Source organism: Tympanuchus pallidicinctus, unplaced genomic scaffold, assembly GCF_026119805.1.
Source record: "Tympanuchus pallidicinctus isolate F22 unplaced genomic scaffold, pur_lepc_1.0 scaffold22, whole genome shotgun sequence".
In the NCBI taxonomy this organism is placed as follows: domain Eukaryota; kingdom Metazoa; phylum Chordata; class Aves; order Galliformes; family Phasianidae; genus Tympanuchus; species Tympanuchus pallidicinctus.
The window spans coordinates 8,611,342-8,856,276 of NW_026294739.1; the positions used below are offsets into that span (position 1 = coordinate 8,611,342).

The window sequence follows — 244,935 nt, forward strand, 5'->3', positions numbered from 1 at the left end:
TTGAATGGAGTTACTCTGACTGCTTTATTTTCCTCTGGCTGAGGCTGGACTGTGCTTTTCCTGCTTTTTGACTTTGTGCATCCACACTGTAAGCTGGCTGATCAGATGCTTGCGATGGCTTTGGAGGGAATCTTCCTTTAATTATTGGGTCTTTTGGATTTGCATCTCAGTCTGAAAATCCTTCTGCTTATGTTCTTAGTGAACACACTGAAATTAAAAGTGCTGGAAAAACGTTTTATTCTTCCCTAGAAAGTGGTAAAAGGAGCATTTGTGGTCCTTCTGGACAAGATGAATTCTCCATGTGCCATCAATGGCTTTTCAGTAGTTTCATCAAAATTTAAATATGCATTTTTCTGGTTTTATAGCTGAATGAAAAAGGAATAGGTGCTTTTTTTTTTTTTCCCAGAAAGTGTCCAGTGCTGAGCTTATAAAATTTTTCATAATCAACGCTTTCAGTAACAAAAAGTGTAGAGTCATTCTATAATACTCTGAAAGGTGATGAATTTTCCTGTGGTGTATTTCTAAAAATAGTAATAATTTTAAAAAAGCCTCCCCTCCCCCCCGACAATAGTTAGTAACATTTTACAAGTGCTTCTTATATTCCTCACTTAGGTTCATCAGCATGCTGCAATTTCTTTTCAATTAGCATTAAAAACTGCTTTGTTGTCTCCTGCTACTTGGATTAAAGCTTAATAATTTTACTTACCTCTTCTCATGAAATTCATCACTAATATAAATATAGCTTTTTAAGGCTTCATTATCTCATCTAATTTTATTTTCTTACATAATCTGTTGTCAAATGGATTTGCAACTTATTGTTACTTATGAAATCTCAATTAAGTTCTTTCACAGTTTTGTTAGGTACAGCAGCAGTAAGACTTTGATCTTTGTTGCTTTTATTATGTGTAATCATGTGGTTTTAACAATTGCATTTTCGCCTTCCCTCAGAAACAGCATGGGAAAATTTCTTTTAGCTTGGGAAATTCAGCTGTAGGACTTTAAGACATTTGACTCTTTGCATATCTGCACTTGTATACTTTTTAAGAGGGGGTTCTTTATAAAATGCCATATTTTGTTCTAAATGCCACTTTTAACAGGAAATCCAATGTCTTGTATAATCATGTACTGTATTCTTGGCATTCCAGACTGACTTCAACCCTGCAAGTTCAGCTTGTTACCTGTACGTTATGGTAGCAGACTCCAGTAGTTCACACTGGATTTTACCACCTGTAGATATGTGCACATGGGTCGCTGAAACTGCATAGATGCATCTTTCCATCTTATGTATCCATTCAAGCAAAAAGTTACACACTTTAAAATATATTTACATATTAAATACTGTTTGTCTTTAGCATGTTTTTTGTCTCACTCTAGCTATTAATTTGTTTCACTTGTTAATCATGCTTCAGGCATACCTGACATCTACTGATTTTTTTCCTCTGCTCTTGTCCTTCTTTAAGAGTTCCTGACAAGGGAGCTGATGCAAACTGCAAGTCAGGCATCACTGTTGTTAGCCAGAAGCTGTATTCATTAGCAAAAAACTGACAAGTTCCCCGCTGACCCTGGCATTCAATGAATGGTGCTGATCTGAAGTCTTCTAAGCAGCTTCCTGGTGACATAAGGGACTGCCCACCTCCTTGATCACCAGATCCAGTGTGCTGGAAGGAACAGTGAAAAAGCTTGTTAACCGTGTGTGAAAAACATGTAAATGATGTTAATTTTTCTTTTTATTTAACTGCTTTCAATTTTTTTTCGTGATCTCAGGTTGCAGTCACCTTCAGCTGTTGAATGAAATCTCTAATCTCAGCAGTCTAGGGCTTATTTTTGTAGTACTTAACAAGCTGAAGAAAAGAGTAATCCAAGTGGGTTCTAAATGATGTTCTTCAATCTAATGTGACTAAAGGACAGCAGTGAAAAGACCTGCACTTCTAATCTACAGAATCATAGAATGTTTGGAATTGAAAGAGACCTTAAAGATTTAACTCCGCCCCCTGCTATGGGCACCGATGTGTTCCACCATTCCGGGCGGCTCAAAGCCCCATCCAGCCTGGCCTTTGAACGTTTCCTGGGATGGTGCATCCACGGCTCCTCGGGGCTGATTGTTCTGGTGCCTCACCACCCTCTGAGTAAGGAGTTTTTTCCTTGTATATAATCTAAATCTACCTTTTTTTTTTAGTGTAAAACCTTTATTCCTTGTCCTATTGCTGCACTGCCCTGACGTGTCTTTGTACATGAAAATTCCATTGTTTATGGGACAAGCATGCAAAAATCTTGGCAATTTTAAGAAACGTACAGCTCAAAGCTATGACTTTAGCATAAGATATATGTACTTACAGACAGGTTTTGAAACTGTCAAAACTTCATTTTGCGAAGTTTTTTTCTGAATTTTCTTGGTACTATTTGCTAGACATCTGTTAGCTTGCTTTTCCTTTAGAGCTGAAATGTTTGAGTCTGTAGAAAAGCTGTATGAAAGAAATCAAGTGTCCAGAAACTTACCATCAGAAAAGAATATCCTATCCAAAGACTTCTCCAGTTCATTGGACACGGAGGAATCGACTGATCTTGGCTGTGAACTGCTACTGCTTGAGCTGGAGCCTCACATACAGCACATCTGCTTATGTATGGTTGTATTTCTTCTTCAGAGAGTGGTGTCATTGGTAAGGGAGCGGCACTTGACAACCAGTAGGACTTATCATTTCGGCTGGCATAGTAACAAACTTGGTTGATGTTACAGTAAGCAAAGGGCATGGTATTAAACATAGGAAGGCAAGATCCTGCCAGACCTGAAATAATAAGAATGGAAAACAGCAACAACAAAAAAGGTGAAGACTTGAAAATGTTGTCCCTTCTTTTTTAGGTATGTTGATAATAATCTTCTGGCCTACACTGCAGCAAAACTGCAGGCCTTGACAGACGTTATGTCGCTCAAGTATTTTAAACCTTCAGGGCTTCCTACAAAAAGTTTGTTATATTGAAACTATTTTTAACCAATTCGTACCTTCATTTCTTCAGTAGCACTGAATAGTGCTGCAGTCCAGCATTTAAATGTGAAGCAGTTTCTTACCATGGGAAACAGGTTTAACAAATTTTGTAGCTGTGCCAACACTGAAAAATAAATTGGGCAGGAGGCAGCTGGCTTAAGAAGAGATCAGAACTCATTAGAAGCAGTAGGAAAAAAGAAGCCAATTCTGATCAACAGAAATTTTTTTGTGAAGCATGACAGACCTTTGCTACCAGTGCATTAAGCTGAAAACTCAGCAGTTGTTTAAGTTCATTCCGAAAAATTTTCACAGACTCTCAAAGTGAAATTCTCCTAGAATTCAGTTAAGAATAGTTTTGTGATGACCTGTGTAGTTAACACTGCAGTTCTCTTGTGCTCTGATCTTTATATGAGGCCTTATTTCTCTCATGCCCAAAAATCCTAATGTCTTTTTTTTTTATTTCTTTATAGAAGTGATGTTTCTATAGAGAAGCCAATTTTGTTTACCACTGATAGCATTCCATATTAGTAATAACACGTGATCTGGAATACCCTGAGTATGAAAAATGCCTGAGAAAAGAACCCACTGGTCACAGGGAACAAGGACTTTATTTTATTTGGATCATATTCCCAGTGTTTTTATAAGACATTTTGTTCCCAACTGTGGTTATCCTGGGGAATGCCAAACACCTAATAGTGAAAACATTTCAAAGTGACACTGTTGTAGTAAAAAAAAAAAAAAAAAAAAAAGTTCTTTTAACTCTTAAATATTTTTTGTTCAGCCAGTAAGGATGATCTTTTCTCCTAGTAGGTTCTTTGGCTCTTGCAGAACAAGATTACAACAATTTAGAAAATTACTTCTACGTGAACTACAGCCAATCAGTTTTTTACGTTTTAACTCTAGTCTAAATTGTTTATGTAGAAGAAATGTCTCAAAATTCCAGAATTAACTATCCTTGGGAGACATTTTGGGTTTTTTTTGAAAGTGAATAGATAAAAAATTAGACTTGAGCACAAAATTCTGCTGTATATGATGCATAATTTTATTTGTAAAGTTGATTTATGCTGTCCAACTGCAACCATCTAACCTAAGCAGCTATTTTTCCCAAGCTGCCCCTGATCTAAGAGAATCTCTCCAGTGAGCCCAAAGACAGCCCCAGATGGCTAGCCAGGATGGGGGAAGCAAACCACAACTCATTTTAGAATGGTTCTGTGTTGCAGAAAATAAGTAATTTTTTTACTGTGCTCTATTTGAGTTGTCTTTCACTGTGTAGATCACACCATCCTAGACCTTATCCACAGGGAAATTACCATATACTACAATACATACCAAGATCTTGATTATGAGCTTTCTCTTGGCCTTCCAGGTACAGCAGACTATAGCCAGTCCATAATTTTGGCATCCCCTGTGGACAAAGTGGTTCTCTGTCTGACTGACTATGAAGGACGAGCAAGAATCCACTTGAAGATCTAATATGGGGCCCTGGTGGTCCTGGGATACCAGCCTGGCCAGGTGGACCTTTTTGTACATAGAAGAAAAGGTAAAGTGAATTTGCTTGCAGGAACATGTAGCTAGTGGGAATGTTTCTCTTTTACTGTATTTTAGTGTTCAACAAGGGGTTTCTGGCTGAATCTAATACTAACTAAAGAGGTTGTCATGGGCAATAGAGACACCAGTAGACTCATGTTAACCTTTGTTATCAGAGAGAAAGAACTAAATTGTACAGAATGTTTCATGGATAGCTTTTCTACTGTGTCTCTGTCCTGTGCTGCGTGGATATTTGCCCAGGAAGAAATGATTTGAGGTGGTCAATGATCTTCCAGACTTAGTTGTGGATTACTTTGTCTGGACTGAATTTAAATCCCTGTAGCAACAGTCTATGCATTTTCCTCACATGTTAAGCTGGTAATTTATTAACGGTTGTCACAGCAGAAATACAATTTCAATTACTCGGACAATTGCACTTGTAGCCCTGACTCAGAGTTGCATACCCATTGATAAATGGCATTTAAGTATGTGTGGTTGATTGCCTGATTGATCATTGATTGCCAAGATATTCTTTCAAGAGAATTTCTTGTGTTATGGTGATAACCAGAAATGTCACTGTCAGCGCTTGAACTGAGGCAGAAAGAAGTGTCATAGTTTGTTGGATCGGAGGTGGATGTGTCCATGTGTGAACTAGGGGTGCAAGGAGAGCCCACTCTGTGCATCCTGCTTATCTCCCCCCAAAAGGTAATGTGACTGGGTAGCTGCAGCAATGGCACAGACAGGAAATCCAACACTTCTTGAGCTGCAACTTCTGTGGAGTCTTTAGCAGTTTTTTGAATTGGAGCCACCACTTTCGAAGAACATCAGCAAAGTTGCTTTCAAAATGAAGTTGCAGTATCTGCTTATCCCATTCCATAGCAGTAAATGGACAAGAAAAAGAAACCATTTTTACCTTGTGGTCCAGTGTATCCTTGCTCTCCCACATGCCCTTGGTCACCTGGTGGTCCAGGTGCTCCTGGTAAGCCATCTTGACCTGGCAGGCCACATGACCCTTCTTCACCTTTCCTTCCTAGATAAATGTGAGGTATGTACTCTCCCTTAATATAACTCCTTTTAATGCTAGTACACTGTCCAAACATACACAGTATGCAAAAGGTCAGCAGAAATGATGCCACAAAGGAACAACACCTAAGAAACAGAGGTGCAGAAATGCTTTCTGCTGGGAATTCTCTTTACAACTTATTCTCCTGGTGACTGCAGTGGTAGCTCAGAGGTGAGAGTTTAATAACGGTAACTGCTGATAAGGTTTTATATTCTCTCTATGGAATTTGTATGATTTACAGTTGAAATAAAACCAGTGACAAACATTACTATGACAAGCCTCTTGCAGAACTGCCATTAGTATTTCTACTATGTAACGTGTTATAACTCATTATGGCAGGCCTTCATTTTTTAGGGCTTGATTCAACAAAGCCTTTAAACATGCTGAACTTCCTGTGAAGCAATGCATGTATTCAAGTGTTAATAGAAAAGAGAGAGACAGTTGAATTGGATTATCTCCAGTGGGGAAGAGCAAAGGCTTTTTTATATTTCTCACACACAAAAACATTTGTACGCATTAGCAGATAATAAAGCATGGTCAAACAGTAATAAATATCTCCTATGTAGGGTACAGATAACAATACTCCTCTGACTACTTTAAATGCAATCTGAACTTGTCAGATGTTGTTGCACTTGGCAGTATTTCTCCAATTTGTGTGAAAAACAACTGTTTTCTAACACGTGTGTTGGTTATAATTAACGGTGCATGCTTTATTCCTTGCAAACTATAACATCTAACCTGCAAACTGGTTTTTGAAGCTGCTTTACAGCATTTAACCATTCCCCATGTTATCTTTTCATTGGGATTCCACAAATTCAAAACAATTGAACAGCTTTTCAATTTCTGTTGCATGGCTGTTTTGCCAAGGTTCAAGCGCACAGAAGTTTTAGTAATATACCCTGATTCTGCCAGTAAAACCTGTTTCTGATCTATGTAGCTTTCTCAGCAGGGACATTTGGAATTCTGCTGTGTTAATGAAAGAAAAAGCATTACTAAGTGGTTTTTGTACAAACCAGTGTAAATACATATCATTGCACTGATTTTTACAGAAACTGTTGTAAGGGTATATAGAATGAAAACAGCAATTCAGCTTAGAAACACCTCTTGGTTGGCAAATCAGTTAAGCGGTATAAAATGACATAGTTCACTGAAAACTGCCTTGTGCTCACTTTCAAGAGAGCAATGACCCCTGCAGGGAATCTACTGGGAGCACATGATAGAATTTTTTTCCCCTATTGGAGACATAGTATGTTCAGTGCAGTTACCACAACAAACTTGCCCAAGTAAAAATGTCTCAAACAGTAGGAGGGCTTCTGCTACCTAAATTGAGGATATTACATTTAGATGCTACCTATACTGAAGACACCATACAGATTTGCTATAGTTTTTGCTGTGAGGATGGTAACTGTTGGAATCATTGGTACATCTTTTTAGGACTTTGGTTAGCATAGCAAGGTTTATGAATCTGTGTTTCTCTAAAATTTAAAGATGTGTTTTACATCTGAATATAAACTGTCTGAGCCAAACCACCAGTTAATATTAAACGGTAGTGGGGGTTCTAGGCACTGCTTTTTATTTGTTGGTAAAAGGAAAAATAACCATCTGAAAAATTTATTTTTCTTAGCAGCTCATGATGTTTTGCTTTCTGTGGCCCAGGAGAAGGGGAATGTAGCGTAGGCAGACTCAAGTAGCCTGGTTTAGCTGTTCTGGTCTATCATCCTCAGCATTAACCAACACACTGCCTTTTGCTGCAGACCATTGTTTTAAGGGTAGAAGTAGAGGAGGTGCAGTGACCCTTTCCAATTCCTTGTCTAAATAGCTGAAAATAGACATCTAAGATTTTAAAACAAATCTTACCTTGGGGTCCAGGGTGACCTATTGGCCCTGGTAATCCTATTGAACCATCATCTCCTCTATGTCCTGCTTCCCCAGGAGGCCCTGGGATTGCAGGACATGAGTCATCTGTTTTTCCTGGTTCACCAGGATCACCTGTTGCATGCAATATGAAAGTAGATTAAATTACATTAAAATGACAACTACAAAAAATGAGTAATAGCTCCCATGTGAAAAATCAACATACCTGTTAGTTGTTTTTGGTATTCGAGTGCATACTTTAATATTTTAAAACATTGGGCTATGCTCACTGCTTCTAATTTTAGTCTTTAAAGAATGGCATTTAACAGCATACTATGGCAAATGTGTTAGCAGGTGTATGCTAACTGATACATTTCAGATATTTGGTGTGCAGTTTCTGTCTTAATATGGCCCAAACTGATCTGAGTTGAAGTATCAAGTCTACTTCAGCTCAAACACCTTAGCACATGTAAATGTTTACAGTACTTTGCTTATTCTGTGACTGTAAAACCCTCAACAAGCAGACAAAAGGAAAAGAGCTAACTCTTCTAGCCCACAATCTCCATGTATTGTAGTAATAAAGAACTGACACATTTATGTATTGAAATTTATGTATTGAAAGTTACCAGAAGCTATTGGCTATAGCTCCTGGTATTTTGGAACAAAATCAGAGTTGTGTTGGTTTAGACAGATTAGGAGCTCAGTTTCTGTCTATACTAATTCAGTCCAGTTCTCAAGGTTTTGGTTAGAAAGTATCTAATGTGACATACCCCTCCAAAACAAAAAGAAAGTACAACTAAAAAAGTGTTAAATAATTTGAAGCAAAGGTATTTGGCATGTCTAACTGACATCATGGCACAAGGCTTTTTCTGTGTACTATTATTATGATACACTTGGAAGCACAAGCTGTTTATGTGAAAAATCTATTAGCACTATGTTGTTGTGGCATTATCTACTATTCCTAGCAGCCGAGCCAAAAAATACTTTCTTATAAGTGTATAATACACCTATACAGAAGGAAATCCTTATGAACAATAACCAATAGTCATCAACTTACCTATGAATCCTGAAGGATGTGAAAAATGGAATGCAGATTTCAGCCATTGCAGTGCAAGTGGAATCAAATTTCAAACATGCAAATAGAGTAAAGAATGGAATGAGAACTGACATCATTTATATGAGGTGACAAATACAGAAGTCTTTTACATAGCTCAAATGAGAAATAATTTAGATTTTTTTTGAGTTTGTTTAAATTTTTTATATACAAGTAAAAATTAGTAAGGATTTTTTATTTATGAATACAAAGATCACAGTTACAATTGAGTGCCAATGAGGAACAAGACTGTAAGTACCTGTGGGACCTCTAGGACCAGGTTTTCCTTGAAAACCTTGGTCTCCTGGTTGTCCTACAGCACCAGGTGGACCCCGCGAGCCATGGATTCCCATTGGACCTGGAAAGAAAACAGTCGTGCAGATGTGTAGTTGCATTCCAGGGTGAACACATAAATAAGATATCTGGCTGTTTGAGAAATAAAAAATGCTTGAGACAGCTCAATTCTGTTGTCCTGAAAAAAGTAATGCACCCTTTATCTCCCTAGTCTTGTAGTGAATTAAAGTTTGACTTCTGTTCTAGCAGAGATTGGAAGGTAAGTAGGGCTTATTTGTGTGGAGGAAGCAGAATATTTAGAACCTGCTTTCAACCCTGTAAGGATTCTGTTGAGAGCCCTAAACTACTGCTGTGGGAAAGCTGTGAGACACCTAGTTCAGACACATTTGCAGCTAGGTTTCTCTAGACCCATGCAGACAGAAACAAGGCTTGCTGTATCTTGGAGACTCAGGTTTTAGTTCAGAGTTACAGGTTGGTAGGGGAGTCTTTCAGAAAGTTGCTGGAAATAGTCCATATGAATAGTCCATATGAATCTTTTTCTGCAGCTCTATCTTATCTGTATGTAAAAGGGCAGAGCTAAGAAACTTCCAGTGTACCCTTGGCTACAGCAGACTCTCCAGTGGCAATCCCAAGGCCTCGTATAAGGCTCAGTTGTGCAGAGCTGGCAATAAATACACCTGCTAGTTAAAAACATCTCAGATCCATACCCTTTGGACCTTCTCTTCCTTGATTTCCTGGAAGACCTCTGGCTCCTTGTAGCCCTCGGTGCCCAGGAATGCCTGGTGCCCCTTCAATACCAACGTCACCTGGATCTCCTCGCACAAAGATAGTCTCTCCAGGAGGACCAGGATTCCCAGGCTGACCTTCCGTACAATGTAAAAATAAATTCTTAAATACACAAAGCATGAACATTATAAAAATAGTTATGTTCCATTTTTATCTACATTTTTTTTTTTTTTTTCCCACTGGAACATAGGACAATCCTTTTGTGTTTTTGGAAATATTAGCGTTGGTCTTTCTCCAAGGCATTGTAAAGAAAACATAATACAAATAGCTCCCCAAACTGGATTCTGTTCCAACAAAAGGTGGAAAGTTGATGCCTGTATTGAGACATCGTTTCTTTTTTCTTCATTATAGTGTCACTTATCCTTCCAGCTCTTCTCCTATTTTAGAGCAGGAAGTAAGGCTTTGTACTAGGTAAAGAGTGGGTCAGAAGAACTGAAAAAAGCACTGCTTGAGGACCGTGGTCTATAGGAAGAAGTGAGGTGTCTGTATAAATCCTTACAAACACGTTGCCAGTTTTAGCTTTTGCAAGACTGGATTTAGGCTGGAAAGTTTTTCACAACGTATGGCAGGCCTATCAACAATGACTTCTATGCTTTTTCCTAGAAAGAGATGCGAGTAATCTTACTGGTTTGCTTCTGTGGAAATCAAGATAAGCTGTAGCAATAGAACTTCTATAGAGTTACAAAAACACACCAGAAAACTGAACGCGGAGATCTGTATTCTTGCTCTGGGGATCTGTGCAGTGTTCGCTCCTGTTTGTTCACTGAAGCATTGATTTCTTTGTTCCTCATGTGCTTTTATATCTTTACCCACAGGCAACAAATCAGTGACTCCTAACAGACTAAGAGGCTTTATACGTGAATAAATATGAAGTTTTTGGCTTTAAGTACCTCTGATGCCATCTAAACCCGGTGGTCCTTGATCACCTGGAAGACCAGGAGGAGCGCTACTGGGAGATGGTCCCCTAGGTCCAATGGGTCCAACAGGTCCTCTTCTACCTACAGGTCACATTAAAGCAATCACACAACAGCAAGGGTTTCTCATAGGATTACAGAGATAAGTTTCTAACTAAAGGACTGACGATATGTGATGTCATGGACATAGCAGTTGTGTATGCTCTTACTTGTGTATTGAATATATGTGATTGAGAAGACATTTTGTGTCAGAAAATATTTTATCTTCTTGAACTTTTAATGCTTTCTATTTAATCTACTTAACTAAAGAGCACACGTTATATGTGGGCATACTGCCACAAATCAGCTTCTGCTCTTGAGCGCTAATAATGAAAGAAATGATAGAAATGTAAAACAATAGAGGACTACAAAATCACTCTGCCTAGGAGCAGGGTAAGTAGTCCAGACTGTACCTACAAAAAATGAGTTCAGCCTTCTTCTAAAAATTTTAGTGAACAAGATAAACTTTCTGGATATAAACCTATTTTTTCATTTGTAATCTGAATTTTTGCAAATTAAGAGCCCTTGTATATGACAGGCAGGAAAAGTTATTTGTTACCATTCTCTGCATAACGCTTCTGTAAACTAGCAGGTGATCTGCATGTGTTGCCCTCTGCTGCGTTATCTTTTCTAAATAATAATTTGGTTTCTTCTGTCTTGTGTTTTGACTCCAGCCTCCCATTTACTTGAGTGAGTTCTTAAATTATCAAAGTGGTTACGCTGTGGGAGTTATGCTACGGGAGGCCTTGACAATTTCACGTCAAGCAATGTAATATCTTAGAATGAAACTTGTCTTTTTTTTCAACCATTCTGTTCACAAACAGATTGAATTAAGAAAACTGACTGTATTCACTTTATCGGAATTCATATCATTTAGATTTTTTTTGATACCGTGCCAAGAACAAAACTAATGTTTTTCATCATGGAAGCTGGAATGGGGCTGTGGAGATTTCCTAGTTCAACTCCTTCCTCAAAGCAGGGTTGGCTAGAGCAGCTTTCACAGGACTGTGTCCAGCTGGGTTCTCAATGTGTCTTTTGCACAATTTTTTCTTATTTCCATGCAATTCCTACATCACCAAGCTCTTGAATGCTCATAGCAGACTTGTGATACAGTTCCATCTTGCATTTACATTGGAATAGATTTACTGTATTTCTCTGACTACCAGCTGTACTGCACTCTTTCTTTAGGTACTTCTTTTTTCCCCAAGAGGCAGCTCCACCTAGCAGTTTCCTGAGCCTGTCCAAGTCAATCATCTTCTGTTCTCATTCTTTCCTCTCCGGTAATATAAATGCTCTTAATAAGAATTATTTTAGTGAGACAATCTCCTTGCATGTATTTGTATTCGTACTAACCAGGGGAAGAGCTTGCATGAGCTTCACTTCAACTCTGCAAAGCGCCACTGAGGAGAAAATCTTTTCTTACCTGGGAATCCTGGGAATCCCCTTTCTCCAGGGGTGCCTGGAATGGAAATACCAGGCCATCCAGGTTCACCTCTCTCTCCTTTTGGTCCAGGTTCTCCTGAGTATCCTGGGCGCCCTGTTTCACTTTGACCTTTATAGGAAAAGAGTTACGTACATAAGGCCTACAGTGACTACAAGTATAGATGTGCAGAACAGAAACACCAGCTGCAGATGTTCCTCTTTGCAAGGATTCCCTAGCACTGCTTTGCTGTTTTTCTCTTGGCTGAGCTGGAATTTTGTTGAATCTAGTCCTTATTCATCTATTTCAAAAAAAGTAATATTTGCTTTATGGCTCTTCTTCAGGATTTATTTTACATAGCATCATCATTGTTACCTATAATTTGAAATATAAATGGGTTACAGAGTCCTAAATTTTAGTTTTCTCTCAGTATAAAGCCGTAAGAGAGTATTTTCTGTTCTATGTGGCTATTTCCATTCTTTACCTGGAGCTCCTGCGGAACCTTTTTGACCTTTTAGTCCATGCAAGCCATCCAGTCCAGGCAGTCCAGGAAGACCTAAAAAGGTATGACAGGAATGAAGGGGTACCACAGCAATTAAAAGTTATGTATTTTTTTGCTGACGTGTTCTGGACCAAAGCAGAGCATTTCCTGATTTTGATTCCTATTGGCAACTGAAGGGATCACACTTCACCTCAGTGCAGTCATCGGGGAAAGGAAAGAGTGAAAAGCCTGAAAATAAGCACCCATAATAGTTTCATATCAAAGCAATCAGAAAACATACACTTTTATCCTATTTCTATACTGCAGTGAGCAGCATGAAACTCATGTAAACTGGAATTTCTTTACATCTTTGCAAGTATAAGTGCAATTTAACCTAGCTGCATGAAAAAGCAAAAATTTTACCTGTCTTATTTCATTCTGGTCCTGCAGATTTCACACAGGAAATCATGCTGCTTTGTGTCATGCTACTGCAAAACTTCTGCAAACAGCACAAAGTCTTTGAAAACAATAGAATTTAGACATCTGTAATTAAGGTTCGTGTTGATATGTGATAGCATTCAGCATCTTTGTTGCTATCAGTGTTAACTGGATGAGCAGATCATAAGCTGAGAATTTGTGCTAGTTGAAAATATTTTTTTCACTATGATCACAGCTTTTTTTGGAAAATTGATAAAAACACAGTAAGTAAAGAATACAAATAGCATCTTAATCTTTTAACTTCATTATTGACCAAATTTGAGATTGTTAATTTCTTGCAGTGGAAGGTAAAAAAATCTCCGTGTTATCAGCATTTTATAGTTTCCTAAGTTGCACATATGAAGTCTCAAACATGAAGATGTACACTTATCAAATACAACCTGCAGACTTGTCTTACAATGCCATGCTGTCTCAACTTCAAACCATAAGTATCTGTAGGTGCACTTCACTTAATCTGAGTCAATTCATGGTTCATTGAAAACAGGCACTCAAAAACTGTCCAAAAGCTGAAATTTTATTTTGTGCAAACACTGATAAAAGCCAGTCAAGTTATTTGCCTGTTTTATTGTAGAACTGAGTAAAAAAGTCTGATTAAAAGTCCTTCCTCATCCTGATTACTTTAGTATTGTTTCTTGAGAAATAAATGAATGATGTCATAATGCTCTTTTCCAGGCAAAACCAGAATTTGAAACTGTACAACTATTGAAACCCAGAGCTATCACAAATTAGAAAATGCAGAGTGAAATCAATTGTATCCTCAAAGTTTCTAACTTAAAATTGCTGAATACTGCGATCTTGGATGTTTTCTTATTACACTTTGCTTTTTGTTTAAAGCTAAGGAGGTGGGGGAGAAAGTAGGGGGACCCTATCAGCTGGACATTCACCTGAGAAATGAGAGTGCAATATTTAGGTCTGTTAATGTAAGGATGCACCTGGTGAATGAGGAACCAATTAGACAATGGGTTTCAAAGACTTCAGGCAAGAACAGAATTGGGACGCTTCTCCCTCCAGAGCAGGACAGCCTAGAGTGGATATCAGTCTTCAAGCAATTGGACAATACTGTTAGAATTCCTGTTAGTTTTCTACTTCTACTGATTCATCTCCTTTCAAGTTAGGACTCTCAATTTAGTTTCAGTGGTATTTTTTTTTCTGCAACTCTGAATTATCTTTTTCTGTCTGCTTTTCCCTGTTTAGCCACTTCCTGGCTTAGAGGATGGAGGTTCTGTTTCAGTTCCTGTGTCTGATCCCAGCATGTCCCACAGCACACACATCTGCTGTCTATCCAGAGCACGAATCATAGAATTTATTGCTGTACTGTAGACATACAAATGGAAATATTTTTAAATTTCTAAGTCAAATGTTTCAGGGACAATTCACCACAAGAACAGCATCAGGAATGCCCTTCATCAAATAGTTCACCTGCCAAAAGTGAACATCCTTAGCTCAAATAGGTCACCAGGTTCTTAAGCACACCATAAATAATAATCCATAGCTTTGTTCTCAGAATGTTGAATTACTTTCGTTACACTTTAACAAAGGAGGGGGGGAAAAACAACAAGCAAACAGCCAGCAGCAAACACCAGTCTGGAAAAATTTAAGTCCAGGAAGTTTACAAACCTGCAGGATGTGGGTAATGCAATCCATTTATTAGTATGGGATACTACTAATCCCACCTGTAGCACCTTCTGTGCCCTTAATCCGCTCTTTAACTTTTCATGAAATTTTAACTTTCAGTCCTGTCTTCTGTGGCTTGCTTTTATCTTGAGGATGTTCCCATTTTTCAAATTTATGTGAGAATTGTATGCCAATCTGGGGAATTTAATAGCAGTGTTTTAAAACAATTATGAACTACTAACGCCTTTTGGAACCCAGGCCACCATTTAAAAATTTTTGATCTTTAGCTTTATTCAGTCAGGATTGATGGCTTGGCTTACTTGCTTTCCAGGGAATTTCTGACACCTTTGCCAACAATCCATTATAATATCAGCACTTGTATTTCTAGCTTTTTGGATTGCTGTTGTTGCACACTTCTAGGTGCAGCTGAATTGGCTGACCTATGCATGAACCACCACTTCTGCACTTTACAGCCCAAATCAACTTTTACTTGCACAAGTAAATCTGCTCGTGTTCTTCATATTGCTTGCTTTGTAAAGGATTACTCACACAAGGCTTGCCATACTGAACCCTTAACCTGTAAAACTATGGCTGTAATAAAGAAAATGTTGTTATGCTTTGGTAGAAGCCCTTTAACTAAATGTTTTAATCTAAAAGCTCTTCAGGCACAAGACAATTAATATAAATGAGAAACAATTATACTAACCAGGCTGTGTCCTTAACAGTGAACAGCCAATTAACCATTTCACTTCTAATACTACCATATTAATAAAAATAGCATATGATCTATGTTTTCTAGTTGAACTGGAATACCTATTTTATTCAGTTTTCATTACTGAGTATAATTTCAAAGCTGTTTTTGACTTTAATGGCAACATATGGGATTCTAAGGCAGGCAACTTGGTGTCTAATTAATTTCTATTCGGAACCAAACTTTTCCCTCTGCAGCATGTGTTTATGTTTCCTGTGCAGGACTTGGGATAACTTCTGTACAACAGAAAAGCATCTGAGCTCTTATGGCCAGAAGAGTCCATCCATTGCTAAGAAGTTTCCAGTGGTACAGCTTTTTTCTCTCAATTTAGATATCCCTGTGATTGCAGATTTTTGCCTTATGGAAAATACGGTTTGCAGCAATTAAATGCTCCTTTGCAGATTAAACACCAGCAAGAAATCTGTCCCAACAGTTTAGATCAGCTCTGCTTGCTTCTGCAAACAATCAGAAATGTCCATTTTTCACTTAATTTTCCAGTATTTTGAAGGAAACCTTCTCAATATCATCTTAGTCTAAATTTGTAGTGAATCTGTTTAGCCATTTATCAGCCTCATGTTATTTTTGCATATCATTATAAGCATCCCTTTATGTTCCTCTTGCTCTGGTTATGAATTAAACTATTACAGAGTGCAGAGAATGTGCAAAGTTAATTATTTTTCTTTATAATGTATTACTGTAATTTATAATTTCAATATTAATATTTACTATCCTCAGTATATATAGGATTTGGGGAAACCTTTTCTATGTAAAATCCACAAAAAAAAAAAAATCAATAACAAACAAACAGTTTTTAGTAAATTAAAAGAAAACCAAATTATCTTATGATTACAATTTGATGTGGACAAAACTGCCCCCAGCAGTTTGCTGTTTTTGTTAGAGTAACAGTGGCACTCCATGGTGAAAAGGTAGAACACAACTGAAGCAAAAGTGGAACACCTGAACTACTGCAAACTCCTTTTTCTTTCCTTAACTCCCACTATCGGTTTTATCAGTAGAGCCAGAATCTGTTTCTACTTTCCTACTTATTCATTTTAATTTTCAGTCCAATTTTGTGAGGCTACATCTGTTATTTTTTTTAAAGGTCCCCAAAGCTGGCTTAATTTTTTTAGTTGTTTGGGGAAATACAGAACCAAAACATGCTTGTGTTAGACCATTTCCATTTCGGTGCTAAAAGAGTAGCAATATATGATGCTGTCCTTTAACCAATAGAACTGTTCTGTATGCTATTTACCTTTTCTACCTTGTGATCCAGTTAATCCTTGAAGCCCTGGAGATCCCAAAATTCCATGTTGCCCTTTTTCTCCCGGTTCTCCTGGCAATCCTGGAGGACCTGTAGCTCCTGTAAGAAAAACAATATATATATTGTATATATGTATATATGTACATATATATATATGTATATATAATTAAATATCAATATATTATATTGATATATAATATGTATGGATCTTGCTCTCAAGCTCTGAGCAAACTCTACTGGCACTGTCCAGACATACTGAAAGACCCTTCAGTACAAACTTTCATACCACCTACAGCTTCCTCCACAGAGCTGCCTCTTCAGCTGTGCTTTCTTGATCCCTACCTCTTTTGAGCTCTTACATCATGCCAGTTTTTTTTTTAAACATTGGCTTTACCTGGAAATCCAGGTGTTCCTGGGTACCCAGGCTCGCCCTTGGATCCTGGTCTTCCAGGTTGCCCTTGGATACCTGGTGAACCTTTCTCACCTGGGAATCCACAGAATCCTTAAAAAACAAAATAAAATAATAATAAAATCTTGAAGTCTCATGTATCAAGTTACCCAATTCTTCATCTTGTGGTATGTTAAAAAGATTTAAACGTTTGGTAAGATTTTCCTGGAATAGAAAAGCATTTTCTCCTATTGTATAAGATCCTTGCATCTATTTAGCAGCAATAAGTTATGCAACTCTCTCTGATATCTGAAAGAGTAGAACTGGTGAGTGAGAAGCAGACAAGTATTCAGGAAGGTTTCAGGATATTTACCAGTGCTGTACTAGGCCATACCAGATTATACCTCTCATGTTTGTGATAGCTGTGTTACACATTGTGCTTCTCCATACCCTGGGCTTATAACTGTGGAAAATACAGCTCGGTTTGTTGAAAGAAGGGCTCTCTCTCCACTAACAAAGCTTATAGAAAGTTTATCATGTTCAACTTTTTTTTTTCTTAATTAGAAAGAAGTTACCTGGTAATCCTGGATCTCCAGGAGACCCTTTTTGACCTTGTGGACCAAGCAGAAGAGTTGGATCACCTCTCTTTCCTGTTAAGGTACAGTGACTTTCATGTAGTACAAATATCATTTTCATCCATGAAAACAAAGCTGAACAGTTTTGTAAAATCAGATCATTTATTCATATATTATATATATGTTATTATTAGTTATGATTATTAGTTATAACTATAAAAGGGAATGAGAGAACACAATGAAAAATGCTTTGGCAAATGGAAATTATCTGACAGCTCAGCCTATCTTGACGTACAAATTCATTTGTATTTGGTAATTGCTGCCAATGTTCATGTGAATTTCCCACTATGGGAAAGGGAAAAAAAAAAAAGAGAACTTTTCCAATACTGACAGCATATACTGAATATGAAAGATATTTCCCTATAATACTTTATTAAAAACAAAGAGCTCCTTACATATGCTTGTGCAGATTTGCATAATCAATGCAGCATGAGTCCATTTATTCAGTAAATGCCATTTTGTGGGCTCTTCAAGCTAGCACAACTTCTTCTGTGGTGAAATTCCCATTTAGCACAGTGCTATCCTAGCAATTCTGTAATATGTGTACAGATTGTTCTTTTTGGGGGGAGGGAGGGGAGAAATGAGTGATATAAAAGAAATTGTGAATCCCTCTGTACTATTTTATAAAACTACATATTTGTCTAATAACATAAATGCAATTTGTCTTATTTGATTTGACTAGTATTAAAGATGCCTGTATGTTTTCATTTGTGTTTTTTTATGGACTTTTGAAACTCTGTGAAACTTCACATAGATTTATCTTCTGAATTAATGAACTATCTTACAGTGAACAAGCTGTTAAAGAAGTAACGTGTTGAAATGCAAGTTTTGCCTTTCAGGCATGTCAGACTTCTCTCTAATTATATTTATGTTTGAATTATGTTCATTTCTGTCTTCTATTCCTGTGTCTAGTAACTCCTTTCCATATATCAAAGCATATATATAATAACAAAACGTTTTTTTTTCAAAAGCATATTTATATCAGCTCATTACCTTTAGGTCCTTCGGGGCCTGTCAGTCCTGGGTTTCCAGGCATTCCTGGTAAGCCAACATCACCCTGAATTTTATTTTTTTTTAAGAGCAAACAACAAAAAAAATGTTTGATGGTTTGATGTATGATACATGTAATAAGAATGATCTGTAAGAACATTTAGTTCTTTTACTCTGGTAAACAGATTGGGAATCAACATGAACAACAAAACTGTATCTTAAATTCAACAGAAAAGCCTGCTGTCTTCATTACATGTCTAACACTGACCATTAACACTTCCAAAAAACTCTATATTAGAAATACTAACAATTTTGAAATGGTTAATGCTAATGCTTGGCTTTGCTTTAACATCTTGAAATCCCCACAGGTTGTTTGAGTAATTTAATTTAAAAGGTTCTACAATGGTGTACCAAGTATTATTGTATTTTACCCCCAATTCACTACAAACATTAACCAGAAATCTGTTGTGACGTAACAATCAAAATATAAGGATTGCTTTCTTTCTCCTTTTAAATAATCAGCAAAACAGATACTCTCCTCAAAGAAACATAGTAAAGGGCAAGACAAGCAAAGATATGTCCTTGTACCAAAAAGCAAGTTCAAGTACAATATGAGTATCCACTGTCGTATTTCTTGGAGTTGGGAGAGATACACTAAAAGTCCAGGACTGTCACTTCACTGTCACAGGACCAGTCACTGTCACTTCAATTTACCTGGTCACCTGGTAGTCCTTTGAAACCTGCAATTCCTTTAGAGCCCTTTGGTCCTGGGAAACCTCGTGATCCCGGAAATCCCATCAGTCCGATGTCACCGTGGTCACCTGGAAGTCCTGGGGCACCACTGTTCCCTGGAAATCCTGGGGCACCTCTGAAACCTGTATTTCCTTTTTCACCTGAAGTTAATTGTAGGATAACAATGACAAATATAGTCAAACCATATTTTGAATATGGCTATGCTTTCACACTTTGTATATTGTCTTAGTAAGTGCTCAAAGAAACTAGCCTGCTAGGGTCAGAATCTATAAAAACAGTAAGGTGGCTAGATACTGCTGCAACTATAAATCCAAACCTATATCAGTCATTTATATAATGTACAGTGTATGCTTGTGTGCACAGCTTTATTTTATGAACTTACCTCTTTCACCTCTAAATCCATTTTCACCAGGAAACCCTGGCTCCCCCTTTTGTCCTTTCTCAAGGCGAATGTTAATGCTGCCACCATCTCCTGGAAGCCCTCTTTCACCTTTGAACCAAACATACGTAATGTAAGTAAATCCTTTTGTGTTACAGGACCTAAAGATTAATTTTAGCAAAGTCTTCTCTACTGATGAAAGCCTTTGAATACTAATGCAGACTCCAGTTATTTGAGAAGGCTCACTGCTAACACAGCTAATTTTCTTTTGCTTGTTTTTTAGTTAAATCAGTAGTAATACAGCTCATGATAAATCAGAATTATTCCCTACTTGTCTGAAATAAGGAAGATGGCAAATATGTCTGCTTTACAATGTACTTTCTGTGACCAAGTACACTTTAGAGACTGCTGTTCTTTCTCCTGTATTAATATGCAAATAATATGACAAAATTTGAAAAATCTAAAGTTTCACATATGTACAGGAGAAAATTCAAGGCTTGTTTATGTGAATTATCTTTATGTATCATTTGATTTACTGCTGTAAATGGATCTTTGACATTAATTTTTATCCAGTCAGTTTTCATGCATACGTAAGGGAAAAAAATGGATTTAGTGTCTCTGAGAACAAGTTGAAAAAACAGAAAATATAAATCTATACCAAACATGGTCTTAACAAATACTAGTCATAGTACTAACAAAATTATAGGGTGAAGCAGATTTGTACAAACCTTTCACTCCCATATCCCCACATTCTCCACTAGGCCCAGGTGGACCCATACTTCCTTCTTCCCCTTTTACACCAGAGATTCCCATTGGGCCTTGTGTTCCTGGGAGTCCAGGGAATCCTTGGGGTCCTTGAATCCCTTTGCTTCCTGGTAATATTAAATGCTTTATTTACATAGTCTACTATATCGTTGCCATCACATTCTAAGGAAAATTATAAAGCAAAAGGCAGGAGGTTTACAAAGATTCCTTAGGAAAGCAGCAAAGCTAGAGAGACAATAATTGTGCCAAGATTAAACTTGTCAGGAATTCTAGATTGCCTTGGAACAAACATATTCCCCTCCCCAGCCACCATCTCCTTAGCATACTTAGTATGCTTACTACTAGAGAAGCTAACCCTCAAGATACCTGATACTGCAAGTTGGACTACTTATGTATTTTTTCCTTTTCTTTTAATATTCTGTGACATCTAGCCTTATTTTAAATCTAATTTTACCTTGTAATCTGCACTTGTCTAACTAGGTTAGTCTTGCTTTAGTGCACTTAGAATTCTAGACTGAGTATTTTTCTGTGAATGGTAAACAACATTTTGCTCTAAAATGAATGTAAACTTGTTATTTTCATACCAAAGTAGTTTTCAGGGTTTTTTTGTTTTTTGGCACAATTTCTCACATTTTCAGAAGGACTAGACATAATGTGAAACTATTTATTCACTCACTTATGAGAATATGTTCTAAATACAGAATACAGTCCCAGACTGCATCAGTAAAGGAGATAGTCTGCATGCAATAAAAACATTGTTCTCATTATGATATATTTAGCAACAAACTATAAGAAATAGCAAATTATACACCAAAATATGTCAGTGTTGTTTAACAAACAAGGTGCCACAATGCATCAAAGTGTATCTTTCTACTCCTTTGTTTTTATTTTAATAGAAAGAACAAAAGATGCTATTATTACTGCCTCTACCTTGCTGCAGGATCTGATTCTAGAAGCTGGAAAAGAAAGAGGATGCAAAGTGTCTCATATCTTTGAAAGCAGTTGAGATAGCTTCCAAAACAAGAAATGTTATGGATGAAGTGATGTGCAGGATGTTTAACATACCTGTTTGACCTGGGAAGCCAGGCTGTCCGTTATTGCCTGGAAGTCCTGGAAGTCCTCGGGACCCTGGAGGACCTGGGGGGCCCTGTGAGCCAGGAGAGCCCTTGAGACCTTTGATTCCAGGTGGCCCAGCTAGACCCCTGTCTCCCTTCTGACCTTTATAGCCTGGTAAGCCTGTAAAGAAAATATTTACTTTATAAGCATAAATGCAGGGAAAGAATTCAGCAATTGTATTTTAAAAGTATAACTGGAGTATAAATTTGAAATCATCAAACATGGCAAAATGACTTAGAAACTTTGCCACCATGCTGGAGTCCTGCCTCTGCCTGAATTTTCACCTGGAATGTTTTGTTTTCTTATACTTCTTAAGTAAGAGACATAAAGCTAGAAGCTCCCTGCAATAAATCTCAACTTTATGAGAATTTTGAGTATTTTGAGAATGCCAAGATCCCTAAGCACTTTTGATACACGTTTACTAGCTCACCTTAGCTAGCACTTCAGCTTAAGAGTGAAGAAGATAATTTTATCTCAGCAATGCCAGGAGTTCAGCTAAGCTACTCAGGACAGAAGAGAATAAAAGACAATTAACTTTTCTGTTTATTATTTGGCAGTGAACACATTAATATTTGGCCAGTTAAGGTATTTAATAAAGTAAAAACTTAAAAGTATTTATGAAAAAGAAAGCAAAGTTGTGAAAAATCTGAGATGAACATTATACACTCCTTGAATTACAGGAAATGTACAAAATAATGTACACAGCCACTAATGAGCAGCTGTCACGGAAGTATTTGTCATGCTAGTGACAAAAATCATGTGGTTAAATCCACTAGAAAAGATGTGCAAAGCTTACAAAAGTGAGGCAACCTGATGAATGTCAAATACCTTGAGAACCTGGCAGGCCTATGGCACCTCTCAGTCCAGGTGGCCCTGGTAATCTTGTGTCACATGGTGGACCAGGGGTGCCTGGACAGCCTGGTGCTCCTGTATCACCTTCTGGGCCCCTAAAACCTTTAGCACCTGGAAATCCTGGGGTCCCAGGGTGCCCTGGAAACAAAAAGAAACCAACAAAAACCACTGTAAAGTCTTTCAATTCCATTACTTGTTATCCATAATAATTTCTACTTTAATTTTGAAATACTATGTTGTTACTGGAATCTCTTACTTATCCTACAGCTTTTGCACAGTTTGTGTAAATGGATGTTTATCTGCAATTTAGAATCAGCTGCTGCAGAGTGCTTCTTTCTTCAAGGAAAACACAAATTCAGTTCTCACCTGCAGGTGAGTAGGGCCTTTATGTTGCAAAAGCTATCTATCTGATGTGTAGAGTAGAATGAGGGGAGCTTACTGGCATGCAGCAGCAACATGGTTCTACTGGTGTTCCCTGCATGGAAAAAATGTGTTACTGAGGGTCAGGCAAAAAGGGGGACCTATAAAAGCAAAGAGGAACATTTGCTATAAAGTAGGAAGGCTGTGGCACTGTGGCACTGTGGAGAAACTTGCAGCAGCAAGCAAAACTGGATACTGAGGATTATTTTGGGCAAAGTTGTTCATCTTTCTCTTTCTCTCTCTCTCTTCTTGAGTGTTCTCGCAGCTTTAGCCCATCTTTTCTGATTTAAGAAAGCAAACTGAGGCAGGGTCTATCTTTGTGTCTGTGGAGCACAGCAGGAAACTCTAAGTGTGGATGGCCCATAGCCAGCAAGTGACAGTAATAACAACTGGAAGCTGCAGTGTTACTGTGCAAACCAGGGAAAAGACATTTTCCTTCCCCTGCAGTTCAGATTTTCTCAGTGGCTGATCAACCTTACCTGTGAAAAAGTAAAAATATGGTGTACCCTTCATGGTCACCATTATGGATGCAGCTAAGAATAAGGTTATCAGTGCTGATCTTGCACAGACTTTTATATTTGAATACATGGAAATGCTTCATAAAAACTGTTTCATACCTTGAAGCCCAGGAATGCCTGGGTCACCCCTTGCTCCTTGTGCACCAGGTGGTCCTGGCAGTCCCCTGTTGCCTGGGATTCCTGAAGGGCCATATGTAGTATCACCTGGAACACCCTTCTGGCCATCTATGCCAGGTGGACCTGGAGCACCATTTTTACCATCAATGGTAGGTCCTCTTTCACCTTCTTCACCAGGATCACCAGCTGTGCCTCGGAAGCCTGTTGGTATGATTTTTAAATTCAGATAGGGAATAAGTAGTATATTTTTTTCTTCTAACACTCTGGAATATTATAAATCGTATTTAACCAGAATTACATTATCACTTTGCAAGGAAAAGTAATATTGTATAGTAATTTTCAGATTTCTCATTTACTGCTAATAATACGTGAGAGATGGTGGAAGTAAGTATTCCTGTGGGAAGGGACAATGCTTTTCTCCAGGGCAGCATCTATTTTGTGTACTGTCGTTCTTATCAAGATCAATTCCTTTGCTGTAAGGGCACCAGTTAGTTTTCTATGAAAATTTATATATGCCAAAATCATTTCCTCCCTGTACATTGAATATTAGGTTGCTGCAGTACTTGCTGGAGGAAAGGGTGAACATTGGTAAATATTCCTCTTCTATTAGCTTTAGTTGAAATATACTTCTGTTTTACACAGTAGCTACTTTACCCTGTCTGTATGTATTACAGCTTGACCAACAGGTGTCCTTAACTGAGAAAAGTAAATTCACCTTCTGGTCCAGGAATTCCTGCTCCTGGCCTGCCTTGCTGGCCTTTTGGCCCATCAAACCCATTTTGTCCAGGAAGACCAGGGAGTCCTTTTAAGCCCTTTGGCCCTGGAAACAGGAAGAAAAGGTGTAAAAATCCAATAGAGCTCTAAAATCTGTAATTTAAGAGAACAGTATTTTGTGTCTATCTCGTGCTAAAATATGTACTTGGAAAACAAGATGACTCAAATTTTTCAAGCAAGAATTGCCAACTAAATCACAAACAAATCTATGGCTTCTGTTTTTCCAAATGGGTTTGTACCCTATAACATTAACAGCAGACTTCAAATCACCCGAGTAACGTGTGGAAAAAAAATCTAAAATATTTTAATACTACAGGACATCAACCTATTGAGCTACAATTGTCAATGCAAATTCTTGTGTGCTATACACTTCTTCTGGAATGGAACAGTTGAACTCAATACGCTAATCTTTGTTGTTTTGTATCATTCCATATGTGCAATTCGTTACCATTCACAGTACTCGTGTCAGGGAGTTGTGTAATACCATGCTGAAGTGACAGCTTGAAAATCCAGTATCCCTGTTAGTTGTGATCATGATGTTCTGTGGTGTCTCAAATGCTTTAGAGTTGTCAAAAGCAACATTTGGCCAGTTCCTGGATGAGTTATTTCAATTTAAGTTGAACAAGGAAAGTAGTAAGTATTCAGATTTTAGGCTTCAAGTGTTCTGAACTATGTTATCTTAGAAATTACAGTCTTGAAGCATATTTTTGCCTGGTATACATTTTTATCCTGTTATCCAGATGTGGATATTCCAGGTCCTATTACATCTAACCTTTGTCTATTTAAGTCTGTCTCACGTCTTATAAGTGAAGCAGGACAGTTTCATGGTACCTTCATTTAGTCACTCCTATGAAAACAGTCTGGATACCTTTTGATCATGGAAACTGGAGATTTCCAGTCCTTGGTTGTAATAGATAACTATATACCTGTACATTTGCAGTTTTACATTTTGAGATATGTATCTGCTGAAAAACTAGAGTCCTTAGTGTATCTTCGTAGGATAGCTTCTTTTTTTTTTTATAATTACAAACTCCTTTTTTAATTAAAAACTCACTTTCGACTTAAAATAAAATTTCTCCATCTGTAATTTCTTCATACCTTGAACACCTTTAAAACCAGGGGGACCTGGGTTTCCAGGGTAGGGTGATGTAATACACACAGTGTCACCTGAAGCAAAAAGGAGAAAGAAAATGGCCTATTTGATTTTAAAATAAATGTAGTCTGGACATTTACAAAAACATTTCTGTGGTACAAACCAAGTGAGCAAAGGTAAAGAGAGAGTTTTTTTTTACGTACATCATTACTGCCTTATTATTAAGGTATGATGAAGAATGCATTTCTCTTGCCAATTATTTTGTATAGAATATTGTTAATGATTCTAATCATTAAAATACAATTGTATTCTGTAGACAGATTTTTGTTTTTCACTTTTGTAGTGTCGGAAAGTTTTCTTTACAGTAGCCTCTACTGTAAGAAAGAAATTATATTTTCATCTCAATTCTGTGTACATTTTTGATTTATACATATTGATATCAGTGAAGATTTCTTTGGTAGGGAATACACAAACAGAAAGACTGTGTCTCAAGTATGAGTTGTCTTTTCTGTTCCTTTAGCGAGAACCACGGCCCTGTAAATTCTTATAAATAGGAGTATTCTCCACTCCAGAAAGTAATTCCTCTGGTGGTGTACAAGTAGCACACTGCAGGCCCCTTTAGATTCATATTCTTACCAATATTTGGCTCTTAAGTGCTGACAGTATGTGACCACTGAGCTTACCAAAACATTTCGCTGTAAATGACTAACACTATGTATGTTTCTGATCTGCATCTGAAACTGTAATGGATGGTACCAAACATGTATTTAGTTTTTAGTTCTTAATGTAAATATTTAAATTTACCTTTCTGACCCTTTGGACCAGGCAGCCCAATGTTACCATCATCACCAAAGTCTCCAGGGGTACCTCTGACTCCTGGAGGGCCAGGAAACCCCAAACCAGGCAATCCCATTGGTCCTTTTGCTCCGGGGAGTCCTGGAACTCCAGGAACTCCTTTATCACCTGGTACTGGTACTCCAGAATCACCCTAAAAGAAAACAGCTGTTGACAAGAAATAGCATGGCCTAACTCCTTTCCTCTCTTTGATTATTGAAAGCCACAGTAGAAAATTATCTGCAGGAAACACTGTTCTAGTCAAGAAACGACATTATTAGTTTAAATAATGAAAAACAACAGGAACAGAAGGTAGACTTATTTTTCCTAATCCCATGATATTGATCCAGTATATGCACTAGATATATCCAGAAGCAACAAAATAAGCAATAGTACTTAGAAAAGAAATTTCTTCAATGATACTGTTATTTTTAATCTAGGCTAACAGAAACAGAAAATGATAAAAATGATTAATCTGCTATGAATTTGGAGCAAGATTCATTAAGAGAGAGTCCTTTCTTAAAACAAAATGTTAACCTGTGTAGAAAAAAATCCTGAGAAAGTAAAACGTACCTCAGCTCCTTTTTTCCCAGGCAATCCTAAATCCCCATCTCTGCCATCGTTACCTTTTTGGCCTGGAAATCCTGGAACCCCAGTAGGACCTCTTTCACCTTTTATTCCTTAAAATAAATTTAAAAAGGAAGTACAGTATATACAGTGTGTTTTCCTTTTTATTATCTGCTTAGGTAAATACTGGGTAACCATTCACTCTATCCAGCTCTGTGTGATACTTTTCACTTCTTGAATTCAGATTTCCCGAGTGTGGTAATTTGGGCTTAGGAAGGCAGCAGGTAGTTGGATACCACATGAAACAAATTTGTTTCTTCAAAAGATGTGTTTACAGGCATCACTAGAACATGCTTCTGTGCATATTATGTACAGACTGAAAAACCTGTACTATTTGAAATCAGTTTTATCCTTGATTTCAGTCAATTCAGGATATAGTAATGCTATACAATGCAGAATAATTGTACCAATGTTTCTGAAAGGTCTTCATTGCTTTTTCTTATTTTTGCAGTAGATTTCTCTTTTACTGACATTTATGAAAATGCAATTTTTGAATAAAAGACAATAACAATAATTCTAACCCAAGAATTAATTTTGCTACATCAAGATATTCTTTATAAGTAAACAGCAAATGTTTTGCCCTGCTCCAATGTCTGTAAATAAAGAGAGACCATCCTTAGCTAAACTAACCTTCTCAAACAATAAGATGGATGTCGTCTTTTCTGAATAATTACTGTAGCATTTGTAACTAAGCTTTATCATCAGATTACTGTAATTTGTTTTTCTGTCTTTTCTGGTATTGCAGATCATACCGTAACTGGGGAGAGTTTTTGATCTGTTTAATTACAATAATTTTGGTTGTGCTAGCATAGTGCTTGTTTTCATGTTTTTCCTGAGAATTTCTGGCTGCTTAAGTGGAAATAACAGTAGGAATACTGACACGTGATTCTTCAGGAGGTGACTTTAAATAACAATATTTCTTCTTACTTTCACAGTCATTGTATTCTGCTTGGTTTTTGCTATATAGGCCTCTACAAGACTTTGATTAGAAATCACAAGACATTGAAAAAGCATGAGTAGTAACAAGTTTTTAAATTAATAACAACCCGTTTTTTGGCTCAAGTATAAAGTAAAATGTGTAAAAAATTTGTGCTGACCTTGTGTTGAGTAAGAAGAAAACAAAAGAGTTTTTATCAAGAAAGCAGTCTGGATATACATGACCTCTAGGCCTCCATAACTTGCCAAATTAATGACTTGAAGATTAGATGAATATGTCTTGGTCTACCTTCTAAGTATTGTATAGGAAATAAAAAGGCTAATGATAAAATATGTATTTACCTTTTATTGAAACTCTTCCTTGGTCACCCTTCTCTCCTTTTTCACCATGTTGTCCTCCAGGACCAGGTGTCCCCTTACCAATGACGATCCAGATCCCAAAAAAGAAAAGAAAAAAAGAAAAAAGAAGGAAAATTGTAAGTTAATCTCCAGAAAAGAAGTAATAAAGGAATAGAAGGGAAATCAGATACGTCTCTTGTTCTTGCATTGTTTCTGCCCCTAAAAAGGCCAATTAACGTAACATACCAATAAAAAACAAACTGTTGTATCTTTTTTGATATCAATAAAGAGGTACGTGAATGATGCTTGGCCTTTTCATTCAGCCTGACTGCCAAATGCATGGAGATACACCTATGAAGGTAAGTACTGATAGCCCATGTTTCATTCAGCTGTGAACATAAATGTGAGAATATTAAAATGCAAACAGTTCACAGACTCTTCCTATTGCAGACTTTGTCCCATGATTCATCAAGTCTACAGAGGAAGGGAATCTCTCGAGAATGTTGTGATTGCTGGATAAGGTTACCTTCCCAGAACTGAATGCAGTAAGTGATTTTCCTTTTTTTTTTTTTTTTTTTTTAAATTAAGTGAAAGCCCAGAAAGCTGTCAGTATAACATTTTATCTGCATCTAGTTTAATACCTGCTATCTTTTAACACTCTATGACTTGATAGGTTAAGAGGTGGAAAAAAAAAATGCTTTTCTGTATTTTTACTCTAATTTGTGCTCTCAGTTCTCCAGTCTGGTTTGCACATCATCTTGATGTGTGAATCTGACCTTGAAACAATATGTGTAAATTAAAATTTGGTAACATGAAAAACTGATGTTATATCCTGACGCCAAATAATTTTAGTACGCAAAAGTTTGTCACTAAAAAATTCATTCAGTTTCCTTTCATGAAGAACTTGAAATTGTTATATTGCAAGGAAGCTATTTAAACAAACTAGAAGTCTTTATTTTGAGGATTATTATAATTTCTCTTTCTAAGGACTGGACAAAACAAAAGGCAAAATGTTGATTCCACTTTAGCTTAATTGCTAAGAAGCATGTCACAAAGAGACAAGGTTTGCCTACAGTGGCTGATCTAAATGGGAAACAAACTTCAGCTGAGCATTGACTGAAAATAGGATATTGGAAAGTAATACAAAACAATGAAGGGATAAACACAACAAAAAAATAGCACTGCCTTTCATACTTCATGGGAGTGAAAGACTGTATTTTTTTCAGGCCACTGCATGAAATAAATTAAGCACAGCAAGTTAAGCATTTCAATTAATTTCTAAAAAAAGAAAAGGAACAAAGAAAATTACTTGAAATGCTTGAATAAAAGCACACATATGTTGATATAAAATACATCTTAGCCTGATGACATCGTGCAATTTTGTCTTGATAAAATTTTGCTGGAAACACTTTCATTTAAAATAACTGAGAAAATCATCTTCAACTGATGCATCCGTATTAAAAACAAACAAACAAACAACAAACAATGGGTGTTTACAAGTAAAACAAATCAACATAATAATACTTGAACACACACCATCTTTATTAAGCCTCCTGATGACACTGTCTACACAGAATTGAGTTCTGTCCCTCAGTATGTAACTCCTCCCACTGCTACAAGGGAAATCAGATAAAAACTAATCAAATGTATCCTCCTCCAAGACTGAAAATAGCAAAAGTAAATAAAACTTTTTCATTGCTTTCCAGGCCAGTTCCTTCACCACTCCTCTAAAATTCCTCCTGTTTGAGTGTTCAGTTAATGTTATTTACTTAGTGAAGCTCATGAAAACTACTCACAGGGAGCCCTGGTGATCCCACTGTACCAGAAAAGCCTGAATCACCCTTTTCTCCATGTCTTCCAGGGTAACCCATTTGTCCTTTCTTCCCTTGAGTACCTGGAGGTCCTTGTATACCACGGGGACCAGGAGGACCAGCACTACATGAGCAGAGGCCTTGATTTCCTATAAAAGTATCAAAATTACATTGAAACAGTTGCATAATACATTTTAAAAATACTGTCCTTTTTCTTTCGTGTATGTGTAGTGCACAGACCATTTTATATCTCATTACACCCTTCAGAAGAGTGAAGCTTACCAATATATTTTTGCAGTAAAGAATAATTGCCTGTAGTGTTGTGACTCTAACTTAGAAGCTGCAACAGCCATCTAACTATACATTTTGATGATTCTGATTATCCAACTTGCCATAAACTTCTGTTTGCAAATTTAGGACTGAAGTGATAATTTGGCAAAGGCCTCATATTCAAATCATTGCTGTCCAGGTACACCTACCTTTTTCTCCTTTTTCACCTTTTCTACCCGGAAGGCCTATTTGACCTTTTGCTCCAGGTTCTCCAGGAATCCCTCTCTCAGTACAAATTACACCTTTGAAAAAAAAACAAAGTTTAGGTCACGTGCTCTCCCTTATGTCATTATCCTTGAAAATCTAGAGATTTTACAAAATACTTCACAAGTTATTGCTTACAGATCAGACTACACAAGTAAGTCTGACTAGAGTTGATGTCACAAGTGTTCTTTTCCTTGCTACAATTTTTTTCTTATTCCACTGTAAAATTTTACAACTTGTTTTTTTACTAAAGGATTGTAATTTGGGTTTGCCCCCCAGTCTACTGTGTTTTTAACTTCAGCTGATACATCTTTAGGAACTTTACTTACCTGTTATTTTGTAGATTTAAGTCACCCAGGAAGCTAAAAATCTTGACAACTTCCAGACTGACAATTAATGGGAAACACATTTCCTACACCACATGTAAAATTTGATATTTCTATCAAAAGGCAGCTCTCATATTTTTGTAGGACCAACAAAAGCAATAAATCTATGGATGATATTCTCACAACATAAATTGCTGTTGAACATACTAGGTAGTCCAGGTAAGCCTTGTCTTCCTGGCTGTCCTGGTAGTCCAGGTGGTCCAGGAAATCCAGGTCTTCCTGGAATTGCTTCACCTGTTCCAGGTGAACCAGGGTCACCTCGAAAACCTTGAGGTCCTGGTGCCCCACTTATTCCTGGCAGGCCAGGCAGACCTGTAAAGTAATGATACAAACAATTCAGAACTGTCGTGCTGTACAATAAATAAGGCTTAAATCTAAGTATTCATGTTTTCTTTCCCAGGAAAAAAAAGTGGCTTCTGCTTTGTACCTTCAAATGCCTTTTTTCCTTCTCCTCATTATCTCCTGTCCAGACATCACAGTTTATTCAGTTGGTCCTTATATTAGATCAAAGTTGTCTATATCACTCTCCTTTACAACTTTCTGAAGTTGGGATCAGGATTTTTGAGCACAGCTTTACAGATACAGTACACCATGGATATACAGTACATGGCAGCATTTTCTGCTTTGCCTTCTGTTCATTTTCTAGCAATTCCTAATGCTCTATTTGGAACATTCTGGTTCTTTTTTGAGTATGATTAAGTATTGGGATAATATATATTTTTTTTCACCGTGTGTAGACCCAAAAATCCGTATTGTTTTGGTGACTTGTGTGAAATAAGAACAAAGAGTTTTCTTTTAGTTTTCTCTTACTGGTATAGAGTTCTTATTTTATACCCAAAATCTCTTACTTGTTCCATCATCTCCTGGTCTTCCTAGCAGACCCACAGGTCCAGAAGGTCCAACTGACCCCATGTCACCCGCAGGACCTGGAAATCCAGGATCTCCTGGTGGGCCTGCAAGAATTATGAAGATATGTGAAATGAACATCACATGCAATTGACAGTTTAAATAAAACTGCAACTGAAATTACAATTCAAGAACAACAAAGAAGTAAGACAGCGATCTCTCCTTCTTTATCTGTATGAAACAATTTTAAATGTGTGACAAATTTTAAAGTGGGAGGATTTGGTTACTTTTCTATGGATTCCTGCCCATTTCACAGACACACTGTTTTAAAACTTTGTCCCTCAGTAGTAGTATCTTTGCTAATATTTCAGAACACCTAGAAAAGTGCTTGTCCCAAATAAATGCATGTAGCATTTAAAATAAACGTGCATCTAGTGTGTATCTGACAGTGCTCGCAAGCGTGTCATTTCAGGAAATTTCCTACTGGAAAATACCCAAACTTAAAAAAGTTTATTTTCAAAATTGCTGTGATATATGTTTTTGTAATTAATTTGTGATAAAGAATACTTAAATCAGATATAAAGGGCTTAACGAAATGGAATGAATAATGAATATAACAAAAAACAAAATGTTGGCATTCTGTTTTCAAACAATTCTGATAAATGACATTTTCTCTGAAGAATATAAGAATATTTCAGTATCTACTCACACATCATGCACATAATTAACATTAAAAGTTACTTGAGATACTAGAATTAAGCATGGGCTTAAATCCTTTGCTGCATGAGCTTGAAAAGCATAGAAGGCAATGGAAGACAATTTCAGTTGATTTTTGTTGAAGCTCCTATCTACTGGGGAGGTTCTGCTAAACCATGATTGTGTTGTGATTTATTTTGCTGCTCATAATCAGCATCTACTGCACTAGGAATACAATTTATGGGAAGTTCTTTGTTAAAATGTTCCTACCATACAGGTTCTCTTTGAGATGCCAAAACAAATCGCTTCCAGGCAGCATGCTTGGCTGCTCCCCACTGTCTCCTGCTGTGTAGGAAGTAAAAACTTCCACACATTATTGCCAATTATATAATAAAGATGTGAAAAAGAGAGAAGATTTAAAATCACAGCCTTAGGTTTTGGTAGGAAGGCAATAAGATTGAGAGGTATTCTATTGAGAGTACTAATTCTAGGCAAGTAGGGAAAAGATGCTAGGAAGTTGGAGGAGGAAGGAAAAGATAATACATATGTTCCTTCCTTCAAGGAACCAGGTTACCAGCTGGTGTTAACTGATAATACACACCAGACACAGATGCAGATCTTAGGCAGGCAAATTGGGAACGTGTATTTTACAACCTTACCATTACAGTTTGTATTAATGAGTGATAATACACTGCTAAGGTGGAAATAAAATATGTTGATCAATCTTTTTTGCAGCCAACCATAGTTTGTCTGTGCCTTTTTATACAAATAATGCAAACTTGATGCTTCCAGGAATCATAGGACCTAGTACATTTACAGATTATGTAGTGTGCACAGCAGCTTCAGTACTTTCCAAAAACTTTGGTTCTTCTGGATGTGCTGTACAACCACGGAACACATGCTCTTGTGTTGCTGATATTGCTGTCCAGAAAATCCAGATTTTTGAATAGATCATCTTGCACTGCCATATACATACAATTTAGCATGAGAAATGTATAAAAAGTGATTTCTCTGCATCTGTCTATAATAGATTAGTAAGAAAAAAATGCATATTCAGGAAGTAGAGGGGGAAATTATGGCTTATGAAACTCTGAAATATTCCTTTTTTTTTTTTTTTTTTATGTTTGCAATATTGCATAAAACAGTGACACAAAATGAGAATAGCCTGGAAATGCAGTGTTTAGTGACTTCAATGGATTTCAGTGATGAAATCCTGATGGAATTAGCTTTCCCCAAACTCAGGAACCAGGATTTCACCCCTGCTATGCACTAAGAGGCTTAATTGAAGTCTAAAATATGTGTGTTGTGGCAATTCTGAACACAGGATTTCTGAACTACAATGTGAAGCCTGATTTTCTTGTTTGTCTCCATTACCCAGCATGGGCTTATTTTTCAGAGCTCTTTCCTAAATAAGCCATGGCCCAATAACTAGGGACAGTCTAGCAGGTCTATCTGTGGCTGTATGCATAAAGATCTTTCAAGTAACATTTAATTTGAAACAAGTATATTTAACATGTTTAAAGATCAGTGAGGCACAAACAAAACTAGAAGATAATGTTCAGGATTTGTCCCTAGAGATTACTTTCTAACACCTTAGCAAAATAGGTCTTCATAAACTTTATACAATAGAAATAGTAGTTAATACTAGCTTTAACCTTTCACAGGAAGCAGTGAAGTTCCAATAGCTCCAGGAGGACCTGGGGGCCCTTTTTCTCCAGGATCCCCCTGTAAGAATCCAACAGCAAATTTTACTGGTAGCCATAAGCATGCAGTGCCCTAGCAAGCAACTAAAAATTTCAACAATGTTGAAGTACGAAAAGAATGTAACATTTTCATATTATCTGGGCAACAAGGTATAAAATAATTATCTTTCAGAATACCAGTGACTTAATGTAACTATCACATTCATCTATTTGGCCTTTTAGAACTTGCAACTTCTTACATCTGACTCAACTTTACGGTATATGAGAGAAATCAAATACAGTATAATCATCACCACGTTTGAGATGTTTTAACAACCAAGATGCAAATATTAAAATTTAAAATTCTATATTAGAATTTAGAAATTGCTTTTATGATGACAGATAAGCACTAAGAAAAGAGGTTTCAATTTGACAGATATTACTAATGATAAAAGATGCTCAAAGTTTTAATAAACAATTTAAAACATCTGCATCAGGGAAACATAAATGTCTACTAACTGCAAGGAAAATCACTTGTGCTTGGAGGATTTCTAAATTAGCCTGGGTTCTGATATTTAGAACTGCAACTGACGTGGACTTTAGGGAAGTCTTTTATGTGGCAAATTGCATTACACTTTTTGCTTTGGTGTAGATTAGGAATTGGCTCTTCTGTCTGCAGCAAATGGGAACTGAGAAAATAAGAATGTGAATCTGGGAACTGCTACTGTTATGTAGCATTCCTCAGGCTGGAGCTCAGGGCATTTTAGGACATTGGCAAGGAGAACTGAGACTGCAAGACTAGGTGCCCATCCTTGTCTGAGTAAAACCAAGCAGTCTATGCCTGTCTATGTACTTCCCCTTTTTAAAATTGATATTTCTATGATTTTTATACAGTACCGGCGGTGTCAGTTGTTGGCTTCTTAAACTTTCAGACTTTTGTCTGAGCTTTTCCATTTGACTGTATCTTACTGAACAAGCTAACATAACTGTGTACTTTTGGGCTATCTTAAACAGGAATGTATACTTGTCTTCCCTAATAATATAAAAAATCTTCTTTTGCAGCAGGAAAGGGAAATTAAAACATAAAAATTTCCTCCTCTCGTAAGCTTGTGTAGTATTTTGAGATTTAAAAATTAATGTAATGATGATAAAAGTAACAAAGATTTGTACAATGGGTGCATATTACCCATGTCTTGCACAACTCGCATGCTTAACACAGGCAAAAGAGAAGAGTTGCTAAGCCAAGATAAAAAAATGTCAGTTCTTGGTTGATATCCCCATTAAGCATTAAAAACTATTCTGTAAGTTTCTATAGCCAGCCAGTGAGTCACCAGGAACATTCTAAACTGCCTGTAAAGACCATTTGTTATTTTAATAAAACTCACACAAACTAGTCCATCAACCTGACTCAAAGTTTGCAGCCTCATTTTGTGCCAATTATCATACTAGTTCATGGACCAAATTTTACAGGATCTTACAGCTACCTAAATAGCAGGTTCCTTTACCTGTATACTACTCTCAGGATCTTAACCATAAATAACCTTCATAGTACTATAATTCATGGATTAGATGGCTATACTTTTAAGGTATTGTTAAGGGTATAAATAACCCTAAATTGCTGCTAAAACTAGAGTTCTATAAAAATCAGTCCATGGAATTCTCACTCTCACATGCATCAAGCAGAAATCTTTACTCTTTGCTATTTATTACCTTTGTTATGAGTGTCTTGCAGACAGTAAATCTTATAAGTAATTATGTTTGTTGAAAAGGTGATGATCATCTAATAAGTGGGTAGATTTGGGGAATCATTAGCATTTATATAGGGAAGTGTGTATGTGTTAGGTTTTGTTGTTGTTGTTGTTTGTTTGTTTGTTTGATTTTTACCTTGATGCCTGGATAGCCAGGTCTCCCAGGAAAACCAGCAATACCCATTTCTCCCTGGAAAGGATCATAAATACCATCGTTTACACATTAATATAATTAATTGAAAATAAGTTAATGAGACAGTTATGCAATACTGTTTACTTATAATAGCTTTCATAGTCGTTTGCTTTTTCCAGAGAAATTCACTGGTTTTGTACAAGAGATTACATGCTTTACAGAATCTCCTCTGTAATTTTTTTTTAATTTAAAAATCTATAGGTTATTTACATAGCGGTCAGTTTGGTTCAGTGTAGCTGAGACACTGAACTAGCTGGAACAAGTACCAGAAAACTCTGACTGTTTAATACAGTTGAAATTGGCTTGCTGCCTGCTTGAATGGTAACAGTTGAGTCACGGCCTGAACCACTGAATGAGCACCTGGACAAAGGACCTGGTCAGCCTTGGGAATACAGGTGAAGGCAGTTCATGGGTGTGACCAGAAGGGATAGAGCCTGGCTGCACTTCTCTAAGAGCTCATTTAAGGGCTGACTGCCCTGAAGGAAGGGTCTCTGGTTGCAGTTCCCTCCCTTGTACAGTTTTCTGTGCAAGCCTAGATCTTCAGAGTTCAGTAAGCAGTCTTTCTTTCCCTTTGTAACACCTTTTATGTCCATGGCAACCAAAGTTACTATGCTGTGTAACTTTTCTATCGTACAATCTGCATGCCCACTAGCTTCCTTTCATACTTACGACTTTGGCTCTGAATTCAGTCAAATTTTAGAGAGCAGCAGAAACTCAGCAACACAGTTCATAGAACTTTTGTGGCAACAGGAGGAAAAGGAAGTTAAGCAATGTGAGCTATCAAGCATGAGGAAATTGCAAATCTGCACAAATCAACAGAAAATCAAACCTCACTGATGTTGCTGTAAAGTGAGCTGCTCTACTTTGCTGTCTTACCTTTATTCCAGGAAAACCTGCAGGTCCGTCAGAACCAGGGCTACCCTGATAAAAACAATGCGAGTTAAAACAGTAAAAACTTATTTAAGTTAGACCTGTATGGTATTGCTAAGCAGTTAATATTCCTTACGTATTTACTACTTGGGATCATATCTACCAATAGCTAACACTTGCAAAGTTTTTGCAAATATTTTATGAGAAGTGGGCATGAATTTTGAACTACTGCTCAAAGTAAACCAGATGAATATTCATTTATTTTTGTTGCATTACAGCAAATATAGTAATATATATATTGCTCCATGTATGTACTGTTATGCACGTCATGAACAAGCTGCTGTCAAAAAAGCTGCCACTGTCAGGTATGGAATAGATTAAAATTGGTACATTAGAATTGAGCTACTTCTAAGAATTTATGCAGCACTGAATATTTAAAAGGTAACCATACAGATTTGCTTTCTTTCCAAGCAAGGAATGAGCTTGTGTGTAAGTCTGTGACACAGTGAATCCCAGAGCAGGACTGCAAAATATTCTGTACAGAAAGTATGATAAATTAGTTTAAAAGAAGCCTTGAAATCTTGTTTGGAAATGCATAGTTAAACCACCAGATATTTTCTGAGGGTAACTGTGGTGGACTTGTGAACTTCCTTACCCGCAATCCAGGGAATCCAGGAATGCCTTTTTCACCCTTTTCTCCTTTCCCAGGTACTCCCTAGAGTATTCAAAACATTCTGTTTATTTAACCTGGTAAAGTTTGCCATAAATTTTATTCTATGTGCATATTTATTAAATATGTATATTACGGATCTTGTTTCGCTTGTTGGGGTGAAACACTGGGGCTTACTTCATCAAGCACTACTAGCAGTGCCTACGTATCTTCAGTTATTCAAGAAAGCTGTTATGATCTCTTCACCAAGCTTTTAGAAGTTTGTTATTTTTTTTAAGTTCTGAACACTGTTAAGGCCCCATGAGGCAATTCCTTAGATCCTGCTCATGAGTAATGAACGTACAGTTATCTACAGGTACAGCTAGTACTAGAACAACCACATTATCTCCATCTCTCTAAGTCTTATACAAAAGGAGTTTGCTTCCTTTTCCAGTGCTAAGTATCAGTAGTCCTATCATGATGGAAAATGTCTTCCTGAAAGGGTGCTAGACTTTGAATGCAGAATTGTGATGTTTACGCTTCTGCTCTTCTGCCTACAAAACTGAATAAATAATATAATTAATATTAACTAGTTCCTTTCCTTTGTCCCCAGTTATCTTCTATTATTTTTTTTTTTGAGATGTGGTAGTTTTCTGCCTGTGGATTTCTCCCCTTCAAATCTATCAGCAATAAAGACACCACAATCTGTTCTGTGGCTGTTTCTGCTCAGCACTGAGGAACTTCTTACTGACATTCTAATGTTTAGACACATTATACTGGCAGGAACCCTCTCTCCAAACAGGTGGCTCTGCCATCTCTACTTCTGAAGATACCCAGAATGTGAAACTAAAGTCTTACATACACATGCTCCATTAAGAACACATACAGATTTTCTCTATTTCTCTCCTTGAGAAAAAATAATCTGCACTTCTGCTTTCTTCACAGTCTGAGTCATTTGTGTCAACACTCCAAGTGAAAACAGCACTGACCTTTCACAACCAGGCAACATTCAATAGGTAGGTATAAAACAGGAAGGTTTTCCATAGGGTTTTGAAATATTTTTGCTTTTGTTATATTTTTGATATAGGCAGTAATCAAGTTCCAATGCACGAGTGCTGTTATTTCTTCTATCATCTTGTGCTTTGAAAGATTAACTTAACAACAAAAGCAACACTGAAAAAAATCCCATTACTTACTTTAGGTCCATGTGGCCCTCTGTATCCTGGTATCCCAGGTAGTCCTTTTTGACCCTACACACACAGGAAAAGTATTGACCATGCAGGACATACTTGTGTGTTGTTTAACATTTCAAAGTCCTAGTCTGAATTACTGGGGATTTCCCCCTAAATGTACAAGGCAGATGAAAATAAGAAAAATCATTAAGTGCTGATTTTTTTCTTCTGTTAACGCTGTCAAACCAGCACAATGACTGTGGATTGAGTTAGATATATCTTTTCATTTGCAGAGACTTACTAATTGGGGCTTTGTTCCTACAAATATATGTGAAAGTAGTTATTTTTTGTCTGTGGCTTGAATAGTTTGAAACACGGATTCACATGTGCAAAAGCATGGATTTATACACAGTCTCAATCTGAATGGGATGCGTGGTAGAGTACATAAACATGCCACTAGTCACATTCAACAGTAATGTGGAGTTTATATACGTTCTTGTGGTTCTTTCCCCCTTCCTTGTATGGCTGTACATAGTGGCCATTTCCATAATGAAAGCCCAAGATTCAGTACTTGAAGGCTATCAGCTGACTGGGTTGATGCTGCAGGGCTGGCAATGCTAAAATTCATGTTTTCATTTCTGTATATTTGCAATTTAGGCTTGAGAAACACAGAGACTACTATAGGGTTCTCCATAACATAAGTTTTGTAACTCTTTTATCAAAAATTCTCACACTTTAAAATATACAATTCTGGCTACTAGGGGTGTGTCACTGAAAAAATACAGTGAACAGGATCTTGCATTAAAAATAGACAACAAAATCACTTATTTTGTCTATCAATAGAGCACACCCTAGAAGGATTAGAGTTCACTGTTCAAAACACTATACTGGAGACATCTTAAAAAAAAAAAAATGCCAAAGATCTGAAAAATAGAAAACTACTGAAAAGCCACGTAAGATATTAAATTAATGATGAAAATTAATGAACACTAAAGCAAGAGATTTGTCTTGTTTATTTCATCCTTAGCAAAAATGATATCACTTGCCAATTCAAGCACAGTTAAATGTGAAAACAGATTAAAACCTTTTCTCCTTTGAACAGCTGAGCTCCAGGAGGTCCAACTAACAGTGGTGACCCAGGTGGCCCGGGAAGTCCAACATCACCCTGTGGAAACCAAAGGAACAACAGAAAGATGTTCTGTTCCATGCAGCATTTCAGTGAGATATGGAATGTTTTTCTGTTGCACTACAGCAGTACGTACTTCTGTCCTTGTTGAGCAAGTACTTGTACTAATTCCTATAGATAAACAAGATTTTGTGCTGAGACCTATAAGCTTCTCTGCAGTCTTCTCTGATGAGTATGGCCAACAATTTTAACTGTCTTCTATTCTTGTCACTTATTAAAAAATAACGTGGCTAGGGAAATAAATGACAATCTCTTATGCTCTAGGCTAAAACCTTTGACACAAAGCTTTGTGAATGTGGATGAAATTATTGATTTGCTAAGGGAAGTTGTGCATGTTAGAAACTTACATGGATTGTAAAGAGTGACTGGATAAATTCACAAAAGAAAAATCAAATATTCCAGTTATCTACTCTGAGTATGCTAACAGTGAAACTGGGAGAGGGAAGCATTATGCTCTTATCCTTTCTTTATACCATTTCTTTAGCATCTGTTGCTGGATGCAGCAAGAAATTAGATAAAGGAACTGATCTGATATAGCCACTGTTACTGGAGGGTTCTGCTGTGATTATTTAGGCAGTCTCTGTATAGGAGGAATGCTATCTACTGTGTTGATTGTTGTCTTTCAGGTCCCAAAATACACTTGTTTCTGGTATGCAGCTCACTGAAGTAATTACTTTTGCACAGAATTAATTGATTCAACAGCTCACATTAATTCTCCTGTCCTAACATGACCACTGAGAGCGTGCATCCACAAATTAATGGACTATGTTAAATGTTATATGTTAATAAATAACATATAAATGGATTAATGGAACCCAGTGAGACTCTGTGCAGATGCTTGGATTGCTTTTTTTCTTGTAGATCTGCAGGTAGGATCACTGCAGGACAGAAAGCTGAACTAAACACATGGAACCCAAAATCTAAATGCTTGTGTTCAAAGGTGTATACCCAAAGCAGGAAAAATGTGAGATTTCATTCGAGGAATCTTCAAAAAATGAATCTTGTTTTCTTAAGATAAACTTATGTTCTTTATACTATAGAAATATATTTATTTCTTTTCCTTACCGGCTCCCCCTTTTGTCCATCCACTCCAATACCTGGATTTCCCTAATTGACAGAAGAATGTATATAGTTTGAAGGTTATCAGCAAATGTTGATATGAGAATTTAATCAAGTAACTTTAAATCAAGTAAATTTAGTAACAAGTAGTCATAAAGAACATTTTAAGTATTTGTGAAAATTAACCTATTATTTCACTAAATACTTCAGGAAAAGCCATTGCCTACCTGTTCACCTGGCAAACCAGGGTAACCTGGAATACCCTTTAAAAGAGAATGAGAACAAGTTAAGGTGACATGTTTGATTTAGAGGCAGAACTTTGAGAATTACCTTCACTTGCCAAAATCACCTAGATGCAGAATTTCCTTGATTTCTACCCATCAAAAGTGCAATTTACTTAGCAAACTCACTGCTTTCAGCAGGACTGAACTCTGGATCTACATCTGCCTGTTTCACAAAGTGGCTTCAGGGAAGGGGAATAAGGAGAAAGCACTAACAGCGTTCCCTTGTGACCGTGGACTGCCAGTATGACTTGTTTTCACAGGCATAGGAAGAAGCAACATATGCTCTAATTCTAACTAAGGCAAAAATATCTATTTACTGTATGCCTCAATAATTACGTGTAGGCTTTGATTCACATTAAAGCAATTTCTAAAATTGGTGTGCATATCCTGAAAATGAAAGACTGAGAAACTGTGATAATCTTACGGGCATGCCTGGTTGGCCTGGGTATCCAGGTGGGCCTGTTGTACCTGTCGATCCTCTAGGTCCCTGAAAAAAGACAACAAATGGCCTGTTTGTGAAGATATGAAGAGATTACAATTTTTTTTCCCCCACAACACTAGTTTATCTGAATGCCTGCATTGCTTGAACTCAGTTTACTGGCATTTCACTTATGTATGCCTCTCTTATAGCTTACCATACCAGAAACCTCACAGCCTTTACAGCAGCTCGGTTTCTGAATGATTGTGTACTGATATTGTTCGATGCAGTTATATTTTATGAATGAATTGAGAGAATACTTTGATAGTAACTGTACTACAGTATGGGGACTTGAAGAATCTCATCAGCTAATACGTTTTTGACCAACAATATGAACTAAAGTCATACAAGTCTGTAAGAGCCCAGTGGTGAAATTAAACCCTCTTCTTCTTCTTAAAGGCTTTTACAGCAAAAAAAGGTGGTTGTGTGTTATATAGACTTGGGAGACTCAGCAGATACTGTTGAAGAAGCTGTCAAATCTCTACATATTTACTGAGGAATCCTGAATTTCACAGGATAAATATTCTGCATTTCTGAACACACAAGGAGCAACAACTGCTTGATGCAGAGTCACTGCCTGCATGCAAACCACAATGCAGGTGGGTTTGCAGTCTCTTTCTGTGCCTTTCTGCAGCAAAGAACTGGTTATGGAGGCAGATAATGGGGACTTTATTTTTGTTGGCATTTATCCTGGAATTTTGCTAGTGAGGCAGGCAGGGAGAAACCATATTACCTTATTTTATGAAGAAGGAAAATCAGAATGATCTCCTAGACAAAAGGCAAGTATAGAATCCATTGGCTGTACTTACGGGCATACCAGGGGGGCCAGGATCACCTCTGTCTCCCTGTAAAGACAGAAATTTAGCCAAGAATACATAAAAAGCTTTGATTTTAAATAGTTGTTGGAATTTTCTAATTTTTTAACGCACCAAGTTTTATTAAACAGTGAGGACATACGAGAACAATTGAATTAGCTATGCATTCTTCCTACAAAATATTTTTTTTTCCCAATCAGACACTTACTGGGGGTCCTTTTCCAAAATACGAAACATACACTGAATTTCCTTTTTCTCCTTTTTGCCCTGGGTTTCCCTATGAAGAAAAAAAAGTATATTAAAACATTATGATCCACTTATTGATATCCTGTGCTTCTACACAGACTGAATAATAATTTCTTAGGTTGTACTACTAGTGCCCATATATTGCTAGGTAATCCACTAGGATCAGCATAACTGCATTAGCATGTTGTAGTTCTTTTGTCTAATAAGACCCTTACATGTGAAGATGCCTTCTTTACAGTTGAGCAAAACAGCTCCTCACAGGCTCTGAGTCCTGCTCTGAGATGTTCCTTAGCTCTTCAGAATTTCAATATTCTGCCATCTTCACAAATCTTGCCTGCAGTATCAACTAGATCAATATGCCTACCTTTTCTTTCCATGAGTTAGTAGCTTTAAATATTACATGCTCCATCTTCTCCAGAAGTTCACACTATGATGTAGAAGAACCTAGTACAATTCTGCATACAATTAAAAAGCTGAAAGTATGAACTATGATATAGATTTCAACCTTTCAGTAAAAATATTTCACAGTCTACCACTATTAATAAATCTGATGCCTACAGGCCCTGCTTATTTTAAAAAATTAAATTCCTGTGCTTTTTTCCGTGGAGTCCTTTATATAACTTTACCTGTCATAGGGCCCTCAAAACCTCAGTCTGACAGGAGGAAAAGTTAATTACTTTAGTAAATTTTAAATTGTTGAATTGATGTCTAAAAGCATACATATATATGTGAAGAACAAACATATTAAGATATTTCAGAAATATTTGAAATCCTAGCACACAGGGTATAACTTAACTGAAACCTGCAACAAGTATTGATTTCAATAAACTGGGGAATTTTTAGAATTTAACCACTTTAAAACTTCACTGGTTTCTTGATAAATACACCAGCTGTTCAAATCCTGAAGTCAGAATGAAACTGAGAAAGTAGTTATTCCTGGTTTGATGCAGTAAGAGCTACAGCTGCCTGCAGCTGGATATACCTACAGTAAACTTGATACAGTTTACAAATCAGACAACAGCTGCTAGGAAACACATTAAGCATACAAAAAGTTATATTTGTATGCTGTTATTTTACATGTGAATTTGTGTAATAAGAGATATTTATTAGAGTCAATTACACGACTAAAGTAAAGGCTTTCAAATAGAAACTAATTTCTAATTCATTACTGAGGCAAATGAAGTAAAGAGGAGGAATATGCACACACTCATAAAAAATTATGCAGGAAAATATTACAAATAAGAAGAAACTTTAAAATGTTAGCTGTAATATATAGTCAAGTCAGTACTTGGTGCAACAAATCGATTTAAAAACAGGCAACCCATATAGAGGTTGTAGCAGCATTCTTGCATAGAAGCAAATATGTTTACTATGTCTTGTTTTTCTGAGTAGCAAAATTAATTTGCACTGGATTTTTGTGTCAATATCCAAGGCTACATGCCTATTGTGCCTCCCTTTATTTGTAGGTTACAAATACGAGGCCTGACAAAGAGCATGCTCCTGGAATTGGGAGGGCATATGCTGCAATTTGTCCCATGTGTCATTTTTATTTTACATTATTTGGCTAAGCATTAAAGGTAGAACTCCACTTTGAAAGCCATAAAATGCAAGAAAACAAAGATAAATTTAACAACTTGAGACTAAGCCATTTTACCATGTAGAGGGTAATAGGTTGCCATGAGAGGTATGACCTAATGATCTATACCACAAGAGGTGTAATATTAGTAAGCATTTTAACTGGTTTTATGACAGCATCTATTACACGTCCAAGACTTGAGTTGTGTGCTTTTTCTATTTGCTGTATTTTGATAGTGTCACTTTGATAGTAATCACTCTCCACTGATTGCTTATAATTGAATCATCAGCATCTCATTTAGCTTCTATTAGACACAATTGTCTTTTCATGTAAATTGTAGTTGTTTAATTTTTTATTTAGAAAATTCCAGGGAAGGTCTTAGATCAACTAATGAGTTATTACAAATCATCAACAACTAAGAATTGTTTCCACAAGAAGTCAAATACTAGGGAAAAGTACAGTTCAACATAATTTCTTTGAAGCTATAGTAATGCATGTCCCTTACTGATGCTAATTTGAGTTTTATTTTCACTAGAAGCACTGCTAAGCTAATTATTTAAATACTTTTAAAAATGCTTTCAATTTTAACAGGAAAAGTAAATATCAAAATGATAATTTTAAATATTTTAGCTGTAGGTATCTCTGTGTTATAGATAAACAGTAAGGCAAGTTTAAGTATACATACACTAATCATTAGAATCTATTCAAAAAGTGGCATATGAAACTGTAATGCCATTGTTTTGGAAGAGACTTACTAATATATTCGTTGTGATACTTCACTAAAAATCTTCATATGTTACAGGAATTGATGAAACTTGTTGAAAATTCCAGTTATTACTAATTAATCTCAAGTATGTTCCTACTAGTCAGGCTTTTAAGAAGTTTCAAGTAATGATAAATGGTATGTTGATTTCAAGTTACTTTTGTAATCTGGTCTTAGATTTGGTGTCGTTATGCACAGGTGAAACAAAGCAGAATTTAACTCTCCAGCTATACACATACAATTAAAAGGCCAAATGAACTTCACATTCAACCTCAATCGTACTCTGCAAAGTGTTCTTCAATCACGTGAACCTTAGCAAAAACAGAAGGTGCTTGGAACTTCACTGTGAAAAGTTAAACTAGTGCAGTAGTCTGAAAATCCTTTCATTTAAAAAGCTGTCAACTTGAAGGGAAAATGTAGATATATATAATTACTAGGCAATAGCAATGCCTTTAACATACGTAAGGACCTCTTGGTCCAATATATCCATTTTCGCCTGGAAATCCTGGATCTCCTCTTGAGCCATTGCAGCCATCTACACCGTGTTTGCCCCTGGGTCCTTCACTTCCAGGTAATCCCTGAAAGGCAGTTTAACATTTATTAGAGATACACCATTGAAAATTACATAGAAAATTAGTTTTTAAATCAATGAAACAGTTCAGAAACAAATATCACAAAGCTGAAGTAGAGACCATATCACAACATTCCAAGCTTTACGTCCCTGCAATAGAAATATCTTCCATTGTGATCAACATTTATTTCTGAAGTGAAGAATTGCAACCCTATATTTTTTATGTTTTTCTTTGATACATAGTAAATATACTGGGGACAGCATTGGGTAGCGGATCAGACTGAGCTGTCCTTTGAGTCAGTAACTAAAGGGGGCTATTTTCTCAGGAAAAGGAGATTGGCTCTCTAGCTATAATATTTCTCATGGCTGTAATGAAAAGCTGTTTTCTCTTTACTGTTTCTGAAGGACATACAGAAAGATCAATTAAAAACTGCAAGGCTGCTTTAGATGATAAGATAAAATGGGAGAACACAACTTGACTCAAGCACACAGTAATCACAGAGAAAGATTGTACATTCCAGAATTGAGAAAGTAATTTTCCAAATAACAAAAATTAACCAATGTACAGATAAGGTGCAGTTCTACTTCGAATTACATACTAGATGAAGAAGTAATTTTTTTTTATTCTGAAAAATCATCAGGAAAGCATCCTGTCCACTTGCCAAAAATGTTCTTGACAATTTAACTTTAATATAATCTAACTTTAATTAACTTCAATTGCTCTTCACCGCAATTTGAGGATGCGCTTTTTGGTTATCTGTTTCTCAGGAGCATTTTGTTCTTTGTGCAAAATTTTGCATTATATAGACATTCTGGAAGAAGTCCCACTATCAATTGTGGACAACAGATGCTAAGATACCCACTCCATTTCCGGTTCTGTTTTTGCTTTCAAAATTCAACATTTTAACTTTATTTGATCCATATGAAACCAGTAACAGCAAAAAAAAAATAGCTATAATAAACACATAAAGATTTTTTTCACTATTCTGCATCTAAGAGATACTCTGTTTTGTTTTTTTTTACCACGCTGATTTCCTCACTAAAAACCAGATTCACAAAAATGTATAACCACATGCTTCTACACTTAGGACTGACCTCTTCAGTCCTTATGCATGTAAAATTCAATGGTTGCTTATTTTTTTTGTCTTTCTGCAAAAGAACTACAGGCAAAAATAATTTAAAAAATTGAACAAAAGAACAATATGTGATTTGAGACAACTTTCAGAGATATGAAGAATGCATCAAACTACAGTCTGCTGGAGAGCCTAAGACAATAAATAAATTTTTAATCCTAGCACTGACACACGCTGCAAGGACTAAGGCTTGTCTCTACCTTCACTGCCCCACCTCCCCATAAAAACGATGTGGTTATTTTCCAGGGATTTTGTGGAGTTTTTTTATAAATTATAAACACAGTTGAAATTAGCTAATTTATATATTTGCAACACAAATAATTACGTAGTTGGCACAATAGCTACAGGTATAAAAACAACATATTAAGTGTTTTATTCTATTAGAAGACTTGTTTTGACTTTAAAGAAACTGCATTTTTTAAAAAGCAATATTCATTCAATACGTACAGGAACACCATCTAAACCAGGAAATCCTGGGACTCCAGTTGGGCCCTAAAAACAGATAACATAAAAAAAAAAAACAAAGCTGCTGAGATCGTTAACCCTTAAAAAGAATGAAAAATAAGAATACATGATACTATACATTGACAAACAAGTGTACTCTTGTTTGAAAAACGAATTAAAGCCACAATTTTATCAGAAATAAATATCTGACAAAAGTTAAGGGGTTTAGTAAGAAACTAAGGTCAATAGCTACTCATAGTAAAAGGACAAATGTCAAATTCCTAATTTCACTGATTCTCCAGTGACTACAGAAGTATAAAGAAGTTGCCTATAACAACATATTATTCTATGCATAATTTTTACAACCCTGGCCCTGTTTTGATAATAGAAGGAGAGGTTTCTACTTATAGGACTTATATTTCGCTTTAAAATTTCAGTTATCCACTGAGATTAATGAAATTAGATAATTAAAATTAATATGAAGTAGCAAGAGCTATTTATAGGGATTGTACAGCTATGTAAGATATAAACTTGAACTGCAAGTTTTATTCTTGAAGTGGTAATAAAATTCTGTTAAGTGTACAGGATTTTTAAAAGCACCATAATACTCCCTCCAACTCCATATTCCTCCCACAGCCTTCTCTGAGTTTAAGGAGGATTACATGGTATAAATTAATCAGAGACTGGTCTCTGTTGTTGTTTTTTGTTCCCTGATTATTCTAATTTTACAACCCAAAGGGGAAAAAAAAACAAACAACAACACTGAAACACGTTTTCTAAAGAAAGCTGTAATTGATTTCTGGGTGAGCAAGAGGATAGTTTGGCAAATGCTTTCTCATCATGAAAGCAGGTTCTGTTTCATTGGCTAATACTTTACATTATATAATGTATACACCCAATAGAGCTGTCTGTGGTGTTTCCTACCTTATCACCTTTTTCTCCAGCTGGCCCAGGCTGCCCATTCTCACCTCTCTGTCCTTTTTCCCCTGGCAGACCAGCTGGTCCTGTAGATCCCAAGGATCCAATTGGTCCTTGAGCTCCCAGCTCACCAGGTTGACCCTGAAAAGAGTCCGAAGAAGTAAGTGAATACTACTGTAAACCTTGAAATAGGTAGTGTATTAGAGATGGTTGTACAGATAAAACAAGTCTTAAAATGTGTATATATTTATTATTCAAAACAGCTTGCTGTACAGGCAGCAGATCTATTCCATGCATTAGATGCTATTAAACACAGCTTTAACAACTTGATTAAGGCCGTAATTTCTTTTCATCTTCAGCAGGTCTCCAGCACCACTGTCAAGCTGACTGGAATAAATTCCAAGTCCTGGCTCTATCAATGTAAGTAACACTTGTAAGAATAAGGCTCCATATTTCTGCCATCAGGGGTGGCTCATTTCAGAGAAAAGGCCATTGTAGACATTAGAACAAATCAAGAGAGTTTCTTTTTTCTTCTAGCTGTATTACATTCTTATCATTTTAAGTTTTCCTAGGTCACGTATCTTCTGTCATTGCTCTCAGATTTTAGCACCTTTTAATGAAAAAGGTGCGAGTTTTCATATAGAAAAAAATGTTAGCAGTTATCAAACACACAAAGTATCAATTTGAATAGATTGTGTTGAATAGATTTAGGAGGCTTTAGAATGTCATTTATCTATATATTACTCTAAATTCTGCATCTGCACCTACAACACAATACAATTTGTCTCTATGTATTTCTACAAAGTTTTCCAAGGTCACTCTTATTGTCAAGTAAGAACACTGTGACAAAGAACAAGTGGATTTTTCAATCTATAGCATCAGTGTGGTTCTGTTTGGGTTTGGTAGCATTTTTTGCCCTGTGCTGCTGAATAATGATTAAATCATAGGTTTTAAATATGAGTTGTCTACACTTGACCCTACAAAAGCCTACATTACACCACATTATTAAAAAAGAGAGCAATATGGAGTCATGTGCCTGTCAGAGAAAGTGTGTCTTAAACACCACAGGAGGGCAGTAAAGGATATTTCAGTACAATGTCCATTCACAGAAATGACAGGCCATACATTACTTTCTATGAATGGATTCAAGAAAAAGAACAGAAATCAAAAATTACTGTAGACATATTAATTAGCTCCAAGTATCAAATTATGTTGAAATGATAGAACTAAATTCCATTCTACCAAGTGTAAATATTTCAACAGACTGAATCTGTCTAAACAGAATATTTTCTCAAAAATTGCAAGCAGAGCCTTAAATCTTTTTTTTCTTTTTTCTTTTTCTTTCTTTAAAGCTGAAGGTCCTATTAGAAGAGCAGAGGACTACTTGGAAAAGAATCCTTGCACAATTCATTTTCCATTGGCCTGTACTGGCACCCTCACTTAAACCTTAATGTTGCTTCCAATGAAGTCACTAGCAAAATTTCCAGGGCAAAATCAGCATTCTGTCTTCAGCAACAGTTATAGTTTTCTTGATGGTATAATTCAAAGTGTAAAATACTACAGAAATTCATGGCTACTAGTAGGAAAATGTGCTGATTCTGCATCCTTTTTAACAATGAATGGATAGTTAGAATTCCGGGTGTTATTTGAGTATTTGCTGGTATGAACAATTGCAGCTTATCTACTGGCAGAGCTTTGCACCTCCTCTGTTGAAAAAATGATTTTATTAATTGATGTACTTTTAAAGAAGCTACTACAGACTCTAATAGCTTGATTTTAAAAAGACTGAACAACCATTTTGATTAAAGATTTATTTTGAATATTAGAAAAGTGAAACAAATTAGGCTAATAAAATAATAAAATGCAAATATTTGAACTACCCACTCCTGGAAGCAGTGCTATTTTCTTAGTACATGGAACTAGCAATTGCCAATGCATAATATAACTTTCACCAGCGGGGGTGGGGGGCGGGGAAGGGGGGGAAGGCAAGATATTTCTCAGTAATGCTCAAATGCCCTGATGTTAACAAAGCATCTTTTTGACAAATTTCTGCAGTGATTTTAATATATTTTAATTAATGTGTACACTCTGCATCAAATAGTTGACAGAGAAATTTTTTTCAAATTATGGACATGCGGCCCTTCGTGCTGATAAAAATGTCTTTAGTTGCTACTCTGTTAATTTAATTGACTCCACGGTTTGTGTCTTCAGCAGGAGGTAGTGAAGTCATAAAAACGAGTCACTGAATCCAGAATTCACAATAGGTTTGACAGCTGATACAACTTTAGAATGCCATGTGAAGCTGGTGGATTGTCTCTCTTTCTTTCAGCTCAAAGACTGATAATGACTGGGAGCTTTGTTAAGACCAAACTGATACCATGTCATAACATCTATTATCCCATCTATTATTTGTGCCCATCCAATGTGACTACCACAGCACTGCAGTCTCAGGACAGCTGTACAAATAAAGAGGATGAAGGTAGTCATGTCATGTTCATGTAGAAATGACAAATTAGCTCAGTTAAAATGGACTGAATATTATGCCTCCTCTGACATCTGATGTCAATAAATTCATTTAGGTTTTCACAGCCTTGCTAATTGTCTAGGTAAAGAACCACCCATGTCAAAACTATGGTCTGTCATTTTAGCATATCCTGGGCTTGATCTGCAGTAAGAAACTGACTTCTGACAAAACAAGACCACTTTTCTTGGATCAAGTATGTTTCCTGCAACTAAGACTGCAAATAGTTCAGAATTGTGCAGCAAAGCACTTATTATAATTTAGAAAAGACAATGGTCAAGATTCTTTGGAATGACTGCTTTTGCTTGCCTGAGAATTGGAGAACACCAGACTTTCAGAGCGCCCTGAGCATTAATTGCTTAAAAATTTGACAGTTTAGAGTAGTCTTAATTGGAATACACAAAGCAAACAAAAAAACAACTTGTTCATGTTATCAGAGTGAATTCTATGCCTCATTTCTCGTTATCAGTGAAGTCAAAAGACCACCAGTTATTAGCTTTGATTAGAACAGTACCTATGTGATATGCAGCGTGGAAGTATTGGGGATTCGTGAAATGCATTTACTGTCTGCTCACATACACAAAACCAAAAATTCTCAGCAACTGCACAGAATCAGACTGTAGACACATAATGTAGTACACTTTTCATTCTTCACTTGACTCTGGCATGTAACCAGTCCTTATCGTTTCATCAGGGATAGGATGGAGAAAGGGAGGAAAACAGAATAGTCTAGAGTGGAGGAGTGCACACAGCCATTTGCAGACAGATGTTTTCTTTTGTAATTTGCTTAGTGAGGTGGAAGCATCTGCAGCTACTCTTAAGCTCCACCCATGCTTTCTCCCTTTTTGGAACTCAAGCCATAGCTTTCAGGCCTTGTAGGAGTTCAGGAGTATTCTGGGAGGTTTCCACTCCCTCAGACTAATTGTGTAGCACAGGGGCCAAAACCATTTCTACTGTAAGTTAAGACTTCCAATTCCACTTTCTAACTGCTAACATGATTAAGACAGGACAATACTTCAAGAAAAATCTTTGTTTGACTGAAAAATATATGGAATGTAATTAATTGTGAGTTTGTTCAGAAACAACAGGTGGGACAGTGACTTTTAAGTATTATGTAGCTTTTTTTAATAGTCATATTTTGAGCCAATTAAATTCAGTAGTAACTTGTAGTGATTGACTTGAATCAGCATCTTGATCATGCTGCAATCTTTTAAGATATTCTGTGCTCTTTTATAATATTTTGTGATGATCCAATATGCTATGGGAATGTAGTACGTGGGGATGGATTTCCAGAGGTCCCTTCCAACTTCTACAGTTCTGTGATTGTGTGTGCAACCTACTCTAGGGAACCTGCTTTAGCAGGGGAGTTGGACTAGATCAACTCCAGTGCTTCATTCCAACCCCTGTGACCGTGATAATCTTCACAGTGATATTTTGTTGAAACACAACAGATCACAGTGAAAAGCTAAAAAAAAAAATCACCATGTACTTTATCTTTTTTTTTTTTAAACTCTGAACAACCATAAAAAGAAGAGGCATCCAATAAGCCAGTGGGTGTCACTATTGCATAAAAGAAATACTAAATGAGAAAATTTGGTGCTGAAATACTAAGATTGTTAACAGTTGAAAACAGAGAGTTACAAATAGAGTATTTTAGACTACAAATCATTAACATCAAATTAACTAATAAAATAAAATTAACTTTTGCTCTAATGTTCAAGATCAAGTTGGATGGAGCACTGAACATGCTGATTTACTGAAAGGTATCTCTGGCCTTGGCAACTGAGGTTGGAAATAAATGAGTTTTAGGGTCCCTTTCAACCCAAGCCATTCTATGATTTTTTTATTTTTTTTTTTTATAAGTGGTTCACTGATTGGCAATGTTTGGTTGATCCAAATCTATGAAAAAGAATAATTCTGTAGAGTTTTGTAATACCTCAAATTTTCTTCATCAGTGAGGAAAAGGTCAACAATCTGAAACTGATAAAAAACACTATTTATAGTATGGTGGGTCAGGAGAACCAATACAAATGAGGAAAGAAAGTCCTCAAGAACAAAAGAAAAGATAATTTATGAAGTTTAAAACTTTTGGAAAAAAAATAGAAACATACCTAATATGAATAATGCTATTTTACAGATGCTGTGGATGTATTTTTTGTACAAAGAACAATCACAAACAGCCCTCACTGTGAGGAGAACAAAGTGATCCTTTTCTATCCCGCATTCTGGTGAGTAGAGTCCATTCTCTGCTATCTCAGAAATCTTCTATTTTAAAACTATATTGCAGCTAATATAATGAGAAAAAACAATCAACAAGTATTAGGCAAAAAAGGGGGACAGATCTGGGTTTCCTCAAATGCTAGCATGCATGGTGTATCTCTGATAATGGATTCAACTAAGCACATATATTTTGAGATCAAATCAATGGATTTTGTATATTTGCTTTATCAGTGTGCAGCTTGAAAGTTCAAATATAACTGCTAGACATTCCATGTGAATGACAGACTGCCATTGATTTGCTACGTATACATCATACCAGTATGTAAAAAAATGTAGTTTAAAAAACACCTCTTAGGCACAAAAAACTCAGAATTTCCTGTTTCCCAGTTAGCAAATCTTACATATGTTTATGCTGCTGTAAATTGGACTTGGTTAACCCGCAGAATCTACAAAGGAAACATGATAACCCACAGGATCCATCAGGGAGATGTGACAAGAATAGCAACATCAGCGGACAGACCTACCATAGAATTAGATTTCACCATCAGTACCCCACAGTCCTGAAATACTCATGAGCTGACTTTTTGACTTTGACAACAAATTGATTTAGTATCCCTCAGAAGTGCTTATTTCCTATACATCATATAGAAGAAAACATGAGACCTTCTTAGATACCTGCCTACTAAGTTCTCTCTTAAACTACTATGAATATAGGCCTCTTGCTTCATCTACAGAAGAACAAACGTTGGTCTTGCTGAATTATATTTGTTATTCTCTTGGCTCCAGGCATTTCACATGACCTCATGGAAGCTTGATCAGGTTGGATCATGAATAAATGCTTGCTTTCTAAATCTACTTAACTCTATAAACAAAGCCAAAGGAATTGAATGGGATCAAACTCGGGTTGGCACAGGACAGGTTTACAATTGGTCAGTGCTAACTGCAAACATTTTTTTTTTTAAGTATCAAATTTTTTTTAGAGTAGCCAGCGTTTTTTAGGCCTCTGATTCAATACTGCAAGAATTATGAAGGACCGAACTTCCCATGCTAAAGTGGGGCAAATGAAGGAAGAGTTTCACTTGGACGTATCAGGAGCAAATGAAAATCAAGAATTTTATGGAATTAAAAAAAAAAAAAATCAAAAAAATACCAATGAAGTTGCCATTTGCCACAAATAAAATACATTGATGTCTGCTGCTTCCTTAAAGATTTCTTTTTGCTCATGTATAGTCATGGCAGTTTGTTTCTCTTATTCCTATGGTCAGTTTCTCTAGCTCAAACCTCAATTATCTTGTTCTCTTACAACATAGAAGAGTTTCTATTTTGACATTTAGAAGTTTTTTAAATAGGCATAATGGCAATGTCTCAGTTCCTATTGTGTTCATTTGGCTGCACTTTTTTTTTTTTCTTTAAAGATTTAACTAATCATACTTTTGCATAAAAAAAATGAATAGAAAGAAAGCTTATTGTGTACGGTGCCAAAGACCATAGGGCAACATTTTAGCTCCTACTTTCCTTTGGAAACTTCAGAGAATAACGCAATCCTGATAACCATTCCTCATTTCAGACACCTGAATACATTCAGGAGTTTAATTTTAGGGGTCTGTTCTCTTATTGTCCTACTTGTTAGCTATGTTAGGAGAGAGCTGAGAGCTACTGTTAGGTCATAAATTTAAATGGTTTTATGTTCACAAAATGTAAATATGTGTCACTTTTCACTGGTGATTATAAACAAACAAAGCTGATTTATATCAGCTCTAAAAACACATACTCTACTTCAATTTTAGTATAAATCTCTTGATGGACTATCAGTCTACTCCAAACATGGAAACAATGTATTTGTTCATTTTAGTAGCTGAACTTCCAATGGATAATGCTTTCACTGCAAGGCTAAAAAGAAAAGTAACATTCTAAAATCTGCATAATGGCAATGTCATCAAATACCCTTCATAGTGTCAACAATAATCCCCCAAATGAAACTTGCCACGATATTTTTTTTCCACAGTTTGCTGACAAAGTGAAACCCTTAACAGATGGGCACACCTTAATCATGAAACTAGACAACAGCTTTTTATGAACAGATAGAAAGATATTCCAACTTCTTTAAAAATACTCTTTTCATCAGCATGTGGAGAAAGACATAGAGAGTGACCACTAGCAATGCACGAAAGAAGCTGTTTAGACTCCTATTCAGACATCAATCTATCACTTCTAAGTTGGCGCTATGATGTCTGTCTAGCAAAAAATCTGCATGATAGTGCTGTCATCATTTTTTGATGGCTTCAGCCAGATGTATTATAAATAACGCACTTGACTTCATAGTTTCTACAACAGCACACTTTTTAAGGGGGATAAAACCTTGTATACTAAATTATAAGCCATCTGTAAACTTGGTTAATGGACACTGGCCCTTGAAACTCTACCTCTACCTGGAAGTAGTCATCCAACAACAAAGACAAAGAATAACAAATGAGTATTCATGTTCCAGTTAGTCTAGAGAAGGACTTTTTTTTTCTTGAAAGAGTTTGGATAAGATGATTAATCATAATAGGTCTGACCTCGTGTGATCCTAATATATGTGATAATTACATATGTTACATATGTTACATATGTTACAATAATGAGACAATTTGCCATTGCTCCCATACGATTCTTAGATTGCAATGTTTAACATAACGTCATGAAAAGAATCTCGTACATCTGACTCCTTGATGCAAAAGAATTAAATAACAAAAGCAACAAAACTGAACTGAAGGTGGTGTAGGCTACACGTGCCAATGTAGTTCAGTATATATACTGTATATGTAGCTCCCTTAGATGCTGCCATTCTCTTTCAGTATTTGCAAAAGCCCCCTATATTGCAGTTCCTTTAGCACAGCTGAATGAAGATCTGTTAAATTTGGAAGTTGCAGTAAGGTTGGCTTTCCAGCTGGTCTGGATGGGATTATTGTTCCATTGCCTTTTGCCCAGCAAATCCATGAAGTTCCTTTAATATTTTTGTATTTTCAGCAAATGTTTGCTGAGGAGGCTAGCTCACCCTTATTTTTGACATCTAGCCTGTTCTAAATAAATAAAAAAAGAAAAAAAAATACAGCACTAAGAAACCGAATGCAAACTGTTGATTTTACCTCTACTTCTTTATAGAGAAAGATTATTTAATAAACAGAACACTTCTGAAATTTTAGAGTTGCATACTATACAATGCCAAAGGCTTTCAATGATCATTCACTTCTTGCAATTTAAAGCCAAGACTGAGGTTAGACTCAAATGCCTGATCAACCAGCCTGAGAGCAGAACTCAGACTGAGAAGAAGATAAAGCATGATGTTTTGCATTCTAGGAAGCTAACAAGAAGATAAGTAAGTTTTTTAATTTTGTAATGACTAATATCTACAAAGGCTAGGAAAGCAAAGTTTGTGTGTCAAAGTGTAAAGACAGAACACAGCAGAGTTTAGAAATCAACAGGTTTGTAGGAGAAAAAGAGTAAGTAATCCTATATAAAAGAGTTAATCACTGTGCATTAGAAAACATTTGCAACAATCTATTTTAAAGTGATGCTTTTTAAAGTTATTTTTCACATAATGGCTTTATCAGCCATACTTCAACTTCTTACTTACCTATGACTAGAAACCACTGTATGGCATATAAATTCATGTTACACTGGAGGGACTGTATTTGTCAGTGCATGTATTTCAAAGCTGTTTTAGAGAATGGTACAATTCTGATTTAAATTTGTATAATGATGTTGAATTAATTTCATACTGTTTATTTTTCCATTGCATTCTGTTAAGCACTTTGATCTAGACCTTGTAAGCATTTAGAAAACTAACTGCAAATACATGAGTCATGGTTCTTTTCACCTATGGAGAAACACAAAACCCTAGTGACTGTGGTGAGTATTGACTGATTATAGTCAATGTAATTCAGGTACGTAATTCAGAACCTCTAAGCTAGTGAGAGAATTAGAATTGGGGAAAATTTCATCATCTTTTCCTTTTCCCCTAGTATCAAAGTTTAATTGCTTTTAAGTGATACTTCAGATCAGGTTTTTTGGTATCTAAATCAGTCTATTCAGTAGCACTGTGAGACACTGCAATGCTGCTAGTCAAAATACTCTCTCTGGGATGTCCCTTTGTTAACAGTGTTACAGAGATAGACACATCCTAGGCCCCTATTATGAAAATTCTACAGTATGGAGTACTCTTGTATAGACATAATCCTGGAGGATTAGGATAGGATCCAAGGACACCAGGGCAGCAATCATGACACAGCAAACCATGCAGCTGACTGCAGAAGCACAGTAAGGGAAAGGGAAAGGTGTGCCTTACTTTTGTGGCCTCTCAGGCTGTACACAAACAGGGCACACAGCTCCATTATTCAAGTTTTTTAAGATCAAAACTTTAACTTGTGCTTTGAAAGAAAATTATTTCATTCATTGTCAATTTTTCAATTGTTCACTAATCAGAGAATGTATCTAAATAACTCTTTTCCTTGTTTAACATTTTAATTATTTTTACTAGCTATATCTAGCTATATATTTTAAGAAAAAATAACTAAGATAAACTAGTTATCACGGGACCACATTTCAGTTAACAAATAACAATATTCACACACTTGTAAGAGATGACCTTTAAAAATTGGAAATCATCTACTAAGTATCAAAAGAGAGGATGTTACTAAGAGAGGCAAGTTACTAATTTTAGTGTACAATACAAAAATATCTAGACTTCATTTTTATTTATTTATATGCTGATTATTTATAAAGCAAAGACAATTCAGATTTTTTTTTATACACAGTGCATTAAGTTAGTAAAATAAAAACCCTGCAATCTTCTTTCAGAATCACCTAACCAAAATAAGAAACAATTTCCCATAAAAGCAGCAAATGGCAGAGGCATCTTCTTTTAACCAAGTTCTTAGGAGAAAACAAGCACAGATTTCTAAACTTAACACATCTAAAGAATGGCCTTTGTCTAACTACCAGGTGGATCTCCAAGAATCCTTACCAAAATAAAAAGGCAACAAAATTATTACAAGCTTGGTTGCAATCAAGGCTGTTCAGATTCTTCTTCCAATTAGAGTTGTATTTCATACCAGTGATAAAATTATTCTAGCTTACTGTATTCAGACTTGTTTATGATCACCAGCCATAATGACTGCAGAATAGCAACATGCACAAAATGAACAGTATTTGCAACAGCAGTTCTCATTAGTTCTATTTATCACTTACTCTTGATCCTTTTTCTGGAAAGCACCGACAAACTGAACAATCCTGTCCCCCACATGGGTCAATGTATGCATATCCTCCCTGAAAATTAAAAGGTAATGAATTTATTAACATACAACTGACAGTAATCATTTTATTATATGACATAGCACTTTATTTTAAACATTTTTTTTTAATGCTTGGGTTTTTCTAAAAGGGTAAAATACTAGGAAGAAATTGCTGTTTAAGTAAGCCTGTCCAGCTCTAAGAAACAGAACAAAATTTCTGAATTCTCTGTTAAAATGTTACTAAAAATAAGAATCTACTATTTATACTTATTTAAAAAGTGATAAAGCTTTTGGTTTGTTCACATATTGTCCAATTAGACAATTTTAAGGCAAAAAATTTGGCTGCTGCTGTTATACCCACTGGACAATTTCCTGTTGTAGAAGAATCTTGACAGTAAACATCAGAATAAAGTGTAGCCCTTCAACTTAATGCAGAAAAGCAAGGATGCTTTTGATTTTGCAGAATTTTAGAGGAATGATACCCACACTTAAGCTGCTGAATCTACTGCTTCACTTAAGCAAGTATAATTCCCACACATGCTGTAATTAGGGACAAAGCATTGGTCTGTGCTGCATCCTGAATTCTTTGGCTTCATTTGGAAAGAAAAATAGATGTACAGGTATAGTCGGGCCTATATTAGACTTTTATACATCCTCTGTTCTGGCAGAGGGTAACTCTGAGACCACAGGACTCAAGACATGCACTCCTGCATCCAGGATGTGGCTAGATGGCTGGCTGAAAGACCATGATGAACACACAGCAGTTACACAATTGATGTTTGAGGTAAGGTCTGGCACTGCAAAACACTACTAGAGCCTAAAAAGTTTTCTTATACAACAAGCTTCTTTTATATTCAGAAGTCACTGGGCAAGGTGAAAGTCTCAGAGGGATGTTAATATCAGAAACACGTGATCCACATCTGATTGTTTCTAACACTTCATGTTAGTGACATGAAAGAAGCAGCAGGTCTTTGAAATTTTTCTTCTCAAAAGACTGACAAATGGTGATGCCTCACCATCTTCAGAGGTAATCCACAATTTACATTTGTCTGTAAGTATCATAGGAACATCACCCAATGTTTGATTAATAGAATACATAAGTCAGTATTACATATAAATTCCTCCTGAAGTTCTTGCACCTCTCAGCACAAACGTGTTGGCAAAGTAGAAACAATAAGCAAAAGTTTAATGCTACTGCTGTACAAGGTGAAAGTTATTACCTACCATCTATGTTGAGCAGTATTAAATATTGAAGCTAAATACAAATAGGCTGCATTAGAAATATTTCAACTGTCATAATTTTAATTTGTAACAATTGTAAATTTATAAATTATCCCAATAGGAGACTACTCAACTAAAATTACACAATAGAAGGCAAAACAGGCTGAATGCAATCTATGAAACAACTCAATTTAATCTTTGCCTATGAAATGAAAAAAAGTACTATGTACACAGTATTATTATGTATTATATATCATTAGTTTACTTAGTTCTTGTATCAAAACCTTCTGTTGTTGTCTTCTTGGCACCAAAGGAAGAGACTTCCTTTTCATCAAATTGAAATGAAGAAAAAAGAGTATTTTAGGAGAAATTAAAGTAACACAAAATATAATGTCATTAGATTTATGGTCATAACTGAAGATTTTTATCATTCTTTTACATTTCCCAATGTATGATATTAAATATATGCCAATTATACATACTACATGCACTTACAAACTTACTCAAGTGGTTAGAATGTTTATTAAGTCACATTATTCAACAAAATTAAGTATATAAGTGGTGAGCGTGGCTTTGAATAGGATGGCAAGGACTTACAAGATTTAAAAACAACTTAAGTAAGCAAGTAAACAGTGATAATGTGAAAAATATTTGCTTAGTTTGGATTTCTCTTTTATCAAGGTCAAAAGCATTTTGTTACTCGTTTTAATGATCAACAGAACAGAATAGGTTTGTACTTCTATTTTTCAAGGAGAAAACAGTGATAAATATTAGATAACAAGGAAAAATTCTGTTCCTTTCTTTCTACAATATTTTTAGAATATCTGGTACTCCCAAGCCTCAGAACAAGGCGGTATGAGAGCCTCTCTCACAGGCTGTTTCTCTTTCACAAACAACTTCCCATAAAATTACCAATCTCCTTCATGCTAGTCTTTAACCTAGTTGTTAACAACTTGACTCCACAGGAATGTCAACAGAATGCAAGTTTCTAATAACATATAAGCTGCTTCCCTTTGTTCTATTTTTTTAAAAATAATTCTATCTTAACATTTAAACCAAAAAAGGGTGACTAGAAAAAAAAAAACACAAGAAAAGTTTTTAATATTTATTTGCAGGAAACAAAGAGGAGGGACTCAAAAAAGTTCCACTGAGGGGGTTACAAAGATGAGGTAAATACAGGGAACAGTACTGAGAGGATAATATAGTAGATATTAACACTGTATTATATGTAAAGTTTTTACTTCAAGGAGATGGAAAGTACAGATGGACAGAGGTCAGTTGTAACATACACACAAGCACGATACATGCTACAGGGCTGTGAAGATTATCACAGGTCTGGAGCACCTCTCTTAGGAAGACGCTGAGGGAGCTGAGTTTGTTTAGCTTGGAGAAGAGAAGGCTCTGGGGAAACCTTGTTGTAGGCTTCCAATACTTGAAGAGCGCTTATAAGCAAGAGGGGAGAGCAGCTCTTAAGAAGAGGGAAAATTTAGGCAAGATCTCAGGCAGAAATTGTTTACTAAGAGAGTGGTAAGGCACTGGAACCATCTGCTCAGAAAAGCTGTGGATGCCCCATTCCTGGAGGCATTCAAGGCCAGGTTGGATGGGGCTGTGGCAACACAGTGAATGGCATGGGGTTGGAACTGGATGGTCTTTAAGATCCATTCCAACCCAAACCATTCTATTATTCTGACAACATAGGCCACTAAAGTGACTTGATGCGAAAGGATACAGAATCAGCACATTACAGCTTTTAAAAAGCATTTAAAGATGCCAAAGTTAGAATGTAGGAGAATAAAAGGAGAAAATCATAAAATGGTTAAGTTGAGAAATCGAAAGGTGAGAATTGCAGAAATACTGAAAGAAACATCACCATTTTCCCACAGAGCTGTAGGTCATTTTGGTGTATATAGTATTCTTTTAACTATACCAGCTTACTTGCCAATTGTTTAAAGTACAGATTGTCACTTACCCCATCAATTTCTTGTGCTGAAAAAACAATCAGCAGCCACCTGATTTAAGAGAAGAGGAAATCTAGTTTACAACTAAACTTGCAATATCCAACCTTCACAAAAAACGTTACCTCTAAAAATAGGAGGTATATACACATGGTTGGGGTGATTATTTAGTAAAAGTGTATTTTTAAAGGATCTGCATCATCAAGAAATGGTCAACACATCCTATGTAATTTTATCCTTTTGGATGCATGGGACTGAGTATTTACATATGGGGATGAGTAAACGATGTGAAATGATTCTGGGGCAGGCATTCAGGTATGAGTTTGACATTACTTTCACTTCTACAAATAAGTTAATTACTTGGTTATAGGAACATCTTTCCTCTTAAAACAGATTTAGAATTAGATTTCCTGTTTTCTACTGTTTAAACATGATTAAACAGCGTAGAACTTGAAATTTAAATGGTCTCAATTTACAGACAGATGAAAATTTAATATAGTAAATTACTTGATATGCTTATTGAATTTATGACAGTCTACAGATCATTTAACTGGTGATTACTGTTCAATTGACAGCTAAGAATGTATCTTAGCGACTCTAGTTAAAGATTTTAGTGATCTGTAAAACTTACCAGGCAGTTCTGATAAGCCACTTAATTTGTTCAAATGAATCCTTTGTTAACGCCATTTACATTGATTGATGGACAGGCAGCACTTTTTTTCTGTTTTATAAACCAACCAGCAGCTCTTCTGTTTTCTTCTGTGTGCAGATGGTCTATAGATACCACTCCATCCTGTTGTTTTTTTCTCCTCTGAACCTGTTTCAGATACATACATATATATATCTGAGGTCCAATTTTACATGAAAAATTATTGGAAAACCAAAATGTGTTACCTATTTAAATACACCATAATGCACAGCTTTATATGGTCACTACATTATACTGCCCCTTTACAAGCAACCTTTTTATCAGCTATCCATTCATTTTGAGAGATCTACACACAGATCAACAAGAGAAGGGTACAAGATTTCATTCCAGAAAAAAAATAAGTCTTCTTCCACAGCAATGAACAAAAAGCATCTTGCATAATTATTTTTTAAAAAACAGTCATACTCACTGATTCTTCTATAAACTTTAGAAATAAGATGTGACACGTTTCCACAGTAAGGGCCTAATGAACTTCAAAAGTATATATATATTGTGTCTGCACTTTCATGACCAGATTTACCAGTATCTTCTGCAAATTGGGCGGGAGTAGGCATTTGTGTAGGCATCTATATGTGACAAGCTGGGCTTTTCCTATGGTGCTACCGATTTTCAGTCTTTTTTCAGAGCTGTCTTCTCAATCTGGGGAGGTTTTTTTTGAGGTTATTGAACACTGCCTAAGCAGACAGGGATCACTTCCTTTGGAGAAGTATCCTGAGTAAGGAAAGGCAATCAGTTACTGAGAAGGGAGCAAGGATCTGAACCTGCGGCCAAGAGGCTGCTCTCTTTTAGCTGCTCAATAGCTGTATGTTCTTTGTAAAAGAGTGTGCAGATACTGAAACATTACTTTCTTACTTTCTATAATTCACTGTAACAGCTTTCTAACTAGAACTAATCTGTGGATAATATTGACTCCTATGTGTATGCATAGTATATCCACATCCCATAGTATGAAGAAGAGACTTTGTAAACAACCATGCGCTAACTAATGAATGAACAGCCTAAGGCAACCAGTCCATGCTGCACATTACACTCTACATGTACTGAGCAGTTCTCCATTCATCTGCTAAAGTCCTACCCTCTTTCTGTGCTCCAGTTTTCTATCTGGAACACCAAAGTGATATGCAAGTGTCAGCAAAACCCAACTCGTGTAATTCTCAAAAACCTGGGGAAGGGGAAGGTAGAGAAAGCTTGCACTGTAATGTAACTGTGATTTTTAGTCTCCAGAAAACAACCAAGAAGGAAGACAATTTTATAGTTATGGACTCTGATGAGATAACACCTCAGCTTCCTTGTGAGCATTTTCCCATTTTTGCTTGAAAGCGGACTTATTTTTCGGAAGTTTCCACTTGGATTTTCACCATTTAAGAACTGACTCAATAGCTTTGTATTATAGCGAAATTTCATTCACTAGATCCTCTGCATATATTTATGTATTTCTTTTCATAGTGTTTTTTCTGCTTTCTTCTACTTCTGTTCCTTCCAATACTTTTTTGCCTCGTATTCAAGAGCCTCCCTCTCCTCTTTAATGAGACTTACACTCCTCATCCTGTGCATGAACTTGTGCTATTCCTGAGTACTGACAGCTCTCTTCCACTGTCCTCTCATTTGCTTCCCCCTGACCTTTCTGTCCCTGACAACATCACATCTTATCACTTCTGTGAGACTCTATGCTACTTCTCTAATACCAGGTTAAAGGTAAAGTGATATATTCAGGTATTTGTAAAGTGGAGGTGCCTTTGGCTTATGAACAACTCCAGGCCACATTGTTATACTTATGACTTTTTTTTTTCTTTCTTTTTTTACTATTTCCATACAGTATTCCTGCATGAAAAGCACAGCACAGTTGACAGGTGTAGTAATCTCACACATGAAATAGGAAAATTTACTAACTCCTTCCCTGAGATATGATTTTCTCAGTGCGGTTACCACCTATCTGGCTTGCAAAACATTTTATTTTTCCCCCCAGTTTCTCTATCCCTGCCAATTTGTTCTTACTGATGCTTGGGATTTGAGAATGAAGGTGACTGCATCTGCTGTGATGCACAAGGTCTCTGACATTCTGCTCTGTTCTCCCAGAAACACATTTCTGCTGCTAGTCTCAAATTCTTGGGAGAAGCAGCTCCAATAATTGGCTTTCATGGCAGACTTCATAGAGGCTGATAGTACCTTCTCTGAATGGAGATCTGGTTCTGCTGCCCTCATGTCCACACAAGCAGCTGTTCTACAGAACTCAGTGGCTGCTTTGTGCTCCTTGAAGACTCTGGATTTCTATCACACCAGTAGTCCTAATCAACTTTATGTACCTATTGTTATATAGTGAGGCCTTTATGTATCACTAGTAGTGCTTTTTGAGGCCTCTGATGCAGGATGCCCTGTACAGTATTCAGGAACACTACAACTAAGTATGATGGCTGTGGCCTTGCCAGCTCTTCTCTGGTTTGCTATCTCTGAACAGCACTCAGGTAAGATGCCACATTGTACACGCAGCATTTTTGTCGAAATTAAAAATATAACAGTTTCCATCTTGCCGCCACTCTACAAATCACATTTCAATCGAGAAAACCTTTCATTACTGTGCGCGAAAGCCCGGGAAGAAGCACTTCTCACCAGCTCACGTCTATGCAGCGGAAGGAACTTTCTCTCGTTAGCCGCCCCATCAACAGCACTTCCTCACGGAGGAAGGCGGCAGCGCCGTCGGAGGGCGAACGCTCCCGCAGGGCAGCAGCAGCAGCCGGCGGCAGCGCCCGGGCGCGGCGCTGAGTCCCGCGGTGCCGCCGCTCCCCTTCGCGCTTCACCCTCCGCCCGCGCTCCTGCCCCGCTGCCACCTGCTCTCCCCTCCGGGGCGCTACGGAAATCCCGCTCCGGGCGGTCCCGCGCTCGCTGCCACGGCGGTAAGGCGAGGAGAGGAGGCGAGGAGCCGTACCCCGAGCCGCTTGCGCTGCCCCGCGGCGTGCCCAGCCTGCGGGTGCCGCGGCCAGGCGGGACAGCCTCAGGTAGTGCCGCCAGGGGCTGCCCCTCCGCCGCTCACCTCAGTTCCAGGCGGGAAAGCCCCGGGCTCCTCGCTCGCGCTGCGCCCGCTCAGGGCGGACGGACGGACGGACGACGGCTGCCCGCGGTGCCCCAGGCAGGAGACACGGGGGGGGGGGGGGGGGGGGGGGGGAGGGAGGAGGAGAGGGGTGGCCCGAACGGTCCCGCCCCGTCCAGCCCTGCGCCCATCCCGGGGAGCGGGGAGCGGCGAGGAGGGTGCGAGGCGGCAGCCCCGGGGCCAAAAGCCGCGGGCGGGCCGGGGGCAGAGTTCGGGTGCGGAGCCGAGCTCCGCGGGACACCGCACGAGCAGCGGGATGGCGGGCGGAGGCTGCCCACAGCGCCTGGCGCTGCTGCTGCTGCTCGCCCTGCCGTGGCCGGGCCGCGCCGCGGCTGAGGTGAGTGCGCGGGACGCAGCAGCGGCGCGAGCTCCCGCGGGGCAGAGCGGTGCCCCTCGGCATCGCGGCAGTGGCGGTCGCGAGGGAGACGCGCGAACGTGTTGCGCGGTGAAACGATGCACCGCAGCCTCGCGAAGCGCGTGCGGCGTACCTGAGCATCGCCCCGGTACCGTTACCTCGCACGGCGCTCGGTCGCGGTTCGCGCACGGGCGCGAAGCAGCGGTTCTCCCGGAGCCGCACCCGGGCGCGGCCCTTCTCGCCCCTCCCCGTCGCCCGAGGGCTCCCTCCGGCGCTCCCCGGGGCTCGCGGCGGCTGCGGGGCTCCGCGCGGGCGCGGGGCGCTGTGTGGGTGGGGCGGCCCCGAGGGAACCGCGAGGCAGCGCCTTCCGTCTGCAGCGCCTGCCACTGCTTTGCTGCAAACTCGCCTTGGAGCCCGGTTTGTCGCTCGGCTCTGATGCACGTGCATCACTGTCGGTCCGTTTGTTCTCCTTCAGTCCTTGCTGAGCCCTTCTCCTCTATTTGGCTTTAACAGTTCGATAGGTGTTGCCAACTAGCTATAGGGCAAACGGGGCGGTGTGGCATTTTTGGTACATGTCCTCCAAAAATGTGCTGGTTTCAGAAAACCTCAAGTTCTGTTTTGCCAAACAATTACCAATGGTATTGATTCCTCCCTGCGTGTTCTCACTGCGTGTGGAAACACTGTCAGTCACCTTTATAAGAAAACTTTCAGATCATCTACTCAGTTGCTGCTATTGTTGCTCGTGCTGTAAAGATTAAGCAAAGCAAAGTAATTAGTAATGATATTTCTTTTAAGATATTGCAGCTATTCCATCCACTTAGTGTGGGTAAGGAGCCTAGAAACAGAACAAGCACCTCGATATCATGTGTTCTTTCATGGCGCTCTGAAATTAACTCTCAGACAAGTTTAGTCATTTAACAATGATCCAATTGTTTTGTTTATGAAGGAATTAAAATACCTCTTGGTTCTTATGTAGAACAGAGGTACTGAATCTGTTTGCCATTTCAGTAAATTACTAACTTTGTGCTAAGTTTTTTCTGGTTCTGCATAGAAAGCACGATCAATAAACTCAGTGTCTCTCTGTCTTTCACCTAGTTTGTTCTTCTTGATTCCATTCTCCTGCTTTGCTAGTACCTCTCATGACCTTAATTGCTCCTAGGACACGAATATCATCATATATGCTTCTGGATGGCTCATAAGAGCATAGGCTGCATACCAGGAACTCCTCCCACAGCACATACTTTCCTTAAGCTTTTATTCTGATTCGTAGATCTATGTTGTTTTGTTGCTTTTTTTTTTTTTTTTTTCCTACAAGGGAAGGAGAAAGGAGATGTACTGAGCAGAGACCACATATTTCTCAGTAAAGCACTTCACCACTTTCTAGCAAGCCTGTACAGTACTATTCTGGAGTATTTGCCAGTCTTTCTGCCTTTTTGCCAGGGGTAAATCATGAAGCTCCCAGCTTTCTGGAACACTGTCATAAGCAGATCCTTTTTTACGTTTCTGTCTTAAGGGCTGGATATGGGATGGTAAGAAGTATCTGCACTTCAAGTTTTCTACCAGTTTTGCTGTTTAGGCAAAGCTTGACTACAAAGTACTGATTCAGTGATGCCCTGACAATTCAGGGGATTTCAGTTGTCTAAGATCAGTTAAAACTATATTTACAACAGATAACAGAGATCAGTTTATAATTCAGCTGTCAGTTTCTGGGTTGGGTGTTTTGGTACAAAAAAGTTGATATTTTTGGAGGGAAAATTCTGTTCTAAGAATTTTTTTTCTAGATGATGGAGGAAATCAGTATTTTAAAACAAGCAGTTTCATTTGACCTCGTAGTTTATGGCTAATGTTAACTGGCATAAAGTGAGTTATTATAGTAACTGAATAAATCACTGCATCTGGAATGCAGTGCCCATTACAAAGAAAGAGTGTTTTAAAATTGTGCTACACATTCATACAAAAATAAATTGATATCTGACAAGTAATCATTATTTTTGCTGCATGTGTATGTTGTAAGATGTTTTAATATAGGCAAATTTTTAGTGTATGTTTTTTTATTACTCAATAAGTAATTTATTCCCAAATAAAATAAATAAAATTATTAATTTGTGCCTGCTGCTGTTTATATGGTGAATTTTGGTCTTCACAATCATGACTTCTCTGTCGTTAGCAGCTTGAATTTTCTGGCACATAGTAGGGAGTATTATTATCTGCATTCCTGGCCACTGGCATGCTCTAATCACATCTTCTGAAAACTCAGCAGAAGTAGCATCTTCCCATGTCAAAGGCTTTCAGCTTATTTAATGTATTCCTTCACTCCAAATACTGATGTTATAATCCTTTGGATTTTCCCACTGTTCTTATTAAATACTTCAGAATAATAGGAGAAAAAAATCATTTTTTAGTCAGGGAATAAGATCTTTCTAATTCCTCTGACATATTTTATTCATCTCAGAAAAAAATGAAGAGATTTTATTTTCCACTATTTCATTTTAACAGCAGCTGAAGCTGGTACTATCTTGATAGAAGTGTATAATCCAATTCTCTCTGTTGATACCATTCATGCTTTTCTTTCATGTTTTAGAGTGATGGATATCTTGAAATGAAACATGAATCTAAGCAGTGTTCCCTGAAATTTGCTGTAGCAAATGAGAGTAATAAGAAAAATACGTTGGTTAAAGTCATTAATTCTGAATCAGTGCTGCTTCTTAGTGGCATCATTCATTTTTGTGATAACACCATGTCGTTCAGGAGAAAAGAAGGTTTCTACTTGAACAGGATTACTTGGTTGTAAGATGCTCATCACCTCACATCACCTGTATATTTATTGTAACACAATTATTGTATTAGCTCACAGGATGAAGTCAAGTACTGTGTATTTTGTACTTACAGCAATCATTATTCTTTGTATTTTTGTCATTGTTGCAAAGGAGGAGAGATAGCAAATTTAGTGACTACAGAGCTCAAGATCTTTTGTCCATCCTCTTTCTCCCTTTTGTTTGCAACCTGTGTGTATTCCACAATTAATGTGTATATTCCACAATTAATTTCTTTTTTCCATGGATAGGATTCACAGGTAAATACTTGTAAGCTTTTCTTCTTTTTGCAGTGCTTATTATCTGTTTGTTTGATTGGTTTCCTAATTATATACAAACTATATTACTGTTAGAAGTAGGTCTTAATGTATAGCTCTGGGAGCGAACAGTACAATGTTCTAGCTCAGACATGAGCATCTCTAAGCCTGCTAAGAATGGGATGCAGGCTGACTGGCTTTGTGTAGCCAGGGATCAAAATGCTAGAAGGACAAAGCAGTGTCACAGTGCAAACGTTCCTTTTCTGCCTCCTTTGGAAGCATCCAGGCTCTCTGTTGCACAGAGCAGCTGAGAAGGGAAGACATGCACCTGAATATACAAAAGAGAGTTCACTGAGCATGTTAGAAAAACAAGTTCTTTGTGAAGTGCTCTTTTTGACTTGGTTCATATGATCCCAAGTCTGAAGTCAATGGGGGTGTTACTTCGATAATTGGGCCTAATTTATACTAGACTATTCTGATCCTGATTGCATCTGTAATTAGTTGTTATGCAGCCATTGTCTCTGTAGAGAAACAGGCCAGTGTCAGAGTGCTGCTGAACTGTTTTTCTCACTGGGCCACGATCAGGGTTAGCATAAATTGGCACAGTTGCCTTCATGCATCAAAACTGGTGGAGTTCTGCTCTCTTACGCCACGTGTGAGCTTGCTCCGGTGGCCAAGAAAAGTGAAGTGTACAGTTAGAGCTGTATGCTGCAGCATACAGTTGAAAGATGCTGAACCTCACTAGGGTTTCCTTGTAAAACACTTGTGAAACATGAACTGCTAACACGTACTGTTGCTTTTTCTAACAGATCTGCAAAAAATACACATTCAAACAAAACTGTATAATTCCAGTTATATCGCTGAGTGAATAATATTAAAATGACCAAAGTTAGCAGGTAAACACTGGTTCTTTCTTCATTGATTTGAATTTCTTACAGAAATAACAGCATTTTATATTGAGGTCTTTGCTGGTGATCTGTTCAGCAATACCTAGAGCTGGTTTATCATAACAGGTCTGTGAAACAAAATACTTTGCTATTAAGGGCAGCTCTTATGGGATGTCCGGTCATCTGTTTTACTGTCACATTCTCACCCTGCTGCCTAACAAAGTAACAGTAGAAGGCTCAGTGTGTTGGCATGGATTACAGGAGCCTAGGAGGAAGGTGAAATACAAAAAGGCTTTTTTCTTCTTAACCGTTTACAGGCCCTGCCTCTCGTGCACAGAAAAGTTTCTATTTTGCCACACTGAGTATTATTAGCTTTATTTTCTTTACTTGTCTTCTATTTTAACTTAGCAGTTTTATGGTAGAATGCAAGACTCACAGGTTTAGATGTGTTCCATTTGGCTTGGTTCAGTGAAGGCTTTTTAATTGGGGCTTTAAGCTGCACTTTTTCCACAATTTGTTTTGGAGGAAGCTGCAAGAAAAGTCAACCTTTCTTGTTTTGTTTTTGTTTTAAATCTGTGAAATCACAAAGCCTTTTAAAAAGGAAAAACCAAAGCATGTGCAAAGCTTTCTGTGAGCAAGCCACTGTTGCTTTCATAGCTATTTGCACCACTTAACAGAAGATGCACACCAGGAATTCTATGAATATACAAATATATAGGCCTAAGGAGACAACATTTATGGTGAATACCATTCCCACACTTAACAGCTGGGAAGAAATACAGTGTGTGATATAACACTGATCATATTAAGGTAGAATAGCAAAAAGTAGCTGGTTAAATTATCTGATTTATTTATTAGATTATTCATTCAAGATGACTCTCTCTTAGAAAGGAAGAGCATGGATGAATAAACTATTAAACACCCTTGAGATTTTGCTGTGCAGAAAATTCTGTGACTTGAGTTGCCTAATCTTTTTTTCGCCATGGAAAGGAAGAATATTTGTTTGTGTTGTCCCTTTGTTCTGTTCAAGATCAGAAGAAAAAAAAACACAAAACAGCAAAGCACAGCAATGGTATTTATGGGACTGCCTGGGAAGGTTTTACCAGTTTGAGTATAATACGAACAGTTAGCTCCAGTTTCTGGTTGGCCTCTTCACACTCCAGGGAAATTGTGAAGTAAGATATTGGTCACTGGAAGTATCAAAAATTCCTAAGTTCTAGCAGAAAAAAAAACACCTGAGATTTTTTTCTATTTAAAGAGAGAACAATTTTGTATCCTCTTCATAGAAGAAAAGTAACACTGGAAAAAAGCCCAACCACCATAGATTAATTAGGCAGTTTCAACTGCCCCCAAAATGTTACAGAGAGACTGCATAATTGAGGCAGCTTCTACAACACAGGCCTCAGTGGTCTGAGCTCACAAATTTTGACTGGTAGAAACTCAGTAGTGCTTGTCTTCTAAATGACAACATTTTACTTGTTTTACACTGAATAGATAAGTATAGTAGAAAATTTGCAGGTATTTTAAGTGATTCATTTTCAAACACGTAATTTACCCCACTTAAACGCAGACAAAAGATACCAGAAGTGTAAGGAAAATTTTGTATCCGTTTCACTGTTCCATGTAAAGCTTCTGTTGGCTTGTTTCTTTTGATAAATATGAATACTTATAACGAATGTATTTGGCCAACTGTATAAAACTGTCATTAAGAAAGTTCTTATTTAACATATTTTTTTGTTTGTTTGTTTTAAAACTGATTCAGTTTTCAAAACTGTTTAAAAATTCTGAAGTGAAAAGAGCTTTCATACACACATGCCCATAATATCGTAGAAAGTTGTCTAATTGTTAATTTACATCAGCATCAGTTTATCCATATCAATGTTTAAACATAAGTTTTCAGTTGGCTTGCAAAGGCAATTATGAACATATCTTTGTATTACATAAAAGAACAGATACTTCCCCAAAGAATTCCAGACAGCTTTAAATTAAGAACAGAAAGTAAAGAGGTTCTTATCAAATATAGATAGGTGCATGTTGGATGTTCACTGATCAAAAATTGTGTATTTGTTAATTATACACAAAACAGTGCTTTTGTGAAATTATATTAAGTTAATTTTCCTCTGATCATAAATGCTTAGGACTTCCCTTTTGCACCTCATACTGACAGCAGCACATGCCCAGCATTCTAAGGTCCATTATACTGAAAAGGAGTATTGCACTCCCTGTGCAAGGTTCCCAAAACAGGTGTTTAATGGAGCTTATTTAATAACAGGGATGTCTGTGGTGTTACAGTTGTCTTCCACAGCGTCCCTTGAGATCAGCTCTCCCTGCATAAACTATTACTGAGTTGTTTATTAAAATAAAAATGAAATTAAAGTTGCAGCTTTATTTCTTTGTAATGGAAAGTGAAAAACAATTTTTTCAGGTGCAAGGCATTCATCTGGTAGGAAAAATGCTGTGAATTCTGATAGCATTCATTGCTGCTAACAGGAGTCTTCTAAGGTAGGAATGTCTGGCTGCCTTTCAGTTCACAAGTGACTACACAATATTTCAGGGTTTGGGAACTGACATATTTTCCTTCATCTGATCATCTCCTATTTCTGTTCTATGTTGTCTATACTTATTGAAGTCTTAATAATTTGGTTTTGTTGTACTGGTGCAGCAATCACTAAAAAAACACAAAGTTCTTCGTAGTCTTTGATAATTTTAATGAATTCATGTTTGATGCTTAGAATGCATGAAAAACTTTTAGTATACAGATAGCAATTGTGAGAGTGGTATTTTGTTTTGATAGCAGTGTTTTGGAGCGAGGGGACTTCACTCTCCAGAATCTTGTAGACTACATGATGATTTACATTTGTGCAGCATGAGGAACACGCTGCCAAGGTCACGTATCTACTAACCGTGCCTAGATAGAATTACTAACTGTGTTAGTCTAGCTAAGTATCTTAATACAAGCACATCTTAGACTCAGAAAAAAGATTTTTCTTATATAGCTTTTCCAGTAAGAACTTTTTTCTAGACAGTTGTGTTGTCAGATTGGCTGCTGGGGCAGGTTAGGGCAAATTGTTAAAAACTTGATTGTGTCCAAGCCAGAAGCTTCACCTAGTGCCATAGTGCTCTTCAAAAAGTGCTGTGTCTCTGAGCAGCACACATCCCCCAGCACAAGTCTGTTGTGCAGATAATAGCTAAAGCAAAATTTCCCACTTAATACAAACATAATATTTTACAACCATTCTTATTAGATATAACAGAAAACACATGGTAGAGATCATTAGAGAAATGGGCCTTTTGTAGCTTTAAACATTATGTGAACATCAACTATTTAAGCAGTATTATTCTGTATGCTCAGTTGTGGTTTATAGACACAGCTGGAATGTGTAAAGTGATTGCTTTGCACTGAGACAGCTCAAGAGGAATCTCTGTGTGTCAGCAGTCTTGAAAATTCATAATCAGGGCTCTTTAAGGAGTTGGCTCGCTGATACAGAATTTTTAATTACTATTAAATCTAAGAGAATCTAAGAAGAAATCTAAGAGAAAATATATAGAAAATTGGACCTAGCAGATAATTTATTTCTACTTAAAAAGGATTATTGTGATGACCTGCAAAATTATAGACTGCTCAGGATACTGTTACTGAGCAGAAGTTGGGAAAGCAAATGAAAAATAAAAGGGAAATAAAGAAGAGGAGAAGAAAAAGTATTATTACCAAAAATAATAACAATAATAATCTTGTCCAACAAACCTGATTTCATGTTTCAGTGGTTTCAGTGGCGTTCTTCTTTAGAGATCCTTGAAGTTAGAAGATAAAAACCCAGTGACAAGATAGGTGAGATACTGATAAAAATGAAATTTAAATGAAAAATCAGACTAGAGTTTTAATAATGAGCATGATCAGCTGCTAAAGCCACCACTGAAGGAAAGTGAGATCTTCACTACTCATTTGAGAAAAGACACCTGGGCTATTTTTACTGTCTGGTATAATTAAGGATGTCACTTGCACTGCTCTTAATTCATGTTAAAATTCCTCATGTTGAACAGTCATCTTTCATTTGCATTAACCAGGACTTACCTCAGGAACCAGAGGTGTTCACTCATGAAATTAAAGACCAGTTGGGCCCAAATGCAAATTTAAGCCTTTCTTCAACAGAATTGCCATATTCCTACAGAACACATTTAATTTCATCTCACTTTTCACCTGAATGCCTTTATTACTCATCTTGTGTGGCTTTGATAGAGACTTCATCTGAAGCCTACTTACAGTATGTGATACCTGATCTTGCCACAACACACTTTGCTGCATCTCTATTTTTGGTGCAGGTTTATTTGTGTTGTGTTGTTTTTTTTTTTTCTTTTAAAATGTGTATATATATATTATAGCTGACCTACTCAACTCTTCTCCAAGTCTAGAAAAACAAACACTCTGCCTCCTCTGTCATTCTAGATCTCTTTATGGAATGGCATGTAAGGAGAAATACTGGCTCATCATCCTTTCCTCAACAACACAGTGTTTTTCTGCATGTTTTGTTGTTGTCATTGTTTTGTTTGTTCACTGTTTTTTAAAATTTTGGTTCACCACTTAATTCATTTGATTTGTTGTTCATAGAGGGACTTTGCTTTGTTCTTTGGCCTAGATTTTTGGATTGGAAATCTGGTTCCATCTTCCTATCTACTTGTTTGAAGTAAATTGAGTCGATTACTACACGTCACAGAACTGAAAAACGTGCAGCCAGCATGTGGCTGCAGTAATGCATCTACTTACGAAGACATTATTGTGAGAAATAATGTTTTAATAACTAATATTAATTGCCTCAATTGTATAACTTGACTATATACTATTGTTGTGTTATGATCCTTTGATAAAGAAGAAGCAGTCATCTTATAAGGCTGTGGAGACATTCAGGCAACATCAGTGGTGTAAGTGAGCAATGATTTTTTGGTTCACAGCCCCTTTACAGAAGGCATAATCCAATCTTATGTAAAAATCATATGCCAAAACATTTAGTGTTATCCATCTGTCTGTCTGTGTAATGTAAAATCGTTTGGTCTTTTCAGTTTAGTTTAAAGTTATCTGTGTTCACAAAGAGATCTAAATCGATCTGAAAGCTAGCTAATGGCAAATCAAGCACATTCTAAGCATTCTCACTTTCTGAAGAAGAAAGGCTCTTTTTCTTCAAACAGTTAAATAACACTGATTAGTTATGTAGCATCATAAACTTTTACATTTTCCTGCATTTAACTTTAGATTGATCTGTGACTATAAGTTACAGGAAGAAGTTTCTTCGCTATCCATACCTACTATTTTCCCACAGATTGTATCCATTATGGAAGAATAATTTCCTTGCTTATTTTTCTCCATGTCCTGAAAACTCTATTTTGCATACAAGTTCTGTAATGAACCTGCTTTTGGTATTACCTATATGATTAGAAATAAGGTGCAACTTCACTGAGGTCCGTAGAGATATAATAGCAAGTAGCCAATACTTGCAATAAGAGAAAGTGACGTCTGTTTTTCAGGAAAGCTCAGTGTGGTCAGTAAGGATGTGCTCCTGGTTAAGCTGAATCAGTCAGGAGAATTTGGAATACTTCAGGCACTTTTTCTGAGTAAGCAGCACCTTTCCTGGGCTGATGCGTCTACTAAATTTGTAAGCTAAATCTTTGCTTTAGCAATTGAGTTTGCTGAGTAATTGGGTCTCATAGATTTTGCAGTTAATTTATAAGTTGCATATGCAAGCCTTAAGAATGTGGTAGCTTGAGTCACTCACCAGCTCTGTACAGGAGTAACGTATGGGACCTGTGATTGAGAACTGCCTTTATTGCATACTGTATGTTTACATCTTTCCTTCGTAAGCTGAACACTGATCAGGTTCCAGTTTTATACTGCTTATCAGATGTGTCCCTAAGATGTACTGTTTTGAAGAAAATAATTATTGGTGTTGGAAGGCATTGATACTGAATAGGAAACAAGAACGTTGATTGTCATATAGACTGTTTTCAGTTCATTTTGAGCTGTCTGTAACTTTATACTTGTGTATTTATACTTAAAGTCTTCTTCAAGATTTAAATAGAAATTTTATATCATACTATCTTAAAGGCTTTAATCCCATTAAAAATACAATTATTTAATTTTTTCTGAATTTTATGTAACTTGTAAAAATATTCTTAAAACTGATATAGGATATTTGTTACTTTCCTATTGTTTGGAACTGTACCACAGTATAAGTAATTGTGATCAATATATATATTTTAATGAGAAGGTAACCTGAAAAATAACCTTCTTTCTAAAGGGATACAATTGAAAAAGTCATTCAGCAAAAGCTTCAAAAGCAAAGGGAAGAGTTTAAGTATACAAAGAAAAACAATAAATACATTGTACTCCACCTCTGTACGAGATGCATAGCTTCAATAATCCCAACAATGTTTTAGTATGTAAAAAATTTACATTAAGATTACTTTACTACACTGAGATAGGATATGTCTACCTGAGCATTGAGAAGTCTTCTGCAGAGTCATCCCAGATGGGCTAGGCTAGCTCAGGTCCTGACTGCATAATAGCTGGGCAGGAACAGGGCATAGGGAGGTTAACATTTCTCATACTCCCCAGGGCATCTCAGATGTGTTTTGCAGCTCTGCTTGAGCTCCTTGCTCAAACTGAGCACATGAGCTAGCTGATGTAGTTATACTTTCTATCAAATTACTTACTGAATGTCTTTTTTTTTTTTTCCACTGGTTTATAAATTTTAAAATGAATCATCAGTGTTCAGTGCTGTGATCCCAAACTGTTGAATTTTAGACTTTGTGTTGATGTTAATTGTTTGTCAAGCACGGCTTTTTGGCCTTCACCCCAACTTTTAAAGGGAAGCAGCAACCTTACATGTCTCAAAACACTGCACTGAGCAATATTCTTCTGTTGAGTGCCACTCTTCATGAACATTTTTTAAAGTTATTATCTTAAAAACAAACAAACAAAAAAAAAAAACGTTTGTCCTCATTTGTTTCTCATTTGTCCTTCACCAAGAAACATGATGAGGAAAATGATTTTATTATATAATTTGTCTTTTTTTTTTTTTTTTACAGAACTGTGTATGCAAAGGAAAAAGCCCCTGCTTTTGTGATAGCGTGAAAGGCAATAAGGTAAGAGCAAATATATATTTCCTAGGATTAGTTTAGAGTGGAAAATTATTAATGCATTAGTTGAGTTGGTACAGCAAGTGAATTTATTTTGTGCTGGTATTCTGTCAGCGAGGTCTATGGTAAATTGTAAAGGCAATACGTTATCTCACAAAAAAAAAGTTTAAAATAACTCTGGACACTGAATAAGAATTTAAAATGTATTTATTAATCAATTTATGTTTATCAGTATTAATTAATACTTGTTTATAGTTTTGCGTGGTGTTTGGTTAGGTTCCTGTTATAAACTCCTAGCAAATGCTTTCAGTTCTCACTATCCTGGCAGCATCAGCTCTCTTGTTGCAAATTTCATAATGGCATTGTGTTCATTGTACTCTTTTTCTACCTCTGGACCTTGCCTACCTGCACCCACCACTGACCTCACCTTTTCCAGTTCCTGAGGGAAGTTTCATGCTCTGGTATCAGAGAAATCTGCAGACCGAGATGAGTTTCTGGGTCCTGATCACAAACACCTTGTCAGGAGCAGGACAACAGTGTCAAGTCTATCAAAAGCAACAGAACTGCAACTCTGCCTGTTGCCAATAGTTGCTTGGCAGAGGCTCAGTGTGGCTTTTAGACAAACCTGAATTACACAAATGCCAAAAATTCTTTCAAACTCTTTCTTGTAGTTTGAAAAACAACTGATTCACAATGAAAGGGGCATTATTAGAGAAGTCATGGTTGTAGTTCAGAGTAACTACGAGACACAGTGTTTGCTGTACTAAATCTTGACAATAGGTTTCAGATGTGTACACGCCATGATCTCAATATATACTTAGGGTTGTGATCATTCCCACTGATCAATACATTTGGTTGGTAAAGACTTCTCTTCTGTAATTATGTATGACGTATGTTGTACTGCACCACTGCTATTCTTACCTTTAGGAAGCTTAGTTCTCTCATAATAGAATGTGAAAAGTAAGAAAAAAAATAAGCTGCCCGCTAAAAGAGAAATATTGATGAGTGAACACCCACAACCTGTCTTCATCAGTTCCCTTGTAAATCTACTGAGCAATTAGTAGGTAACACTGCTGAAGGTGAGGACAGTTTACATTCATTGGTACATTTTCACAACTGTTCAACACTAAGAAATTCTCCAACCTGAGAAATCTTGAAGAAGAAAGTGTGGGTGAAACTACAGGTGCAGAATGGAGATGAGTGGTCAGGCAAACACATTTCTTCTCTACAGCTGATGTGCATCCTACAGCTTGCTGCAGTAAGTGTGTTGTTCAGTAGTTTCAGAATTACTTTAGTTTTCTATGGGATAGTACCGCACCCCCTCCAGTGGCACATCTTGGTACAACATTTCCTTTTTGCCTTTCTTGGGATGGTACTGGCTGAAAAAAATAATTTGTTATAAAAAGCTGTTCCTGTTTGTGATACGGATCTCATGGACACTTTGTAATGCTCTCTTCATCGTTTATTTGTGATTAAATATTCTGAGATTATTTTCTGTGTTTACATATAGGTGTATATATACATTCACAATTCAGGTGATATTTAAAATCCAGTGAGGTTTTGAGGGGTGAGAATTAGTGCAGAGACACGCCAAGGTATTTTCAGGTCTTCAAGTCTTTTTTTGGAGCCTCTACTGTATATTGAATACTAGGATACCAGTAAGATAATTTATGCACAGCAGAATTGCAAATGCTTTTTGTGTGCAAGTCCCTTCTGATAAAACAGAAGGAGAATAGGCTCCAAAGGAGTTGATAACCCCATCCTCTCTCTTCCATCTCACACTGTAATATAAACAGTCCTGAATAATTAAATCTTCAATGAAGTCATAGAATTATAGAACGGGTAGAAGAAGTAAAAGGGATCATGCTAAACTGCTTCTAAGGAGTTAAATCTTTTCTGTGAGTCCCTAGGCTTGAAGTACTTTATTTTAACCAGGATAAAACTTGCATGTTTGTTATATTTAACTAAAAAGTGAGAGTGCCCTTCCTAATGTAAGTTCACCTCCCTTATCCTACTTGGCTAACTTTAGTCTTCCATGTTTGCTTCACATGGCTTGGTTATTTGCATTTAGCCTTTAAAAAGGATGTGGAAATATAATTGGATGGCTTAATTTTTGAGACACAGTCAAATGTTAAAATGCTGTAACTTAAACTTATTTTTATTCTACCTAAACAGTTTTACTACATTTTCACTTTCACTGATTCTTCCCCTGGCTTTCATGAAGAAAAATATTAATGATTTGGAACTGGCCTTGCTGTATAAGAGCAGTCATTATGTTTGCCAATCAGAAATTAGGAGTGCTGTGGTGATTTCAAATCTGTGTTTCTTGTTGAGGCTAAGCATGGGAAAGAAATATAAACAAGAAATATGTAACAACTACTGTCCTAAACTTTTCATGCTTCCAGTTAAATCTTGTACTTTGTGAAAACTTGAATACTTGTGTCTTCTGATATCTTCATGATTAGCATGTTTATTTAGTGATATTATGCAGACTAGGCAGAGCCCAGGTCAGTATTGGCAAGAGTAATCTATCTGCCACAGTAGTAGACAAGAATGTAGAAGTTCAGAGGTACTAAAAATAACGAGTGTCTTACAAATTAGTTATCAAAAAGAGGAATCAGTAATATTTTCAAGACTTCTTATCATTTACAGGGTGAAAAAGGCTTCCCTGGTGTTCCAGGGCCACCTGGTCATAGAGGCTTTCCAGGTCCAGAAGGGCCTCCAGGACCACAGGGACCAAAGGTAAGTTTCAGTGGTGAGAGAAAGACACTGGTTTTGTGCTTGAATGTAGAAGTAAGATATGCCTGGAAAAAGAATTGTTTTTAAAAAGAACAGGAAAAACAACAACAAAACCACGTGTTCAGGAATCCCCCATTTAGTGATTGATGTTATGTGGTTAGAAGCTTCAATGTTCAGTTTTGAATGACTGGAAGTAGGTGATATGAATGTAAGTTTTTGTGCAAAAGCACTTGGACTGACTTGCCAGAGGCAAGGAACACACGTCTAAATATGTTTCAGTAACATAACTGCAATTTTGTCTAAACAGTGTGCTCTGACATCTGTTGCTAGAAAGAGGGGAAACAAGCTATTACTGAGGCAAATAATGGAAAATAGATTTAAGAAAAATTGAAGCAAAATATGTTTTTTCAGTTAAATCTTGTTCTGTCTAGGAAATGCCTTATATTTACCCTAACTCTGGGGAGAATGACTTTGATGACTTAGACTTACTTGCCAACATGCCAAAAACTCAGTCAAAATATGAATTTTCAGTAATTTGTGAATGAGCTGGAAAAAAAGAAGTTGCTCATAAAAAAAAATAAAAATCCAAACATGTTATTTATATATTCTTATATATTTATATGTCTTGAAGACTACATTCCTGCTGTCGTCAATAAAATCAGTCTTTGCTGAATAAGCTATTTGTAAGTATGGCCTGAACTCTGACATAGTGAAAGTTAAGAAGAAAGGCTGACAGCACTGCCGTAGTCACACCACATCTAGGGCCTCCATCCTGTGGCTTCACTCTTTATCTACACCTTTAAATAAATGTTTCCTTATAATTTTAATTTGTTTGGGTGTTGCATTATGTTCTAATTTGTCTCTTCTATTTTGCTGAACTGATACTTATGGTAAATCTTGTAGATGCTGATGAGCTGTTCATGTAAACTCGTTGAATACATAAAAAAGTATTCAGTCATGCACTTCCCTTGTGATAAGTGATAATAACTTCTGCAGAAATAATTATTTATCTAGTGAGGACATCTCTGTTTGCCTGAGTATCAGAAATTGTAGTATATATTTGTGTTAGCTTTTACTAATCCAATGCATGTGATTTTATCTTAAATCAACTGTCAGGCAGGATTTTGGGAGCTGTGTGGTTCTGTACATTCCCCATTTCCTTTCAAGGTAGAATAAAAGTTCTCTCATATTGTCAGTAATGCTCTAAATATCTTGCAGTAATTCTAGCAGACTCTGTCTACACTGTGCTGTGACAGGTTCTGCTGTCATTTTTTCAGCTCCCTTTCAACCTGCTCCTCAGTTTCCTTTCTAGACAAAACAGCACAGGTTAGAGCGGCTGGTACCTGGATATAGCTGAGCATTACATTACATTCACATCATTCATGCCTAGGAGGTGAAAAACTCTTGAATACTGATGCGAGGTTTCCAGCTCTTTCCTCGCAGAGGGGTCCTCACAGTTTGAAAAGATCTATAGAAACTGCTCACTTAAGATGCTGACAGTTATTTTTTGAGCTATGATGAGGTATATCTCCTATAAACACTGAAAGGTAGGGCAGAATGCCACCATGTATAGAAGCTGGATTAAATGCTTGTTTCTTTTAGTGTTTGTAATAGACAAATCCTACATATATATATATATCCTATATATAGGATCCTATATATATATATGTATATATATATAGTTGCATATGCACACATTGGTACTAATATTAAAAAATATTGTATACCCTGTTTTGTATTTGCTCTATTATATTGAAATATGCAGTTGTTCATTTCTGGTTTAGGGTTCACCAGGACCTGTGGGCTTGGCTGGACCCAAAGGTATACGAGTAAGTACTTTCGTTTTAAACAAACTTGTATGTATTAAATATCCTGTTTAAAGCTAACAGTAATATATGAAAAATGAGTTCATATGACAGAAGGAAGGGATGCCATCCAAAGTGATCTGGACAAGCTTGAAAAGTGGGTTCGTGTTAACCTTGGAGGTTCAACAAGGCCAAGTGCAAGGTACCACACCTTGGTCAGTGCAATTCCAGATGCATCTGCAGACTGGGACAAGAACTTATGGAGAAGAGCCCTGAACAAAAGGACTTAGGTGCTCTGGTAAATGACAAGCTGGGCATGAGCCATCAGTGTGTGCTTGCAGCTCAGAAGATCAGCTGTATCCTGGACTGCATCAAAAGAGGGGTGGCCAGCAGTAGGAGGGGAGGTGATTTTGCCCCAGTCTGCCTTCATGAGGTCTCATCTGGAGTACTGAGTCCAAGCCTGGGGCCACCAGCAGAAGACATGGAGCTTTTGGACCAGATCCAGAAGAGGGCAACAAAGATGATCAAAGGGCTGCTGGTTGAGGAAGCTGGGCTTGTTCAGCCTGGAAAAGAGAAGGCATTAGAAAGACCTCATTGTGGCCTTCCAGCACTTAAAGGGGGCTTATAACTACGAGGGAGACCAACTGTTTACAAGCACAGGTAGTGATAGGTCAAGGGGGAATAACTTTAAACTAAAAGAGGGGCGTTTTACGTTACACATTAGGTAGAAATTCTTTACCCAGATTGTGGTGAGACACTGGCATATGCTGCCCAGAGGAGCGGTGAGTGCCGCAGCCCTGGAGGTGTTCAAGGCCAGGCTGAATTGGTCCCTGGGCAGCCTGATCTAGTGGATAGCAACCCTGCTCATGGTGACAACCCAAGCCATTCTGTGATTCTATGCCTTCAAAGTATTTTTAAAATTTATGTCATGGAATGTGTCATTCTGTTTAGAGTATGACAAAAAGGAAATTTGCATGATGAGATTTTCCATAATATTAGTGACGTTGTTCTACTGTTTTTGTACAATTAGGGAGTCCCAGGAATCCCTGGATTTTCAGGTCCGCCAGGCCTTCCAGTAAGTAAAAATGAATCTGACTTATCAAATTTTTCTCTTGAAATACTCTTCAGTACACAATTACTCGCAACCCAGCATACTCACTCCAGTGTCAACATCTGAATTGTCTGTCAGTTAACCTATAGATAACAATTTTAGCATCAGCAATTCTTACTCACTGTAATGATTTCAGTACACTTTGTAATCTATCATGTTTTGTGAAACACTGTTCCAAACTGTTTCAGTGTTGCTGCAGGTAATATGAATGTGCAAAAACAAAGCTTGTGTCAATTTTGTATATGTTTTTTAGGGTGAACCAGGAATTGCTGGCCACCCTGGGCGCTCAGGTGTTCCAGGTTGCAATGGCACAAAGGTACAAACCAAGCTGGTTGTGATTGTGATTGACTATGTTTGGGAATGGCCAAAGCATTCTTATTTTCCCTCCAATATACAACAATTTTGGTTTGTTTTGGTTTGTGACTTTACAGACTAGAAAAAAAAATGAAACATGACAGTTAATAATGGAAGGAAAAGCGCTATATTTATGTGCAAGAATAATTAAATAATATAAGTTAATGTCCTGCGCTGTTAAGAATTATGTTTGTTGTTTTGACAGAAAGAAATTATTTTGCCTAAAGTCCAGAAGACCTAATCAGCTTTGCCCAACCAGTCCTTCTTTTAACATGGGTAATGGAAGAGGAAATTAGTTCATTTTGATTTACCTGTATCTAGCTTGCAGCTGGCAATTCATAAATCCCAAGGGCAACTAATAGAAAAATTTAATATTAAGAAAGAATTCAATCTGAAAGAAGGAGTGAGAAGAATGCCTTTTATGGAAAATAATGCATTTTATAGAAAAACAGAAAACTGGTCTGATATAACTAATAAATTCTGATCTCTGACCTGTGAGGTCAGGCTATGCCACTTCTTTTAATGTGATAGAAACTATAATTTTAGTGTGATAACATAAAAAACCTCTTTGTATCTTTGCTATAATAATAATAAGCATTAACAATTGCTCTTAATTTCAGGGTGATCGGGGTTTCCCAGGTCCTCCAGGTAGAAGAGGTGCTCCAGGCATTCCAGTAGGTGTCTTTGAAATTCGTGATTGTATGCATTTTTATTGCATACAGACACTCAGTGAAGGAGTTTTGTAAAGCCTTCTATTAGCTGGTATTGACAGTTGAAATATATAGGTATTCCCAATTTATTAACAATGAATAGAGTGCAGTAAAGAAGCAAAACTTAAAAGTGATGCATAATCTGATACGTTAGGCCTCAATGTTTTAGGCAATGAATGCATGTGAATACATTATCTGATATTAGCTCTATAATGACGCAAGGCATAGTCATGAAAATTTAACACATCTTTAAAGGTGTACAGGATGTATTTAAATAGATTCCATTTTCAGTTCGTGCCCACATACCATTGAGGATACAGTCTACTTAAGCCAATAACAGAACTAGGAATTAAAGCCAATACTTTTAGTGTGGCTGCATTGTTTTTACCCATTTTTTTTTTTTTCTATGTAAAAAATTGTTTTTTTAAAAAAGCTTACAGACAACAAATAGAGAAAGCAATGCTACCTGTCAAGTTCTAGTGGCTTCAAATCAGATAATTTCTAAACATGGTCTTTATTGTACCAACTCTCGTATTGTTTGATCTTAAGTTTTTTTAAGATCTGACCTCAAGACTGTTCTGTCTGCGTATGTAGAACTGCAGCAGTGTGTCTAGACTACTTTTTGATAGTATGTCATTTTTTTCCTAAATTGAAATCAGGCACAGCAAATGTGTACCTGGCTACCCTGTGTTTGTGAAAATAAATCATTTCAAGAGCACTGAGTTTAATGAATATTTATAATGTGTCCTTTCACCATTGTTGCTTGCTTTTCTGTTTTAGTAATATGATTGTTCATCTCTGTAGGGTATTGCTGGCATCAAAGGAGATAAGGTCAGTCACTTATGGTATATTATCTGAAATACTTATTGGAAATCAAGACTTAATATTCATGTTTGCTGCTGAAAATGAGTACTTGAGATCATCATTCACAGAAAACAGGGTTATTTTCCAGAAGTACAACAAATTTTGGTGCTTTGTCTGTACTCATTTTGAGATACAAAATTGTATATTTTTTTCAATTCCTTTAACTACAGTTGTTGCTTGTTCAGAATTTGTCTTTCAAGCATGCAAAGAATTAAGCTCTTCCTCAGTTAGCTTATGGAATTCATATGGAAACCTGTAAATGCACTAGAGAGTAGTTAAAGATGAAAAAAAGCAACAGAAAAACTGAAAAAATGTTCAGGACTGTGGATAAGAAAACAAGGTAGATCTGAAATGATGACTACTCCTAATACAGAGAGCTTGGATGCCTAAAAAAGTTATATGCTGTTTAATAAAATCATTTTTTAAGATAGAACTATCTGTAGTGGACATTTATCATCGTCTTGCAATTCTGATATTGCCTATTTCCCTACATACTCTGTTGGAAGATTTGAAGCCTAAGATCCATTAAAAAGTTTTCCAAGCATATCTTTCTATCTGATTTCTATTGGATTGTCCAGGGGTGCCCTGCAGATGGATATGACCAAGGATATGGTGCAAAAGGTGATCCTGGATTGCCAGGAATGCCTGGGCATCAGGTAATGAATAGTTAACTCTTACTGTGAGATCTAAGTGCATATATACCTATAGTTGTATGTATATATGCGTGTCCGTATAATAGATTATTTTTATGTACTATGTATTTATAGATGTGTAGTATTTTTTACAATTACTCATTTCTAAAAGAGAAAATAACCGTATTTAAAAATTTTTAACTTCATATAATCTGACAAATATAGTTTATCAGAAGTTTTTTTTCTGACTTTTCAACACGAAGTACACAAGAATAATGGTAATTATTTTGTCTTCAGAACCAGCAGTCTTCCTTATCTATTAGTTAAATAGGAATGAGAAAGTCAGGTTGCAGACAAGAATAATTACTTTAGAAATGGTAAAAAGTTCCCCATGAAGTAAAATTGGTTCAGCTTCTCCAGAATTGTTAACTAAAAACAATGTGATCTGTATTTTTTCTACAAAACATCAAGATTAATAGAAGAAAGCAGAGTAGATGTTTATTTTTGACTGTTAATATAAATGAAGAACATAAATTTATTCTAAATATCCCATTTCTTCAGAAATGAAGCTTTAAAATATAGGATTTATTGCATAGAATATTCCAAAGCTTGCAGGCTTACTTTGTCTAACAGCAGGACTACATGGATAATTAGAATGTCCACTGTTGCATTAAACAGGACTTATACCCTAACGTAGTTTAGTTTTAGAAGATATATGTATTCTGTGTTTCAAAACACAGTTTTATTTCTGCATTCTTTTGAGACATAAAAAGGAAATCAAGAGACAGTGCTGCTCCTGTTATTCAGTTTGATGAACTTAGCATTACAATTTTCTCACCATCTTGCCAGGACATTTATTCATGTTATGTTTGGTTTGTTGTTTTTCATTTGTTTGTTTTAATGTGCAGGGTGCTCAGGGTGTTCAAGGATATCCTGGGGAAACTGGACCACGGGGCCTTCCAGGAACTTCTGTGAGTATGATCTTAAATATCACATGTTACTTTAACCTTTGATTTTAAAGTCATCTATGGACTTATTTGACTCTCAGATTTGTTTGAGGTTTAGAGAGACTTGAGTTTGTGAAATCCATACATACATCTGATTCTTTTTTTTTCCTTTTTATTTTAATGCATGATAATTTCCATGTTTTCAGACATATCCTTGTCCTTAGACCTCATTGTGCTTTACAACTTCCCGAAGGGAGGTTGTGGTGAGGGGGCATTTGGCCTCTTCTCCCAGGCAACAAACAGGACCTGGGGAAATGGCCACAAGTTGTACCAGAGGAGGTTTAGGTTGGTCAGGCACTGGAATGGCCTGCCAAGGGAGCTGGTGGAGTCACCGACCCTGGCAGTATTCAAGAGGCATCTGGATGAGGAGCTGCAAGATGTGGTTTAGTACCTTGTGGTAGCAGTGGTAATGAGGAGACGGTTGGACTAGATGATCTTATAGGTTGTTTCCAACCTTCTGATTCTATGATTCTGTGATTCTAAGTAGCCATAAATTTTTATTTTAAAACAACTACCCATAAATTAACATTAAACTCTAATGTAAATAACTATAATAGAGGTATGTGTTTGCAGTCAGACCATGTAATCTCTACTGTATCTTCACCTCACAACAAATGGCAACGGTAATGGTGAAAAAAGAAATGAAAAAAAGTAATATAACTCAGTGAAAGCTGGGCACTTCAGGGTTCCTACATAGGTGTGAATATCATAATTTTTTTTACACAGTGGTTGTTTTTTTCTTTTCCTTTTTTTTTTTTTTTTTTTTTTTGTAGGGAATACCAGGGAGACCAGGACCTCCTGGACCTAAGGTAGTCTCAGATTGGTAATGAAAATGAAAACTTTCTAATATATGTAACATCTATTTGCATATTCTATGGGTGTTAATAAAATAAATTTTGTAAAAAGCTCCAAACTGTTTGTTTTTATAGGGTCTTATGGGAATGAAAGTAATAGGAACCAAAGGAAGAAAGGTATTTGCATGCAATGCTTAAAATGTTTTTAAGTTTTGTTTCTGATATACTATTGTGAAATGTTTGGAAAAGTAGATACTGTGAATAAAATTCTCAGTGTATGTGTGGAAGTTTTTTACTGGAAGATGGAAACATGGCAGTATATGAGGACAAACTCTTTTCTCATAAAAGTTGAAGAAAAAAGCTTATGATAGAATAGTAGAAACCTAAGAGGAGATGAGGAGATAGCAGTTACTATTTTCTATATACTGGGAGATAAAAAGCAAGCAAACAGAAATGTTGATGGTGTTAACAAGTATTTGTAAAGACAGAAAAAAAATCACAATGTCAAATGTATAGCAGTCGTAATTTGAAACAAACAGATAAACAAAAATTTGTAATTGCTTCATTTTTCCTTTTTTTTTTTTTTTTTTTTTTTTTTTAAGGGAGACACTGGATTAACTGGACCTCCTGGACCACCAGGAACTGTTATTGTTACATTAAGTGGACCAGACAACATGACGGTAGTAAAATAGTCAAAGACCATGTTCAAATAAACCATTTTACTGTTTTGTACTTTCTGCAAGAGCGCTGTTATCTTCACTGTCCTGTAACATTTCTTTTCACCCATTCTCACTTTGTAGGTATGGTTAGGTACTAAGCTTTTCTTAAAATGTGTCCGTTCAGTTTTTCAAATATCCTTGAGAGTAGGCTGCTGACTCTATCAGCCAGTTTCCTCAGGACTCTGGGATACACCTCATCAAGATCCAGAGACAGAAAGATGTTCAGGCTCCTCAGGTAGTCGCAAACCTAAAGGTCCTCCTGGACCTTTCTTTTCCGTTTGGTGTACCTGTAGAAGCCTTTCTTAACCTTCCTTGTGCCTCTAGCTGTAGGCAGGGGTGCTGATAGTAAGTTGCTTTTTTGTTTAGATATTTAAGTAGAGCTATCTATGCTTAAGTGATCTTGTCAGTGATTTGAGGCTTTCCTATTTGCTACACTAGAATGTTTAGATAAGCCCAGAAACATCTCGGTGACCATATTAAATTTTGAATTTATTACTTTTTCTCTATAATAGGACTTGAAAGGAGAGAAAGGAGAAAAAGGATCAAGAGGACTTCCAGGGCCAATGGGATTTACAGTAAGAGACTACAGTAAATCCCATAAATTCAGACATTCGGACAGCACCACCTAATTAAGGCGATTCTTTAGAGTCCAGTATTATGCTATTTATTCTGACCTTTAATGAATACCTATTAATGTTATTTTACTTGCACTTCATCTTTACACTATTTAAAGATAAATAAAATTTAAAAAAAAAAAGATAAATATGTATTTAATTTAGAAACTGTGACTTAAAAACATGTATTTGAGCGTGTTTTTGTTACAGGGGCCAACTGGTGATTCTCAGAGTGAAAAGGGTGACCAAGGAGAACCTGGAGCACAGGTATGTGAAAAAGGCATGATATGTTAATCTTCCTTGAAAAGCAGTTTTGTTCTATTGCTTTTCAGGGAAAAGCTGTTACTCTTCTGCTTTCCAGTTTTCAAATCAGATTTTCTAAAATGCAAAAACTCTCTCATCCAGTAAACCAGACTAGAGATCTTTTTAAATTTTCTTATTTTTCTATTTTATTTTATTTTTTCTTCGTAGGGTAAACCTGGTAAAGAAGGTGCTCCGGGTCTACCTGGATTACCGGTAATGAAGGAAACCTTAAAAATGTTTTTTAAGTAACAGTCATCTGTTCAGCATGGTCACATCTTGTCACAGCTTTGCAAAATATGTTTGAGAATGCTGATTTGCATGCATTGTTAAAAATTTCCTGTCATTAAACTGGCCTTAGAACATGCCACATACCTATAGATTTGTGCAGGAGGGAGAAGGACACTGCATAGATCTTGTTGCATCTTTGTAAAATAAAAAGACTTGTTGCTTGCAGCTAACTATCAAATGGGTCTGAGCCAGGTCAAATAAACACTAAATTCCAAAAAATTAACTCAACTGAATTTCATTCTAGTTAATCAAATTGAAAATTTTGCAAGAGAGTTAAACCTTACCTTAGCCAGAGTCAAGAAACAAAATGACAAATTTTAATCAATAGAATCATTGACATTCTTTTACAAAGAAAAGTTATAGTCAAGGTCACAGCCATCTTGGCCTGAAATGAGATGACTGATAGATGTTAAAATTGTTACATTGGAGGAAGTGCCAAAATACTTGGCAAGTTCTTAAAATATGTTATTTTATACCCAGAATGATTTCGTTTGTATACTGATTCAACAGTTATTCAATTTTATATTTATTTCACTTTAATAACATTGAATTAGTGCCACAGTGAGCTTACAAAACCTGACTTCTCGTATGTCATTCTCCTACTAAAATATTATCCTCATTGTGTCAAAACAACATTAGTACTCAGTCTAAACATTCCAGTCTGATAAAAAACTTGGAATGACAGATTGCAAGACTTCACTGTCTTGTCATTCAGTTAACACAAATAATACCTTCTGTCATCACAAAGACAGGTCATTGTTCCCTTCCTATTTCTGCATTGCAAACAAGAAGTGCATTGAGCTGCATCTGCTCTGGCAAAATCCTTTTTCCTTACATACCTATGCTTGCAGAAAGCCTTAGCTGCAGTCTGTATTATTTTCCGTCTGGTCTTGCTGACGTCTCTTTGTGGTAGAGATCAGCATTATCACAGACATTGGAGAAGATCTGGAAGATGAAGTTGCTATAAGTGGGAATATCACATTGCGTTTAGTTTATCCTCTTTCAGAAACATCAGTTTGTGGAGGGAGGACAAATTAGAACCTCATACATTTGTGCTGTTTGGAGGGGTTTCACCTTAGGATTGGTAGAATATGCCATTATAAATGTGGGTTTGCATGTCAGACCTGTAGTATTGCTTGCAGGCAAGGAATTTTAGCCTAACCTGAGTCTTTCACTTAGATTTCTCCCCCTGAGCAAGTCTCATTCACATTGCCATTACCATGAAAAAAGAAAAAATTCAAATTTAAATCTTACTGATGACAGTGTTAAGAGATAATTTATGATAAAATTGTCTCTATCACCTGCAGGGACAAAATGGTGAACAGGGCAAACCAGGACTGGCTGGTAGACAAGGAGCTAAGGTATTGGCTAATGCTTTTGTTGTTATTTTTGAGGAGGAGGATAAGGTATGTTTCAGTGTTAGCATGTTGTCTTTATTATTATTTACTTTACTTGAAATATGACAATAATATGTAGAATAGAGAATGGGCCAACTTTAATACATGATGTGCATGAACTAGAGTGCCCATCCTTGCCTGCTGCTGTGTTTCTGTAGTTTTTGGAGTACACGACTGAACAGTTGTGTTGGGAACAGAAACAGTTTGGGAATAGAAGTCTTTTGATGTTCTAAACAAAGTACACAAGTACAAAGTAAACAAAGGATATCAAATGTCATGTCAAATATTGTTTTCCAATAAATAAACAATTTCTGTCCTTTAATGAAGGGTGTAAAAGGAAACACTGGTCCACCTGGAGCTTGTGGTCAAGTAAGTGTAAATTACCTTCATCATAACATTTGTCTAACCCACTAGAATAAACCCAACAGATTTCATATGGCAATTTCAGATGCCTCATGATGCTCTTACTGGAATATGTCATTCTGGGAGGTACTGTTATTGTTGGGTGTTTCACAGAGGTGGCATCTCCCTTCATGTAGGATTGGATGCAAAAATGGCATCTCATTAGACTTCAGTTATTTCCACTCCATTGGCCTTCTTAAAGGCCCCATGTGCATTTAATGGTAACCTTCAAAAAGAAGTAACTTCAAATAAGCTGAATAATTTGTGATGATGGCAAAGCTGTAAAAATGCCCACTGCTTCTCAAAAAATTAATTAAAAAAAAATCGTGAATTTTAGTTTTAAGCAGTTTGTTGTTTTTTGTTTTAAAATCGGTGTATTAGTAGTCCATCTGCATTTCAATGTGATGTGTTTGTAGCAAGGCAAAACTCTTACTGTAATCTTAGTTTTGGGTAGTAATACCCATGCAAAATAATTCAGAAAAGAGCAAAAAAATTATAGTTACGAAAAAGCAGAACTATAGCTACTAACTTTTTGATTTTGATTTTGATTTGATTGAGGTGGGTTGAGAACTGGCTGACTGGCAGAGCACAGAGGGTCATTGTTGGTGGTGCAGAGTCCGGTTGGAGACCTGTAACCAGCGGTGTTCCTCAGGGGTCTGTGCTGGGTCCGGTCTTGTTCAACATCTTCATCAGTGACCTTGATGAGGGGATAATGGCCACCCTCAGCAAGTTTGCTGATGATACGAAGTTGGGAGGATTGGCTGACACGCCTGAAGGCTGTGTTGCCATTCAGCAAGACCTGGATAGGCTGGAGAGCTGGGCAGAAAAAAACCGGATGAGGTTTAACAAAAGCAAGTGTAGAGTCTTGCATCTGGGGAGGAATAATTCCATGCACCAGTACAGGTTGGGGGATGACCTGCTGGAGGGGAGCTCTGCGGAAAGGGACCTGGGTGTCCTGGTGGACGACAGGTTGGCCATGAGCCAGCAGTGTGCCCTTGTGGCCAACAGGGCCAATGGCTTACTGGGGTGCATTAAAAAGAGCGTTTCCAGCAGGTCGAAGGAGGTGATCCTCCCCCTCTACTCTGCCCTGGTAAGACCTCATCTGGAGTACTATGTCCAGTTCTGGGCACCCCAGTACAAAAAAGACAAGGATCTCTTGGAAAGAGTCCAGCGGAGGGCCACAAAGATGGTGAAGGGCCTGGAGCATCTCTCCTATGAGGAAAGGCTGAGTGAACTGGGTCTGTTCAGCCTTGAGAAAAGGAGACTGAGAAGGGACCTGATCCAGGTCTATAAATATCTAAGGTGTGGGGGGCAGAATGGCGAGGCCAGACTGTTTTCAGTGGTGAGTGGAGACAGGACAAGGGGAAACGGCCGGAAACTGCAGCATAGGAAGTTCCACACAAATGTGGGCAAGAACTTCTTTACAGTGAGGTGACGGAGCACTGGAACAGGCTGCCCAGGGAGGTGGTGGAGTCTCCTTCTCTGGAGATGTTCAAGACCTGCCTGGATGCCTACCTGTGCGACCTGCTGTAGGGAACCTGCTTTGGCAGGGGGGTTGGACTCGATGATCTCTGGAGGTCCCTTCCAACCCCTACAATTCTGTGATTCTGTGATTCTGCTGTTTACTTAAAGAAACTCTGAAATCAAGAACTAAGAATATACTAAGAATATTATAAATATTATTTTTAAATGAATGACTTCTATATGCATTTGTGACTTAACTAGGTGATTTTGTCTGTTCTCATGTATGATTACTTAGGAGAGTAGCCTAATATTGCTGGTGCTACTTTTAGGCAGTCGAATACACTGATTCCTGAAGGTTTGTGTCAAGAATATTTTCATGCTACTGTAATATTCATGATTGCATCTCCAACTTGTACCTTGCCTGTATAATTGCATTCACAGACAGAGGAGTTCTGTGAGGGTTAAGGAACTTGGTTGGAATTCCCAGCTCCCTATATTTGTACAAGTCTTTTGGCTTTAGCTGAGTGTTAACAATTGTATTTCAATTTCTGTCTGCTTGTGAGTAATTAGTATGTGATTAGAAAGGTATCATGGTGTCAGAACGTCAATATGATGAATGAAATCATAACATTGTTCTAACTAAATGGTCAGTGTGATGCACTGTGCTTTTCACTCTTATTATTTTTACTTTTCATGCAATCTTTTTATTAAGACAGAGTATTATGACGTAGTTGGTGAAAAAGGAGATGCAGGACCTCCTGGACCTCCAGGACCCAAAGGGCAACGTGGCATGCCTGGTTAGTAGCCTATTCAGACTAGAATCTTTTGGAAAGAGCAGTTTACTCAAAGGGCTTTCTTCAGGCTAGATTTTTGAGTACCCAGCAACTTGCTTCTGCCTTTCCAAGAATATTTCCAAATGATTCCTGTGAAATTGCAGAGCTGAAATTCCTTTTAAAAATAGTGAAGTTGACATACTTCATTGTACAGATAACTGAGTTCAGCACTTAAACTCACTCGTATTCTGTATAATGACCTCAGTGGATAATTCCAACAGAGTATTGTTTATGTATGCCATAGACAAACCATCAGGGCTGTAAGTCTTCTGTGAAGGTTCTGCTACTCTTCTTTGGCTTTTTTTGGCTATTTTTAATTGCCTATCACCCTAAAATAATAAATTTTTTTCTTTCATTTATTTTGACTATGCTGTAAAATTAAAATGTGTTGAATTATTTGAACCAGATTTTAGTGAGAATTGGCAGTGTGCAACAGTTGCATAAGTGGTATATTTGCTACACAGGCAAAACCAAACTCTTAAAAGATAAAATGAGAATAGAATGCAGAAGTCCAAAGATGGTAGTCAGTGTTACTGATTAGTGCCTTGTAGATCATACAGTTTTTCAATTAAAGTTCTAAACTTTAAATTATTTTGCAGGGCCACAGGGTCCTCCTGGAGATGCTGGTAGACCAGGTATGTGTAATAATTCAGTACCTCGCTATTATGCCATGTCAGCTTTGTGAAAATCTTAAGTTTGGAAGACTTTGAACATAACTGTAGATAGCAAAAATATGTCACCCAAAAGTTTTGATGGGACAAGTATTTAAAAAGAATTTAAAGAACATTTAAAAATATATTTACCCTGTCATTGTAATTATTTAATAAATCACAGCATAAAAAAAGATTCGTGATACGGACTCTGAGACAATGTGCTTGTCTCGGTCAACCTGCAAACTTTACTTTGCTTCGAAGTTCCATTTCTTGTTTACCTTGATATTTATTCCTCTTTTATTAGGTGTGTCAAGACCTGGTCTGAGAGGTCCCCCAGGATTTCCTGGGCCAAAAGGAACAAAGGGAGAAAAAGGACAGGTGGGCTCGTGTATTATAGGCCCTCCAGGACTGCCTGGGATTACTGGCAGAATTGGTTCTGTTGGGTTGCCAGGTCCTCCGGGAGAACCAGGTGACATTTTGTTATTGTATACACAATGTACAACAGCAAATCTAGAGTCATCTCGATATCTAATTAATTAGATTAGATAAATACTTAAGAATGAAGTGTATATTGAGTTATACAACGTAATTTTTCTTTCAAAATTTCTTCTTAGAGTATTCATTAAAAAGCATGCAAAGCAAAGATCTGTGCTTCGTTGTTAATGAAATTCTGGGAAGAAGAAATTGTGATTTCCTAGTATAAAAATGTCTTACTGTTCTGTATAACTGTGACTAAAAATCTACTATATAATCACAGGAAGGACTAATGAGAGAAATCTGTTCTTAAGATTAACTTTTCCAAAAATGCAGGTTTTCTGTAAAACTACCTTTGCAAAGGGCTGTTCTAAAAGAGAGATCACACAGATGCCTACATAGATCTTACAGGGCATTAGAGCTGATTTGAAGTTCTGGCAGCATGAAAACAAAATAGTAGCAAAGCAATAGATGAACCAATTGAGTAGATGCAGTTTATAACACTTTCAGAACGTGTATTAACCAGGAGAACATCTTTAAGAACCAACAATGTGTTTCCTTTTATATATGGTATGGCTTACACAAGTTCTTTTCTGATGTAATGTTTTCCTTTTCTCTCTTAAAGATATCTATCATGCAGATGTACTGATCAATGTATCTTCTGTTTTTTCCAGAGTGATAGTAAATACACCAGAATAATTATGACAAATATACTTGAACAGCATTAATAATCTACAATTAAAATAGAAGTTTTCTTTCCAGTTCTGGAAAAATAAGAGCTATGTTTCTGTTGATTCAAATAAAATGTAAATATGCCCCCCAAAAGGGATTGTGCTTTCTAAAGGCACCTCCCTGGCTGGACAGATGGATCCAGCAGCAGTATGATGAGATTTACTTTAGCTTTACCGTACTTATCCTCATGTATTTGAAGTTAAAGATGTTTTGCACTTGTCCAGGTAGTTCTCTCTTAAATAAATACTGACACCAGCTCATCTCTGGACCTTTTTTTCTGTTTTAGCAAATGAATAACTGTCTGATGTATTGGTGCCATGCTTGTTTCATTAACAGGTAGAGTAACTTTTAGAACAGGCCTACCAGGACTCCCTGGACAGCCAGGTTGTGCAGGACCTCCAGGACCTCCAGGAGACATGGGCATGAAAGGTCAGTGATTGTGTTTGCTGGCTGTGTTTCAGGGTTGACATAGTGTTCACTGGGGTAACAAGATATCAGAGACACCTGGAAATCTTACTGTTGTGGACTAAGCCTTTCCATATTTGAGAGCTCTTATAATACAGCAGAAATTAGAGTTGAAAAAAAAATGGTATTCAGACTCACTACAGGTTTTGATATCTTGATTTCAAGTGGAATTTTTTTTTTCCTCCATGACAGTGTTTCCTCTGAATGAAATCAGGAGCAGAGTGTAATGGCAGTTACTGGCCTTTTCATGTGAAAACTAAGATGCGTAGCTGAAAAATTCCTTTTCCATTTCTGCTTCCTTTTAGAAAGCTATCACTTAGAAACCTTCTGAAAGTTTTGAATTAATTGACCTCAAAAGCTATTCAAGTTCGGGGGTTTTAGATACAATTTTAGAGATAGCAAGATGTTGTCCTCCCCTTACAGAAGAGAGCAGCTCAGAGCAGTGCACATGCCAGCAACACACATCAGTTGTATAGCACTGCAGTCAGGGTGTAGACCTTCTCTGGGACAATTGGTAAGGTTTTTGTGTTCCCCTGTTGTTATGTCCAACACCAGCAATTGGTCTTTGAGAGAAGGTTCCTTCTGCAATTATCACCACAGAGCTGCTGAATTTGTATGCCTCTTGCCAGTCATTAAAGTGGTCCCATGAAGCCATATTAGCTTAAAACCTGTGTTACTTTCTTCTTCTGAAAAAAATTGGCTATCAGTAGAGAGTAACCAAACAGCTTACTGTAACCAGAATTGAAAAAAATCAAGAGATTTAAAAAAAAGTAGATGTTCCTATGTTGTCATTTAAATGTTGTCAGTTCTGATTCATTGTATGGCCACAGGTAATCTTGTAGTGCTTGAAAGTGACTTTCCATTGAAGTTAAGGTCACATTTCCTGCTACTGCTCTTTGACCAGGATATATTGGCTACTCTCTGCAACAAATTATATAACACATTTGTTAAGCTTAGGAGTTACTTGCTGTTAAACAACTAATTTATTATATTCCTTCTAGGTGATGAAGCTTGCATGTGTACTGATTGCAGCTATATTCCGGGAACGCCTGGTCTCCCTGGTTCTCCTGGGCCACGTGGCCAGGATGGCATCCCTGGTAAATGATCTCAGTGTTCCTCATGGGATAATAGAAAATGCCAATACTTTTAGGATGAGAATCGGGACTGGTATGGGCATGTCTGCAGCATGCAATATTCTGGGTCCCTGAAATAGCCCTGATGTTGCGATAAGTGTGCATAATGCAGCTCCATTTGCTGATGTGAGCCTGTGCCCTAAAAGCATTTATGCCTGAGCACTGAGCTTAGGTGCTGTTTGAAGCCTGTGCTCATGCAGTCAGTGTGAATGGCAGTAACATTCAGTGCTGAGTGTGATTATCAGAGCTTGTCAAAATCCATTTCCTTGGTTTCTTTATCCTTCGCAAAATACACTGTTTCTTTTGCAGGTAGAGAAGGAGCGCCAGGTCCCAAAGGAGCTCCAGGTTCTCCAGGTGCACCAGGGTTTCCAGGAGCTCAAGTAAGATTTGCATTTTTCAGATTATTTTTCAGATCCCATAATAATTTCATGTAAATGTCACAGCTGGTGTTACATGCTGTGTTACACTAAGTGATTTCAACCGTTTTCTGTTGTGGCCTTGCCTTGAATGTTGTGTGCAATGCTGGGGCTCTTTAATAGCAAAAGGATATTAAGATGCTTGAAACTGGCCAGAGGAGAGCAGCAAAGCTGGTTAAAGAGCTGGAAGACAGGTCCTGTGAGGAGAAGCTGAGGACACTAAAGTTGACTAGTCAGGTGAAGAGGAGGCCAAGATTCTGTTCATCATGGCAGTGGCTGTTAAGCATGTTACAGTTTTGTCTGTATATGTCTACTGTATATTTTGTCCGCTGTGCCTTTTTTCAGATCTCTCCTCTTGTGTCCAGCATATCTTGGCAAATCCAGACTTGCCAAAGCCCCAGCTGTACTGAGAAAATCATAATGCTCCATTTACTGGTACAAAGAACGTTCCTTCTTGGGAACCTTGCTGAAGAGGGTTGGCAGGCACCTGCAACAGACATAGCAGGTGGTTGTTCTAACTTGTGCCTGTAGTAATAATTACTCTTGGGAAAGAACAGTAGACACTGTCCAAGACAAAACTGTCATGCACAAATATATACTGTGGTGGCATACAGGTGTATAATTGAAAGAGCCTGCTAATGTTTTTTTTTTCCAGCTCCCTAGATCTCATGAGCAGAAGGTCACTAGATCTGAGTGTGCTTTCAACTCTTCTTTATGCCCTGAGAGGTCAGGAAAAGAGCACTGAAATTAGCTACAGATAGCTAACTATGGCAGTTACAGTGTTCCTAGGGAGAGAGTCACACCAGGAGAAGAAATCTCAGATTTTAAGATATTTTCTTGTATTCTTATTTGTGCCACTGATTGAAGTGTGCACTTTCAGTAAATAGAGATGAGAATAAGGAGAATCATTCTCAGGTATTCAATCAAAATACTACTGAAAAACAAACAAGCAAACAAACAAAAAAAACACTTGACATGTCTAGCACTGAAATTTTCTGGTTGCTTTTTTCCAGGGACCTCCAGGTTTTAAAGGAGATCAAGGACGTAAGGGCTCAAAAGGTGAGCCAGGGTATGTGTATCCAGAGGGACCAAAAGGGGAGCAAGGAGATCCAGGGCCCAGGGGAGACAAAGGGAGAAAAGGATCAAGTGGATTTCTGGGAAGACCTGGCTCTAAAGGTTACAAAGGTTCTAAAGGTGAAGAGGTGAGTACGCATTATCTATCTGTAGTGAATACAGAATTCATTAAAAGCTTAGTCAATTATTTTATTTTATGTAATGATCTGTTTTACCTATTGTGGTATTTCAGCTCAATAGCTTCTCCTTGACTTAGAGGTGCTATGCTCATCTATAGCAACCAATCCCAAGTGAAAACAAAAGAATGACAGTAAATATCCTTGTGTACTACCAGAGATAAATGAGGCTTGTGTGGATTTTCTATCTCAGAATGCTTAAAATAGAAAGTCCAAATGATTCCTTTTTGGTCTTAAGGAGTTAATCTACAGTCAGGGCTGAGAAAAACCACAAAAGCTGGGAGAATTACTTTAAGACTAGAATTGCTGGGACAGAGCTCTTTGTGCAGCAGAAAGAAACTAGCAATTATCATTGTGCTGTGTTGGCTGAGAAATTGTAAAAGCAATTCAAATATCAGTTTCTCTAAACTTCACCTCATTGTATTCAAGGAGAATCAACTTTGAAATTTTGTTGTTCCCCAAATATTGTTTTGAAAAATAAAAAGTAATCGTTCAGTGTACTGCCACAGTGATTGAAAATTGAGCTGGTTTGTACTATTTCACTTTTAACAAAAAGGATGAATGAATGTCCTATGCTTGTAACACTGATACTAAAATACATATTTTCTTGATCACAATTAATTCAGTCATAAAAGTCCTCTCCATTTAACAGAGATGCTCTGCTGCTGAAATAATATGATATCACAGTCACAGAGAACCAGCCATTTTGTTTTGAAAGTTAGCATGAAAAGCAAGTGATTTGTGGAATACAGACATGTGTAACCATTAATAGGGATTGGCTGGTTCAAAAGGAGATAGAGGACAACCTGGATTGCCTGGTAACCCTGGTTTTCCTGGAGAGATGGGGCTTCCTGGACTGCCAGGATATGGACCACAAGGAGTAAGAGGTGTCAAAGGCTCTAAAGGACTGCCTGGTCCACAGGGATTGCCTGGAGAAGCTGGTTTGTAACTTACTATTTTATTATTCTTTACCCATGTTAAAGATTTCAATTGCAAAGAGAGACTGAAGACAAAGATACAAATTATGAAACATAGGAAGTTTTTCTTAGGATGAGATGTGTGTTGTTCCAGATTCACTCCCACAAGTAACAATAGCAAAAATCTTAGAGTCATAAGACAGCTGAGGTTGAAAGGGACCCTACCAGGTCCATTGGTCCAAAATCCTGCTCAGAGAAGGGTAAGCTATGAGATTAGAAAAAGTTCCTCAAAGGGTTATCCAGTCAAGCCTCAAAAACTTCCAAGGAAAAAGACTGCACATTTTTCAGCAGCAGGTTCCAGTGCTGTTCCAGAGTGTCTTAATAATAAAAAAAGATCCCTTAACTTTATAGTTATCAGTGTGAGCTAAGTTGTCAAGGAAAATAGGAAGGATTGAATCAGTACCAGAATCATCAGTGTGTTTATTTAAAGGCAAGTATAATCTGGAAGAACACGAAGTTGGACAGGAGAGATGTACTCAAGGTAGGGTTAAGTCACTTCTTAAAGAGAATTTTTGAATTTTAGATCCTTGGGATTCTGAAGCTTAGTGCTTGTAACTGCAGTGATACATTGGATGCTGTATACCTGAATTGTTGACTCATTTAAGATGGGAATTTGTTATCCAAAGAAATGCAATTATCAGATTACATCTGTCTGAGCCTTTGTCACTCTGGGTTTGTCATATTGTTCCACATATCAAGAAGTCTACATAAATCTCTGTTGGAGACACTGCTGGATGTGAGGTTTTTTTGGTTTGTTTCTTTTCATCTGATCTGAGGGCAGTCATTGTTGGTGTTGACAATAACTTTCCTACTTGAAATCATTTTGTGCTCTTCTTTCTGGTTTTCCACTAGACTGCAGGAGGGCTGAGAGGAAGTCATGAGGTGGGCTTAGTGTCAATAAAATTATACCCCTGTATTAAGTCAGGATTTCAAGGTTATTCAAAATCTGTCAGAGCTTCAGAAGTATGGGAACTGCAGAAGAAGACTGCATTTTTAACAGATTCCTTGTTATTTTTTTAAATGCCTAATATTTCCAAACTATGAGACTTTGATGATGTATTTCCTGAAGGTCTGAAAGGAGAGACCAGAAGGATAGCTCCATTGCCTGCATTGCCAGGACCTCAAGGACCAGATGGCTTACCCGGACCCCCAGGAGTGCCTGGTGAGTATGTTTAGATAATGTCAAAATCACAGATGATCTGATTGGAATTTCTCTACCATCTCTAGCTGGATAAAACTGTTGGGTTATTTTGAGAGAACTGTAAGAATTTCTGTGGTACAGAGACTAAGGAATAAGCTATATCCTTCTCTTTTAAGAAAACTAGGGGAAGTAAACATAAAAATGAACAGAAAAGGCACGTGGGGCCATGACCACAGTGTGCAGTACAATGGAGGGTCTAAGCAGTGCTATATTCTGCTTTCCAACAATCAGAAACTTCAGGTGTATATGTTGCAGCTCATATATCCTAAAAGGCACCTCTGACATAATTTTGGAAAGTCTAATCTAAAATACACTGCAACTCCTGCAGTCCTCAAAAGAGAAGAATTAAAATTTAAAGCATTCTTAAGCCCTCCGTAGTGACAGTAAAAAAAAACAAAAAACAAAAAACAAACAAAAAAAAACCCCACAACTTATACAGCTTGCTTAAATAATTATTTATAATTATATTACTAAGTTTCTAGGCTCTTTTTTTCTTTATTAACCATTGTTCTAATATACTGTGAGTGAGTTTCCTTTATGTGTGGGTTTGGGGCTTGGGTTTAGAGGGGTGCTTTTCTGACAGCTGGTCTTCTAAATATTGCAGTGAGACTGAAACTAACTGTAAGGCCTCTTTGATTTGATGTTATGGAACAGTAGTCCTTAAAACTGCCCTGAAGAGCACAGAAAAATCTATTGTCAGTTTTACGGTAGCTTCTGTTCATATAGTTGGTTCTGCTCTGAGCCTAAGCCCTACGATGTGTTGCTTGAACAACCTCAGCAAGTGGAAGATTTGTATCTGTAAATAGTTGTTCAAAAAAATTGAAATTGGGAGTATTGCATAAAGACTTAGCTCATAGACTCATGTCTGCTTTGATGTTGTGAACACAAAGATCACAGTTATTATTGTAAGTGATGTGGAGGATAAATAGCGTCAAAGATCCAACAGTATGATCTGCAGTGATGTTCTAATTAATAATGATAAACTAGAAAACACCAAGTTATTATATGATAAAGTTCTGTGGTAAGATGCATCACAGTTTATGTATTTTCTTTGAACAGGTAGGATTGGAACAAGTGGTCAGCCAGGTGATGTGGGGCATCCAGGGCCAACAGGTGACACAGGCTTCCCAGGGCTTGGGTTTCCTGGAAATCCGGGCCCAAAAGGTAAAACATATTTTTTGATCTTAAAAACAACAATAACTACAACAACAAACAAACAAAAAAACACAAAAACAAACAAACAAAAAAAAGGTAAATGGTAAAAAAAAAAAAGGAAATCTGAATTGAAATAGATTTAAAAAAAATGAATGAACATTAGGTGATCTTTAGCACTCTTGTAATTTCCTGCCTTCAAGTCGCAGTAATTGCAACACTGCATTCAGAGTGCAAATTTGAAGTATTTCAGAGATGTACTGAAGTTGTCAGTAGGAAGATATTTTAAAAGATGATTCAAAGAATTGATGCTTCCCGGAATATTGGCCTAATAAATAGTTCTGAGTGCCTCACTCCTCACTTACGTCAGATGGATTCTGCTTACCTGCATGCATGCAACAGAGCTGAAAAAGTAGCAGTACTTTAATTTAATCAGTGTTGATTCAGTGCAGTGTTGTATCTGGTCTATTCTGGAGGAAATAGAAAGCATTTTGAATGCTGTGAATTTGGCCCCTCCTCGTGCATAGTCGTGCCCATCTTTTATATGTGCCTTTGGATTCTCGAAATATGATCTGCTCTCATAGTCCCACCTGGAAACCTACAAACAAAAAGTAGAAAGCTATGATACTAAAATTACTACAGTAGCTCGTTGAAGAGAATAGTGGGGAACTGGCACACCAACAGGTTCACTCCAGACAGTTATTTAACACTTGAAATGAGTAACTGAGCAGTGTTACAATGAGTATTGTGATAATACTTAGAGAGTAAGACCGCGTGGCAGATGCGTGTTAAGTATAACTTAGTAAAAGAAGTGCTTAGCAGCAGACATACAAATACCCATTTGTAAACTAAGTTGATCAATACAGCATTTGGTCTGACATTTTATTTCATTTGCAGGAGACAAAGGACTTCCTGGAAGCAGAGGGGCACCAGGTTGTGAAGGAAAGATTGGAGAGCCAGGCCGCGCTGGAAATCTAGGACAACCAGGAGAGAAGGTTCGTGTATAAATACAGCACAGACTTTTCCATTGGTACCATTCATTAAATGTGACAGTGTGCAAATAAATTAAGAAATGTAAGGAAAATAAGAACTCCTGTATTTAGTAACCTGTGGTGCACAATCAATCAAATGAAATCTCTTGTAAGAGAAGTGTAAAGTAAAATTTTAACTAAAGCTGCAGGATCTCAGATCTCCAGATGTTTGGGATGTTTTGGTACTTTTGTTTTCACAGCACAGTGAGGTTATTGCTTTGCTTTCAGCAAAATAAATGATAAATAAATGCCACAGCTTCTGAAAAGATGGCTACTCAAAAGTATATGATGGCATACGTAATTGTAGGACACTTGACTAATCTGTAATCAGGATCTAAATGTGAACAAAATAATAACGCTTCACTGTTTTGAAAAGATGGCATTTCTTCTTTTGTGTGTGTTCATATAACATTCTTTTATGTGTCTTGTTGTTGTTGCTTTTTTTTTGTTTCTTTTTTTAATATGACAAAGAATGAAGGTTTAAATTATTTGGGTTTGTTTGTTTAATTATTATTTATGCTGTGCTTCATGCCGCAGAACAACTTATTTAAAGTGGCCTTTCTGGTCCAAATATGTAATCAGTGGCTTGTAGATGCTCAGCTCTACTAACGAACCTTAAGAACATACTGGTTTGCTTGTACCCCTAACAGCCAACACTTTGGTCAGCCACTAAGAACAAACAGTTCAACTTTTCCTTTCAGGGAAGAGAGTTGACATGTTTGTCATAAAAAAAACAGTGTTCATGGAAAACAGTATTCAGAAGAATTACAAGGGGAAAAGAAGAAAACCATGAATATTGTGAATATTCTAGGTGCTGAGTTTGATTACTTAAATAAACATCATAATGAAAAAAATGACTGTCATGTAAAATGAAGGAAAAAAATTATTTTCAGGTATAGGTCCAAAATTTTTCAGTTAAGCAAGCATCGTAATGCAGTAACAGCCAAACAGAGGGAATTGCCTTTTTATGCTTAGTAGCAATTTCTTAGAGGTAGGAGGTAAGAGTTCAAAAGCTATTTGGACAAATTAATATATTGGTATGGAATCTGCAGCTAATCAATAAGAAACATCCAGTGTTCTACTGAATTGTTGACAATATATACGGCAAAGTGAAAGATCCCCAAGAAAAGATGATGATTAATAAAAAAAAAATATCTAGCTGATCACAGAGTGAAGAAAATATTTTGGCAGATTTGCAAAGCACAGTACACAGTGATTGTCCGTATTTCTGTGTTGCAGGGTGACCCAGGCATAATTATTCCAGGAGAGCCAGGCAAACTAGGTTCACCAGGAGGTCGTGGCATTCCTGGCCCAAAAGGTGATACTGGATTTCCAGGACTTCCAGGCTTACCAGGGCAAGCTGGACGTGATGGCAATAGTGGCCTAAGAGGTACTGTGGTCAAATAAGCATGAGGAATGCAGCAAGTTACATCCATATTTTAAGGAAAGGGAAGCCAAGTCAAACAGTGATCACTCAAAGCTTCAAACTACTATCTAAACTGTTATGAAAACAGTCTCCTTTCTTTTAGGAGATCCAGGCTCATCTGGTGTTCCTGGGGATCCAGGTTTTCCAGGGAAACCAGCTGAATGTCTTACTGGCCTGCCAGGTTTGCCAGGTGCCCAGGGAGCTACAGGCTCACCAGGTAGGATGCTCCAAATCAAACAAGCTTTCTGGCTAAGTGGTTCTGGGTTTTATTTCTGCCTTCCAATGTCCTGAGGGATCTGAAGTTGTTTATGGATATTGATTATGGGATAATCTGCAAGAAAATGAGATTTCATTTAAAAAGAGTTATTATCTGCAGATTGGAGGAAGCAGACGACTGATTAAGATAGGTTAAGAGTCAGATTGCATTTTATAGCCCAAAAAGTGATTATGAACTGATGCAAATTCCACAGGTAAAAGTCTGTTTCAGTCATCTGTCTCGTATGGGGTTGAACTTCGTGCAATGTTGTTGATAAAGAAGCAAAACAGAGGAAGAGTCTCAACTATAGGGAAAACCAGTTCGGGGACTCAGAGTACCTGCTTCCACTGCGTATGATTTCCATTTCAAGAAACACATCAGACACTCAGCTCAGTTATTCTCCTGTATGTGAACTCAAAAATTTTTTTCATCATGGTGGGAAATCACTCCCCACAGTTTTTGGAGGATGAATGTACAATTGGTATTTGACATTTGTCTAATCTTTCCTATGTGTTTTCACATATATATCTTCTGTATAGTTGTCAGAGTTCAAGAAGAGCTTTGTGCTTACGATGGCAAGATAGAGATGAAGGTTAATTTTCCAGTAAGGTATACTTACATACACTGTCATGCATTTTTTCTTAGGAAGAAGAGGTTCACTAGGTTCTAAAGGCAAACTAGGTCCTCCTGGTTTGGGTATCCCAGGAATTGATGGAAAGCCTGGGGAACCTGGATTAATAGGTCTCCTGGGAAACACAGGATTACCTGGTCTCAAGGGGCAGTCTGGAAGGCCAGGAGTCTTTGGTGTGCCAGGTAAAGTCTTGCAAATATGTGTTTTGACATGGAAAGCTAGTCAGTCTCTGCAAAAAGATGTCAGTCATGGTGACATGTAATTAACTCTAAGTTGAAAATACAGAAATAGTTTACATTAGCAGTTTTCATACAGAGACCTGTATGATCTTATATGGAAGAAAATCAATCATCATTAGGATATCTAGAAGCTGTTATGAACCAGTACCAAGTTTCCTCCAGTGCTCTTTAGAGAATAGGTTACTTCACATTGTTTTCTGTATGGCAATGTCTGAAACAGAATACTAGTAGTTAACATTCAGAGTCTTCCCAGCATAATGAAAGTGTAAAGAATTTAATAGCTGTTACGCAGCATCCCTTTTCAAATGGATGGCTTATTAATGCTACCTTTCTTCTTTTTTTCTGGGGAAAAAGGAAAAAAAAGCTTAGGTCTTGAGTCTCTCAGAGTTATGACTCAAACTGTTACAGAGCAGACTTAAGTCAGTAATCACTATAGGATGAGCTGTTTAGTTTGGTTATTTTTTTCAGAAACTCGTTTGTACTTTGTTGGTAGAATAAAAGAAATCACGTATGTAGTGCAGCTTTTTTAATAAAGATTTTTCGGTACTGTTAAATCCTTTGTTATACTGTTGGAAGGAGATGGCAAGTACATTTTCATATATACAACTGCAAAAATAACGACGAACATGCAGGCCTAACCTAGGCTTCTAATGTTGTTTGAGATGAGCTGTCATGTCTTGGCTGGCTCCCGGCTCCTGAGCCAGAAAGGAATGTCTTTTCCACACATCCTGTGATAGATGTCACAGCTCAATGCAGATATCAGGTATATTACAGTCACTCTCAATTATTTCAGTAATTGGTAAAAGCCATTGCAGCTGATAGTAACCCCTCAAACTACCCAGGTTGATCTGTATGTAAGTGTTGTTTCAGTTGTTAAAAGCTGATGAACTTGCTTCAATGGTTATGTTTTAGAAATGGAGAAAAGATCAGAAGAATCAATTAACCATTTAAATCGTAGACACATGCATAACTTTCTAAAGTAATGTTCTATGTTACTGATCAGTATTAACAAATACATTTCTATTGTTTCATTTCCACAGGCCCTAGAGGAGAGCCAGGTATAATGGGGCCGTTAGGAATTCCTGGACCCCCTGGCAGGATTGGAAGTCCAGGCAACCCTGGTATCAGAGGCAAGTAACAAAATTGTGTGCCTTCATTATTCCTTAAGAATACAGGAGCTTAACCAGAATTTCTTTGTGTCTTGGTAAATCTTTGACTTCTGGACCCTTGCAGTCAACCAACAGAACAAGAGAGTTTTTCTTTTAGCAGTACTGAATTGTTACCTTTCCTACTTCATGGTATTTGTGAAAATGGTTAATGATTTGCTACAGAGCTTCTTACTCTGTTTTTGTTTTTGTTTTTTCTGTCTCATTCATGTTCAACATATCATCCTTAGAAAATATATTTTCTTTCAGGTTCTTTTGGCTCTCCAGGGCTAAAAGGAAGAAAAGGGTTTCTTGGAGCACAAGGCGAACCAGGTGACAAAGGTTTTCCTGGACCATCTGAAACCTTGGTTGTGATTGGAAATAAAGGAGAACAAGGCTCAAAAGGTACCCATTCACTTTTTCATCATTCAAAGCTAGTTAGGGTTGTCATGTGTGTTGCAGTTTCAGTGTATTCTAACATATGGAAGACAGTAACTTTACTACTCAAAGTATTCACACAGCTTTCTAATAATTATTGCTGAACACTCTAACTGCCTTTTCTTGTGAGATAGCTGGATATTACATTGAATATTTATCTCTGTTTTGACAAGTCCATCCTTAATAATCCTCACACTGTAATGTTAAATCAGTAATAAAATGTGATTGTAAGTTTATATAAATAAATCCAATGTGTCTTTACACACACAGTAGCTTTTGAGCAGAAACAAGTATGCTTACCAGCTGAGTGCCATATCGTAAAGAAGTTGACTCTGCTTAGATATATTTGACTGTCAGAGGATTTATTTTCTGTGTAATATTAGCAGAGACTAGGCATATGAGTTGTGCAAGCTCAACTAATGCTGTCTGTCTTTGTGTAGACCTTTTCATGTGGTAGATTTCAGGAACTTCCTTTTGTCTTCATATGGGAAATAGAGAAGGCATGGACTGTGAGCTTGTCTCTTGTATTTGTCAATAAAATATTTTACTCCATTGCAGTTTCATTATTTTAAAAGAGTTAGAAAACTCACATTCTAAAATGCTGTTCTGCAATTTTTAGATTTTTTTTTTTTTTTAAACCATTTTAGGAGTCCAAGGAAGAATGGGCCTAAAAGGAGAAAAAGGAGATGCAGGTGTCCAAGGTTCCCCAGGTCTTATTGGATCTGAAGGAGTACCTGGTGTACCAGGTATGGAGTATGTATGTTGAAAATTACCATATCACATGAAGGGTAACATAATATTATTTTGAAAGTTACTGGGTCTTCAGTATAAGTCTTAAAAAAATTCAGTGTAAGTTATAAACATACTTTTCACAGTTTGCTCTGACATCACCAGGCCCTCACGCATAATGATGCACGTCGGCCTTGAGTGAGAAATGAATATGGTGGGTTTTTTTCCAAATGAATGCTACTAAAAAATTTTACTTCTCTGTATTTCTGTATTTTTGGTTCTTTAAGATAATTTATTTCTAGAAATCGCAATAGTGTAATTAGATATATAGAAATTTTGACAATTATGAAATGAGAAATAATTTTAGTCTTGCAATTGAAACGGCTCCTGTCATGATGGGATTAACCACTATCATCACTGATATGTCCTTTGTAGTTGTTGCAGTGTAGCCATCACGAAAAAAGCTGCAAATACTTTAGTACTCTCTGACTTTTTATGGGAGAAAATCAGACATGACGTGCCTAAATATTCAGGGATTACCAATACCCTGGAATTTAGACGTCTAGATGAAGCTCTACTTTGCAATCATTAAACTGAATGTTAATTTAGCTAAATTAATCTAAAGTGATTGTGACACACCAAGAAACCAGTCTAAATTCAGTTGAACCATGGAAGGAAAGTCCAGCACATGAACAGAAATTACTGATCTTGATAAAATATTCAAAGGGTCAGTTGCCATTCTGAAGTGCTGTGGTGAGTCACAAACCTTAATATGTTAGTGTCAATATTTAAGATATTTAAGTTTTTTTCCTTGATAACAATACTGATAATTTTATGTGCATCCAGAGCACTAGGAAGAATTAAAATTCACTGTTTTTTGATTTATAAAATGACAAGAGAACATGCAATGTGTGAAGTAAAAGATTCTGTATTAATCTCAGCTCTACTAGACAGTATCTAAGCAGGGCATGTGAAGATGACACTTTTTTTTTCATCTTGCAGGTGTCAAAGGATTTATGGGTCTTCCAGGGATTCCTGGAGGACAAGGATTTCCTGGTGCACCAGGAAACAAAGGGAACATGGGAATTCCAGGTTATTTTCTATTAAGTCATGTTGTAAATTGATAGAGCTGTACAGAAGTATTCACGCAGATCTGAGCAGTTACTGTAAGTGCACAGACAAGACTTACTCAAGTTGAGGTTTATTCTCTGCAGTATTTTTAGACTTCTTACACCCCAGCATTTGCCTGAATTATAGAAAGGAGTTCTCTCTTTCTTGAATTTTAGACCGGATGTTAATAATGTATTGTAACTGACTATCTCTTTATATAGCTTATAATAACTTCTTAAATAATAATTTCAGGTCATTAATTATTCAGTTCATGGTAATGTATAGTGGCTTAATCTGGTTTTGTAACCAAATGCGTGGCTAGTGGTCATAAGACTTACAAGTTTCAACTATTGAAATTAGAGATAATAAATTAAATACAAATTATTTAATTTATATACTGTTAATTGTAATAAACTTTTTTTTTAACATGTTTGGAATTAAAATCAGTAATTGTACAAAATACTTCATTTCTGATGAAGAATGAATATCTGAATATACAAGCACTAGTTACCAAAGCATGAAATGTGATTTGTGATTATGATCCATTTAAGAATGCTGTTATTATCTGTTCATTTCCAGGTCAAAAAGGACAGAAGGGATCTCCCGGCTTTCCAGGAACTTCGGGTGACCCTGGTCCAACAGGCTATGGTGGCTTTCCGGGTGAAAAAGGAGACCCTGGGCACCCATCTCCTGGACTCCCAGGAGAACCTGGTCCTAAGGTATAGAGGCAATAGAAACATTGTCATATTAAAAAGCGAGTCCTTGACAATAGAAACAGAAAAATGTGTAAGCGAGAGTTGTAGAATTTGCAGGAGATAAGTAGATTATATGCTTATGATAACACACAAAAATCCTGTTGTACATCAAGAATTGCAGAAAAATAGACTCAGAAAATGCAAAAATTGTGTACTCTAAAACTATGTTGGTTTTTGAAAGCCTATTGATACCATTTAAAAAAAAAATTTTTTTAGCAATATGTTTTGTTAGATATGAGTTAGACAAAGTGGATGCAATTTTGTTTCACATGTTTTGTTTGTTGATCAACTGTGAGTCTTTACATGTGAGTTTACCCAAAAGATGTGGTTGATGATGAAAAACTATTTTTTTTAGTTTTTTTATTTTTTTATTATTACTTCCTGTAATTTGTCCAGATTATCAGTTTACTTTCTTTATTGGCTGGATATCAAGAAAGAGATTGTTGTTCTGCAAGTTGGTTGTAATTCAAGATAAAATGTGCATTTTACTATTTTGTATACCTGTATATTATGTGTAGAATGTTGTTGTTTTTTTTTTATCAAAAGAGCAACTGTTAGAATAAAATTGGAAAAAAGTCTATGAAAAAAACATCTAAGGACTAAAGTTAATTTGTAAGTTTAAAAATAAGCATGATTTTTCTATTCTTCAAATACAGAATATAATGTCATTCTTTACCTGTTTGTGTGCAAATGCTATTTCTTAGGGAGATCCAGGGGCTCCTGGGGCCTTGGGCAGGAAAGGAGAAAAAGGATCCCAAGGTCAGCCAGGACATAAAGGAGCACCAGGACTACCTGGGTTCAGAGGAGAAACAGGAGTTGCTGGAAATCCAGGTATGTTTTGTTTTGGAGAGGGATTAAATGCTGATATTCTATTAGAAGAGAATTTCTCAGTAAGCTACTCAAGGTGCCTGTGGGGTGGCACTTTTACATTCAGCTGTCATAAACCTCAAGCAGCTCCTTTATTGTCAGCACATCCAGGCTAACTAAATTCCAAGAGATAATAGGAATTGCCTCTTTTTCTCTCCCAAACTCTTTCTTACAGGGAGACTTGGACTTCCTGGAGATGTTGGTGTTAAAGGACAGCAGGGCCACCCAGGACAACAGGGTGTTACAGGCCCTCCTGGTATGGTATATAGCATTTCTCCCAGATTGCTGCCCTCTGGTTTATTATTTTCTTTGTAATGAGACAGTTGATATTATTATGAGCTTTTAGACTTTACCTGATATAGTTACATTCTCTGTTAATATTGGTATGAAGCTTTGTTTGTCTTCTTCAATTTCAGCTGAGTTCTTTAACAGCCTATTTTCAATGTTCTCAGTTCAGCTTGGGGAATAAGTTTTAATTTCACGTCAGTACTGTGAAACCTTTTCCTTGATACTCTTTTTCTTTTTTCAGTCCAAAAGTCTCAAGATACGATAGCAACACAGATAGTAGGAAAGGCCTGTTTTACCTACTAAAAGGGAATAATAAACTAAGACATAAGTAGACATGAAGGAGAAAGTAAATTGGTGAGGAAAGAGAAGGAAGAGCATGGCAGTCATTTCTTAGAGCAGCAGAAAATATTGAACCATTTAAGAAAATGCATAAGGGGTAGTGTGTAAATATGTGGCAGAAGAGGTTTGTAATATAGACTTCACAAAAGTCAGTCAGTTCCTGTCTTCAAAAAAGGGCATAGAATGTTCTCATTTGCAGATCTTCATCTAAATTATGTTGTGCTGTTGGCTTTAGTGAACTAATGCTGGCTTATCAGCACTTAGCAAAGATCAGAATCTGCTGGAAAACTTGATTTTGTAATAAAGCTAGGGAAAGAAAACATGCTGTTTGTATGGATTACCAGCACCACGGGTTCCATGTTAATAGTGGGAATGGTGGAAATTGTGAGAGTTCTAAATCCACTGAAGTCCAGTGACTCAATACAAAAGATAGTTTGCTTTTGACAAATGTTTTTATACAAGATGGTTATCTCTATCCTTGAAGTAGCTGCACTCATAATTTTTTTATAAAAGAAATTCAGATCTTCTCTCTTTTCTCTGTAAAATACTAGAAGAAAAAATGATACTGTGGTTCTTTTTAATTCACAGGTGCTGCTGGATACCCTGGAGAAAATGGACTTGCTGGTGAAAGAGGTAATCAGGGTCAGGACGGTATGCCGGGTGCCCCAGGACTAAAGGGAGAACCAGGTAACTGCAGTGAATACTTGCATTATGTTTTAAAATTTACTTTTTTTCTCCAGCTAAACTGACAGGAATTTTTGAGGGAAGGATTAATAAGAAAATTCCGTGGAGCCAAAGAGGACTTTATGGGTAGAAGGCTTTTAATTTTACTTAATTTATTGACTTTCTATGTTATTGTAGTATATGCTATTGATGAAATGCGTATCACTCATCTATTATACATGTGATTTGTCATAATTTCCCCTTAAAATGTTAATTTCTGCAAGAGTCTAAGCACTGCTATTAATGTTTATTATGTGTTTCACCTGAGAAAACCTAGGAGAACCGAAATCCCTTTAAAGAAGGGGTCTCAGCTTTCACACGAAAAGGATGAAAGGAATCAGTGTGTAAAAGCTTCCAGCAGAATGTCATTCCTGATATCATCAGTGTCCACAGATGGATACAATCCTGTGCTGAATTCTGACAGAATGTTCTCATGTTTTACAGTCAAAATATTCTTATATATTAATACCTTAAAAATAAAGTAAAATCCTGAGAAGGCATTCCTAGTAAGCCATTTCATAGAATCACAGACTTGCAGGGATTGGACAGGACCTCTGGAGATCGTCCAGTTCAGTCCTGCTGCTAAAGCACATTCCCTAGAGTAAGTTAGACAGGAAAGTGTCCTGGCAGGTTTTGAATATCTCCAGAGAAGGAAGTTTCACTGCCTCTTTGGGCAGCAGGTTCCACTGCTCTATCCCCTCAAAGTAAAGAATCTTTTCTTCACGTTCAGATGGAACTTCCTGTGCTCCAAACTGTGCTTGTTGCCCTGACAAAAGATTCTGGCCCCATCCTCTTGACAACTGCACTTTAGATATTCATGTGTTTTTTCATATTCAGTTTTAGTAATCACCATTAAAGTATTTTCATTTTTATAAGTATATATGTTCTTTTATTTTTCTGTTTAACTAATGCAAATTGTTACTTGGCTTTTTCCTCTTGAAAATAAATTTTGTCTTTTATTATAGACTCTGCCTCATATACAACTGGTAAACAAGAATTCCTGCTGTAAAGAAAAGCTTACAAATATCATTTGTTTTTCAGGATAGAACCGATTCAAAATATAAAGTATCAATTATTGGATATAAAACAAAAACCTATGCTTTGATTCAGTGAATTTTGAAGTGAAATATGAAATGCTAGACAATTACATTTTTGAGCAATTACTCTGGTCTATTAAGTGTAATGTGACCCAATATTTTGTAGGAGCACCAGGGAGAGGAATCCCTGGCCTTCAAGGTGTTCCTGGTCGTAGAGGTGAGTTTTTTGTTGTTTTTTTTTTTTCCCCCAGAAAATAGGAGCTTTATTTTTTTCATTATTTTCATACTAGAGTCTTCGTCTTTAAGTTGTTTTTAGATGTTTAAAATGGCACATACAAGGGCTGCTCTGAAAGTAATGCCTCTCCTTTTCTTATGCTGTCCCAAAACATCGGGGCAGATGTTGGTGATACAGCAGTAGAGATAGAACCTTCTCTACAAAACTCTGTTAAACTTTCTTGCCATGCAACAGATGGCAGCAGAGGGGCAATGTGACAGAATGGTGGCTGACAAGGAATTGTGTATGAAGCAAATGTATGTAATTGAATTCCTCTATACAGAAAAAAATTGCACCTGATGGCATTAATTGATGTTTGCTGAATGTTTCTGGAGACCGACAGTGGATGTGAGTGCTGTGAGGGTGGGTGGTGTGTTTCAGCAGTGGTGACAGTGACGTGAAAGACAAGTCACATGCTGGACAGCCATGCACAGCAGTCAAACCATGAAATGAATAGTGTCTTGATCAACTCATCCTTGCAAATCAGTGGATTATGACCTGGAAACTCTGTAAAGGGCTGAATATCAGATTTGGTGTGTTGGAAATGATGATAGTGTTGGTATATCACATAGTTTGCTCCAGGTGGGTACCGTGAACACTCACACAGGAACAGGAAGAACATTGTATGCAATTTTGTCAGGATCTGTTGAACCAATATGTGGCTGAAGGTGACAATTTCCTGAATTACATCATTACTGGTAATGAGATGTGGTGTTACCATTGCAAGCCGGAGTCAAAACAGCAGTCCATGGAGTGAGGATATGTTAATTCCTCATCGAAGAAAAAGTTCAAAACGCAGCCATCAGCAGGTAACTTGAAGGTAACTTGATATATGCACTGACTTTTGGTACAGGAGAGGACTTGTATACTTCTGGATTTCCTGGAACCTGGGCAAACCATCAACTCTGACTGCTACATCAGAATGCTGACTAATTTGAAGGTTTGAACTTCTAGAGAGTCAGGCCAAAGAAGAAGACAGCCTATCTTCTCCAACGTGATAATGCTAGGCTCTGTACCAGTTTGAAGACCACAGAACACATTACCAATCTTGGCTGCACTGTCCTACCACACCCACCATATGGTCCAGATTTGGTGCCTTCTGACTTCCATTCAGTCAGGATGATGAAAGATGATGAAAGATGTGGGCAACATTTTCTTACCAATGTTGCCATCATAGCAGCTGTGAAACAGTGGGTCTGCTCCACTGGTGCAGATTTTTACAAGCGTGGCAAGCAAACTCTTGTTCATTACTGGCAAAATGTACAACTAATAGCGGAGACTATGTTGAAAAATAGTGTTTTGTAACTGAGAATTTGCTCTACCAAGTAGTGTTATTGTGCTCTTGGTTTTATCCAAAATTTAATTTAATAGGATTTGACAGTTCTGATGTTTGAACTAGCATTGCTTCTACTGCTACATCAAGAAATAGGGGAATATTCCCCTATCTGGTCTTTCTACCCTTTCTTCAAGTTTCTTCTTTTGTATGAGCAAACTCTGAAGTGGAGTTTTAAAAGAAAAGCGGGTGTATGCTACCTTGCATTGTGCCTTCGTGTAACCATTTTGCTGTACAGTAGCAAGATGGCTTTGGGGACAGACATATACTAAAACCAAAGGCTGAATTCTACCTTTACAGTGTGGTAAAAGCATATGTTCTGTGTAGTCCTATTTCTGAAAGTTGTCATACCATCTCCAATTCTCCTCAAATATATTATTTATACTCTACAGGAGTCAAAGGGGACATGGGGCTGCCTGGATTTCCTGGGCCACCAGGTATGAAAGGTCATCAGGGTGACCAAGGACCCATTGGACCTCCTGGCTTAATGGGATTACCTGGATTTCAAGGAGCAACAGGCATGGCAATTACTGGCCCAAAAGGGAATAGAGGCATTCCTGGTGCAGATGGAAGACCAGGTATATTGTTATAACTCCTTATTTATCTGAAATGATATACTGATAATTGAAAGCAGAATTCAGCCTGTCCAAAACTCAAGATTGGAGGGAATTCTTCCCCAGAGAACTTCATAATTAAACAGGTAGTTCCTTTACGAATTCATGCAGTGTTACAACTGCAAACACCAGAATGGTCCATGCAGTATGATGTAAGTTTTACCCTCTACTCAATTTTGCTTTCTTCCTTTGCAAGCTGTATGGTGTCTGAAATCTGACTTCAAAGAAGTGAGATACCATGCGTGTTATCCCAGACTTAATTAACTGAAGGATATAAAAAAACCAAACAAACTGTAGTGCTACAGAGGATTGCAAGAACTCATCTCTGATCTCAGATTAAATTAAAAGGCTAGAGAAAAATGAATTTTAGTTATTATTATTTTTTTTTAAATAAATAAATAAATGGGCGTATTTCATTGGGAATCACTGAGACAATGAACATTAAGTACCATTATAGAGCTGCATTGTATGTAACGTATGTGAAATGGTGTTGGTGGTGCTCTTTACATATTCTGTTTCTGTACAGGTATTCCTGGTTTTCAAGGGCTGCCTGGTCTTCCCACTATGAGCATAAAAGGAAGCAAAGGTGTTAGGGGAGCAGATGGCATACAAGGACCAATGGGCCCAGCTGGTGACAGTGGTCCTCCGGGTCCAAAAGTCAGTGAAAAGAATGCTACATGTTTCTTTTACATTGAAAACATTGAAAACAGTGTTTCAATTGTAAATTTCATTCTTACCATGAAAATAACACCCACAGTGAAAGAAATAAATGTGTAGTAAAGATACTAAAATGGATATTAAAAACAGCTGTCGTAGAATTAAGCAGACCAAAAAGGAATCATTGAGTATTTCTGACATGTCATTTCTTTGGCCATTAGGTATTACAGAATTATATTAGCAATGATATGACTGTTTCTAACATGCTGAAAAATTGAGCGAATTATTTTAGTTGTAGGATGTTCCATGTACATAACCCTTAAAGTATTTTTGAACAAAAACGAAATGTTCTTCATTGCATGCAGATGTTGCTTTGTCTTCATTATTGATGATATCTGATTTCCAGGGAGTAGAAGGTCGGCCAGGTTATCCTGGTGCTAGAGGGGATCCTGGCTTTCTTGGATTTCCAGGTGTAAAAGGTATTCATGTACTTACTGTGTACGCTTCTGTGTGACAAACAGAAAAATTTCCATATTGTGTTGTAACAGTATGTGTAATAGCACCTACCAGGTCAGATCCTAGAGACATGGAGTTTTTCCGTCAAGAGCAGAATGCATGTCAGCTGTGAAAGAAAGCATTCACTAAGAGAGCATTTTTTCTGTAGTTAAATGCTCTGAGTATGTTCAAAATGCTGTTAAAGTGAGGAACGGCTACAACTTCAATTGTCTCCATTTCAGGCAACTTCAAAATGTTCGTCTTACTAATGATGTGTAAGGACATTGGAACAGGGTTTGCTAATTAGAAATGCCACACCACCACTAAAAGATGTGATTTTTGGCGACCTCTTAGCTATGAACTCAGGAGTATTTAATCATAATTATGATACAAAGCACTAGGTTGTTTTCTTGCCATAGAACAGTCCCAATTATGATCTCATTCACCAGTTTATCAGCAGACAAACTATAAAATGTATTAGACTTATTGATTTTATATTCCCCAGGGTTAGTCAGATAAGCTGCTGGCTAAGAGTTCTTTAAGACTTTGTGTGTGTGTGATCTGATTTAGGCCTGCATCATTCCAATATGTTCATTTTCAATTACCTAATATAAAATAATACACAATTGTCATTTACTTGTTAAACCCACTGCTTTGTGTTCCATGCTGTATATTTTACGTTTATAGTTCTAATTTTAAAAATCACTGTACAGACAATGATTATACTTTCTCATTTCTTCACACTGTCAGTCAAATCTCCTGGCTCAGTAAAAGTTTTCCTTTATTATTATTTACAGCAGAGCTGTTAGGGAATATTCTGGATGTAACCTCATATTTTACACTGTGAAAGGAATTGTTTTTTAAGTTTCAAACTTTTGAAGAACTTCATAATCCTCCTAAGAGCCATCAGTATAACTTACAATTGGGATTGAAGGGAGTTGAACTGCATTACAGGGATATGGAAACAAATTATTAACAGATTACACTTGGCCTATGAATTCCAAAGTAACAAAAGACACGTAGAAGTGCACTCTCCTGTTTTAAATGAGGCTGCTGACTGTGTTACTCTTCAGAAAGGTTGCATGGATCACGCAAGACTCATAAATCTGACAGTTGTTTTGACGTTTCAAAGCAGAAAAAAAAAAAACATATTTCCAATCTCTTTCTTCAGGAGAGAAGGGTAATCAAGGACCACCTGGACCACGAGGGGCAGAAGGACCAATGGGACCAAAAGGCCAACCTGGTAACTATTGTTACAACTTTTATTCGAATACCAGCTAACTTAGCTTGATTTTGTTGGTGGTGTTTTGTTTTAACATTTTTGCTTGTTTTTAACATAAGAGTTCTTCATTACATTTTTCTTCTAGGTCCACCTGGTGTCTCTGGGAGAATATTCTCTGTCCCTGGGAGCAAGGGGCCTCCTGGACTGCCAGGAATCCCAGGCACACCAGGTGATCAAGGAATTCAAGGGATTCCTGGATTACAAGGTAGTTTATGATTTTATCTCTGAACATGTTTGTGTGTCTCATATGGAACATTTCAGTTTGGCAGGAAAACACACAGCTGGATAGAAAATTGATATATTTTTTAAAATATGTCTCAGAATTTGAAAATAACTCTTGTTATTTTTATTATTGCCTTGTTAACAACCTTGTATTTCTAACCTGGCCCATTCCATCTGCTCACCACACCTGCAGTCAAAGAGCGTGCAAGTTTTTCCCTCAGTATAAGGCTAATCAACAAAAATGGTAGAAGTGAAGCCTGCCATGGCTGTGAGGAACGTGGGAACAAGAATCAAGTGAGATTAGGTGGATGTTATCTCAACCACCAACCATGTTCTCACACCACAGCTTTCCACACCAGGAGGGAACTTCTCAGAGTCTTGAACCTGACTGACTCGGGAATGACAAAATTCCCTCTGGCATAACAAAGCAGACATTAAATAACTGTTCTTTTACACCTTCCTTAAATTTGTTTTACAAAGGAGCTACATTATTTATGGTATTATGAACTGTGAACAACATGATTATGGCCTGTTATTATGTTTTTGAAATATTCCTATAGTTTAACACATGCTAAAAAGTAAAAGCTATTTGCTGTGATTTATGTACAAGTTCTTTATGAGAATAATCTTTTTCTAAATATATTCAGTGCTTCCTTGTCATCTTCTTAATGTGAAATATGCTGATAGTAATACTATGGACAGACCCAACATTTGTGAACTTTGCGCTGCTGTTTTTATTCTAACACAGCTACGTTCACAGAGGGATTTTAATTTCATTTATTAGCATTTATTAAAGTCTAGCATAATACTGCTATATTAATCTGTTTTTTCTTGATTTCTGTTTAGGACCTAAAGGAGTAAAAGGTCTACCAGGAAGTTTTGGTCGTCCAGGTCAACCAGGACAGCCTGGTCCAAAAGGAGACAGGGGATTTCCAGGACAAAGAGGTACAAGAAAGCAGACATCTGTTTGACCACTACTGAAATTATAAATAAACTGTATTCCCAATTTTCATCAAGTCTTCTTTTGGCATGTATTGAGATTCTGTAGCAGTTGCAGTAGCGCATACTTAGCTTTTAACGGATTCATGTTCACAACAGCAATAGTAGTTTGCAACATTTATAAAAGTGTGCCTTGACTGTGCTCCTCTGTTACTAACTACATTTACTCACCCACTTGAAAATCTGTTCAAATCAGTGTGCCTTTACATGATGTCAATTTGAATATTTAAACTGAATAATTTAAACTTTAAAAAAAAAAAGAAAAAATTTTTCACAATGCCACAAACTGATGCAAAGTAAAGCTAGGTCCAAAAAGGAAAGCTACGTGAGCTAGATTCAAAGGAATTAATGAATCTAGTAAAAACTGTTATTCATTTTTAATTTAAATTTCTTTTGCTTACTTTCAAGTGGCTTTGCTAATTCAAGTAAAGCAGGAATTCAAAGAACATGATAATATTTGCTTCACCTTCACAGGGCAACCTGGATTGATTGGCTTCCCTGGCCTACAGGGATTGCCTGGATCACCAGGTACTACCACCACTGGCCCAACAAGAAGAGGTTTTATCTTCACTCGACATAGTCAATCAACAAAGATTCCTTCATGCCCACCTGGGACATCACAAATCTACATTGGCTATTCACTGCTTTTTGTACAAGGAAATGAACGAGCGCATGGACAAGACCTTGGTACTACATTACTAAAATGTTCATATCACCTTCTGTAGGGTACAGTAATGCTAAGCTGTCTTCATGAAACCAAACTCGTTGTGTCTGAGTTGAACATTGGCTTCAATTATCAGTGGTCTGCTGCTCTGAGTAAATTTCAGTAATCGCAATTCAAAAGACAACTTTCCTTCTTCTCCTATACTTTGTTTTGCTCTCCAGACATGTTTTCAGGAGCAATTTGGTTACTTCTGAATAGATGCCTAGTGTAAATGTCAGTAGCATCTGTGTAGGGCTGACAGTAATATTATGAGGTGTAGGAGAGCACAGTGCTTTGTGAATGACAGATTGAGTGCTATAGTGTCAGAAATGGCCTCATAACCTTGTGTTTAATCCCTGCCATTGTGTCAAGGACTGATATCATTCAGTAAGACAGTATTTTTAACAGATTTTGTTCTTGGCCCTTGATTTTTAAATACTTACTTTTATCTATGCAATAAGTATTTTGATTTCATGCAATTTCACTGTATAGACCATAACTCTTTATAGTCATCAATTTTTTAAATTTTTCCCTGGTCTCCTTTGTCATGCTGAATATAGCTTCCTATTTGTCACAAATTACTCTCTCCTGTACTTTAGGAACAGCTGGTAGCTGCTTGCAGAGATTTACCACCATGCCGTTCTTATTCTGCAATACCAATGATGTGTGCAGTTTTGCTTCTCGCAATGACTATTCATACTGGCTGTCAACTGCAACAGCAATGCCAGTAGACATGGCACCAATTTCTGGTAAAGCACTAGAGCCCCATATAAGCAGGTAAGAGTATAACAATTTTAGTTTTTCTGGCCAGCAGCCACACAGAGTGCAAGTTATTTTGAACAATAAATCTTAGAGAAGCACCTTTACCTCAGTAAATAGAAGCATTTTTTATAATTGCTTGATTTTTTAATTAATTTTTTTTTTTTTTATTACTCATCTGAATATATCGGATATTCAGTATTCTCTGAGAAAAGTTAGACTATAGGTAAGGTACTGTCACAGGCTTAATTAGTGTAGCTGACATGACAAAAGGGAAAACAGTTCTACTGCTCATAATGACATAGAGGTATATATGCACACATGCACGTACACACATTTTTAATACTCGTCATACATATTAGAAGCAGGCTAAAGTGGCATAATGACAGTTTCAATGTTTGTAATACAGTACAAGTCAATTTCTGTTTCCAATTACATCTAATAAATTTACTGTAGTTGTTGAAGCACATTATAAACTGGAGCTGAAGGTTCTCTGCTATAAAACGCCCTCATATAAATGCGAACCTTTTCATTTGCTTTAGGATGCCTGAAAAGATAAAGAGCCTCTTAAGGGGGAAAGCTTTAAAAGACCAGGATTAGAAAAACAAAAAATAGGAAGGCAAGCTTTCAATTCTTCCTTCTAGTCTGCTCTACACAGTTGTTGCAATCTAGTAGCTCAGCTTCAGACTTTTTGCATTTAGGAAATAAAGTATTTTTTAAATTTAATACTAGTGAATAAAGGTACAGAACTTTGATCTAAACCATAGCAACATAAAATAATGAGCACATGATGAAAGTAAAATTTAGAGTGTTACTTTAGTAAAGGCAGTATTAGGAAAGTCAAATGCTCTGGAATTAGTTCTTATTTTTCACCAACTTCTGTCTAATAGATATTGCAAAAATGGTATTTGGATTACCTTCAATTTACTGATCTCCTCATTCAACAGCAGAAATGTATGTGAGGTACAGTATTTCTAGTGAGCCCTAGGTTTGGGTAGCTAGTATCACAGCAGATGCAGCTTTTGGTCTGCTTACATATTTTCCCTCACTCTGCACTGAATGCATGCGTGCTTCTTCTTACAGATGCATTGTCTGTGAAGGACCTGCAATGGTAATAGCAGTTCACAGCCAAACAACTGCAGTTCCTGCATGTCCAGGAGGCTGGATATCTCTCTGGAAGGGATTTTCTTTTGTTATGGTAAAGATAAAAACACCGGAAATACTCATTTTCCTTCATCTCACTTTCAGTAGCATTTTCATCTATGTTTGTGTCTTAATAATGGCTAATTTTTTTTCTTTGCCTGGAATGACAAAAGCATAGAAACAACTATGCTGATCTGTCAGGAAATAAGTGGCAGAAGGAAAAGGGGGCATAATGAAAGGAAAACAACTGGATTTTAGTCTCACAAAAATAACTGCAGACTCATGTGTTCTGCTGAGCTCTTGGGAGGACAGGTTTGGGGCCTGGGGTGGTTAAAGCAGTCCTGACCACAGATGCACAGAAATAAGCTGCCTGCTACTATGCCTGGCAGTTCTTTTTGTAATTCAGATCCTTGGGCCAATCTTCATAGAAAGCTAAAATCAAAACAAATGCAGTACACTCTCTACAGAGGACTGCTTCAGCAATTTTGGTGCCATAATGAGATATTAGTGAAGAAAGTAAATAATGTGCTTGCAAGGTGAGATCTGAGAATGGGAATAAGGGGTGTATCTATACCAGGGGACTGGCACTTCATCTTTGTTATCCATGACTGAGGCATACCATAGGGATGCCAGCAAATGAGGATAAGAGACAGAAATAAAAATCCCTCTTCAAAGGTCTGATTGGTTTGGTTTGTTTGTGTTTGTTTGTTTCATGATGGAAAGTCCTTTTAGTGTGGAATTTTTTGTCACTCCTGTCATTTGGCCCTAAGTTATAATAAACATCTTTGGGGAAAAAAAATTTTCTCAGCTTCTGGCTAAATTACAGTCTTTTCAAACATCATCAAATTTAAATGTATTTTTCCAGCAAATATTCTGCTGTCATAAATTGTTGTAGAGCTCTTTCTACAAGCATTGTCAGAGAATCAGAGAATGAAAATGCATTCTTTGGTTTTTTTTTTGTGTTTGGAGAAGGAATCAATTTAACAAAAAATATGAATGGGAGCAACACACAAAAGATGAAATTTAGCTTATTTGTAATTCAGTTACTGTAGTCCTCATATGGATGGAAGCCAGCTATTTTATAGACATTTTGCTCGTTACATTTTTATGGCTTTTCTTAGAGCAGAAAAAGGCCTTTGCAAGAACTAAGAAATAGCATAACTATGCTTGAGTTTTCATAAAGTTTCTGTACTTCATTGTGAGTCTGATAAAACTAGTCTATGCTAATTTTTGTCTTGTCCAAGATATGGCACAGAACATATGATAAACTTCAGAGATTTTTTTTTGCCTGCAGTTTACTAAAAGCTGATGCAAAAGTTCTCCTCTAAAAGCATTGATTGGTTGTTACAGTATACAAGTGCTGGCTCAGAAGCTTCTGGCCAAGCACTGGCATCTCCTGGATCTTGTCTGGAAGAATTTCGAGCCATCCCATTCATAGAGTGCCATGGCAGGGGGACGTGCAACTACTACACAAACTCCTACAGCTTCTGGTTGGCATCACTAAATCCAAGAAGAATGTTCAGGTAAACAGTGCTTTTTCAGCAGCCTCAGCCCCACTTCCTTCACTTATTCACATTGCATCCATGCTGCAGATGGCTTAGAAGCCAGTAACTGCCTACATAACAAGCAAAGTCTCCCCTAGTAATTCCCATCAAATTAGACATCCCCATTTATCAGGTTTATGGTCATTCCATAGCACAAAGAGACCTAAAGTGAGACAAACATCTGATTCATAGTCATAGAATGGCTTGGCATGGAAGGGACCATAAAGACCATCTTGTTCCAGCTCTCCAGTCATGGGTAATGACACTTCCCACTACATCAGATTGCTCAAAGCCCTGTCCAGCCCGGCCTTGAACATTTCTGCAAATGGGGCATCCATGTCTTCTCTAAGCAACGTGTTCTGATGCCTCACTACCCTCATAGTGCAGAATTTCTTCCTTATATCTAACCTAAATCTACCCTTTCTCAATTTAAAGCCCTTACCCTTGTTCTTATGTTGTTGGGATCCCCAGGGGTGAACCCAAAACTTGAGGTGGAGTCTGTAGAGAGCAGAGCAGAAAGAGAGGAGCACCTCCCTCACCCTGCTGTTCACACTTGCTTTGATGTAGCCACGGTTACAGTTGGCTTTCTGGGCTGCAAGCACACGACGCCAGGTCACCTTGAGCTTTTCCTCAACCAACAACTTCAAGTCCTCCTCCTCAGGGCTCCTCTCAATCTATTTTCTACTCAGCTTGGATTTTTGCTCAGGATTGCCCCATCTATCTTCCGGATCTTGAAGTTAGCCTTTTTGAACTTCATTCCGTATACAGAGTTTCATCACCTCTCCCTAGTTTTTAACAGCAATAACAAAAAGTAAATGTTTTCTTTCTTTTAGGAAACCTATGCCACAGACATTGAAAGCAGGAGAACTAGAAAATGTCATCAGCCGTTGTCAGGTCTGCATGAAGAGACCAGTCTAAACAATGGCCAGTCTTGACAGAGCATGAAACCCTGCTTTTATTGCAAAGAATTGCTTAACTTTGGAGAGCTATAATTTATTAAAGTCCAATGGAAATGCACCTGGAAAGAAAACTATGCTTGCCAATGCAGCACTGTGGTGAGGTAGGGCAACAGTTTGACTTTTGTCTTTGGCAAATTACAAAGCACTTTGTTGGATTAAGCTTGTAATGACACAGTTTTGGAGAAGACCCTGCAGACTGTCATCTCTAAGCTGCATCTTCATGATAAAATCTGTGGTATTGCCAATCTTTAATGAAGGACATTAATGCTGCCTTGTCGTGTGCTTTTCAAATGGCAAAGACAAACAAAATGCTCTAATATCAGCTTACAGATGATCAGTGTTCAAAGCAGGTATAATTTAAGATGAAAATCCAGCACTTATGAGAGACAGGTTCAATATGAAATATTTTCAGTGCACTTTTAAATACATATTGATTAATTTAGGGTTGGTTTGGCTTGGTTTTCTTGTCTGATAAACAAGCATTTCCCCACTTAGCTCACCTTTCCTTGGCTGGGAAACAGGCATACAGTATTATTTGTGTCACTGCAATAAGAATGACTTCCAGCTAGCCAGGAAGGAAGCTACACTGTGCGCTGGGTAGACACTACAGTGCTGATGTGCACTGGCTGTGCTCTCAAGTGACTTCAGCTAAGTGCTGCCTAATTGAAAGTGTAAGAAAACCTTCTTTAGACACCATGCTTTTGACATAGATTATGGGATCTTAAAAATTCTTCAGAACTTGATGGTATTGAGCTTTATTTTGTTCCCATGGTTTTGTCTCTACTAAAGAACAAACATTTAGCATATCATAATTTAAGAAATCAGCAGACTTTACAATGACTCTGTGGTTCAGGAGCTCCCACAGCATTACTGGGTTATTACAGAGCCTCCAGGAAGTAATCTGTATTTCATTTTCTTAATATTCAATTTGAAATATTTATCATGAATTATATACTATTTTGAAATATTGAGCACAAACTCCTTCAGATTTCATTTATTCCATCCAGTTAAATTCATGCATCCAAAACTGAAACAAGATTGATACTTAAATTGTACCACTGAGCACTGACTTAACAAGAGAACCCAACTGCAAATGAACATGAATACTTGAAAAGCACTTTCATTTACTCATGTAACTTATATAAAATTGTAGCTCCGATTTTTAAAAAATATTTGTAACATTGCACTTGCAAGGCTATTTAAAATTGTAATGTCAACATTTAAAATGTTAATATTTTAATACTTGCACAAATTATCAGAATTCCAGTATTTCGTTTTATAGTAGAAGCCTAATTCATCTGAAGAGTTCTGTAAATATACCATTTTAAATGTAAGGTAGAGCAATACACTGAAATAGCCAAGATTTCTCCTTCAGATCTTTTTTTAAGCCAGTGAAAGTTTGTATTGTTTCTGTTAAAATACTTGCATTATGTTTGTCTGTTTGAATTTTCAGTGTTAATCTAACTATGAAAGTTTCATCTGTGTTTCATGTCATTATCTTCTGATGGAGGTGACTTGAAGATACCATTTCCATGAACTAAATGAATATTTTAAAAGTACTGTTAGCTTGAACAGTTGTATGTTTGCAAGGTATAATTGTGAATTTGCAGGTTTTTATGAAGAATCTCTATGCAAATGCACTACTGATAAGAAGGTATCAATGTCAAGTTAATATTTAGTCTTTCATTTAAATAAGGTTTGGTGATGGAGGTGTTTTAAGACAGTCCCTTGTTAGATTTTTTTACTATAAGCTCTGAAATTTCTTTAAATACTCAAAGAAAAATTTTTGCCCATTGCTTGTTAAGATGTTTTTAATTAAGGCTCAGTGTAGTCACACACAGCCACTGTATACTGTGTATAACTGATGACTCAATTGTAAAGCTTATTAGCAAAATACAGGATATAAGTAGATGTGTAACATTAAAGACTGCTGGAAATGTTCAGTAGAGGGTAAAGTATAAAGAGAAGGGATTGTGGTTATAAAGTCAGAAGTATGTTACAATGTGTTATGTCTCATAGAATCACAAAATGAAAGGGACCTTAAAGATCATTTAGTTCCACCTCTCCTGCCATGGACAGGGACACCTTCCATCAGATCATGTTGCCCACAGCTACGGAGCATCCACAGCTTCTCTGGGCAACCTGTTCTGGTGCCTCACCACCCTCGCAGTGAAGAATTTTTTCCTAATCCCTAATCTAAATCTGCCTTCTTTTAGTTTAAAACCACTACCTCCTGTCCTTTTGCTGCGCTCCCTAAGAAAGAGTCTATTCCCCTCTTTCTTGTAGGCCCCCTTTAAGTACTAGAAGAGTAGCTATAAGGTCTCCTCAGAGTCTTCTCTTTTTATTTGGGCCAAACAACTCCAGCTTTCCCAGCCTGACTTTATAGCAGGTGTGCTCCAGCCCTCTGATGGTTATTGTGGCCATCCTCTGAACCCACTCAAACAGGTCCATGTCTTTCTTATGCTGGAGGCCCCGGAGCCCAATGCAGTGCTCTGGGAATTTATGCTTTGTTCTCAGTTTTGGATTCTGCTGCACCCTTATCGTGTGACCTTCAACAAGTTACTAAAAGTACAGATTTTCATAAATAGCTTTAGATTTTGAGTGCTCCAACTTGGGCTTTCTTTCAAGAGCATGCATCACTCACAGCTGCAGGGACGCATATCCAGCCCAGCTGATACACTGGAGCTGGACACTGAAATCCAAAGAAAAACTTGAAGAAAGTTGATCTTAATCTCTCTCTGGTTGTTGTGAGAATTAGTTAACTTGTCTGCAGATAATTTTAGAGTCTTAACAGGAAAGAGCTGAAGAGGTGCAAAGTGTTAATATATTGTACTGAAAGAAATAATGAGAAAACGATAGGAGGGAAAAAAAAAAAAAGGAAAAAAACAAAGCAAAGAAACCTTCTACTAAATGCAACCAAATAAAATATTTTGACTAAACAAAAGACCTATTTCACTTGTGGTGTTATTTGTTGTTCATTCCTCTCACTACTACTGATCTTTACCTATATAAAACATTAAGTGTATCTATAGTGATAGGTCAGCTGAAAGTGGGGTGAGGAAGCTGAGGAGGCCCTGCTTGCTCCGGCCCTGCCCTGGAATGCAGGCCTGCGTCCAGGCTCCAGCCCACACCCCGGGACCTGAGCCCTGCTGTACACATGGAATCACTGGTGAAGAAAATTCTAGCGTGCTTCAAGGCTTAGATTTTCATTATTTTAAAGGCAAAATTCATCTTGATAGCCCTAGAGGAAAGGGGATTGCTGAGGGGTACTCAGGAAAACAGCTTGTTTCAAGGAGGCCAAGTGAAGCATCCTGTATCTGCAGAGAAACAATGTATAATTTTCTGTGCTGTGTAGTTTTTATTTTTACCTTCTAATAGATCATATTTCAGATCGTTTGCCTCTGTGAAACGGTGCTTTTGGCATTTGTAAGGACGGAATTAGCAAGCTGCATTGACCTTGGATCAATATACACTTCAGTACTTCTGCCTCTGCTGCTCATTTTGACCTCTAAAACATAACCGTGGGCATTGAAAAAAAAAAATAGTGAAAAGAGGAAGCTTTTTTATCCTGTTAAAAAAAAATAATTTGCGCTACATAACAGCATTTCTCATTTCGCTGCCCTCGGGCTGCCGAAGGACAGCAGGGGCGGGGCGGGCGGTCACGGTGCTGCTTGGGAGCGAGTCGGGAAACGAGCGTTGTGGTTCGGATGTATTTTACATCGCGCTGACGAGTTTTACACGGTGCTAATTACGTAAGGTCGCAGAACGGCCTTTGCGAAGCTTAAACAAGGGCTGGAAGTTCTGAACTACGCGGTTCCTTGCCAATACCAGCCAGGCGCCACCAGCACGCATGCGCACCGCCCGCCTTCCCTCACTAAAAATGGGCGCCCTGCGGCGGGGCCGCAAGTGAGGCGCAAGGGGGAGCCGCTTCCGCCCGCTTTCCATCACGTGACACGCGATCCGCGGCCGGCAGTCCTTACGGCAGCCCGATGGGGTCAGCCCGCCCGGTGGCGGCGCCTCACCTGAAGGGTGCTTGAGGGCGCATTACGCCGCTGAACGCTCCCCCGTCCGCCGGAGGCAGCGCAGGAGTACGGCAGCGGCGGCCCGGCCGGGGCAACAGGCGGGCCGGGCAGGGCCGAGCGCGTTACGCTGCGTCTGGGTGAGTGCGCGCTGCTGGGCCTGGAGGGAGCGTCGCCGAGCCGAGCCGTGCCGTGCCGTGCCGTGCCCCCGCCACCTCCCGGCTGCCCAGGCCGTGCCTCCCCTCCCCGCAGGGTCCTGGATCCACGGCCGTCTCACCGCGCTGTGTTCTCCAGCGTTTCCGGTGTGTTTCTGTTAAGGAAAAAAGGTTTGGTTTCTTTTCCTTCTTTTTTTTTTTTTTTTTTTTTTTTTTTTTTTTTTTTTTTTTTTTTTTTTTTTTTTTGCATTGAAACCTGCTGGGGGTTCAGGGGTTCCGGGAGGCGCCGGAGCCTCAGAGGAACTGCGGGCAGCGGGGGGGAGGAACCGGGAGCGGGGCCGCGCTCAGCGTTCCGTGGCCGCGGTGTGCGGGGCGGTCGCGTCGGGCGGGATGAAGGATCGCCGGAGTTCGGCGCCTATGTGGTTCGACTGCACCTTGTCGCTTCCCGACGTTGTCTTTCTGAGCCACTTAATGCCCTTTCAGAGCCACTTAATTCTGTAAGTATAAGTTTTAAAATCTTCGTTGTGATTTTTTTTTTTAGTGTCTTCTGAAATCTGCCTAATGGCTGTGACAGAAAGCAGTGGATGGTTACGTTCCTGTTGAACGTCTGGGCGTTTGTTAACGAGCCCTGTTTGAAGTTCTGCTGCTGAAATGTCACTGTTTGTGGTTTTGCTGTTCTCTTGTGGGGAGAAAAAAAAATAAATAGGTTAAAAACTGAAATCGACTTGACAGGAAAAAAAAAGTCAGTGTTGATAAGCAGGTAAGAGTAAGAAGGTATTGAGGTGCTGTATGTATTCCTCAGCAATTACCACGTACAGCTGGACCCACCCTGCACTATTTAGTTTCTAGTTTATATTTTATATAGAACAGCTGTTCTGATTTGTCATTTTTTGCGTGCGCTTTATCTTACAGCTGGGAAGCAGCAGTTGTGCTGACTTACACACAAATCAATACCAAACTTCAGGGAAGCTGTGGTGTATAATAAACAGTGCTGCAGCGTAGTGATACCTGATGACAAACATCATAGCTGTCCTGGTACTTCAGAATAAGGAAGCAGACAAGCTGTGGGACATCTGTAGTCTGGTCTTGTGAGAGGTGGCTGCTCTGTGTGCTGCCTCCAATAGACTCCAATAGTAATGGGGACTTTAAGGTCTTCTTAAAATTGGTTCTTTGATATTGGCATCGTGATTATCTTAATGCTGTTGATCTGGAAGTGCTTTACTGATCATAGGCCCTGTTTGGGAAGAAGTACCTTTTGGAAAATGGAAATACTGGAAGTCTCTACCTGTCACTGGCTGATTCAGCCAACATTTCATGAGAGAGACAAATGTAGTTTGCAAGTCTGAAGGACAGGGCCAAAAAAAAAAAACAAAACTGTAAGAATCCTGAAGTGACAGAGCTGCTTATGCACCTCTTGAGCTCCTTTAGACAGCATATGCATATTTTGAAGTATTTAGCAAAGTGGGCTGTTCCAATTCCTTTTATTTGATTTGATTATTCAAGGCCAGATTGGATGGGGCCCTGGGCAGCCTGGTCTAGTGTTAAATGGGGAGGTTGGTGGCCCTGCATGTGGCAGGGGGTTGGAGATTCATGATCCTTGAGGTCCCTTCCAACCTGGGCCATTCTGTGTGATTAAATCTGTGTGTGATTTCAGGCACTTCCTTTAAGGATAGATATTTAAGTTTAAATAGAATGACGACCTTCTCCTTGATACCCAGTTCTGCAATGTGCTGAAATGAGTGAAGCTTTGAGATGAATAAATGTATTTCATTCGATCTGCAGTGACTGTAAGTCTTGAAAGTAACATCAAAGATCCCAGGACAGATTGCTAAGTGGATCATATCTTGGATGAGTGTATTTAATGCAGTCTTACTTAGACCATATCCTTCTGTGTGCTTAATTCTGCTGTCTGAAGATTGCTGTCAGTTTGAGGTTTTATTGATAGGGAAGTATTGTTTCTGTGTGATATTGTCAAGTATTAGTCTAATTACATGGCAACGAATAAAGGGGTCGTCCGGCTTCTTTGCATGAAAATAGAATGTGCAAAACAGATGGAGGTGCCATCTGACAGGATCACAGAGGCTGTTTCCTTGGGCGGGTCCTGAGAGCAGATGCTCTTTAGTGAAGCGCTGAGGGAAGAACCCAGGTTGTGTTTGTGCATCTGTGTGCACAGAAGAGCAGGTTATATTGGGTTGACCATGGTGGTATGCTGGTGGTGGTATGCAGCTCCCAAACACGAGGTGCTGTGTGTGGGCTCGTGCTGGTTGGTTGATGATGTGATTCGTGTTCTGTCTCACCTGCACTAAAACATTTTGTAGTCAGGGTTCTGTGTGTTCAGCTTTCTAAGGCACAAGCAAAGCACAGATGTAGCCCTGCTGTCAAAAATAGCAAAAGAATGTCGCTGTAATTATATTGGCAAAAAATGCCCTTTTGCAGGAATAGATTGCTTCACTTGGGGAGCCACTTCAAGCAGTGCCAATAACAGATTTCTTGCTGGAGTAAGCTGTTTCCCATAGATGGTTTTCCCATACTGACTGTATTTGCATACTGTGCATGTGCATAGATGTATACAAATAAATATTCCCATTAACCCTAACAGTAAAAGTAACCGATGTCTCTGTCTGAGCTGAGCTACAGCTGAGGCCCCCAGCTGTTGACTGGCTGAGGTTTCTCACAAGTGAGGCTTCTTGCAGCTCACAGTTTCCTCTGGGAGCTGCTCTGCAGCCTCATTCAAACTGTGTCTCCAGGGTTTCTTTCTTAACCCAAGCTACGGCTACTATCTCTATCAGAGCTACTGATGAGGTCCCTCGGCCATTGCCCCAGTGAAAATGTTCTGTCAGCCATTTGAGTTCCCTCTCTAGCCCATAGTTTCCATCAGTGGTCCCTTTCCTGCCGCTCTACATGCACAGCTCTAGGATTTCTTTTTCTCTCAATCTTAAACCAGAGAGAGATCCCCTTAGTTGCTTTCCATGCTTCTGTACATTGCTATTACAGCTCATGGTTTCCTTTTGGCAGGATGAGTGGGGCTGCGTTCCCATCACCAGCTGCTGAGATGGCAGAAATCAATCGCCTTCAGTATGAGATGGAGTACACCGAAGGGATCAGTCAGCGCATGAGGGTCCCAGAGAAACTCAAAGTGGCTCCTCAGAATGCTGACCTTGAGAAGAGCATCCCAGAAGGATTTCCAAATGCCAGTGTAACTATGCAGGTTCCAGAGCGGATTGTAGTGGCAGGTATGTCTGCATCTCAATATGGTAAAAACAGGCCAAAATTTAAATCCCCCAAATTTCTGAAAGGACAGAAATATATTTTTAAAGAAAAACTTATAAAATGTTTTCCAATTCTCAAACAGTTGTTGCTCATCAACTTTGGCCTAGGAAGTACCTCAAATTTTGAAAATGCTTTGTGAATAGTTTGGTGTAACTTGCGAAGGAAATAGTTAACAAGAGAAACTTGCTTTCTATTGACAACTGATGTTCTTGCAGGTAATAGTGAAGACATTCCACTTTCCAGGCCTCCAGACCTCGACCTTCTTCAGTCTACTCCATTCAAACCACTGGCATTGAAAACTCCTCCCCGTGTTATTTCTCTTAGTGATCGACCACTAGATTTTTTGGACTTAGAAAAACCTCCACAACAGACCCCTCAAAATGAAGAGGCTAGTACTTATTTTGCTTTTTACCTGGTTGAGAATTTTTTTTCTAAAGCAAAATGAAATAAAGATTTCTCTGCTGTAGTGCAGGTCTATCTGCTGCAATCTAAGTTAGGAAAATACAAAATATCTTTATAAGCACTGTAGTTCTAACTGTGACCTTTAAGTTCTGTATTTAACTGACAAAATGACTGGTGGTTTTAATTTGCAGTTTTGTTATTGGAACACATAGTGAGATGCTATAGGCATGACAGTCTGACAAATGATATAATACATAGAAATAGTGAGTTTTAACAGAAGTCTAAAAAACATACTTTAAAGAAGCATATGGCAGTGGCATGCAGGTGAATGATGTGTAATTGGCATCTTACAAACTGGAAAATACTAGTGAAGTTGTGCATCCTGTAGACTTGTTCATACTTGTGGCATTGGGTTGTATGGATTGATAACAAAAGGATGGCAGTGAGTCTGGAACTTGGTTTTACATGTACCAGCATCAGATCCTCTCATCTGATGCCTTCCTCCTAATCACCAAGAGACCCATGGAAACACAGAATGGCTTGGGTTGGAAGGGACTTAAAGATCATCTAGTTCCAACTCCTCTGCCGTGGGCTGGTTGCCACCGCCAAATCAGGGCTCCATCTAACTTGGCTTTGAACAAGGATGGGATACCCACAGTCGCTCTGGACAGCCTGTTCCTGTGCGTCACCACTCCCTGAGTAAAATATTTCTTCCTAACATGTAACCTAAATTTCCTCTCTTAGTTTAAAGCGGTTCCCCTTTTATCACTATCAGGTCATGTAAAAAGTCTCCATCCTGCTTATAAGCTCCCCTAAAGTACTGGAAGGCCTCAGTGAGCTTTCCTGGAGTCTTCTCCAAGCTAAACAAACCCACTTCCCTCAATTCCTCATGAAGAGGTGCTCTGGCCTTACAGTCTTCGTGGCCCTCCTCTGGACTGCTTCAACAGCTCCAGTTTGCCTTTGAGGACTGAACTAACTTAACTCTCCAGTGCTGTTTTTAGATCCTGGGATTTCCTGTCTTTCATCTCCCTTTTGTTCCCCTCTTGTGCAGGTTCGTTCAGTGGGAAGACTGAAGAGAGAACGTTCCATGAGTGAAAATGCTACTCGACAGAATGGCCAGTTGGCCAGAAATGATTCCATGTGAGTAAAGCAAGAGGGTACAGGGACACAACTACAGCTTTACTACGTATCTCTTTTGTTCTTTATCTCCTCATGCTGTTTTTTTTGTTTTGTTTTGCTAAGTATTGTTTTTGTGTGCTGTAGCAAGTATATAATTTTGAACACTAGAAAGCTAGCATTTTTCTTAATTTCTATGCTTCTGGTACAGTGAGGGTTTTCTTGGAGTTTAGAGGTGGAGGTGTTTGTGGGCACATGGTTGTTTCATGAGTTATTGTGAATTGCTGCATTAGGAGATTTTTCAGTTTCTGAACTGGTGTAATTTTTTTTTTTTTCCTGAATTTTCAGGTTATTTCAAAGAAATTGAGTTATTTGTGTGCATTAAAATGTTCCCAGTTATTGCTGTTGGTATCACATAATGGTTTGAATTAATAGACAAAGAAATATGGTTATTTCTCATGAGTATGAGAGTAAGTCGTTTTTCATTGGTGTCTGTATACTTTGTGGATTGGGATCTGTGAGCATGTATCATCATCTCCTGAGACAAAAATGGCAAGTAGATTTAGAACTGGAAAGTTCATTTACTGATACCATCAGAGGTAGCAGTTCTTATGGTACTTTCTAAAGACATGCATGTCTATGTGTTCCAATTAGATACAGTAGTCATTTGATTGCTCTCAGTATATTTTGAGTGATGGCATTCTTCCACCTGGCAATAATTTTACTTTTATTGCAGTGTAACACTTAATCTTCCTATATATGTATGTATTGATCAAAACAATTCCTAATATAGCTACCCTAAGAAATGCTGCTTTAATGAAAGAATCTGAGATGTGAGACCTAACAATGGGATTCATTCTGTGTTGGACAAATGAAGACTCAATAGTGCAATATTGCTAAACCACCTTAAATTTAGTTCAGGAAATAAGCACATGACCTACTTAGGGTTCTACTTATTTTTAGTGTTTAAAAAAAAAAAAGAAAGTAAACTGTCCTAGGAATGCCTGCTCTCTTGTATTTACAGGAGTACCAAGAGGTACTCTATATTCTAGGTTTCTATCTACCTGTGAGTCAATTTGTCTAAAACTGCTGAAATGTATTCAGATGCCTATTTCAGGAATTACAGTTTTCCTTCTCTTCCTCCAGATCTTCATGGAAATACTGTTGCTTATCTTCCTTTTCTTAATCAGGCTTTTTATACAAGCTCATAGATCTCACATATCTACATCTACTGAACTTTAAGTTCACTGAGCTGACGAACTCGAATTCACATCCATAAGCTGCTGATCAGCTCAGTCTCCAGGTGTTTTAGCAGCCTAGTAAGTGTCCAAGTTCCCTTTGACATTGGTCACCCAGTTAAAATATGTCGGACTGGATATGCTGGAACTTTGCCACAGGAATGACCTTCAAATGCCTGTTTGATGGTTTGCATACAGTGCATGCAGGAATGGATGGTCTTCATGTGGTGGAAGTTGCTTGTGAAGAAGTTTAGCACTGTGATGTTACTTTTTCGATCCTTGCTGGAGGAAAAGCAGATGGTGAATGAATTCTTGCAGTTTCTTGAAATCACTTTATCCATGCTCCCAACATTTGTTTGCGCTCCCTAAAGTCACGGGCTGCGTCTGCCTAGCCAGCAACCTAGAAAACTAGCAAGAGCAGCTCTGCCTGGATGTGTCCCATCCCTGTGAGACTTCTCATGTCTGAATTTCTTCAATCCAGAAATCTTAAATTTGCAAAATTCATCTCTGTGCTTTACTGTTCTACTATATGTAGAATTACTGGTTTAAAACTGTCTAAATGTTATTTGCCAACATAATTGCTTAATCTATTAGCAGTCCTTCAAAGAGGCTTGGCAGTGCAATACAAACCTGATGTCCTCTAAATTTAAGAGGGACGTGATGAGTGAACTAAGTCACTGCTAATTTTCACAACTCCATTTATTGTATGCAAGAGCCAGGAAATTGTGACACATCTGGAGATGAGTTTTCCTGTCTTGATGCTTGTGCTAGCAGCTGCATAATGTTAAATCCAGGTTATTTTACTAGGCTTTTCCAGTCTTCTGGAAGAATTATGTAAACTTACACAAGATTCTGGATCAGTCTGTTTTGTTTCTATGAAGAGTAACATCTAAGTGATACTAAGCCTGTTGTATCTGTGCTCTCTACTGATAATGTGGAAGAACCTGAATTTCTTCACTGCAGCATTCCACATTTGCTGGCCTGCAGAAAATGCATTTTTTTTTTTTCTTATGACAGAAGTTATGCTGGGCCTAGCATATAGAACATCTGTTCTGATACCACTGAGATTCCTAGAAATGCTTCTTTTTTGTCATCATTGCTGCTTTTGACGCTGTGTGGTCAAAAAAGAAAGCACTTTCAAAATGCTGTGGCATTCATAGCAATTCTGTCATTTCTGCCTCATTTAGCTTGTATCAATCTGCAGGTGGAGAATGCAACTACAGACCTGGCTAATGCTCAGGAAAATGTTCTATCAATACATATTATGAAAATACTCTGTTCAAGGTGAAATTCTGCGTTTGTGTGAGCCGTGCCTTTTGCACCCAGAACAAAAGGCTTGGTATCTCTTGACTCTTATCATTTAGGCCTATGGGACATATATTGCAAACAGCAAAAGAAAAAAGTAAGCTTTGTGGAAATAGAAGTGGTGATTCTATGAACAAAACTAATAAGATAGCATTCTGTTTTCACTGTGGTAGCCACTCAGAGACACTGCTGATGTGGATATGTTCTGATGTTGAATGAGATAGGCAATGCAAGCAAATAAGCCTGTTTGATGTTAATTACGCTACCTCAGATGGTACTGATTATCACATAGCCTGTATAGATGGCTATTTCTTTTAGAGATTCTTGGTAAACATGATTAATTTCTTCTCAACTTCATTCCCTTTGTTATCGATAATAAGCCGTTTAAATAGAGAAATTTTACTAAAAATGCATTCTTTGCACTACAGAAAACTTAAGTGTACACCTGTTATGTCTCATGTAACTTCAACTTTAATTTCTTTACCTCCCAGAAATAATATTTTTCCACTATTGTACAAATACACAAGAAACTAGCTGCTCTTGAAGTTCTTGTCTCCAGTGGTGTTGGCTGATAGTATTATCTTTGCTCTAATTACTGCAATGGTACAATGCTGCTTCATCAAAACTGGCTTGACTTTTAAGTTGTTTTCATGTTTAGGTAGTTCTGCAATAAAAAGTACTGCAACAAAGACCAGCACCTTCTTCCCATGGGTTTTTCTGGAGTCTAGTTCACATCTTCATAGGAAACACAGTCCCATCTTTTACACTCATTTCAAATTACATCAAATATTTCATTCTTATAAAAGTTGTTTTTTTCTTTTGTCTATTTTCCTGATAGATGAGGTAGCACTGAGTAGACTGTCCCTATTGAAAAAGCACATTGGATACTGCTGTGTAAAAACTTTATCTGCTTGCGAGAGAGTATAATACTCAAGTTTTAATCTGCAACAGTATTGTCTTCATGCGAGACAAAATACTCGCATGTACTGTGCAAAATTCCATTTCCTGACCTACAAAAGTGACAAAATCAAATGTTCTGGAATAGATTGAGGCAAAGGAATTGGCTGTGTTCTTTACCACTATGTTCTCCGTATGATATAGATAAGGTTTTTTTTCCTCTTGTTCTCTGAGTCATTTTTTTTTTCTTCACTCTCTCTTGTCATCCATTTGCATGCATTTCCAACAGTTTGTTGGGAGTTTGGCTTTGTTTGAGAAAGTAATTCTCAAATGCTCAAAAACAAAAACAAAAAAAAAAATTGAGACTAACAAGTGGGCATCTCCTTGTACAATAACTTTCTACCTATTTAGCAATATTAACTGCTCTTTAAATGGCATTTTTATAAAGGATGCTTACTTAAGAGATTACAATTATTATTCAAGGTGGCACAGATCAGATACTGTCCCAAGAAATAAAATGCCACGGTTCCAGTCACCTCTTTCGACTAAGGATTGCACGTAAGCCAACATGTTACCTGGTATATGAAAATCAGGAGTGTGTTTTTAAGTATGTAGCTCTCTGCAATACTAACTTTCACACTAAGTATCTGTAACTTAGAATATAAAATTGAAACAGCCTTTGCTACACTGAATATGTGGTTTCTATTTCTGTTGCATGCTTTACCAAGCTTTCCCAAATCACCGGTGTGAGAAACGTAGCGAGAAATTAGTGGTGGAGAAGGAAAGGCAGAGCTTCAACTAACAATTGATTTTATTAATAAAAGAAAAAAGAGAGAAAAGAAAAGCTTTAGTCTGGCAGTCTTGTTCTTTGACTGTGATTACCTGGAGAAATGAAGCTATTTCTTGGCCATTGCTAGTCAGTGTTGAATGCAAAGGTTCCACTGTGAATCATGAGTCAACAAGCCACTGAGATTGGATCAAAATGGGTGGATTGTGTGATTTTGGTTTCTTTTTTTTCCTTCTGCTCCTGCCTTTCCCTTTGAGCTCTCTAAGGAGATGCACTTTTCTATTTCATAGCTTGAGAAATCCTGTTCTTCGTGCAGGTTATGGGGTAAAAGGTTGTGGTATGCACGTCTTTAATGATAGTGTAATCTGTGGCTGAATCTAAACTAACTTCTAATTTAAATCTATTTACCCTTATTTGATATTCCTAGAGCTAAGAGAAACAAACTCTGTATTTCTCACACCTTTTTAGAAGGCTTTGGGGACACTGCTGGGAAGGTAGACTGCTACTGAACTCCTTCATAGTAATTTCTATAATTCACTGTTCTGAAATTTACTAGTGTTTTTAACCAGAAAGTGCTGAAACAGTGACCATCTGGGACTGAATGTGAAAACTGCTCTGAAATTTTAAATGAAATTGCATTGAAGACTAAGAACATTCCTCTACCAATTGAAAAGATAAGGGTGTAGCTACAATTTCTGATAAGTAGTCTTGTTCAATGTTAGAGAATTATTTTTGTGTCATCTTGGCTGGTTTGTGTATCAGATGTTTACTTAACTAAATTGCTTTTCCGTGGCTTCTGATGTAGTCCAAGGGGCTAGTGCATGCTTATAGATGAGTAATCCTGAAACAGGAGCACAGAGGAAGAATTCAGCTTCTTCATTTGCCCCCTGCATCCCGTATTCACTAACTCTGAGATTTGAGCCCTTTAATTATTCTTGCTTTCAGAAAGGAAGAAAGGTCTCTCCTAAACTGTGTACTTCAGAACAATAACAAAATTAGCAGTAGTCCTTACAGAGAAAATTTGACTAATTTAATGTTGCTGTGCAGTTTATTTCATGTCCAGGAGGAAATATATTCAAAGAAATGAGTTTTTCTCTAGTAAAAAGAACTCTTGAATGAAGCACCTCTTGAAGCTGCCCATAAACCAATGACTGTAGAGTATTTCAGTGAATTAGGAACTACCTGGTTCTGCAGTCTTTTTTTTTTTTTTTTTTTTTTTCCTGAACTGTGGACTTTCTACATGTGAGTTTCTTCTAGGGAGTTTTGTGTAGTTTTAGTTCAGTAGTTGTTTGTTTGTTTGTAATTTTTCAGCATCTACATAATACTCTGCAAATAATATTACTAGGGTTATTTACAATAAAAGTATTTTGGACAATGTGAATTTTACAGTATTTTATGGTTTTCCATATGTTTATATACTGTCACTTCTTTAAAAGCTCTCATTCAGCCTAATGTCTGAGATGATAAACAAGGAAAATTAGCTGTGTAGTATGAAGACATATTATGACATCAAGGCTTGAGCTCTTTTTTCCTTTCCTTCAAGCTGGTAAATCCATACAGGAATAGAAAATCTCATGAATTTACTGCAGTAACAATATTTCCCTGCTTCTAGTGATTTTTCTACTGACTACTGGGATTTCCAATGCAATTGAAGAAATAAATTTGTGGCTGTGACCACTGCTATTGATGGCAAAATGGAAATCATCGTAAATGTGAAAGAGAGATCAATTCTGCAACTCATAGAAAAAAATAAAATATAGAAATGTTTATTTTTATTTTTTACTTTTGGCTACACTTATTCTTCAGCAACATGAGAAGGTATTTGCACTTTAGCTGATAAATACTGACTAATGTCAGTCAAGCACCAGCCACTGCTGTCTTTGCATGTCTCTAGGAGCTTGGGATGGCTTTAACTGTTCTGTGGCTGAAGGGACATCTGCGTAACATGCTTTGAATCTCTTTTCAATTGAATTTTCTTTCTTTCTCAGTTTTGTAGTCTTGTTGCCAGCCAGTCACAAAGCAGCTCTGTTCAAAACAGAGCATTAAAGGGCTGTGACCCACCTGGAAATTATCTACCTTTCAAACCCATTTACAATTGCTCAACCATTCAGGGTTTGATTAGTTTCATAAAAATGCTAACAAATGTGGAAAGATTTGTATTCTAACTCTGGTAACTTTGCCACTTCTATTTTGCATCAACAGTTCAAGGAGTGTTGAAATAAGAATGTTAATCTTGGAATAGAAACTATCCCAAGATTTAAAGGGTACAGTGATGCACGCTTTCTCTTGTATGTATGTTGTATGTATGTGTTAATGTAAATGAGAAAGCTAACAGAAGTGATTTCCTCTTTTAAAAAAAAAAAAAAAAAACGCCTCACTTAAGAATCTTTGATTAAAAGAAAAGAAAACCTTGGTGTTTGAAGGGCAATGTGGATGATGTCAGGTTAAACTTGAGGAAAAATGACTTAATCAAATGCAGTTTATCTAAATTTGCTTCTGTCTGGTAGAGGTAAGGTTTGTATAATGCTTTAAACCAAAATGCTCATCCTTCCATCTCAATCCTCTGTATTTTTTGTAAGGGTCTTATTTTTTTTTTTTTTTTTTTTTCATCATGGCCAAAAACTCAGATCATGTAACTTATCCCTGGGATATGAATTCTGTGCTGAAAGGCTAGCAATAGCCTTTAAACGTCGTTCATGTGCAAATCAAAATGTTATCTTGATCTTTAGTCACAACATGAAGAAAAAATTGTTAAAGAGTCTGCGAGGTTCTCCTTGCTGAGAAAACTTGTGCTTTTAAAAATACTTTCTCATTGGTGTCAGTGAGGACTTGTCTGCTGATTTTGCCAGGCACGGAATTGGCTGGGCAAGGCCTTCCTAAAACTATGCAGTGTAACCCTTCAGAATTGCGTATGTGAACATAGCTCACAATTCCTTACACCTGGAATTTGGGGATGCCACCTTCATAATGCTGAGAGAAGGGTAAATTGAAAGCGAGCAATAAACATTTTGAAATGGGTGCTATCTGAAAAGTTTGGTGTTTTTTGTTTTTTTTTTTTTTTTAATTAAAAATCTGACTACAGTATTTCTTTCTTCATTTATTGTGCTTATATGAACAGTGTGACACCATCAGTGCAACAGGCTCGTGTCTGTCCTCCCAATATGTTGCCTGAAGACGGAACTAATCTTTACTCTGCTCGTGGCATTTTATCGTTTATCCAGTCTTCCACACGTAGGGCTTACCAGCAGGTCTTGGATGTGCTGGATGAAAATCGCAGGTGATTGGTTGTCACTGATTCTGCCAGCTTCTGCTGCTTTCATTTTCTTTCTCCTTTTAGTGGAGTGTGGTTTATGTTTACAAAATAATGAGATGAAATTATTTGCTTTTGCTTTCCTTTGCGTTCACTATTCATAAGCAATTTAATTGTCCAAAATTCACATTTCAAAATAATGCTGTATTTCAATAAACAGAAGCAAGGTTTCCTTAGAACAAAAATTGTAAGAGCTAATCTGCGACTGGGAGGGATTTAATTTTTCCAAGTTGTCAGGTTTTTTCTTCAATTAATGCCTTATCTCAAACCTGCAAATTTATTAACCTTATCTACTACTTTTATTTTGGTGAGTAATGGTGCAAATCAATAAGATTGGGTTGATGTTGCCATAAATCAAATGTACAGCAACTGGATATGTTTCTGTGCAAACGTACAGAAACTGGATATGTTTCTGTGCAAGGCATTGGTTGCAGATGCTGCTTTTGATAATATGTTGAGACTTTAGCTCTGTCAGTTTGTATAATGAATACTTATCTCTGGTTGATACGTGACTGATGGTGACCACTTCACTGGATGTTGGGGGGGGGGGGGAGGGGAAGAAAAACCAATATATACAGTTTCTCCTTCAATTTATAATTTTTTTGTTTCTATGAGTAAGCTGATACTTTGAGAACTGATGAGCCCAAAGAAGCCTTGTTGTGATCAGTGTAGTTCCATTCTTTTCAAGTGGAGTTTTGCCCACTTGCTGTGTCCCTGTGCTGTTTTGATTTGACACTTCTGAGCACGACTAGAATGACATGTTTATCGCTGCAGAAGCATCTATAAAGACTAAAAATGATTAAATTTTCTTAGCAAAAGCAATTTTAATTTCAATACTGTGTTTGTCACAGAGGTTCAGATAAGAATCGCTGCATTTTGTAGTTCTTGCAGAGAGTTTGAATTATAGAAGCAAACTGCCATGGGTGCTGGGATGAACTGCTCGTTCCTCCTGCAGTCCTTAAGCTGGGCTGTACTCAGAAGTTCTTTCAAGTTCCTTATCTGCCTCTGGTTTTGCTGTAGTACCAGTAGCACTCCTAATATTCTATAAAGTGAAGTGATTTGCTTTCTAGTTGTTTTGGTAAGGAAGTATGACCATCAAGCCAATCTTATTGAAAATGCCTGTTTTCACAGTTGTACCTCCTGTAGCTCACCACGTTTACTGACAGGAATGTACGTCAATGCCTGTATTAATATTACCAAATCACACAGAACTCCAGTCTTGCTGATCTTTATGCCTTTAACCTGGAACTTGGGGAAAAAAAATGAAAAATGAAAATAAAAATCAAGCAAAACACAGTTGGGTGCTAAACCCAGTCTTAATCCCATGAAATTCCAAATTGTAGAGGTTAAAATGTCAATGCGTGTCCATTGGGCAATAGTTGTTTGTTGTTTTATTTTTGTTCTTTCAATCTTGTCAGTATCAAAAGATTAGATGGAGCAACAGGCTGTGGTGGTGTTTTGCTTTCCTAACAAAATTAAAGCTCCCAGACAAAGAGGAATTCTTCTGTCTGAGAGTAACAGTACTGTATATTGTGCCAGAAGTCCTTGTTAAAATATGGACTGAAATTCTGGCCCTTTCCTCAGTCTGCAGAGAAGCAAAAAAGATTCACCTTGCCTTCCATTTGGCGGGTTCTTGCCCACATTTCCTTGGATATTGCATGTATACATATTAATAAGCACACTTTTAACTTCAGTCATCAAAATAATTCTAGGGTTCTAAATGCTTCTAAATCTGCATTACTCTTCCTGGTTTGGGTTCATTTTTTGAGGCACTCTTAGTAGCCTTCTGAAAAGAAGCAGGAAATTGGTGTTACTCGCCTGCCAAGCAGTCTTACCCCCCAAAATGAATTTATCAGTTAAGGTAAAAGTGTATTCCTAGTGGTTGGTTGTTTAGATACCCACTGTCATTCTACAGCCAGCGTAGGAATGTGAAATTTGGATGATTCACTTGCATGGTTGTAAAATATTGTTCATTTTAAACTGTTTCAAACTGCTGTCTGTTCTTTTGCTCTGCGTAATGTGTTCTATCTGAAAGCCTTAACTGTTTTAAATTTTATGCTAATTATGAGATCTTTTAAACTGAGCAAGGTCTGACTTGTGCTATTTACTGGAAATATTTTTCCTTATTTCGTGGCTTGCTTTTCTTTTTACAAAATATTTGCAAAATTACCTTGCAATTCACTGAAACTGCTGATGGTAGGTGTTGATTACACTGCTGCAGCTAATGAATTATGCCTGGTTTGGTTGGCATTGCTCGCATGATAGATTCTTCAGATGGGCAACGATATAATGATTACTGCTTACACTGTCTGTTTACTCTTGCACTTCCTTCAGCTTGGACAAGGACAATAGGTCAGTTTTGCTTTCCAGTTCTAACCTTTTTTCAACTTCTATGAGACCAAAAACTAGTCTTTTAAAGGCTCATATGCTGCAGGCAACCAAAAAAGCTGCATTTAAGGATATTTTAGTATTATTTAAAATAAAGTGCAGGGGAAAAAAAATCGATTAATTTTTACAATATTTGTACTTCATCTAAGCTATTCTTTACCTCTTGAACCAAGGACTTAACTATTTGGAAAGAAAAAGTATAGAAATTCATTGCTGTCTCCTTTTTATTAGATAAGTACTTTCTAAAAAGCCACCATCCTCACTAAGTGCCAAACCTCACCCACGTATTAATTTCCTGAAGTGTTTGTAAGATCACATTTTATTTTGAAGAAGCTGATGACAATCTTCATGATAGAAATAATATGGTGCAAGTTAAGACTGTACCAGTCCTTACACAAGAGTTTAGATGAGGGTAATTCAGTTCAGAAGCAAATGGAACAGAGCTGCAGATGTGAGGAGGCCTTGCTTTGTTGAAGTAATCGCTTGTAGTGCTGAGGTGAGCAGGGAGAGCAGTTGTTCCTACTCACTGATGCTTCAGTGCACAAATCCTTTCTGTACTTCAGAGCTTCTATACTTCAGCTGAACTTCTTACCCAGTTCACCTCCCAATCACGTCCATGAAGTCCTAGTGCACATTCTTACAGCTGTTTGAGATTTCCAGATAAGTTTCAAAGTACGGTGAGAAGTCAACATAGCTGCTGCCCCTACTGAACAACGAATTGCTGGCCTGAGTCACGTGTGTATGCACACAGGTGATATAAGCTGGACCTAGATTATCCACACCTCTTGTTTTCCTCTCAGACCATTTGATTGCATCATTACTGTGGTATTGCATGCTCTGCTCCAAGCAGAGGAAGATAGACCTGGTTCATTTGGTCATTGCGTTATTACCTGTTTTACCACTGTTATTAAAATCCATTACTGTGCATTCCCGTTGTGTTTTAGGCTGCCATTGTATTTGCAGTGAAATATTTAAGTGCTGAGCATACCTAAATTATGGCTGCTTCTGATCGTGTTTTAATACTTAGGTTGGTGCCAGAAGCAGCCAAAAGTTTTAGGTTTTGTTGGGTTTGTTTTGTTTTGTTTTACTATACTACTTGCTGGAAGATTGTCATGCCTTTACAACTAGAGGAGAGTTGAGCTACTGCACACTGTATTTACCTGAAAATTTACTGCTGAGTTTGAGGGCGAGGTGATCTCACTGATTTAGATGTCACTGTTATCTAAATTACTTTTTGTTGCTGTTGTTGCTGATTTCCTGAAATTGAGCAAGTAAAAAAGGTGGGAGAGGCAGGGAAATACTGTGGTGATCCTCCTGGGCCCACCAATAAAGAAAGAAAAACGTGAACTGCAGAGAAAAGGAAGAAGACAACAAAGCCGCCACGCTAGAGTGAGATTAAAGGTGTGTCTTCAGTGTAGCTCAGGTTCCCGGTTTGGATGGCACCTGCAGGACTGTAGTTCTGTTGTTTGCTGTAGTCTTCAGTTGCTTCCAGACCCAAGGCTTTTTTTTTTGTAAGGATGGTACAGGTTACATAGCATTGATAAGTTCTGCAGCATCTGTAAAACCTTAAGTTTACCACAAACTGCCACAGAGAACTAGAGTTCAGAGAGCATTTGAGAACTGTTGGTCTCATGACACAACATCAAGCTGCTGTTGGCGTATTTGTTTATTACAGTCAACTTTTGCTCACGGAGGAATTCTGTAACCTGTTCTATAACTGCTTTATGCTGAATTCCTTGTGTTTTCTCCAAGCATTTAGTTATAGCCTCTGTCCAGCAAGACTGGAGACTAACAGAATTATTTCTCCCAGTAAGAAATAGGAAAACCATTTTTGAGAACTTGAGGAAGAATATTATTTTATTATTGGTGCTGGGATTGGGAACTTCTGTTTTGTAAGGTGCATCATGCTGGCTTTCGCTTGTCTGCCTCTCATTTTTCACTTCCAGGACTTCATTTTTAGTTTTATGATATAATAGCAATGTGCTCCAATTGCAGAAGATTTGTTTAGAGTAGGACTTAATCCCAGTGCTGTGTACTGAGAAGCTGTTTGCTAAGGCTTCCTAGACCCTCAATCTCTTCAATTCAGTCACAGCGATTGTGATGTTTTTGCACAGCACTTGGTCATTTTTGGGCCAGGCCACAGTGCTCACCTAGCTGCCTCAGCACCAGACCTGTGACTCCCAACTGTCACAGATGTAAGGATCTTCAACCCTGGATTCTCTTTCCCTATTGCTAACTTTAGAGGCTGGTATATATGTGGGTTGAGTGCACAGTACAAATACCTACTGCTGGCATTGGGAAAATAGAAGAAATAGTTCAACTGCTTGAAATCAGTTTGTTACACAGCACAGGTGTGCAACTGCCTCGTTAGCAGAGGTACTGAAATTCACAGTGTCACTGTCATCAGAACATACAGCTGATGTCTTCTGAAAATTGGGGTGTGCCAACTTCTTCCTGACAAAGTGGTGCTTGTATCATTTAAACAACTTAGAAAGCTGTAACCTTTTCTTGCCCTCTGCCTAGAAATAAAAGGAAACAAACTTGAAAGAGCAGTAATAACAGGGATGCTCTTACCATGTACTTGAAGCTTTTAGTCACTTCTTCCTGCCTCTTCTTTATATCTGTACATGGTCCTTAGGTCTGTAGCCCTTGTTGTCTGAGTTATATTTAGCTTAGGTGAAGAAAGACAAGCCAGAAATCCTTTCCTTAGAGAGAGGAGAGAGTGATTAAAAGGCTTTTATAAAGTTGGAAGCTGTCTGATCTGAGGAGAGGCTGAGGGCTCTTGGTTTATCTAGTTTGGAGAAAAGGAGTCCAAGAGGCAACCTCATGGCTTACCACAACTTCCTGAGGGGAAGCAGAGAGGGAGGTGTCGAGCTCCTGGGAACTGAGGACAGGATGCATGGGATGGCACAGAGCTGCACCAGGGGAGGTTCAGACTGGACATTAGGAACCTAAATTGCTTTTACCACGAGGATGGTCAAACAAGGGAACAGGCTTTGCTATGGAGGTGGTTAGTGCCTCGTGCCTGTCAGTCTTCAAGAGGCTTTTGGACAGTGTCCTCAATGGTATGCTTTTTTGGTTAGCTATGAAGCAGTCAGGCAGTTGGACTAGATGATGTTTGCAGGTTCCTTCCAACTGACATATTCTGTTCTGCATAAGTATAGATATTTCTTTTCCTGAGGTTTTGTTTTTTGGAGAGCCTTTTTAAAAAATATGAGGAATCCCATAGAATTGTATGGTTGATAACTCCTCCCAAGTCTATATTCCAACCATTCATCTTCCACAAATGAAGCTTTTTCATTAAAAAAAAACCAAACCTACATAGCTGTAAACACTTGGTGTTAATTAAATTCAGTAAAATAAATAGGCATTGTATAGAAATATATAAGTGGAAATATTTTGATGTTCCTTTGTTCTGTGTGTTTTACCTCTTATCTCTGTCATTTCCTGTTTCTGTCTCCTATTTTCTGTCTACACAAAACTGCTGTAGGCCAGTGTTACGTGGTGGGTCAGCTGCTACCACTTCCTCTAACCCTCATCATGACAACACCAGGTAAAGATTTTGTTGTTACTGTCAGTTGCGATCCACTAATTTAATGGATCACAGTGCTTCTCCATCTCCCCCCTCACCTCTTAAGGCATTTCAGGCCCTTATTCCTTACCATGGAACTTACTTGTATAGTAGATAGAACAATGCTGCAGAAGTTGTGCGGCCAGGAGAGGATTTTAAATTACATTAGCAATGTGCTTTGAGTGCCTCCTGTTTAATAGTGGTTGAATTTCGTATTGTTATTGCTAGAAAAGTTGGCCTTGCATCATGTTGTTTTTTTCCAGGTGATTTCAGTGACATGCCTATGAGTGTTAGTGGTAGCAGGATGTGTTTTTACAGCCATTATGTTGGCAGACTGACATCACTTCGGCGGAACTGGATGTAATCTTAAAATGTGAGGTCATGATCAGGATTAAGGGAATTCCCGTTTCACACTACGCTTTTCTGTTTTCATCAAAGTGAAGATACCAACTATGTGAAAATGTGTGTATTGAAATAACTTATCCTGGAGTTAGAATAAAGCTTTATCTGAGTCATTACATCAAGAAAACTGAGGTGTTTTGATAATAACCCTCTTTCTGAAGCATGCAGAATTCACCAAGCAGTGATGGCACCTGATTCTTTGTTTATAGCGTTCTCTGTCCTTTATCTAAAATATTAAGGTTCTTTTGACTGAGACCATTAATCTCAGTAGGTGGAATATTTGAATAGATACTGAGCATAAGATACCCACTTCTTTCCAAATCTTCATTTGGTTAGTTCAGATCTATTGCACATCTCTTTCAACTGTGGTGTTTTAGCTCAGGCAATTTTCAGCGTTCACTAAGCAGTGGAATAACTAGAAATAGTGTTGAGAGACCAAGTGATACTAAGAGATCTGTCTGTGTGGAGAAATTCCAGAAATATTTGAATGTGGAAAGCAGTGGACTCAGATTGAGCCAATCACCCACATAATACATCTTCATGCTTGATTCAGTCATCGTCCTATTGAAAGTACGTAACTCAGTAAAAGCCAAAAGGTCTGAGAATTCTCCTGCCTATCACCACCAAAAATACATCTACTAGAATGCTTATAAAATGCAATATTTGCTAAACTTTGTACGGATCAGGCAGCTAATTGATCTCTGTAACCTGATAGGTACGGTCTTTCCAACATGGATACCACACTTGAAGGAACACCGGACGACATGACTGTTGTAGATGCTGCTTCCTTAAGAAGGCAGGTATGTAATGTGTAACAGTTGATAATATTAAGAAAAAGCTGTAGTGGTAAAATAGGAAAGCAGGCTGTCTGTTGTAATATAGTGGTATGGCTGCAAAGGAAGCTGTGTAGTTGATGTGGTGAGATACGCTGTCTGTATCCCTGCTAGACTGCCTGCACAAATCAGTATTGTTCTGGAGGTCTGGGGAGTCCAACTCCATTTCTGCTCCTGCTTAGCAGGGACAGCAAGGTCTGATCACTAGCCACTAAAAAAAAAAAGATGGAAAGTTACATTATCAAGTGTTTAAAATCCATCAAGGACAATACTGATTTTGGATGCCTATTTAAGCTTCTTGAAAGTCTGGCAACTTTATTTAAACTATTAAAAGTGTGTGTTTATTTTTAGATAATCAAACTTAATCGGCGTCTCCAGCTTCTGGAAGAAGAAAACAAAGAGCGTGCTAAAAGGGAGATGATCATGTATTCGATTACTGTAGCTTTCTGGCTACTCAACAGCTGGCTTTGGTTTCGGCGCTAGACACAGCTCGGAAAGATTTAGTCCATCAAAATACCAACAGAATTTGCAAAACTCTGTTTCTGAATTGTATGCTGTTTTATAATTCATACACTGGAAACTTCCACCACAGAAAAAAAAAGCCTATAGAATTGCAGTGTTAAAGGGACACCTTGTTGTTCAGTTATGCTGTATTTAATAGATTTGCATTGTGAATACTTGCAGTATCCTCCTTTGCATGCTTCAATGTAAATATGGATCAGCTGGTTGAAATGAAGCTTGCTTTGTGCAATGTAAGGAGAGTGTCTGACAGGAATAATCACTGGATTTTTTTGTTGTGGTTGGGAGAGAACAAATCAAATTGGGTTTGGGGAAAAAATATCAACACAAAGTAATGAAATCTAGGTTTTATTGATCTGTTGTTAGATGCAAGTGAACATCATTGCACTAGTTCTCCTTCAGTCTAACTTGTATCAGAGGTGTGCCATATTCAAAGAATGTGTCCTGTTTCATGAGTATGTTCTAGTTTAAGGCTGTGTTCAGGTCAGATAATAAAAGGTCTTTGCTAACATGCAGGCTGTCCAGAGGTGTGTAATATCTTTTGTTTCTTTTTATTTTAGCTTTAATTTTGCAGATGTTTTTTCTATAAAATATGTTTTTAAGCGAGTCAATCTGAGTGATCAAAAGATGATGGAGTACAAAAGACCACTGTAGTGTATTTAATAAAACAAAGAAATAATTTAAAAATTTGCTTAGTATTATTTTAAGAAAGTTTGAGGATTTGTCTGAACTAGCAGCCTGGAAAGTAAGAGCCAGCAGCAGGTGGGCACCTGATAGCCTGCTGGAGGGATGCCTTGCCTGGCATGCTCTGGAGTTGCTCTGGGTGTATGTGGTTGAGTACATCTGTATGGGAAGCAAGCCCAGTGTCCCCACGTCCTGCAGTAGGATTAAACATCCCCACTTCAGCTGCGTGATCCACCTTGTGCTGCTGTCCTTGCCAGACTGCTCTGTGGGAGCTCTGAGCCACGCGCAGTGCTGCTGGAGCTCCTCAGCCTCCCTCTGTGTTGGTGGCTTCCAGGCTTTGTACAGCTGCACCTTCCACTTGGATGTGTGGCAGCCGCAGCCCCTTCCTCAACTGTACAGGAATCTTCCTAACAGTGTCAGTGCGTGGGAGAAAGTGCAGTGACAGCAGAACTGTGCTTCAGAGGTGACCTTTTGTAGAACAGCTGGGACCACTGTGCAGGACAACTTCTGGGCTCCATGTCTGGGACACGGACTGCTGAGAGATGATGATACGCAACAGCTGCAGAAATGAGGCCTCCTCCAGCTGAAGCACTGCCCAGCAGAAGCACTGCCTACTGGCCAGAAGAATCACCCAGCTCCTGTGCAGCCATGCTATTCTGTTTGGGAGCAGAACTGGGATGGGGCACGCTGGGACATAAAGTGACTGAGGAGCCCCCCTTGCTGTTCTCCAATGCCATGAGTGGGACATTTGCCTGGAAGACTGGAAAGACGGTAAATACATATGAAAATTCTCATTGTAGCTGCACAGCAACTGATTTTGCTGATGACTGACTGCTATTTGCACAGTATTTATCTGTGAGAATTACCAGTTGGCTGCCCAGGATAGAGGTAAATTGGATGGCTGAAGCAGCCAGTGAGATTTCCAACATCTGGCAGCCAGGACAGGTTGCTCTGTGGAAGACCTGGGTGCTTCACTGTGTGCCTCATGGACTGCATGCTGCTCTCATCCGTTCCATGTGCCAGCAGGAGCTCTGCAGGCTGTGCTGCCTGGCATCACGCGGCTTCTGCGCTGTCTTTGTGTGTCAAGTTGCTGTGCCTGCTTTTCTGAGTGCTTTTTTTCCTGAGTTTGGCTGCTTCACGTGTCGCTTTTTTGCATTTTTTGCCATATGGGCCCTGGCTGAGGGCTGCCTGCAGCCTGTGCTGTGTGTGCTGCACGTGCCTTGTCCTGAGTGAGGGCCGGCACGGAGCGCGTCGAGCTGCGGAGCGTCGGCGTGAAGCGGAGGATTCTGTGTGAACTCTCATCAACAGGGGCTGTGCCTGCTGCGTTTACAGAGTTGTTCTGGAACACAAGAAACAATAAAAGTTTCTTTTACGGGAACAAAAAGGCTCTCTGTCTTCCAAGTGAAACCCAAACAACAGCTCGGGGTTCGGCGTCGCTCACGAAGCCTTTCCCTCGCTGCGGCGGACGGACGGATGGACGAAGCCCTTCCTCCTCCGCTTCCGGAGCGCGCCGTTCTGCGCCGACTCGGAGCGTTTCCGCCCGGGGGACGCGTGAGCGCACGGACCTTCCGCCCCGCCACCGCCGCTATGGCCGCCGGGCTGCTGTTGCTGCGGGTCTCCCGGCGGCTGCTGGCCGCGGCCGGGACGGGGCGGCTCGTTCCGGGCTCCGCGCCGCGCCGCGAGAAGAAGCGGTGGCTCCGCGCCTATCTGGAGCAGCAGCGGCTGCGGGCGGCCCCGCGGCGGCGGTGAGAGCACGAGGGGAGGGCGGCGGGCGGCGGGCGGCGGGCGGAGGACGCTCGCGGTTGCGGAGCCGCCTCGTTCTGACCACTTTTCCTTCCTCGCCCGCAGCTCGGAGCAGCCCGGCTGGGATTACCACGCGGAGATCCAGGCGTTCGGCCACCGCCTGCAGGAAAACTTCTCGTTAGATCTCCTCAAAACCGCCTTCGTGAATTCCTGTTACATTAAAAGCGAGGAGGCGAAGCGCCGTGACCTCGGCGTAGACCAAGACGCCGTCGCCCTCAACCTCCGAGACAACGCGGAGCTTTCCGCCCGAGGGATGTCCTTTTCGCACTCCTACCTGACGCGCAGCTTCCAGGCCGCCCACCCCGACCTGCCCGCCCCAGGGGTGGCGGCGCTCGTCGCCTTCCTGACCGGGCGGCAGCTCGTGTCCCACGTGGCGCGCAACCTGGCGCTGCCCGACCTGGCGCTCTGCGCGCAATTCCCCGCGCCGCCGGCCGTGCTGCACGCCACGTTCTTCGCGGTGGTGGGAGCGCTGCTGGGCAGCAGCGGGCCTGAGAGAGCCGGGCTGTTCGTCAGGGTGCGCCGGCCTTTGGTTTCTTTTGTGCCGATAGCAATAAGTGGTCGTGTCGGGGGAGGGGGGGGGCGAAGTTAAAGGCAAAAAGTTCTGCACCTCAGTGGCCAAAGATCCAGAGAAGTTGTTTGATTCTTTCTCTGAAATAAAAAGGCTCAGGAGTGCAAAGATCCAAAGGTCTTTTCATACCAGAACGTTCAATTAAACTGTGGGGTAACAGAGTAGTTTGGGCAGCTGCTGGCCTTTCTCCCGTTTCACTTATTGCTAATGTTGGAATGGAGAAGTTATCTGCTAAAATCTCATTTCTGACACAAGGTGGGGGTCTGTGTAAGAGCCAGCAGCAGTTGCCAGACAAGACAGTGGCCACAATAGGTGTAAATTGCATGGCACTGCATGGTGCCTTCAGCTTCTGGCAGGACGCTGCGGACATCCAGTCTGCTGCTTTGGTTTCCCTTCTGAGTGCTCACCTCACGCTCAGAGCTGCCTGGCAGCACTGTGGAGCCCTCAGGCGGGTGCTGCTCCTTCAGGTGGGAGCAGTTTGGCTTGGTGTGCACACTGAGCAGCTCAGCCTGCAGAGCTCAGCAGCGCCTCCTGGTCCTGCTTAGCCGTGCCATAGCGCAGAGGCGGTTTGATCGTTCATTCCGGATATCTGCTGTCAGGTGCATTAGTGACTCGTATTGGATTTTTATTCACAGGCACTAGGAGCTAGAGCTGTTGTTTCCCTTCCCATTGATTTTAATTTCTAACTATTTTTCTATTTAGGATTTTTTAATTCCCCAACTGATTGGAAAAGACCTGTTTGAGATCTGGGAAGTCGTAAATCCTATGGGCTTGCTGGTGGAAGAATTGGCCAAGAGAAATATCTCTGCTCCAGAACCAAGAATTACCAGGCAGCTGGGGGTCAACACAGTTCTGCCACTGTACTTCATTGGGCTGTACTGGTTAGTATGGTATTAATTTAAATGGATTCAAGCTGGGGAAGAGGGGAGGACAGAAGATGGTCCATTTGTTTCTTTACCTGTGATCTTTGGTTATTACATAAAAAAAACATGCAGTGACTTCTGTGTAAAATCAACCACTTAAGCATTGTCAGGAGTAGAGCACAAAGACAGTCTTGGACTAAAGAGCTTTGAAATCTGAGTCAGACACCCTTCCTCAGAAGGGAAACCAGAGCCAGGATGTTCTGGTTGCTGTAGCATAGGGACTTTGCCAGTCACAGAACTGATGAGGTCTGGAAGGACCACAGCTGTATGCAGAGCTTAGAGAATGGTGAGGAGACATCAAGGGAGGTGGATTCCTTTTGAGGAATTTTTAAAATGCTTTCTTACTGGGGAAAAAGAAAAGATTGGTTAAGCTGACCAAAGTAAAGGATTTGCATGTTTTTAACAGGGCTAACAGAAACTGAACACTGAACAATCAGTGATGTGTTAGGAGTCTCAGTGAACAGAGTAGTGTTCTTCCAGGAAGAGCTTGTCTTTCTGATTTGGGTTTCTATTGCTGAATATCCAGTAGCTTACCTTTGCAAGAAAAAACAGCAGAAATGTCTGCACTGTTGCCTGTATATAGAAATTACCCTCAATATTGACAGGCTGGGGGAGAACACATTGAGCAGTACTGATCCATGATGTACAACCGTGCTCAGGATTCTGACGAAAATGTTTTGTTTGCTTTTTTCCCAGTGATAAGAAGATAATAGCTGAAGGGCCTGGGGAAACACTACTTGCTGCAGAGGAAGAAGCTGCCCGCGTGGCGCTGCGGAAGCTGTATGGGTATACTGAGAACAGGAGACCGTGGGATTACTCAAAACCCAAAGAAGGATGGACAGCTGAAAAGGCTATCAGCAGTAACTAGATAATAAAAGCTATGTCCAGTTTCTCTCAAGAATGAATGGCTTCCATGCTGAACATAGACACCTTTAGGAGAGCAAAGTTCAGTTTGATTTTCTGATCTGAAGTTCTTGGAATTTTCGAATTAAATATGGTTATAAAATAACTGAAGTCTTTTGTATAGTGTTTAATGTCCAGGCATTTTCCTAATCAGTGAAAGTTCTTTTTTCTTCCTGAATTTATGTATTTTGGCTGAGAAGTTTTTCCATAAATCACCAGAGATGGTTCTTAATGATGCTTAATAGCGTGTGTCAAAATCCATAGAAAAAAGCTTCTTGAGTGCTTCCTTGGGGCTGGTTTTGAGGGTATTGTTAATAAGATGAGTAGAATTTAATATGCAGCGTTGGTCTGTGAGTTGCATCTGGATCCATTTGTCCTTGACCTGATGAAAACAGAATGTGATGTCAATGGTATTGACGCTGGTGGTGATCCAATTCAAGAGGAAAGTAAATGGCAGTTAGAGATTTTACTGCTTGGATGCAGCTTGTTTTTGTTGGTTTTTTTTTCTTGCTGTACACATTGGTTTCTATTATTGGAATGCTCTCTGCAAGGCAGTATTCTTAATTTTAAAATCTGTAAAGAGGAAAATAAGGATTATGAGGACTTGTGCTGAAAGAAATGAGAACACTGCTGGTTGATCTGTTTTTCTTTTATGCTCCAGGACCTTCATTTTTCTCCACTCATTCATTTGTCTGAAGCTGTCATGTGACTGAGGTATTGGATTCGTGATATCTGTGTACGTTTTATCTGTAGCTGTCTTAAAGGCTTTCAATTACTCGAGTTATGCTTGGGTACCTCTGTAATGTACCTGTTAAATAGGAACTCTGTATCAGAGGATGGCACATAGAGAGGCAGCCACACAATCCTTGTGTATCTTGGAATTGTTTCCTCTAAACTTCAGTGAGATTATATTGCAGATTGGGACTGAGCCCTCAAAGGAGAAAGGGAAGACGCTGAATGCAGGACAGTAGTTAAAGGAAGAAGTGTTTCTACCTTACCCCATTGTAAGCACTGGTTTTATTTTGCATTTATGTGAAGGATGTGTTGCAGTGAATGGCCCCAGCCTGAGACTGTGGCTGCTGAGCAGGGCTGTGGTGCAGTGCAGGTGGTGTTTCCTACTGCACTGGGAGTGAGAATGAGATCTTGCTTTGTTCTACTTGACTGAAACAGATTAATGAGTGTTTTCAAGAGAGAAAACTAAAAACAAACTAAAAACACCCAACTGATTGCTATTAATGCACGTCTCATGTTTGTTATGACATGTATAAAACACTTCTGTGGCTAGACAGCAACAAAACTTTTTGGCTGGATGTTGGCATAGTAAACCAAATGGGTGAAAGCTTGAATATAAAAGGAGAGCAGAAACATCCATCAAACATGAAAAACGCATAGAATTATTTTTGTTAAGTTAAAAATTCCATCTAGGTAATCTATTGTCACTTACATAAGCATAGCCAATAAGGTCACTATATTTCAGGGGAATAATAGCTGACTCTGAAATAACTTCTGCTATTTTTAGTTTTCAGATTAGGTATTTCTTTTACCTTTACCTATTTTAAAAGGACAATTGTGATTTTTATTTATTTATTTATTGTACATTCTAATTTCTAAGTTAGATCTACCTACTATTTGAAATAGCTGTATTTTAAGAGAGAGAAAAAGAGCAGTGTGTTGGCAGTTTACTTTAAAAGAAAATTCAAGATCTGCTTACTGTGGTCTCACAGTTTGGAATATGAGAATAAATCCTAGGAGAAGTGGATTACTGATTAGTATGCTGGAAGGAAACTGCTTAATGTAAGGGAAATCAATGTATTGTGTAGTATACATACAGAATGGTCTGTGCTCAAAGGGAAAAATACTTTGGGGACATGGAAAAAGGATTTTTTTTTTCTTTTAATAAAGGGGTGAGTGGAAAATAAGGAGTTTTGTAGGTAAAGGTGCCCTATTTTCGAGGTTCTCATGGTCAGAAATGCATTTGTGGTATCTTTGCTTTACTTTCTAGCACCTCAGCATGCATTGCAAACTCAGTGATGTTAAACTATTGGTTAGATTTACAGAATTAAATATCTTCAAACATAAGCAGGGAAACCTGCAGCTTTTCTTCTGCTAGAGGCTGTGGTATTACCTGGTGGTTTTCTGGTCTGCTTTCTAAGTACTCTGTAAGCTGCTTGCATTGGTTCTGCCCCGGGTATTGAGTACAAGTGCATTTACATGGCCCAGTGATCGTTCCTTCCTCACAGAAGGCAGCATATATCAAGCAGCACATCAGTAACTGACTGATGGAAAACAATCAGTTCATTCTTGCAACCCACTGAACAACTCATTTTACAGATAGCTGTTGGGATTATATTCATAAACAGCAGTGGAAAAGAGTATGCTCTCTGGCATTCATGGAATTTTGTAATAGGCTGACATGATCTCAACTGTCAGCCAGCCTCCATTCCATCTTCCTGTGTGCTACATTCAATCTGATGCAGATATTTGTTCCTGTAAGTGCATTTGTCCTCCTTTTAACTTGTCCAAACCATACTTGTCATAATCGTTAAGTATTAACTGAAAGTAAACCAGAACACAGAAGTTGTTCTGCACTAATTTAAAATAGCCATGTGTGTACAAACAGCTACATCCTGACAAGAGTACAGTTCTGTCTTCTAACCTCTTGCTTTTTCTGTTTTCTTTAATTTCCTTCTTTGTAGTGATGAGTATGAGCAAATATGCTTAGACAGATGTAAGTAGACTTAACAAAACAAAAAACCCAATAAAGCTATTCATTAATCCACTAAATGCATGATCAGTTTTACTATTGAAATTGATCTAGACTTAGTTTTCCCAGAAATATTAAATAAACACAATGTGTAAGTAATATTGTTAGTCTACTCCTCTCGTCGCTGGAGGAGTTCAAGAAGCATTTAGTTGTTGTACTGAGGAACATGGTTTGGTGGGAAATATTGGTGATAGGTGGATGGTTGGATGATCTTAGAGGTCTTTTCCAACCTTGGTGATGCTATGATTCCATCACCTAGATCCAGTTTTTTTCCAGAATATGTTGTAAAATTGCCTTTCTTTTAAGAAAATTAAGGGCAGTCTTACTGTGTTGGTCCCAGCTAAGCAAAAAGGAGAAAAAACATCTTAGGGTGCCTTCATGAGCTGTTTCTGTTTCTGTCCCCAGTAGGTGTGTGTGCTGCTGTTCCAAGCTGTTCGGTCACGTAACTGAACGCTCTGTGTATCTCCTTGCTTTCAGCTGCAGCTTCCTCTGGTTGCAATTACCTGAAGTTTTCCTATTATTTTCTGGAGACAAAAAAAAAGTCCAGAAATAATTGCTTGCATTTAAATTGTTGCTGTAACTTATGGGCAGGACATTAAAATACGATCACTTTACAGGTATCTCCCTGTTAATTTGGGGTTTGAAGTTGTCAGTTAAAAATTTACACCAAGCTCTCTTACTTCTTACAATAAATCACATACTTAGATAAGCTGCTCTGGCATTCTGATGCTATAAAAAGCCATAAAGAAATAAAAACATCAAAAGATGTGTTCTCATTCTTCCTTGGGAGGGAGGATGATGCAGTGCTGAGATGTTAGAGGAGCCCTACTTTTTCCTGTCCTTAACTTTAATAAGTTTTGTGGTAAACATTAAATAGTCTCAGAACTATTTGGTTGCTCATCTAAAGTACACTTGGCTTTGAAGTTTAACGTTAAGAGATGTCTTTATTGTAGAGAAACAAGCGTGCAAGGACACTTTGCTTTTTATCTTTTCGAAATGATCCCGCTGATCTAATGGCACCAGTTCAGTGTGTTTCCCATTTTGGCTTGCCTAAGAAATGGTTGGTAAGCTAGGAAAATGAAACGGTCACCAGTTGGTCAGCCAGCATGCAGCTGCTATGGTGGACAGGTGCAGACTGGGGACCCAGCAAACCTGTGTGACAGAATCAGAGCACTGAGGGCAGTCGGTGGTTCTTAAATCATGGGGAGGCAGCAGCGCAGCTCAGCGTAGTGCACATAAAAACTGGGGTGCTTTGGGGCCTTTTGGTGCTTTTGAAACATTATAATCCCTTTCTACGTCAACGTAGGAAATGTAAGGTTTCTACCATTCCGTGGCAATTATACTTTTGACTGTGCTGTTTTTTTTTTTAATCACTGAACTAATATTTTCATGCTCAGGTATGGTGTCTGACTGTACAGGTATGGGATGACTGTGAGGGGCCTCTCAGGTCGTCAAGGAATTCATCGCCATCATAGCTAAGTTTAATGATCCTTTCTCTAAACAGATGGTGCTCCAGACTGAAAGTAGTTTAGCCTTTTGCTCCCACTGTTCCTTCTGGAAATAACTGCAGAACCTGACTGTTCTGAGATGGAAATTAAAAGTGGAGCCTTTCCTCAGCAAGTGCTCACTTGTTCTCAGACTTTATATACTTTATATAGGCAATAAAAATTAATCACATCAATCTCTTTCTGTAGTCTCCGGCTTAGGTGGAGGGGGAAAAAACCCCACTGGCAACTTTTCCACCTTGTACAGAGAGGAAATGCTTCTGACCAGTGTGGGAGGTCCGTGTGTAAAGGCTCTACCTTGGGCAGTGTTCAAAGCATTCTGCTCTCTCTTGCGTGCCTGCTTTCAGAGAACATTGCCACCATTCACATGGTATCAGTTAAGCTGTGCCATCACACTGAGATAGCAGCTTTGTAAAGCAGGGGATATTGCCTGGCCAATCAAATAACTAAGTCTAGCTATGTGAAAATTGTTATGTGTTCTTCAAGGCTGAAGGAAGCGCAGTGTAGAGAATCACTCTCCTATATTAAATCTAAAACTACAGCGGGGGAAAAATAATAATAAAAAAAAAAGATTACACAAGGGTCTGCTGCGGAGTCGGAGGCAGCGCTGCTTCATTAAGAAAGTGCTCATATGACTGAAGTGTCGCAGAACACATCAAGATTGACTGGGGAAAGTGTGCCCACCACCAGGGGGCGATAACTTGTCTAACAGTCCTGGTTCGGTCTGGGAAAGCAATTACGTTATTTTAATGATAAATTTGAAAAAAGAACGAGGAGGTACGGCTTTATCCCCGAAGTCACTGCGAACAAATATCGATGTTTAGGATTACCAAGTAACAAAGTAATTTTGTAGAAATAATCCCAATGTCAGAGAACATTTGAGGGAACGACTGGAGAAAATGACAGTTTCGATTCTAATTGATAATTATTCTAATGATAATTATTCTCTTAAATTTCAATAGTGGAACTGTGAATGTGTTTACAAAATGAATTTTTAGTTCCATCAGAAATAAAACTGTTGCCTGATGCAAAACTGCATCTGAAGGTTGCTCATTCCATTACGCAGACCTCCTGCATCAAGCAACAACTGTGACAATGAGCTCAGTACAACCACTTGGATAATCTGATCGTCCTTTCATCACTAGGGGGCTAACGGCCTTAGATTTGAGTGATTTAAGTATAATTTTCCATTCATTATATCAGTGTACAGTTTTGTCGTTATGTTTCCTTTGCGGTGGAAATATTTCTTAAATATTTAATTCCTACACCAAATGTCATGTCATTGCAGCATGTTTTCGGTCAGGCAGGCATGTCTGTGCTCCTTACAAAGGCAAAAAGCACTCGGTGTGGTGGAGCAGAGCTGAGGCTGTGGACGGTGCTCCAAAGGTTCGTCAACAGTTGGTTTATAAGGAGGATGAAGAGAATTAAACCCCTTGGCAGGTGGGCTTGGACAGCAGACGGTGAGGAAAGGCTGGGAGTGCAAAACATGACTTTACTCTGACAAATGATGCATCAGTTCATATGTTTCTCCTGCTGTAAAAACTGAAACTTCCCAGTAATTACCAAAGAACCATTCTCTGGTAATCATTGTTAAATCTTTTTGGTGTAGGTTTTTGTTTTGGTTTGTTTTTGTTTGCTGGCTTGGATGTTTCCTGTTTTATTTTTAATAATTTTATTTTATTTTAAATGGTAACCGAATGAGCAAGCAGGGGGCTGGGCGCTGCAGGCTGGGCTCCCTGCAGGCCAGCGGGCCCTGCTGCACACAAACCTGCTCTATCTTCTGCCTGCATCTGTGCTCACCGCAGCGAGGCCGTTATCTGCCTGCACACACCTCCATGCAGGGTGGGAAAATGTAAGCCGTAGGGTGGTTGTGGCATCAGAGCAGTGTTGTAAACTGGTCCAGAACATGTTGAATATGAAAAACGGAAAGCTGGCTCTTAAGTGGTAAAGTGCAGAGGTCTGAAACAACCCTATGCGTGGAGGACTGGGTTGTAAATGGAGACTTGTATATTCATAAAGTGGATCTTGGTAGTTCAGGAATGTTAGTGTAAACTTAGGGAGCTCTGGGGAATTATATCAATGGTGTCAGAACTCCTAACAATTACAAGAGGCTTGATTAAAAGTCATAATCTGTAAGAAATACTGTACTGGCAAATAGCTTCTGAAATACTTTTGTTTCCATATCTGTGAGGATTTATTAACAGCCAGGTTCCTTTTTGCTGCTTCTTTTCTTCATCCACGGTACCATGGGGAACTTGCTTAGTTTCTTTCTTTTGTTTAAAAATCTCTTGTTTGCTGTAAGCAAACAGTAAGCCAGGGGCTGGCTCAGAATGGATGTTATCCCAAAATTCTCAGTCACTGTGCAGCTTCAGAGTATTTATTCATTCTTTTCCATTAAATATCTTGCCCACAAACTGAACTGAAAAACCAGACTGAAGCAAGGTTTTGTTCTGAACACTCTCTTTTCCAGTTCCCAAAACAAATTAGGTGGAACATTATGCTTTTTTAAAAAAATTATTAATTTATTTAAGCAGGTAAGCATTAAATTTTAAATTATTTTTGTTATGCCATGAAAAAAAGCTTCCTTTTCATGTCAGGTCATTTAAGTCACATGCTGATGGGCATTTTTCCTTTTCCTTCTTGTCCGGTTTTTCTTATTGGCAAATACCTTCAAAATCTGCTTTCTTAATTTAAACTTGCATACATTGTTTCAAAGAGACGTGCCAGTCATTGCCTCTCAACTGGAGAATATATTCTTGAAATACATGTTATTTAAGCTGCTTGCACCTCCAGCTATGACTTGCAGTATTGAATAGAGTCAGTTCAAGGAGAAGAACTGAAGGTGCTTTTGTGCTGTACAGCAGAATGTATAGGAGGCCCAAATGTCAGGGGATTTACTTTTCATGTTAAATCAATCATTCTAAACAGCAATTTGAGGGTTTGCCCTTTTACTTTGAAACTAAATAACATAGAATCTGCTAAAATATGGTTCGTCTTAGCAGTATTGCTCCCGTATATGGGTTGAGATTAGGTCTCTTCTGAAAAAACTCTCCCTTAAGAGGCTGCTTGCAGCTACCAAGGATTATCTGTATCTATTCATCCCAACTGCACTAACCTTTACTACATTCTCCAGGGGATTTTTATTTGCTGTGCATCTTGTTGGTGTACTTCTAACTTGTTAATGCTGACAGTTGCAAAGCCTTTTTCTCTTGTCCTCCTTGAATTATAGAACTGCAGTTTGGATGTGATGAATTCTCAGGGATTCATGGAAAAAATCTTGATAGTATCTCGGTTTTAATAATCACAGTAATAAAAAAAAAAATACACCAAATTTGAAGCACCAGGGTTTCTTTTATCAGTCCACTTTAAAAGTTTTTTTTCATAATCTAGCTGATGGAAGAACTGAATTTTCCCTTGTTTGTGTTATGTGCCTGACATTCTTTTAGTGTCTATTGAATGTCTGACATCTGAAAGCTCCGTTTCCCAAGTTTCCCTGTTTCAAGTCCATCATCATTACTTTGCACTGAGATAATATTGTTCTTTTTTGCCTTACTTCAACTCTAAATGGATGCTTATGTGACTTTTAGTCTTTTGCTTATTTACATGGATTGTTTCACTGCAGTGTACAAGGCGCCTTATTCATCAGGCCAAATAAACACACTGCTACATTGGAGTCATGTATTTACCAGCCCTGTGCTTCAGACAAAGAGAATGCATGGGAGGATTTTGTGCCTTGTCTTGGCATTTTAGACTCAGATCACTTTTTCCTTCATTTTTGACCTTTTTGACTTTCTTTATGTATTCCAGTTAACTTAGCCTTCTGCTTTTTTGTGGCATCACAGGCCTACAGTTCTATGGTAACACAAGACCTGGAGAATTACAAACATTGCCTCTGTTTTCTATGGTAACACAAGACCTGGAGAATTACCAAACATTGCCTCTGTTTTTCTGCGTGTAGATCCCAGTTGTTCACACTGCTTCAGCACCAAAGGAGGTCTACTCACAAAAGTAAAACCTGTTCTACGAATCAGTGTTCAATTGATATTTTTTGAAAGAACTAAAATTCTAGCAAAGTCTGCAGCAGAACATGGGGATTTGGTAAAGTATATGCAAGTGAGAGAAAACTGGTTGAAAATATTACTTCTCTCTGTTCTAAGTTTGCATGTCTCCCAGTGAAGATGCTTGTCAAATTTCTTCTAATTCTCTTTACCAAATCTAAGGTACTAATTTAGACTTGGTAAAAATATAAATAAATGCAAAATACAAAATAAAAACAAACGAGACAGCACTAACTGATAGTCGTTTCCACAGATTAGAGTGACTAATCAATAATTCAGATTCATTAGTGGAAAGAACAAAGGCCTCTCCACTCCCATGGGGGTTTCACAGAAAACAGGCAGAAAATGCTCATCGTCAAGTGGAAAAAGTACTGAGGAACAGAACTTGAAAATACACTGGGCTTTAAATACAAACCTCATTCACAGCTCACAAAACAAGGTATGTCATATAAAGATTAATGTGACAATTGAACAGTTGTTGCTGTTCAAAGAGCTGGGAGAGCATTCCCTGGCTTACTAGTTTGGATGGCTGAATAATACAGAAATTGCTGGTTTAAACAGAACCTAAACATATCTCTTTCCTCTCCAATTTTGAACCAAGAGTTAATTTGTCTTTCCATCTCCAAGTCATCTTTCAGCTCCTTCTTTCCCAGTTCATTCATTTGCTTCATCCCAGCTTTATAGATATCACTTCTCTTCTTCTACCCACAGGCCCTAGGCTGCCTTGTGTATTGCATGTGCTCCCATGGGCAGGCCCAGTAAATGGATACTATGATATGGCTTATTATTACTTTTCCACTGTTTACAGGATCACATGTGCATATCATCCTCTTTCAATCTGAAGGGCCCCACCACTCCTCTGGGATGTTTCTCTGAAAGGCCACGTGACACGCATGTTTTCCAGTTTATCAAGCATCACTCAACTACAGGAACTTAGGGAATAATGGAAAATAAAAACAAGCCAAATCAAAATCAGTAATAAAAACATTGACTACACCCTAAAAATAAGGAAAATTGACTGTAAGGATGAACTTAAAAACAAAATCCAATCACCTCATGTACGAGATGTTCCTTTGACATATGACTTGCCTTCACTGCAACTGTGTACAGACAGGAGTGTTCTTTCCACTGCCTAGTCTGTGATTACAAACTGGAATATGATCTCGTGCACTTCAGGCACGATGGAAATTCAAGAACTGTGTCAGACAAAGGGGTAAGGTTGAAATATTGATAACCTTTCAACATCACTGACCAAGACAGGAAGCACAAAGAGAATCAGGATTCCTGAGCTCTTCGTGTTGTTCGTTACATTTAAAAAATAAAAAACTTCTTGAACTTTGGAATGGGTCACTTTGCTGAAATGGCCCTGGCCTGGCTTTCACAATGAAGTGGGACAATCCTGCACTCAAAAATCTCCCACATCATAACAGTTCTTCACTGAACGAACTCTTACGTCTTAAGACAAATTCAAAAGGGCTCCTAGCAAGTGCCACTCAGGAGGGCACAGAGTTCAATTAACCACTGTTAACAAATGTTAAATAAAACAACAGCTACTAATTCTTCTGAACAAACCTCTAGACAGCTAAAATTAGTAACAGAATTTTTTTCTTTTTTACCCTGTTGATGGATGTACAATTTTTGTGGCTTAATGAGAACAAAACCAAAGATGAGGATGAAGAAAACACAAGGAAAGCACTTTTATGACAGAAACGAAAATCAGTTAAATTGAAGTAGTGAATAGTGAAGAGGAGATAGGTTACAAGGTAGCAGTGCTATGTGGGAGTCCACCTGAGAAATCTCAGGCCTTCCCATCACTAAACTTCAGTTAGATTCAACTGGACTGCATGGAAATAGATTTAACTCAAGCAAAGGTTCAATATATATTCAAACACTCCGTTCAAACAACTTAGAAAAATAATTTAGAAAAATTAATAGCTGTAAGAAGCTCATCTAAACAACCATTTACAGCACAGCATTCATTCTTAGTAATGATCACCAAGAAAGAAGACAAATGCAGAGAGACTTAAGGCTTTTTTCTATCTTTGATGTCAATCTCTCGCATTAATTTTAGAAAGACATTATATTTTTACAGTCCTCTTTTTCAAACTCGTTGGGTTTGTTCAGATTAGGAGAAAAAAAATAGTTTACTTTGCGACTAGAAGAGTATGTGACTCCTGATACCTGAGCCTACACAGCTTTGATCTGTCTCACTTGGACACTGTAAAGCTTTTTGGTTAATACATACATTAATGCATGAAGCAATAAATTGGGGAGGGAGCAGATTAAACAATAATTCTTTTTGATAACATATATATATACATAGTCTTTATACTTCCCACTTTTCTGCTAGCTCTTGTTTTTGTGCCTCTTGCCCCATGTCTTCAAACTCCTCCAAGTCATGCTGAGAGCCAGCACATCTGCTTTGAACCTCAGACTTCCATTCCTGTGGTGGCTTAGAATAACTCCCCAGCCAATATTCCTCTAAAGGACTTAGGTGTATGTCATACTACCAGAACAGAACGCTCCAAAAAACTACAAACAATTGATGTGCATTACAAAAAAGCAACAACCTGATGTGGCTGAACCTTTCTTTTTATTGTGAGGCCTGTTTCCCATGAATAGCTGTTATGTGTAAATAGATGCTGGGCTATCAATCTTTTACCTTTCCTACTGTGTTAGTGCCATAGCAGTGGATAAAAAATGTTGAAGGGAAATGACATTTCAAAGAAACACAATTATGTAATTCAATCATGTTTGTTTGACCATTTCCCACAGGTAAATTTTCTTGATTTAAGTAACTGTCAACAATCTATAGTGATTTGTCTGAATGTTACAGTGACTCTGTTTTGATCTTTTGCTAAAACGTATCTATTCATCAACAAAAAGATGCTGCTAAATAAAACCACACAAACTTATGCTCAGTTGACTGAATTTTTAACAGAGCAAATCAGTGAATATTCCTGTCAGATAAACTTGCTGTGATCTTTCTTAGCATTTTTCAGAAAACTCTTTGTGTACAAATCTTGCAGTGGCAGTTTACCACAGATGCAGTATACCTAATCCCAGGATTAATTTTGTATACCCATCAGTAGTGAAGTAAGATGGATTTAATAGCCCATTAGTCTTTCAGCATGATAATTTCCACATCACTTAGCCTGCTGGGTTAATTGCTTTAAAATGGATATTATTGACCTCAATCCCAGTGACAAACAGGATGTCTTATTCATCTCCCAGATGTACATTCTTAGACACTTGTTTCTTTTGGTCCTGACAATAAGTGCCCTAGATTATACACTCATAAATTATAATTTATACCCTATTAGCCCATATTTAAGGGATTACTGAAGCAGTGTCTTTCAGAAATCATTAGGCTAACTTTTAAGTTTGGGTGCTGGTTTTTTTTTTGTTTTTTTTTTTTTGCCTTTTAATATAAACAGAAACGGTTTGAGTATAAGAAGCCGTTGTTTCACCTTTTGTTAATAAATTAATGTTGATGCTGAATGCTGCAGCAGGTGCAGCAGGGATTAAGCACTTTCAGAAAACAGCTGGTCAGTATATTTCAAACCACAAAAGCAAAAGTACAATCATTAAGAGGAGAGAATGAAGAACAAATTTGAACAGAGAATTAGGAATGAAAATTAAGGTCCTAGGACTAAGAAGCAGAAAAATATGTCAGGTAACAGAAAATCAAATAGTAAAGCTGAACAGTAAATTACTTTTTTATTATTATTTGTGTGTATTATTTCTGCTCTTAGTAATTGAGAGAAAAAATACAATCCTTCTGCTTTGAGGAAAGTAGCCCTAGCTGTGACCAGTCAAACATAGAAAGGGAAGAAAAGCACAAGTTACTTATTGCTTCTGGGGAGATGGAACAGGTGGAAAGCTGATGTAGCTAGTTTCCTGGTCTAACTTCGCTTTATAAGACATACATTAGATAGACTCAATACTTTTTAAAAAGTGATTTCTAACGAAACTTAATGTTTAAAACGTCATTTAGCCACTAACATAAGGCCATCTTGGTGCTGGTCACAAATAACATCTTAACAGTTTCTTCTTGAAGCAAATTAGAGCTTGCTCTTGTCTCTAGTATGATACAAAACTCATAAGACGCTTCTTATTAAACTTTGTGATTGACTTAAATAGTAGTGGCATGTTTCCTGTGAGTTCCATTCTACACGTCAATGGAAATGAAAGCATCAGTGACAATGGTATCATTTTTTTAACCAACTGTTCCTATATGATATTCATGACACAAGCAAGCAGAGCTGGACATTTTCACCTCAGTTACAAAGCACCTCTGACTCTCTGTCAGTGGTTTATGGGCTGGTTCTCACTGAAATGAAACTGAACTTGTATGCAGCAGCTTCCTGCTACCGCAGATCTTTTAGCCAATCACTGCCCTCTTTCCAAAGTATTTTCCAAGAAAAAGACCTTGATTTCTGACCTTTAAACTTTTTATTTTTCTTCTGAATTTAGGTCATTTGCTTTAGGCCACTGAAGCCACTGAAAAAATGTCCAGTGTTTCAAAGCATGCTTCAATGGAGGCAACAAAATGAAAACTTCTGAATAACAAGAATATCAGCATTTCAGAGAGAGGTTAGAAATTAGACAAGTGAGAATTTGGTCCTTCCAAGACTGGATATATTCCATATTTACTTTTAAGAATGCCATTTATACACTTGTGTCTATATAGTGATTTTTTACTTTGTTTTTCACTATAAGAGGCTCCTGCCATCTGCATTAGGAATATTTCAGATCAGTGCATTACACCTGGATATAAGAGCTTTGGACTGGTTGATCAGGTCATGTAAACGAGCAATTCCTGAGGTACTGGAGGAATGCCAAACTACTGATACTGAACACTAGTCCTGGGTTATTATTATTATTATTATTTTAACTAAAACACAACAAACCAAGCCTAATCAACCAATCAGCCAAACAAAACTATGAGGAAAAGTCAAAGTATGAGGGAAATAGAGCAAATCAGATCTTGCTCAGTGATAACAAATACTGATGTCAGATGTCCAAGATCTGACCGTAAATACACAGCACAGGGAACCATTAAAGCTTACAGTATTCTAATCATGCATAGCGTTGCTCAGTGTTTTTGCCAACTGAGTTACAAAACAATAAATTAGATCGAAAGTTGTTTTTTTCTTTGAAAGTATTTTGTACTGAAGACATTCCTTCAGATAGGTAACAACTTTGTAGCTTAGTGGCAGCTCTGAGCTCTGAGCTTAGGCCAGAGCCAAGGGTTTCTCAAGAGTGGGAGCAGTTACATGTGACTATTAGCTGTTCCTTCCCTTTCACGGGGAAAGCATCCAGTTGGAAAGAGAAATTCGCAAGGGGAAACTGTGTATGCCTGATGCCAGCAACAAAGAAGTCACAGATAGATTACAATGTTCTTCCTACAATTGCCTGGTGAAAATCTCAGGCTGGATGTTGGGAAAAAAATTCTTGTTAGAAGAAGGGGAGAGGCAATGGTCACCGTCCCTGCAGGTGTTGAAGGACTGTGGCGATGTGGCACTGAGGGACGTGGTCAGCATGCCCGTAACGGTCGCGCCTTACTACAGAGTGGGCGAGGGGGGAGAGGGCGGTGCAGAGCGCAGGAGCCAAACCCTTCGTTTTATTGAGGTTTTCCTACCGAGGTTCTCCACAGAACCGCCCCCTCCCCTCTCCCGCCACGAAGCCCTGCTGGGTCACGCCGGGTAACGCAGCCCCGCCAGCGGTGCCAATCCACCCCCCCGGTCGGGGTCAGAGGCGGGATGGAGTGCGTCCTCCCAGCCGAAAGGGGGCGCTGCGGCCGTCGAGTACGCTCGGCCCCGCCGCTCCGTCGCCGCCATCTCCTTGCCTGATCTCATAAAGGTGTCGCGCAGGTTCCGCCTGGACTCGTCGTCATTCAGCCGCCCCGGGCCCGGCGCCGCCGCCGGCCTCTTCCGCGCCGCTGCCCTCGGCCAGGCGCCGCCCGGCCCCTCCTTTCTCCGCCCCCTCTCCCCCCCTCCTTCCTCCTTCTCTCGCGGTGCCGCCAGCCGGCGTGAGTGACCGCCGCGCTCCCGCCCCGGTTCAGCGGCGGGCGCCGGTTGCCCTCCCCGCCCCTTCCTCCTCTTCCTTCCCCCGCCCCCCACCCCTCCCCGCTCCGGGCTCCTCTCCCGCCGGCCGGCCGGGCCCCGGAGCGCCGCCGCCGTTGGGGTGTGAGCGGGGCCCGGCGCCGTGCCGGGCCGTCCCCTCGCCGGCGGGGCCATGGCCGCGAGCGCCAAGCGGAAGCAGGAGGAGAAGCACCTGAAGCTGCTGCGGGAGATGAGCAGCCTCCCGCCCAACCGCAAGTGCTTCGACTGCGACCAGCGCGGCCCCACCTACACCGACATGACGGTGGGCAGCTTCGTGTGCACCTCCTGCTCCGGCATCCTGTGAGTGCGGGGGGCTTTCGGGGCGGTCCCTCGGCCGGCGCCGGCCCGGCCGTCGCGGGCTGACCTCCGGCCCGGCTCGGCCTGGCCGCGGCTCCGGGGCGGCAGTGACGCGGGCCGAGCGCTCGGCGCGACGTCTCTCCCGGGGCGGCCCTTCGTGCGCAGGGCCGCGTCGGACGGCAGCCGGCGCGGGGCTGCCCGGGGGAGGCGGCCGGGAGGCTCTCTGGGAGCCGGTCGCTGAAAGTCCGCCCCGCGGGCAGCGGCTCGGTGGTTCGTGGCGGCCGCGCTTGGCCTTGGCTTTATCCCTGCTGGCGAGGAGGTGTTCTCCTGCGCGCAGGGAGCGTAAGCGTTTTGCTCCGGTATTGGGGGCGGGGGAGCAGCGGCAGAACGAAGCCCTGAGCGCGCCTTAAGATGTAGGGAAGTGCTGGGAGAACGCTTCTGGGACCAGAGGAGACGCGTGGCCCAGCGGCTCGCTTTCGTGACGCGAGAGATGTGGGCAGACGATCCTGTTGTGAACGTGTGTTTTTGGCGTTGAAAAATCGTGCTTCAGTGTTAGGTCACCAGTTTGGCCTTTCGCAGATGCTTGCCGTTAGTTTAAGACGACTCTATGCTGTAGGTTGGAGGATAATCTCCAGCCTCAGCAGGTTTAATAGGATTGATGAGAAAAAGTTGACTTTTCTTTTAATCTTTCATTACTTTGTGTGAACTTTATATGTAATTCTGGCGAAGGAATTGGTTCTGATGAAGGAGATGATTGCATTTTTTCCTGTTCCTCATTCCTGCATGGTCCTCCTCCTCCCTTTCCCACCCTTCCTCCTCCTTGGAGTGTGTATGAAATTAAACTGGCGGAGATCAGTCAGTTCTGAATTTCAGTTTGTGTCATCAGGATGTCAGTCACATACACATAAGTTGGAGAAAAAGCCTACTGACTTCAATATTATTGTTTGCTTAGTTAAGTCTCTTTGCTTGTTTGTGTTTCTGTGGCATTGAGCAGGATCAAAGATTTGGCCTATGTGGTATGTCAGAGGATACCTATTTTTGTTTGTAAGGTTTTGAGTTTGTAAAACATATGTAGGAACCTGAATGAAGTCCTGTCCCTGACTAAGAAGGACTGAGTACTCCTTGTAGGTTCTTCAAGCACTCTGTGTTCTAGAACAAAGTTGCTAATTACAATAAGACTCAAAGCAAACGTGTTAAGTTCTGTGCTGGATTCACATGGAACAAACTGCGTTTCATACCACACAGCTAGTTAGGCTTTTTTCCCCCCTGCTTTGTGTAGACTATTGCATACAGAAAATACATTCAGGTTGGGAAGCTGAAGACTTACACATGGCACTTAATCAGCCAGCCCTGGCTATTGTTTGCTATGCTAGCAAACTGTTATTTGTGCTGGCATGTGAAACTATTTTAAGCTACTGCACAGAGCTTATTTAATGGTTGCACATGTTCTTACTGGTTAAACTGTCAGCACGACAAAAGTACTCAATGAGAATATTCTTTATTTTCCAGGCTTCTTAGTTTTAAGAAAAGTATCACAAGTGCTGCTGAGATATTTTGTGTGGCTTTGGGAGGATTTGTTCATTCTATCTATTGGCTGTGATGTGTGGTCCACTAATGTCCATAGTCCAATTTACAGTAACATGAAGGATATGCAATGAAACAGCAAGCGAGCAAGGGACAGCTGTCACTTGCTGTTAAGTTAGCTATCACTTGGTTGCTACTGTGCTTGAAGAAAGTAAGGCTTTTTCTGAAAGATGCTTATCAATTGGCATTTTATTAGAATATTATTATTCCAAATGTACAGTGTTTCTGTTAAAGAATGATTTTAGTTCTTATAGCTAGTAACGCTGATGCTTAAAGAGAGTACAAAGGACTGTTAAGAGGACTTTTTCTACTGAAATAAAATTGTGTTCCTTTCATATTGACATGGAAACACTTTCATGAATTGCATATGCAGATCATACATCCTTTCTGTTAACACCTTAGAACCTAGGCAGTGGGATATTTTTCTTGGTAATGAGACAGCATGGAGATAGAGAAGTCCTGCCTCACCACTAGAAACTGTTTTTTTGTTTGTTTGTTCTTAAACATTTCTGTTGGAACAGACCTTCAGACAACTTGTTTATTTCCAAATGTTTTTCAATGGAGAGTTCCACAGTGCAGAGGAATGACTTGGGAAGAAACCACGTAATGGCAAATGAGCTTAAAAGTCTTGCTGCTTCTGTAGTTCTTAATGGCTGCTTGCGTTCTGCCTCATAGTACTTGCTTTACTGTAAGGCTGTAATGTTATTATTACTTGGTCTTGCCTGTATGCTATGTGAATGACTTTCATTGCTTCCTGTTTTAATTAACTTTTTTTTCCAGTCTGTTACAGGAAGTGTTCTTGGAGTAAGTAGACTGTTTTTTTTCAAGGGCAAAATGCCCAGTGCAAGATTAAAAGACTGATAGTTAACGAGTCTCCTTCAGAAAGGTTACTCAGTTAATTCTAATGTGTGGTTGCTAACATCAGTATCAACTTCAACAGGTGTGTTGTTCTAGATACAGTTCTAAACTTCAGAAGTCGGATATCTGAATAGGGTTTTTTGGAAGTTTTCTGAGGTGTTTATTCAGTCTGTTCAAACCCAAAGCCTTCGTGTGGGATTTGTCATTAATTTCTAGTGGTTTCTACTAACGCTTCTGTGTACAGAAAGATATCAGTGCTATTTGTTACCAGACCTAGTTTTAAGAAAGCCATGACTGTAAAGTGCTTCCAAGAGAGTCTGATTAGCTTGTTCGAGTGCTGCTGAACATGGCAAAGAACTAATGAGTTTAAGAAGGTCTGCTTCTGACTTAAATGTTGAAGGTGAATCACAGCAACTTAGTTGCTCATAATATAGTGGGGGTCTTTTTCCATAATATGCAGGACTTAAGTTTTCCCAGCAGATTGAGTTTACCAGAGTAAAGTCCGAGCTGTACGAAATGGAGGATGCAGGAGAAAGTTCATGCGCAGTAATTTGGGTAGCGGCTTGGGATAGTGTTGAAATACCTCTGCTTGTCCCCTTGTTTAATCACTCTTTCTATGGAAGGAAAGCTGCATAGAATCATGGAAGCTGTGCCCAATCCTGCTTTTTGGTGTTGGAAAAGAATGCAAGATGTGTAGAAATATACACATCACATCATTGTGTTTGGTAGTGATGTCTAGTGTTTTTGGATGCCGTAGTGTATTCTGCTGATAGTGACATCCTCTCTTTGTCTTGATCACGTGCTGTTTTGACTTGTTTCTCAGCTGTCTCTTGTCTGTCTTTGCTTTCAAGCAGCTCTCCTGCTCAGCTTTCTCCTAGTTATCAAAAATTAAGGTGTTTGTAAATTCTTGAAAAAAAGATTACCTGTTTGACTATGAGTCCACTTCCAGTTCTGTACTCTTGATGTACCCTTGCCTGGTGGATAGCTTTTCTAAAAATCTGCTGATGATCATCTGGACTCCTCTTCTACCCTTCCCCTCCCTGGCACCACTCTTTCTCCCCCCTCCAACCTCCTGGGGAACTTTCTTATTCAGATGCTGGCACTCCTGGCTTGCAGGAAGGAGCGAGTAAGAGTATTTAGAACATATTGTTACTGTGGGGAATGAAAAAGCTGTTTTATCCAATTTCTTACAGTTATTGGATGATGTGGACTTCCGTTGGCTGGTTATAATATCCCTATTTGAAATGTTAAAACTTTCTGGCTGAGGGACTTCTGTATCAGCCAGATTGGAGTGTTTAATGGCTGATACCAGTAACAGACTAAACAATAAATCTTTGTGTAATGGCTGTGGCTTGCTGTCCCTTTCTCCAGAAGAATTCTGCAGAAATTAAAATGTCTAAATGAGCAGTGCTAGAGTGAAGGTGATTTTGACTGTTGGCGTAGCTCCCCAGTTCCTTTTTTTCCTTATCATCATTGGAAAATGGCTCTGTGCTATGTATCTATACATTCATTCTTTTTTCTATGTGCTGGCTGGAAAGCTAGATAAATGTCTGTGCCATGGTAAATACTGTGAAGCTCAGGAAGGATTTTTTTTTAGTCCAAGAAAAAGGCTAAATTAACCTTGATTGAGTATGTAAGTCTTTTGCTGTTAAAAATAAAGTGAACTTGTGAGATGGTGGAAGGTCTCCAGGGAAGTCTTCAAGTACCCAGAATGGTCAGTACTGCTTATATTCACTTATTGCTAATAACAATAGTGTAGAAATAACGAGTGTGGTGACACTAGGCTTCCAAAACTCATTTTCAGGCACATAGGAATGTAGGGTTCTGTGCAAGGGCCTCGCATTTGCTTTGCCTCAGTAACTTCCCTCTTCTTTGGGGATCAGATTTTGCTGGCTTAGACCTGAGATCATGTTAGAATCTGACGTAGGGTGACATTAATGGTGTTGAATAACCATCTGCCCACCATTCCTCCCATGGAAGTGCCCCTCTATCCCAACCAACAAAGCCCACTTCTAAGCATTTATAAATAGAAACTTGTGTTCCAGCCCTGTCTGGTATTCTCTGAAATGTTGCTGTCATTTGTTGGAGAAGAGCACAGAAACGGCTGCTCTCCCAGCAATCACAAGTTCAACCTAAACTAGCTCTAAATTGTATTAGTATCAAACCTTTGGTGCTCATTGATGGTGTCTTAAATGTTGAATGTTTAAATCCCCAGACTTTGTGGTCTTGTGCTGCTGGCCTTAAAGCTTCCTCTGTTAGAGCACAAGTTCTACCAGTACTTGCTGGAGAACAACCTTGCTCTGTTTGCCATAGTATCCAGCTGATGAACTATCACTGACAGCGTGGACCAAGTCAGTGCAGGACAGTCTCAGAACTGGAGGTTCTGGTTGCAGTGCTGTTCTGCAGGAATAATCATTTCTGAGTATGAAGCTTGTATTCATGAGCAGGATGGAAGTGTGGGATGCTGTAGCTATGGCATGCTGGCTGCATGCAGCCTGGCAGAATGGTCATCTGACTCAGTCATCCTTCCCGAGTGCCTCTGAGGAGATGGCTGCGATCTGGATTAAGCGCTGTAGGGTCATCCTGAGGAGCTTTGCAGCACAGAAAGGAGTAATTGGTACTGCTGCACCTGTATGGGTTACAAATATATGTTTGGGGTCAATTTGAGTTTAGGCATTATTATTCTGACTAAAGGATTATAATTCATTTGTCTCCTTAAATAGGAATTAAATAGGAATACTGTGATGCATTAGAACTGTGCAAAGTGCTCACCTAATATATAAAAGAAACAAAGCAAGTATTAGGTAAATTCTTGTTTTCTATGTCTGGATAAAAAATGTCCTTAATTCCTCTTAAGGGATAACTGTACTTTGCTGTCTACCATTAAGCTTCTCCTGGAGGTATCTGAATTGCTTGTGAATCACTTGTAATTCCTGTAGGCAAGGAAGGGTAATATAGCTTAGGACTTGCGAGCCAGAGCTTTAGTACTTAGTTTTCTGTTTTGACTTCTCCTTTCTAAATCCAGTTACTGGACTGTTCTAGGGAGATTCTAGTTGGTTCATGGGTATAGCATGTTTGAAAGTAACTCTTACTAGTAGTAGTAAATCATATTAAAAATGTTTTTAAGATGTTTTGATTGTAAAAATCGAAGTGATTTTATCAAGAAACTGTGCACGTGTTTTGGGTTGTGTTTCCATGCTGTGCAATACAGCCCCTTGAACTATTTGGTCTAGGCTGATTTCTTTTGCGCTTCCAATATGCGAGAAGATCTTCTTAGGCTTTCTCCCACCCCTGGTCATCTTAAATGAACTTAAGAGTTACTCATATGTATGATAATGCAGCTTGAACAATAACTTTGTATTTCTGACCATTAAAGTTCAGAATGTCACGTTTTATTAGATCAGTGATTCAGTGGTGTGCTCTTCCATCATGCAAGACATCAGATGCTTCTGTGCTAGGCTCTGACCTGTAGGGATGGGGCGTATTTCCCTCCTTAACAGAAGGATGTAGAAGAGATGAGTTGTCGTCTTGTACATTGCAGCCATAACTTGTAAATCCGGGCATCTTGAGCTTTATAACACAAACTTTAAAACAGGAGAGCAGTCTGCACTGGAGAGAGGTGGTGGGGTGTGTAGGAAGCCTCTAGTCAGGCTGAACACCATCTAGTACAGTGCTTTAAATGTGCTTAGTGTGGTGCTTAACAGAACTGATGGCGCACTTATGCTCTCCTAAAAGCTGTGAGAGCCCTAATAAATCAGTGTAGAGCAAGTACATGTGTTTTCCTACTTAAATATCTCGTGCCTTCTTGCTGTGATACTGAACTGTGGAGTCTAATTTTAGATGTTCAGGTTTGAAAAAAATTTGCTTTAGGCAAATAACGTTCTGTGAAACTAATTTTCATAGGCCAGTAGGTTCATGTGTGACTTCTGTTTTTCCAGTACTTGCAAGTTCATGTATGTCTTGGCAAGGTACAATGAACTGTTTGTGTTTACCCAAGTGTTTTGAACAGTGAGCGTCTTAAATCTACAGTTTTTGAAGTAATGGTTAAGCTATACATCGTGCTTAGCCTTCCTAGCAGTATCCAACTTTTCATGTGGAAATCAACTCTATCCTTTTTTTTAAACACAAGAATCAGCATTGACATTTTATAGTGGATGTAGACAGCAAGGTGAATTTGCATGAAAACTTTACAATAGGTTTTTTCTGTTAGGCTTTTCGGTACTGAAAAAAAATTACTTTTTAAACTTATCTACAAAGATTAACTTTTTATTAATCAAGTGGGCAAAGTAGGTCTAAACAGTGACATCATAATTAACATTCCTGGAGTAATCAGAGTTTAAACAAAACTGCTGCTCAGCTTAAATTAGTTGTCAGTGGTTTGTATTCCTAAAGGCGATCTAAACCAAACTGCCAATTAATGAATATTAAATTAAAATTTAATATTAATTAAATTAATAAATAAATAACAAATATAAGCAACAAAGCTAACTGTATCAGTTGATTTGTTAGCCATTTGCTGGCCCTGTATTACATTCCTGTAGAGCATTCCTCATCTTCTCTGGAGATGGCCTTCTTGCATGCATAGAGTGCAATATTTTGTGGTTATCTCGTAATTAACTTAGTGTACGTTCTTTTTAAGACAGTATCAAAAAAAATAAATCTAGACGTGATTAAGGTAACACGGCTGTACTACCTGTTGGTGCCCCCACTGTTTGGTATATGTGGGCTGTAATGTTCTTCCTTTCATTGAACAAAACACAGTTTGATTTTAATTGCGAGTATTTGTGGGCAAAAAGCAGTGCTTAGCATGTACTTAAGGAAAAAGCTTGAAGGGAAAGCATTTTCTTATACTTGCTGTGTTACTCAGCAGGATTTTTCTATGCTTGCACGTTTTCACTGAACTGGTTTTGACAGTATCAAGCTTTGGCAACAAAATTGACTTTTGGTTTCTTTTAGTCCTGCTTTGAGCAGTGTATGGATGTGAGAATGTGCCCATCTTTGTCTGAGGCAGAGCTGCTGCAGCTTTGAGCTATTCCACTATTTTGAGAGCACAATCGGAAACTTGACTTTCTTCTGTTGGTGTTACTTGTGGTGTTCAGAAAGAAGATGACAGACCTGTGGACAGAGGGGCAAAAAATAATCTAGAGAAAGGTTCTGGGAGGTTAGAGCAAGAGGAAAAAAATCTGAGCTGGGAAATCTAGCAGGCAGAAATCTACTCCAGTTAGAGCGGGGTCAAGTGCAGGAGGATTGGGAGGGCAAGAAAATGATGATGGAGGGACCCAAGATTGAGAAATGTAAAGGAAAAGATGAACAAGTTTGTGGAAACAGATAAAGGTTTCAAAAGAGGTATAATTGTCCTCATAAGTTTGCATGTGCAACTTTGATCTCTAAAATTCAGTTATTTGACTTTGCACTCTGAATGCAGTTTTGAGATGAGTTGGCTTCAGTTTGTAATGTTAAAAGTGATTGTGTGATGACGAATTTCCTGAATACTGACAAAATGCTTCTTCGTTCTTTTTTTAGACGGGGCTTGAATCCACCCCACAGAGTGAAGTCAATTTCAATGACAACTTTCACACAACAGGAAATAGAATTTCTGCAGAAACATGGAAATGAAGTAAGTATTAATTACAGAATACCATGTGATAAGCATTTCTAATATTCAACTTTGAAATAGTAGTTAAACAAAACCTGAGGTTTTTTAAGTAACAAGTACTCAGGAGTCTTAAAGCTAAGCTCATTTGAAGGGATACTCCTAAGGAGCTAGTTTCACTTCAGTAGCTGATGATCAGAATGTTGTGCTATTACCTAGCCTGACCAGCCTAGGTTCACATGGTCAGATCTTAAGAGACAGGTTTTCCTCCTTTTCCTTGATGTTAGGCACTATGCATTTATTTAAACTCTGCATGCCCCGACCTTTAGGCTGACTGCAGCAGCATCTCCTGAAAGAATCAACCATGGCAAACATGAATGAATTACTTATAGATGTATTTCTGTGGGGTAGGTGCTAGGAAGCCTTACAATAGTTTCAATAGCCTTTTTCTTCAATAAAAATATAGTGGAATTTTGAAGGTCTTTGAAGGGAAGAAGGAAAAGGAGACATTATTTCCTCTAAGGATTAGATGATCTTGTATGTTTAGAGGGACTTGTGTCAGCTTTGAAGAAATGAAGTTCTAGTGTACTGTCTTTATTTTACTTTTTTTAATAAATGAAAATGAGATCTGATATAGATTGGATTGCATCTTATGGGGCCCTCTGTAGAATGTAAACCCTGGATTCCGTTGTTGCTGTCCTCAATTTGTGGATGAGGTTTGCATTTCAATACTGTGCTGTAGCATTAAGAAGTTGGAGGCGACTTCTACTCCAAATATGGAAAGATTCTGTTTCACTTTGATAGGATCTGTAATCTGTTTCAGAAGAGTTATTGATTGTAGTCAGTGGAATATTGTACTAACGTGTTCTTGTAAAGCTCATCATTGGTTAAAATGCTGACACTCAACTTCTGTAAACTTAGCCTCGTTCATAACTGTCAGCTTTAAGAATGAAAATACAAGTAGCAATTTCTTTTCCTGTCCTAAGAAATAAGTGTTACTTGTTGAAATGTCTTAGTTGTTAGTTGTTCAGTGGGTGATTGCTCTAGACAAAGCTGGAATGGGGTCTAAACTGCCTGACAGTACAACATTTTCTCAATATCTTTTAGTAGCTTTTTGAAATTGCTATGGTTTGTTAAAGCTGTTGAACAATGTAAATATTACAGCATGTTGTTGACTTTTTGCATAAGGAGAGCAATAAAGAACCTTTTGTGGGTCTAGGTAAAGTATATAGGAGTCTCTTTGCATAAGATTAGATTGTAAAGCAATGTTAGAGTTTACATTTTCCAAGTATAAAGGAAAACATGTGAGCATATATGTATATGTATGCACAGGTCTAAAGTATGCATCCATGTATGTATTTGTATGTGTGTATATAGTTGAGGACTGCTCCAAAAGTAATGCTGCCTGTCTTATTGTATTGGCCCACGATATCAGAGGTGGATGTTGGTGGTATGGCAGTAGAGGCTGAATCTTCCTGCCAATATTTCATTACATTTTGTTGCCATGTGGCAGATGGCAGCAGAGGGATGTCCGACAGAATGGTGTTGGACAACAGAAGTGTGTATGAAACAAAGGTGCAGAACTGAACTGCTCCGTGAGGAGGAAATGGTACCCACTGGCATTCATCAGCACTTACTGAATGAGACCCAACAGTGGATGTGAGCACAGTGAGGTGGTGGGTGGTGTGTTTCAGCAGCGATGACAGCAGCAGTGGGGTACCTTTGCTAGTGCAGACTTCTATGAGTGTGATATGTGGTCTCCTGTTTCTTACTGGTGAAAGTGCGTGGCTCCTGGTGGTGACTGTGCTGAAAAACAGTGTTTTGTAGCTGAGCATTTGCTCTATCAAACAGATATTGTGTAGTTTGTATCTGTTATAGGTTCCATGGAAATAAATAGGAGGCATTACTTTCAGAGCAGCTTATAACACACCTGTATTTGTTTTTATTTCAGTTTTTTTTCCAAATCTGCTATGGCTAGAGAATGTGATGACTTTTTTCACTGATTTGAAATCAGAAGTTGTCCTAACACGGTTGATCAGCATAGTTCCTCCTTCTCATTATAGAACTGACTACCCTGCAATGATGATTTATTTTATTCATAATTTACTGTCAACGTAAATACACTTGAGATATCTGCAATGACATACTGTTTCAAGAAGCACATGTCTTTGTAGTATTCATTTCTGTCATTAACAAAACATTGTAATGATTTAACTGAGCTACCTCAGTAACTAAGATGTGCCTCTGTTGTCGTTAAGATTGCTTGCTGAAGCTTTACTGCTTTAAGCACCATTAGAAGTTTAAAGCCTAATTAAGCATGCTTTCAGTTCCTCATGCTGTATGTTGCAGTAGTTAAGTAGTAACTTTCTTGTATTAGTATTGACCTTAGGTAGTATTAGGTAGATGAAATTCATCTCACTTGACAAAAAACCCTCTTTTTGGTCTAGTTTGTTCATATACATAGACATCTGTGCTGATGCTAAGGAATTAAACTTTTTGATCTGAACTTCTTCAGACATGAAACTGTCCAGAGTTTTAGAGATCAGTAAGAAACAAAGTACAGTCACTAAATGTTTTGGATGTTGGCAGTGCTGAGCTTTTTAGTTCTGCAACTGGAAGAAAAATAAAGTTTTTATTCCAAGTTAGTGTTTTTAATGTCTGTTTTTCTATGGTGTGTAAAATACTTTTATATAGCCAGGGCCTCTGTAGTAAACTTTTCTATTTCTGGATTAATAGATCATGGTGTAGCACAGGGAATTTGTTCTCTGTTGAAAGAAAAATAGCAAGAATCACATTAAACAAACCTTCACTGAGATAAAGTCATTATTAAGGTGATGAGTTGTTTTTGGAGGAAGTAGTTTTCCACTGTCCTTCAGGGAGTTGTTTATAAAGTCAGTGAGTCAATGTATTGTGTGAGGTTGATGTTCCCTTAAAAACAAAGGGTAAAGTTTTCTTAGTTCCTGAAATAGTAACTTTCCCCAGTTGTCACAAATTGCTGTCTTCTGTGACACACGTGGTTAAAGCTGTGCTTACTAGAAAGCTTCTCTAAAGAGACTGCATTTAGAAGAGACTATTCAGAGCAGCTTCTCTTAAAACATGAGATACTACTTCCTTCCCTGTAGATTCATTGAGAATCTTCCTAGTGAAGTTAACTTTTGGCTGAGTTTTTACTACTTTGGGTTCAAAGCCAAACCTTGCTGTACTTGGAGAGATGTGTATTTTGGTGGTGCTTATTCATCTGTAGGTAGACACCCAGACTCTGGTTTTACTAACGTGAGTAAGTGAGCAGCGCGCTCACTTGTATGGCCAGAATGGAGGTGTCTTCAAGCTGATATTCCTCGTGTGCCTTCTGAAGTCGTTTTGAAGGATGAAGACAATTCTGTTTGTCTGCATAGGATTTTTTCTCCTTTTCATGAAGAGCAGTATAGAAGGTATTTTAATACCTCATGGTAGGTTTGCTAAGGAGTGTGTGGTGTGGAGACTCACTTTGTTACGAGCGTTCAAGGAGAGCTGATGCTTATTAGACCTCTGATTCAGTAAAGCAGTGTTAGTGGGAAGTGAACTTGCTGCTTGTGGTATACAGCCGTGGCACTCATCTCATTAACGTTGCAGTTGTGAATATCTGTACAGCAGCTTCCTACCACATGTGAAAAATAGTAATAGGAGGCAAAGTGTTACAGTGATATAATGATATCACTATATGTGATAGTTAATTTTTCTGTTTTTGACGTCTGCCAGATACTTTAATTTTTCTCAATAGCTTATTCTAACCTAGTAATGCTGGCAAATGACTTCGTTCTTCTATTTGGAAAAACTGTTTTGCTCTGGGATAGATGCTCACCTGAGTTACTGAGCAGAATGCTGTGCAGGTGGGCTCGGCTGCCTGAAATTAGTTTAACAGTGCTTAAGTATGCTTTCCTGTGACTCTTACTTAATGGTACCTGCTGCCCAGGTTTAGATTGGGGTAGAGCTAATTTACTTCATGGTAGCTGATATGATGCAAGCGTTTGTTTCCTGTTTCCTGCTCTGTAGATTCCAGGAGGATCTGGAACTCCAGAACTGGTAGCAGTATGGGCCTGGTTCAAAGCTAGTCTTTGGGCTGAACAAAATGCTGCCCTAGAATTTTCTTGACTGTGGAAAGTAGCTGAGAAACTAGGAGTGGAAAGAATAGTAATAAGCTGGCCCTGATGAGTCCTGACAGCATGAGCTGTGCAGTCAGGTGTCCTTGTGGTGTATCCCTGGTTCTGTTAATACGATATAGAGATGGATGAGCTGATTGCATGGGGAACAATGTCTTTGTTAGCAGGATTTGCTAGCATGGACTGTGCTGATGAAAGCAGCTGTAGCTTTTGGACCCAAACTGTCTTTGAAATCTGTGTACTGACAGTATAAAATTCCTTTAACCTACAGAGATTAATGAATAATATTGACATTAGAAATGCTGAACTACTAAACAAAGCTATAACTTGCTTACATAAGGGAACTGTTTCCAAATCTTTCTTCCTGTGGTGAGTGTTATGTTTCGGAACATAGTTCTGGTGTATAGTAATCTGTAGTTATTTGCACTGTCAGCATTACATTGGGTGCACAATGTGATATTTTGTTGGGGGGAGGGAGAGATCTAATTTTGTGTTTACCAGACTGCTGAAAGGTAATATCTCATTAGAGCTTTTTAAACAAGTCTGACACAGGTAGTCTTCCCATGCAGTGGGTTGTCTGGGTCTAAACAAGAAGTGCTTTGTTGCTGTAGGTCTAATAGTGTGTATTTTCTACTTAAAGTATAGCTTCTCCCAGCAGAAGTACGTCTCTTACTATAATTTATCCTTGCCATGTTGCCTTTTACTGCATAGCAGGGCCTAACTGAATCTGTACGATTCCTAACTAGCATGGCTAGGCTAACAGGAATTTAAGTGTGGTGGCTCAATGTGTTGTGTAAGCAGAAGGCCTTTGTTTCTCCCATATCTGCCTTCCCACACACACAGGAGATCTATATCAGTGAAATAGTTATGACATGGTGAAATGTTTGGTGGTTGAAATACATAGCACTAAAACAGAAGTAGCTGAACTCTGAAATTCTCAGGCTTTCTGCAGAATCGAGTGGATACAGCTGTTTTCTCTGTGAGCAGTTTTTAGTACATCTTTCCCTCCCCACCACATGAATCTATAGTTATCCTCCCATCACCACCAAATGCAACTATCCAAACCTAGAAGCAGATAAATTGGTATGCTTTGAGCCCTGTCTGGAACTCCTAAAAGTAAGAAATAAAGTAGGAGGCTGGGTTTTAAACCAGAAGCCTTTCTGGTCAGCTTGGTTTTGCGAAATACCAGATACACAGTGAGTAGTGTCAGTTCTTTAGTCCGCTGTGCAGAAGCTGAAAACAAAGGCAGTCCCTCAAACTGTAGGACTATAAAAGGTGTATAGGAAAGAAGGTGGGTAAATGCATTTATTCTAGGAAAGAGTTTATCCCTGAAATAGAAAAGTTGTTGAGTATAGACACAAAGAAACAAAACCAATGGATTGTAGAGTTCTTGGAGTTGGAAAGGACCATACTGTATATGCATTTGGCCCAGTTTTTCCTTTTTGTGATAAGTTATGTCAGCTTGCAGTTTCTGCCTTTCTACCTCCAGGGTTTTTATCTAGGTCAGGGTGAGTAGGTTGAAGCTGGTTGTGATTCTCTTTTCCTTATTGCTGCATGCTGTACTTGCTGATCTAATTCTGCACTTTCCAGTATCTAGTTGCCAAATGTCTAATGACATCCCTTACAGGTCTGGCAGAGAACAGATGCTGTTCTTCCCAAACCAGTTGTAAATGTCCTCACAAACTTTAAAATCCCACTAGGATAGCTATTCTGAGTCTTGGTTTCTTCTAATTATTGTCACTTAACAAGGTTTGCTCAACTTTGCTTTATCTTGCTATTTTGCAGCTCTTATGATATTCACTGTGAAGTAGTAGAGGCAAGAAAAACTTCAAGTATTCCATCTGTCAACCTTTCAACAAACTGGACTTTCACATGCTGCATGCACTTACTCATTGTGACTTCAGCATGTCTTTTTTTCTTGCTGCATTGGTGACCCAGTGGGACATGAACTAATTATACTTTTCAGGGACAGTGGACAATGATTATGGATTGTTGGATATGTTCCACTGTTTCTAGGGGATCCCATGTAACTTGAATGTTTACTCTTGGCTCTCACTTGCCAGACTCTTCTCATCTAAGAAGAGCATATTGTTTAATAGAGCTTTGGTTATCAAAAGGAGGAGTATAGCACAGCTTTTAGTGGATGTACAGAGCTTTTGAGCAGAAGCTTTAATTTGTGCTGCTGTTCTGAAAAGAACAATATTACTGCTAAATGGCTGAACCAGGGCTAGCTCGAGAAAATGAATAAGTAGAAGGATTTCAGGAAGCCTTAGCATTTCAGATCTGGTACCTCAATAGAGAAGTTGTGCAACTTTGTGATGGATTTGGTTACTTCATATACTACAGTCTGAGAAAGAAAAGAGGAGGTAATTCTGTGAGAATAGAGCTTAAGATGTATCTTGAAACTTGGGCAGTAGCATTTTCCTATTTAGTCCTTCAGTGCAGATTCAGGTATGAGGTAGTTGGGTGTTTATTTAAAAAATACATGATCTTCAAGGAATTAGTTTGATATCCCAAAGCATATAAATAATTTGTTTTTTTAATATTCTCTCTTTTTTTCTTATAGTAAGTTAATATTCAAAATCTTTAACAGAACATCTAAACCCGTAAAGCATGTTTTTGAGAAGCTTTCTGTGCCCTCTGCCATCTTTTTGCACCTATTCTTTTTTTTTTTCCATGTGCTGGAGGTAATGCCTGAGCACAAGTCAGCACCTGCTGTGAGTGTCTGTGTCCTAATTTGTCCAGATGTCCTGAGGCAACTCAGGCCAGACGGAACATAGAACTGGAGCTCATACTGGAGTGTTCTCAAGTGAAGTTGCTGATCTGATTTTCTGCTTTTTTTTTTTTTTTAATGATTAATCTTGTAGTATCTCAAGTGCTGTCAAATTCATGTAAAGATTTAAAAAACTGGTAAGTGGGGAGTGATAGGATACCCTAGATGTAAGTGCTGAATACCCCACCACAGCTAAACTGCAAATAATGTAACATTAATTTTAAAAGGTACACTTCCTTGAGCTTTCCTATAAGACCAATACTTAAATAGCTTAGAAACAGTATAATCTGGTCAATAAAACTGCATTGCACCGGCTATTGTATTAGTAACTTCTTAGCTTAATATGATAGAAAGGTGACTATTTCAAATTACAGCATTAATAAGTTCTGCCTCTGGCTACAAGTAATGTTTCCTTGTAAGATGAAATCAAACTTGGAAATTATAACAATACTGTGCAGCTTTCCGCTTTTTTTTTTGGTAGATAGCTGACCATGGTCTCTTACAGCTTGCTTGAAGCATAATCAATGTGTTATTGTGGATCCCTGTCAAGTCAGATGATAGTAACAAAAGTATAGCTAGAAAGAGCATACAGGTCACTAGCAAGCAAGCAAAGACAACGGGCCTTTTATTGTGCTCGCTCCCAATGGCTGCTGATGTTCAAAGCGTTGGGTGGTACTTCATACAGAAATAGACATAACTGTGTCTTTTATTAGTTTCTCATGTGATACTAAAGCTTTATAAAAAAAAAAAAAAAGGCTTTCTAAAAAGACTCATTTGTATTTAAGATTTCCAGCCCATTTTATTTACTCTCTACAAATCCTTTATATAAAGAAACTAAGGTGTGTGAAAGTTCAACGGTAGTAGAAATATTAGTGAAAACTGTTGAATAAATGAGCATTGCTTGCTGAAGCATGTGAGACTAAATGTGGGTTTTTCTGCTTGGGTGCTATGTGTTGTGGTATTCCCCTCTAATACAAGTATTAGAAATACTCTTCTTGCTTCTGGTGACAGAGAGCCAATAAAGGGTGCCCGCCAGGTTTAATTAGTTGTTAGAATGACTTAAGGCATATTCAGTTACTGCTTTTGTGTTAAAGTGCTTAGAAATTAGTTGCTCCAGGAAATGTTTTTGGAAGCTTGAAGGTTCAACATGCAAGAAGCAACTCCCTCAAGAAGCTCACATCAAGTATTTTAAACCAGCAGTGTATTTGGACAGTGCAGTCCTCCTTGTATAGTCCTACAGTTATTTGTATACATATAACTGTTGCCTCCTCTGGCTGCGTAGCTGGTAATGACCCAAAGTTGTAAAGGATCTCTCTTTCTCCTAGAAATAGCCAGTATTGCTCAGGGGATAGTTGAGGCAGTATTCTTCCACCCTCTGAATGCTTAGGCACTTCAGGGTGGAGATGAGGCAGAAGAGGAACTTAAAAAATGAAAGCAAACAACAACAACAAAAAACCCCGTGGTTTGAATTTGAGTTGATCTCACAGTGAGTTTCCTTGCTACTAGTGACATGGCAATTATGATAAGTTTCTTGGATCTGATTTTGGTGTAGTAGAAGAAATGGGAAGAATTCAGCAGCCTGAAATGGGTAGGGAGCAACACCTCTTTTGCTCATTATCTTATTTTAGGCTGGGTGCACGCTGCTGATCAGTGTACAGCCCTTTGTATGAGTCGCAGGATAAAGCAGGAGTTTGTCCAAAATTAGGTACAGCTCTTTCCATCTGTGCTTCTGGATGTTCCTTGAAATGTTGAAGCTGGGACTGGGGAAGGGAGTAGGGGACTCAGCAACTGTGCGAATTCCAGTACACCAATTCCTGCTGTATCTTTCCAGGAACAGGATTTTTCTGCTCCTAGCAGTCAGCTGGCTGCTAGTTGGTACAGTTGTACAAATGTAAACGTGAAAATGCTACTGCTGGCCCACATCAGAGCATCATCTACAGATTTCTGAAGCTAGACCTGTAAATGTTTTCCGTTTGTGTACTTTGTCAGTGGAATTAATGCTTAGATGGACTGAAGGATTGTTGCTGTGTAAAATAGTGCTTCATGCTCCTAGCTGTTATTTTAGGGCAGGCTTTTGAGTTCAACCAAGTCTGTGGTTTGTAACCTATTCATATGAAGAAGTATTACACGGTTATCTTTGGTTTCATTTCATCTATTACCAGGTAGTAAGTGATGACTGTTTCTTTGCAAACTCTGAACAGTATATTAAACTTAATTCTTTGAAATATAGTTGTTAAATGAGTACTGCATAACTGATGAACTTATTTTGAAATAAAGGCTACTAATGTTATTTTTAGATGAGTATTTGAATCATTAACTTAGCTGTCCTTTGATTCTTAAATGTTTCTCATTGCTTGCCCTTATCTAGTAAACAATGGAGTATTAGATTTAATCAAGCTGAATGAAATTGAGACATCAAATGTGAAATATGACTTATGCTGTCTGTCTAGTCCAGATAAATCTTTGAAATGACTGATCAAATTTGATGGCCAGTGTTTCCAAAGATAAGTTGCTCCAATTTGAGTGAAGTGGCTACAAAAAGTTGCACCCTCTCACCCTCACCTTCCCACTACTCCCCGCCCCCAGCCAACCAGAGTTAGTGCCTGTATTGGGAAAGTGATGTAGTGAAAGTAGCACAGCTGATACCTTTTTTGACAGCTTTCAAGGCAGTCAGTCTGTGCAGCTCCTATACTTGTTACATGCTTCCTCTGAAGGTCATTGGAGATGATTCTGAAGGCCTGATACTACTGCAGGGATGGAAGAGAGCAGTTGTAGGAGGCTTAGAGGGATGGCCGGAATGGTTTCAGAAATGGTGTGGGAAGAAAGGTGTGCATCGTAAGTCTTTTGACTCTGCTTCTCTGGAAGAAATCTCATCTAAAATGGCAGTGTCTGTTTCTAGGGGTTAGCTAATGTCTGGTATGCTGTTCAGATGAATGTTCAGGTTACCTATGGAGTATTTGTAAGTGCTGATTTTTAACAGTACAAAAACTTCTGTGTTTTTTGGTTTCAAGAACAGTCACCTTTCCTTTTTGTCAGGAATTCAAGCTGAAACGTATTTTGCAGTTGGTTTGACTCTTTCTAACTCACAACTGCAATTAAAAAATGAAATCAAAGAAAAAGTAGTTTTTTCCCTCTCCTCTAATAGATGGCCTCTTAAAAATATTTAATACCAAAATGATATCTAAAGTTTAGAGAAAGGTAAGACTGTTTAAAAATAAAATGAAATAAAAATCTTATATCCAGACAGTATCTTAAATAGTAAAATCGGAATATTTTAAAGCTTCTGTCTGGGACTTCATGATATAACAATCTGCTTCAACAGATTCCAAACTGTGAAGTACAAGTAATGCTGTGTAGAGAAATAAGTGAAACAGAAGGGCTAAAGTTCATCATAAGAAGCATTCAGATGGAGGGACAATTTTATGAAAACATATTGCAAATACTTTGCGAAAGCAATGTTTTCCAGTGAAATTGGACGTTAGGATTCTCTTGCCCTGCAGAGACAGATGGTCTTTTGATTTCAAGTATTTAGACCAGAACGTGCTGCACCAGAAGCTTGATCTGGAACAAAAACTGTGCAGCCACACACTATACCTGAAGGGAACCTACACCCAGGAGGGGAGTAAACTCTTCAGAAGGGCTGACAACAGCAGGACTAGGGGAAATGGATCCAAGTTGAAGGAGGAAAGATTTAGGTTGGATGTTAGGGGGAAGTTCTTTACAAGGAGAGTAGTTAGGCCCTGGAACGGGCTGCCCAGGGAGGTTGTGGATGCCCCGTCCTTGGACGTGTTCAAGGCCAGGTTGGACGGGGTCCTGGGCAGCCTGATCTGAATGTGGATGTTTGGTGGCCCTGCTAGGCAGGGGGGTTGGAACTACATGATCCTTGAGGTCCCTTCCAACCCAGGTGATTCTGTGATTCTGTGTGATTCTGTGATTAGCAATTGTAAACTTCAATAGGTTTTGAACTAAGATATTTTCTGTTATTAACCAGTCATCTTTATTTTTAATCTTCTAAGGTGTGCAAACAGATTTGGCTAGGCCTATTTGATGATAGATCATCAGCAATTCCAGACTTCAGGGATCCACAGAAAGTTAAGGAGTTTCTACAGGAAAAATATGAGAAGAAAAGATGGTAAGATAGCTTTGCAATTTACAGTGTTTGCTTCTGACAAGAAGTAAATATTGACTGTTATTCTTGAGTGTGCTTTCCCTTTTGTGTGTTCTTTAGACTAGATTGCATAATTCTAAGGGTAAAATGCTTTATTGAACTTTTATTCATAGATCCTAAGGAAAGCACAAGAGGGGAAAAAAAAGTATTTAAAGAACTTTCTCAGTGTGTAGTTCATATTGATGACATTATCTTAAGCCATTTCTATTTCAACAGCCCTGTAAGGTAGGAGTCATGTGGGCTTTTCTTAAGAGATAGAAGGTGTGAGTGGTTTGTATTCCAAACAAAATAAGTTTAAAAATGAATGACTTGGCATTCTAGTCCATAAAAAAAAATTCTGACATTTAGCTCGGGCATTTTGCAAACTACTGATGGTTTGTTGTTTGGTTAGTGGTTAGAACAGCAAAGCTGAGATCTACCAGTTTTCATGCCTGAGTCTGGTGGATGTTTGACAGAACTTTTCATGCTAAACTTGTAAAAACAATTGTTCCTTTGGATGTAGGTATGTTCCTCCAGAGCAAGCAAAGGTTGTGGCATCAGTCCATGCATCCATATCGGGGTCTTCTGCTAGTAGTACAAGCAGCACACCTGAGGTGAAGCCCCTCAAATCTCTCTTGGGAGAAGCTGCACCTGCACTGCACTTAAACAAGGGCACACCTAGCCAGGTGAGTAACAAAAGGACAGAACTGTTCAGTAGTATATCTCTTTCTTGTTCAGTGGCATAGGAGTTTTTGCAGTAGTAGCTTTTATATAATAACCATTTAAGCTTATTTTATGTGAATTCTTGAAGCATATAGTTGTTTACAGGTCGGGTTCTAAATTTAAAGTTGTTTCTATAGGAATAAAAATGATTTTTTTCATGATTATTTTCAAAACGCAGATTTTTTTTTGAGTGACTGGCAAGTCTAATTACAGTTGTCTTTTGCTTAAATATGTCAATATGCCGAATCTAGTGCATTGTATTTCAAGTATTTTTTTGCTTTAAGAAACAAAATGGCTGACATACATTCATTCATTTCATGGTTAAGAGCATATATGTGAGAAACATGCATGTTCATTATTACTTTCTCTGTATTCTGTGGCTGTCTTACCAAGTGTTGTTTAGAAAGCCTCTGTATGCTGTTGTATAAAGACAAACAACACTATGTACATACTTTAAAGAAAAGATGTCTTTTGAAAAAATGTTTTTACCTTCAGGGTGCAGACAGTTCTTCAGCAGACCTTTTACAGACTCACAGTGGAAATTTGGAGCTTGCAGTCTTCCTATGATGTTCCTCAGTATTTTCCTTGCGCTGAATTCTGAAAACTTCTTCAGAATGCAGTGAATAACTATTTTCTAACTTGTAAAATAAAGTTCTGTTGCTCACATTTGAACAGTGTTTACAGTTGGAAATGCATAATTTTGACACTGCAGCTTTTAAGCTGCTAATTTCTCCTTGTATGATACTTTAATCCAAGAGTCTGCTGCAGAGTTCACTTACAAGCTGCCATAGTATTGTAAAGTAACATCTTCCTCCTACTGCAAGAGAAAGGTTTGTGCTGTATGCAGCACCTTGAACTTCAAGAATAAATGACTTAAATAAGCTTAGTCTGTCCTCTTTCTTTTTAGCATTTTGTAAAAGCCAATTTGGTAAAACATCAGTTTGGTTTTAGCTAATTTGGATGTTGTTTGTAGTCTCCTGTTGTAGGCCGGTCTCAAGGACAGCAGCAACAAGAAAAGAAACAATTTGACCTTCTCAGTGACCTTGGCTCAGATATCTTTGCTGCTCCTGCTCCTCAGTCAACTGCAACAGCAAATTTTGCTAATTTTGCACACTTTAACAGTCATACAGGTAAGTGTTCTGAGCAACATATCCCTTTTTGCATGTATAAAATGTAGTTTTAATTTTTGATTACTCTGGATTCTACTTTTTCACAAGCTATATCTAATTTCTGTGCTTTGAGAGTGTTTTATTGATTACATTTAGATCTTTCTATATGGAAATAGAAGACACAAATACTGGTAATCCTGTTATTTTTTTTGGAGTGGGAGTTGCTGTAGCTATTTTCTATGATATGTATGATTAGAATGTTTTCTGCCTACTGACAGAACTTTAAATTCTTTGGAGGAGAAAGGATGAGTAACAGAATGTAGAAAGAAGCTGATATTAGACCTTTAATTTTCTTTTTGAAAAGTATTAGGGCAGTCATGGAAAGAAAGCAAATCAAAAGACTAAGAGATCAAATGCATTGGCAATATCTGTCAATTTGTTACAGGAAAAACAAAGGCACTCTCAGTTTAAAAAATGATTTCCCCCCATCTCCCCCACCTTGTGTTTCTATTTGAAAACTGAATAAAACCTGTATGTGTAGTATTCTCTACTTTCAGGGAGAGTAAACAAGTCTTGAGCACGTCTTCACTGGGTGAAGTAGGCTCTTATTCTTTAAGAATGTCTTCAGTTAAATATATTGAGCCCTCAGGGTGTATTTTCAGCCAAATATCTCGAGTCATAGCAGTCTATCCTAAATAAAAAGCTGATTCTGCAGTCACTGAAGTATGTTGTTGTGAACTTGCTTTGTAATTGTGGGAAAGTACCTTTACTTGCCTGGCCTGAATGAGCTTTTCATCTAGTTTTTCTGAGAGAAAGTAATGCTGCTAAGCCAACAAGAAAAAGAGAGAATTCTCAAAAACCTAAAACTGTTAACAACTGAAAGGAAGAGTGAGTAGGGGGGCTTCAGTCATACACCTGAAGAATTGAGCAAAGCGTCCAAGACTTGCTCAAAATCAACTTTCAAAAAATGATACATAATTAGTTGAATTCAGTAATAAAGAGCAGGAAATTCTGTTGCAGTGTGTTTTGTGAAATCCTTACCATAAGATTTCATGTTAATCACTGTTTTGAAGGTGTATTTAAGTGGGGAAAACTTGTGCTGACTGGTCAATATTGTACATTTCTACTGTTGACACTTAACTCTTCTCAAATTTGCACTGAATTAATCTGTATTGATGAATACCTTGAACAGGACTTCCACATTCTAGAAGCCACATGTGTTAGGTATATTTCAGTACAGTGTTCCAAATCTAGGTAAAACTGCTGTATCTCTTCTAGTCCATTTTTGAATGGGTAAAAGAACAGTATAAATGCTCTAGAATAAATATAGCATTAAGATTGGGTGAATTTCTTGTCAAAGTGTGTGCTGAAAAATCAAAATTCTGAGTAATGTCCAGGTGTCATGACTAATTTTCTGTTTCAGTTATTACATTGTGATCTTTCCCATGACTCCTACAGAAAGTTTTAGAATCCCAAACAGATTCAAGTAAATAATTTCTAGAACACAAAATCTGAGTAATAATGTAATTTACTGGTTTTGCAATTGAAGCACAATTAAGTGTAGCAGCTGACAGGAAAATGGTAAAGAACTGTGCTGTGATTTGTGAAGCCTAATGTGAAGCTTAAAGGTAGTACAGAAAGTGTCACTTCTGGTTTGGCCCTCTTTTTCCCAAATTATTCTAATGTATGTGGCTCAGGATACAGTTTCTGACAGAGAGGAAAACGTGCTGACTTTATGTGAATTTCCTGTATTTAAGTCCCATAGTTTGTGCAAAACGATGAGTTTTTGGAAAGGTGATGGTAGCCATCTCTTTACAGTAACTGTTCTTTGTAGCTTCATACCGGTAAGAGTGTCAAAAAAGGATTCAACGTTTTGGCCTACAAACTAATAGACTAGAGTGTTGTCTGCACAAGTGATTTTAAGTAGGTTTGACACAGGATAACTCTGTCGCTAACAACAGAGGAGGCTTTATTTAGAAAAAAGAACGACACAGTTACTGCCTTCTTGAGAACTGTTTTTCAATTTTGTAATTGTTTCCTTTAAGCTAGGATTTTTTTGAATCCTTCCTGCCTTTTATTCCATACTGGGTAGTACAAACATCACGAAGAATCTGAACTGTGGGTGTAGCTTGTATTTTCATGTCAAATTGGAGATAGGTGTAGCCAGCAAGTTTTTGTACTGTTTTATTGATTTACAATCACAATAGGAGTTGTGAGTCTGTGCTGACTTACAGTCTGCTCATGTTCCTGAACTTAGTATTGTTCTGGATGGAGAGCTTTTGGGTGGAGTGCTTAGGATGGATGGTCAGTTTGAAAACTTAAAAACATGATTTACAAATTATTCCGGTACAGGAAATTCCAAGTTTTATCCAGTCTTTACCTTTGTGCCACTTCAGCACAGATTTAAACATTACCACGTGAAATAGACCGAGATCAACATCAGAATGTTCTGCAGGAGTCGTTAAAACTCTACTGGATCTGCTTGCAAGTTGTACTCTGTCAGTTGATCCAATACAGTTCAGTGGTCTGTAATATAATATGTTGTAGTTCTTCAGTCTACACTCATGAGATATTGAAGATATTTATCCATGTGGCAGGTTAAAATGAGAAATGTCATAATTGTAGGAGTGATGCTTGTGTATTGAATCCTATTTGGTCAATTGAACGTCTGTCTGAGTAGTCATACAATTGATGCATCAATATTTAAAACATCACTTTCATTTTTGAGCACGTTGCAGTTCTTAATTTATCCCTCTTGAAGCTACTCATTTTAATAAGAAAGAGTAAAATTCAGAGATTTCTGTTTTGTATGTGTAAGACTTTACATGGAGTTCAGGAATTAGGCTCCTAGTTCCTTTTGAGTATACTGATGTTTGAATGTTCAGCTATTTGAAATTAAACGGATATTTTTTCCTTTTATTTTCTTTTATAGTATTCTACAAAAAGGAAGGGACAGACAGATTCTATTTCAAATTTCCTTGGATGTTATTTTGTTGTTGCAGTCCATGAATGCTATCTTACTGATGCATAGACACCATTGTTCACTACCTGCCAACCGTTGCCCAGCCAGTCCCTTAGCAGTGGCTGCCTCTCTGGCTAACTGCCCTCAGTTCTGTATGTTTTTCACATGATGCCAGATGATATGGAACATCCTTCTAGTCAGTTTAGGCCAGATGTCCTGGTTCTATCTCCTCTCAGCTCTCTCCAGGCCCCCAGTGGTGAGAAAGTACAAGAAGGTGGGAAAACTGAAATGTCCTTGGTTCTGTGCAGCTCTGCTCAGAAACAACTAAAACATCAGTGTTATCAATTTTGTTTTTTTCCTAAAGCCAAAACACTGCATCATACCAAGCATTATGAAGAAAAACAACTATTCCCAGCTGAAGCCAGGACATAGGGTTTCAGGAAAGAAGAAGCACATTGTATTGTAGGAATTCAAATTGGCAGTATGTTTCAAGAATACTTTATTTGCAAAGAAGTGTTCAGTTAGTCCACACGTTCTGTTTTGAAAGCTAACATTTGGGTTTGAGAGGTAAACATCTTTACTTTCCGTTGTTTCTCCTTGATCAATCAAAATTGCAAACATTCTGAGTTGATCAGCTCATGCAGTTTAGTAGTAGCATCAGTGAGGAGGAGGCATAGATGTATGAAAATAATTTATGAAAGCTTGTTCCAAAACTTTCTATTTGTAGATTGTAACGTATAACTTTTCTGGTGTGAAATCAGTTAGGAGATGGGACACGACTCTTGGTGGCTGTCATGACCATAAATTCAGTTAATACATCTGTTTTTCGTGTTTGTTTCCCATATCCATTAACATGTTTTGTTCCTTTGCAATTTACAGCGCAGAACTCTGCAAATGCAGGTTTTGCAAACTTTGATGCATTTGGACAGTCTAGTGGCTCGAGTAATTTTGGAGGTTTCCCCACAGCAAGTCAGTCTTCTTTTCAGCCCCAAAATACAGGTAGAACTCCTAGCACTTGTGATCAGTACTTAATTGAAATAATCCCTTACCTTTTTGTTTGAAGATACTTATGCTGAGTTTTTCTTGCACCTGCCACCTTGAATGCAGTCAGAATGCATCTGAAGCTCTGGGGAAACTCAAAATTAATTCTTTCTGTTTGCTGTTGATTTTCTTTTTTTTCCAACACTGCTAAGAAGTCTGATCTTTATGGCACTATATGTTTGTTAGCTCTACACCTGAAATAACTGAGTAAAGAGTACTATTTTTGATCATGAACTGATTGTTTATCTTGCAAATGAAGAGCTTCAGACCAAAGAGCACATGGCAGAAATAAGTATGCCTACGTCAATGTGTAACTTGCACACATTTTAGTGTGTTTGGCTTCAGGTGTAGAGCCAGTTGCTAAGATTTATTTTTTACTTTTCTTTAGTTTGATCATGCTTTAAAACTTTTGCTTGAGCTTACACTTGCTGTTTGTCTAGATCTTTGGCTGACTGACTTTCTTTTCTTTTTTTTTCTTTTGAGTGTGGTGTCGTTTTAAACTTTTTTTCAAATTTTCTTTCTCCCTCCTTATGTTAACTTTAACCCACACACAATTTCTGGCTGTCCAGCGTTCAGAACGCTTTCATCTAGCTGCAGTTTTGGTGAATTTACTTCAGCTTTTCCTCTCCAGGCTGTGCACAGTAAGTTCCACACAGTGGAGAACTCGGCTTGCTTCATTTTATGCCATTGTAGTTTAGTGTCATCATTTCTACTGTTGCATATGTTTTAACCTAACTGATTAAACTATTAGAAAGCTTTGTTGTTGTGGTATGAGTGAAATCCTCAAGCAATTGTTAAAAAATGTGATACTCTTAATGGAACATTTCTTTTAAGTATATGACCTGCCTGTATTGATAAAATAGTCTGGAAAGTGAAGAGATAGAAGCTCACGGTTTCATATTTAAACACATTCAACTGTGTGGACCTAAGCCAGATTTTTTTCAAAAAAATCTCTGTGGGAACTAGATTTAAAGGAAACTGGTTTATATACTCTCTGCCCCAAACTCTTTCTTGATTGAATGTAGTCTGAAAATATGAGAATAAAAAAAGCACAATTCTCTTTAAACATTGGCATTGAATCATTCTTCTCTTGGCTTCTAGGCTACTGGGTTTTTGCCTAGAATGGTGGCTGGCATCTAAAATGATCAAATACATCATACCATTAAGTAAATTCCAGTTATAGTTATCCATTAGACACACATGACAGAAAATGAAGCTTCTCTGTTTTGAATATTAAAGATTCATACGAATATGTATTTCATTAGTGAGATATTATTGCTGAAATTACTTTAACAGCTAATGAGCAGCACATAGTTGTGACTTAAAATTTTTCTGTCCCTGAGCTACAGACTTAAAAAAAAAAAAAAAAAAAAGACCATAGAAGGTGGTGTTTTTCTGTTATTCTGTTTTTGTTTTTTTTTTTTACCTAGTGTAAACTTAAAGGATAGGAGTGAAGGGTCTCACCTGTGGGATGGGGTAGTGGGAACATGTTGCCTCAGATAACCGCAGAGAATTTAGAAACACTTCAAAGCTGAAGAAAGCATCGATCATGTTTAACTTATTTTGTTACAGGTGGAAGTGCTGGATCAGTGAATGCTAACTTTGCTCACTTTGATAACTTCCCTAAATCCTCCAGTGCTGATTTTGGAGCCTTCAATGCTTCTCAGAGCAATGCAACAGTAACTGGAGCCAGTAAAGCTGCAGTGAATAAACCAGGTCTCCAGTCAGCAGACAAATATGCAGCTTTGGCTAATCTAGATAATATCTTCAGCGCAGGGCAAGGTAATAAGTTTTATTCTTTGACATGCTTATACTAAAACTTTATACTTCCCATAAGGATGGTGTGTCTGTCAAATTAATAACTTTAAGCTATCAGTTTTTCTTCAGTGCATCCTTAATATGTATGGTATAAGAACAAGACTTTAAGGCATTGCTCCAGGATATCTTCTAAAGACTGCTGCTTGAGAACCTACTTGTTATCAAGTTGAATAACTCTAAGTTTAAATATTTAAATGATGGATCATGCAATGATACATACATACATACATACATACACACACGTGTGTGTGTGTATATATGTGTTTATATTCAAGGCACATTATACTGAAAAAAAAAAACCCCTTCATATAAACATATAAAAATGTTATGTGCTAAAATCTGTGGTGAAGAGACTCAAATGAAGAAATGCAGTTTTTGCACAGGAGTGCCAGGGTAGCTTTCCTGTCTCTTTGACTCCAAAAGATTTTGCTCTAATTTTTTACGAACTCATTCTTAAAAATAACTTGTGGGGTTTCCTTGTGTACTAAAGAAATGCTGTCTTGAAAGCAGATTTCCAAATGCTAGTGAAATTCAAGCTCAGTTTTATTCTGATACTGCTGTAGCACTGAAGTTGCACACATCCACAGTATCTGTGGATTTTTTTTCCATCAATGTATAGACACATCAAAGTTTCTGCTTGGTTTTAATTGAAGTTCATTGTCAGTTAACACAGCTCTGGCAAAGCTAGAGTTTAAATCATTTTTAAGCAAGGATGCAAAGTTCAGCTTCATTATGTATTCAGTACCAGTCTATAGTAAGACTACATTCAGTCAAGTTGTCCTGTCTCCTTGGCTTAGCAACCTTTTTGAATGACCACAGATAAAGAATATAAAGAATAAAAGTATAAAGGTTGCAAAGAAATGTTCTCTTTTAATATCAGAACTCCACTGGACATGAAGATAAGTAAATTTAAGCTCAGCCCTTCAGTAAGAGATGCTAAGGTGTCACATCCTACTTATCTTCTGAAATCTTCTCTTAAGAGTTCATTGATTCTCTTGTTCTGCAGAAAGATGATACTTTATTGTTATTTCTGGTTTTGTGCCATTTGTTTTCCTTTATTGTCGTTCTTTAAGCCTGGTGGCATCTTGTGGAATACTTATGTGATGCCGTAGAATAGTCATAGGAGTCCATTGTTTCTGTAGAAATTAGCTGAGAAACTGCAGCTTTATCACTGCTTGTAAATGTGTATCTAGGAAGTGAAAACTTAAGCTTACTTAATTTTAAGGAGAAAAAACTTTAGGTTCCTCCTAAAGTAACACCTCCTGTTTGTTTCTGTGGAAACAAAAACGGGTACAAGCAGCTCAATAACACTTTGACCAGAGCAAATTCTCAGCTACCAAATGCTTTTTTTTCAACTTAGTCACCACCATGAACTATGTGTTTTAGTTGGTGATGAACAGGAGCCTGTATGCTGTGCTTGTTGGTATGGGGGGCGGGGCGAAAATCTGTGCCAGCAGAGGTGACCCACTGTTAAGTGCACCACCTACTGTTACTGTGCTCACATCCACTGTTTTGTCTCCATAAATGTTCAGTAAGTGTCCATGAATGTCAGCAGGTGCCATTTTTCCTCATGGAGGAATTCAATGACACACCTTTGTTTCATATGCATGTCTGTGTCAGATGCTATTTTGTCACATTGCCCCTCTGCTGCTATCTGTTGCACAGCAACAAAATGCAATGGCATATTGGTGGGAAGGTTCAAACCCTATTGCCATACCACCAACATCTGCCTCTGACTTTGTGGGGCAACATAATAAAGCAGGAGACATTAGTTTTGGAGCAGTCCTTGTAGTTATTCTGTAATTCTTTTTTGCAAATAGTATATGAAAGCATTTATTGGTCTATGATGTGGAGTTTTGTTCTGAAATGCTACTTGAAGGTGGTTTTTTTTTGCTGAGTTTATCTAGTTGAAGAAGACAGTAGTATTGAGCCCTTATTTTTTAGGGAAACTGAAGACTGCAGAGCTGCAGAATATCTGTAGAAGCATAACACTATGCCCTAGTTCATATATAATTTTTTAAGTTTGAAGTTTATACATCAGTGCTTAACGTTAGTAGGGTGGAAAGTAAAATCATCATCTTCATTTTAAATCTGTTTTTTCTCTTTCTAGGTGGTAGTGAGCAAGGAAGTGGCTTTAGTACAGTAGTGTCTGCATCAGCAGGTCCTGTTTTGTCAGCCCCAAATCAGTCAAGTGCGTCTTCAGACAAGTATGCAGCTTTAGCAGAATTAGACAGTGTGTTCAGCTCCACTGCAACCTCCAGTAATGCATATACTTCCACCAGTAACGTCAGCAGGTACTTCTTATTTGATGTAATTGACTTTTTATTGGCTTCAGCAAAATGCAGAAAAGCAGCTCAGAATTGTTTCTTAAACAACTGGTTTTATTTTTATAGGTGAAGAAATGTTTGTGTTTAGAGTCAATGTTGAAAATTCTTCCTCTATTTTAGATAACAGTACTGTACAGTAGAGTATTACACCTCTGAGGTGGTAACACATTTATGTACAGAGTATTTGCATACCAAAAACCATAGCATCATCCCTGGCAAAAATTGCTCTTATTTTTCATACAAATAGAACTAATCACTTCTTTTTGGATCGCTGAAGTAATAAATACCAAATGCCTTTTACAGTTATTCTTGATGTTAGAAGCACCCCTTAAAGCTTTTGTTTTGTAACCTTATCCTGATGGCCTCTATTCAATGTTCATTCTCTTGCTGTTGGTGGAGAAGACTTTTTTTATTGCTCAGCAGTAGTTACAGTCTCTGACTCATGCACTAGTTATAGTCTCTGACTCAGGGCCTCAATTCCTGGCATTTGTATTGCAATTCTGTATTGCAGTTAGCAAACTGTGTGGAAGCATTCCTTTTCTATTTTTTTTACATTCGTTGTCGGCATGTAAAGTTGCATTTAATGGTTAAACAAGCAGTTCTGACTTTTCTGAATGTATGAATTATTTTCAGCAATGCTTTTGGAACAGTACCCGTGGCTGCTACTTCACAGACACAGCCTGCATCTTCAAGTGTGCCTGCTCCATTTGGAGGTATGTAACAATCTGCATGTAGACTAGTACCTCACTTTCAGTTATTAATTCCATGCTGTGACACTTTTGAAGTTATTAAAGGACAACGAAGAAGTACTGTGATCTTTGCATGTGATGCATTTCAAATTAAGTGTTTTATTATCAATTACTGATTTCATGCGATTTTATTGATTAAAAATATTATAAGACTATTTCTTAAAAGACTTTATTAAATACTGTTTTTCAATCTTTCAGCAACACCTTCCACAAATCCATTCGTAGCTGCCCCTGTTGCCCCAGTGGCACCTTCAACAAATCCATTCCAGACCAATAGCCGAGGAGCAACAGGTTAGGAAAAAAATCACAGAACTTAAGATTTGAAATTTTTGCAATACCTCTTTTGATTCTTTTTTTGTAATTGTGAATTTGTCTTAAAGATTTTTCTATACTACTTGTTTTCAAGTCTAATGTGTTTGATGTCGAGTTGCTTTCTTTTGTTTTGCTTTTTTGTTAGATAGGTTTTTTTGGGAGGGAGGGTGGGGGAGGGGAAGAGCTGAGGGTATTAGCTTCTAGTTTCTGGCCCAGTTCTGCAACTTCGGACTCTGACCACAAAATGTCAAAGTGATCTTCATAAGATATTTAATACTACTTGTACTATATTGTAGTTTGTGTATTACCAGTTGAGTACTATCCATGACTGGTATCTTAGCTTTGAAGTTGCTTCGCAACAGCTTGCCCTAAAATCTGGGATCTTGAAAACGCTGCTGCCAAGCTGGTATGCTTGATTTTCTGCACACTCTCCACTTTTCTTTATTTCCAAGCCCTGGAAGGTCTCAAATCCAAGGTCTCCAGAGTTAAAACCAGATGAAGGAAGAAATCTATGGTATTAGGAAGAAATTCTTTAATGTGAGGGTGCTGAGAGACACTGATGTGGGTTGCACAGGAAGATGGTGGATGCCCCCTCCCCGGGGGCATTCAATGCCAGGTTGGATAGGGCTTTGAGCAGCCTGGGTCGCTGCCTATACCAGGGGGTTTGGAACAAGATGATCTTAAAGGTCCCCTCCAGCCCAAACCATTCTATGAAGCTTTTGGCTGTTAGTTTTTCACATGTTCATTTATTCTGTACTCATTAATCTACACCTGTTACACCTACAGGACATTAAATGGATAAAGTGGAGGTAAAAGAGGTGGCATATCTAAGAATGTGCCTAGATTTGGACAAATATACTACAGCAGAGAAACTGAAGCTTTGAAATAACTTTTTTTTTTTTCCCCCATTAACTATGTTCTGATCCAGTATCTTTCTGAATTTAATATTTTGCTGCTATTACTCATTGTTTTTGGGGTAGATTTAAAAACAAGACACTGATATTCTGGAATACATTTCACAAAAGTCTTAAACTCTTCAGCTTTGTAACAAAATGGAAAGTCTCACTCTGCTTTAGCTGAAATTTACAAAGGCATGCAGAGCCTGTATGCTGATATTCAACTGTATTTAGAATAAAACTTAATTTTGAGAAGCAGAGAAAACCATTTAAATGTGGGAGAATCAGAAATTGATTGAAATGAACACACAGATGGAAGTAGGTGAATTGATAGCCTTTTTTTTCCCCTTTTGTAACAATGAATGTACAGTACTCAAAATTTACATTAATTTTCTGGAGGAGGACTCTGTAGGATCGTAATTCCATAGATAAAAAACTTACTCATTTTTAAAATAACAAAAAAAATCAGTAACAAAAATCTTCCATTAATCTACAGAGCATCAGTCGTGGATTTAAGTGGATGTCATACTGTGCTAATTTTCCACTCTAAAGGCACTGTTGAACTTCAGTGCTTTTCTGCACTAATTGGACTTGCATAGATTTAAGTCTGCTGATGTGTAGATATTTTAACATTGAATTGTGCTTTATCAAAGTTCTAAGTAGGCTGAATTACATTGCTCAGGCTGACTTAAAGCTGAATTGATTGTGTTCATGTCCTCTGCTAAAATGTTTTTAAGTCACTTTTGAGATACAATTTAGTTTAACTTGCTCAGCTATTTAATGAACGAAATCTTTGCTCTCTTGGATCTTATTTAAGAGCTTTGCAGCCTTTAGATGCAGCACTCTCTCAGTAGGAAGGAGATAACTTGGACTTTCCACCCAATGGCAAATTATGAAAGACAACTAGATTAATCTGCTTTACATCATCTTTTAAATATGGCAACTCTATCATTCTGCCTTCCTTGACTTGCAGAGGTTCCAGCACCTTTTCAGCAGTAGTGATGTAGAATGTACTAAATAAGAACTGGTGACTATAAGTAATGATAATATCGTACCCCTTTCAATATAAGATGTAAACTTGTGGCTTGTCCTTTTAAGTTGAATGTTTTCTGCATGAACTATTTATTACAAGGGCTATCTGATCTGTAGCATTTATTTCTCATGACTTAATCTAACACAGGTCATGCTACGGTTGAATTGTTTGCTGTGTGTATGTATGTATATAAATATCTATTAGTAGTCATCTAAGAATTACTGTTCAGTAGTGTGTATAAATGATTTGACATTGTCTGGTCTCTTTGTGGCTTCCATAAGGCCTCTCGGGAGCAATGCACTCTCACATATTTCCTCACGCTCATTTTGGTAGGTGGCCACATTTGGTATAAAGTTTCTTGTGGCTAGTTGTTCTTGCTTGTAAAACCTTATTGGCAGCTATCTGGTTCTCTGCGCGTAGAATTTCAGAAGCCTGACATGTTTTATAATGGAGTGGGTGTGGGTATTTGGCAACTCAACAAAAGGAGAGAAGAGCACAGAAATCTATAAAGCAACTAAAACAAAACCATTATTGATATCCTCCACAGTCACACTACAATGACCGTTTGAGTGACTCCTGTCGCTTGCTTTAACAGTAGTTTGATACCTTTTGTAGTATCCCAAGTTGCTGCTCAATTCGTTGTGATTTTGTTTGCTGTTCTACCAGCTTTTCCTGATGAATAGTTTCTTTGATTTTTACTTTATGACAATGTCAGTACATTAGTTCTGTGTGCACTTTTCCTGTAGTTTGTGTATGTAATGTCTTGCCCTTGAATACTTTTGGGGTGAATTTTTGAACCAGTAATTACGCTGAATTGATCAAATATCCTGATTTTTTTTTTAACATAGATCTTATTCAAGCCCCCAAATTTAATATTTATCAGTTTGAAAGAGTAGTCTTGTCTATTGTTGAATTAGAAGAAAATACTCGATGACTCTATTTGTACCAAAAGATTTTCTCCCAAAAGACTGAATAATGGTTTTGTTACTATATTTTTGCACTTGATGTGCTCCTGTTTTTGTTGAAGGCATGTAGAATTGTATATGTGCTGTTACGTTCTTTACTTGAGATGTTTCAGCAGAGAATCAGATGAAAAGATTTGTTTTTTTTGTTTGTTTCAAGTCTTACTTCAACAGTGAGAGTGTTTGCACTAGGAACTTTGTGTGCAAAGTAATGTGCATGGTGAGAATTTCCCTTAAAGTGACACTAAAGATGGGATGGAGATATGGGATGCATGTATCCCTTGAGTATTTGTTTTTGTTTCTTTTTTTTTTACTTACTGTAATGCGGCTTGAAGTAGGAAGATATTGCTGTGCTTTCCTTGGTAGAGAAAAAAGAAGGGCTTGTGCTGCCTGGAAGTGCTTGCTTCTAATGCGTGCTGACTTTTTCCAGTAAAACCTCAGGGCTAAGTGTTCAGTGTAGAAAGTATGGAAAACAATCTGTTTTTCAGAAAGCCTATCTATACTGGATCTAGCAAATGTTAAATGATTTCATTTAATTTTGAAGTGCAAAAGTAAATTTGTGGCGATCCAAGGTAACAAATCAGTGGATGCAGGGTTTAAACAGAACTTTTTTTATGACCATGGAGTCATTTGGAGGCTCTTAACATGGCATTACAGTAACGTCTTATGGGAAAAGTGATTTCTTACAAATAACTCCATGTTATTTTTTGCCTGCCAGCAGCAACATTTGGTACTGCATCCATGAGCATGCCTGCAGGATTTGGAACTCCTGCCTCCTACAGTCTTCCTACTAGTTTTAGTGGCAACTTCCAGCAGCCTACATTCCCAACCCAAGCAGCTTTCCCCCAACAGACTGCTTTTGCTCAGCAGCCAAATGGTAGGTCTATACACTCTCGATCACTTTCTTCCATGTTTCTGTTTTAAAGAAGTTACCCTTAATCTAAGTCAATGATAACGAGTGCATATTTATTTCCACATAAATGTTGTAGTTAAATTAGCGAGGGGTTCCCTCACACAGCACTGTGGCTCTGTAGTTAGCGTTCAGGCTTGACTGTGTGCAGTGATGTAACTGAAACTTTACCATAATTGATATAAAACTAAAATATTCAGAGATGTAACAGTTCTAAATGCAAGGATTGTTTGATCTTTATTTAAGTGTGCCTGCAACATGTTGTAATATTTTCTGTAACTTGAAGAGCACAGGCAAGAGAAAATCAGAGTGCTTTTTCCCAAAATCTAAATGATAAAGCAACTTTGGAAAAAGCTTGTATGTAAAAATCAGGAATTCATTAGTTCTGTACAGTTGAAACTGAGCAAAAAACTCAGCTCTAATTTTTATGCTTTTGCAAGTTTTCTCTTGTTAAAAAACTTAGCTTTTTGATGCTGATGTGTATTGTGTTTAAGCTTTTAAAAACCAGCTCTCTGGTGCTCTGCTGCACAGTGCTCCTGAGCATTAGCATCTAAGGATGCAGTAACTAATACTGATAGTATGAGTACTTCATAAATATCATCTCAGAGTGCACTGTTAATGGCAGTGTTAATAGAAAAGCAGTAATTCACTGAAGCGAACTTATGGTGAAAACATAAGCAGATGTAGTTTAGGCTTCTTGTCTACCTGAGTGAAAACTGCTGCAGACAAGCGTATGATTTACATTGCTATTACTACACTAAGTTTTGTAGGAGGGCAGTGAATATGGATCACTTCATCTAATTTGTGTTATCTGTGTGACAGCACACTGAGGCAGATTAAGGATGCTCATGTGATAATACAGCTGAAGTGTGTAGAAGTAGCCCTCAGCTAAGGGTGCTGAGATCTTAATAGCTGTGTTCTGAAGTGGTAAACAGAAGCAAGCTGTGAGCCAAACTTGTTCAAGTTTTCATACTAAGTTTGTTGCTTTTCAGCTGCAGTGCCCAAAGCTCTTATTGAATTTGAAAATTCTAGTCTTTGAATTTCTACATTCATGTTACTTGGCTAGAGAAGAAATCAGGAAAAGAGAGACTGTTGCATGTTTAAATTGGGAACTGATCTTGCTAATAGATGGTTTTTTAAGAGCTGAAATGAAAGTGTGTATGTGAGGAGACTAAATAGATTGAGCTACTAAGTGAAAACTTACTATTTAAAATTTCTTAAAACTGCACTACTTAAGTAAGATAAAATCCTGCTGACTGGTGCAGTCCAAGCTTTCCCTTTGTTTTTTGCTGTAAGCTTTCAAACTAAAACTTAATTGAGGATTGATAACTGATAGTAATATTTGGTTATCTTTTAAAGGTGCAGGTTTTGCTGCATTTGGACAGGCAAAGCCTGTAGTAACTCCTTTTGGACAAGTTGCAGCTGTTGGAGTATCTAGTAACCCTTTTATGGTAAGTTGTTGCATATTAATAACTTGTGCATGTCTGAAAAGGCACAATATGTAATAATTATAGATACATGATTTTTTTGCTTCAAATAAGGGAAGGCAACATGAATCTCTTAAATGCAATTCTATATAACAATGCTATGGCATTTATAAGGCTGCTCAAATCAAAATAGAAGTATCTATACACTATAGTCCTACAATAATGTATATTTAGATAAAACATACACCAAAAAGAAAAGAGAACAATAAACCAAAATCCTGCAACACAAACCAGAAATATTCTTGATAATTTGTTCTCTGTTTCATATACCTTTGTATTTATGATTTGTGATTTAGAAAAATGTCTTATTTTATTCTTTCTGTTTCCCTCAGGCTGGTGCCCCAACAGGACAATTTCCAGCAGGAAACTCATCAACCAATCCTTTCTTATAGCCTTATAGACACTTTACCCAAAAGAACTCTTATGTGGTCACATAACATCTCTGCGCCTCTTGCACTGTTGTCTTGTTTCACTGATATTAGCTTTAAACACAAAAGAAGTCTTTAAGAAGTTAAAATGAAAGCCTGCATTGTGTACCTTTGGGGGGGGGAAAAGAACACAAGAAACCCAACAAGGAGTCATTCCCCTCCCCTCACACACACACACAAAGAAAATCAATCCCCTCCCTCCCACCTCCCCGGGTAATAATGTGCAAAACAGAGGGCTGTGGTAACATCCTTGGACCTGTGCACTGGCAGGAAAAAAGTAGCGGTATCATGTATATTAAAATTGGCTAATAAGTTATTGCAGATACCACATTCATTATGCTGCAGTACTGTACATATTTTTCTTAGAAAATAGCTATTTGTGCATATCAGTATTTGTAACTTTAACACATTGTTATGTGAAAAATGTTACTGGGAAATAGATCAGCCACTTTAAGGTGCTGTTGTATCTCTTGGAATGAATGAGCTACATCATTTTAACCATTGGTATTGGAAGTCATCAAATTAAATTGAAGGTTTGTTCATTTCTCAAAATGTTTTCCTTTCCTAAGAGCTATTCTATTTATACATGCCTAAATCTCTAATGTTAGAGGGATACCTGTCTGCATAATAAAGCTGATCATGTTTTGCTACAGTTTGCAGGTGGAAAAAAAAAATAAATATTAGAAAAAAGAAGTGTAGCTTTATTTCTGTGCAGTGACACTTATTTGGGTTAGAATGTTCGTATTGTGAATCTCATACACAAATGATCTATCAGAAATGATATGCTCAGAAGTAATTTAAGTTCAATTTTCGTATCCTACAGTCTTGAATATGTCCTCATGATTAAGCCTGCTGTTCAAGTGAAGTGGCTTATCTATCAGGAATGAGTTTACATGAACTCTTATATAACTCTGATAATAGCTATATAATGAAGGACACTGAGAGCACTGAGATGAGTAGTGACTTGAAAAATGGTTAGTTGCTGAAAGACATAACTGCTGACAGCTAGTGGAGTCTTTGAACATGACTTAGTTGTGACCGCAGCAGTACGTATGACCTTGGTACCACAGATTGAGTCGTTCTCTTTTTATTAAAACTTGTGTGTATTAGTAGGACTTCCTGTGGAACACTGAGTTAACTGATTGGATTTCTTAATTTTCTGGGATGTTTTCTGCCATCTTAGAATAGCATTTGTAGAGGAAGAAATGTCTAATCTCTGGTAGAGAAGTTGCAAGAAGAATGCAAGTGCATCAAAGTAATCAGTGGTGGAATTTGAACACTGATAACTGGGCTTCTGTTCAAATGTAACACTGAAATTAAACAATTACTGTGCACTTGCTATGAGTACCCAGACCTCAAGCGTAAAGGAGGGTTTCTGGCCAGCTTAAGAATAAAGTTCTAACTTTCAGAATAACAGGAATAAATGAGATCAAATTATTAGAGATTTTTTGAGAAAAGTAGTGTGTGAGTTGATTGAAATAAATGGGAGAATTCCTCAAGGTAAGAAACTTTTTGTAGTCATCCGCTTGAGTAGGGATGTGCTTGTCCCTTGGGGGACTGGCAGGCATGATCACTGCCTGTGGAAATGCTCTTCATATGCCAGTGCTTCTGACTAGTGTTGCCTATGTGTGGGGAATGGTAATTTCCATGTTATTTTTTTTAAAGTTTTAGAGATCCTGAAGGACAATGCATATAAGAAGTTTATAGGTAGTATTCTTTGCTTAAAGGTCTCTTCTGGACTGTTGATGTTTTTGATATTAAAAGACTTGGAGTCTTCCTTTTTCTTCTGACAAGGGCTGATGGATGGAGTATGGTGCATGGATTAATTCCCTTTGGGTGAATTCATTAAGCAAGTTCCCAACAGTTGAGGGTTTTCATGGTGCTAGCAATGCTTCACTGCTGTTTAGCATAATAACTAGACTTCTCTATTGTTGACGTCTGTATTGGAATAATAACACATGCAGTCAAGAGTGGGCATCTGCAAGGACTTAGAAGGATTTGTGGAATGCTTAGAGTTATTTACTGATGAGAAATGAACTGAATCAATCAAACAATCTTGTACTTCCTTCATCCAAATTGATTCATCTAAGTGGATGTAACTAAGCTTTGAACAAGTGCTTGTCTCTGAAAGGAGAACTTCCTGGGTCATAAAGGGAAGCTCGAGCTGTTTTTAAAAAGTGTGTTTTTAGAGGAATGAATTGTTATGGTTTCCTTGTGAGCTGAATAGGGGGAAATATCAATTACTTCTTGCTCTTAACTAATCTGTACTTTATGGTAGTTTGTGGCAATGGAACATAATGAAAACTGCTGCTATCTGATAGAAATGACTCCAAAGTGCCCCTTTACTGAACGTAGTTGAAAGAAGTCACTGATAAGCTGTCTTTGTATCTAAACTTTTAAGTGTTTTTATTTAAGTAAGACTGCCTTGTATAGGAATTGAAGTATCTGCCAATGGCTTGCTTAAAAATACAAAGTTAGCTTAGGAGATTTTTTGCTTCCAAAGATAAGTATGTCTGAAAACCTCCATTAGCTGTATGTAATGAAGGTGTATGCTGACTGTTTAAGCTAAGATCTCTGTATCAAGACAGACCTTTAAAAGGGAAAGCCAGGGTATGAGTACAAGACATCTTCAACAGATTCACAGTCCTGCTGTCACTGCATCTGGAACATTTCCTGAACAAAATGGCATTTTTCTTGATGTCACACAACTTCAGATATAAAAGGGATTCACTGTGTGGAACCTGAAGTGAATGTGTTTGGTCATTTGTGAGAATGTATTAATCCACTGTTGAACATGCAGTCGTAGCATCTTTGTGGGCTGAAGTGGAGTGAGGGAAGGTTAATTATTGTTTGTATTAACTTGCTTTAAAAATTCATGTCAGAACTTCCAGTTGAAAAAGTGCAAGTGTCCAGAAAGTTTGTGGCAACCTGTCTTACAGATCTGTGTGCTGCTGTAGGACAATTGCTTCTTTAGGCTCCCCAGGAACGTTTGAATGCCTTGTAAATGAGAGTAAACTGCATTTAATTAAAATACTCAGTAAAAGTGAAAGTTCTCTGGTGATCTTCTGTAAGCTCTGCCACTGAGAGATTCAGGCATCTGTATGCAATTTTCTCCTATTGTGTTCATAAAATCACAGGATGGCTTAGGTTGGAAGGAGCCTTAAAGATCATGGAGGTCCAACCCTGTACTGTGTGCTGGCTGCCCACCAGCTCAGGCTGCCCAGAGCCCCATCCAGCCTGGCCTTGAGCACTTCCAGGACTGGGGCATCCATCTCTTCTCTGACAGTGCCTCGCTGTCTTCTGAGTAAATAATTTATTCCTAACGTGTAATCTAAATCTCTGCTCTCTCAATAGTTGAAAGCTGTTCCCTTTGTCCTATCACTATCAGAACATGTAAAAAGTCAGTCCCCTTCCAGCTTTGAAGTTCCATTTAACTACTGAAAAAGTACAATGAGATCTCCCTGGAGCTTTCTCTTCTCCAAGCCCAAGCTTTATTTGTAGGACAGGTGCTCCAGCCCTCTGGTCATCTCCATGGTCGTCCTCTGGGCCTATTCTAGCAGCTCCACATCTTTCTTGTGCTGGGGCCCTGGGTCTCTCTGCAGTACACCAGGTGGGCCTCACGAGGGCAGAGCAGGGGGAGACAATCCAGCAAACAAAAATACAAGTTTTTACATCAGGGCTGCATCATTGAATTTGAGTTGAAACGGAAGATTGAGGACTGTTTGGTATTAGAACTTACTGGTGAAGGAAACCAGGAAAATGCATCTTCCTGTTTAAGAAGCTCTTTATGTTGGAGGCTCATAAGTCTGGTTGGTTGTGTGACAGGCACAGGTTTAATTGAGCTTTAAGTTTTCCCCTAGTTAATTGTTTAGATGATGCAGTCTTCTGAAGTGTTGCTTGCAGCCATTCTTTTCATCTTCCTGCAGCATTCCTTAATGACCAGTGGGCTCACCAGCCATGCTGGTATTTGTGCATTTCATGGAGATAATGGTGTATGTGCTTCTGATCAGGAAAATTCCAGCTATGAACGTAAAGTAGCTGCTGTAAATGAGAAACTGGGAAATGGGGAGAAAAATGAAGAAAATCAAGAACTGTTTTTTTGTTGCTGTTGGATAATAACTGAAGGGGAGACCCTGTGCTGCCGCCTTCCCCTTCCTGCCACCCATGCTCTTGAATGATCTCATCTTGAAATGATGATAGTCCACCTGCTTGACCTCATTCAGTAGAGCCTGCTGTTACAAAGGGAGGAGGAGGAGAATACTATGTTAGTTACTTCTCATCCCCCCCTCAATAATGGAGAAGGGCCACTGCCCTGCACTTTCTGGTTCTTTTCTGAAAAGATGAACGCTAGGGACTTGGACCTCGTGCATGTGTGTGTAAACTCTGAGTTTGTAGAGCAGAAAGAATCTGAATTTTCAGAACCGAAGTAACATGAAAGTGCATTCAACTAAAAATTATCCTAGTAATAAAACTCCATAAAGTATTTTTCAGGTTAGTTCCTGCTTCTGCTTAGGGTGTTTTCATAATTATCTTGTCAATAGTAAGCCTGGAAACTGAATAATAGGTGGTATTCTATTTTTTCTGCTCTAGGAAGATGTTCTTAAAGTTATGATAGAAATGCGACACTAAAGAGAGTAGAGGACAGGGAGGCAGTAGCATCTACTACCAGTTCACTGTCTCTGAAGTGAGTAACTGCTCTAAGCTAACCCATCACCTAATATCTTCCAAGAGTCCAAACTTCTATTAGAACCCTCTTTTTGAGGAGTGCAGGAAAATGAGAGAAGTGTGAGTGATTTGGCTTACCTGGGTGCTGATACCCAGTCCCAGACCGTTTGGATCCACTACAACAATGGTTAAAATTGTCTGGATCACCAGTGCAATGAAGTTGTTGAAGCCAAACATCAAAGCATAACGCTCCATGCTAAGATTAACAGCAATCTGGAACCTGAAAATGAGTGTACAGTTTAATTGAGCTATGGTGAGCCTTGTATGCTTGCAGTTTATGGGAGGAAATTTAGGAGTTGTTTCACATGTACAATGGAGTCATCAAGTTTTTAACGTTCATTTTGGCAGAAGTTTTTTTTTCTCCCTCTATTTGTCATACTATTGTGCATCCTAATTACCTATTTTGAGTGAATATTTTTGCTGAGGACCTGCTTGTTTAAAGACAACATGCACATAAATCATTGGACAGCTAAATGCAGCAGAAGGAACTTATTTGGAATAAGCTGTTGTAATGATTGAGTCGTACTTCTAAGCGTGATTTCATGTGAGCTGGAAACAACGTTCTCCTATCGTTACCTATTCAAAAATCCTATTTCAGTGGAAACTTATTTACTTTATTAATGTGAAAATATGACATTTTTACTGATTTAAATCAACTTGACTGAACAGTTGTGCATTATACTTACGTTGCTATTGTTATAAGGAGCATGTAGCATGCCTTAAATGCAAGGTAACCAGCATAACATGCCCAGATGTTGTCAATAAAGAACATGAGAAACAGAGAACCAGCATCCATTGCAGAGAAAATTCCCAAAGCCAGTTCTCCAGAAAGATCCCAGTTCACTTTGACGTATCCAACTGCCATGGATGTTGCTGAACCTAAACATAAAAAATAATAAATATTACTGTCTTTCTAGAGTTATGGCATAACTGTGCAAATGGACCATGCTCAGATCTCTTGAGACTTTTCTTAGGGCCACAATGGGCTTTGATAATGGAGTATCTGTTTTCTACAAGTGTTGTCTAAGTCTTCTGAGTTGTTGGGTTTTTTTCTAGCTTGTAGAGCTGTCTCAAGCTGAAGTACTCTGAGGAAGTGCCTCATGATGAGGGCTGGAGGCAGCGGTGTATGATGTATTGTTCCATTTTTGGCAACTGAGAGTAAGGACAGCCTCACCAGGCACTTTCTGTTAAAATCTGTATAGTGGATTTCATTTCATGAAGATCTTTACGTGAATTGGGAAATCTGTTGCATTCCTTCATACTTTGAGGCATAGCTTCATTTTCTATTGAAAAAGTCTCATTAGTTGTCAACTTTTATTGATAATCCTGTATATCAAAACCCCTTATTTTGAGTGCAGTAGGATACTTAAGCTCCAAGTCTGATCTAGGCATGTTATACAGCTGTGAGACTTAACAGTCCACAGGGTGTACTGGCTGCCCAGATGTCTTCAAGCAGGACAGCACACTCATCGACTTCATTTGCTGACAGTATGCATTCCTTAGCATAATTAAAAAGTCATAGTAGGTCTCCTCCTTTTGGTTCATAACTACAATAACCAGAGGTTCCTGTTAATGTTAAATGATTTCTGTACTTTGATTTACTATCAAGTCCTACAGGATGCAAAGGCATCCTTTGGGGATGCTGCTCAAACCAGTAGTCTTGAAGGTTTGGAGTAGCTTCAGCAAAATTCAGTATGAATATACTGACAGCTCCATGTAGAAGAAACCTGAGATAAGACTGTTGGTATGGAGATGTAATGGTGTAGATGTGAGCTTGGAAATGAGGCTCCAATTGTACTGCTCAGCAATTTAAATGAAGTTGCACTTTGAAGTAGCCACAGAACACAAGGCGCACAGGTGAAGAGGAATGTGGCCTGGATGAGTCAAGTAGTAGCAGGAGAATCACAATAGCTGAGGCTGAAGAACTCTGGAGGTTGCCTATACAGAGCAGGGTCAATTTGAGCAAGCTGCTCGGGGTGCATCAAGGTTTTGAACGTGGGTGGAGACTCCTCTAGTGCTTTGGGCAAATTGCTTCAGTGTTCGGTCAATTCTAGAATTCTTACTCATTTATTCTTTATTATATTTACTTATTCTTCTTATTTAGGCTTTGGGCTCAGTGAGAAAGAGTCTGGCTCAACTCTTTTTAGTTCCCTCTTCAGCTATTTATGTGAATTAATAAAATCCCGTGTCTTACTGCTAAACAATTACAGCTCTCACCCTCTCTGGGTGTCACAGCTGGAGATGAACTCATTGATCAGAATATGGATGCAGTCACAAAATGTTTGTCTAGGATCACTCACCTTGAAATGTTTAGTCTACTGTTGAAACAGACTTCCTAGAGCAGTTTCTGTTAATATCCTTCAATTTTTACACTATGTTCTTTGACCTTGATCCTCACAGGAAATAGGCACCAAAGACATTATTGAAGGATGCCATCAGGACTGGACAGATTAGAAGTAGTTGCTAGTGTTTTTACTTACCTAAAAATGTTGCCACTGCTTCAACAGCTCCATTGTACACTGCAGAGCTGTGAGATGGGGCTCGGAAGTCCCAGAGCACTTGGATGTAGTTCACAACTTGGTTAAAGCCTGCCGTAGCCAAAGCCCACCACAGGGACCAGTAAAGCAGCTTCCTAGAGCTGTAGCAATCCTTCAGGTCCTTGCCCAGCTGCACCAGTACTCTCAGCACGTGGTGCTGGGGCTCGGGCTGCTGAGCCTGCTGCGCTGGAGTCGCTCCCGTGTCAGCAGCTGCGCAGTCCTTGTCCGCTTGGCAGCTCAATGCCGTGTTGGAACTGAGCCCAGCCACAGCTTTGTCTGGTTGTGGGAGGGCTTCTGAGGGGCCTTTCCTATGGAAGAACATGCTCTTTTGAGGCATTGGGAGGAGAAAGGAGCTCACAAAGGCCAGGGACACGGAAGCCAGAGTAATGGCATTGAGGTGAAAGTAGGATACGTCTGCTAAGGAAACCAGGAGCTGTCCCAGCACAGCAGCAAGGGTGGCTGCAACGAGAGTGATACTCCTGCAATAGCTCGTCACTCTCTGATAGCGATCAGCACTGACGACGCTGTAGATGTAGGCGTAGTAGGCAACCTCGGTGGCTGTCACCATCCCGTAGGAGAATTCCATCACCTGCATGGCCACCAGCCCCTGTGCAAAGAGGAGCAGGAGCCACGTGACAATGAAGCTGATGCCCTGGAGGAGGAGGATGGGCTTGTAGCGCACGTAGTCAGTAATCAGGAAGACGGGGACAAGGAGCGCGAGGTAGGAGTATGTCCAAACTGGGAAAACCTGGTTGGTAACCTGGAAGAACCATACTTGTGTCAGAGCAAAATCTATCTTGCATCAAATTCAATTCCCTGAAGTAGCTGAAAATTAATACCCATTCAGTTTTATGTTTTGCTTGAATCATATACCTCTGATCGCCTCCTTACCTCTGAATTTAACAAACAAACTAACAAAACCATTCCTTTTGAACTAGGAACTGGAGTTGTATGTAGTATACATGTAGCTGTTACTAGGTTGTCTTCATGTGTTATTTTTTGTTTAAAAAGTAAATAAGTTTTAATGAAGCTGTTTGAGTAAGTTTTGGTTGGTGTTCTATGCATTGATGGCCTGAAAATAAATTGTCATTGCGGTGGTGGCTGTGCCCTGCTGAGCAGCCTGGGCCCTCAGCAGCACCCCAACAGCAGTGTGCTGTGAACCCTGTCTGGGCTGAAACCAGGACGTGGGGCACTGCAGTGCCAGCTCAAATGATGGCAAGTAAGTTCATGCATTTTGATACATAGGATAAGCACCGTTCTGTGAACAGCAAAAAATATGCAGCCATACTTTACATTTAAGTGAAGGAATTTCACAGGAAGTTTCAAGATTGTAGGAAAAAAAAAAAAAACCACATCAATTTCTTTCTATTTGCAACTCCTTTTTCAGTCAATATAAATGTTGTTTGTGAATTCTCAAATGGAATCTATAGAGATACAATCAAAAATTTGGTCATGTTTTTTTTACCAGGCCTTTATAAGCCGTCTTACCAGAGAGAAATACCCCTCGTTTCAGAGTCATGCCTTATTTGTGTCATCTCTTATTGGTAGTGCATACATTTGTGAATAATTGTTTTCAAGGATGAAACACAGGAACAGTCAAATTTCATCCAAAAAAAAAAAATCTCTGCTGAAGATTTGGATAATTTACTAAGAGATGCAGCCAGTGCCACTGAACCAAACTGATGCTTTAGTTTCACAAAGAGGTCAAAAATTCCAGTAATTTTATGTTTTTGTTGGTCTTCTTTTTTTTAAGTATTGTAATTTAAAAAAAAAAAAAAAGTAGAAAATTTATCTTAATTTTGTTACTTTACATACATTAATAACATTATATATTGCATGAGGACTGTCATGTAAGCAATGCCTGCTATGTTATGATGTTGACCTATGATGTCAGAGGTGGATGTTGGAGGTATGGCAGCAGAGGTTGAACCTTCCCAACAATGGTGGCAGAGGGGCACTCTCAAAGAATGGCATCTGATGTGGAAGTGTGTGACACAGAGCAAAGAGTTGCCACTGAATGCCTCCATGTAGAACCCACGGTACCCAGTGACATTCATGGACGCTCGCTGAATGTGTATGGAGGCCTGGCAGTGGGTGGTGCATTACAGCAGTGGTGACAACAGCAGTGGGTCATCTCCACTGGTGCAGATTTTTTAAAAGCACGGCATGTAGGCCTTGCTGACAAAAAAAAAGTACAGTGAACGGTGGTGACTGTATTGAAAAACAGTGTTTTGTAAATGAGAATTTGCTCTATCAAACAGCGCTATTGTGCTGTCTGTATCTGTTGTAGTTTCCATGGAAATAAATATGGGGCATTGCTTTTGGAGCTATTAATGTATATGAAGCCTAAGACAATTTCTCTTCATTCAGTGCAGCCCAGGCAAGCCAAAAGGTTGGACATCCATGGAATAACTGAAAGAGCTAAGTCTGTACTGTCAGTTCTGAGTAGATTGTTGATGAGATCCGAAATAAGGCATCCTATCAGGATCTCTCTTACATGAAATACACAGATAATTTCCCTTTATGGTTTAGAAGGAAGAAATAATAATAATACCTCCCCAAAGGAACAAACAAATAAGTTACTCTTCCCTCCACAAAAGAAGAATCCCATAAATACATTTTTCAGAAGAAATCTGGTCTTTGTGCTATGCTAACACTCTGCCTTAGCATTTGCGAGGGCAAGTCAGGAATGACTGTTCTTCATACTTGCAGTATGTGGGTGTATGAAGCTTGTGTTTTCTAATTATATCATTAAATTTATGACTCACTTGTTAACTGTGTCCTCTTCTGTTACGAAGTGTGCTCTAGAAGCATGCTTTAAAGAACAACAACCAAAAAAAAATAGAAAAAAATAATTAAAAATACCTTAAGATGTGAATCTGCCTTGCATAGACAAATATGCACAGTGTTGTAATGTGTGTAGATCACTCTGAAGGTGTTGCTTTGTATTTATTACCATGGAAACTACAACAGATACAGGCAGCACAATAACACTATTTGGTAGGGCAAGTTCTCAGCTACAAAATGCTGTTTTTCCACATAGTCACCACCATTTGCTGTACTTTTTTTTTTTTTTTGTCAGCAAAGAACACTCAGCCTGCATGCTGCGCTTGTAAAAATCTGCACAGTGGAATGACCTACTGCTGCAGTTGGCACTGCTTGAAATGCACCGCCTCGCTGTGCTCGCGTGCCCTGCTGGGCTTCCATACACGTTCCGCAAGTGTCCATGAATGTCAGTGGGTGTAATTCATTCCAGGTGGAGAGATTCATTGACACCCCTTTGCTTCATATATGCTTCCGTATCAGACACTGTTCTTTCAGATTGCCCTTCTGCTGCCACCTGTCACATAGCAACAGAATGTAAAGGGACATTGGTGGGAAGCTTCAACCTCTGTACTCCCACCATCTGCTTCTGATGTGGTGGGCCAACCTAATAATAAAAATAGCAGGCGTTACTTTAGGAGCCGACCTTGTAGGTGATAATCTGACAGCTTATCAGTGGAAGCCTTTCTGTTTTCTCTCCAAAACTACTTCACTGTTAATCTAACTAGTGCCACAATAAGAATAAATAAATCTGTGTTGCTCCTCCTGGGTTTCTCTTGGGAGAGGGGATCTGGTTGACTTGATTTTGCTGAAAGAATCCATTTATTCAAACAACATCCAAATGTGGTTTTAAATACCAGAAGGCTTGAAAAGAGGAGAACCCTTATCCTTCTCCAGCACAATCTTAAACATGAATCTTTATATAAAATGTGTTTTGCTGAACGCTTTTTCTTCCTTTACAGCAATAACCAAAGGCTTACTGCTTTAGACACTTCAGTTATTACATTAGAGAACAGTTACATACCTGCTCAACTGTTAGGTTTTTGTCTGGTCCAGTTAGGTAAGGTGTGAGAAAAGACTCTGAAGGTCTCATTGTGGAGAAAAACCCATTCACACAGATGATGAGCGTGGGATAAATCCAACTGCTGCATATGGCTCCTTTCCAGCAATCCATAATCTGTGTAAGAACGCAGTGAAAAAGCAAACGCACCAGAAATTTGTCAAGAAACTGCTCACAATTGGTAAAACCTCATCTGAAAGTTTACTTTTTAACCAAGCCGACTTTTCCCCACACTGCCTCCTAATCACAAACACAGTTGTAAATTAACAGCTTGGATCAAGGTGCACTTGTGGTGGGACTTCAGCCTCTGTTATGTCAAGTGTTGTTCAGTGGTGTACTTAGAATTGAGGAGATGCATCTCAGTGGAAGAATCAAGTTCCATTCCAATCTCATTTCTGAATAAAGGCTGAACAAAATGTTAGATTCTCAGCATGCTCAGGGGGGCTGTCTGTCTGAGAGTCAATTGGAACAACTGAGGTGAAAGTGTTTTGTAGGCAATAAAAGCCCCCAGGCAGCTTACAACATGCTATGAGCTCTGTCTTAACATTGGAAATACTTAGTCTGAATAGTATATAAAGGCAGCATTGCTGCGACCTCAGAGGAAGGTTACAAAAACCAGCCCTAAATTCAGATCTTGATTTCCAATAACAGGTGAGTGTGTGGAGAAAACACTGCTGGGTGGTCCATCACCTGACTGGCTGAGAGGTGGCTGCTGGCCAGGATTTCTCTGTTAGCCCACACCGTGCTTGCCTAATACCTCCTGGCTTTGAATGAAAAGATGCAATTTTCGTGCTGTTTGGTTTTCCAGAATGGGCCTCACCAGCTTGACTGTACCTTAATGGAAGACTTGTCCCCCAACCCGGTGGTGCTTCAAGGGCAGTTGGTGCTGCTCTTAGCTGGGGCTGTCACTCGGACAGCGATGGTTATGCAGAATCCTTTGGCATGCTTAGAGGAGAGATGAGCCCTTCATGTTCAGCTCAGCTGCAAGGGGAGCTGGATTTGTTCCAAGTTTCACTTTCCTGCAGATCTAAAAAGCCCTGCTGGTGCCTGCCAAACCTCAATTGTGGCTTCTTCAAAGCGTGTGTGTTGTACATGAACACACAGCAGGACGCGTGCATCTCAATCGCTTGGATGAAACCAGTGCTGATTGCTGGGTCAACACTGTCTTGCTGCTGAAAACTCAGGATAACATGAGGCTTTACCTTTCTGTTGCTGATTATGATTCTGTTGTCTTGTCATTCCTAATGCTCCTAAGAGCTTCCCTGTCCCCCTTCCCCTCCCAAATACTCCTCCAAACTCCCAACCCCAGAATCTATCTTCTGGAAATTCTAGAGGAGAGGAATGTAAGCGTATAAAAGGAATGTAAGCGTATAAAAGGAATGTAAGCGTATAAAAGGAATGTAAGCGTATAAAAGGAATGTAAGCGTATATTCTTGTCTGCTTTTGGAAGACAGTGCTCTCTATAACTAAAAGCTACATATACTATCTGCTTGGTTCCTTTACTCCTTAGTGGCAGTGCATGGAAGATGGCGAGCTGTGACCAACTCAAAACGGAGGAACTTTTAATGTTACTTCTATTGGTTGTTTTTTTTCTAGCTCCTTTTCTGAAGTTTACTACTGCTAATACATTTTTACATAACAGCAGAGTTTGGCATGTTGCCAATGCCTTTTCCTTTTACCAGATGCTACCTGTAGGGAGATATTTAACTTTTTGTACCAAAGACAGCTTGAGGAAATTCCGAGTTCCTTTTTTCCGCATGTGTAGTTCTGTAGTAACAAGGTACTGTTTAGCAGAGAGTAAGTACATCTCCTTTTATACTGCATTGGTTAAACTGTTCTACTTAAAGCCTCTTTGCAACTGGGGATATCTACACAATGCACAGCACTAAACAAATGGACTAGAAAAAAAGCTGCCTTCATTTGGTGAAGTCCCACTGATTTTCGTGAGACTTGAAGCAAACTTCTTTCCAGCCCCCTCTCACTCCTATAGTAGGATATTTAGGATAGTTTGCTGGTTGCAGAGGATGACCAGTTTATGAAAAGCGAAAATGTTTGTACATGTGGTATCTTGTCTCTCCACAGGAAAAATATTCTGCAAATGCTAAGTGTTTTCTATTTTTATTAGTTAGATGTAGGTACTGCAAGCTTGAAGCAAACTGCAGTACAGAAATAACTTAAACGTGGATATATTTTTGTATCAAACTAAGTATTTACTGTGGAAACTCACTTATAACCTCTCTTTTCCGCCTCCACACTGCATCCTCCCCTATGAGGACAGGCTGAGAGACCTGGGTCTGTTCAGCCTTGAGAAAAAAGACTCAGAGGGGATCTTATTAATGTTTATAAATATCTTAAGTGTGGAAGTCAAAGGGACACGGCCAACCTTCAGTGGTCTGTGGAGATTTGAATCCAAATTTTTTTTACCCTTCCATGCTGAGATTGCTGTGAATTCAGTGCACCGCTTAGGTTGCTGCTTTCAGACAAGGACAATACAGTAACTGTGGCATTGCAGAGTTTTGAAGGTTGTGCAAACTGCCTTTGAGCTTTCATGTGCACAAGGCCTGCTTCTGTAGTGGGCTTTTGAATTAGAAGGGAGTCATCTACCACTGAATGCCTGTCTTTGGGTAGGAGAGAGTATAATGATGCAATATCTTCCTCCTCAGCTCAGAGTAAGGTACATGCAAAGGGCAGAAGTAGAGAATAGGCTCATGTGCACTCACGAGCAAGTGCGCATGGAAGCAGCTTGGCAACACTGGTTGCAAGAATTAGACAAGGAAGCAGAGTGAACTCCGATCTTTCCAACTGTGCACAGCATAACGCCAAGGTGGTTACTGTGCTTTTTTTTATGTCTAAACTACTGCTATCAAGCTATTTATAGGAAAGTAAATAAGATTCTAAAGTAACTTATCTTTTATTCTTGGTACAGTGCCATTATGTTGATCTTAGCTGGCATACGTTGCAAGGAAGTGCTGCAATGATTCAGCGTAGCTTTTCGGGGCTGCGTTGTAAGTTCCTCTTACACAGTGGTTCCCTGTATGCTGCAGCAGGAGCTCTTCTCTTACGAGGGCTGGCCACGTGAGCGGTCTGCCCAACTCTTACAGCCGTGTCGCACAGCCAGTTACAGTCTGCTCTTTTGATTCATGTTCAGTGGGGTTCTGAGACTCTTCCCAAAATCTCACTGTTTTCCTGTTGCACTTTCTTGAGACAAGCATGCAAATGCTTCTGATCAAGAAAATCCCAGCTATGACCGAAAAGTAGCTGCCATAAATTAAAAACTACAGGGAAAAAGAAAAAAAAAAAAAAGCAGAAAAATTGATGAAAAACACATGGTTGAGAAGCACTGCTTCTCCTGAAAACAGACACAGTTTTGTTTACCTGTGTTCTGGCATAGTTTCAATGTTTGAACTTTTTGCTTTGTCATGAAGCGAAATCTTAGCTTTTCCGAAAGCAGTACTATGAAGAATGGAGAACTGCCACGTTGTTCCCAATCCTTATGCTTCCTATTAAACATCAGAGGGAGGAAGGGATAGGAACAGGATTTTTTTTTATATTATTGTGAAATGTAGAGACAGCATGTCCATTACTCACACTGTAATGAATCATGCAAGTGAAGAGTCCAAGTTTGTCCTTTTCCTGCCCTTACTCGCACATTTCACTGGGATCACTACACTGGGTTCAGTAAATGTAATACGAATTTGAATCAGTATTTCCAGTAACAGCGGCCTATTTATGAAGTCTGTTTATGAAGTCTGTGGGTGTTCCTGTCCTTAATCTTCAAAACCTAATCTTTAATCTTTCGTTTAATCTTTCATTTATCCAAGTAACTTCTGTTATCTCCATGGAGAACATTTGGATAGTTTTAATTTTCTTCATATCCATGAGAGCAGGAAGTTGCCTCAGCTTCCCGGATGCTAACTGAGATAATGCAGAAGTTGGTAAATTTCAACTGACTGTCACGAATGGAATTGGTCTGATTGAAGTTATGGACACTGATGTGGGAGAGGGTATCCCATGCCAAATTGAATGACCAAGCCGTGGGTAGTGAGACATTATTCATCTTGAGATATCGATCAGGTTTACTCTTGAGCTGCAATTAGAAGGCAAGTGTCCTTGAACTGAAGTAATTTCAATAATCCATGCTGTCTCATGGTCTTGAGGTCCCCTGACAGTATGGGATTATGTTGATTCAACATCTGAGAACCAGCCTAATTTTTTGGGCAGAGGATGTTATTCAATGCCCTATGAATTAGCAAAAGCTAGGTATCAGGGCCTACTTATTGAAGGTGTGGAGTCATCGCCTTCAAAAAGTTGTTTCTCATCATTAGACATCTTAAAAGCCGCACTAAAAGGCAAATAGGAAGGCTAACACCAGATATGCTGCCTCGATTTCTATAGAAGAAAGGGAATGACATTATCCTTTGCATTATAATTTCTTTTTGTAAACTTCTGAAGATGAATTGGCTGAATAATGAAAGGGAAGCAAGTTAACAAGCACATACCTGAGTCACGATGTCCAGTCCCAGGCCTCTTGAGTCCACAGCAACTACTGTAAGGATGGTCTGAATCACCAGTGCAATGAAGTTATTCAGCCCAAACATCAAAGCATAACGCTCCATGCTCAGGTTGACTGCGATCTGGAACCTATGGTGAGATGGGCAGCTGCTGAGGTTTCACCCAGCATGCAGCTCAACACCAAGCAGCTGTGTGCTCTTTCCTCCTCCCCCGGTAGGATGGGGGAGAGAATCAGGGGGGAAAAATTAGAACTCACAGGTTGAGACAGAGACTATTCGTTAAGGCAAGAAAGAGAAATAATGGCCATGGTAACAGTTATATCTTCTAACCAGTTTTTCTGATGTAAATCTTGTTTTGGCAATAGTCTTTCACTGCAATATTTACCTCCCAAGTTTCTATCTGAACAAATATCCCTGCAGAATGCTTTGAACTGATTTTTCGCAGCTTTCTGATGCAAGTTTTTTATTTTTTCTGTAGAATATGTTAAAGAAGTTCAGATGTGATCCATTATAATGTACTAAAAATCCACCAAAATATAAGTGGAAAGTTTAATTGACTTTGTTAAAGATGAGTATTGTTTTGTCATGTCCTGTACTTTTATCTCTATTTTTTTTAGTTGACTGCATCATTATGGGTTTTGAAACAAAAGTGCATTTGCTATTTGTTAAAGAAGTAGTATGGTAAAAATTTTATGCTAAAAACAACCTATCAATACAATAAATGGTGTAATAAAAATGTTTTACATATATTATATTTTCAGTTTCTGACAACAAAATAACTTGATCTCATTAGATGTCTTGTTTGAGTTTAAATGCCCCATACTCTTTTATTTCATGTTTACACTGTAATATCATTGAGGATTATATATATCAGCAAAGTCTGATATATATAAGGGGATTTTAGAAGATGGTTTTCTAAGATGGTTGTGCTGTTCCTGTGGTTCACTTTGCATCTCCTGTGCCAGCATATGTGCAAGGGGAAAGTAACTTATGCTTTGCTGTTATGGCCTTTAGTAGTAAATATACCTTATACTATGTTTAACTTCTGCATAGTCAATTGTTGAGTGCTCTTTTAATAGCTTTTCTTTATGTTTGTTTAGAAGGATACTTAGAACATAAGCAGACACTTAAATGTCCTTGTCTTTACCTGAACACCCACATCTCATACTAGATGAGAGTAACAAGAGGGATGCCCAAAGTAAACTTAAAGTATTGTAAGTATTATGTATGTCATGGTAGCTGTGAGGGTTAATACTTACGTTGCTATTGTTATAAGGAGCATATAGCTTGCCTTGAAAATTAGGTAGCTGGCATAGCACACCCAGATATTGGTAGTAAAGTGCATGAGAAATAAAGAAACAGCATCCATTGTGGAGAAGATTCCTAATGCCAGTTCTCCAAACAGGTCCCAGTTCATTTTCATATATGCTACCATGAAAGATGCTACAGAGCCTAGAAAATAAAAAGTAACAAGAAAGAAGCAAACATCACATCTGTTACATTGCCTGTATCACTAAGGCTTGCCACCCTCACCTACAAAAAGGCAGCATTGAATAATGAAGTAGACTATTTCTGAAATTGGGCAGATGACTGGTTGTTTTTAGACAATAGTTTGAAGTATCTGCCATTCTTTTCTTTGTGTTTTATTCCACTTCTTGGATAAGCTGTCCTGTGTAAGGATTCATTATTTGCATGTAGGCAGCATGCACTTCTAGGAAGAGATTTAGGAATGCTGTTTGGAGCTTGAGGAACAATTCTAGTTTCTATGAGCTTATGCTATAGACAAGCTAGCAAGCTTTTTCCTCTTAGGTCAATGGTTTAGGTCTGTGCAGCTCAATAAGGAGCTAAGATACCCAAAAAAGGAGGATTTCTGTAAAATATCAAGTGAATATACTCAGGGAAAAAAAAAAGAGAATGGGGAGGTGCTATTTGATCTTAGTGGGTTTCCTACAAAAACACATCTATTTTGAAGGTAAGCCATCCAGATGACCATCTTATGGGATCTCATACAATTTAAAAACCTCTGCGATGAGAAAAGTAAGCATTGCCATGAGAAGTTTTCCTCATGGAATAGGCACAATAGGAGTTAAGTGTTTTTAGTGCATCATTCAGTTGGTCTACGTTAGCTGCCTACCTCCATATTAGAGTAACTTTTAAACTTAGAAGTATTTGGTTCTCCTTAATGACAGCAAGAGTAGTGAAAGGCCAGTTAACAATGAAGATATATCTAAATTTTCTGTTGCATCACAGCCCAATTACTTCTACTGCAGCACAATATGAATGTGAAATGCTGCCAAGTCGAAGTAGTATCCTCTTACGTTGCCTTTGGATAACATTACTTTGCTTGTGCAGTGTGGACATCTGCTCCCACTGCAAGAGTAATTGTTAACATCAGCACCATTGCGAACTGAGTAATCACTTTTTCCTGTGAATCTCCATATCTTGAAATGACTGAAATTCTTTGCTTCTTGCTGTGCAAGAACATTTCACTAGAGACAGCTCTTAATGAGAGGTGTATGCTCTTTGTGTGTAAAATATTTATGGAAAACTCATCTTTATGCTATTGCTATGGGAACAGTAGTGCTACTTGGTTGGCATCGAGGCTGTGGAGAGAATAGAAAACAAAACTCAAAACCCTGTAAAAAGAGGCAAGCATGCCTTCAAATGAATGTAAGATGCATGGGATTTATGCTCTCTGCATACTAGTAGGATAAAGTTTGTTGCCCCAGTCATATAGAACAACAGCTTTGCTCACATTTGTGCTATTCTGTACATCAAAGAACAACTTTTTGAATGCACAACTTGTATACTGCTTTCCTGCAGCATTTGCAATGAAAAAGAACAAAAAAATGTTCTAAAGTAAAACTTTAGATGCCACCTTTGATTGATTCTTAGAATGTAACTTACTAAGGAATGTTGCCACTGCTTCAACAGCTCCATTGTACACTGCAGAGCTGTGAGATGGGGCTCGGAAGTCCCAGAGCACTTGGATGTAGTTCACAACTTGGTTAAAGCCTGCCGTAGCCAAAGCCCACCACAGGGACCAGTAAAGCAGCTTCCTTTTGCTGTAGCAATCCTTCAGGTCCTTGCCCAGCTGCACCAGTACTCTCAGCACGTGGTGCTGGGGCTCGGGCTGCTGAGCCTGCTGCGCTGGAGTCGCTCCCGTGTCAGCAGCTGCGCAGTCCTTGTCCGCTTGGCAGCTCAATGCCGTGTTGGAACTGAGCCCAGCCACAGCTTTGTCTGGTTGTGGGAGGGCTTCTGAGGGGCCTTTCCTATGGAAGAACATGCTCTTTTGAGGCATTGGGAGGAGAAAGGAGCACACAAAGGCCAGGGACACGGAAGCCAGAGTAATGGCATTGAGGTGAAAGTAGGATACGTCTGCTAAGGAAACCAGGAGCTGTCCCAGCACAGCAGCAAGGGTGGCTGCAACGAGAGTGATACTCCTGCAATAGCTCGTCACTCTCTGATAGCGATCAGCGCTGACGACGCTGTAGATGTAGGCGTAGTAGGCAACCTCGGTGGCTGTCACCATCCCGTAGGAGAATTCCATCACCTGCATGGCCACCAGCCCCTGTGCAAAGAGGAGCAGGAGCCACGTGACAATGAAGCTGATGCCCTGGAGGAGGAGGATGGGCTTGTAGCGCACGTAGTCAGTAATCAGGAAGACGGGGACAAGGAGCGCGAGGTAGGAGTATGTCCAAACTGGGAAAACCTGGTTGGTAACCTGGAAGTGAAGAAGATATCTTATTCTTCTTGGTGAAAATAAGTTCATTTATTTAAATTGATTTATAGAAGGGATGAAAAATATGTCATATATAGAAACTGTGTTCTGAAGCATCAAAGGTCTATTAAACAGAGTACTGAATCTTAAGTTTTACAAACCCTGTTTATGTGTATTTCTGATCTTTTTCTTTTACGCCACCTGCAAACTGTAACCTGCCAAGACCGTTTAAAATTTTGTGTAAAGTTCAACATTTCATTTTGTGAACACAAAAAGCAGAGAAAATCGTACCTCATCTATTGTCAAGTTTTTATCTGGTCCAGTTAGGTAAGGGGTTAGAAAAGGTTCTGATGGCTTCATCATGTAGAAGAATCCATAGAGGCAGAGGATCAGGGTGGGAAAAGTCCAGGTGTTGCTTTTCTTATTCTTCCAGCAGCCCATGGCAAAGCTGGGAAGGAGATTTCTTAGCTGACACTGCCCAAAACACAAAGATGTTTTGTCATTCAAATATTTTCTGGTTTCTTGTGCTAAGTAGTGTTCTTTAAATGTTGGTATCTGGAAAACATCTTTCTTAGCTCAAAAGTGAAAAGCTTTCTTTACATACCTCTGCTGTTTCTCTGTTGACAGTGTATAAAGATTTGGAAGATCTGTAAATGAGAGACAAATTACAATATCATTCATTCTGTACTGAGCAAGCTAACCACAGAAAAAGCTTTCCTAGATGAAGATAGCTGAGTACTGTGATTCTTTGACATCATGGCTGATCTCAACCAAGCACCTTACTGAATAATAAGCTTATTTTGTAATCACTGTTTTTTCTCCGTGCCCCCTATCCCCCCCCCCCCCCCCCCCACTTCTTCCTCCAGAGATGTTTGGCTTTCCTATTATGGAGAACCGGAGCCCAGAAGGTCAGTCACTAACAAATATAGCAGTTAAAGTGAAATGAAGCAGATATTTCAGCTCTTTTCTCTAGCTGAGACTTAAGGAATAAATTAAACCTTGTTGCAACTTTGCTGGACAGAGCCAGAGAAATGAGAATGGGTATGATGTGGGAGCATGCAGAGGAAATGGGTACAGTGTAAGTTACATTCCGTATTCATGTTGATCTACATAATATCAGGAATCTAAACTTATGCAGTCTATCTTTTGGAGCCCTCTGTAGGGTTCCTGTTTCTAGATGCTATTTCTGTTGCTCTGTTTTCGATGACATCTCTGTTTTTCTTCCTAACAACTTCTTTCAGGCAAAATATTGTCTTCGTCTTAAAATAGAAGTATTTTGTGGGCACCATTTTCCTCAGAAATTAAGATTAAAAAAAAATAAAAATGAGGAAGGCTTCTTCCAAACCAAATGAAAATGTTTGTGCATGTGTTGACAGTGTCACTCCAGGCTGGCTGGGTGGAGGATCCTCTCATAGAGTACAAAAGTTACCTGGTGTATGAAATGTAAAGAATGAGGTAGCAAGCATTTTACATCTTGTATAACTTCATATCATGACTTCAGATTTTCCTAATGATGAGCATAGAAACAGTGCAAATCAAGCAGAATTGGAATGATTTCATATTATGCGAAACTTCTGCATAAATGTTGCAGGATTTACAGCAGAAATTACAGCTGTATGTCAGCTCTATAGTGTGAACCACTAGAGGGCAAGATGGCCCCAGCAAAGAAATAACGTCTCAAGAAAAATTCGCTATACATCCATAGAATTCGAGGAAAGGCATTTCTGCCCCTTCTTCATTGCCTGTTGTTGGAGTTGCTTGTGCTGTGAACGTGGATTTGGCAAGGATGACTTTGGGCTCTGCCTAAACTGGTCACTAAAACATCCTCTTACTCTTCTTTTCTTGAACAACCTTTAATGCCTTACAGCACTCTGACACCACATGCATGCTTCATGTGGCACACAAAGACTCTGAGACAGGCATCAGAAAGAGGGGCTGAAAAGCATTTCTTGCACTTCAATGCAGAGCATCAACAGAGGTTAGTTCTGTGACTTACCCAGTTTGTATCTTTTTCTTTTTCAAACTAGATCCTCAGGTTAAATATGCCTGTCTCTTTTAGGTCCTGCTGGGTTTGTTCTATACCCAGTAGGCCATACGGAGTGAAAGTGTAGCAGATTTCATGGACCCTTCTAAACATCCCACGTCTTCAGATGTGAGTGGGACATGGGCAGACTCCTGGGGAGTCCAGAGACTGCTGCATTTCCTGGGACTCAATGCTGTGACCTGCCTTCTGACTCTGGCCATTTGTGGTAAGGTTGTAGCATCTCGTGCAGCAATCTCTGTTTTGAGCTGTGTACAAAGAAATCTTCAGGTGCACCCTGGTATGAGCATCCTTCCTTCCCCAGCACAGCAGGCTTACTATTCGAGGAACCTTTGCATGACTAGCAGATACTTCAGATGAGAAGTTTCCCCCTCAATTTAACAGATGTGCAGAGCCAGGAAGTGCTAGGAGCTTGCGGGGACAGCCTGCTCTGTCTGTGGGGAGCAGGAGGTGAGTACCTCTCTCTTTGCAGCAGTATGCACACTCACCTTGCACCCCAGAATCACAAAGAGCTCTGCTGCTGTCCCAGCTTGGCTCTGCCAGCCACTGATACCGTTGCTCCTTTCTGCACTCATAATCACAAACCTCTGAGATCAAGATCTGTGTGTTCATGCTTAAGACAGAGAGAACAGACTTGCTCTCATTTATTCACACCTGATGATCAATTTATCTTTTATAACTCTTGGTTTTTTTGAGTTTTGGAGAGTTGATGTAAATCTTTGGTGTGCAGCCAACAGAAAAAGCCACCTGTTTCTTGTTTTCCCAGTACACTCCATCATTTCTTACTTGGTACCAGGGCCACCAGCCCTTCTCCTATGTGGCCTGGCCTGGCCCTTCAGTTCCCCACCGAAGTGCTCTCCTCCCCTCCATCTTTCTTTCATCATTGTTGGATTTCTGATTTCAAAGCTCATATATAATCATACCTTGTGTGCTTGAGCCCCTCCTTTCTTGTTTCCACACGAAAGGTCCCCTTTTGGGATCTACAGTCTTCAGCTGTCCTCTGTGAATTGCAGCTTCTGGATTCTATTTGGCTTCCTTGCTTGTCCTGTTCTAGTAGTTCAACTTGTTCTGAGGACACCACCTCTGAGAACACTTCCCACTGGCTCACTTTCAACATCCTTAAAGGAACAGAGCAGATAATCCTGGCCTTTTCTTGCCCAAAGGCAGCAGAAAATTGAGACTGAAAATATGGTTTGATGGTTGACTGAATGAAAAGCAAATAGCACCAATCCTCTTCCCAAAGATTTTCCTCTTTATCTGTTCTAAATGTTTAACAAAGCACCAGAGCAGTTGCTCTTACTCACATGTTGCTAAAGTGCACATTCCCATCTGCACCACACAGTGCAGATGCGGGACGGAACTGAGAACTTTGTCATTCATCATTGTTCTGTGTCACTGGGAGTTTCATTCTTCTCATTGGCAACACTTTAGTGGTGGCATACTGATGTGTTTGCATAAGGAAGGCCTGGAGCTCTTGTTAGAACATGCTAGCAAAGTAGCCCGGAGTATGTAAAAGTTTTGTGATGAGTTTTTGTAATAACAAGGTAAACGTAAGCTGCTTGTGGAGCAATGCTTTAGCTCCTCTTTTGCATAGTGTGCTGTGCCAGGAGTGCTTTATCCTCCTTAGTTTTCTCTTATTAGCTAGAGGAAAAATAACTTTATTGTCTTCATCTTTGTGGAATATAAGTCACCACTGGATTTTCTTTTGTTACATTTTCTTTGGTGAATTAAATGTAACAAGTCAAAACCCTTCTGTTCGTGAAAGGCTGGGAAAGTACCACCTGAATTACAACAGATGTCCCCTTGGGAGTCCTGCCAAGTCCTTATAGGGAGTATGGCATGCTTGTTTGCATTGCAGTGATAGGCACTGCAGCTCTCTGGATTGCTTCCTGTCTGTTAAGAAAACTATCAGACTCTGGGAAGCTTAGAAATAGTGGAGTGTTAGAAATTTTTTTTCTCCGGCACAAAGGAAATTTGGTCCATTGCAGCACTTAGCTGAGGCATGAAAAGTGATATAGTCCAAAGGAGCCAGAGGGCAGAAAAGGAAAGCAAACATCTTCTAGCTTGTGAAGGTGTCCGCTGGTACTGTTCTCTGCAAAATGAATCATTTAGAAGTTCTATGTGAACTTTAAGGCATCTTCCCCTTTTGATTTTGTATGGGGTCTATTTTTCCTCTGCCCCAGAGACAGTACATCCTGCAGCTCTTTCACTGTCATGGAAACCATCAGTGTTTCTAGGAAGAACAGCAGTTTGATGGTATTTCTGGATAAATGATCCCAGTCAGACATGTGGTCAAATTTCTGTTTCAACTGCCAAGCTATCTTTCACCATCACTTTGATTGTTGGTGTGGTTCACGAGTTGGCTTTGAGCTCTTCAGTTCTGAAAGAAAATAAGATTGAAACACGTATTTCTCTGTGGCTAATATGAAAATTTTGTTTAATTCTGTCTTGATATGAACCACATGTTATTCTTATGAGTGAAAGATCACTTTCATGAAGTACCAAATGCAGTAAAAATTACGGCCTATTTTCTCAACAGGGTCAACACCAATTTACTCCTGTAAAAGCTGTGAGCTCCACATGACCGACTAGTGAGCCAGCCAAGGTCCATGGGTTGGCTTGGGTCTGAAGAAATGTTCATTAGTCTCTGGAGATAGAGCTTGTGCCAACTCTCACTGATCTCTGACAGAAAGTAAAACCTCCTCTTTCCATTTCAGTGCAGTAATTTTTTGAGTCTGCAACTAAAGAGGAAAAGAAAATAATAATGATACTAATTTTTTAAAAAGTCATGCTTTTAGTAGATCAGGAAAGAACAAAATTATCTATTCATCTTCACCTTGAGAATTTAGAGGGCATTTTGGTCATTCATGGATGTGTTTTGTATGAAAATAAGTCTCCTGGAATTATCTCTATTTGATGGCTGGAACTGAGAACTTTGCCATCCTATTTATGTGTTTGTTTGTTTTTGTTTTCCTTTTTTGTTTGTTTGCTTTGTAATGATATACAATTTTACTCAGTGAACAGTTTAAGTAGTGTTTTAGACATTCATTGCATGGTTTCTTCATCTTTGGTTAAGTAGCACAAAGGAAATGATATTTTAGGTCAAGCAAATCTCATCTGAGTTGGTTAATACTTTTAGTGACTAATGGAGACTTGCTGTGGATTGCCACAGAGATGGGAGGAAAAACCTGAGAGAATTTATTAGCAACTTCCCGTGTTGAAAGATCACTTTCTGAGGCGTGTTCCTTTGTAGGCTTGACCTGTTCATCCTACAAGCCTCCCACTTGTGGCAGTTTTCCTTTGTCCTATTGTCATGGAAGGATATCTCGTTTCAGAGTAAAAATTTACATTTACTCAACTCCGATAGGAAGTCTCAGCACCTCTGCTCTACTTTTTTTTTTTCCCCTCAAAGTGCATCTCATGCTATAGGCACTGTGGAAGAGTTTGAATCATTGTGACTGCCCAAGTCCTACTGGAAAAACACGTGTTGTGTCTAGACAAGTGCACATAGCTAGCTGGATGTTTCATTTAATGTTAAACCTCTAATGACATTTGAGAAATTACATATGCATCATTTTAGATTCTAGAGTAGTAGATTCTTCTAATAGATTCTTCTAACACTTTGATTCCTTGCCATTTCAGAAGGGTTTGGATAGCAGTAACCAAACACTTGTAGTTGGACAAATATTAGGTAGGCATTTTTGTCCCAGGTGAGAGTGTAAACATTGTTGTGTCAGAGGCAGCAGTTCTAGTTTATGCTTTATGCTGGCAGTATGGCTACCATTTGCAGGACCCTCAGTGCAAACGTGAAGCATAAAAAGGACCATTCTCTGATCTGAGGCAGTATAGATTTAAAAAGTCTAGGCAAAAATGTTCTTGTTAAGCACAGTTCATTTGGATTAGCAGATTTCTGTCAAGTCCAGAGTGCTTGGTTTAAAATGTCCTGTGTTTGGGCAGAATTTCTGGCTCTAGTTCTTGCAGAATGATCTCTTGTTGTTTCCAGGAGACCCTGAAGCTTGTCAGCAATCCTGTGTGGCTAGGAACAGCACGTTCCTTATAATGCCAGCCATGGGCCTCAGCAAAAAAGCCCTGTGGCAGATAACAGGAGCAGTCCAGTGGGTTGGCTAGGGTCAGATCTGGTCCAGACCAGATTTTGGAAATAACAAGTAAGTTATGCTTGAAGCAGACAAGGGGGGACCTCATAGAAGAGGAAAAAGACCTTGGCAAATGTTTATTAAAGGGACTTAAAGCAACACTGTTCTTGCCAGGGCCCTAAAACACCTCTCACAGAAATCAAGAGTTGAAGAGCTAAGGTCCAGAAGGTGTTTAAAAGGCATAGGGCAGATAAGCTAGGTGATTGTGTTATACAAAAGAATCTGGAAAAGTCACAGTGGAAGGACCTAGAGCTGTGGCTTCCTTGGGAAAAGTGTAGGACAGGGAAGCCCGAGCTAGCTGCTTTAGGCAACCATGGTTTAAATCTCCCCTTAGGAAAGTCCCCATAATGTACCTGCTTAGTGCTGAAAAGCTACACTGATTTCAACACTTGAGAAGCCCTATGTCCATGGCCACTCTGCTAATGCCCTTGACAGAGCCATTAAATGATGTTAACTAACATATATACAATTTATTTGTGCTTTTTTTCCCCTAGTTTGGCAATCGACAGCAAACAGGTGTTACTGGAAAGTTTTATGCCTGTCTTCATGTTATACGTAACAAAATCCTGATTGTGTCAAACATATACTAAGCAGCCTGGAGAGATGGAATGCTCTAAATGTCAAGTCTGGTAAAATCTTCAGTCAGGGAGTTCAAGGTCAGCCCAAAACTTTACCACTTCACATTATTTGGTTCTTCCTTCTCTCCTTTTATTGTGTCAGTTCAAGAAAAGAACCACAGACTGCTAGAGAAAAGTTCCTTCAGATTTTATAAAATATTCTCTTCTAATTTTTAGACAAACCTGTATTGGTTTCACGTGATTCATGAGCAGATTCATCTGACCTGGAGTTGTGTTTCTAATAAAATTAATTATCTTTTTTCTTTCTTCTTCTTCTTTTTTTTGCCTGTCTCTATTCTTATCTACAAATCTGGAAAACGTCACACCTCTCTCCTTCATCATCACCAAGGGTAATGACGCTTTTTTCTATCTTTATGAATTGAATTTTTCTGAATGCATTAAATACTTCAAAATATTTTTAAGTGCAAACTCACATTTGTTAATACTGGAAAGCAACTTGATGTTCAGGCTGTGGATTTTGGCTCCAACTATTCTCTCCTTATCCAGATCATTGCGTTCTGTACATTTCTGGAATATTCTCAACCATGCAACATTACTGGAAAAGCACTGACAAACATGCAGAGTTGAAGTAAAATGACTCCTGTACAAAAAGATTGCTGTGTGTGTTTTCCAGGATGTTATAAGATAGTAAATTGCACTCACTTTTTGTAAGCTATTTCCTTTTTGTTTGCAAATGACACAGCTTTCCCAAAACATTTTGGGTGATATATTCTGTGTCCTCTTAAGTGATTTCTTTCTTTCTTCCTTATATTTGTAGAAGTTAGGCAGAAAAAAAGCAGTTCTTGACTTCTTTAGTGTTCAGAAACATTAGTTGTAATGTTTTCTTTGATTGTACCTGAATTTTTTAGAAGGAAGATGGAGTTGTACTGCAGCAAATTTAATGTAACCAACAGCTCAGATTGGTAGGAAGCTTTTTTTTTTAGGGGGGAGGGAGGGTGGAGGATTGGAGTGGGGTGGAGGCTGGCTATTTTTCATCCATCATTCCAATTTTCTTTTTTGCCTTCAACTTTCAGAGGTCTACATCTGTGAAAAGGTGACTAAAGGGACTATAGGACAGAATAACATTGTTTTGAACTAGAGAGATCTTCCTATAGAATACCAGATATTCAGCTTTCGGTCCTGTAGTAAGAAGCAGCAGGCAAACAGCACCTTGACAAATCAAATCATACCGTTCTCTTCATAGCTTACACTCTCATAAGACCAGAGGTTCATTTCTTCCAACAGGCATATGATTTGCCTGTAAGTGCATCAAACCATTTTCATTCAGTATTATTTGTAAACTGTTCCTAACAAGGAGTAACACATACTTAGTGAAAGCTGGTTTCTTCCTTCATACAAAGATTTCTGTCATACAGTCATGCAATTGCTAAACATAATGAAATCACTGTTGCATCACAGTAACATTAGAGGGACTGAACAAGTTATGTGTGGAACTTTTGTGCTTGGGATTTATTGTATATTTCATCACTGAAATTATGCAATGTCTAAATCTCCTGTTCTGGCTCTGCTCATATGTTCCTTTGAACTAGTGCCTTCTCCTGCCCTTTGCTGTGTTTTAAGTAATTGGAAATTACAGAAGGGAGTTTCCTGTTTAGTTCTCCTTTTCCTGGTTCATCAACCGTGTTGCTATAATTATTCATTTTCAGCAGTCTATCCAAGGACAGTAGTACATATTAAAATATCTCTTTGTGTAGACAGCTAAAAATGGAAGTTTTAGTAAATTGCCAGTCAATTAAAAATTGTCAATATAATTCTAATTTTAGACAACAGGTGAAGATACAGGCAGGATCTAACATTACTGTAGGTAAAAGATGTTTTTTTCAATTCTATTTGCTATTAGACCTAAGCCCATATAACAATGACTGTAAGCTGTAGCATACTAACCAGTGATTTATAAAATCCCTCTTCTGTGCTAATATTAATGGTAGTTAACGGTGTGCTTTAGGCCTTGACTTGTCTGACTTCTGGAATCTCATAGCAAAACCACTTAGTCAAACAGGTTACAATTGTGGGCCCGTATTTTCAAAACATTTCAAGCTGTTTTCCAAATCATGAGCAGTTCTAAATTCCCCATGTGTATGCAGCTACACATGTCCACGACTTTACATGAAAACACACATAGTCTCATTTACAGAATTCATATGTACTTGGGGAAATTAGATCTGCTTCTGTGATGTTCAGTTCCACTGCGCTGTGATGGGGAGAGTGATGGGGCACACTTGTCCTCTAGAAATAATTCACCTTTTTCCACTGGTACAGGAATGTTTATCAAAGTTCAATTCTCAAGTCACTTCAGAATTTCAGAGCATGGTGTTGTGGGTAAAAGCCCTTTGGCATAAAACAGGCAGCATGTGATGTGGACACAACAGTCTCATGATGCAGGAAAGAGGGGACATGAAGGCAGTGGCTTTGCAGCCAGAGCCTGAGAGCTGTCTTCCCAGATCTTGTATTTTACTGTCCTCAAACTGCTCAGAACTGCTGTTTTCCTAGAATTACCTTGGAAAAGTTGCTATTTTCCCTGTTGTTTCTGCTCTTTTTAGAGCTCTAACTGAACTGCTTTGCAGCTTCAGCATCTAGTCTGCCTTCACGTCATCTTTTAAAAGGCATACAGTAGGAATGTGGTGTGCTTCCCTAACTTTCTTTCTGGCCCCTGGAACAAAAGCAGAGGAATTTTAAGAGAGGTTGAAAACTTTGTGGATCTATGCTTTGGCATTTGGTTCTACTGCAAGCTTATCAGCATGGAGAGAGGAGGGTTTGTGAAAGGATCTAAGGAGGGAAAATAGTAGGGGAGAAAGCCAAGAAACTTTTAACAAAAGAAATGTCAGAAAGAAACAAGCTAGGAAACTGAAAGAAGAAAAGGACAGTCCTAGCAGAAATGTCAGGAGGTAAAAAAATAATAAGGTGGGCTTGACTACAGTTTGGGGAGGAACTCAAACAAAAGATCATGCTTAGGACAGGGTTGTGGCCAGTTAAGTTTTAAGGTATTTAGACTGAGCTTTCACATCCCCTCCTGAACAGCCTGTCCCAGTGCCTCATCACCATCGCTGTGAAGATGCTTTTCCCACTGTGGGATACAAATTTCCCTTCTCCCAGCCTGTGGCTGTTGCCTCTTGTGCTTTGCCAAAGACACTTCTGGGCACAGCCCTGCCCACGCAGCTGCGGCCTCCCCCAAGATGGCGCACCTCACTGAGGCAGCAAGGTGTGGGATGGGTGCAGGGAGTGCTGCTGGCCTGCAGTCCTCACGTGGCCCGTTACCGTCGGGCTGCCTGTGCAGCCCCCAAACTACATCAGTGTTGGGACGTTAAATGCATTGGTTTGCGGCCTGTGCTGGCCACCCACAGCTAGATGTCTAGCAGACCTTTAGTGTCTGCATTGGAGCTTGCTACTCATGTTTCCATTTTCTTTGAAGATGTAAAACTTAACAGTTTATTTTTCCTTTGTCTCTCCTTTTTTTTTTTTTTTTTTTTTTTTTTTTTCCCTATGATTCTGTTGTAAATGTGAAGACAGATAAGATATGGTTATGAGCTAGGTAAGTCGGGACTTGCCAGGCAGCTTTCTTCAGCCATTTGCGTTGCAACTTTTGTTGATTTTTAACTACAGTGTGCAAATAAATCGAGTACAAACTAAGTATTAAAAGCACCTGAGTCTGAGGCCCTTACGCTGACTTTTGTTTTAACCTCGATCCAATTTCTTAAATCAAATGAACTCTGAGGTAAAAGGAGTACACCCATGGCACAGCAGCCATCTGTGACACGAGGCACAGCACCAGCAAAGGGCTCTGATAGCAACCGGAGGCGGGATGGAAACTGCCCAAGGGCAGGAGTACGAGCTGAGCATTAGCTGTGTTGCATCACTGCTCCAGTATCCAAACTGCTTGTACTTAATTCGGAGTAGGTAGGGGGTCAAAGCTGTGGTGAGAGAACTCTGACAAATGGATCTTCCTTTTCAGAAAGAAGTTTTACAAGTAATTTTTTTTAGCTTACTGCTTGCTTAGTGCAAATCTACAGATGAGAAAATGTTTCAGCAATCTTAGAAAATTCTTTTTCCGAGGCAGGTGGAGTGTTTCCTAGTTTCGATGCTAGAGTGAAACAGGAGTGTGGAAACAGAGGAATGAGGCTTGATAACCCAATGCCTAATTTTCATATCTTATTGACAGATGGTATGACTTCCTGCTTTAAAAAAAAAAAATTAAAAAATTAAAAAAAATTACAGGCTTTCACTGGACAACCATTTGGAAAAAAAAGTGGGGATGATAGAGAATCCTTCATTGCCAACTTGACACTTCTTAGTATCTGTTAGTTTTGAAATAAGTTATTCATGTTCAACTATTATATTTAAGGAAAATAAAAAGCTGTCAACCTGGGGTCCTGTCATTTCAGTTTTATCATTCTGGTTAGGCATTTTGTTGCATTGTCTAGTGCTGACAGCTAGTGCATAGAACAGATCAAGAGGCATACTGAGAGCATGGTGATTTCAGCAGTTATGTGTTTACATGGCATTCTACCATGATACATAAAGCAGTTTTATAGAGCAGTATGGGATATTTATTGCCTTTTTTCCTGTCCCTTGACCAATGGCAGTGGCACTGAGCATGAGCATTTCTAACTTATGTGAGACGTGTGCAGCAAGGCACGTGCCATAGCTTCCCTGAGTTCTGGCCATTGTATGGAGAAATGGATTTATCTGAATATAAATCTGTTCTAAAGTTGAATTTTATTTATCTCTAAAATTTTACATTTTTAGGAATAACATGAATGTACACTTTGTGAGAGGTACTGACAGTCTATGAAGAAGAGAAGGTATATAATTCTGAATGAACTATGACTGCATCCTTGAGCTCTAACTTAAAAGAAACCACTTGAAGCTCAGCTTAGCCCATAACTACCTGGAGCTGGTAGCAGCTTCTGTGTATTCCACAGGATGTGGCCTGCAGTCATCACATTCCTTTCACATGGGTCACTAAATGGCACTGGGAATAGCACAATCTTCAGTTCCAGCTCAGAGTGTGCTACACGGGTTTTTCCCGATCCACATGAGGCACTTTAATGTTTGTGTGTTTTGGCCGAATGTTCAGGAGTAATCAGTACTTGAGTGCAGTTTGGCCTGGGCAGGCAAGAAGATACAACTGTGACTTTTGAAATAGTGTTGATGCATTTGGAACAGTACGGACTATTTCCAGTGGGATAGCTCAGATATGTAACAAATGGGCAGAAAGCGATGACAGTGAGTATATGGTAGAAGAAATTCTAAACAAACTCGTTTCCAAGCATCCTCAATGAAGCCCAAGAAGTTTTGCAATCTAGAGCTCAAAAAGCAGTCATCTGGAAGGTCTGATGTTACTGTGTTGGCCATCCAGTAAATACTAATTTAGTCCTTTGGCATCTTTAAGGATAGTCACTCAGTTTCTAAGAGTATACAATACCGAGATGAGCCCTTTTGGACTAGGCCCACCTCCTTCTGCGCCCAGGTTGGGTTTATCAAACTAGGGCACAGAAAAGACGTAGCTTCTCTAAATAATATTTGGTTACCTACATTTTACTTTCTTCATTTCACAACCCACACTCCTACCCCTAAAAATATATGTTTCACCCACAGAACCATTACCTCACAACCTTTTATTTCCTCCTCTTCTGGGTTGAATCTTATAACCTACTTAAAAAAAAAAAAAAAGTCCCCAGCATGCTGCTATCTCTGGTTATAGCACCAGGAAGAAGCACTCAGGTTGTATTGGGCATGATGGAATTTGCCGTGGGGAAACCCAGTGATGATAGCGGAACCCGCCCGCATATGAATTCCCATGGCTCTGGCAGCTGCTTTATAAGCAGGTGGAGAAGTGTTGAGGCTGGCAGCACAGGCAGGTGGCGAAGGAGCACTCATTGGAGCACAGCTGCTGCTTGGAGTGAAAATGCCTATCTTCCACACCAAGAGTTTGATTTTGGTTTCTCTGCTGGGGCTGCTGTTGCTGCTGCTGTGCAGTACCTCCCAGGGTGAGTGAGCTTGGGCACTCTGCCTCAGGATGCGGTTCTTGTGCTACTTTGCACCATGCCAGCTGTGCTAGGGTGTGCATGTTAGCAGCAGTATGAGGGAGAGGGGGATTAATTCAGCAAAGCATGCAGCCTAATCCAACTTTTCTAGGTAGTTAGGAAACTGAAAAACAAATAACCTAGGCAGCATGGCAACATGGTCCAAGTGGGTCTTATTGACATGACTGCTTTTCTGTTCCAGCACAAAGCAACCAAGATTGCTGTCTGTCTTACACCAAAGCCCGTCTGCCTCGGAAGGTCATTAAGGGCTTTACTGAACAGCTCTCTGGTGAAGTCTGCGATATTGATGCCATCATGTAAGTTGCTTTTCATAAGATCCTGTTTTGGTTTTTTGGTTTTTTTCTGGCAATCATATATTAACCTTAGGAAGTCTGCTGGGGTAGGAACAATGATCTGAATTGTAGAAATGTGATTTCTCAATAGACCAGTAACTCATGGGATAGCCATAAAATCATTCTACATAATTAGTCTGTTGAAGAATCACTGTGCAGGCAAGGATGTCCTTGACCCTCTACCTGAGGTACCTTGCCAACACAGAATGTTTCCTTGACAGAATCCTGCATAAATCACGTAACAAACTCAAGTGAGACATCTCAATTCACAGAGATCAGAATTTTTTCCTTGATGTTTTAGCCCTCTTAAATGTTTATCTGACATCTTAGCATGACAGGAAATATTCTTTTTCAGTCTCACAGGATATTTCTTGTATGTAGCAAAGTTCTTGGTCTCAATAATTACAACAAATTGATCACAATGTCATGTTACAAGAAACAGATGAAGCTTTTATATGTAAGCTTAATTGGAGCAATACTACATTGTTCATGTAGTATTGAAGGCATTGTGGAGAATCACTTATCAAACCAATGTTTTCTAAAGCAGGTGCTATTGTTCATTACATAGAGTAACTATAATACATGTTTTTGATTAAATGCAGCTTCAGAGTATTTTTTATCAATGATTTCTAATGTGTATTTACCAATCTCCTTATCATCATTTCTTTCCCAGTTTTCACACCAACAAGGGACTGAAAGCCTGTGTAAATCCTAAGGAAGACTGGGTGAAGAAGCATCTTCTTTTCCTGAGGTATGAATCTAAATATCTAAATAGTACTAGGCTGAAAACAGAGCACATACAGAAGTCTTTCTCTTGCATCTCCACATTTCCTGAAGGCTGCTTCTGATGGCAGTTATGAACTCAGCCTTTCCACCTCCTGTCATACATGGTTGTTCCTATTTAGAGTTCTCACAGAGATGGTCATACCATGTGTCTCTTCTTCTATATGAGCTATTCTCTCAGTAGGTGCTATAGCTTGTAGAGAGAAGCCTGTAATTGATCTGTGGCTGAGGTGATAATTTGAGTGTAATTTCTTGTTACTTTCCACAGCCAGAAGCTCAAGAGGATGTCAATGTGATACAGTTTCCAGCAGGGAACTAAACGCAGACGTGGCTGAAGAACCACTGGGTTCAACCTTTTGGTTGACGTTGTCCTGTTGTACACTGTTGTGTGCTTACTCACCACTATCTCTGGCTTCTTTGGAACCGTTGAACTTCTGGTGTTGATTCATATTGCATCGCTGTTTTGCTTGAATTAAGCATTCTGTTGAAGTTTCTGGGTTTACTAATACGACACGAGTGCTATTTAGTAAAGACTTCATTAAGCTATTGTACAGAGCATGAATTGTATTAGGCTTATTGCATAGTACTGTTACGTTGCTCGGCATTTGTAAATCTTTGTAAAGGTTATTTATTCTGTTTATTTTTTTACTTCTTGGCACTATCTTGTGCCAGAATTTTCCTTTTAACTGGAGTTAGCACGATAATGCTTTTTAGGCTATTGTTTTAAAAAGTGATTGTGGGGGGAAAAAAAAAATGGAAACTGGAGTTAAAAATAAATGTTAAAAACTGCACTGTGTGGTAAAGTGGTTTTTTTGTTTTTTGTTTTTTTGTTTTATTTTATTTTTTTTGTCATTAGAAGACGTGATGAGTTCACCTTGAGTAATTATTTTAACATGTGCTCAAGAGCAAAGGAGTTTATTTCAAGTGTATTCACATCTGTTAAAGCCTCTGCTCACCTTGCTCTGTTTGCAATATGGGTAGCTATGAAATCCATAGTACACAACTCCTTCCGCTTCTCTGGGGAGTGGTTGTATATGAAGATTAACACAAAGACCCATTTTTAGTTCAATCTCACATTACTGAGACTTGAGGGAATTTCTTTTACTGATTTGTTCAGGAGAAACCTTACATCAGTAAGCTTCTACCTAATTCACTGGCAAGGCTTGTGATTACAGTAAGAGTCTCCTCTCAACTTAGTCATCTCTAGAGGAGAAATTTGCAGTGCTTTCTTCCCCTTCATGTTTCCTCATGTTAGCATAATGAAATATTCTTGGTGTCTGCAGCCACTAACACATTATAAATGATGCATGACAAAAGTAAAGGATCTTCAAGGAGTTGGTAGGATGTGGGGCCAGGTAAATGGGGGAGACTACTCAGCTCTGTTGCTGCTATTACGTGGCTCACACAGACTTCAGGTACATGATCTTTCAATATCTAAAGGCTCTGAGCAACCTGATCTAGCTGTAGGTGTCCCTGTTCATTGAAGGGGAGTTAGACTAGATGCCCTTTAAGGGTCCCTTCCAACTCAAATGATTCTATGATTCCATGACCAGGTAGGCTGTGCAACTGTACTCAATGTCAGTACCAATGTTTTGCAGATAAATCTATGCCTTGGCCTTTGGTACCTTTTAGTCATAGAGATGGAAACATTAATTTACATTTAATTTAAATTTTAAGTTTAAAATTATTTTTCAGCTTCTCTCTCAAGGACACAGAGGTGGTTTGTATGGTGTTTATGAATGTAAGGCTGTTGATTTTGCTTTTAAAATCTGACAGGGCTTATGCAATCTGCTTCTGGACCTGCAAATCTGGAAACTAGCGATTCTCTGTGAGTAAAGCTCTGTGATTAATTTGCTTTATTCTCCAGCAGGTGGATTCCATATTCCTTGCATTAAGAATATCAGGTAAGAACCTATCACCCTCCCAGATAAGCAATTATCCAGCATGTTGCCTGGGAATTCCCAGGACTTTTTGATAGGGCTGAGGCAAACCACAGAGCTCTGCCCCACTCCTGCAAGCTCTGGGGTGGGCTCTCATTCAGGCTCAAAATGCTCATGAGCTGAATTACAGACTGGGAAGTGGTGTAGGCACAATAAATGGGCTCATGTTAAAGTGTCAGTTACATAGAGCAGCTGTCAGCCGAACCGGGACGATATTGCTACTAAGTTTCTAATTCGAAGAAAGCAGTAGAACCAACATTGATTAGTATTGCCTAATGCATGAATGACTGCAACTGAATCTGTTCCAGTTCTGGATACAGATCTTTTTGTAGTTAATGGGAAAAACTGTTTAAATAGCATACTGCTATATCTGTTATAGTCCTTTGAAATTATCTCAGGGAAAAAATGCATGTAGAAAAATGTATCCAGTAAGGATTAGTATGAATCTTAGTATGCATCCTTATCTGCCACTGCATATTATGTTTTTACAGATGCTGAAAAAAACAGTATATGTTAATGAGAGGCAGCAGAGATGCTGATGACAACAATAGCTTAGTGTTGTGTGGACAGTGATTCTTTTCTGAAGGAGTATCAATCATTCTGATTTCATTTTGCTGTTTAAATATAAATCCTATTGCATTTTATGTGTTGGGCAAGTACTAACAAGTTGTTTGTTCAACTATTGTTCAGTTGATTGTGGCTCCTAATGATTGAGTTCTTGTTGCTTGTCACTTTTTTTCCTGCTGTCTACACAAAGTGAGGGTCATAACGCATGTGTGAGTTCAAATTAAATAGTAAATATGTTTTTCTTAGCCTGAGGTTAGCATGATTTCAGGTACATTATCTCACTGAAAATTAATCATTATTAGGTGTGCTTAGTGACAAATACACTTCTAGCTCTTTTGCAGGGGTGTTGACAATTGGTCAGTTATTTTCAATTACCAGCACCAACATGCCCTTATGTAATTGAACTTCTGAACAGGAATGCATTCTTCAGCTGTAATTTTATTGAGAAGTGGATTAGGGAACATATGAACCTAGGAAGGCTTTATGCTTATGGAACTGCCACTTGATTGTAGTGGCATAGTCCCAGCTGGATAAACACCAAAACAGCACAGGTGATTAATTGTAAAAAGTGTTCTGTGTGCTGATCTCAGCTGTGTAACGCCCTGGAAGACTTATCTCAAGTACCAAGCAACAAGCGACATCCCTTATCAAAATATGAATCATAAAAGCAGTTTTCAGATCAAAAGCAGTCACGACCTATGGCAAGTTTACTAATCAAATGTAGTCATATACATTTACACATATGCAAAAGTGTGTTCTACATCTTTATTATTTTTGTGGTTCTGGGAGATGTCAGTTTTTGCAGTCCAGTGTGACAATCCTCTCTAAGGTTTTAAAATTGATGAATTTGTTCCTTGTACTTTGTGCAAGGAGTGCAGATAACTTCCTAAGAGTTGTCATGGTGCATTTCTCATGTAGCTACCATAAAATAAAATAAAGCTCTTAAGAGTCTTCTGTCAAAATAGTTTATTTTCACAGCTTTATTCAAAGATTGTGCAGTCTTAAATACATAATTAATGTAATGGAATCAGAATGTAGAACACGATTATCAAAAAGCAAATATATCGCAGGAAAAGCAGTTTTAAATACTAATATTAAATGGCATTAACAAACTTACAGCACCATTTCTGTAGTTTTCTTTACATTAATTCAGTTTATACTTCAAAAATAAAGTAACAATTTCATTTGTAAGTATCCATATTTACATTTCCATATTCCTGACACAGACTGTTCCAGTGTACTGGGTTTTCATATTAGCTCATCTCCTGAAGTATCTTGATTTACTTGAAATTCTCAGGCTTCACCTTTCTGAAAAGTGATATTTTTTCTTAGCACTCAGAATTACAGAGAAAGCCTTGGAAAACAAAAGATAAACAACTCAACTCGATATCCTACACATGCTTTTTGAGTAGTAGCTGTGGTTGCTGAAATTTAGAGGCGCAGTGTTATTGCCATATTTCTTGCAATGAGTACTGCTTTCAGTTACCAGAAATTATGATCTTGAGACACTTTTTCAGCCAAAAAATTGCAGTTCTAATTCAAGTTGAAGATGTGTGCATTCTTTTCTGTCTCATTTATGTTCACTTGTCTGTTTGTTTTCTCCTTTGTATCTTTACTGCCTGTGATGGATATAATGGCCCATAAACTCCACAGATTTTCCTTGTTCAGGTGCTGACATGAACTGTTTCTTGTGCCATGGTGAATGAGAAGATACCCATGGTTATAATAAGATATCACATATGCTTTTATTTAGTTGGCAGTTTGAAGGTTGTGAAGAAGACCTAACTTTGGTCAGACACGCTTGTGGAAAGAAAGGAGGGGAAGCAGACAAATCAGTTCATGGCAATGGGAAGAGTGTGACGCTAGGACTTCCCTGGTGAGAAAGCCTGAATGATAAGACCTGGTTAAAACATGGTTAAGACATAAAGTAATGTAGGAAAAAAGATTCATTTAGACAGAGAGTAGGGGGGGTTGTACCTTTTGTGAAGGTGTGTACCAAAATGCACGAATCAGAACACACAGTATTTCTCATTTCAGAATCAACCATTAGGTATGTTTGTGATGCAGACTGTCTCTTGTGACTGTGTGGCCATGAGCCAAGGTGAAATAATTTTATGCGTAGGACAGTCTAGTACAATTTAATTTTAAATTTTATATCTTCTGGTATTTCCTGAAAGATAAAAATCAAAACACAGATGGTTATTGAAGGAACGTGGCTTGCAAGGAAATTAACTATATACTAAGAACTCATATAACGAATGTTGAAATGACAGTGGAAATCATCATTAAGAGTCAAGGACAGAGGAACAACACAAATCTGTAAAATGCTCTGGATTCACACCTCAGAGAAATATGAAGGTGCCACGGATTAAACCGTTAGTCTAATTAGACTTGTGTCAGTAGAGGTGGGTTCAAGTAAGTGGCCCAATTCACACTGAAATTGTCAATTACAGTGTCAAGATTAAACTAGGTGTTTAATATCCTTGCAGCATCATTGGTCAGGTACAAAGCTAGTGAGATCAATATAAACTTACAAAGTCGAGAAATGGGAATTTGAGAATGATAAATTTTTTGTGACAGATAAAATCAAAGCTGTGGAGTGGTCAGTATGGTGACTTCAATTATTCACTCAAATGTGACTCTGTTACAGAGCTGTATGTAAGGAATACAAATAACCTGAATGTAAAATGCCATGAAGACCTGGAAAAAAAAATTACATTTACTAAAACTGGCTGAAAAATATGATTATGTGTTCCAGTGGGCACTTGAAAACTTGAGATTGTTTTGACTAGGAATAAATGGTCAAAACGTCTTTCAGAGGGAAATATATATATGTATTAATATATATATATTAACAACTTATATGTATATATATATATATATAAGCTATTTCAGATCATGCAAATCTCAGAGATACTCAATCTATAAGATTGCTACAAATTACTACAAGTGCAGGCAAAAATACTGTGTTAATTTTAAAGTGGGTACTGGTGCTGTACTAATGCTAATTACATTGATTGAATGATATATGTATGATATACATACATGATACTATATGAATTACATTAAAATGATGGTTAGAAAAATTAGAATACAAGATACACAGAGACAACATAATAGGACTATCATACTTAGTGAAACATATACAAAAATGTGGAAAACATTATGGTTTTTATGAAATTCTTAATTCATTTTGGCATTATAAAAATGAGATATAAAAGACCAAATTAGATATTGACTTTTTTTTTTAAATTACAAGTGTAGTGGTGAAAGAAACACATTTGACATTTATGAAACTGTATTCTAACATAACGGGTCTTTTCTTACTTATCTTCATCAATTTTATTATAGACTTAGTAGAAATACTGTTATCTATCTGGAGTTCTTGCTTCCATCCTTACTCAAACTGGTTTGATTCAACTGTGTGTTAGGTAACTTCAAGAGAAGTGTTCCTCCATTTTCCTCTCTAGGTGCATCCGGATAACTCACTGGTTTTCAGTCTGACCTCAGAATAGTTGCATAATTACCTGATGCCATCAGCTTTGCCATCCTGAGCTGATAAAGAACAATCCTCAACTGAAGGGTCCCCCACACAGTCTGGATCATAGAAAGAAAGAAGAAAGGCATTTCTGAATTCTTCTCAGAGAGGGTAAGATGAATATGTATATATTTCGGGGGTGGGGTGGGGAAATAATTTGTTTTTTTTTTTTAATTTGAGTTTTTCTGGTGCCAAGTCTACCCATTAGTGTGGTTAGATGAAGATAAGAAAGAAAGCTCACTCTTAAAAAGTGGAAAGGAAATCTTTTTAGCTAAGTGAAAATTAGACAAAAAAGAAGTAAGAATATATAAAATTAGTTCAACTGAGGGAAACTGTAAGAACTGGTAGATGGATGTAAAGAGCAACAAACAGATCAACTGTTCTTTTCCTGTACTACCTCACCATAGATGAACAACATGTATTTCTGCGAATAGAAACCTGTGATGTACTTCTTAGGTGAATAGCAACTCTTTCTCTCCGTGTGTATTTATTTGGTATAACTTTAAATTGATGCAATGATGAGAAACAGAAACTTCAGGAAAGAGTGCATTTTGTTTACACTCACGTAACTTGCTGCCAGCTCTTTCTCCCAGAGTAACTCTTAACTCACAAACAGAAAACTAGAAAATCATCTCCACGCTACGTAGAGTTTTGACATTTTCATGGCTCTGGTACCATAATTGGTATTGGAAATAACAGAGCAGAAGTGAGAAGGTGTACTAATGATGCAGAGGGAAGCACAAAGGGATATGTGTTTGAGTAGTAGGAAGCAGGAACCCCGTTCTAGAATAGAACAACCTTGAAAAAAATTACCTAAACCCATATAATTCACCAAGCAGAAACAAGGAAATATCAGAGCACAGACTTACTGCATCTGACAGACCTTGCAATTATGAGAAAGGACAGCAAGCAAAACTCCCCTTAGTAAAAATTCACTGCGCCTATTACTGACATAACAAAAATAGGAAGTGGCTTTCTACATTTTTCCCTTAACTCAGACTACTCTTGTGCTGGCCTTTCTGATTTAGTTCAGCATACCGCAGACTGACCTACTTCAGAACAAGTGGGTCACGATGCAAGTTTAAATCAGGAAGCCTAAAACCCACTCTTCTCTGCAAGCGAAGAGTATGTTTGAGTCAAAAAACACTTTCTTCATATTATTATTCTTAGGATGGTACTTTGGCTCAGGAAAATAGAGATCTGTTTCTGCCAATCTGTGTTGGCAGAAAGAACCCAGATTTCTCAACAGGAAACTCTTTGTAATAGTATTAACTTTGCATCATGCTATCCAGCTCCCTGCAGCACTCCAGATCAGTGTATTTTGCATCCCTTCAAAGGCATTTGAATATTGTCTGATATTCAGTGAGGTCTACAGTATATAGCTGCTTTCTGCCATTCCTGCAAACTGCTTACAAAAGCAAAAATGCATAGGGAGCAACTGATGTATGCTCTTTCCAACATCAGTGCAGGATCTTGGAGATCCTGGAAGAATGTTTCCCTTTTTTTTTTTTTTTTTCCCCCTTTTCCCAGTGTAGATATTTTTGAATTCTTAATGGCGTGTGTATGGTCTTTGAAGATGACCTTTCCTGGTTTAGCAGCCGTGTGCACCTTTTGGATGCTACAAAATCTCAGGCAATAATTTTACTTTAGTAGTCTAAGAACTTGGACTCAGATCAGGTTGCCTACCTGGGTGCATCATCAGAGTTCTTGCTTGCTTTGCCCTCAGGCAATTAATTGTGTTGAAGTGCTTCCACTCACCATAGCTGTAATCTATGCTGCCTGGTCTCCGTGGGTAATCCTACCTCTGCTCAGCTGTAGTTCTGTTTTGTCAGAAAAACTTACTGTTAGTTACCAACTGTTTTGCACACAGGTCTGTCCTAGGGCACTCTGGGAAAAACCTCATCTCAGCATAGAATAGCTATTCAGTGCTCAGGAGGACAGCAATATTCTCTAGTTATTCTACTGGAGCAGAGTATAGTGCCATCATGTCGGTGCCTTTATGTCACCAGGGAAGGGGGATGAGTGTCAAGGCCTGATTTGCCTGATGATAACTGCTCATGATTGCGTCGTGACTGCTTGTCACTCCAGGGTGAAGACAAGCTATGAGGCGTTGCCTGGATGGAGATTCACAGGAAGAAGGCAAAGTGAGAACGTGCTGAGCCACCAGGTGCTGATGTCATGGGGCTCTGCGGTCGTTCCACTTTCCTCGCCCCTGTGCAGACTGGGCTGTATTTGTCCTTCCTGAGTCTTATGAAAAATGGAAAAAGAAAAAAAAAAAAAGAAAACCTTATGGTAAATGATAAAAAAAATCTTGAAAAAAATATTTCTGGAGAACGTCATAGTAATTGATGCAAATATCACTCTGAAGTACAGAACTGAAAAGATGCATATAATAGTATTAAATTAAAATAGCAAGTATTCCTCATTTTTGCTGTATGGTAGTACAAAATCTTTAAATTAGACTAAAAATGTAAATGTAATGCTTCTAGTCGAGGGGAAGCAGAGGGGTGGGCTCTGATCTCTGTCTAGTGATCAGCAATAGAACTTGAAGGAATTGCGTGGAGCTGCAACAGGAGAGGATCAGGTTGAATACCAGGAAAAGGTTCTTTACCGAGAAGGTGGTCAGGCACTGGAACACCCAGGGAAGTGGGCACAGCCTGCAGAGTTCAAGAAGCTTCTGGACAGTGCTCCCAGACCTATGGCTCTGATTTTTTGGGTAGTCCTTTGGGTAGTCCTGGTGGAGCCGGGAGTTGGACTCAGTGA

At 38.5% G+C, this 244,935-nt stretch overlaps 8 protein-coding genes and 4 long non-coding RNA genes across 26 annotated transcripts; 8 read left to right on the forward strand and 4 right to left on the reverse strand.

Moving 5' to 3' along the window:
* Nucleotides 1-879: 879 nt before the first annotated feature.
* On the reverse strand, nucleotides 880-65,212 carry COL4A4 (collagen type IV alpha 4 chain). The gene is made up of 47 exons (XM_052686227.1): nucleotides 65,100-65,212; nucleotides 61,994-62,179; nucleotides 61,377-61,416; nucleotides 58,143-58,220; nucleotides 48,179-48,313; nucleotides 47,258-47,302; nucleotides 45,568-45,684; nucleotides 42,730-42,798; nucleotides 42,516-42,551; nucleotides 41,653-41,715; nucleotides 41,172-41,207; nucleotides 40,951-40,992; nucleotides 39,784-39,864; nucleotides 38,724-38,777; nucleotides 37,534-37,593; nucleotides 36,885-36,929; nucleotides 35,952-36,005; nucleotides 34,041-34,110; nucleotides 31,692-31,796; nucleotides 30,991-31,155; nucleotides 30,403-30,495; nucleotides 29,909-30,072; nucleotides 28,116-28,188; nucleotides 26,784-26,890; nucleotides 26,181-26,364; nucleotides 25,382-25,450; nucleotides 24,225-24,329; nucleotides 23,492-23,710; nucleotides 22,431-22,592; nucleotides 21,552-21,722; nucleotides 20,450-20,593; nucleotides 19,725-19,832; nucleotides 19,304-19,482; nucleotides 18,593-18,656; nucleotides 17,540-17,614; nucleotides 16,971-17,078; nucleotides 16,568-16,675; nucleotides 12,456-12,527; nucleotides 11,975-12,103; nucleotides 10,489-10,596; nucleotides 9,520-9,675; nucleotides 8,769-8,876; nucleotides 7,429-7,560; nucleotides 5,422-5,538; nucleotides 4,311-4,499; nucleotides 2,497-2,783; nucleotides 880-1,658 (listed from the first exon to the last, which is right to left on the reverse strand). Exons 2-47 carry the CDS (start codon nucleotides 62,047-62,049, stop codon nucleotides 1,395-1,397), a joined length of 5,046 nt encoding a protein of 1,681 aa, XP_052542187.1. The 5' UTR covers nucleotides 62,050-62,179; nucleotides 65,100-65,212; the 3' UTR covers nucleotides 880-1,394.
* LOC128082254 (uncharacterized) lies at nucleotides 4,397-28,449 on the forward strand. The gene is made up of 4 exons (XR_008207596.1): nucleotides 4,397-4,521; nucleotides 17,529-17,622; nucleotides 19,755-19,854; nucleotides 28,176-28,449. It is a non-coding gene; the product is annotated as an uncharacterized LOC128082254 (long non-coding RNA).
* LOC128082255 (uncharacterized) lies at nucleotides 37,159-39,947 on the forward strand. Its single transcript, XR_008207597.1, has 3 exons — nucleotides 37,159-37,243; nucleotides 38,473-38,543; nucleotides 39,802-39,947. It is a non-coding gene; the product is annotated as an uncharacterized LOC128082255 (long non-coding RNA).
* A 111-nt stretch (nucleotides 65,213-65,323) lies between the features above and the next one.
* COL4A3 (collagen type IV alpha 3 chain) lies at nucleotides 65,324-125,929 on the forward strand. Of its 2 annotated transcripts, XM_052686145.1 has the most exons (52): nucleotides 65,324-65,493; nucleotides 76,546-76,602; nucleotides 79,249-79,338; nucleotides 81,120-81,164; nucleotides 82,171-82,215; nucleotides 82,505-82,567; nucleotides 83,226-83,279; nucleotides 84,120-84,146; nucleotides 84,758-84,835; nucleotides 85,720-85,782; nucleotides 86,592-86,627; nucleotides 86,748-86,789; nucleotides 87,215-87,292; nucleotides 87,844-87,906; nucleotides 88,156-88,212; nucleotides 88,417-88,461; nucleotides 89,844-89,897; nucleotides 90,261-90,302; nucleotides 92,512-92,596; nucleotides 93,232-93,267; nucleotides 93,590-93,754; nucleotides 94,828-94,920; nucleotides 95,958-96,053; nucleotides 96,399-96,469; nucleotides 97,519-97,707; nucleotides 98,528-98,696; nucleotides 99,802-99,894; nucleotides 100,993-101,097; nucleotides 101,983-102,080; nucleotides 103,356-103,506; nucleotides 103,646-103,759; nucleotides 104,444-104,611; nucleotides 105,709-105,798; nucleotides 106,084-106,218; nucleotides 106,899-106,997; nucleotides 107,983-108,072; nucleotides 108,670-108,809; nucleotides 109,550-109,676; nucleotides 109,888-109,968; nucleotides 110,928-111,026; nucleotides 112,266-112,316; nucleotides 114,099-114,284; nucleotides 114,847-114,977; nucleotides 115,384-115,456; nucleotides 116,644-116,715; nucleotides 116,840-116,959; nucleotides 117,823-117,921; nucleotides 118,450-118,662; nucleotides 119,278-119,455; nucleotides 120,521-120,635; nucleotides 121,931-122,103; nucleotides 122,958-125,929. In XM_052686145.1, the coding sequence occupies exons 1-52, from the start codon at nucleotides 65,413-65,415 to the stop codon at nucleotides 123,040-123,042; spliced, it is 5,010 nt and encodes a 1,669-aa protein (XP_052542105.1). In that variant the 5' UTR covers nucleotides 65,324-65,412; the 3' UTR covers nucleotides 123,043-125,929. The 2 variants fall into 2 exon arrangements, with proteins under 2 accessions (XP_052542105.1, XP_052542106.1); XM_052686146.1 differs by lacking the exons at nucleotides 65,324-65,493; nucleotides 76,546-76,602; nucleotides 79,249-79,338; ... (5 more) ...; nucleotides 84,758-84,835; nucleotides 85,720-85,782 and having other exon boundaries at nucleotides 86,599-86,641.
* A 1,692-nt stretch (nucleotides 125,930-127,621) lies between these two features.
* On the forward strand, nucleotides 127,622-147,810 carry MFF (mitochondrial fission factor). Of its 8 annotated transcripts, XM_052687175.1 has the most exons (10): nucleotides 127,622-127,754; nucleotides 130,273-130,490; nucleotides 130,743-130,915; nucleotides 131,981-132,069; nucleotides 135,969-136,043; nucleotides 139,391-139,549; nucleotides 141,917-141,934; nucleotides 145,461-145,523; nucleotides 146,659-146,743; nucleotides 147,128-147,810. In XM_052687175.1, the coding sequence occupies exons 1-10, from the start codon at nucleotides 127,648-127,650 to the stop codon at nucleotides 147,257-147,259; spliced, it is 1,119 nt and encodes a 372-aa protein (XP_052543135.1). In that variant the 5' UTR covers nucleotides 127,622-127,647; the 3' UTR covers nucleotides 147,260-147,810. The 8 variants fall into 8 exon arrangements, with proteins under 8 accessions (XP_052543135.1, XP_052543136.1, XP_052543137.1 ...); XM_052687176.1 differs by lacking the exon at nucleotides 141,917-141,934 and having other exon boundaries at nucleotides 127,623-127,754; XM_052687177.1 differs by lacking the exons at nucleotides 141,917-141,934; nucleotides 145,461-145,523 and having other exon boundaries at nucleotides 127,623-127,754.
* A 1,627-nt stretch (nucleotides 147,811-149,437) lies between these two features.
* MRPL44 (mitochondrial ribosomal protein L44) lies at nucleotides 149,438-152,282 on the forward strand. The gene is made up of 4 exons (XM_052687184.1): nucleotides 149,438-149,724; nucleotides 149,828-150,296; nucleotides 151,053-151,231; nucleotides 151,970-152,282. The coding sequence occupies exons 1-4, from the start codon at nucleotides 149,453-149,455 to the stop codon at nucleotides 152,139-152,141; spliced, it is 1,092 nt and encodes a 363-aa protein (XP_052543144.1). The 5' UTR covers nucleotides 149,438-149,452; the 3' UTR covers nucleotides 152,142-152,282.
* A 6,675-nt stretch (nucleotides 152,283-158,957) lies between these two features.
* On the reverse strand, nucleotides 158,958-161,401 carry LOC128082724 (uncharacterized). The gene is made up of 2 exons (XR_008207812.1): nucleotides 160,362-161,401; nucleotides 158,958-160,314 (listed from the first exon to the last, which is right to left on the reverse strand). It is a non-coding gene; the product is annotated as an uncharacterized LOC128082724 (long non-coding RNA).
* Nucleotides 161,402-166,659: 5,258 nt separating this feature from the next.
* Nucleotides 166,660-203,462, forward strand: AGFG1 (ArfGAP with FG repeats 1). 7 transcript variants are annotated; one of them, XM_052687165.1, is made up of 15 exons: nucleotides 166,661-166,910; nucleotides 174,873-174,966; nucleotides 185,871-185,986; nucleotides 186,525-186,687; nucleotides 187,698-187,854; nucleotides 191,675-191,794; nucleotides 192,406-192,477; nucleotides 193,409-193,618; nucleotides 195,765-195,948; nucleotides 196,615-196,694; nucleotides 196,929-197,021; nucleotides 199,253-199,300; nucleotides 200,652-200,810; nucleotides 202,203-202,294; nucleotides 202,663-203,462. In XM_052687165.1, the coding sequence occupies exons 1-15, from the start codon at nucleotides 166,744-166,746 to the stop codon at nucleotides 202,720-202,722; spliced, it is 1,815 nt and encodes a 604-aa protein (XP_052543125.1). In that variant the 5' UTR covers nucleotides 166,661-166,743; the 3' UTR covers nucleotides 202,723-203,462. The 7 variants fall into 7 exon arrangements, with proteins under 7 accessions (XP_052543131.1, XP_052543125.1, XP_052543127.1 ...); XM_052687167.1 differs by lacking the exon at nucleotides 199,253-199,300 and having other exon boundaries at nucleotides 200,655-200,810; XM_052687166.1 differs by lacking the exon at nucleotides 199,253-199,300 and having other exon boundaries at nucleotides 166,663-166,910.
* On the forward strand, nucleotides 174,973-182,763 carry LOC128082725 (uncharacterized). The gene is made up of 2 exons (XR_008207813.1): nucleotides 174,973-180,747; nucleotides 180,867-182,763. It is a non-coding gene; the product is annotated as an uncharacterized LOC128082725 (long non-coding RNA).
* Nucleotides 203,463-204,408: 946 nt separating the features above from the next.
* Nucleotides 204,409-215,217, reverse strand: LOC128082721 (thiamine transporter 2-like). Its single transcript, XM_052687174.1, has 5 exons — nucleotides 213,868-215,217; nucleotides 209,964-210,780; nucleotides 208,170-208,362; nucleotides 207,562-207,703; nucleotides 204,409-206,813 (listed from the first exon to the last, which is right to left on the reverse strand). The coding sequence occupies exons 1-5, from the start codon at nucleotides 214,015-214,017 to the stop codon at nucleotides 206,691-206,693; spliced, it is 1,425 nt and encodes a 474-aa protein (XP_052543134.1). The 5' UTR covers nucleotides 214,018-215,217; the 3' UTR covers nucleotides 204,409-206,690.
* An 86-nt stretch (nucleotides 215,218-215,303) lies between these two features.
* Nucleotides 215,304-225,240, reverse strand: LOC128082720 (thiamine transporter 2-like). The gene is made up of 7 exons (XM_052687173.1): nucleotides 225,100-225,240; nucleotides 222,740-222,782; nucleotides 222,427-222,609; nucleotides 221,322-222,138; nucleotides 219,674-219,866; nucleotides 218,403-218,544; nucleotides 215,304-217,178 (listed from the first exon to the last, which is right to left on the reverse strand). Exons 3-7 carry the CDS (start codon nucleotides 222,574-222,576, stop codon nucleotides 216,999-217,001), a joined length of 1,482 nt encoding a protein of 493 aa, XP_052543133.1. The 5' UTR covers nucleotides 222,577-222,609; nucleotides 222,740-222,782; nucleotides 225,100-225,240; the 3' UTR covers nucleotides 215,304-216,998.
* A 9,490-nt stretch (nucleotides 225,241-234,730) lies between these two features.
* On the forward strand, nucleotides 234,731-236,911 carry CCL20 (C-C motif chemokine ligand 20). The gene is made up of 4 exons (XM_052685917.1): nucleotides 234,731-234,955; nucleotides 235,194-235,308; nucleotides 236,018-236,095; nucleotides 236,396-236,911. Exons 1-4 carry the CDS (start codon nucleotides 234,874-234,876, stop codon nucleotides 236,421-236,423), a joined length of 303 nt encoding a protein of 100 aa, XP_052541877.1. The 5' UTR covers nucleotides 234,731-234,873; the 3' UTR covers nucleotides 236,424-236,911.
* The last annotated feature ends 8,024 nt before the right edge of the window (nucleotides 236,912-244,935 follow it).

Bases quoted from the DNA above. Each gene is read 5' to 3' on its own strand.
- COL4A4 (XM_052686227.1), bottom strand. From the start codon at position 62,049: ATGGCGTTAACAAAGGATTCATTTGAACAAATTAAGTGGCTTATCAGA. The intron at 31,797-34,040 runs GTTAAAGCTAGT...TAATTCTTGCAG, and splicing joins TTCACTGCTTCCTGTGAAAG to GCCCACCAGGAGATCCTGGA. The intron at 23,711-24,224 runs GTGAATTTACTT...TCATACCAACAG, and splicing joins AGGAATTCCTGGACCAGAAG to GCTTCCGAGGCACAGCTGGT.
- COL4A3 (XM_052686145.1), top strand. From the start codon at position 65,413: ATGGCGGGCGGAGGCTGCCCACAGCGCCTGGCGCTGCTGCTGCTGCTC. The intron at 101,098-101,982 runs GTAAAACATATT...TTTCATTTGCAG, and splicing joins TGGAAATCCGGGCCCAAAAG to GAGACAAAGGACTTCCTGGA. The intron at 117,922-118,449 runs GTACAAGAAAGC...TCACCTTCACAG, and splicing joins GGGATTTCCAGGACAAAGAG to GGCAACCTGGATTGATTGGC.
- MFF (XM_052687175.1), top strand. From the start codon at position 127,648: ATGAAGGATCGCCGGAGTTCGGCGCCTATGTGGTTCGACTGCACCTTG. The intron at 130,916-131,980 runs GCTAGTACTTAT...CCTCTTGTGCAG, and splicing joins AGACCCCTCAAAATGAAGAG to GTTCGTTCAGTGGGAAGACT. The intron at 132,070-135,968 runs GTGAGTAAAGCA...TTATTATTCAAG, and splicing joins TTGGCCAGAAATGATTCCAT to GTGGCACAGATCAGATACTG.
- MRPL44 (XM_052687184.1), top strand. From the start codon at position 149,453: ATGGACGAAGCCCTTCCTCCTCCGCTTCCGGAGCGCGCCGTTCTGCGC. The intron at 149,725-149,827 runs GTGAGAGCACGA...CCTCGCCCGCAG, and splicing joins CGGGCGGCCCCGCGGCGGCG to CTCGGAGCAGCCCGGCTGGG. The intron at 150,297-151,052 runs GTGCGCCGGCCT...TTTTCTATTTAG, and splicing joins GAGCCGGGCTGTTCGTCAGG to GATTTTTTAATTCCCCAACT.
- AGFG1 (XM_052687165.1), top strand. From the start codon at position 166,744: ATGGCCGCGAGCGCCAAGCGGAAGCAGGAGGAGAAGCACCTGAAGCTG. The intron at 185,987-186,524 runs GTAAGATAGCTT...CTTTGGATGTAG, and splicing joins AAATATGAGAAGAAAAGATG to GTATGTTCCTCCAGAGCAAG. The intron at 187,855-191,674 runs GTAAGTGTTCTG...TGCAATTTACAG, and splicing joins ACACTTTAACAGTCATACAG to CGCAGAACTCTGCAAATGCA.
- LOC128082721 (XM_052687174.1), bottom strand. From the start codon at position 214,017: ATGGATTGCTGGAAAGGAGCCATATGCAGCAGTTGGATTTATCCCACG. The intron at 208,363-209,963 runs GTAAGTAAAAAC...TTTTATGTTTAG, and splicing joins AGCAGTGGCAACATTTTTAG to GTTCAGCAACATCCATGGCA. The intron at 206,814-207,561 runs GTAAGCCAAATC...CCCATTTCCCAG, and splicing joins GACTGGGTATCAGCACCCAG to TTTCTCATTTACAGCAGCTA.
- LOC128082720 (XM_052687173.1), bottom strand. From the start codon at position 222,576: ATGGGCTGCTGGAAGAATAAGAAAAGCAACACCTGGACTTTTCCCACC. The intron at 219,867-221,321 runs GTAAGTTACATT...TTTATTTTCTAG, and splicing joins AGCAGTGGCAACATTCCTTA to GCTCTGTAGCATCTTTCATG. The intron at 217,179-218,402 runs GTATGTGCTTGT...TTTTCCCTGTAG, and splicing joins GACTGGACATCGTGACTCAG to TTTTTAATTTATGGCAGCTA.
- CCL20 (XM_052685917.1), top strand. From the start codon at position 234,874: ATGCCTATCTTCCACACCAAGAGTTTGATTTTGGTTTCTCTGCTGGGG. The intron at 234,956-235,193 runs GTGAGTGAGCTT...TTTCTGTTCCAG, and splicing joins GCTGTGCAGTACCTCCCAGG to CACAAAGCAACCAAGATTGC. The intron at 236,096-236,395 runs GTATGAATCTAA...TACTTTCCACAG, and splicing joins AAGCATCTTCTTTTCCTGAG to CCAGAAGCTCAAGAGGATGT.